Source organism: Dromiciops gliroides, chromosome 3 (assembly GCF_019393635.1).
Source record: "Dromiciops gliroides isolate mDroGli1 chromosome 3, mDroGli1.pri, whole genome shotgun sequence".
In the NCBI taxonomy this organism is placed as follows: Eukaryota; Metazoa; Chordata; class Mammalia; order Microbiotheria; family Microbiotheriidae; genus Dromiciops; species Dromiciops gliroides.
Genome location: NC_057863.1, coordinates 250,008,300 through 250,252,092, shown reverse-complemented (window position 1 = coordinate 250,252,092; position 243,793 = coordinate 250,008,300). Strand labels below are relative to the sequence as shown.

At 36.8% G+C, this 243,793-nt stretch overlaps 1 protein-coding gene across 1 annotated transcript; it reads right to left on the bottom strand.

Annotated features, from left to right (window-relative positions):
• Window positions 1-4,686: 4,686 nt before the first annotated feature.
• On the bottom strand, window positions 4,687-230,257 carry TMEM131 (transmembrane protein 131). The gene is given in 56 exon segments (XM_043993447.1): window positions 4,687-4,836; window positions 4,838-4,930; window positions 4,932-4,958; window positions 4,960-5,052; window positions 6,041-6,058; window positions 6,060-6,110; window positions 6,112-6,183; window positions 6,186-6,214; window positions 7,442-7,496; window positions 7,498-7,538; window positions 8,483-8,561; window positions 8,564-8,583; window positions 8,689-8,764; window positions 8,766-8,811; window positions 9,969-10,078; window positions 10,080-10,141; window positions 12,987-13,139; window positions 13,339-13,466; window positions 15,893-16,026; window positions 18,465-18,640; window positions 26,671-27,236; window positions 28,024-28,182; window positions 29,001-29,186; window positions 29,996-30,182; window positions 30,668-30,810; window positions 31,151-31,302; window positions 33,092-33,158; window positions 34,079-34,188; window positions 34,303-34,441; window positions 36,422-36,539; window positions 36,701-36,776; window positions 36,912-37,064; window positions 38,431-38,517; window positions 39,264-39,368; window positions 40,548-40,682; window positions 40,774-40,884; window positions 48,728-48,792; window positions 48,795-48,863; window positions 48,866-48,893; window positions 49,055-49,180; window positions 49,182-49,209; window positions 50,316-50,336; window positions 50,338-50,414; window positions 54,370-54,377; window positions 55,888-55,996; window positions 63,580-63,641; window positions 64,458-64,514; window positions 64,604-64,754; window positions 65,726-65,806; window positions 77,454-77,576; window positions 82,650-82,766; window positions 85,437-85,560; window positions 106,243-106,311; window positions 133,953-133,993; window positions 154,042-154,103; window positions 229,916-230,257. Coding segments are annotated over 56 exon segments (5,652 nt in total). The 5' UTR covers window positions 230,130-230,257; the 3' UTR covers window positions 4,687-4,773.
• Between the last annotated feature and the right edge of the window lie 13,536 nt (window positions 230,258-243,793).

Here is a 243,793-nt window from a genome sequence, read left to right as displayed (position 1 = left end):
CTGTTGGCTCACAGACTCTTCTAGAAGTGATGGCCGGAGTGAAACAAATCTGGAAAAGGACAAGCCACCTGATATAAACTATAAACTCTTTAGGAGCTGGAATTTTGGCTTTTATGTTTCATAACCCCAAAGCATCTAGTATATTGTTCTGCATGCAGTAGGTGCATAACATGGATTAATGTATGACCAGTACTTCATAGGAGCATAGATTGGGCGATCTTCTAGTCAATCCTTCTTTTTGTGGAACAGAAAACTGAGGGCTGAGGGAAGTTAAGTCACTCGTGTAAAGGTCAAAAGTTTAAGCCGGCAATGTGGGGTTCAAATTCAGGTCTTTTGACTTCAAATCTGGTGCTCTTTTTCACTTCCCGTTGCCCTCATGGCGATTTGCAATTAGAGAGATGTGGAGAACTCAGAGAGCCACAAAGGGTGGCTAGAAATTCAAGGAAGAATAAATGAAAGGGGATGGGCATTTTCATCAGAGGAGAAAAGTACAGGCAATTTGGTAAATGTCTATTAACTATAAAAAAAAATCTTAATGTAAGAGGAAGGTACCACCTGTTCTTCATCTCCCTCAGAAGCACACGGAAATGGATTTAAACTAGTAATCTTCAACATTTCCTGCTCTCAGCTGAGCCCAATTTGCCTTACAAATGCTGATACCATCACACTTACACCAATAATTTCTGCTGTTTTAATTTCCCTTTTCAGTGCTGAATTAGATCTTAAAGGTCTGAGAAGGGGATTGATGGGAATATCCAGGAAGTCAAGTCGGATGTTGACTGTGTTCTCTCCAAAGATTTACTGAGTGTTTACTATGTGCAAAATACTGTTAGGCGTTGAGGTTTGCAAGGAGCTCCTGGGCTTTCTGGGGAAATGGGGGAGCTCATACACATAAAGATAAATAATGTCAGTTCTATACGAGTGGCCCAGATGGTAAATGCTACAACGAATTCAAGAGAAATACATCATGGTGTGGACTGAGATGGTCTAGGAAAGCTTCACGAAAAGATATGACTTGAATGATGGGATGGGTGGAACTTGGATAAGTGAAGTAAAGAAGCCATGCCAGATAAGGAAATATCACAGACAGATGGGGAAGTTACAGATGGGGAAAGTTACTGAGGAGCAAATGGGAGTTATTTATTCTTAGAGGGGAGAACAGTGTCAAAGATAATTCTAAGAATTTGAGCTTTGGTGACAGGGAACAGTGGCGCCATTGCTAACCAGGGAAAAGTTGTGGCAGGGAGTAGGTTTTGGGAAACTGGCAATGAATTCCATTTTAGATACTTTGCATGTGAAGTTATGATGGAACAACATCGAGGGAAAATACTAGAAGGAAATGAAATATATGGGACTGGAGGTGGATATGTGAGAGTCATCTGTTTTGAAGTGATCTGCTTTAGCTATGAAAATGGAAGAGAACATAAGGAGACTACTTGTTGTTTGTCCTTTGTTTTTGAAGAAGACCATGACATGGGGAGATGATGTCATGACTTGCAGTGAATTGGATTTAAGGGAGAGAGGGCTGTGCAAAGTCACCAGCCTCATTCTCTCCTCCAGAGTCATCTGGTCCAGTGGCAAGGTATAGATCAGGATGACTGGAGATGGTTCCAAAGGAGAACAGTAAAAGACTGAGCACCGAGTTTTGTGCTATGTCTGCATTTGAGATAGAGAGTAAAATTGGTGGAACCAAAGATAAAAGTGTGTGCTTTTTGAGTAGGGAGTGGAAGGAGCACCCTACAATGGTTTGGGTTTCTCCTCTCCTCAACTCCCCCTTCCTTACTCATCACTGAATATTTGATACCAATGGTATTTTTGGAATCCTCTCCTCTGAAGTCTTTAATGTAGCACATTTGAATGCAGTCCTCCTGAAAGGCATGTATATGAGGTTGTAGTAAAGGTAATCCTTTTACGCTCCCTAGTGGACTCACTGTCCTCACTCACCATGGCAACTCTTTTCCTCTCTAGTCAAACTTCCAATGGTTCCCTTGAGATCCCACACTCCTGGCTAAAAAATCTTGCCTCACATTTCACCGACAAAAATTCAGGACATTCAATCGTGAGTTCCCCTCTTCTCTCCTCGTCATCTCACTTCCCTAATTTACTTTTCCTTAACCCCAATTTCACATGCACAAGTGATCCTATTTCACCCTATCTTTCTCTAGTAGATTGTCAACTTCTAGTAATTCCTACTTATTTTCTTTCTCTAGTCAAACTGGCTGCTTCCCTTTTGCTTACAAACATGCTAATGTTTTCCCCCATTCTCAGAAAACTCTAACTTAATCTTATGCATCATTCCTGATAACTTAGTGTCATATTTTATACACACACTTTTTGTCTCCCCCTTTCCTGTTTGAGTTAAAGAAGGCTATTTATAAACTGATGCCTCTATCTTCCTTTCATTTCCTTATTAACTTTCTGCAGTCTGGCTTCTGAATTCACCATTCAATTGAAATTGTTCTTTCCAAAGTGACCAATGATCTCTTAATGGCCAGATCTAATGCTCTTTTCTGTCGGCTTCCTTCTTGATCTCTTTGCAGCCTCTGACATGATCGACAATCTTCTTCCAGATTTTTGTGATACAGCCCTCTCCTTGGCTCTCCTACTCGTCTGACCATTCTTTCTCAGTCTCTTTTGCTGGAGCTTCATCTGGGTCATGTCCATTAAAATGTGTTGTCCAACAGGACCCTATTTTCAGCCCTCTTCTCTCCTTATACTATTTCATTTGGTGAGCTGGATCAATCCCTTGGTTTTGACTCTCATTTCCATAGAGTCGATTCTCAGCCCAACCTCTTTCCTGCCCCTTCTTAGCTGGTGTGTCCCCCAGGCCCTCTCAAACTTCAGTAAAGTATGAAGTAGGTTATCAATAGCCATAAATGGATTGATTATCATTAGCCCTCAAATTCTCACGTTTCTAATTTCTCTATTATTGCTGAGGATACCACTATCTTCCCATTCACTCCGGGCTCACAACCTAGTGTCATCATTCTTCATTCTTTTGTCTCCCCCCCCCCCACACCAACAGCCCCCCCCCTCCCCCTCCCCCAATCCTAGGAGTAGCCCAAGCCTGTAGTTTCTGCCTTTACAGTATCTCTTGTAAAAGAAACCCTTCACACCTCTGACACCTGCCACCATACTGGCTCAGACCCTCATCACTTCATGCTGGACTATCAAACCATCCTGCTCGTTCTCCCCTGCAATCCAGTGCATCCCCCCACTCAGCTGTCAAAGGAATCTTCCTAAATTATAAGTCTGACCTACAGCCCTTCCTACGGACTTCTAAGATCAGATGTAAAATCTTTTGTTGGTTTTTAAATCCTTCTACTATCTGGCTCCTCCTTACTTTTCTAGTCTTGTTCCTCTTCCACAGCTACCCATGAGATCCAATGATGCTGACCTCCTTGCTGTCCCTGGCAGTTCCACTTTCTGCCCCCCCCCCCCCCCCCCCAAGGACTCTCTCCTTCCTAGTTTCCACCTCCTAACTTCTCTTGTTTCCTTCAAGTCTCAGCCAAAATATCTACCTTTTGCCATTGCTAGTGTCTTTCTTCTGCTGATTATCTCCAATTTTCTTATTTATTCTTTGTTATTTACATGTTGACCCCCCCCCCCGCGTTAGACTGTAAGCTTCTTAAGAGCAAAGACCTTTTTATAAAAAAACAAAAACCAAAACCTTTCTTTGTGTCCTTAGTTATAACAAATAATAGGCGCTTAATAAATGCTTATGACTGACTGGATGATCACTAACTACATGACTTCAAGGTGGATTCAAATGGTATGATTTTATTTAATTTTCTATCTAGGTTCTTTGGTGATTACCTTTGAAATACATGTCAATTCAGTCAGATTATAAAGGAGTCCATTATGAAGGCTGTTACAAAAATTTCACTTTCACCTGACTTTCCCAAAGGAAGGACAGTGGCATGATGGTTTTCTATGAACTGAGAATTCCAATGCATTCTTATGTTTAAAAATGATACAAGGTTCTGAAAAAAAGCATCATTTATTTTCAAAGTACAATGCAATGTTGTCTTTTAAGAAATACACATTCAATCTTGTATCAAGACTTGGCCATGTGCATTTCAGTTCAACTTTAAAATGAATTCAGGTTTACAAAGGTTACATACCTCAAGTACAAACAGCACAGAAAATGTATTTGGTCTTAACAGAAATGTTCTTACATTCATCTGCGTTTGCTCTTAAAGTTGTCTTACATTTCTGTAATCTGCTTTTAAATGAAGACAGCCTTACTTAAAAAAATACTCTGTATTTTCAGCACAAAGTGCGTATATATTTCTTTAAATTAGATTTTGGCGCATAATACTGGGAAAAATTATTTAAGAACCAAACCTGTTAATTTAATAAAACTGTCACATGCCAGGACTTCTGAATAACTCAAATTATCTCTTCCGATGTAATGGCAATTTATTTGTTTGTACAGCAAATAAAAAATGGAGGACTGATGGCAAAAAATTTGATAATAATGAAGTTGCTCAGATTTCCAGTCTTACTGGAGCTGGTGTTTAGCTAAACCCAGACTTTTTCTTAAGCACAACAGCAATTCTCACACTATCATAATTGCAAGAAAGATTTGAAAGAAAAAGTGATAAAAGCTGACTTGCTCATAACTGTTTTGCAAGGTATGGACTAGGAAGGGAAGGCAGGATAGACGGGAGAGGAAAGGGGGGGGGGTGGGAAGCAGTGAAGAGTAATAGCCTAAAGATGTCTCAAAAATTGGCATATCATGATCTGGATGAGTACCTTTTTTACCCAATTTTAATTCTCATGAGGAAAGTGTGAATTAGACCAAGGATCTGAGCTTCTTCTTCCGATTGTTGGTACTCCATATCCGCCATGGATTATAGGTCTGTCCCTGTGCGTCAGCTGGGTTGGGGAGAGTGGTGCAGGGGTGGGGAGAGTTTTCATTACCCATCCAGATCAATACTTGACAGGGTATTAGCTTGGAGTGGTGAAAGGAAGGGAACTGTTGAGATTGCTTGACCAAATGGAACTGCTAAACGGGGTAGAGGTGGACCACAGGCTGCTGGGAGCTGCCTAGGATCGACTGCACGGGGAAAAAAATGTACATCAGATGATCATTAGAACTTTGTGTTGATGTGGCTAATGTAAGCACATTAAGAATGCCATAGGTTTCTTTCTGTTTATTTGAATTAAAACATGTATCAAAGGTATTAGATCTATAGCTCTGATAGTCTAAAGAATGTTTATGGTATGAGGTCTTTAATATGACACCAAACATTAGAAACTAGGGGCACTTAAATGTTTACTTTTATTCTCCAATGCCATAATATAGGTTTTTCTACCAATGAAAATGAATTTTGTTGAGAACCTATCTTCTTGCTGGACCATGTAGTGAGGATTAAAGAAGCACATTGAGAATGCAAAGATGTTTCTGCATTCCAAGGTTTTGTTAAAAGAAAAAAAAAAATTCTAGTTTAATGTAGTCTTTCTCCAGTAGTTAGAAAACTGGCAGCCAGGTCTTAACCCGGCCTAGTATACAACACAACAATAATTTGATAAGTAGCCCTGGGAAAGAACAGCCTTCCCCCTTTCAGTAATTAGAGAAAATTTTTGATCAGGAAGTTGATAACTTCTTTTTTTAAAAAATTGCTAATTGCTCCTATTTATCAAGAGTAGAATATTGTATATTCAACTGAAATGACTCAAAAACACAAAAACTGAGAGAATTCTGGAGGTTTTAATCTACATATAACTTCTTGACCTTCCCAATTTCCATCTAATGGTATAACATACAGTACAATGTGCGTTTGTGTGTGTGGTGTGGTGTGTGTAGGTTTTGTTTTTTTGGGGGGGTGGGGTAATAAATATATTGTAGTAGTGTGTAGTAGCAAGGTGTAAGTATTGCAGAAAGTTGGAGAGCAAGAGTGCTTACCTCCAGCTTCAGTTGGAAAACAGTTATTTGATGGAGAGGAAAGACTGAAATTATACTCAGATCACAACAATGGCAACATTAAGCGTGAGACAACAAAGGACCAATCAATCTCAAGAACACGGGACTTACCGAAGTTGTTGTATGAGTTTGGGGAACCTGAAACTAAGTGGGGCCAAGAAGGGACAGAGTCGGTGGTTTGAAGTGTCCCAAAGGTAGGATGGGACATGGCTAAATTCATTCCAATTTCTTTGGGTATCCTGACTGAAGGAAGGATCGAGGACAGCCCAAGCTTGCTGAAAACCTCTGAAAGGAAACAAGAATGGCGATCCTTTTTTTTTCATTAATGCAAGTGTTACTTAGGCGATGGAGAATTTAATAGTATAACCTTAATTATGATAAGTATCTGTGGAGCACTTTCCCTACTGTATGCAAAGCACATAACTGAATCCTGTCACATATGTACTGTGCATATTTGCAATGGATAGTTTTTTAAGAGTATATAAGTTGTATTAAAAATGTAATTTCTGAGCATTATTAGGTAATACTAAATCTGTCTCTTTCTCAATATCTACACAAAACAAGAAAAAGAAATTAGGAAGGGATTAGGTACCCCAGCCACCTGTGACCTCAGAAGTCAATATTTCAGAGAAAAACGGCTTCGTTGTTTTCTTTTTTTGGCAGGGCAATGAGGGGTTAAGTGACTTGCCCCAGGGTCACACAGCTAGTAAGTGTCAAGTGTCTGAGGTTGGGATTTGAAACTCAGGTCCTCCTGAATCCAGGGCTGGGGTGCTCTATCCACTGCACCACCTAGCTGCCTCCATTGTTTTCTAATATGGTGCTGTAGCATAGGGATAAAAACCATTTTCTAAAACTAAACTTTGAGGTGAATGGATGGGTGTGTAGGAGAAATCTTCCATGTGGCAGTTCCTACCATTGTCCTTTTTATTCTTCCATAAGAGGCATAATATTGTGATTAAAGGTAAAGTACTGAGAAGTTCCTGATTCTAAGGAGGTTAGTGTAAGGATTAAGGAAATTCCATTGCAAAACTGTAAAAATAAAGAAGCTCCCTACCCCCTTACAAGGGGTTCTAGATTTTGGGGGGTGGTTTATGAACCTATATGGGGAAAAAAAAATTATATCATCTTATTGTCACTTAACCTCTAACCCTAATTTAGCATTTCCTTCATTACCTAAAAAAATTCTGAGAAAAGGGTCCATCATACACACAAAAACAAATCTTTCTTTTAATTTATTTCTATCCAGAGCCACTACGCTAATTTTCTCCTCTCAAAGACAGGAACCCTAATTTCTTATACCTCTATGAGTCCTGGCCTATAGTTATAACAATATTATTTTGAGGTCTCAATTAAAATGACAGATGTGTTTTCCTTTGCATTTAAAAGCCTTTCTTCAGGGGCAGGTTCTAAGCCATTCATCTGCAAGCCTTCTTCTTGCCTTAGGACCGAAAGGAATGAGCTATTTTCTATATCCCATGCTAATTAGTTACTGGTTTAGTGTCAAACACTCACCGCCAGTTAGATTAAAAGAATTCCCAAAGGCTGAGAATGAATTAAGAGGTGTAAAAGTCAGGGCCTGCTTGGTTGCTGATGGGACTCCACAAACCCAGAAGCTAAATAATACAGGAAGAAAATGCAATATACAAAATGCATAAACATTAGTGAAAACAAAATCATTATTTAAAAAAATGAGAAACTGGCTTGGGCAATAAATATTAAGCCAAACTTCACCCCCCACACTCCACCAAATAACTGAAAATTGTTAAATCACAAAGATTTATTTGTGGAATTTATAGAAGTTCAGGGCTATTTATATAGTATAGCTGTATTTTCTAGGAGGAAACATGGTAGAAAAATGAATACTTTTCTATACTTAAGATTTAAAGGAAAGTTCTTAATTTCTGATCGCATATTGTAAACTATTTTTCAGGAAAATTTACCAACCAATGAATATCTATCTACCGATTACCTAATAAGTGCATAGTATTGTAAATAAGCATTCACTTTTATTTTTTTTAAAAGGTGCAATCCACGGAAGTGATACCCTACCATTTGTAACGATTAGACACACTCAAGGTCTACAAACATTTACTTCCTTTCAATATATTTCTTCTCTAGTCTCTCATCCTTGCAATAGATCCTAGGCAAAGCAGAACAATAAACATGGATTGAAAATGGAGAGCCAAACATCCCCTCAGTGCCGTGTCAATCACATATGAAGTGTGTCATGGCACCCTCCCCTTGCATTAAACATGAGATGAGCTCGTCTCATTCTGGTTGTCAGAAAATCCACTGAGAAACAGCTAAGCAGTTCTTCATCTCTGCTTCTAAACAACTGACTCATGTTGGGAAAACTGGCTAAGTCTTTCTATAATTGCTAAGTAGGGTTGGAGGAATGCAACGGACTATTTTATTTTAGAAAAAGCTGGATACCATTTGTAGCAAACATTCTTTAAACCTGGGAACCAATGTGCTGAGGCATAATCTAAATCTGAAATAGAAATCTGATTTTGAAGTAATCTTTTTTAATAGTTAGGAATGGCCAATGAATGATACTGTCTGAGCCATCACTGTCAACAGGGTGTGGTGAAATGCGTGATACTGCCAGAAAGATCTGTTTATTTGAAGACACACTTTTGTTAGTCCACTCCCGCCTTGCAACAATGAAAACCAATTAAATCAAAGTCTAATAAGACTAAAGATAACGAAGCAATACATTGTTAATTACTATTTGTTTCAAAATACGATCAATGAATTACCTGGGCTCTTGTCATAACTGCTGCAACAGCTGCAAATGTAGGGATTGCCATTCCTGCCTGGAAGGGAAGCTGTCTTTTGACAATTTGTGTTTGTTACCTTTAGGCTGCTTCATTTTGGAGTCGCTTAAAGGAAAGAAAAGTAGGAAAACAACTCATTATTTTTAGCACTGGAATGATATAGAATAAAAGCCAAAGAGTCCACATTATTTCAGAAATGATATGGAAACTTTAAGGTGTCAGATTAGAGAGCTTTAGACCCCTCAAAATAATCAAATACCCTTATTTTAAAATGATGAAACTTTAGTGACTTGTCCACCATTATACATGCCAGAAGCAGCAGAGGTCAGCCCTAGAACCTTGGGTCCTCTTCAGTTGCTTAATTTGGTCCCATGATCTTTGAGGGTCCCTTCTGCCTTCACATCCTACAGTTCCTTGAGTGGTCTTTATTTACTCAGAATTGGGGAGCCACAGAATTCCTGAGGAAACTGCATAGTGACTTGGTTTTTAAAATGTAATATTATCTACATCTTATTGTATATTTATTTTGTTAAATATTTTCCCAATTACGTATTAATCTGGGTCAGGCTGCCTGGAGAGTGTTTCAGGTCTTCTGTTCAATACTTCTGATTTACAGAACTCTATCTGATACTGTGCCTCAGCTGTCAGTTATAATCACACTTCTCCAGTTAGTAACGGCTGTAGGCTGACTGAAGTCACTTGTATAAGTCCTTCTGGGGTATTCTAGTCCTCTGCAATCTAACACTATAAAATACTTTTGGGAATTCTAAAAACCTGGAATTTGGGGTTTAGGTGAGATATAAGGGGGGACTGCTTGGGAGGATGGTAGAAGGCCACCAGGAGAGTGACTTGGTTAAGGATTACAAGAGATACTAAGAATGTGAAAAAAAGGAGGAAATGTACCAGAGTCCTCTCTTAACTTGTAACTATTAAGGACTATAGAAAAAGAAAATATTTGGGGACAAATTTTCAACAGATTTCTTATAAACAAATGACTTTCAAAATAAAATGAAATAAATAATTTTAAATCAAGAACTAAATGATGTAACTATAAGCATCATGATGGAATGCTTCAAACTGGGGAAAAACTTAATTATCTTTAATCAGCCTCTAGCTATTAAAATTTCATATTTTGTTGAAGATGTTATAAATAAGTAACCAAAACTAGGCTAAACATTTTGCTTTCTTAAAAGCCAAATCCTTTGAATACACTATACATCGGTGTGCCTAAGAAGTCATAATGGGAAAGTAGAGCTTTTCACTTACTTGCTGTACTGCTGTTGACAATACTGCTGTAGGAACCTCGGGGCACATAGGAGAAAGATGCAGGGGGTGGAGATGGAGGAGCAGGTGATGGTGAGGTCTGTCGTTGGCTTCAAGAAAATGTCTGCGTTGAGGGTTGTGCAGAGGACAATTTATAAAGGACTATCAGTAGCTGAGAAATCAAAAAGAAGTCTCATTAATTTAATACTATCAATCTTATTAAACCAGTCTTACCTTGAGGGTAAAACTTTGGGAGCACCACTTATAGCGGCATGAAGCTCACCTTCTTATGGAAAGAAGGGATTGAAAGCTAAAACATACCTCTGCAATAAGGTTGCAGAGAAATTACAAAATTCCATATTTAACTTTAATCTGAATTCAAGGTTGATCAACAGTAGTAAGTTTTGTTGGATTCTCATGGCTCTCCTGACATTTTGCTTCCTTCACCTCTTTTTTAGATCTGACAGGAGGAGGTGAGGAATCCTCTAGCTCCTAGGCAACAGAAGCAACAGCACGGGGACTAGGAACACTCACCAGGACTCCAAAATGGGCTGCGTGTGGCAAGAAGCCACTCTTATTTGGTTATGCCTTTGATGGTTTCCTTACTGGTAATTTTACAAGTCGACACTCAAGAACAAACCCCTAATTATTCTAAGGATGTTCTTAAGGATGGTCCTGTTAGCCAGGTCGTTGATCTCCATGTACCTCTCAGATGGAGGTCTCAGTTGTACAAGGAGAAAACAGTCCTAATGCTTTTGTCCCTTGGATAGCTATTTCTAAAAGTTGGTGTAATTATTTCACACCAGACAAAATATAATTTTACCAAAATTCAGAGTCCATCAAAGGCCTTCACTATAAAACAAGGCAAGGGAAAATATCTCCTCTCAGGCTGATGTTTAAATGTGCAGTGCACCATTACAGTACTTTCCTTTTTTTGGGGGGGGGGGCAGGGAAATGGGGCTTAAGTGACTTGCCCAGGGTCACACAGCTAATAAGTGCCAAGTGTCTGAGGCTGGATTTGAACTCAGATACTCCTGAATCCAGGGCTGGTGCTTTATCCACTGTGCTACCCAGCTGCCCCCTACAGTACTTTCCAATGAAAATTCTATCACATTTCCTTTCTTTTAATTTCTATCTGTTGTAGTGCTTGGACATGATGCTACTACCATTTCCTAAACCTGCAATTCTACCCACATTGTATTTTACATAAATATCTTCAACAGAGTTCATCAATCTTTGTTATTTGACAGCTTGAATAAGAAATTCCTTCTGGGACTAATAGGAAGTCCAATGTCCAGGCAGAGGAGAAGAAAGTAAGAAAAGAGAAAAATCAAGGGAGGAAGAGAGTAGCTAGGTGCAGAGAAAAAGAATGAGAGGGATCAATAAGAAGGTTGGGAACAGTACAGTGTTACTAACTATGGCCTCAAATGCCCTTTACTAACACTAAGGCTAGAGGGCTGACATCATTAGCCTTAAATGTCCATTACTTAATAGCTTAGTTTAATTAAACTCCATAGTTTAATTAAAATAGTAACATTAATGGGAAAAATGCAGGGCTCCCTAACCCCCATCATAGAGCCAATTATTGGCAAAGCTTAGAGCATTACACCAACATTACCAAATCTGGCCACTGAACCACTCCTGCATGGTGTTGTAGGCTGAAAGAGGAGGATGCTTTACCATCCAAGAAAATCGTTTTTCTCTTTGGTGGAAAGTAGAAGCTGTCTAATGCATTGCCAATAGATAGCGTGCACATACTTGTTTGCAGGTTGTCTCCCTTGTTTCGATCGTGACACCTTTCAGGGCAGTCTTATTTATCTTTGCATACACTGTGCTTAGAACAGAACCTAGTATATAGTAGGTGCTTAATAAATGTTTATTAACTGACCTTAGTTCAACTTCCTCATTTTTCAGATTTAAAATCTGAGATCTAAAGAGGTTACGTGTTTTGCCCAAGGTTAAAACTCACAGTAAGTAACAGTGCTAGACAAAGATCTTATATTTTGATGATCATGAGTTAAACGAATGTCTATAGGCTGTCTACTAACTAGGATTCTGAGTATCTATTACCCTTTTTTGGTGGCAGTCGGCCACTGTGAGTGAAGAAAGGGTAGGTACAGTGCTTAAGACCATTTTGAATTTCATTTTGCTTCATGGGTCTCCATGGCTGAAAAGCTACTTACATGGTGACCACCCTTCAGAGAGATGATAAGCCTCTCTGAACTCAGCCAGGCTGGTCCTTGGACAGTCAGTGGCCAGAACTGTCCTCACAGAAGACCTTGCTAGCATTTACATTCCACTGGCACGGCCCTGGAGAACCTCACGTCACTCTCGCGCCTGAATGAGGCACTGCAGAAATACTGGGAGGCTTCCACACTTTAATATACTTTATAATTATATTTTATTGCTCCTTTGATTCCACACCTCTCCTTCCTTCTCCATGACCTCCTTTCTAATAAAAAGCAGACAAAATCTATGTTCAAGATAAATGGCCAAAATAAAACAAAAATGCCCATTGCAAAATCCTATGCCTCTATTTTATGCCTAGAATAGCATCCTCCTCAACATCTTTGATTGTATTGTCTTTCATTTTAGATCCTGATCTCACGTCCTCTACAAGTTTACGATTTGAGTTTAACTTCTGTACAGTGTGGCCTTATGTTGCTTAAGTAGGTGGTGCTTATTTTAAATCATAATAGGCATATGTTGACAACTAAGGTAAAAGAAATTAGTAGAGAAAGTAATAAAATCCAAAATTCAGTTAAAATATCGATACAAAGAATTACATTTTAAAAGCACTATTTAAAGGATGTCAATATTAAGTCCTTTTCTAAAGCAAAGGAGACTTGAAAGGTGAATAATCAGCCCCCCTAGCTTGTTTTGTAAATGCAGAATTTTGCGTGACAGATTTTCTTAAAGCAATGCACACTAGTTTTTATAAAAACTGTACAGATATAATAGAAATGTTTTCTTCATCATTAAATAGACTACTTTGGTCTCTAACTCAGTGTACTTACAGCTGCCGGTTTTATTAATTGGCACAGAATCCCACTCTGGTGGGGGAGAGTCTTTTTCCCCTTCTGAGCTGCTGGTGTTGCCTAGTTCTTGACCACCAGGGAGAAATTTTGCTAGGGCAGGTGGCCTGTTGTCCACTAACTTATTATTTGTACCTGCACAAAATCAAATAGTAACATGGCCATTAATGCAAGAGAATCCCTCTCTCCTAGCCCTATTTCAAAATACACCCCTAATATACTTATATACCTAGGAATCAAGAAACCACCTCAATCAATATGGCTTCTAAGCAGTATTTTTATTTTTACCATCAAAACACAAAAGGGATATTTGTAAGATCAAAATGAACAATACCTCTTGCTTTCTGTGGATTTCGTGATTTAGATCCACTTGTCAATGTATGCTGCTGAAGAGTACTCTTGGTTGGGAGGTTTTTGCGTTGTTTATTTTCCATTGGTGGAGTATATGGTAGCTCCAATGAACTGAAATGCAATCATGGGTGTAAGATTCAGATTTATCCCTTCTTTGTTTTTAATGCCTGGGCAGGAGTGTCATTCGACATTTAAAGGATTTAAAGGAAATTTAAGGGATGCTTTTGATAACGTATAAATGTGTAAGGAATATGCTGAACCTTTTGTATCAAATGAGTAAAAGAAATGAAAATTTAGTCATTTAAAATGTACATTTTAAAAGACTGTCTCCATGAACTCTACAACTATTTACAGGCAGACCTCAGTTTAGGAAGGACTTGTGTTTGTAAGTCAGCCATTTGGAATTCAAAAATACAGTTGTACAGAAATGATGTAATAAATGATGGTTAGAATTCGTGGAATAGTGTAAAAAAAACCACCCCAAAACCTCCTGTTAATGTAATTCAACCAATCTGACCTGTGGAAACATGAGATTACATGGTAGAAGAAGTAAAAGGAGAAATGTCTTCCTTTTCCTGAGATCAGTGTTGGAACTAGCAAATATTTTGGTGCCTTTTCTTTTCTTAACGCCATGCATCTCTAAGTGAACTCCTGCAGGATGTACCCAAGTGTGTCCTAACTCCAATGTGGTCCATGCTTCAAAATTACTTGCCTCTTCTACCCTACAATAAAAACAACTATTCCCTCAGGATAAACAATCTTATCTGGATATTAATAATAAGCATTTAGATAGAACTTTAAGGTTTGCACAGTGCTTTACTATTATGTCACTTGATCTTTACAACAATTCTGGGAAGTAGATGCTATTACTACTCCCGTTTTATAGATAAGGAACTGGGAGAGAGCAAAATTAAGTGACCTGCCCAGAGCCACAGAGCTAATAAGTGTCTGAGGCTGGATTTGAACTTCAGTCTTCCATACTTCAGGCTGATATTCAATCTACTGTGCCACCTAGCCGCCTGTTAGATTAGGATAAAAGCCCTAGGGCTGAATCACTTCTGATTAATGTGTGAATGACAGACTGTCCTATAAACTCCCCAAAAGCACTCTGAATTGGTAGAATTTCAGGCAGGAGAACAAGGTGAAGTATTGCTATTTTCCTTAGTTTCTTCTTGACTTGCACTTCAGAGCTCACAGACTTCCCGATATCCCCATTTCAACTTTTGCTTCCCAGCCACCAGCATCTTTAAATAGCTGCTCCCATGAGAGTTGCCCTAAGGTACCTGGCAGAGTTCTGGGTGGGGTGTATGTAGTGGTAAGGCAGACAGACATTTGCATATGTATGTTTGTAAGGTAGGGATGGATTGTATATGTATCCTGGTATTGTAGTGGTAGTTTGGCTTTAAGTTTAAAGGTTGACAATCGTTTTATGTGTTGATTCTATACTCTTTCAAAGTACAGAAAGATCTCTACTATGAAATCTTTTGGCTTCTTAAAATTCCTAATCAATAAGTTTAAGTGACCCTATTAAATAAAGGGTCTTGTGTTGGGTAGATAAAATGAAACCATGCAGTTACCTTGTTCTACTTAATTTTACAAAGGGAATGTCACTTAGTATTTTCCTTTTCTGTTCTTTGCTCTGAAATAATAGCCTAAAATGCCCTCTACTGACAAGTTTTAAAGAGATCTTAAGATTTATGGATCAAGGTAAGCACAGTAGGATGGTAAAACAAATACAGTGAAGCTTTGTTAGATATTCTTTGGAGTCCATGCAATAGCACAGTGATTATTACTTTAAATGAAAGAAAGTGTTAACTAACTTCCTCGAATAGCGTTTAATACTGTTAGATTTTGTGCCAAGTTCCAAGCCATAATGGATGGCATTACCTGTAGTGTGACTTCAGTATTTATTATACAGTTCATCTAAGAATATTGATAGTAAGTCCATTTATCATTATTATTATCAGTGTTTTATTGGACCGGTCATCTGTGTTACATGCTTCCAATAAGGAACATGCCCTTTCAGTACAGTTTGATACCTACTCTGCATCTTATAGTATTAAAAAGTTTCTTATAGAAATAGATTAGTGATTAATAGGTCTGATTTTAATGAAAAAAAAAAAGAAATATCTTATTTTTAGAGTTGGCAGAGACCTTAGAGATCCTATACATCAACTGCCTCGTTTTTATGGATGGAGCAAACTAAGATGACAGAGGTTCTCTGTCGTGATCATGGTCCCACTGGTAGTGAGTGGCAAAGCTGAGATTTGAACTCAGGAGCTCTGACTCCACATCAAGAGCTCTTTCCTCACTACATTACCATGTGCCCTCTTAGCATGTAAAATCCGTATCCCTTATGTCTCTCTACAGGAGTTCTCTAAATGAGAAGTTGCGACCACAAGACCAAAAGACAAGACTCACACACACTATCATCTTCTGCTGTGATCAGACTTCCCTGACCTTGCGGAGGGCTCCAGGAGGCCCTCAAGCCTGGAGCAGCGTTAGTCTAAACGTGTTGATTTTCTTGTGCATGTTACCTGAGGGGTTTTACATCTGCTGGGGTCTCTTTTTTCACACTTGCTGAGAGCTTTTTGCTTTTCTGTTTCACTTGAGACATTTCACCTCCCTGTTTATCAGGCGCAGCTTGTTTTCCTTTTTGCCGTTCGGGATCCTGTGAAATCGTTTACACATAATCCGTTTAGTTTGACTAGACATAAGATCATCAAATAAACCTGTTCCCTTATTATGAGCACAATGACCACTGTCATTATCTTTTTACAATGGACCATGTCAACTTCTGTGAATGGGTTCTATCTTGCCAAGCTTCTCAAAGAGAAAATGTTCCTTTTTGGGTAGGCGTTGGGTGAGTGACAGAGAATGCCAAATGTCACATATACAGAGAAAAGGACAAGTTGGTAACTTATTCACAAAGCCTTGCTTTCATTAAGAGTAGTATAGGCTATGAAAATATAAGTTAATATAACCCTTTGGTAATATGTTAAAATCTTTACCTTGAGGGACACTTTCAGTAAAGGAGTAGTTTTGTCCCTAAGACCATTCAAATCTAGAACCTTCTTTGAGAGGACCAACAATGGAATGTATTTTTTCTAATACTGAAATGCTCCCTCTGCCAAGTTGACTAGCGTAATGAATTAATTTCCCACAGCCTTTTTTTGGTAGGAGCAACATCTTCAGGCTTCCCCGCCCCCCTTCCCAACATGCAACATTTTCTTTAAGTGATACAGAGACACTCCTTAAAACTTTGTTGGTTCAAGAGACAAAGAACTCAGACTTCCTTCTGACCTGAGTACAAAGCAGTCACATGGACAGAGGGGGAAGGGGAATGTCAGAAGTTTAGCAGCTCTACCAGATGGGTAATGAACGTAAGAGTTCAGCTAAATCAATACAAGGTATCCTCAATGCCTGTCTTTGTGGAGTACCCTTCTGTTATAGCTAAGTGCTGAATGACCTGAGTGTCTCATTTGTCTGTAGTATTAAACCTAGACTACTGGGAGACTGGCCTAAGTCAGCCCCATCCCAGAACAATTTGCAACTTTATGACTCATGGCTATTAATGATATAGTTGGATTAGAACAGGTGATATACCACTGTGAATTTCTACAACACTATAGGGTGCTAAGTGATAACAATAGGCTGGGAAATCTATTTTCCTTTACAGTTTCCCTATTTCTGATAAATATCTTGATTATATTTATTTAATGGGCACCTTATAGGGAACCTGGGGAGATCTATGGCTGCTATCACAAAGCATAATTTTTAGTTGAACACAATTCATACCCCACAACCCCAATAATATTACAAAGCAATGTGTAAATAAATAAATGATACAAGGCTCTACAGCAATAGCAATTCATGTTTAGATGACATACTGATAAAATTTATAAAGTGATTTCTCCACAGTTGTGCTATGGATGATGGTACTAAAAGACTTACCCCCATATGAGAAAAGTGACAGTTGAAGAAGGTAAGTTACACGCCAATGGTGAAATAGGTATCATAATTGGGACAGTTTACCTTATACATTAGTGGGTAAGAAAATGGAGGAAAAGGGTGATGCAAGTAGCATGGATCTTTGTAGAAAGCTATTAACAAGTACTTCTATGGAACAGACAGCTGGAGGAAATGATTTGAGTAAAAAGTACAAAGGTGAAAAACAGTCTGTTTCTGAGGCTAATGTTAGGAGGAAATGACAGGGAAGATGTTCAAAAGGAAGAGAGAAGAGTTGAAGGACTGAGGAAATATCAAATGATTTGTCAATAAAATTGGAGTTGAAATATATTAAACATTTATCAAGATGTCTCTGAAATATATTGAAAAGGCTGTAAAAAATGGAACTCATGAATTTGCTTATAACTAGTGTAAATTGTCACCACTTTTTATGATGGTGACATTAAGAATGCACATAAAGCATTACAATAAATGTGAGGAAATGTTAAAGTTGGAAGTCAGTTTCCTTCTTGATGTGAAAAGTAAGAGACAGTATAGACTAAAACTGATGAATACCAATAACATTGGGAATCTTCTAAAATAAATTGGAATAGAAATTCTTGATGACATTAAAGAATCTGTCAATACTAATTTAATTGGAACTGTATTATTCTGAATTTCAAAATTAAAATAGTATGCTAATTTCTGTGAATCACTGTATGCCATCTTACAAATTATGCTCTGATTTATGGCAACTATCATTGTGGTGTTCTATCATGAAATAAAAGCGACTTCACCGGCCAGTTCCAATATTCTTGACAAACAAAGAACACTACATAATAAAATACAAAAGTGGTCCTTCTGTTTCTCCCTTTGACACCTGAATTACTTAAGCTACAGATTTCAGGTAAAAGAGTGGGAGCTCTTTTATTTTGCTATTGTTCTCTCAAATACAACTTTGAGAGTAACAGATGTCCCTTATTTTCCTCTGGGGAAATGGAGAGTGTGTTATATGAAATGATTTGCTTGATGCCAACTGGCAAGAACAGGCTAATACTAGGACATTTGTGGAGTCTACTTTTTATCTAGAACATTATTGTCGTCACAATGGGTGCCCTCCTCACTACAGAAAGTATCTTTTGTGCATTAGTAGTTGTATACCTCTTTTAGAAGTGGTTCTGTATCGGGGTTTGAGGTTTCTGTTGTGGTAGAAGAACTGTCATCATCAGCCAAAGAATCTTTGAGCTCATCATCTTGTGGCCTGCCCTTTCCTCTTCTTTCCTTCTCCTCTCGTTTCTTGAGTGGTTTGACTTTGCGCTGAGGAGTCTTGCCTTTCCCTGTGGAAAACAAAACAAAACTCCCAATTCTAAGTCTTTAACAACAACAATCATCCCCTTAAAAAAATATCTGAAGAGATATTAATCATTAAGAATAAATGAGCAGGGGTAGCTAGGTGGCACAGTGGGTAGAGCACTGGCCCTGGAGTCAGGAGGACCTGAGTTCAAATCCAGCCTCAGACACTTGACACTTACTAGCTGTGTGACCCTGGGCAAGTCACTTAACCCTCACTGCCCTGTGGAGGGGGGGAAAAAAAAGGATCAATGAGCAAGCATTCATTAAGTGCTCTGTGCCAGGAACCATATTGTAGGCCCTAGGGATACAGAGAAAGGCAAAAGTGGTGTCTGCCTCAAGGATCTTACATTCTGTGGGGGAGACAATATAGAAATAGATACATACACAGCAGAGGGAAGGCTCTAGGAGTTGGGGGGACTGGGAAAGCCTCCTGGTGGTCACTCACCTGATTCTTAGAGGTAGAGGAAAGAGTATTCAAAAACCAACTGTAGCTTTTCTGGGTTTTATTTTCTGTTGTTGTTTTGGATTTGTGATTTCACTAGTAGAAAGAATTTTCAAGGAAGAAACCCCCTCTCTGAATGCAGAACTTTCCTGCTCTGAAATGTCTCATCTTCCACAGCTGCCCAGAGGTACCAGGAAGTGCCCAGAGCCAGCTCAGCTCTTTATGCACTATGGCATACTGTCTCTCCAGGTAAAGCTTACTGATTAAGGTGGCAATTTTTCTAGTACAGCCTTTCAATGAAATCCAGCTTAGCTGAGTTCACATTCATCAACCTTGCTATGTATGTAAGCTTCTATTGTAGGAACTGCAAGTATAAAGAAAGAAATGCACAATGGTGCCTGCAAGCCAAGGGATGAGGAACGAGAGCATTCCCGGTAGGGAGAAGAGCGAACATAAATGCCCAGAGTCAGGAGATAGAAGGTCCCATTTGGAGGACAGCAAGGAGGCCAAGGTCACAGGATTGCAGGATACCTAGCAGGGTTTAGAGTGTAAGAAGAATTGAAAAGTGGTGGTGGGGCACAGGTTTTGGCTTTTTTTTTGGGGGGGGAGGCAATGGGGGTTAAGTGACTTGCCCAGGGTCACACAGCTAGTAAGTGTCAAGTGTCTGAGGCCAGATTTGAACTCAAGTCCTCCTGAATCCAGGACCAGTGCTTTATCCACTGCACCACCTAGCTGCCCCTTTGAAGGGATTTGAATGTCAAAAGATTTTATTCTCAATCTTAGAGGGAGCCAATGGAGTTTTAAGAGTCGAGGGCGACATGGTTAGACCTTTGCTTTAGTAAGATTACTTTGACAACTGAGTGGAGGATAGACAGGAGGGGGGACGGACTTGTGGAAGGGAGACCCACTAGATCAGGCATGAGGTGATGAAGGCCTTCACCAGGGTGGTCACCGTGTCAGGACACAGAGGGGACATATGTGAGATGTGTTATAGAGGTAAAATGAAGGGGAGGAGGGAAGAGTGAAGAGTTAAGGATGGCACCTAGGTTGCAAAACTGAGTGACTTGGGAGAATTGCTGTGCTCTTGATAGAATAAGGAGGTGTGGAACAGGGGAGGGCCTGACAAGAAAGATAAGTTAAATTTTTGATATGCTGAGTTTAAGGAACACCCGGTTGAAGATGTTCAATATAGGGAATAAAACTTGAGGTCAGCAGAGAAGTTAGGTATAGATAAGGAGATGATAATCCATGGAAGGGTGAGATTACCAAATGGAGCAGCATAGAAGGAGAAAAGCGTCCAGGAGAGAGTCCTGTGGGGACAATAATGGTTAATGGAGATGACTTTGATGAAGACATTGCAAAAGAGACTGAAAGGAGCAGTTAGGTGGGAGAAGAACCAGGAAAGAGTAGTGTCATTAGAACCTAGAGAAAAGACAATAACAAGCAGAGGAGGAGGGTGCCTGATACTGTACTGATAGCCGCTAAGAAATCAAGAAGGATCATGCCTGAGAAAAAGCTCTTAGTGGTTTAGAGAGAGCAATTTGGGTTAAATGATGAACACAGAAGCCGGATAGTAGAGGCACTTATAGACAGCCTTCTCAAGGAGATTAGCCACAAAAGGGAGGAGAGACACAGGTGGGAACTAGCAGGTATCTATGTATAAAATAAGAAGTTTTTGTGGAGAGAGGGGCACGTTTGTAGGCAGTATTAAAGCAGCCAATAGGCAGGAAGAGACTGAAGATGACAGAAAGGGAAATCCACGGCACAAGACAGGATAGAATGGGGATCTCTTGTGCACAGTAGAGAAGTCTGTCTCAGCAGAAGATTAGCGTGAAAGTTGCGTGGAGGGTGGCTTGGTGAGGGAATGGAAGTGGAGAGGGGAGGCACCGATTAGGAGGCTATCGTATGTGAGAGATGAAGAGGGCCTAAACTAGGGTGGCCATGTGAAAGGAAGGGGACATCGGTTACAGAAGGCTACTGACCCTATAAAAACATCAAAAGAGAGGTGGAGATGGAGAGCTTGGGCCAGTGTTTTGAGGAACACTAATAGTAAGGGGGCAAGACATTAAAGCTATACACAAATGACTTTCTTTGAAAACTGATCATTAATAGCAAGCAAGGCACAGAACAGAGAGACATTCTTGCCAAAAGCATCAGCCGCTGTCACAGAGAAGCACATCCTGCACAGAATCCAAAGAGATGAGAAAATCCCAAAAGATGGTAAGGTCCTAGAGATAGCTCTGTTAGTGAATGACGTTATGCTGACCTCATCAAATTTAGGGCACTACAGAGCCTACTGAGTATAATCCATAATCCTTCGAAAGCTGTCAGTCTATCTGTACAGGGAAAACCAAGTGGATAAAGAATGCCTATTGTCTAGACTGGGGTTTGGCAGACCAAGGCCTGTGGTCCAAATCCAGCCCATGGTTGACTGATCTCTTTATTTAGAAAATAAACTCCAGTGGCCAGCATCACCTACAGGATCAAATACAAAACCCTCTCTTTGGTGTTCAAAACCCTTCATAATCTAGGTTTCTCCTACCTGTCTAGTCTTCTTACACCTTATTCCCTGCAACGCAGTATTCGATTCAGTGACACTGGCCTCTTTGGTTCTGGGCATTTTTTTTCTTCTTGTTGGCTTTTTCCAACTCTTCTTGTTTGTATATATTTGTTTGCATGCTTTCTCCCTTTTTAGACTGTGAACTTCTTGAAGGCAGGGACTGTCTTTGCCTCTTTTTTGTATCCTCAGTGCTTAACACACATACCTGACATATAGTAGGAACTTAATAATTTTTTTTGGCTAACAGATGTGATCTATTAGTACATACAGTTTAATAACTTAGATAGTTTTTGTGGATAGACAATGAACTGGACCCCAAATTGAAAAGGAATAGGAGGAGTTAGACTTCATTTGGGAATATAATGAACTTAAGAAGGATTATACTTGAAGTGCTAAAAATAACACCAGTAGAAAGATGGGTTACATAGTGAGAGTGAGAACCTCAGGATAGACTTGGCTCCACTGGTAAAAGGCCCTTGGCACAATGGACGGGTGATCTGTCTGCAGAGGCCTGACAAGAGGACATGGACAGAAAGCACCTAGGATATGAAAGTTTAATATGTTGGGTGTGTAGCTACTTGTAGGAGAATTTCAGTCAAGGACCAGTGAAGTACAAGAACCACGCTGCAAAAAGGCCACATTAAGTGGGCCTGGGTCCTCTCCTCACTCTATATACTCTTTCTCTTGGTGAAATTATCAGCATCTGGGGGTTTAATCGCCATCTCTCTGTAGGTGACTCCAAGATCTCTAAGTCCCCTTCAGTCTCTCCCCTGAGTTTCAGATCCAGATCACCAAACTGCCTATTGGACATTTCAAAGTGGATATTCTGGAGAAGTTTTAAACTACTCATTATCTTTTCCCCCCAAACTTCCTTATTTCTGTTGAAGGCACCACCATCCTTCCAGTGTCCCATGTTTATAATTTCAGGTTTATCTTGAAATCTTCACCCTCTCACCCTGTAAATCCAATCAGTTATTACATCTTGCCATTTCTTCCTTCACCTAACCCTTTCTCTCCACCCATACAACTAGGATAGTTCAGGCCCTCATTACTTCTCCAATGGAGTACTGGAGCAGCAACCAAATTAGTCTCCCTGCCTTAAGTCTCGCTGTACTTTAGTCCATCCTTCATAACATTGCCAAAGTCATTTCCCTTAAGCTCAGAAGTGAACATGGGACTCTGGGACAGCTGACTCTGGGAGCCTTCTATTGCCTCTAAGATAGAACAAGCTGCTTGGTTGAGCCATTAAAGCCCTACACAGCCAGGTCCTCCCCTGTCTTTTGAGCCTTGCTGGACAATTACTGTGGCTCTGCCTCTGGTGGCTTTTGTGTCTTTACGCTGGTCATCCCACTCTACTTCTCTTGTCTGCAATGCAAGTGGCCTCGAGGTCCCTTTCCTCTTGTAAGATGTAGTAGCTCAGGCAACACGTTGGGCACAGAGATTTTCCTGATCTCCCTAAATGCTAATGTCCCCCTTCCAAACTATCTTGTATTTAAATTCTTGGTCTATATTTGTATTTATTAGCTTCATATTTATGCTGTATATATTTTTACATGTACTTATTTCCCCAAATGAATGTAAACTTCTCACAAGTAGGAAATTCCTCATTCTCTGTCCTTGTATTTCTAGCACAGGGCCTTACCCAAGCTTGGTCCTTAATAAACACTCACTGATTGATTGTTGATCTGAATCTGAGCATCAACTGAAATGAGTAAAGCTGAATTGAGTGGTATGTTAGAATTGGAATCAGGAATATAATAATTTAAATCTAACCTCGTAAATGTTTTATCATGGCTGAGTCGCTTAACCTCTCTTGGCTTCAGGTAACTCTAAGGCCATAAGTTATAGACTGATTATCATGATGTGTTCTACAGGGAGTTCCTACACTAATAAAATCACAGGTCCTTGACATTGATATATTTCAGATCACAGTTAAAGTAAAACTTATAGAGGTCTGACTCTTAGAAAAACTTTATACTTTATGTAGTCCTTTAGTAATAAAAATATCTTATCTCATAGAATCAATCTTCTCTACTAGTAGCCATTACCTAGGTAAGCTGGCACCTGCACAAATGAACACAAATACAGTGACTAAAGGCAGTTTTATGACTGACAAACGTTATACATTCAAGATTAAAGAGCTCTTTCTTCACAATAACACTGTGAGGTAGGTAATACAAATATTATAATCTCTATCGTACAGTTGAGAGAATAGGCTCAGAGAAGCATTTAAGTAACTTGGTATGGAAACACAACTAGGAGCCAAAGCCCATTTTGGAATCGAGGTTTCCATGCCCACCAACCCTTCACCCATACAACTATACCATATGGCTTAATACTGTAGTCTACACTACTGAGTTCTATCCATGACCATACAGACACAGCAGTACATAATAAATACTGTTTCTATCACTTCAAAGTATCATGGTTTAATATAATGTGTTATCCTAATAATGTTATACCAGGATAAAATCCTTCCAAATGGTGGCTACCTCTCTATTTTGTCTTAAGTAAACTAGTCCAATGCTTGTGGAGAGGAACAAGTACAGACCATCAGAAAATAGCTGCTGGGGAGGTACCCTACCCTATACTTTAGGGAGAAAGGGTCAAGAGGTAGGTTGAGGAAAGGAGAGGTCAGACAGGGATATGCTTGAGGACTGTTATGACAATGAGAAAAAGGTACTGTCTCCATGAGTCTTTTTCTGTAAGATAGAAGTATTACTGTTACATAAACAATGTAAAGAAAAGGATCAAGTTTTTAATGTCTTAGATGAACTATGAACATATTTAAACTGTAATGGTCTTAACTCCTGATTCCACTGAGATATAGTTCCTCAAAAGCTGTCATAGAATTGAAAAAAATGTTAATGCTCATAGGGAACCTTAGAGCTCATCTAGTACAATTCCCTCACTTTACAAATGTGGAAACCAAGGACAAGAGAGGTCATGTGACTTGTCCATGGTCACCTGCCCATGTGTGGAAGAACCTTGTCACCCATTTAGGGCTCTTTATCCCACCAGTTTAGAGATTTTTTTTTTTTTTGCTATAGCACACAGACATTCAATACTACCAGGCATCAATATAAAGTTTAATGATGATCACTCATCAGTTACCTAAAAAGAGAACTATTTCCCCCTTCATTTTCAAACAATAGAGATGAATGGACAAAATATTGGAATGGCTTCTTATTACAAAACCACAACCACCTCTTTTCTTCAGTGAGTTTAAGAATTATTAATATAATGTGTAGAAACATGTTTCATGATTAAATTTCTAGACTCCTTTTGACAATTTCTTCATTTACATTTTATAATTTAGAAGAATAGTTTTATTATTAATGGCTCTAGATGGAAGACAAGGACCTAACCTATTTTTCCTGTAGATTAGTCTCAAATTTCACATTTACTTTAAGTTTGCACTATTCATCTGTTTCTTTTTTTTTTTCATCTATTTCTAACTAAAGCTTTTTATCTTTACAAATACCTTTTGTGAATGTACACACAAAGAGATGAGGCCCCTGATAATGTAATTTAAGATTGGGATTCTTAACTTGGTGGTTCAGGGAGCCCCAGGACATGGAGAGACTTCAAGAGGTTTGTGAAAACGGCATCTTTATTTTAACTAATCTCTAAACAAAATTTAGCATTTCCTTCATGTATGAATTTTGAAGTAAAAGTTATTGTGAGAAGAGGTCCCTAGGCTTGAGAGTACCAAAGGGTTCCATGGAACAGAAAAGTTAAGAACCCTTACCTTATGGGAATTGTAAGAACAGTGATATGGCCAGGTTGTAAATTTTAGTTATTTACTTTAGATGATTTTTTTTGACAATAATAATAACATGTCACTGGCAAATTTTCTCCAGGACAGAAGGCAATGAAATGTTTGCCATGCTGGACTATAAAAAGAAAAGACTAAGATTAATTTGTAGCACAATTTAACTAAAAATAGAAGTACATTCCTATTCTTTAATTTTAAACAAATAATAAAATTATGTGCTAAAATAAATTCAAAAGATTATGATTTGTGAAAAAATATTATAGCATTAAATTGCTATTAAAATTCAAAAGTTTACTTTAAAACAATTACATTACAAAATGTATTAAATTTCCAAGAGGAAATTCTCCTTAGAAGGATCATAGAGTCACAGACACAGGGCTGAAAGAGACCTTAGAGGCCACATAGTTCTAGCACTTTTTCAATAGATGAGGAACCAAGCCCATGAAGGAAGGTTAAAAGACTTCCCCAAAGTCACAGAAGTCATGTTGGAGATGGAAATTGAGCCCAGGCTACCTGACTGTAGAGCCAATGCTCTTGCCACTTTTCTCTGCTGCTGCAGAAATCAATTTAAAGTCAAAGCACAATTAATGGCCACTTATAGTTTTTTTCACACCTCATTCTTGAAATCAGGACCTCACTCAGACCTTTGATTCAAGAGTAAGGGACAATGGAAAGACCCTGTCTTCTCAAGTGAAGATGTGGAATGTATCACTTTAACTATTCAGTATAGGTATCATTCAAAACATGAGAATAATGGGAAGAATCTGAGATTGTTAGCTTTCACCACTGCTGCCCATCTATTAGCACGTAAGTTGCCTGTAGATCAGGGAAGTGAAGTAACTCGCTCTGGATAATATAGCTAGCGAGGGTCAGGGGTACTGTGTGGGGGTGGGTGTTGGATTTGAATTATTCATGATACCCAGCTGCCTTAACACTGAACACATACCCACTAAATAAACGCCTAATCTTCCCTGCTAAGACACAATCTGTGTATGATGCTAAAGTACAAAACACAGTATATAAACGATACATTTCTGCTTTAGTAAGCAATCTTAAACAACTAAAATTGTTGAGGAAAATGGCTTTTGTGATTATATTTTGAAAAGACAAGGTGTCTGTATCTTATTTTTAAAGCATAAGCTTGTTGAAGGACATCAACTGATAAATTTACCCTGTTATAACTATAGGGATGATAGTTTCTTCAAATTTAACATCAAAGACAGAGTCAGATTACCTTTGTTTTTTGACATTGGAGATGGAGGTTGCTCTGTAAACACATCTAGTGAAGGGGATTCAGTGTGGTCAAAATCTTTGTCCATGGCTTCTATGAGACTGGTGATATCTGAATCTTCTGAGCTGTGTCTTAAATTGCTGGCACATTCTGGGTGGGAAGGGTGAGCAAGTGGTGGAGGGGACACGGAGCTTTCGGAACGATGCTCCATTTGTTGAGGCACTGTTGGTGGAGGTGGGGAGTGCTGCTCCAGCAGGACCTGACTGTGGTGCTGGTTCTGCTTTGCTCCTTTGGACCTTCTGCCTGCTGTATGACTCTGTGTTACTGAATTTGAATCCAAGACTAGGGTACCTGTTCTGTTAGCAGACTGTGTAGAAGTCCTGCTTGTAATGTTTGAATTGTTTTTAGATTTGAAATTTTCAACATCAGCTGAGTTTCTATTGCTGTGCAGATGAACTGATGGATTACAGTGCTTATGATTTCCTGAAGTGGATCTGGATGAAGAACCTCCCGTTCCATAGATTCCCCTACCGGAACTGTGATTGGTGTCGGATCCAAGACTGCTCAAGCTGAAAAAGGGCCAATTCTTATCAGAACATGTGGATCAAAAATGTTCTCCTGCTTTAAAAGAACTACACTAAGGAATTAGGGCTCAGAGTTCTTTACTGATTAATAACGTACAGCAGTATTTAGCAGGAGGAAAAACATACAGCATGGAGTCTAACAGTTGGTGAATCAACATTTCACTTCCATATGAAATTAATACATAGCATATTTTTCCTCCTCTAAAAATTTTTATTATTTATTTTTAACATTCTATTTTTTTCTTTAAAATCTGAGTTCCAAATTCTCTCCCTCCAGCCCCTCTCCCTTCCATCGAGAAGTCAAGCAATATATCAATTATACATGGGAAGACATGCAAAAGATATTTCCATATTAGTGTGGCATACTGTATATTATAATATATATTATATATATTACCGAATAAAAATAATGATCTTCCATAGTCAATTTATCACGAATGGAAATGAAGGTAATCTCCAAAACAACAAAAGTATTCTATCTACCTAAAGAATTGTGAGCTTTTAGTTACTGGCTTTCAATACATTTGCCAACATTACAAAAATGTTGTCTCTGGAATGGGTGTTTGGTAGCTGAATGGCACTGTAAAAAGCAATTTAATAACCAGAATTGGATGGGGGTTTTTTCCCCCCTTTTACAACGATAACGAAAACAATAAAAATTTCCATACAGTACCTACTATGTTCCAGGCTATTTTCTTTGCAAATATTATCTCATTTAATCAGGTTTTATGAGCATTTATGTAGGAAGGATTTATTGCTGCTATGAACTTACTTTCCTTCAGATGAAATACCAACAATTCTCCTGAGATCAAACGGTCTTCCCATATCAAAGGGAGGGTTTGAAGCCTCAAATGACAGACGCCTTCGAAATGGCTCCCAAATTCCTTGAGCTTCTAAATAGGCCGTTCCAATTACCAAGAGAAAGAGTACACTGCAGGGGACCAAAAAGTTGTAGAATCAATATTGTCAATATCAGAATGAAGAAATTTAACAGTATAAATAAAGCAAAGGCATAATAACTTGGTGGTAAATCAATTTTATAGCACAAAAAATGCTGCCTCTATCGGTCTCTGCTGAGTGAGATGAAAAGATAATATACAAAAAAAATTATGTATTAATTAAAGATTAAAGGCATATATCTATTTTACAGTTAGATTAAATGGAATTCTGATAAAGGTTCATTTTAAGGGTGACTTCTCCACGAGATTTATTTATTTATTTTTGCTGAAAAGAAGCTTTGGATCTAGCTAATTCTTTTTCTGCTTCTCTTTTATATAAAATTAACTAATCAATTTAGCAACCCAGCTTATCTCTCAATAAAAGATTCTGTAAAAGAAAAATAAAATAAGACAGAGGGGAAATTTTTGGCTTTTAACTATTTTCTTTCAAAATCATTATGTACAAATTATTTTAGTAATTCCAACTAATGGGGCTGAAATGATAATGTCTTTTTCAGAGACAAAGCTATGCTTAATTATCATTTATCTGTTTATTTTTTATGTAGGGCAATGGGGGTTAAGTGACTTGCCCAGGGTCACACAGCTAGTAAGTGTCAAGTGTCTGAGGCTGGATTTGAACTCAGGTCCTCCTGAATCCAGGGTTGGTGCTTTATCCACGGCACCACCTAGCTGCCCCGCTATGCTTAATTATCAAAGATGTATGACAATTGGTGGTGGGAAAAATTCCTTTTAGTTACTGCCCTATGATCATCAAATTCTAACCTATTGCAAAAAGCATATGGCAGAGTACCTCATTATTCCTGAGATGATTATGTACAGTGCCAATTCCCAGTTGGGTCTGGGCAAGGCTTCTGCACATGTTGCTAACATATGATATGGAAGGGATGCATTCAGTATAAAAGTAAATTCGGAGCCACAAGCCGTTATAAACTTCAGTTCACGAATGACCCGGGAGGCAGTGAAATCAGGTGTAAACCTAAAAAAAGAATGACAGCAATAAGGATTAATGTATTTTAAATATGATACCACTTAACAATTAAAATTCTAAACTAGTCCCATGATAGTCTTTTAATAGGAACATAGCATGGAAGTTTGGGGAGAGAGAATTAAAGTTAGAGCATTATCAGGGTCCAACACAGTAATGAATCCAGACAAATCCTGCCTGTTCTTTATTTGTGTCTCTTGAATTGGTCTCCTCAATTGTTTTCAACTATTGTTGCTGTAGTCTAGAATCTCAGTGATTCAAGCTAGACCCACTGTGATCATTTCTTAACTAGTTGTCTTATTTTGGGCCTCTAACCAAATCAATCTCCCTGAAACACTGTTACATAGATATGATTCTGTTTAAAAACCTTGATTAATTCTCTACTATTCAAAGAATAAAGTTCTAGTTTCTTACCTGGCCATCACAGGCCCTATGTAATCTGGTTGGAGTTTTTCTCTCCAAACTTTATGTCCCTGAAATAAGTCTTCTGACTAAAAGTCATACTTAACACAGGTCTTTCTACATCACTAGTTGTAAGTTAACCTCTATTAAGAGAGAAAACAACTCTTAAAAATTTAATCAGAAGAGAGACTCAATCAGCTGGAAGAAATACCACACATTACTACTGTGCTTGATGGAAAAATCAATGATCCTGTATGTGACGCAAATTCTATGCGCAAGCAGCAAAAATCCACTGTTAATTATAATACAGTGATGAACTGTACAAACATTTATGGGACATTTCAAGACTTCAATTAGTGAGAAAATGCTTCTTTTAAACTTAACCAGAAATTACTTACAATATAACAATGTCTTTAGAGGCATTGGCACCTAGTACAAACTCTTGACAATTGACAACTTTAAATCCATATCCTTCACATGCATAGCCACTAATTTCAATGGACTTTACATTAATTTGAAGTTGTCCGGTATTCTCAACTTTGAATGTTCTCTTCAGTGTGAAATTTGGTTCTTTTAATTTCATCTCTAAACAAAACAAGACAAAAATAATCATGACTTAGAAGAATTCTTGCCTCTTTGTGATTTGGATTTTTAACATTTAGCAAATGACTTTATTGTGTTTTAAGGTTTAAAGTATAATAATACTACAAAATGAAATGACTAAATGATTATTTTCACAAGGAGGTATTTTTTAAGAGAAATTTTAAATAATAGCAAACCCATCGAATTTCTCTTAGAAATAATTCTTCAATCCAAAAATAATCCAGTCACAAAAGTCAAGATTTGAAATTTTGTCATAGCATAACTCAATTTATATTTAAACTTAATTTCAAAGGCCATTTCTAGACCAAATCCAAAGAAATTTTTTAGTTTTGAAAACAAATGAGGGATTGACTTCTACATCTTTAGTTGATATTCATATCAACATATACAAACATACCAAACTTCATGATGAGGTACTAGAAAAGTTTCAATCCATGTGTGCATTTGGAATTTTATGTAATACTCACTATCTGAACAATCTTTCAGTAATGCTTCTGTAATTTTAAACCGTAAGGAACTTCCTGGACCTGGAGGCTTGCCTGCAATCCTCATGTTTTCAGTTGTTCCTTGTCCTTGTACCATTAGTGTATCCACCACAGTTAAATTATTTCTATATAAGAACAAAAATTATGTATTCTTTAAAATTAAAAAAATCTACATATTTTTTTGACTGATAATTTCACAAATCAATATTCTGAAATAATGAAAAAAGAACCATGCCAAATTTACAATTTATAAATTTACCACTTATTTAATAAAAACAGCAAGGGTTTCTTATTGTTCAAACTGTATCACAAGGTACATAAAGGGTGTAGTTTAGAAAAAGATTTTAATCACACTGTAGACCTATCCTGGGAGGCCTTTTGCATATTTTTTGACTTAATGACAAACTCATTTCTGAAACAAATTATATGTAGTGTAGAATTCATTCAACTCTCACAGAGACATACCTGATTATGATTAATGAAGCAACAGTTTTGTTGAGGACTGGTGTAAATTTTACTTTGACAGATTTTTTTTCTCCAGGTTTTAAAATTATATTTAAAACAGAATGTCGGGACAGTCCTTCAGAAAAACCAGTTGTACTTTGCAATGGATGACCCTTTAATCAATCAGTAAGAAAACAGTTTTAATATAGTCAATAGATTTAAAAAATTAGTTTTATACTACAGCTTAATATATTTACTTATATACTTTTTAGCAACTGAACATTTATTTTGTCACTATTATATACTTGCAGATGCTGTCTAGCTGACAAGGGAAGGTGGAGAATTTTATAGTGAACATCTAAATCTCTACATATTTAGACACAGATGGATTGTGTCCAAAATATTCAACAGCAGCTAGGCAGAATAGTGGCTGAAGTGCCAGACCTGGAGTCAGCAAGATCCTAGATCTTGACTGCATGACTCTAAGCAAGTTACTTAAGCTTCTCTGTCACTTTCTTCAATTCTCAATTGGGGATCACAACAGCACGTACTTTGCAGGGTTCTTGTGAAGAACAACTGAGGTAGCACATGTGTATTGTTTTGTAAGCATTAAAACACTATATAAATATTAGCTTTATTATTATTTCATAAATACTCTATTTCAGCAGATTTGACATCTTTCCAAATAGAGCCAAAAGAGCCTCCTTCATCTAGCATTATAGAACCCTAGAGCTGGGAGGAATGTTAGTCATCAAAGTGCTATGTAAATGTTTACTTGTTAATTATTAATAATAATATTATCACTATCAACATAATGAATATATATTAACAAAATAAGTCACAACAAAAGAGCACACAGATATTGTTTTCTAGTTTAATTGGTAATCACTATCAACTTCAATGGTATCCTACTTCCCTTGAAGTAGATATCATAGATGTAGGTGTAAGGAACCTTAAGTGTCACTGAGTCCCAACTCTTCATTTTTATGTCATGAAACTGAGGACCAAAAGGTCACCTAAGGTCACACAAACAGTAAATAGCAGAGCTAGACTTTGAACCTCTATCTTGACTATTGTATCGTGCTGTCTCAGATCCATTTGAGGTGCTTCATGTTGAGTATATTAAGTAGTTATCTCAGCTCAGAGACACTAGAAATTACTATGAGTTAGAGCACTTGGAAAAGGTTTATTGGAAGAGGTAATATCCGACCAGTTGTAAGACGGGTAAGATGTGGTTCAGTAGAGAAGGGGAACATACCAGGTGAGGAGATCACTGTGAGCAAAGGCATATTGTGGGGATAGTAATCCAACAGTGCAGAACACTCAAATATTTATTGAATGCTTATTTATATGCAAAAGGTTCAGGCTGGGAATTAGTGGCACATAAAGTTTTAAAGTTATGGAGATAAGATATATAAGTATGTGTGTATGTATATATACACGCAGAGATATACACATAAAAATATATTGTATGTATGATATGAATGTGTGATGTATGACAGAAATATTAGAAATTTTCAGACAAAGTCTTAAATAATGAAACAGGAAACAGGTATAGATCATGAACTTTTATATATAGACGGAATTTCTGAAAGGAAACAAACAACTTTCTTACTGTAATTTTGGATGATATTTTACTAATCTAACTTCTAATTTTTAATTAATTTAAATGAGAAATATATAAATGGATCCATCTAACCAGCAATTCCCATGGTACTTGATGTTTTCCCTAAGTCTTCAACATTGCATTTTTCTTCAAGATAGTGACATAAAAGATTACTACATTCTACCCTCATGTAATTACTATCTAGTCTTTCCCGCTCATTAGTTTATAAATTTATCCTTGTTTCTTAATTTCTTTAGTTCACTTTAAGACCAATAATATTTTTCTCTTACATGTTGTGTAGCAACCCCAGATACTTTGATTTTCTTAGAATTTTCTTATGAATGTTAAAGACTTACACAGTTTCTGAAGACTTGGAATTCTAATGTTCTCAAATCTAGATTTGCCATTTTACTCAAGTTAAACCTAAAATAAAAATACACATTACTTTATAAATAGCATCATAATACAACAACTTCAAATGAAGAACTATTTATTAAGCTCACACTTCCAAATATCTATTTTATTTGTAGGACAGATATTGCAGATTAATAAAAATATAAAACTGCCAAATTTGAGACTTGCTCTTATATTTCTTGACAGATTCAGGTAGACATTTCTATCACATTTTTTGGCCTCCGCCTAAAAGTTCCAGTAGAACATAGGACCAAGGGGGCAGCTAGGTGGTGCAGTGGATAAAGCACCAGCCCTAGATTCAGGAGGCCCTGAGTTCAAATCCAGACATAGACACTTGACACTAGCTGTGTGACCCTGGGCAAGTCACTTAACCCTCACCACCCCGCCAAAAAACCCCAAAACAAAACAAAAATATTTAAAAAGAACATAGGACCACATCTTTAGAGCTGAAGGGCACACTGGAGGTAATAGGAAACTGAGGCCCAAGGTTATAAAACTAGTAAAGAGCAGAGATGAGAGCTGAACCCAGGCCATATGACTACAAATTAAGTGTTCTTTACCCTGTACTGTATTTAAGTTAATTTTATCCCTCTAATCAACACCTGCTTCCTTTACTTTCAATACAGTACTAAATTTCCCCAAAGAGTTCCAATACTACTATATAGGGATAGAGTCATGGATATAGGCCTATGATTTCTCTTGGTAAAGGGAACTTTTGAGTAAGAAAATTCCCTCTAATAATGCAGGTCAGCACCTTTGCCATTCATAGCTTTAGGGAATTGCTCCAGGCCCCTTGAGGTTAAGGGACATAGCTACAGCTAGTAGGTGGCAGAGGTGGGACTTAGGACTGGCTTTGAGGACAGGGTCTATCCATTATGTCAGGGTACCTCTCACTAAGAAGAGAGCTTAATTACTTAAACAAGGTTTACCTTTCCAGTAGTTTATCTACAAAGGCTGAGGGATTAGAATACAAAGCCATGGGAACGAACTGAACATGAACAGGAACATCTGCTGGGTTTTCTAAAACAATTTTTTCTTCCTAAAACAAAATAATATAAGGTCAAACTTAGGATTTCTACTAATTACAGGAAGGCATAGATATTCTGTAACCAAGTTTTCTAATTCCAAAAGCAGTGTCACTCTGAATACTTACCGAAGAGCTATTTATATTTGTAAGTGGGAAACTCAAAAATCGAGGTGAACTAAGTATAGACGGCCAGGACAGCTCTGCAGTAATTTTTGATGCTACATTTTTCTGAAGGTCTGTATCCACTTCAAACATGGTGGTCAATCTAAAAAAAAATTTTGGAACATACCTTAAGGCTAAAATACTTGAATTTCCTGAGTGCGAGGAATTATATCTTACTAAAATTTGTACACTTGGGAAATTTAACTCTCACCTGAAAATACAGGCTTATTTTGCCCTCTAATCTTTTCGACTGCTTTAATGCCCTTTTAGGCTTTATCTCTTTTAACATTTTAACTGTATAACAATTTTGCTGTATCTCATTTCCCTTTAGTCTGCTATATTGTTTCAAAGTTGAATCTGTCCAAAAGTTATAAATCTTGAAAATACTATTAAGGATACTATAACACTCTTAAAATTGAAAATTTTTTCAATGTATTCTCAGTAAATGCAAAGCATAAAATTGTACTAATAACTATTCTAAGTAAGGTATCAAAAAAAAAAAAAGGTGGGGGGGGGCAGCTAGGTGGCACAGTGGATAAAGCACTGGCGCTGGATTCAGGAGGACCTGAGTTCAAATGTGGCCTTAGACACTTGACACTTACTAGCTGTGTGACCTTGGGCAAGTCACTTAACCCTTGTTGCACCACCCCCCCCCCCCCCCGGAAGGCATAAGATGTGTGCCATAAATTCCATATATTCCAATGAGGAGCTATGTATCTTTAACTGAATAGATTTTAATTAGTATGGGCTATTGTAATTCCTATAAAATCTTGTCTTTCTAGATTAGGGACCAAGACATGAGGATAGAGGATACAGAGGCAGTTTTGGTAACAAAAGGAAAAAGTCAGCTATACTCCCTGGAACCTAAGCTTTCTTCTCAGTATTAAAAACATTACAGGCAATAAATATGGGATCCTATTAGCCAGATAATGGTGGTGGTGGTAACTGTACAAGATTAATGTGATCTTTTCAGCAGTATTCAGAAAGGCCTCAATTTATGGGTGGATTCAATTTCAAAAGTTCATTTACAAATCAGTTGTATGAAACTCAGAGCACTTTCCCCCATATTAATAATGTTATAAATGGTGTTTAGATTCCAAAGCTAATTTACAAACATCAATTTAATCCATAATGTAGAGGCTATAGTGCTATTACTCTAACCATACCCTTTTAAAAATGATCATGTGTATATTTTATTTGCCAATATAAAGGCAGGAGTAGGGAGAATGCTACACACCTGGCACGACTGATACTAAATTAAGAGTGATGGGATGGTATTAGGAGATCGTTGGGGCTCTGAAAGCAATTGGGATGGGCACATGAGAGGAAATGAAAAGAGCAGCTCTTTATGGTGTAACAAAATACTGTTTTCAAGAAGGTGTCAGTTTTTTCCCCGTCAAAAGCAGGTTTGAACTGTGCTGGGATTTCACTGCGAAAACAGAAAACCTGGGGGAATGAGAGTTGTCAGGAGAGGTGGCTCAGAAGCCCTTTTTATTCTTAATAAACACTCGCACATTCTATTCAAACTGTGGAACTGAAATGGAACACTTAAAAAAAAATCAAAGTATGTTCAGTTTGTTCTTTGTAGGGGAAAATGACCAATAAAAACCTTTTTGAAGATACTGTCTCTGGTAGATGCAGCTATTTAGGTTGAAGCATAGTTGTTACTTTATAGGAGGACAATATCAAATACCTTTCTTAAGTTTTTTTTTTTTTTTTTAGGGCAATGGGGGTTAAGTGACTTGCCCATGGTCACACAGCTAGTAAGTGTCAAGTGTCTGAGGTCGGATTTGAACTCAGGTATTCCTGAATCCAGGGCCGGTGCTCTATCCACTGTGACACCTAGCTACCCCCTTCCTTTAGTTTTAATGATGAAGATAGGGGACAGGAGGAAATAGGAGGGAATATTCTTGATGAACATTAGTCAAAATGACAACTTACTTCCTTAACTATTTTTAAAAATTGGATGTTAATTTCTCAGTTTATAAAATAATTCAAAAAATCAAATGATGTAGTAAAGAAAATAACCATTTGTGCTCAAATACCTATTGAGAATTAGGATAATTAGAACAAAAGGACTCACTTGTGACCTGCATTGTCTTTTATTCCTGTCCATGTCCTGAATAAGTTTTCATGCAAATCCCAATCAGAATCCCATATGTCTTCTTGCATTGCTAGGCCATGTTGTATTTTAGGTTCAGCTAAAACAAAGTCAATTTATTTTAAATTACAAACACACACACATATACGCATGCACAAAAAAGAAATCATAGTCTTTCATGTAATTTTTGTAAACATGGTGGGGGTGGGTGAGTTGGATGAAGAAACAATCAGTTTTTTGCTAGAATTAATGGTTACTTACATTTGGACAGAAAAGGCAATCCAACATAGCAATGATCCCCACACTGTAAACTAGGATCAAAATAAATATTTGCTATCTGTAAATAAAAAAGAGAACCAATTATTATTAAAAACTAGGTTAAACCCTAAAGAAATGCAAACCACCTGTAGAATACAAAAAGAAAATATTAAGCTAAAATGATTCTAATGATTCAATAAATAAGTTTACAAACCTTAGATTTTTTCCCTGGCTCTAATTCTTCTTTATTGCTCTTCAGTCGCTTGTAGTAAAATCGCACATCTTCTGACAATGAACGTATATGCTGTATTTTTACCTTCTGTGAGAAGGAACTCATAACATTTAAACTTTGATGAACTATTTTACCCTGGAGTTAGAAAAAATAACTCATTAGTAAAGTACTGTACTTTTTTTTTTCAATGCATACATACTTTAGAGGAGACTGGCATATATTTGCCCAAGAAACCAAAAACCAAAGAATATTTAGAAATCAACAAAATCTATAAATCAAGTTTGTAAATGGAAAAATAAACAACTTTTCAAAGTGATAGTAAGCTAAGAGAATTTAAGCAGTTAAAAAAAACCAGCTGCAAATCACATTCTGTTTAGTATTGTGACAGCAAAAATTGGAATAGCTATATGGCATTAAGCAGTAAGTCAAGATATATTCCATTCAAAGGAAAAATACATTTCCTTTCGGTGACAAAATATAATTACTGTACAGATAAACTGACTAGAGATTGTTAGGATAAAATTTTCAGATATTCTGTTGAATCAGTGCATGTTATACTACTGAAGAAGGGGAAATACCAAAGATATTATTCCCTTATGAGCCAGCACCTTTTTTCCCCAAAACAGGTTTCTGCCTTCTAAGTTGAAGTGAAGCTAATGACAGTAATCCCGTTTCACTCTCTATTCAACATTATCAGATCCCATGTCTAATTTTTGGTTCAATAGTAGACTAAGGAGAACGAATAGGAAGAAAAACAGGTGAATGACGCTCTACAATAAGGAAGCATGGACAAAACTACCTATTCCAAGTCATTGTAAACAAACAAGGATCACATTTAAAAGAATTTATAGACAGTAAACTTCACTCATCCGATAATGGGTAGCTTGAAGTATTGCCTACTTCCAAGTTACCATTAGTATTATCCAACAAGATGGTTTTAAAGACGTTTTTAGAAACTAATAAAGTACATTTAGAGTTAAAAATAAATCTGGTCCTATAAGCCAGGAATCAGAGCTATTCAGATTTTTAATTTGGACATTAAAACAAAGCATCTTGTTTCTACGAAGAGGTTTCTTTACTGCTTCCATCATGAGTGTACTTTTTCTTCCTAGTATTTCCTTGTTGAGGTTAAAGAAACAAGGGGAGGAAGAAAACCTTTACTTTGAGGTGAGATGAATTAAACAAACATTAGGAAGAACCAGTGGTCTTACCATAGTTAGGAATCTAGCATGAATTAGGAAATGGAGTGGAGAGGAGGGATGGGGGTTACAGGACATAGTTAAGGCCAAAGATTAAATTCTGTATAATGCTGAATTTGATCAAAATTTTTACTTTGGGTCTGCTGAATTCTGAATTAATATTTTAAAAAATTCTTCTTAAGCATAATGCATTTTCCCCTAATTTGAATTTCTTCTACCACAAAATTAGTTCAACTTGTAAAAGGCACAGTGGTAAATTGTTCGGGAAGGCTAGGATATATATTTTAAATGAATTATCTTACTGGAAAGGAGGGTGGAAGAACGATGTGCTTTGGGGAACAAGTCAAGGAACCCACTGCAATTACAGCCTTCACAGGAATTGTTAAGATCTGTGGGAGAAAAAAAGTAAAATACAGAAAAAATGTATTTAGTTTTAGGTTTGCCTTGACCCTTGCAACATGATGATTAAAGATGAATTCAGGAAAACTAGGAAAGGAATGGAATAGCATAAAGTAATCTTACATTCATTTTCTTTGGCAAAATTTTAATGTATTAAGAAAATCATTAATCATTTGGATCTAACAGTGTATAACTACCCAAAGAAAGTAGGACTATTTCAAAGCCCTTAAAAATTTATCAGAAATATATCAAGATGCTCAATAAAAAGCATTACTTTAATGTATCACATCAAACCCTACATATTCAACCTTTCAAGGATATAATGATTCTTTATGATGATTAGTCAGACTGGTTTATTTAAAAATCAAACACTATTTTGAGAAGACAAATCAAGACCCAGTATCTTGCTTTCATCCTTTTCATAAGTACAGCAGAGGAGAAATAACGTTTCAGCTATCATATCAGATCTAGCTAAAGCATTTCAGTCTAATGAAATTTAAGAAAGATGCTATATATTATTCCTTTTCAAATGCAGAAATAATATACCATGGCATTTTTCTAAATTTTTTTTCATAATTAAGAGCTTTGGGTTTTTGAATAAATATATGCTAATTTATCCTGACGTGTCAATAGGGCATAATTTCTCAGGGAATTGCAAAATATAGTTAACCTGGAGATAAGGAAAGAATAACATAAAAACCCAATTCAGAAAAATCCCTTGGACACTTAGCATTACCTCATAATCTGTTGTTATCTGTATGGCTCCATCATGAATTCCTTCAAGTTCTTTTGCAATTAATTTGACTCTGAATACAGCAAAATAGCCAGAAGTTAATATTACCTGTATGTGGAAGAAATAAGATGGATAATTAGCCCTTCTCAGCAGATTCCTCCACCAAAGTCAGTAAGAATGCTACAATGATCACTTGAATTTGAACCTTAAAATATCAGATTTAATATGTGAAAATGACTTTTATGGGGTGCTTACTTGTACTTATATACACAGCCTAAACACAGAACAGGACCTCACAGTGGTATAAACTTCAAGAAAGAGGTTATGTACTATTACAGGTAAATGGCTATACATTCATTATTTAAAGACCTCTCAGTCCTCTGCCCCAAAAGAGTAAAGCTAGTTTTATATGAAAATTCTGACAAGAATACTTCTAAAATTCCAATTTCTGATTTTGTCAAATGACTTTTGCTTAAATTCACTAAAATCTCAGTAATTCCTTTATTTAATAAGAGACCTTTGGTAAGAACTTCCAAAAGCATTGCTCTCAGAGCCTTGCTAATGTTTTTTTTGGTTTTGTTTTGTTTTGTTTCTTTTGTGGTATCTCAAACACCCACGATACCAGATAATGGATAGGTGGTAATTTAAATTGTACTTTCACTTTTTTACTGTCCAGCTTAGTAAAAAAAGGATGAGGTGGCACTACTGTTCAAAACGGTAACTTCCACTCTTCTTTAACCATTTCAGCATCTAAGTATTAGTGTCAGGATGAGATGAGGTGTGTTCATGTATATATGCATATGTGTATACACACCCACACATATATCAGGCATATGATTAACTAGTTCTTCTGTTTTTTTTAGTGGCATTGTTACATTTGTATAATGGGAAGACAAAAAGGTTTGGTAGTGACAAATGTGGAGGAGAAACTATAGCAGTCATATAGCTCATGCTATGACACCTAATTCCCAGTCCATTGGCTACATTAGCACTATGCTCTAAGCAGCTCAGCTAATCAGATACAAGTAGCACTAAATCAATGAAACCCTTTTCACCACCTTTCAGGAGAAGGATCTAACAGAGATTTAAATGACAGTTCAAATTTTTCCTTTGCTATACTACTTTTCATGTTACAGAGAATGAATAGCCTTACTTCTTATACAACTTTTTATTTTAAGACAGCACCATCAAATAAGTATTAGTCAAAGTGTTCAACATGTGTATAAAAGTCTTATTTGGGAAATTTAAAGCCTCACATTAAATAAGAAGTAATAAAAGTGTACTTACTGATGACTGATCTGGTACAGGGGAGTTTTCCAATTCTGGAAGGATTGAGAGAACAGTGGTTCTGTTGCCTTTCTCCGTAGTTAAAAGTTCTATTGTTAGACCATCTCCTATAACATGCCAACTTTTAATAGCCAACTTGAAAGAAAATAAAAATAAAAAGTAATGATTTCACTACCAAACTGTGAAAACTTAAAATTTTTCCTTAAGGAAAAATAAGATTCCTTACCTCAATTGGATTGCTGTTTATGATCGCAAATAACATATTACTTGCTTCTGTAGCACTAAGTATGCCAAAATCTATGAAGCGTTCCTCCATTTTGGGGGACAACACAAAGTACTAGAAGAATTGAAAAACACGTTAAGGCTTAATAAACATTTGTTGAAGTTCTAAAACACAAATATTTACAGAATATAATAATTATGCTTATCAGATATATAATCAAGAGAAATAAAGTGGAATCATAAAGCTATGCAAAATCCTTTTTTTCCTACATGGATGCTATAATTCAGAAGAACTTCATAAGGTGAAAAATTATACAAACCAGAAGGGAAAACTCTTACAAACCTAGTTAGTTATCTTTTTGTTCTTGTTTGCATATGCAAATAGCAATATCAGGGTGTGAAGATACAGGGAGAATATAATGCAAATTTGAGATAGTCAAGCATTGAATATGTAAAGTTACATATAAATAAAAATGGGTAAGACGTGATAAAATGTCACAAACTCCTATTGATTTTCATGCTGAAAACCTCACTTTCTACCTAGATGTTCTTTGGCACTCCAAATTAAGTATATCCAAATAAATCAGCATTCCCTTATAACTTGCCCTTGCTCCTAACTTTGCTAATTCTATTAATAGCACCACTATTTTCTAGTGACAGACTTAAGACCTCTTTCCTCTCTTACTTCTTAATATTCATTAGATTATAGGATCATAGACAGTGCTAGAAGATAGCAAAAGGGTGATCTAGTTCAGTTTCTTTATTTTACAGATATGGAAACTGAGGCCCAGAGAGGTTAAGGCCTTCCTTAGTCACACAGGCAGTAATTAGCAATGTTATAATTCAAATTTAGTACTTCTGATTTCAAATCTGGTGCTCTTCCCACTGTACCATGCTGCCTTCCCAGCTGTCTGACGATGAAATAATGAAAATCATTTATAAACACAGTGTGCAAAACATTGGGGAAATAACCGGAGAGGCTAAGATGGTTTCTGCTTACATTTATACAAGCAGGAGGTTTCAGCTGCAAATCAGATGGAAAGGCCCAATGGTTCTTTTTTTTTTTTTTTGGGTGAGGCAATTGGGGTTAAGTGACTTGAGCCTGAGGTCGGATTTGAACTCAGGTCCTCCTGAATCCAGGGCTGGTGCTCTATCCACTGTGCCACCCAGCTGCCCCCACAATGGTTCTTAAGGTAAAGTGGTAAAGCAGATGGTAAGGCCTCTTCTTCAATGTCTTATCACTGATAAATCCCTGTTCTTGATGTTGAACTATGTGATGATGCTAAGAACTTTTGTACCAACAATCCCCCCCACACTCCCCGAGTCTTTAGTAACTGGTTGCTGAGGAAGTAGAGGCTACAACATCACTGGAAGCAATTATCAGAGTGACCCTCCACAACAGTTGCTTCCCTGGATGATGCTCTGGTGGGGGGAGGAAGAAAGGGGCTGAACTGAAAGAAGAGTAGATTGTCTGTAGGTTCTTACTATTTCCTGGGCTATCTCTATTGGGACCTAAGGGGACATGGTAGTAGAAATGGTGGCAGTGGTTTACCATGCCTGGCACATATTGCTCTTTTGTCTCCTTTGAAGTGCCTTGTTGCTTCAGATAGGCTGGCTTGCCTGCCTTATAAATGGCAAAAAATGTGATTTATAGGCTGCTCTGTCTCCTATGCAGCCCAAGGGGTCAGGCTTTCAATGATTCCCAACTTCTATTTCCTGTTCTCCCATTCCTATCTTTTTCAAACCTCCCATACCCATATCCCACTCCAACTCTGTCCACACCTTCCATCGTGCCCTCCTGCAATTCCTGTTGTAGAATGAATAAACTTCTGTTCATTTCCGACCTCTTTCTCTCATACTTCTCAAACTTACTTGCTCTTGTTTCTGAAATCTGGCAAGCCCTATATGACAATGCACCTGTTCTCTCCAGCACTGGTCATACCTTCCTTTATACTCTTTATACATTCGGCCTGGAAGGAGTCTGGGAATCGTCCATCTTCCTGATGCCACTTCCAGACTACCCCTTTTATCACCATTACTTAACAACTTGTCCTTTGAAGTTTACTTTATTAACACTTTTCACCTTATGCAGATCAAAGGAGCTGCTGCCCACTGGCCCCCACAGGTAATTCTCCCTTTTCTCAAGGAGTTTAGCACCACACACAAGATTTCCCTCAACTCTCCAATTCTTGACCATATTCTACTCAACTTAAACATTCAGGTTGATGCTTCCTTAAACATCTTAAACTTCTGAATTTCCTGATCTCCTTAAATCCCAACACCTACTGCACCACACTCAACTTCAGCTACACACAGGAACTGTCATGCCCTGGGTCAAACCATTAGCTTCTTTGATCAAAAATTCTCTATAATCTTCAGACCATGACTTCCTATCATTCACCTTCTTACTTCTCTTTAACCCTATTTTCACCTTCATGGCAAGCCTGACTCCCTCAGCCCCTCTGTCCTTTCTCAGGACATTACCTTCGCTCTGACTTCTTTCCTTTGCAATCTAAACCCAATAGTTAACAAATTCAACTCCCCACTATCCTCCCCCTATGAATTTCTTGCCCTCTTGTACTATGATGCTCATTCTTTGCCCTACCCCAGCCCTGGATTACTCCCACACTCTACCCACATGCTATGGAAGAGTTGGTGCTATTACATAACTGTGCTAACTATGCATACTACGTATTTATGTGACCAAAATTCTACTCTGCCCCCATTGTGGAAAGGCAATGCTGCTTCCTCCTGAACTGATTCTCTGTTTTACCCCCAACACTATTCCAAACCTCTTTTCTCCTCAATCCTCTCATATTTCCCTTTCCACTGAAAGGGGAACTGAGGACTTCACAACTATTTTACTAAGAAAAGTGACGTCATTCACAATAACTTTCATTTTTTCATCCCCAAACCCCTTAATATCATCTTCCCTCTCCCTTCTGTCTCTGGTAATGAAGTGTCCCTTCTATTTATCAAAGCCAAACCTTTGCACATGATTCTATTCCCTCGCATCTTCCCAAATTCCTTTAGTGGATTATACAAGCATTTGCAGTATGTGTGTGTATGCCCAGACCAAATTAAGAATGGTCACTCTATGGATCTTAGTTCTTACAGTTTTCAAAGTTATTTGTTTTCCCAGTATTTTTGTTAGTGTATAAATTGTTCTCCTGGTTCTGCTCATTTCATTCTTCATCAGTTTATAAGTCTTCAAAATTGTTTATGTGAATAATATTGATGTCATGAATATAAAATGTTCTCCTGGTTCTGATTACTTCCCTCTGCATCAGTACAATTAAGTCTTTCCATCTCTCTCTGAAATTGTTTCCTTATTTCTTACAGCACAATCGTATTCCATCACATTCATGTAACCACAACTTCTTCAGCTATTCCTCAATTGATGGGTACCTCCTTAATTCCTTTCCAGGCTGTAACCCTGAATCACCTCCACAGGACTTTTGTCTTCCATGCCATAGAAATCACTCCACGCCTCCTTACATTACAAGTTTACTTGGTCCCAGCCTCTCCCTTTGATTGGCTGGTTCCTCCCAGAGCCTAAGGAGGAGGCTCAGAACAACCATTTCATTCCTCTCCATGCTACACCCCTAATTCTTCACAGGTATTTTTTTTTTACCACCCTCCCAAGCAGGGTACCTTCATCTACCTCTATTAGAATGTAGGTACCTGAAGGCAGAGATTTTCTGCTTGTATTTGTATTTCCAGTATTTGAGTGCTAGGCACTTAGTAAGAGCTTAATAAATGCTTGTGGAACTGACTGACCTCATAGGTATAGGGAAATCCCACACAGACATGTATCTGCTCAGCTTTTGTTGTTGTTGTTCGGTCATTTCCAACTTTATGTGACTCCATTTGGGGTTTTTTGGGCAAAGATACTGGAGTGATTTGCCATTTCCTTATTCGGCTCATTTTACAGATGAGGAAACTGAGGCAAACAGGATTAAGTGATTTGGCCAGGGTCACACAGCTAGTAAGTGTCCTAGGATAGATTTGAGCTCAGGAAGATGAGTCTTCCTGACTCCAGGTCTGGCACTCTATCCACTGTGCCATCATGCTGCCCATGTACTCAGGAACTTTTAGTAATTAGATTTGCCTCAAGCAATTTGCATTTAAGTGACTTGCTTAGGGTTTTATAGTAGCATTGCCATGGGCAAAATGTGAACCCAGGACTTTCAGACTCAAAGACCAGCTCTATCCTTTACCTTTGACCTCCTATTCCTGAGAGTCACTTCTATACAGTTCATATCTTGTATTTAAATACTGCAAGGATCTTCTTTCTTTCTTTAATATGAACCAGAATCCTTTTATGCCTTAATGGCCAGTCTTTGAATTGTGAACAAAATTTTCATCACCAACCATAACCACCAACTATAGACCTAAATTTGAATCCTCCCTTAAACACTTAATGATAGCTGTGACCTTATAATAGCTGTGACCTTGGACAAGCTACTTGATAGCTATGTGACTCAGTTTTCTCATCTGTAAAATGGGGATAATAACACCTACTTCAAAGGTAGAATCAAAAGAGTTAAGATATGTAAAGTGTTTTGTAAACCTTAAAGTGCTATAAAGATGATAACTATTCATATTAGTTTTCAGTTTTTTGCCACCACAAAAAAAGCTGCTATAAATATTTTTGTATATATACACCCTTTTCTCTTCCTTTAGTCTCTTTTGGGTATAGGTCCAGTATGGGTCAAAGGGCACAAACTGTATAGTAACATTTTGTATATAATTCTAAATCACTTTCCAGAATTATTGCACCTATTCACAAATCTTGCAGCAATGCATCAGAATGCCTATTTTTCCACAATCCATCAATCAATAAATCCATATTCACTCCAACATTTATCATTTTCATCATATATGTCACTCCAATGGCTATAAGGCAGAATCTCAGTATTGCTTTAATTTTGTATTTGTCTAATTAGTAATGATTTAGAGTATTTTTTTTTTTGGTGAGGCAATTGGGGTTAAGTGACTTGCCCAGGGTCACACAGCTAGCAAGTGTTAAGTGTCTGAGGTCGGATTTGAACTCAGGTCCTCCTGAATCCAGGGCCGGTGCTCTATCCATAGAGTATTTTTTCATATGATTATAGACAGCCTGGACTTGTTTCTTTGAGAAAACTGTCTGTTCATATCCTTATACTATTTATCAATTGGGAAAGGATTCTTATAAATTTCAATCAATTCCTTAGATATCCTGGAAATGAGATCTTTTCAGAGAACTTGATGCCAAGATTTTTTCCTAGTTAATTGTTTCCCTTTTAATCTTTATTAAATGTATGCAAAAAAGCTTAATTTTTAAAATTAAGATTAGTCATTCTATTCCTTCTTAGTCATAAGCTTTTTTCTCATTCATACATTTAATAGGTATTATCTCCCACCCATATTTTTCTGATTTGTTTATGATGGGACCTCTTACATACAAGACATGCATCGATTTAGAATTTATCTTTGTATGAGGTAGGAAGTATTGTCTAAATCTAATTTATTCCACACTGATGTCTAATTTTTCAGCAATTTCTGCCAAATAGTGAGTCCTTATCCCAATAGCTGAGGTTTTTGTGTTTATTGAATTCTAGAGTATTAGCTATGTTTTTGTATGCTGTGTATATGATCTGTCCATAAAGTAATCTATTTTTAACCAGTGCAAATTGTTTAAAATTATTAATGCTTTGCAATATAGTTTATTATATTAATATAACTATATTATCATATAGAATTATAATTCTATATAATATCTAAATATAATTTATGTACAATTATATATAAATTATATGTTTAAAATTATTACTGCTTTGCAATAGTTTATTATATTAATATGTGTCCTAGCAGTACTAGGCTCCCTTCATTTGCATTTCATTTCATTATTTCTTTTGAAATACTTCACCTTTTAAAATTCTCCATGAATTTTATTTTTTTTCCTAATTCTAAAGTAATTCTTTGGTAGTCTGATTAGTATGACATTGAATAAGTAAATTAATTTAGATGCTATTGTTACTTTTATTGTAATGGTTCTTCCTACCTATGAGCAATTAATATTTTTTCTAATTATTTAGATCTGTTTTTTGTTCTGTAGTGTCTAGTTACAGTTATATAGTTCTTTTGTGTATATTGGAAGGTAGACCCTCAACTATTTTATGTATTTTGTAGTTTCACTTTCTAATTCTTTTCCTTAGTTTAAAAAAAAAATTATATAGAAAGGCTGATGATTTCTATGGATCGATTTTATAACCTGCAGGTTTGCTCACTGTTTCTCCAGAAGGCTGTCACCTCAAACAGCAACCCCTCCCCCCCAACATCTTTCTCCATGTCTTTTTTTTTTTTGGTGGGGCAATGAGGGTTAAGTGACTTGCCCAGGGTCACACAGCTAGTAAGTGTCAAGTGTCTGAGGCCGGATTTGAACTCTGGTACTCCTGAATCCAGGGCTGGTGCTTTATCCACCGCGCCACCTAGCTGCCCCCATCCAACATCTTTCTAATCTTCAATCTTTCTCTATGTCTTGATTCCTTCTCTTTTGCTTTCAAAAATGCCCAACTCTCTCTCATCTTTAAAAACAACAACAAAAGAAACTTCACTAGGTTCTACTAGCCCTTCAAGCAATCATCCTACATCTCTTCCCTTTCTTTCAAAATTATTGAAAAAGCTCAATCATTTGTGTACACACACACACACACACACACACACACACACACACACAGTGTATGTTGTAACCCTGTTGGAATGTAAGCCCCTTGAGAATAGATTGTTTTATTCTTTTTATCTGTATTCCTAACACCTAGTGTTCTGTCTTATTTTCTCCAGAAAAGTGCCCCTCTTAGAATCCCCTCTCCCATTAATGGTTTTTCCCAATCTAATGACAGTTTTGCTGATGCCTACTAACATAACTATATCTCTCCCAGCCTCAAAAAACTCTCACTTCATCCATCCCTGCTAGCCGTTTTTCTACATCCCTCCTCTTTATTGTGGATAAACTTGACGCCAGCTACAACCAGTGCCTCCACCATGTTTTCTCTCATTTTCTTCAAAATTCTCTGTACTCTGGCCTTATGATTCAATTGAAACTGTTCTCTCCAAAGTTTCCAATCATCTTTAATTGCTAAATCTAATTGGCCTTATTTCAATCCTCATCCAGCCTCTGACATTACTGATTGGCCTCTTTTCTTTGCTATTTTCTTCTCTCTAGGTTTTTGTGGTAGTGCTTTCTTAGTTTGCCTCCTAGTCTGACCGCTCCTTCTCAATCTTCTTTGGTGGCTCTTAATCTAGGTTGGACTGGACACCAAGTATGGGTGTCGTCCAAAGCTCTGCCCTAAGCATTCTTCTCTTCTTTTTCTATACTCCTTCACTTGGTGATCTCATCTCCCGTGGAGTCAAACATCATCTCTAAGGAGATTATTCTCAGATCTACTTGTCCTTAACCTTGCTCCTAATCTGCAGTCTCATATCTCTACCTGCCTATTGGATATCTCAAACTGGATATCCTGTATACATCTTACATTCAACATATATAACAATATGATCTTTATCCTAAAATCTTCCCCTCTTCCTAACTCTCCCTTTACTGTTGAGAAACCACTACTAACGACACTTGGGTTCTAATCCCTTTGTGATACTTGGGAGAATCCCTGTCATTTAATGTCTAGGCTCAGTTGCCTCAAACATCAACTGAAAGGGTGGACTATGGGATCTTCTTATACGATTCCTTGCCAGATGTAAAATTCCTAGAATTTTCCCCATATACTGTGCAGAATTACCACTTGGGTTGGCTATAGAACCGACAAGGTCCCGGACCGTATGGAATGACTGTACTTGGGAAAGAAAACAAGCCCAGCCAGGAATACAATTGCAAGAAGGATGAATGTCAATAAATGTCTGAAGGATCCTAATTTTGAATTCAGAAACAGAGGGTATGGAGTTTAGAACAATAAGATACTTACATCTAAAAGCCCTGTGTATACCCAGTCAGGTAAATTAAATTTTGAAGCATTGGTAATAAGTAAATATTGTTATCTATATGTATAGATGACGTTGAAGGCATAAAAATAGGGTAAAAATATTCTGATTCATTGGAGGTATTAAGACTGGTTTGCTGAAATTCTGTACCTGTAATACAGAGAGAGAAATACAATTTTATATATTAGTATCGCTTATCACTCTGTTATCCCGTGTCTTTTCTTACCCTTTTCTATGTCATATTTTTCTCATATGGTTCTACTCTTCTTCCTTTTCCTCCCCCAATTAAGATTACTAACACTCAGACTTACTTTAAACATTGTTTGGCTTCTTCTGGCGAACATCACATCATGAATGAGGATTGCAAACAGGAAAGTGTTTGTAAGATAAATTGTCTATTCTACAGGATCAGCAGGACTGTCCCGGATATGAAATAAATGTGGCAGCATGATCAAATCCCAAGTAACTATTTCCAAAGAAATAACACAACAAAAAGTCAATTTCCTTTTATCTGTTAGTTTTAAATCCAAGTTAAAACATATTCAATGTTTCTGAATTATCAGCATTCTATTCTTTATTTTTATGGGGGGCAGGGGGGTTAAGGCAATTTGGGGTATATGAGCTTGCCAGGGTCACACAGCTAGTAAGTGTCAAGTGTCAGAGGCTGGATTGAACTCAAGTCCTCCTGATCTAGGGCCAGTTGCTCTATCCACTGCGCCACCAAGCTGCCCTGTAATCAGCATTATATTCTTAAGAGTAGATATATAATTTTTGTAACCGATCATCTCTCTAACATATATATTTATCAATTACTTCTAGGCAACTTTTTTGCTGAAAATACTTATTACAATTTAGGTAAGCTACAAGTTTTCCATTAAAACTATTATTCTGGTACCAATTCACAAAAAGAAAAGATAATCTAGTTGTCTTTTAGAAACCACTAAGGCTTTTAGAAGGAATATAAGCCTTAGCTTTACTTATATCTTTCGCTTTAGCTTTAGGTGATCAAACTTTTAAAATTAAATCTTATTTTTTAGTTAATAAAAAATAAAATTTCCCTCATCTGCACAGGAGGAAAAAATATTTGAAATAAATATGCATAGTCAAACAATTAAATTTCTGATGCTATATTCAATAAATAAATGAGTCATTCTGCAACCTGGAACACCCTGCATCACCTCTTGTAACAAGATGAGTAGCATGCTTCATCATCAGTCTATTGGAATCATAATTGGTAACAAAAGATTTATATAAAATAATGTGGCAGAAAAAAAATTCAAATGGTCTAAACACTATGGAATTTTGTATTATTTGTTCTTATATGTCACTGAATCATTAAGATTTCTTTAAACTCAGATTTCAAAAAATGCTTATACATCCCACACACACTCATTCCTATTTTTCCTTTATGAAAATAAAAGCTTGTGTTGATGAAAGAGATAGGCAGGCTTTAGGAATAATATTTATGTGCAGATCAAGTGCAATTATACTATTTTCACAGAGGAATGAGAGAAGACACGCTACTTACAATGCAAAATGAATTAAGTAGGGTGAATGTAATGCAAGACTTACCCATCTAAAACATCTGCTTGATTGGAATTCAAGTTTAGAATAACTCTTCTCTTTTGCTTTAACAGTTATTTTTCCAGAAAACTGAGACAGTTCTTTACGCTTTTGATGCTGAAATGAAGCATAAAAATATCTAAAATAATCCCACTTCTTACAAAGGAAAGCCACCCAAGAATTTATGCAAAAACCCACAAGGTATTTTAACAGTCATATCTTGAATACTGGAAAGCTATAGAAAAAAGCTCAGCATACATAACAGATGCTTTTTAAAAAATTGTCAGTTTAATATAACTAGACCATAACTTCTTTTACACACAAGAGTAAGAAAATCTCTTGTTTTGCTTCAATTCAAAATAAAGCAGGTAGGTAGATCCACAAAATGGACATAGCAGCTATGTAAAATATACTCTGGTTTTGTTGTTGCCTGATAGATGTCTTGATTTTATTGAAACTAGAAAAAAAAACACATTCCATGTATAGCAGGGATTATCTATAAATAAAAATGGAGGTAGCATGGTTAAAGTGCCTAGCAGCATAGTAAGAGTTATGAAGTCCTGGGTTTCCTATTTTATCTGATACTAACTAAAAGTTTGAGTGTAGCCAAATCTTTCTCCATTAAGGCCAATGGATGATGTTATAACAATGGTAGATCTTGGAACAGCTCTAAATTTTACTAAATTACTGTTTCGGCAATTTATTGTGCAATTAAAAGAAAACCAATTTGTGAAACAACACTTAATTTTCTTTAGAACAAACCATTAGACACTTCCTTTACAACTAAATTACAAAATGTCATTATCTTCACCTTTTAGTAAATACTTTTCAGAAAACGTTCGATTATAAAATGTGATTCCCAACATTTGCAAAGGTAGCTGTGAAGTGTTTGCCACAAATGAAATTCTGTCACAAAGAAAATATATTAATTTAGGATACTCCTTTCATAGAGTTTAGAATTTGATTGGAAAAAACCAATTTCCATAACATTCTTTACTATTTTGTTTTTTAATTACTTACATGCCGATAGATTTTTCATTATTGGGTTCATTATTTTGCCATGGTTTGATGATGGAGGGTAACACCACCCTCCTAGTACTCTCAGGTGTACAACCTAGGAGTCATCCTGGACTCCTCACTATCATCTCAACCTATGCCCCCCCCCATCTCCTCCATCCAATCTGTTAACCAAGAATAATTGATTGGACTTTTGCAATCTCCTCTGACACTGCTATTTACTCTGGTGCAGTCCATTATCTTGGGCCTAAATTACTTCAATAGCTTGCTGGTGGATCTGTGTGACTCATAGTCTTTTCCCTCTCTAAGTCATCCTCTATTCTACCACTAAGTTATTTTCCTAAAGCGGAAGTCTGATCATATACCCCCACACTCAGGTAAACTCCAGTGATTTCCTCTTGCCTCCAGGATCAAATACAAAATGTTCTGTTTGGCAAAAAGTCCTTCACAATCTAATCCCACTGGATACCTTTCCAATCTTCTTACACCTTACTTCCCGACACAATACTCTTTGAGGTGACACTGGTTTGCCATGCCATGTTTCCATGAATAAGACACCTCCATCTCTCGGCTCTGGCTATTTTCTCTGGCTGTCATCAAACTACTGACCTCCCTGGCTTCCTTAAAAGTTTCGACAAAAATGCTACCTTCTATACAGGAAGCTTTCCTTTTATTCCAGTGTCTTCTCTTATTTCTTCTTTATTCTGTCTATAGTTTGCTTTGTAAATATTTGTTTGCATGTTGTCTTTTGCTTTATATCATAAGCTCTTTGAGGGCAGGGACTATTGTTTGCCTCTTTTTGTATCCTTAGTGATTAGTACAATGCCTGGCACATAGTAGGCACTTAATAAATGTTTACTGATTGATTGACTTATATCAGACTAATTATAATTGATTACAGAAAATGTAAAGAAAATTATAATTCATAAATTAACACAATATTGCTATCCATATTGGATGAATTTCCAGGAAACTGATTATATAATGTAAATTTGTTATAACAAACATTATTCAATTAATTTTTCTAAATTTCAAGGGTGGATTCTGGCAAGAAAAAAAAAGAACTTGGCCCCAAAATAATAAAAACATTATTTAAACATTCTATCATTTACTGAAAGAACAATCTATTCACATTTAATACTTTTTCAAAATTCTTTCAAGAAATTCCAGTTCAGTGTTGATTATTGCATTGGAACAAGTTATGGATTAAATTGGAAATAAGTTAGCAGTATTCCTTTATCAGTAGCCAGTATATTATTCATTATCACAAGAATGTGTTGGGGTCACGGATTACTAAAAAGTACCATAATAATGATTACCAAAGAAAAGTCTGAAATATTCCATGCATAAGACTTCCACTTCATCACCAAGTACCTCTCTGCCTCTGATTAAAGAACTTTCCTATTTATATTGATGTTAACAATATGAAGTATCTTAAGTGAAGTCACAACTTAGTTATTTTATTTTAGCAATAACTTAGGGGTTTCACACCTGGAACCTGGGTTGTTCTAGCATATTTCCCACCCACTCCCCAACTGTGATTTAATGGCCAAGATATGCAATTCCTCTTTTACCTTTTATGTATAGTACAGTATATTTTCATTCCCTTTATATAAGATCTCAATTATAGTAATTATGGGAAAAGTTCCCTATATAGTCTACACAGAAGAAAGAGAATAGCTGGTTTGTGAGGAACACAGGATGACAGTAGAAAGACAAAGAGCACTTTTCACCACTTCCTTATATTTTTTAATAGAAAAAACAACAAAAACACTTTACATAGTTTCCTATATTTTTCCAATATGAAGTAACCAAAAATCCAAAGCTCAATCCTTGGAAAACTTGACAAGTGCTCTATACTTTGCTTTAGATAAAAAGAGTGAGAGAGAAGTTAAGAGAGCACGTTGTAGAGGTCAGAATCCTGGCTGGATGTGCTAGGAAGTAAAAAATAAGGAACTTAGGTAGGCTAATTCTTGGAGACTGAGAAAGGGAATGATGTGGCTCAGTTGGAGATAAGATGATGTTGACGGGGTTTAGACAGGTAAGAGGCCCCTTCCCATTTCTATACCCTGCTTAAAAACCCTGGTTCAGTCTGCAGAGCCACCATTTGCTTGGGATTGATACCTGATCCCTCTGCTGGACAGGGGAGACGAGTGGAAGGGTGGGGGATTTCCCATTTCCATTTAAGGTATGGATAGATCTTCCTGGCACACCAAACTAGAATTCTGAATGCATGCTCCTACCAGAACACTGTTGCCCCAGCGGGGCCAGATGGCATAGTTCATCAGTAAAGATTACTTCATTATATTTTTGGGTTAATGGGCTTTGGTGGGCTAGTCTGGAAAACCCAAACTACAATAACATTGTTTCTCTATGGTGAAATTCGAGGGCCTTACAAGCAACATAGACTCATACAATAGCTTCTGGAAAACAAGGTAATCTCTGGAATAAATCTGCCTGGAGGACCCATCTCTCCTTGGTCACCGCCACTCCCCCAACATGTTTTCGGAAAGCCAGAGCCTGCAGATTCACTTTTCTCCCTACTGGAGCCATGTTGGCCTTGTTATCCTCCCCTTTCCAGACAGATCTGGAACCACTGAACCTTGATCAAATGAATTCCCTCACCCCAGGAATCAAATAGAATACTACCTACGTAGCACTCAAGGCTCTTCATAACCAGCCCTGGTCCCCCCCCCCAACCTTTCCAGTCTTCTTACACCTTACATACCCTCCACATTACTTTTGATTTTAACTGACCTCACTTGCTGTTCCCCCAAACATGATCCTCCATCTCTGGTTGTCCCTAGTGCCTGGAATACACTCCCTCCTCATCTCCCACATCCTGGCTTTCTTCAAATCCTAGCTAAAATCGCAAGATCCGATTAAGACTGAAAAGGGTAGAAGGTGGATAATTGTTGAAGGGATTCTGTAGGTGCCAAAGAGAACATTTCTGCATTTGATTCTTGGAGGCAAGAGGCAGGCCACTGGAAGTCTATTGAAGTAGAGGGAGTGACATGATCATGAATTGTGCTTCAGGGAAAATCACTTTAGTGGCTAAATGGGAGGATGATTACAGAAGATTACAGAGAAACTTGTGAGGTAGGCAGACTCACCAGCAGGTTACCTGTAGTAATCCAGCACAAGGTGATGAGGGCAGTGGGATTCAAGTGACAGTGATGTCAGAGAAGAGAAGACAGTAATCAGAGATACTGCAAAGGTGAAATCGGACAGGCCTCCTTTAGAGCACGAGGACTGTCTTTTGCTTTTGTATTAATCTCTAGCACTTAGTACAGTGCTCAACACATAGTAGGTAGTTCATAATCACTGAATAGTTATTTTTGTGGTTACATCTAACAAGGAATTTTTGTACAGTATAAGTCTTAAAATATAAGGAATCAGTTTATTAGAAGGTTTGCTCTACTGAGTCAAGTGATTTTTTTTTTCTGGGATTGGGTAAAATCAACAAGTAAACACAGTCAGATCTTAGATACTTTAGATTTTTTTTTCCAGTTAGTTATGTACCTGTGAAACTGTGCTATGCTATAGAAATTAGACTATGAAAGCTCCCTTTTCTCTTTTATTTTCATCAAGAATTCTATTTATCTGTAAATATCATTCATATGAAAATTTTCTAGAGATTAAAAATTTTGTGAAGACTTAAAAGCACGAATTGAGAAAATCAATTATATGCCCTATATGTTGAAACTATTTAATTTACATGTAAATAATGATTAAACAAGGTCAATTGTCTGTACTGAAATTTAATGTTAAATTTCAAGTAAAAGCAGTTACATTAAAAAAAAGAACAATTGCTGATGTCCTTTTGGTCACTTCTTGGTTCCATGATATTTGAGTCATGTGCTATCTTTACCTTTCTAGATAACTTGAAAATAGATTCTTTTAAAAAAATCACATGGATTTCTTCCATGTCTATTTATTTGATCTGATCAGTTATATTTTCCATACCAGTATCCCTTCCTCACATCACATATCAGGTAATGAGGAGTTAAGAATCCTAATGTGATAGTTACAAGGATATCTATGATGAGAATAGACCATGGCGAGAAAACTACTGAAAAATTGATTCCATTTTCCATCCATTGTTGTTTTCCCTCTGGTTTCATTTAGAAATACTTTTGAGATGATCTCACTGAAGTGGGTCACATACTAGACTTTTTTTCAGATTCATTTTCCCATGAAATATTGTTTTATGTCATGTTCTTGTTTAAAATCTTTCAGTTATTTTTACTACTTAAAAGAAATTGTTGGCCTTGACTACAGAACTATCAAAGAGTGACTAAAGAATTAACCAACTGTTTTGTTTCTGTTGGAAACATTACTTTAAGGTACATACATCATTCTTTCATAAATTATTCCAAAAGTCACAGATGGTTCTCAAGAAATATTCATAATGACTTAGAATGTCCCTAAAACAAACTTATTTAGGAAAATATCAGTTGTGTCTCCAATAGCATCAAATCCTGAAGGGTTAACACAAATAGTCTTTTTTTTTTTTTAACCCTGGTTAATAAAATAATTTTGGGGAAAAAAGCTGAATACTTACCATCAAAACTAATACTTGCAACTTTGGTGTATTTACTTTCAGAAGCTTTTAAGGTGACTGGCTTAAAGTTTACAGTAATAGCTTCATTTTGTGGTGTAGGTCGAATACTCTGTGAACAGAAACCAAAAAAATTAATTAGCATTCTTTTGGGCTAATGGGTTAGGTTGTTTTCAAAAGTTTTGCTCTAAAGAGTGGTAAACTGGAACAGGAAAAAAGAATAAAAATTTTAAAGATCAGCTCAAATGGTATAATTATTATTATTATTTTTTTGGTGAGGCAATTGGGGTTAAGTGACTTGCCCAGGGTCACACAGCTAGTAAGAAATGGAATAATTTTTAAAAAGCAACACTTCAAATTAATTATCATTTAAACATCTTTCTAAAATGAAATAATTTTTTTCTAACAGGCATAAAAGATTGGAGAGTATAAATCATTAATGAACTTTAAAGGGCCAAATGATGATCTGAATAACAGACTACAAAAATATAAATGTATTTTCCAAACCAATGCTTAATTCATTCTTTTTTTTTTGGGGGGGTGGGACAGTGGGTGTTAAGTGACTTGCCCAGGGTCACACAGCTAGTAAGTGTCAAGTGTCTGAGGCCAGATTTGAACTCAGGTACTCCTGAATTCAGGGCCAGTGCTTTATCCACTGTACCACCTAGTTGCCCCTTTAATTCATTCTTAACAAAAAATAATTAATGGGAATAATGTGACTGGGTTCTTTCTTTTGAATGTAATAAACAATTGAAAATAATAATTATGAAGTATAGGCATCCCCATGTTTAATGCCACTTCGTAATTCAAAATTTTATACAGTGGAAAAGTTCTGTCCTAGAAAAAAGTCAGAGAACTAGGTTTGAATTGCAACTCTCTCTGCAACCTCTAGCCAATAACTTCACTTCTCTGGGCATTGGTTTCTTCATGTGAAAATGAATGTTTCCATCTAGGTGATACGTAAGCCTCCCTCCAGCTATAATGTATTCATAGACTAGAAATCTATGAAGTACTTTTAAAAATTCTTCCATGGCTAACCCTTGAGAAGAGGAGCCAAGAAGAAAGAGTAGCTGGAAGTAGTAGCCATCTTGCCTGCAAATTTCTCCAGACAGATCTAGAAAATGCACCAGACCAAATCCCGATCACTTCTCACAGTAAGTCATGCTTCTAGCCCAAGTCAGTACAGAAGAGAGGTCTGTAAACAATGGGGAAGGAGTCTGACTAGGAGGATGGTTTGTGTAGAGGAGGTCCCAGTCCCATATGTAGGCATCTTGATGGAAATATTTGCCAGTAGTCAGCTGTGTTTCCTAGTACTCAGTTCTGGGTCAGAGATTCAGTGTGGAATGAGTAGGAAGTCTATGCTTGGGGGTAGTTTTCTGGGGTAAGCGACAATAGCAGGCCATAGGCAGTGTATTGAGAGAGAAGCAAGCTCAAGAGGCAAGTACCGGTGGTGTGGCTTGGACAAAAGATCTCAGTTCCAGTTTCTAGCAGTCTAAAATTTGTAAAGGAATAACCAGGGCAGCAGTCCTAGATCAAATGGAAACTTGAAGTTCTGCCTCTCTGAACCAATATAACTTACAACTGATTAATAATAGTGGTTAAGTCCAGCCACAGTCTACTGCTGATCAGAGACAAATCCAGATTAGGAACTTGCAGAATTCAGACTCAAGATGCACAGTGATAGTTTTTGCCCTGATAAGACCACTCTGGGAGCACTGAAAACTTGCAGGTCCCCATCCTCAACTGTCCCTGAGATCCTTGAACAACACTATGTTGAATACCTGAAGAAAGCAGCAATAAGATTAACCTAGGAAGGAGGCTGGTAGAAAGAATGAACAAACAAAAATTAATCCTAAAACAGGAAGTTATTACAGTGACAGGTATGCTAAAGATAGAAACCCAGAAGAAAAAATGACTGTAAAACATCTACAAGCAAAGGCTCCAAGAAAAACATAGCATGAGCACACATCCAACCAGAATTCTTGAAAGAACTTTTAATGATTTACAAAATGAAATAAGAGTAGGAGAAGAAAAAATTGAAAAAGAAATGAGAGCTATGGAAGAAAGAATTGGAAAGGGAACTAATAGCATGGCACAAGAAGTGCATGATCATGCCTAAGCAACAAACTCCTTGAAAATTACAATGGACTAAATAGATGCCACGGACTCTAGGAAACAAGATAAAACAAACTCAAAATACTGAAAAAATTTAAGAAAATGAAAGGTATCTAATTGGAAAACAAATGACTGGAAAAAAGACTGAAGAGAAAAAAATTTAAGAATCAGTAGACCACCTGAATGCCATGACCCAAAGCAAAAAAGACAAAAAGTGCAGACATATTTCAAGAAATCATAAAAGAAAAGTGCCAAGACCTCTTAGAACCAGAGGGCAAGATGGAAATCAAAAGAATCTACTGGTGATCTCCTGAAAATGAACACTCCCAGCAATAAAAAAGCCAAAATCAAGCACTTTCATATCAATAACAAAAATATCATAAACAGACCAGAAAAAACCCCAAGTAATGAAGAGCCAAAGTCAGGATCAAAAATGACAATAATATTATTACATATTAGGAAAATCAGCCTAGGACAGATAAGAAGCTCTCAACAATGAAATTCTGAACAAAGAGGAAAAAGGTAGATAGACAGGTAACTCACTATCCCACGTAATGTCATGTCCAGAAGATGAAGGGAACAGAGGATGACTATAAAAGTTCAGTCCAGTTTCTAAGAATCCTTTCTGGAGTGATAAAGCTTATAATGAGCTGAAGGTAGTAAAAAACCAAACCCCCACAAAATTAAACAAACTCCCCAAGCCTAACACCCACACAAAACCAAAACTAAGGATTAAAAATAGAGGTATAGCTATGTTGAGGAAAAGAGAAAGATCAAAGAAGGGATATTAAATATTAATTAGGATAATTGATTAAATAGGCTACATGGTGGGCATGGATGGGATGAAAATAGCTGATAAGAGAGAAGTACTTCTCAATTCTTATTTTGCTTCTGTTTTTCTGATCAAGGATAATGACTTTTGGACTGGAAAGTATATAACAAATACGGCTAATGGAGAGTTGATAGCCAGGTTAAACAAAGACATGAGTAAGCACCCAATTGCCCTTACTGAGCTCAAATCAGTTGGCTCAGATGAGCTACATCCTGCCAAAATGAAAGACTATGATTGCTGATCTAATGTCAGCTATAAGATAAATCTATATAAGTAATTAGCATTCTTATAGTGTTCCAAAAGTCTTAGTGCAGTTTTAAGCTATTATATTGTTTGGATCTTCTCATGAGCAATTCAATTTTTCTTCAATTTAGTTCTGTCATTATTTCTGCAAAGAGTATTTTATAGTTAAGATTCATATAATCCTTGAGTGAATCTTGATAGATACATTCCCAAGTATTTCATAGCTTCTGCACTTATTTTGAATTTTGAGACTTTGGGGACACACAGTATATATAACCAATGGAACCCAGCAAGATGAGCAAGAAGAAATTCTTTCCAAAACAGCTGTAGAAGGTATGAAATATCTGGGAGTGTGTCTACACTTATTCACTTAGGGACCATATGAATCTAACTACAAAAGACTCTATAGAAATATAGATCTAAATAACCGGAGAAACATTAATTGCTCATAGGTAGGTAGAGTCAGTATAAAAAAAAATTCCCTAAATTAATTTACTTTTTCAGTGCTACGTGCAACTCCCAAAAGATTTTGTAGAACCAGAAAAAATATTAAAATTCATTAAAAGGAGAAAGGTTAAGAATCTCAAGTATAACAATAAAAAAGTGGAAAAGAAGAGGATTTATCAATTCTATATCTCAAACTGTACTATAAAACAGTAATTATTAAAATGGCTTGGGCGGAGGGGGGGGGGGGAGGGAGGAGCTAGGTGGTACAGTGGATAAAGCACCGGCCCTGGATTCAGGAGGACCTGAGGTCAAATCTGGCCTCAGGTGTGTGACCCTGGCCAAGTCATTTAATCCTCATTGCCCCACAAAAAAGAAAAACAAAACAAAACAAAAAACCAAAAAGACTTGGTACTGGTTAAGAAATCAAGAAACTGCTAAGTGGAATAGATAGTGTTTGAAAAATTCAGCTATCTCCTCCACCCTGACCAGTTATTGGGAGAAGGACTCACTATAGGACAAAAACTGCTGGTAAAATTGGTCAGCAGTCTGCTAGAAATTGGGTTTAGACTAATACCTCATGTCATACATCAAGATAAGCTCCAAAAGGGTATCTATCTGTATATATGTATGTGTGTGTATATATGGAGAGAGTGTGTGTGTGTTTATATACACATATGTATACAGATATAAGAGGGCACATCATAAACAATTGTAAAGAGTAAGGAAGAAATTATTTCTCAGATCTATGGAATTTTTTGGGAAAAGTTCAAGACTAAACAAGTGATTGATAGTATCACAGAGGATAAATGGACAATTTTGATTATATAACATTCAAATGTTTTTATACAAACAAATCTAATAGCAAAAATTAGAAGGGTAATTGGGAAAAAATTCTTTGCAATAGATTTCTCTGATAAAGGGATCATTTCTAAGATATACAAGGAACTGATTCAAATGAATAAAACTAATAGTCTCCCCAGCAGAAAAATGGTCAAATGAAAGGAACAGGAAGTTTTCAAACTGATTGGCCATCATGTAAAGTGCTTCAATAGTAGCTAATGTTTATATTGGGCTTACTATGTGCCAGGCACTGTGCTGAGCACTTACACAAATATTATCTCATTTGCTCCTCACAACAATGCTGTGAGGTAATTGCTATTATTATGTCTATTTTATAGCTGAGGAAATTGAAGCAAATCTTAGTTAAGCAGTTTGCCCAGGTCACACAGCTAGTGAGTGTGTGAGGCCACATTTGAGGTCAGGTCTTCCTAATTCCAGGTCCAGAGATCAATCCTTTATGCATATTAGCCACCTTTAAATCACTAATAAGAGAAATGTATATTGAAGCAACTTTTAGGTTCTACTCACACTTATTCAACTGGCAAAGAAAACTACAGAGTTTAAAGCCAAATACTAGAGGGGACTGTGGGAAAATATGTCCACTAGGACACTGATGGTAAAGATGTGAATTACTACAACTAATCTGGAAAGCAATTTCGAATTAGACCCAGAAAGTTACCAAACTGGGCACTTCCTTTCACTTAGGTATGCCACTGCTAGGCTTATACCTAAAGAGAACTGAGGAAAAACAAGTAAAAGGACCTGTACAAAAATATTAATAGCAGATTTTTTTGTGGTAGCTAAAAATTAGAAATTAAGGGCATATCCTCTAATTGGGGGAAGACTAAACAAATTCTGCTATCTGAATGTGACGGAATATTACTGTGCAACAAGAAATGATGAAATAAAGAACTTGAGCTTTATGAACTGATGCAAAGCTAGCAGAACTACGAGAACAACGTATACAATGATAACACTACAGAGAAAAACATGAAAGACTTTAGAACTATAATGACTGGAATGACGCCACCTGCTGGAGACTTACTGTAGAAAAGTTCCACCATGAGGTGAAGGTCTCTGAGGGCAAGACCATGCGTCTTTGGTGTCAGTCAGGAAGTGACGTTTGCTTGTGGGAGGAAGAAGGGGGAGGCTGGCGCTCTGACTTTCTCTCTTTCCTGTGGACTCTGGCAGAGAGCGGAGCTAGGAATGCTCTCTCCCTTTAATAGATAGAGGAATCTAGGTCTTTCTCTCTTTACCAAATTCTTATTCTCCTTAATAAATGCTTAAAAGCCTAACTCTTGCTAAAGCTTATAATTTATTGGCGACCACTCATTAGATATTTTAGACAGTATAGCTAGAATTTTAGCCCTTACAGAACTCTGATCCACACAATTATAAACCAGAAGTACAAAAGAATGAAAATGAAGTGGCTTGCGCCACTCACCTACTAACAGAGATGTAATGAACTTAAAATATAAAAAAAGACATATTTCAGACACGGCTAATGTGGGAAGTTTATTTGCCATAATCTGTAGTTATGTATTGAAGAACTGTTTTGCATGGTTTAAAAGAAAAAATTTACTCAACAGAAGGAGTAGTGGGAGGGAGAATTTAGTTAAAAACTTACTTGCTATCTGAAAAATAAAAAGAATAGGCTATTTAAAAAAGACTATTGAGCATGATAGAAATACCTTAAGATTAGAGAAAGGCACATGTCCTGATTTTTTTAAAAAGGGAAGAAAACTGGAGTCAGCAAACTATAGGGCAATGAGCTTTTACTGGATCCCTTGCAGAATTCTAGAGTTCATATGTGGTGAGTGAACATCTTTTAAAAAAGTGATGACATGGGGCAGTTAGGTGGCACAATGGATAAAGCACTGGCCCTGGATTCAGGAGGACCTGAGTTCAAATCTGGCCTTAGACACTTGACACTTACTAGCTGTGTGACCCTGAACAAGTCACTTAACCCTCATTGCCCTGGAAAAAAAAAACACAAACAAAACTGATGACAAAGAGCCAGCTTGATTTTATCAAGAATAAGATATGCCAGACAAACTTTATTTCCTTTTTTGACAGGATTACTATATTACTAAATTAGGTCTATTCTATGGATATAGTTTATCTAGATTTTAGCAAAACAATGAAATCTCTGATGGTATTTGGTGGTAAAGAAGAGTCACATACAAGATGAGAGTATAACTAAATTACTGAAGAGGCTGAATGGTGAGATACAAAGGGTAATCATGAAATGGCTTGCTCTCAGTCTGAAAGGCAGAGTCTTTTGGAGTTTTTCAGGGATTTTATGCTTGGCCTTGTAGCATTTAGTATTTTTTATCAATGATTTGAATAGAGACAAAGAATACTTATCCTATTTGCAGATGACACATACTGGGGAGAGATACAGGGAAAAATATAGAAGGTCATGTTTAGATTTTTAAAAATCAGTTTTGTACACATAATATTAAATAGGTATGAGTAGATAAGTGTGAAAAAGAGTTGGTTATTAAAGTGGATTAAAATCAATACTAGCCAACAGTGTTATATGGCAGCCAAGAAATCTACTGCGACCTTATGTTCCATTAAAAGACATACAACTCCAACCAATTAGGAGATAATAATAGTCTAAGAACTCTACCTTGGGCAGACCGCACACGGAATACTGTGTTGTGTTATGGGCATACATTTTAGGAATGGCTGGAAAGTATCCAGGATGGTGAAGGGCTTCAAGGTCATTTTATATATATGGATTGGTTAAAGAATTGGTTATGTTTGGCCTTCAAAAAAGAAGATTTAGGAAGCCATGAGATTTGTCTCCAAGTATTTTAAGGGTTGTTCAAAGAGGTATTAAAACTTAGGGTTTTTTTGTCTGCAGGGGGCAGATATAGGAAAGATGAGAGGAAGTTGCAAAGATAAAAACATAGGCTTGATTTATAGAAAAAAATGTCTAATAATTAGGTTTATTCAGAAATGAATGGTCTGTCTCAAGTGATAATGTTCTTTACTGGAGATCTGAAAGTCTCTATGACCACTCATCAATTTAGGTATAATTACATTAAGTCCCCACTATATGCAAGGTATTTCACTAGGTGCTAGGAATACATACATAAATACATACACATATGATAATTGTCTTCTAAGAACTTACACTCAATGGATTTGTTCTATTATTTTTGTTATTAAAGTTACTGTATACTATTGAAAAGAAAACTAAAACTTACTGTTATTGGTACATCTTTTGTTCCTGAATTTAGTAAATGAAGGTTTAAAACTTTTGGCATATCTATAAAAACAATGGGAAAAAACACTGTATTTTAATATGATAATTCACAGTTGTTGTTGTTAACAAGTACCTTATTAAGAAACATCAAATGGGTTCTGCTCTAATAAAGCATATTAATATTTTTTAAATGAGTTCTAAATAGTCAGTTTTTTCAAAATCATTTTTTATACATAAGGGCATCACACTCTGCAAATCTTATCAGGAAGATCAGTTAATACTGTCAACTTTTTAATACAATATAATGCTGAAGGTTAATAATTGTGGAACAAACAATGTAGTAGCAATGTATCTAACCAAAAAAACCAATTCTTCATTCCTGAACAACTAAATTACAATATATAACATAAGAGAGACAATACTGGCCCATATGTACAACAACGGAATCCTTTGTTGATTTGAACATTCTCTGAATCTAGAAGTTAATTTTTTTTTAATTGCTCTTTAGATATGATTATCAAAACAAACAGTGAATTAAGAGAAAAAGATTATTTATTTTTTCAGTCAAGAAATACATGTAGCTTTGTTTATATTGCTCTGTGGACCTATTTTTCCCCCACTTAGAGAGCAAAGTTAATGATAACTGTACCTAAGACAGAAGTGTCAGTTAAAATATTTTGTTACTAAAAAAAAAAAAGAAACCCCAACCCCCAACTCCCTTCTCCCCACATTAGTTGTTTTGAGTCCCACAGAAGTTAAGAAAGTAAGATTCAGCTGCATGGCTTATTAAAATGTAGCAACATTAAAAATGTACTACTGTAGCCATTCTGCATTGCATAGGGCTATACTAAATAGTACCCATGAAAAGGTATGTTTTACCTTGTGTCCGCAGTGTACCAAAATCTAACATTTCAGTTGAGGAATAAATTCCAGGAGCTTAGGGAAAAGAAAAGAGACTGGTTATATTTATTTAATAAAAGCAACATAAATTGAAAAACTAGAAATTACTACAGTTTCCCACAAACCTGTGGTAACTTCAACTTCAACAGGAAGAATGATAAACTCTGTGCTGTCTGAAGCATTGGTTTTTATTCTAATGAAGGCTGTGTGATTGTCTGCTTCTCTAGATGAAAAACTGGCTCTCATCACTCCCTTCGTTTCATAGGGTGGGATTTCCTAATATAACAAACACATGCTAATGTAAACATAAAAGAATAAAGTCCTAAAAAGCACTGGTATTTTAAACTGATAATATTTAATATCATTGTAAAATCATCAAGGCAAAGAAACTAAGTGGCCCTAAAGTATATAATTAGTAGCAAAATTATCATGAAAATCACAAAGTATAGCACATCTTTAAAATCATTTGTTCTTTAGTATGCTAGTATTTAGGTATTTAAATTCAGATTTGGAGCTTTCAGTACAACAGAGACTCTAAACATAATAGTATATGAGCAGTGACCTGGGTATAAGGGATGCAAAACAGAACTGGGAAAGAGCATAAGGAGGAAGGGGAAGGAATGGAGGACAGAGAGAGGGTGGAGAAAGGGGGGAAGGAGGAAAGAGAGAGACAGAGACAATAAACAACGCCAGAAAGAGTAGCAGAGAAAGAGACAGAAACTTCCCACCAGTCCACAGCCCTCTCTTTAAATGATAAAATTAATGCTCCATTTAGCCTACTGTTTTCAAGAAAGATTACTTTCAACAACAATTTTTAGGAGGTAAGGTATAATAAAGTACTTTAGCACTTTATTGAGGAAACCTGAGGCTACCAGCATTTTCCCAGTATATACCATTGTTATAATTCAGTACAGTTCAAAGGTCTATACCAGACTGGCCAATATATGCAGTATCCATTGCCCAGTGTATTTATATTTAAACTGGGGTTTCTGACCCTTCATTCAAGCTGATTTAAACCCCCAGCAGATTCTACAAATAAAGCTCTGCCCTTGGAGGTTTTGAATCATGAGGTCTGAAGACCTCTGAGGTGCCTTTCAACTCTCCGATCCAAAGTAAAAGTCATCCATACATTTTTAGTTAGCTATCATTAGTCCTTAAGTAACTTTCTAGATCTCTCCCTCATCTAATAAGAAAACAACAACAGTTTAATCAGATTACACTGGGGAGAAAAGTACATTGTTACTTACCCATAATTTTCCAGTACCCCCTTGCTGACCTGTTGGAAGCTCTAGGTGGAGATCACCACCACTTGAATACATTTCTACTACCTATGAGGACAAATGAAGACTACATTTACATTCACCTTTAGTAGAAGAGATTTGTGAAAAGAGAAAAGTAAGTCTGATACTCTATCTTGAGGTCAGATAAAAATTCAGTAAAAGATATGGACTGTTATTAAGTTAAAACTATCACAACTATGTAAAAAGCACTGTGCTCTTGGTACTCAAGGTATCATAATTTAAAATGACAAGAACATGCACCACAATGTTCTCAGAAGCAGAATGAACAAAATGTATTCACAGAGAACTCCAATATTCATAGGATGTTAAGTATATAAAAAGCATAAATCAATAAGAAATGCAATGCTTTAGAGGGTCAGAAATACTTTTTCCTTGTTAAAACGGTTTATTTTTTGTCATCATTTTCTATTTTCAGTTTCAAGTTCTTTTCCTCCTCTCCCCCTCCCCCACCCACTTAGGGGAAAAAAAAAGATCCCATTACAAATATGTATAGTCATGCAAAACAAATTTCCTTATTAGCCATGTTCCAAAAAAAGAAAAAAAAGATAGAGAAGAAACTATGCTTCAGTCTGTACAGAGCCTATTAGTTCTTTATATGGATGTAAATAGAATGTTTCATTAGGAGTTGTTGCAATTGTGATTGGTCACTGCGATGTTGAGTTACTAAGTCTTTCAAAGCAGATTATTTTATAAAATGGCTATTATTGAATAAGTTGTTCTTCTGGTTTTGCTCACTTCACTCTGTGTCATTTCATACAAATCTTTCCAGGTTTGTCTGAAACCACCCATTTCGTCATTTCTTACAGCACAATAGTATTCCATCCCATCCATATATCACATCTTGTTCAGCCATAATCCAACTCATAGGCATTTTTTCAGTATCCAATTCTTGGTTCACGCAACACACACACACACACACACACACACTCTCTCTCTCTCTCACATCTTCTGCTATGAATATTTTTATACAAAGGAGTCCTTTCCCTCTTTCTTTGATCTCTTTGGGTTACTGACCTTGTATTAGTATCACTGGATCAAAGGATATGTATAGTTTAGTAGCTTTCTGGGTATGGTTCTAAATTGCTTTCCAGAATGGTTGGATTTGTTTACAATTCCATGAACAATACATCAGAGTACCTTTTAACCCACATCCTTTCTAGCATTAATCATTTTCCTTTTTTATAATCTTAGCCAATCTGAGCCAATTTGAGGTGGTACCCCAGAGATGTTTTAATATGCATTTCTCGAATTATTAGAGACTTAGGATATTTTTTTCCATATGGCTATTGATAGTATGGATTTCTTCATTTGAAAAACCAATTAATATCTTTGACTACTTATTAAAATTGACTCAGTTCTCAATATATTTTTAGAAATGAGACCTCTGATCAGAGAAAAATGTGGCAAAGAATCCCCCCCCCTTTCCTTCTAATTTTAGCTGCATTGGTTTTGTTTGTGCAAATGTTTTTTTTTTTTAGTTTTTGGTAATCAGAATGATCTATTTTAGCTCCTGTTAACCTCTCTATCTCATGTGGTCATAAATTTTTCACCCATCCATAGATCTGACATGTAATTTCTTCCATGTGGCACTAATTTGCTTATTGTATCACTCTTTAAGTCTAAATTATTTATCTATTTTGAACTTATTTTGATATATGGTGTGAAAGTTGGTCTGTGCTTAATTTCTGCCAGAATATTTTCTGGTTTTCCCAACAGTTTTATTCAAATGAGTTTTTGCTTCAATTGTTGCGCTCTTTGAGTTTATCAGACTCTTCTATTCCTTACTGTTCTCATTTACTTCTGTATATAGTTTATCTAATTTGTTCCATTAATCAACAACTCTATCTTACCTTGTATCAAACTGTTTTGACAATTGTAGTTTTCTAGTATAGTCTGCAAACTTATATTGCTTACTCCTCTTCCCACCTTCATTAATTTCCTTCAAATTCTTGACCTTTTATTGCTACAGATAAATTTTAAGAATTCTTTTTTAGTTTGATTGGTATATCACTGAATAAATAAATTAATTTAGGCGGTATTGTCATTTTTAATTATTTTGGCTAGGCCTGCCCATGAGAAAATAATATTTCTCCAATTATTTATATTTGTCTTTATTTGTGTGAAGTGTTTTATAATTGTGTTCATTCACTTCCCAAGTGTGGCTTGGCAAGCAGACTCTCAAATATTTCCTGCTGTCTGTGGTGATTTTAAATGGAATTTTTGCATCTATTCCTGCTAGGTTTTATTTGGTCACATACAGAAACGATGACATTTATGTGGGTTTATTTTAAATCCACAACAACTTCAGCAACAAAGTGGGTTGTTTTAACTATTTTTTTCAGCTGACTCTTTAGAGTTCTCTAGGTAAATTATATCAACTGCCAAGAGTGATGGATTTGTTTCCTTATTGCCTTCACTTATTCCGTCAATTTCTTTTTCTTTTCTTAGAAAGGCTTTTAGCTTACCCTCATTAAAGAAAATGCTTGCTCTTGGTTTTAGATAAATACGACTTAACATTTTAAGGAAAGTTCTGTTTATTCCTATGCTTTCTAGTATTATTTTTTTTTCCTTAAATGGGTGTTGTATTTTGCTATTGGCTTTTTTCTGCATCTATTAAAAGAATCATCAGATTTCTGTTGCTTTTGTGGTGTTAATATGGTTAATTATACTTACAGGTTTTTTTTTAAAATTAAACCAGGGGGCAGCTAGGTGGCATAGTGGATAAAGCACTGGCCCTGGATTCAGGGGGACCTGAGTTCAAATTCAACCATAGACACTTGACACTTACCAGCTGTGTGACCTTGGGCAAGACACTTAACCCCCAATAACCCTCCCCGCCCCCCAATTAAACTAGCCCTGCATTTCTGGTAAAAATCCAGCCTAGTCACACACGGTATATGACCTTTGTGATAAATTGCTATAATTCCCTCGCTAGATTTTTCCCCCATCAATATTCATTAGGGAACTTGGTCGATAGTTCTCTTTTTCTATTTTGACTCTCTCTGGTTTAGGTATAAAGACCATATGGTGTCACAGAAGGAAATTTAGTAGAACTTTACTTGTTTTTAAAAAGTTTATCTAATGGGGGCAGCTAGGTGGCGCAGTGGATAAAGCATTGGCCCTGGATTCAGGAGGATCTGAGTTCAAAGCTGGCTTCAGACACTTGACACTTACTAGATGTGTGACCCTGGGCAAGTCACTTAACCCTCACTGCCTGGCCCCCCCACCAAAAAAAAAAAAAGTTTATCTAGTATTGGAATGAATTATTCTTTAAATGTTTGGTAGAACTCCCTTATAAATCCATTTGATCTTGGGGCTTTTTTCTTAGGGAGTTCACTGATGGCCTGCTCAATTTCATTTTTTATGAAAGGATTATTTAACTATTCCATTTCCTGTTCTGTAAATTTCGATACCTTCTGTTGTGGCTGCCATTGAGGCTACAATAATGTTGCAGCCATGGCCATCCGCTACCCCATCCATGGCTGTGGGCCTCAACAAGGGCCACAAAGTTACCAAGAACGTTTCGAAGCCACTACACTGCTGCTGCCGTGGGCGCCTGACCAAACACACCAAGTTTGTGAGAGATATGATCCGGGAGGTGTGTGGGTTTGCCCCTTAGGAGAGGTGGGCCATGGAATTGTTAAAGTCCTCAAAGGATAAGCAAGCCCTAAAGTTCATCAAAAAAAGGGTGGGAACTCACACCTGAGGAAGAGGAAGAGAGAGGAGTTCAGCAACATCCTGGCAGCCCTGAGGAAAGCTGCTGCCAAGAAGGACTAAACTGGACCCTGCCTCTGCCTTTCCCCAATTACCCAATAAATTACCCAACAAAGATTTGACTAAAAAAAAAAAAATCGGATAACAAATTTTTGTAAACATCCATCTATCTCATGTAGACTGCCAGTTTTATTAATATATATTTGGGCAAAATAGCTCCTAATAATTGCTTTTATTTCATCTTCATTAGATGTAAATTCACTATTTTCATTTTTAGATACTAGTAATTTAGTTTTCTTTATTTTTAAAAATCAAGTTTAGCCATTTTTTTTCAAAAAAGCAATAGAAAGCTTCTTTAATTTAAATTTTGTTAATTTCTCTTTTAACTAATCTCAGTATTTCTATTTTGGTGTTTAATTAGGGGTTTTTATTTTGTTGGTTTAGGAAACATTTTAGTTGCATGCCCAATTCATTTACCTACTCTTCCTCTCATTTATTAATAAAAGTGTTGAGAGATACATTATCTCCAAAGTATTGCTTTGGTTGTATCCCAGAATTTTTGGTATGTTATGTCACTAATTTCTATTATCTACATGAAGTTATGAATTGTTTTCTATGAGGTTATTTGACTCACCTAATGATGTTTTCCATTTTTGTGTACTTTTCTTCTTTTTGAGAAATCTTGAACTAATCCAATTGCCTCCAAATGGTCACCTTAGCACAGACTTCTGTGTGAGGTCTGGCTGTCCTTCCCTCACTCAGTTTTCTTAAATAACATTTCTACTTCCTCATAGAGCATAATTACTGAGGACAAAAACAGTGGTTTCCACTGTCATTGATGACTACTGTAGCAAATGCTTACAAATTCACTGCACTGGTTTCCATTTGTTTGCCCTTTTCAGTGTCATCTATAATTGTTCTCCAAATGATTTAGCTTGACCTGGTCTCACACCAAGCTTTCTGTAGGCTTGTTTTCCCTTCAGTTGCTTTTCTGTGTTTTGTGAAGCAGTATTGTTTTCAATCATATATAGCATTTTGTAAATGAGATTTGTGTTAAACTGTGCTGCCATATTTCTTTGTTTAGCAAGGAAATTAAATGTTTGCTGACTGATGTGATTTCTGGGCCTATTTGCTCTTATCATTAGGATGACCATTTAAAACATGTTAAACTTACTCTAAGAAATGGTCAGGATCTTTACTTCAATTCATTTTCTATCTTCCAGAGTCAATAGTAGTTTGCAGCTGTTGTAATTACAAGTAATGTCTTTTTCTCATCTTTTTTCTTCCCACTGAAGTGATAAAGTAGTGATGAGGAACTTTACTTATCTCGGCATCTCTTGTAGTTCTCTCTCTCTCTCTTCCAAAAGCAGAACATTTGACAACTTTTTGACCTGTCTTAGTGATAATTTCATCCTTCCAAAAAGTAGAGGAACCAACATTCCTCTCACTAACAGGGAGGAAGTCCTTGTTGCTTTGATGGAAATGAGAGGGAGATGGGGTTACTTCTTAAGTATGTGATATGTATCCTAGATTATTGGGAAAGCAGATTTCACATGGTTCAGAGGAAAGCCAGGATTCTATAGAATAAAATATTATAAGGGAAGAATGAAAGATGTTCAAGAATGAAATTCTACAGAAGGGGAAACTATGGGATTTGTCTGAAAATACCAGTGTGAATGTATGGGGAATTGACCAACCAAGTTAGGATTTAAAAACTAAGTAAAGAAGAAGGAAACATCTTATAGCAGGTTATAGACGATGACTTTAATAGCATGATCCAATATTTTAAAAAAGTGTCAAGAATGCTAAAATTGAGAATGAACTGGTGCTGCTGAGAAGAGATAAGATGGGGGGGCAGCTAGGTGGCACAGTGGATAAAGAATGGGCCCTGGATTCAGGAGGACCTGAGTTCAAATCCGGCCTCAGACACTTGACACTTACGAGCTGTGTGACCCTGTGCAAGTCATTTAACCTTCATTGCCCGGGCGAAAAAAAAAAAGCTTAACAGAGAAGAGATAAGAAGGATCAAAGATGGGGTAGTATCCTTGTTTGGATGAAATGGGATGCTATAACCTGACCCCTAACAGAGAAAAGGAAAGGCTGCTTTCACATCCCAGCTGTTTCTGTTTTCTCTGCAAGGAATGAACCTTGCTTACTAGAAAATGAAAAGTAAACAGTGATAAACAGAGAGGTGATATCTTGGAAAGATGAGAGAATGAGAAAACATACATCTCCCAAGACACCTGGTTGAGATCAACTACATCCTCAGGTCCTGAAAAAACTAGTGAATGTGATTGTTAATTCACTGTTAGTGATATATAAAAAATCATGAGAAATGGGAGAAATACGATAAGATGGGAGAAGAGCCAATGTCCCCACTTTCAATAGATAGCCCTATCAAGTATGGCCACTGAGCTTGACTATGATTCCTAGAAAAATTCTAGAACTGATGAGCATCTAGAAAGAGAGAAGTGCATTCCAAAAAGCCAACATGGTTTCATCAAGAACAGGGGAGGTAAGATGAACTTAATCTCCTTTTCTGACAAGATCACTAATATGTCCTAAATGGTGGTGGTGGAGGGGGAAGAAATGTTAATAGAAAAACCACAGTTTTTTCTAGACTTTAAAAGCAAAGATTTTGATAAAGTATCTGGTAATATTCTTGTGGAGGAGCTGGAGAAATATGAATTAGATGATAGTGTAATCAGAAGAATCCATAATTGGTTGGATGCCTGGACTAAAAGAAAGTTGTTAATGGTTCAATGTCAGTATGGCAAGAAGTCTGCAGTAAAGTGTCTGAGATTTGTGCTCAGTCCAGTGCTAACATTTTTACCAATGACTTGAATAAAAGCACAGATGGTATGTGCACCAAGTTTGCCAATGACCCAAAGCTGAGAGGGGCAGCAAACACATTAGGAATGACAGTCAGGCTCCAAAAGGATCTTGATAAGCCTATCTTGATAAGTGCTTTATCCACTATACGACCTAGCTGCCCCCTAATCACTTCCTAAAGGAAAGACCCAAAGGAAAACTCCCAGAAATGTAATAGCCCAAACCTAGAACTTACAAAAAAAAAAAAAAAATGCTGCAAACATCCAGAAAGAAGCAGTTCAAACATTAAGGAACCACAGTCAGGATTACATAAGATGTGGCACATCTACAAAAATTCGGAGATCTTGGAATATAATATTTCAAAATGCAAAATATAAAAATGTACAACCAAGAGCACCTTATTCTGAAAAGTTAGGAGAGGCTTTTAATGGGATAGAGTACATTCAAGCATTGATGAAAAGATTGAAACTGGGAACTTCAGAAATGCAAACAAAAGAGTCAAAACCTAAAAAGGCAAACTTATTTGATCAATTTAAAGGAGCTGGTAAGATGAAAGGGAACCCCACCCCCCCAACAACAAATATCCCTTCAAAATCTTAATTCTTAGGGGCAGCTAGGTGGTGCAGTGGATAGAGTACTGGCCCTGGATTCAGGAAGACCTGAGTTCAAATCTGGCCTCAGACCCTTGACACTTATTAGCTGTGTGACCCTGGGCAAATCACTTAACTCCAATTGCCTCATCCAACCCCCCCCCCCCAAAAACCTTAATTCTTTCAAAGGGTATGAAAAAGTTAAATAAGAAAACAGAGGTCCTGGTGGGTAGACTAGTAGACCGATTCTGTTCTTAGTTTTAAGAAAGGAAAGAAAAGGAATGTAACAGTATAGAAAAGGAGGAATAAGGGAGTAGAACTTGTTGTTTCTCATAATGGGGTACCCATAACATTTTAATTAAAATAACTTTGAAAGATTTTTTTTTTTTTTTTTGCTGGGCAATGGGGATTAAGTGACTTGCCCAGGGTCACACAGCTAGTAAGTGTCAAGTGTCTGAGGCCGGATTTGAACTCAGGAACTCCTGAATCCAGGGCCGGTGCTTTATCCACTGCGCCACCTAGCTGCCCCCACTTTGAAAGATTTAAGAACTTGGATCTATTCAATGATCAACCACGCCTCCAGAGGACGGATGATGAAGTATCTACATCCTGATAGAGGGTTAATGAACTCAAGGTGCAGAAAGAGGCCAACATGTTTTGTCAGGAACATTATGTGAATTCTATTTGCTTGACTATGCTTATTTATTACTAGGGATTACTCTCCTCTTTCTTTAGGTTTTAATTGGGAGAGGAGTTTGGTGAAGAGGGAAGTAAGCAATAATAATGTCAAGAAAAAGGGACAGAAGGGAACAAAAAGAAATTCAGGAAGAAACACAGAGAGGTAGGACAGTTTTGAAAATAATGTGGAATTGTTATGTGCTTTTTTTTTTTTAAAGCAAGAATATGAAATGGAGATTCACAGTTTCTATGTAATCCTCTTTTAGTGTTCTGCTGGGAACAGTCAGATCTGCAATCACTTGTTTTGGAAAGGCAAATTTGTTCCAACATGATTGATATATCAGGGAAATCTGAGCAAAATTTAAATTTTATGTTTGTTTATGCACAATTTTGTTTGAGATAAAGTGAGAGAGCACAGAAAACTGCATTATTTCATAACAAATACTGACAAGTTGTAACATTCTCCCCCTTCCTCCCTGCCACCCTGGATGCCCACTTCCACAAGCAAACTTCAGGTTCTGTTTCAGTTAAAGAGCCATATTTATTGTGTATTTTCTGGTTTAGTAGGAGCTCTAGGTGGCTGAGGGCTAGTCTGACCTCTCCATAGCCCCCCGCCTTCCACCAAGGACCAGAGGTCTAAAGTATCAGTTAACCTACCAAGTCCCAAGTCATCAGATTGACAGTTGAGTCTCTGTGGGAACTGGGGTCACTATTTATTGTAATGTTTATATATATTTTTTTATCATTTAACATGTGTAACACTATGCCACCATTTTTATTAAATCAATGATAAAACTCCTAAATGCTGTGTTCCTAGCCCCATTGTGTCCCTAAACCTTGTGGATTTTATTGTGTTTTTTTTTTACCTAGTGGAATAATTTTTAAGAATGCATATATCGGGGTCAGCTAGGTGGCGCAGTGAATAAAGCACCGGCCCTGGATTCAGGAGGACCTGAGTTCAAATCTGACATCAGACACTTGACACTTACTAGCTGTGTGACCCTGGGCAAGTCACTTAACTCCAATTACCTCACTTAAAAAAAAAAAAGAATGCATATATCAAATTATAGCAGAACTGACTATATATGGAAATGCTTTTTGGGGGGTTTAGGCATGGACTAAAAAATTAAATAAAAAAAGAAAATTAAAGGAGATAAAGGGAAACTAACAACATGTATGCTTTAAGCAAGTTCATAGAAAAGTCTATGTTGGAACTGAGACAACAATACATTACTAATTTTGATTTCTGCTATTTATGTTTATCAAATTTACCTTGGAATAAGAATGATTTTTTTTGCTTTATATTTTCTTAAGTTTATGGGAATGTAAGACTGACCACATAATATAGCATAAAGATGAAGTATCAAGTTGAAAATATCTTATAGCTGAATATTTAAAATTTTGATTTTATGAGGACATCATTCATCTTCCTCCATGTCCTTCACTATATACTTTTGGAAAGTTCACTTTAAATCCACTAGATTAAATTTAACTCTTGCATACTAAAAATATAATAAGTTGTACACTAAGTGAACAGTACCAAGGCAAAAAAAAAGGACAAGCATATTAAAATGTTAAGAAAATAACCTTGCAGCAGCTAGGTGGTGCAATGGATAGAGTACTGGCCCTGGATTCAGGAGGACCTGAGTTCAAATCTGGCCTCAGACACTTAACACTTACTAGCTGTGTGACCCTGGACAAGTCACTTAACCCCAACTGCCTCACAAAAAACAAACAAAAACAAAAACCAAAAAACAAAAGAAAATAACCTTGCCTTAAATGAAATTTTGATAACTAAAGAGTTTGTGGAGGGGGGTGGGGGAAGAACAGTTGGAATAAGCAAGTATAGTGATACTGTCTATATGTGCATGCATACACACACACACACACACACACACACACGTAAATATACATGAATGTACACAGTTGCATTTGTATACATATATACAAGAGTACTGCAGTTAATCCCTTTCCATTATAATACTGAATCAAGATCTGTGGTCAGAAGAACATATTTCATAGTTGCTGATGTTTCTTAATAGTGTGACAGTGGTAGTGATAGGAGGGAGGAAAGAACATGAGTTCAGATATATGTAATACTACTCCTCCACTGCAGTGTGCAGCAGTTATGCTGCATGCTTTGGCAAAAGGGAACAACAAATCTTCCTCTCTGACTGCGGGCCTTTCCGAAAATAACTAGAGGGAAACTAACAGTTGTATGTAGGTGGGGTTTCTTTGAAGATCTGTTACAGAAGCTAACCAGAACAAGAAAGATATTCTATTACCTAAGGAGGCAAAATGACATCCATTTATCATTAGGAATGACAAGGAAAAAAAAGTTTGTTATATTTACCTTGCTTCATTTATGTATTGTGAAAGATGTTGGCTACAATAATACTTTTCTTTGACAAGCAATGCTTATCTAACTAAAGGAATTAAACTTCTTAGTAAGTGTCTAGGATGGACTAGTCACTGTGGTATCTGTGGTCAGAATATTCCCTGTCGATGTTGGGCAAGTTGGGGAAAAAAAAACTCACAACTGATTACATGGAAAGCAATTCCTATTTATTCTAGGTTATTTTTCATTATTCAGGGACTGAATACCTGATGTACAGCATATTCAGGCACTTTGTGTTTTCCTTATTTCCCTTCTGATTACCTCTACTACAGGGGTCTGTGTGGAGAAATATTTTAGCTCCCATACCTTTTTTGGGCCAGATAACATTTATTACAGAAGAAACCACATGTAGGCAGCTGTGAGCCTTGGCTTCACCATATAAACTGAAGGTTCCCACGCCACTCAGAATTAAAGCTTTAGACTTTAATAAAACAGATTTGCATCCAGATTGGATCCTTGGAACTTATTCTGAAGGTTACTGTATATCATAATATCTTAGTAACCAGCATACTGACTGGAGACAGGAAATAATTCTCTGCTTTGGCTGAAGAATTTCTGAAGTATCAGTAGGAAGTACCAATAACTCTCATGTTCAATGAGTACACAAAATGGAAGGCTAAAAGTGTAGATGATAATGACCCACAATAGTCTAAAAGTTAAGGGTTGTGGGGTTAGTGTGTTTCACATGCTTGGAACTAGGGAAAGAGGTCACATTTGATCAGGGAAATGGATATATTTCCCATCAGCTAACTTTGTACTTTTAAGTAGAAAGATCGCTGAAATAAGAAACTGGAATTATAAATTTATTTACCAAAAACATATCCTGGATGAGCCTTATGGTTCAACTTTCTATGTTCTCATTTGACTCAATTATCAGAGATGATTTGCTTACATTTACATTGGGATAGAAACAACTTAAGGCATTAGCCTAGAAAGGAAGAAATCTTGAATGGTGGAAAACAGACCACTGTTAAAACAAATTATTTAAAGTAGTTTACACTACAGACCTGAGCAGTTTTTAGAGTTGTTTCACAAGTAAATTTAGGCCAAAGAAAGATCTATAAAAGCATTCTCTCTTAATACATTTAAAATGAAACATCTGAGATGAGGAGAAAATATCAAATCCAAATAAGCTGAAAAGTAATATTTTTTTTTTTGTTGTTTTTTTTTTTTTTTGCGGGGCAATGAGGGTTAAGTGACTTGCCCAGGGTCACACAGCTAAGTAAGTGTCAAGTGTCTGAGGTCAGATTTGAACTCAGGTCCTCCTGAATCCAAGGCCAGTGCTCTATCCGAAAAGTAATATTTTCAATACAAACAAGTGCAGTTTTAAAAATACTTTACTCCTACCCTCCTATCTAGAAGTTTTGGGGTAATTTCCTTAATCCTTCAGTAACTGAGTTTTCAAGTAATTTCTTTTATATGATCTTCAGCAAGATCACATAAGTTATCAAGATGCACTCACCTGTAAAGGTTCACTGTGAGGATTGTGTATATTGATTATAGGTGAAAAACTGCTATTTACAGGAACTCTGGCCCCAATAAATGGGCGCAATCTATATGGGTTTGGAACACCAACACCAAATACCTGTTTCAAAGAAGAAACAAAAGATGCATTTAAGCTATATCTCTAGTACTTCAAACTACCTAGAACTGAGAATGAGAGGCAAGCAGCACTGAGAAGCAGACAGAGAGCTCGTCTCAGAGCTAGGATGACCTGGGGTTATGACCCTTCTCCAACACATACTAGTTGTGTGATCTCAGCACTGTAGTAACTGTCTTTCTACTTACAGTTGGAGTGCCTGACACACAGTAGGTGATTAATAAATGCTTACTGACTGATTGATGGTTTAAGTTAAAGTGCTGACTTTCATTGGTAAAAGGAGTTTCCTCTTACTGAAGTACCTCACATCACTGAAATGATGGGTCTTCCCAATCTATATCTTATAACTATGATTACCCTTTAAGGAAACAATAATTTTAATTTGATGGGAAAATCTCATTAGCTTCCTTTCTTTAATCACACACATATATGATGTAGCAAACTTTGTACTATTATTTTTATATGTTTATTAAGAATGAAAACAATACTACCTTGTATGCACACAGTCGTTCACATATTGTTTCCCCCCACGAGTCTTAGAATGGGAGCTTCTCGAGGGCAGGAAACTTGTTTTTGCCTTTCTTTGGCTTCCCGGTGCTTAGCACAGTATATGGCACATAGCATGGGCTGAATAATGCTTGTTGACTATTGACAGACACTAGGACTTAATGTTACTGAAGTCACAAAAATGAAACAAAAGGTGATTCTCTCCAAATCCTTGTCACATCCCAGTCCCAAGTTATCCCTGCACAAGGTGACGTGAGGGGTCAGTCATTACCTCACACACTAGATTAGACATCTGCTTCTAAGGCAGATTAAATAGGATTAATATATTTTTTAGATTTGCAGTGGGAAGTGATGGGGCAGAAGGCAAACAAGCCTTTTCTTTTACCTGTTCTTTTCATTTAACAAATATTTAATGCCTACTATGTGCATAGCACTATGCTAAATGTTGAGGGATATATGGAAGAATAGAATTAATGGAAGAAATAACAGAATAAATCAACATACCAAAAAAATCTTGCCTAGCTCACACCACACTGGCTCACCATTGTGATTGTTTTACAAGCATACTTTGTTTTATCACACTTCACAGATATTGTGTTTTTTATAGATTAAAGATTTATGGTAACATTGTTGAACAAGTCCACTGGTGCCATTTTCACAACAGTATGTGCTCACATTGTGACTCTGTGTCACATTCTGGTAATTCTCACAATATTTCAAACTTTTTCTTTATTACTGTATCTGTTACGGTGATCTGTGATCTTATATGGTGATCTTTGATGTTACTATTGTAACTGTTCTGGAGCACCATGAACTGGGTCCATATAAGACAATGAACCTAATCAATAAATATTGTGTGTGTTCTGAATGCTCCACCGACTGTTCCCTCCCCCTGGCCTCCCCTATTCCCTGAGACACAATATTAAAATTAGGACAATTAATAACCTTACAACAGCCTTTAACTGTTCAAGTGAAAGGAAGTCAATCGATGAGGCAAACTTCATTGTTTTATTTTAAGAAATTGCCACAGTCACCCCAAACCTTTAGATCAGTCAGAAGTCACTGACAACGAGGCAAAGCTCTCCACCAGCAAAAAGATTTTGACATACATACTGAAGGCTCAGGTGATTAAAAAAAATGTCTGATGTGGACTTATTAGGAAGCTTCTTAGGGAATAGAAAGCCATGCACAGAAGAGCTCAAAGATTTCTGGTTTCTAAGAAGCAATGCACAGCATGCTATAAACAACGTTTTTAGTATTTTAAAACATAATAAAGTATTTTAAAATTAAGGTATGTACATTGTTTAGACATATCACACACTTAATAAACTGCAGTACAGTACAAATATAACTTTTACATGCACTAGGAAACCAAAAAAAAAAAAATCATGTGACTCACTTTATTGTGGTATTTGCTTTATTGCGGTGCTCTGGAACTAAACCTGCAGTATCTCTAAGCTATATCTGTGTACTGTTTTATAATATTAAATTTGAAACAGGAGACCTACCCTCAAAAATTTAAATTGACTTTTTCATTCCCATGGTGGAATGATTAGTACTATAAAGACAATGAGTATGAAATATGAAAAATCTACCAAGTGCTTTAGGCACTCAAATTAAACATAAAATTAAATATATAAAAATATATTTAAAATATAAATAATAGACTAGATAGATTAAAATTATATAAAAATATATAAAATATAAAAATTAATCATTAAAAAATTAAGGGTTTGCCTGGCCTTAAGACAACTGCTACAATCCTGAAAGAGCAAGATATGGATTTATAAACTATTTTGCTTTAAAATAGACAAACCCTAAGTATCTTTCAAAAGGCTTTCCTGGGGCAGCTAGGTGGCACAGTGGATAGAGCACTGGCCCTGGAGTCAGGAGTACCTGAGTTCAAATCCAGCCTCAGACACTTAACACTTACTAGCTGTGTGACCCTGGGCAAGTCACTTAACCCCAATTGCCTCACTGAAAAAAAAACACACACACAAAAAACAAATGAAAAAACTCCAAAAGGCTTTCCTAATATATTATCAATATGATTAAAAATTTTTTATCCATCTCTTTAGTTTTTACATTACTTTGGCTTCCAAATATATTATTCATTCTTGCTTTACCCAGAGAACTAACTCTTGTAACAAAAAATAAGAGAAAAAAACCTGCAAAATTAAATGCCATATCAATTAAGTCTGAAAGTATAATGTTCCAAATTTCTATTCTCCCACCTCTGTAAAGAGAAGTATACTTATTTTCTCATTCTTTCAAGTTTATTTTAATCATAGTGTTGAATTTCACTTTAATTATTCTTTCAATTTGAAATGTTATGAACATTGTGTATGTATGTGTATAGATATATGTATATGCACACATACATTATGTAATTCTTCTGTTTAGTTCTCATCCTTTTCTAAATCATACTCATTTCCTACATAGTAGTAATAAATCCTTTATTGTAATATACAACTATTTAGAAATTAACTAATCAGGGGACAGTAGATAAAGCACCAGCCCTGGATTTAGGAGGACTTGAGTTCAAATGTGACCTCAAACACTTGATACTTTCTAGCTGTGTGACCCTGGGCAAGTCACTTAACCCTCATTGCCCCCACTACTCAAAAAAAGAAATGAACTAATCAGTGGACATCGACTATGAAAAAAGTATGACTATTTTGTATAAAAGTTAATTTCTTAATTTTTCATTTTATAAATTTTGTTAATATAAATTTTCAGAAATATAATTTCTCCTCTGAAGACTATATCAGTTGTATTACAGAAATTTTGGTAAGGCGTGTTACAATTATAATTAGCATTCCCATACTTGTTTATATAATTTGTTTTTTGCCCATTCACTGCTGAGTATGTCAACAATTGTTCACCCAGGTGTAGACCTTTTTGCTTGAGTTTGTAATGATTGGAATGACGCCACCTACTGGAGACTTGCTGTGGGAAAGCTCCACCATGAGGAAAATGTCTGAGAGGCATTTTGGCTTTTCCTTGGCGTCAGGAAATGATGTTTGCTCATGGGTGCTGTCTATCAAGGCTACCAGCCAATCAACTTGAGGAGCCTCCTATGGTCTGGGAGGAGACAGGAAGGAGGAAAGGGAGCCTGCGCAGAGAGCGCTGGGCCTTTTGGCTTCCTGAGTTGATGGTGGTGGCGGCAGAGGACTTCACAGGAAATTTGAGGAAAGATAGGAATGCCAGGCTGTTAGAATTCTGTTCTCAATCTTTTTCTTTCTATTTTCCAATAAACCCTTAAAAACCTAAACTCGTTTTATCAGTGATTTTTAGTCAGTTTCCCCCAAACTGGGGGAACAGATTAGAATCCACATTTAGAATCTTAAATTACACAAGTTCTTTTTTTATTAATTAAAATTTTCAATTAGTTTTTCAGTTGACTTCTCCATAAAACACCCATTACTACTCCCAGAATTATTTCAGAAGTCCACAGGGACCTTTTTTTGTCCCTTTGATTCCTTTTTCATTCCTTGACACTGGAATATGATGCTTCTCCTCTGTCTTCTCTTTTACTAGGATCCTTGTTATTTGATAACCCAGGTCTAGAGCTCATCTCTCCCCGTTTCCCTACTGTGGGGTGCTCTTGGCTAGTCCTCACCCCAGTGTCCTAAGACTTCTTTCTTTACCTTCTTAAGCTGCCCTGGGCTGGAAAAATGAGTTGCTGTGACTTTTCCATGGATTTCTTGTTCAGAACGCAATCTGCTGCCTTTTCTAGGTCATGGTGGAAGTACATTGGAAGAGCTAGGTTAAAATCCTGACTCTTGCTCTGCCATCTTGACCCCATCCCTCCTCATTTTCATTTTATTAAGTGCTTTTATTTTTTAATTTTCCCCAGCATCATATATTTTATTTTTTTCTCTACTTTTTGGGGGCAAATCTTTATTATGTATTGCTTGCTTTTCCTTTTAATCATTTTGTTTGCTTTTTAAAAATCAAAGTTATCCTTTTAATGATTCCTTTTGGTCTTCTTTATGTTCTCTTCTGTTCATTTCAAAAACATGTTACAATGACCCTCCTTTCTTTCATATTCCATCTTTTTTTTTAAAGGACAACATTATTCCTAAGTACCCCTCTCCTACCACTCTACTTGCCTAAGAAATTAGAAAAAATGAAAAGAAAACCTTTGTGACAATGTGCAAAGTCAAGCAAAACAAATTTCCACAATGGCCCTGACCAAAAAGAAGCCATTATTTTTAAATGTTTCTTGTATAGACCAGACTTTTGGTTTTGTTTCTTACGCAGTCTGTCCCTTATTTCTGTTTATTTGATATTTTAGAACATTCACATTTGAAGATATTATAATTAGGCTTGTGTCTTCATCCATTTGATTTCACCCAATTAATTTTAAATGTTACTTATAAAAAATAAGACATTTACTTTTTGAGGAAATATCTATCAAGCAAAGCAATGTTTTTTACTACCTTCAAATCTCAGGATAATTCATCTAAATAAACATAAATAAGAATTATGAGTTAGGAAGATTTTCTGGAAAACAAGTATGAAATTTTTTTATCTGATTGTTCTTACCTGGTATGTAAATACCCCATGATTAGATGTGTTAATAAATAAAGTGTTTTCTACATTTCCCACTACTCTGGCAAGAAAAACTACATCAAATGATGTATTTCCTCCTGGAAGAATTTTCTGGAAAAAAACCACAACAACAACAAAATGAAAATGAATCATAGTGGAAAAATACTAAAACATATTTACTTAGTGATCAAAAGATTATATAAACATAGTCAAAAATTTCTAAACTGTGATACTTCTCTTTTGTCTTCTCTTTTTCTAGGATCCTTATTTGACTTCCCAAGTCCAGAGCTCATTTCCCCCTGTTTCCATAAATGACATGCATCCAAAGGATCAGTGGTCTTTTCTCCTCCTTTTAGCATGTAAACAATGTACCATTACCCATGGCTTATGAAATACTAAAACCAGCTTATTTTAAATCCCTCCTTGTGCTCCTTTCCAACACTGTTTAGAACTGTCCAATGTTGGAGTTCTTTGGTATATAATCTGTTTCCTTCTTGTTCCCTGTAAGATGTTCTTTTTGTTTAGGGGGTGCTGGAGCTTGGCAACCACACTTCTCAAGAAGTCACACTTGGGAAATTTGGATTTTTCCTCTAGTGGAGTACTGATGTGTGGGGGTGAGTGGGAATACCTTCTATTAAACCATACTTTATTCTCTGATTTCAATAGTTTCAAACAATTTTCTTTGATGATTCCTTGAAAATAGTCTTCAGGTTTGTTTTATCTTTCTTAATTGGCAGGCTAATGTTTCTGAGATTCTTTCTGTGTGCCTTATTGGTCAGGTAGATTATTTGTTTAAATTCTATAGACTTGGGGGCAACTAGGTGGCGCAGTGGATAAAGCACTGGCTCTGGATTCAGGAGGACCTGAGTTCAAATCTGGCATCAAATACTTGACATTTACTAGCTATGTGACCCTGGGCAAATCACTTAACCCTCATTGCCCTGCCCCCCCCCCCAAAAGTTGTATAGACTTAATATGCTAAGTGGTACAAGGGATAGACTGCTGTACCTGGAGTCAGGAAGATCTGAGTTTAAACCCAGTCTCAGACACATACCAGCTGCAAGATTTGGGGCAAGTCTTTTAATCTGGTTGCCTCAGTTTCCCCATCTGTTGTGAGGATCAAATGGGATAATATTTGTAAAGCACTTCGTACAGTGCCTGGCACATATTAAGTGCTATATAAATGTATTTCCCTCCAATTTTTCTATTTTCTGACAGGTCAATTAATTGGTGTTTCATCGAAATTTCAGTTGTTTCCTATGTTGTCATTACTAAAAATGCTATTACTAAGGTAGTAGTATCCTTGATATAAACTTATAATTAAATGCTATGAATTCATCATAACTCATAAGTTAAACAGTAAAAAGTCATTTTATAAATAGCTAAAACACACAAATACACACTGCACATTTGAAACACAGATATTACCTTGATATTACCCCCCAATAAATAACTTTTTAGGATACAACTTTATTATGATTTAGTTATTATAAATCTAAGCATTTTAATTTCATATTTTTGTGGAATTCCAAATTTCTTCAAGGAATCCTTGTTTTCAGTTTCAAGTTGCTTTCAAATATATATACTACTTCAATTACATTAATGCTATAGAATCACAACATGCAGCCATATTCTTTCCATTTATATTTTAAAATAATGTTGATAGCAGTACTCATTTAAACAATACTTTAGATGTTAATTGAAATGGTTTTTTTTTAATTAATTTTTTTTTTGGGGGGGTGAGGCAATTGGGATTAAGTGACTTGCCTGAGGTTACACAGCTAGTTAAGTGTCAAGTGTCTGAAGCTGTGTCAAGTGTCTGAGGCTGGAAGTGGGTTTTTTTTTTTTTACGACACACACAAACACACACACTTTTTTTTTTCCTCTTTGCTATCCTCCCTAACATCTACCTTTGCACTGGAACCACTAAGTATTAAAGTATATATTGATTGATTTTGATACAACTTAATTATTTTTTCATAGATTTTTTTCCACCTTTCTCTACATACTGCAACAGATATTAGTGCATCAACTGATTATTTTCATAGTGGTCTTGAAAATGCTTATCATGAGCACTGCAAAAGAAGATAGCTAAATTTTACATGAATTGACATTTTTGTTGCTTTTGTTCCTTAAAAAGAACACTAAATCTGAAGCTGGAGGGTCTCACTTTGAATGGCAGTTCTGTTACATATTACCTATGTGAGTTGGGTCAATCAGTCACTTAACCTCTCTGAGGTTCAATTTCCTCATCTATAAAATGGGCATTGGATAAAATGAACTCAAAGGTTTCTTCCAGTTCTAAATCTATGATTCAAGAAATCAATAAGTATTATCTATTTGGTATGATTTGGTGTTTGAACCTAAGCAACTTTATTTAACTAAAGACCAGTTCACATAATAACTACAAAATGATTACAACTGAGATTTTTGAAAGCTTTAAACTTTAGAAGATAAGACATTAATCTATTTAAGATGAAAATACTAGCAATTAAAAATGGAAATGACAAAATTTGCGTCATAAAGTCTGACAGCCATTAATGTTATTCTACTCAAGATTACAATGTTTTTAGGGTAGATAAAACAAGCAGTGTTTAAAGAAAGACTTAGGGATCTTGGGTATTGAGACAAATATAATTCTTGGATTAGGTTTAAAATGTCTTTTAACATTTTAACATTTAACATTTTAACAGTCTCATTTAAGCAATACTAAATTATTCACCAATAAAACCATGCCACTTAAATTTCAAATGAGTAAATATTAACAACAGAAAAACTCACCCTATTTTGAAAAAATGATGCATGAAAATGTGACGTTGTAGCGGATATTGATACTAAAGTAATAGTTTCTTCAGAACTAGGATTATGAAGGTAAACTTTTTCCATTTTTGGCATCCCAACTGGTCTGAAAAAAAAAGAAAGAAAGAAACAGGGTAAATGTATCACAAAATTTTCCCACTCTATTTCTTTTTTTAAAAGTATTATCAAACTCTTCTATTTTTGAGCTTCAATCACAATAAATGCCTCTCTCCCCCTGCAATTCCATCCCTTGTCTATAACAAAACAAAACAGAAAAAATATGCAGTTTAGTAATACACAACAACAAATGTGACAATTTATGCAACATTGCACACCCTAAACTTCATTTCTTCAAAGGGATAGAGGTACGTTTTCTCATTTTTTCTTTAGGGTCTAGATTATTATAACTGATTACAATAGCATTTAATTTAGCTTTGTTTTTTTCTCCCCCTTGTTATTCTTCCTGTTTACATTGTCGTAGTCTTTATGTATACTATTTTGCTGGTTCTGCTTATTTCACTTTTTATTAGATCATGTAACTCTTCCCATATATCCCTAAATGATTTCTATTCTTCATTTCCTATGATGTAGTAAAATTTAACTGCATTTATATAATGTAATTTCTTTAGTCATTATCCAATCAAGAGACCTCTACTTTATTTCCAATCCTTTGCTATCACAAAATGCACTGCTATGAATATTTTTATGGCTATGAGACCCCTTTTTTTTTCTGACCTTCTTAGGATTTAGGACTAACAGTGGGATCTCTGGGTCAAATAGTATAGACACTTCAATTATCCTTTTGGCCTATTTCCAAATTGTTTTCCAAAATGGTTACTTCAATTCATAGTTTGATTAACCATATCTTAATGTGCCTGCCTTTCTGCACACCATCTTCAACATTGACAATTTCCATTTTTTAAAATCTTTTCCAATTTACTGGGTATGAGGTTAAAATTCAGATGCTTTGCTTTGCATTTCTCTTACTTTAGTGATTTGTTATTATATCATTATTATTACTTTTCATGTCTTCTTTTTTCACATTTTTATTTATTTATTTTAGTGTTGGGGTTTTTTTGGGTGGGGCAATTGGGGTTAAGTGACTTGCCCAGGGTCAAGTAAGTGTTACGTGTCTGAGGTCCGATTTGAACTCAGGTACTCCTGAATCCAGGGCTGGTGCTCTATCCACTGCGCCACCTAGCTGCCCCAGTGTTTATTTTTAATATTCTTTTCTTTTTAAATTTTGAGTTCCAAATTCTCTCTCTCCCACTCTTCTCCCACCCACTGAGAAAGCAAGCAAAATTATATCAATTATGCATGTGAAATCATGCAAAACATATTTCCATATACGCCATATTAGTAAAAGGCAAGAAAAATGAAGTAAGAAAATTATACTTGTTTGCACTCAGAGGTCATCAATTCTCTGGTATGTCTTGGATAATTTTATTGAAAGAATTGTGAAAAGTGTGTGAATCAAACTGACTTCATTTTGTAAAACTATTTTGTAAGCTAAGTTTCATTTTCCTGTAAATTCCACCTGCTTGCTAATCGTGGGAATTGAGTGACATCCTATTTCACACTGGGGAAAGTCCACCTGCTTGCTCTCCTCATTACCAACTCCCTAAACTTGCTCATCCCCCCCCCCAACTTGGAAAGTCCCGAATCTTTCTTTCAATTAGAAATCAGATTAGCTAATCTTGTATCTTGACTTATATTCTATCTTTCTTTAATGCATAAACATCTGTCTCCCCTGTATACAAGGTCCAGTGCCAAGCAGAGGAGGCCTAGACTTCATTTGCTTTGAAATTGGCACACACTGCTTAATAAATTGATAGGGTCAGAAGCTCGAACCTTTGTTTCCTAAATTATTTCAGATTTTACCCATCATAGATTGATTAGAAAAGCCAAGTCTTTCACAGTTGATCATCATTATAACATTGTTTTTACTGTGCACAATGATCTCCCAGTTGTTCTTACTTCACTTTGTATCAGTTCATATAGGTCTTCTCATGTTTTTGTGAAACCACCCCCCTCATTCTTCTTTTAGCACAATAGTACTCCATTACAATCATATGCCACAACTTGTTTTGCTGGTCCTGAGTTGATGGGCATTCCTTTAATTTCAATTCTTTGCCACTATAAAAGAGTTGTTATAAATATTTGTGCATATAGATAATTTTCTTTTTTATTTGATATCTTTGGGGTATAAACCTAGTAGTGGCATTGCTGGGTCAAAGGGTACCCACAGTTTTATAGCCCTTTGGGCCCTGGCTAGACCAGTTGATAACTATACCAACAGTTTATTAGTGCACCTATTTTCCCTTATCCCCTTCAGCATGTCATTTCTTATAGGAGTTATTTCCATTTGCCTTTTTCTAATCAACAGTGATTGAGAACATTTTAAAAATAAGACTATAGGGGCAGCTAGGTGGCACAGTGGATAGAGCACCGGCCCTGGATTCAGGAGGACCTGAGTTCAAATCCGGTCTCAGACACTTGATGCTTACTAGCTGTGCGACCTTGGGCAAGTCACTTAACCCCAATTGCCTCACCTCCCCCCCCAAATAAGACTATAAATAGCTTTGATTTCTTCTTCTTTTTGCAGGGCAATGGGGGTTTAGTGACTTGCCCAAGGTCGCACAGCTAGTAAGCATCAAGTGAGGCCGGATTTGAACTCAGGTACTCCTGAATCCAGGGCCAGTGCTTTATCCACTGCGTCATCTAGCTGCCCCGCTTTGATTTCTTCTTAAAATTGCCTGTTCATATGCTATGAGCATTTATCAATTAAGGAATGGCTCTTATTTTTATAAATCTGATTCAGTTCCCTAAGTATTTGAAGAGTGAGAGCAGATAAATTTGCCTTAATTTTTTTTATATTGCTTATTATCCATGGTGCCTTTGAGCAAAATGTAATTTCCCTGATTATCTCTTTTAATTATATTTGTTTTTACTTTTGCTTTGTCCATGATCATGATTGCTACCCTTACCTTCCTTACTTCAGTTGAAGCATATTAGATTCTGCTCCAGCTCTTTATTTCAACTCTGTGTGTATCCTTCTGTTTCAAGTTACTGAGTAGCATATAGGAATATAAACAGTTTATCTTTATTAAGTCCTTTATGCTTACTCTTCCATGTTTACCTTTTTAATACTGCTCTTGAATCACATTTGAATGTCAAATTTTCTATTTAGCTCTGGTCTTTCACCAAGTCTTCTATTTAATTAAATATCCATTTTCCCCTGCAGAATTATACTTATTTTTTCTGGATAGGCTATTCTTAGTTGTAATCTTAGCTCCTTTTATCTTTCAGAAGCTTATATTCCAACCCCTCTGCACTTTTAATATGGAATCTGCCAAATTTTGTGTTGTCCTGACTGTGGGTCCCTGACATTTGAATTGTTTCTGGCTACTTGAAGTATTTTCTCTTTGACCTGGGAATTCTGGAATTTGGCTACAATATTCCTGTGAGTTTTTATTTTGGGATCTTCTTCAGGAGGTTATCAGTGGATTTGTTCAATTTCTAGTTTATCTTCTTCCAAGAATTCTTGTCAGGTTTGGGTTCAATTAGCATTGTTCTTTGACGCTTTGCTTATAGCTGTTTTCATGTTGTTGTCTTCTGAATTTATGTCTTAGTCTTCTCTGATACCATAGTATCTTTTTTTATGGTCAAGTTAATTTTGTTGTTGTTTGCTCATTTTTATGTTAAAATTCAGCTCTGCTCACCTGGTGGTGGAGAGGCACTGTCCCCAAGCTTCAGGCTTTTTAGTGCTGCTATTTTCAGAGCTAGTTCTGGGGGTCTGCAAGTTTTCAGTGCTTCCAAAGTGTAGCAGTCACTGCTCTCCTGGTCTGAGATCTGGTCTTACTTAGGAAGGGCCCTGGCTCCCTTGCAGCTACAGGTGTCAGTGCTCCTCTTAGATCTGGAACTGTAACCAGGGTGCCTGCTCCACCTTGGAACTATGACCCAGAGCTGTCCATCAGTGACAGCAATACTCACTGACAGCAAAGGGTTCATAGTAATCTCTTCCTAACTAGTGGTCCAAATCCTTATGATCTGGGCTGAGAAGTCCTGAAGCTGTTGTTGCTGTCAGAGACACCTCTTTGCATTTCTTCATGAGAACTTTTTTTTTTTTAAGTGAGGCAATTGGGGTTGTGACTTGCCCAGGGTCACACAGCTAGTAAGTGTTAAGTGTCTGAGGCTGGATCTGAACCCAGGTCTTCCTGACTCCAGGGCCAGTGCTCTATCCACTGTGCCACCTAGCTGCCCCGAGAACTTTTTGTTCACATAATCATTTGGTCTTATTTGTTATCATATGATAATCAATCTGTACTTATTCCTAAAACCTGTTTGTTCATATAACTTGACTACTTACCTACAGGGGAATGGCTTTTGATCCTATGTATTTATGCTAGTTTCTTATGTATCCTAGATAGTGGACCTTTATCAGCAATTTCTGATAAAAAAAAATTTTCCACCAGCTTAACTACTTGCATTGTACTTTTTAATTGTATCTACTGTAATTGACTCTATCCCATGTCTGATTTAAGACTTTCTCCACAGCCATCATTGAAAAAGGTACCTGATCTAATTTTTTTAATGGGGTAACCTGGTCTGGACTTAGACCTGAGTTCAAATGTGGCCTCAGGGGGCAGCTAGGTGGTGCAGTGGATAGAGCACTGGCCGTGGAATTAGGAAGACCTGAGTTCAAATCCGGCCTCAGACACTTAACACTTACTAGCTGTGTGACCCTGAGCAAGTCACTTCATCCTGCTTGCCTCAGTTTCCTAATCTGTAAAATGAGCTGGAGAAGGAAATGGCAAACCATTCCCGTATCTTTGCCAAGAAAACCCCAAATGGGGTCACAAAGAACCAGACAGGACTCTAAGAAAACAAAAAAGAGAATAAAAACTCTTACAGAAGGAATTGCTTTTCATCTAGTCTTTGTATCCCCAAGTAAACACGCAATGGGGTCATGAAGCATTGGACAGAACTGAAAAACGACTGAACAACTGAACTTACATAACAGGGTAATTGTGAGGTTAATTAACATAGTGAACACAAAGAACTTAGTAAAATTTAATGCACTTGACAGATACACATAAATGTCAGCTATTATCAGATATTCCCAACTCCAATTCCCGAGTTTAACTACATATTACCTCAGAAGTAATCTGGTTCATTTGTGTAGGAGACCTAATACAGTTTATAGGAAAGCTTGAATGAGAGCTTAAAAAACCAATGATACTCATTTATTGAAGTAAAAATTCAACCTCATACTTTGGGTTAAAAAATTAAGATAATTTCAGTTGATTAAAAACAGAATGATATATACTCAACTATTATTTTATAACATAGGGGGAGACTTAAAAATAGTTGAATCTAGAGTTTGTCCTTATTTGGGCAAGTTTCATCTGTCAATTTTCAGGTAGGCTTATTTGCGCATAAGAGCTACAACAACTTTTTAAAAGACAGCATCATTAAACTCATACATAGTACAAAATGCAAAATCTACTGCAGTTGCAATATTATGCTACCCTTATAGACTATCAAAGATGAATTCCTAGAAATGGGATCCTTTGTTGAAAGATGAGCCCATCTTATATAATATGACATTAGAGTCCCTTAAAACCTAGTACTGTCTTACTTAACCAACCTTGTTTCTTGCTATTCCTTTAAACAAATCTTTCATTCCAATCTGGCCCCTGCTAAGAATGTCCTCCCCTAACTTATCCACAATCATCTATAACCATTGTTCAAAACTTATTTTTAGTCGTAGCTTGCCCTGTCTTTTTTGACTAGTACACATAACTCTTAAGAGTACTGACTGTTCAAACTAAATTTTGTATGCAATTATAATACTGCCTCTTATTTATTCTTTGGAATGGTTTTGAATGCTATTGACTAGGCTTAAAAACATTACTGGGTTTGATCAATTAATATGCTATCAATAAAAAGAAGCATCTGGAAAAGTTCATCTACAGGGAAGTCTTCTTTGACTTGAACTCTATCGTAGATCTCTTCGTGACATGGCAAACACAATGTTTTACCATTTTGTCTCAAATCTAATTAATATTCAAAGCGTTAAATAAAGTTCTCTCATGTATTTCAAGGAACCATGAATAATTGACACATGGATGAGAGAGAGACTTTCTGTGAAAGCATTGGAGGTTAGCATTTTAAAGTAATTTCTCATAAAAACAAAATTTGTCTGGAGAATGAAAGGCCAAGAATATCAGAGAAATCAATGAAAAAAAGTGATGCAAGGTGGCATGGCTTTGATAGATCTTAAACTATACTACAAAACAGTAATCATCAAAACAGTCTGATGCTGGATAAGAAATAGAATGGTTGATCAATGTAATATACTATGTATATAACATAGAAAAAGTAGATGATCACAGTAACTTAGTGTTTGATAAGCCCAAGATCCCAATTGCTGGGGGAAGAACTCTTTATTTGACAAAAATTGCTGGGAAACTGGAAAGAGGCCTGGCAGAAAGTAGGCATAGACCAGTGTCTCATATGGCATACCAAGATAATGTCAAAATGGGTACATGGTTTAGACATAAAGAGTGTTATCATAAGCAAATTAGGGGAGCATGGAAAAATTTACCTGTCAGATCTATGGATAAAAGAAGAGTTCATAACCAAACAGAAAGTAAAATCATATAATAAAATGGATAATTTTGATTACATGAAATTAAAAGAGTTTTGCACAAACAAACCAAATGCAGTCAAAATTAGAAGGGGAATCAGGAAACTGGAAAAACAATTTTATAGCAAATTTCTTAGGTAAAGACCTCACCTCTATGTAGGGAACTCACTTATATGTAGAGAACTGAGCCACATCTATAAAAATAAAAGCCATTCCCCAACTGATAAATAGTCAAAGGATATGACCAGAATGTTTTCAGAAGAAAAAAAATCAAAGCTATCAAGACATATGAAAAAATGAAAAGTAAAACAACCTCACACGATTGTCTAACATGATAGAAAAGGGAAATGACAAATGTTAGAAAGGATATGGGAAAATCGGTTCACTAATGCATTGGGGGTGGGGGCGTAGGGCAATGAGGGTTAAGTGACTTGCCCAGGGTCACACAGCTAGTGTCAACTGTCTGAGTCTGGATTTGAACTCAGGCCCTCCTGAATTCAGGGCCAGTGCTTTATCTACTGCTCCACCTAGCAGCCCTCTCACTGCATTTTTGATGCAGTTAATGAACTGATTCAACTATTCTTGGAAAAAAACCCAAACTATGCCCCAAAGGATATAAAACTGTGCTTACATACCCTTTGTATCTAACAAAGAGATCAAAGAAAAATGGAAAGGACTTAGCAGCTCTTTTTGAGGTAGCAAAGAATTGGAAACTGAGGGGATACCCCCCCCCATCGAGAAATGGCTGAACAAACTGTGGTATATGATTGTGATGGAATACTACTATACTATAAGAAATGATGAAGAGTGTGGTTTCAGAAAAACCTAGGAAGATATACAGAAACTGATACAAAGTGATGTGGGCATCACTTAAAACAATATTGTAATAATTACCAATTGTAAAAGAATGAACTACTCTGATCACAATGATCCATGACAATTCTAAAGGAATTAACAAAAAATGGTAACTACCTTTAGTGAGAGAATTGACGGACACCAAGTGCAGATTAAAGCATATTTTCTTTATTTTTCTTTCTTTTCTTTCACAACATGGCTAATGTGGAAATGTTTTACATGACTTCATATGTATACTAGATATCACTTTTTTGCCTTTTCACTTGGTAGGGTAGGGGATGGAAGGAAGGAGAGAGTTTGGAACTGAAAATAAAAATTTAAAATAAAATATTGTATTTATGATTATTATTTCACGTTCATTTCATGAGGGTTAGGCTTATGCCCCCTCCCCACTCCCCAAGACTATTAAGTCCTTTGAGTGCAAGGATTCTATCTTCTGTTCCCAATAAACAAGTTAAACATGCAAAATGAGCACTGGTGAAAAATTCAATCTGAGTTTTGAGTATCTTCTTACTGTTTTTCTCATATGTTGCAATAATCTCTGTAAATGTCTATAAAATAAAATATTCTGGAGGACTGACTAAAGATTTTTCACATATTCAGCCTCTACATTTAAAACATACTCTTGATGTATCTGTAAAATGTCATATATTTTGATGAAATTGAACATTTAGTCATTTGGTTATTTCTTAAGTGGTAGATGGGTGGTAACATTATGTTTAAAAAAATAATTATGAATTTTTTCTGTTTTTATTTATATCTTTGTTAACACAAAAATGTGTCTACAAAAGAAAAAATCCATTGCCAGAAAAGGGAGTATATGATTGAGGCTCTCCCCCTTTTTCTCTTTCCATCTGTTGCTAAAGCTTGACTGGGATGATGTTAATACCTTCAACAGACAGAAATAGGAAAAGTCAAGAAGGAGTAGACTGGAATGGAAAGCTAACAGAGTTCAATTTTAGAGATATTAAGGTTGGAGAATCAGGAGACTATCTGGTTATCCTGCAGATACTTGTCTAGGTTTGGCATTTAGGATAGAAATTAGAACCTAATAAAGAGTTTTATAAGTCACCTATGGAGCAATTATGGTTGAAATTGTCAGAGTAGATGAGATCAGTATGGAGGGGCTAAGGACAGGACATTAGTGGGTATCTGTATTTAGGTCAGAAGATGGTAGTTAGAGGTAGTAAAGGCAGAGCAAGAGGATCAGAGGAAGAACCCAAAACATAAGGCATAGGTCAAAAATGGCAAGTGCTGCACAAAAAGTTAAGGAGGTGGATTGCTGGAAAAAGGGCCATATGATCTGGCTATGAGGAAATAATTTTGTGTTGAGTACCCATAGTATGTTTAGCACCTGGCACATCTGTCTTCCTCTCCACTCTAAACCTTCTCTTATAACTTGGGGACTTTGATACAGTGACTGGGCAAAGGAATGATGGCCTAGACAGTAAAAAGAAATGCCCGTGAAGTCAGTACTTTCCTGTTATGAGAAGCAGATAGTAGTTGCAACTAGAATGAAACTGGCTTCCTGGAATAGCAGATGGGGCTTCAACAAGGAAAATCTAGTTTATGCTGTGATAGTTGTTATAGCAGTGCTAAAAAAAGAGGCAGGGAATTAGTACACATTTTTTACCTTCTGATATTCCTGTACAAACACAACACACTAGCTCACGACCATAAGAAAAACCATTTGAGAAATCACATTCAGTGGCAAGTTCTTTTAGAGAATAAGGAGGTGGACCTAAAGATGGATTCTCAGAGCTTTATTTTGGGGATGGGTTGAATTTTGGCTACCTAGACATTTTAGCACCACTTGTTGAGCTCACTAGGGTAGCTCAGCTACCTGATGAATCATATCAGATACCAAAATTTCAATATTATGAAACTGATGGAAATGAATACATTTCTACAGAATACCTGAAAAAACTGTTCTGATTTACCAGTGTGTGTTATCTTAAAAGTCTTATTAGCTTTCCCTTCTACCTGCTCCCTTGTTCCCATTCCCATCAACCTCACACTCTAAAATTACCCAGCACTTCTCTCGTGTTCTCTGGAATGCCTACTCCATAGATAAGAAACACATTTTTCACCCTAACTCTTCTTTTCTTGCTCTTTATCTTTTTGTACTCACAGAGATCCTGCTCCCTCCTAATGATTCAGCTTTCCTGCCTAACCCTTTCCAGCACAGTGTGCACCACTGTTACTTTCAGGCTCTTCTAACACACTCAGTAACCCTAACCCTCTCTCCTCTGAGGTTCCTGTAATCTACATTTAATCCTCAATCAAGAGTCTAGTGGCTATTAACACTCTACCAACTTCCAGAATGCTCCTTCTTTCTTCAATGAGGAACTTTCTCAATGAGTTCAGTGCCTGGCTCAGTCTTTCTCTCCTTCTTAACTCCTGTTCTCTTACTAGGGGACTTGAAAAAAAAATCTATATATTTATAGACATATATAGGTATGGAGACAGACAGACAGCTAGGTAGATAGTCCAGCAAGCACTGTAACCTCCCATGACTTGTTCCTTTACCTCACCAAAGCCATTTACAAATACAGGCACTCTGAAATCCCCTCATCTGATCATAGTCTGTTGTCATTCCACCTATCGCTTGGCCTTGAAACTCCAAACACTATTCTTCATCCTCTCTGACCTTCAATCCCTCCATCCCTCAGTTCTTTTTAAGGCCATCTCCCCTTCACTGGACACACTCTGTTCCCTTCCCTATCTTGACCCTGTGGTGAAAACAGTTTAGCTCTAATTGTTCTTTTCTGAATCCCTTGCCCTTTATTTTAATACAGATGTTACTGTAACAAGTGTCAGCCTTAGATTAATTCCTCCTACCATTTGCTGCTTTCACTCTTATTCATGTGCTGCTGAAGGAAGCTGGAGAAAATCACAAAACCATGCTGACTGGGTCCACTAAAAATTTGTTACATAATTTCAAGTAGTTCCTCCTTTTTCCCATCTGGGTGCTCTTGAGGACATCATGATCTCCAGAAACTCATCATCCTGGAAGATGAAATCATCACTCAAACCCATGCTTTCTAAGTACCTTCCCTCCCTCTAGCTGGAGAGGCTGGGAGGGGATTTACATCAGAGTTCTTCTCAGATCCTCTACCCCTTGAGGAAGGTACTCAGGACATTCACCTTTATCCTTCCCCACCTTGACTGCAGGACTTCATAATGCCCTTGCACAGGGTTAACCCCCCTCCCCAACACACACACACACTTTTCAGCTTCTTTTTATATTGACCTCCCATTAAATTGTGAGTTCCTTGAGGGCATGGACTTTCTCATGTCTTTTCTTTGTGTCCCCAGAATTTCATAGTACCTGGTAAATAGTAGTTGCTTAATAAATGTTGATTGATTCTGATACTATCCTGCTCAACATGGAAGCATTTTCATCCCTTTCAAAACTGACATGCCCCCACTCCTTCCTTCTACCATCACAACTGAGAAATACCTCCTTTTCATTGAAAAAAAAAATTGAGGTGTATTTATTTATGAAGGGGATTAGTAACCTCTTTTAAAAAGGAAGTACATTTGAATTACATACTACAGTAAGTTTGTACAGTTCATATGCCTTAAGACAAATCTTTGTTTAAAAAAAGCTTACTGTATTATAAATATAGCATAGGATAGCAGTGGCAACTAGGTGGCACAGTAGATAAAGCACCAGCCCTGGATTCAGGAGGACCTGAGTCCAAATTTGACTTCAGACACTTGACATTTAACTAGCTGTGTGACCCTGGGCAAGTCACAATCCTCACTGCCCCCCCCCAATTATATATATATAGCATAGCAAAAAAGTGCTTATTAGTTCAGAACTTAAATATCAATACTGTTCAACAAAAATTCCTGAAATGAAGAAATGGGTTTTAAAATAAGTAATCTTCAATACTTAATAGTTGTACAAAAATTCTTTTTGAGGATGGGGATTGGAAATTTCAAGTGTGTATAAATGTTCTTTGACATAGTTAATATAATAATTCTACAATTCTAGGTGTTGACATTATGTTGCTTGGTTTTGTAGACTAAGTATACTTTAAATAAGATTCACCCATGTACTTTGAAAACTGCAGGTATATTCTTATTAATATTTGTCCTCTATTATTCATGCTACTTTTTTGCAGGATGGGATAATATTGCAAGTGTAGAAAAAATGTAAGTTTTTTTCCTTTTTATTTTAGAGGAGAGAAAAAATTAATTTTGTTTTTTTTATTTTTGAAATTAATTCAAATGTTTAGAGTCTATGAAGTTACTACCGGAAGTTTGGCACTGATATTATGAAAATAAGAAATGAGATCCAAACTTCATGTTTCTTAATGTTCTTATTCTTACTCAATACATGGATGACAGTTGAGTGAGTACATCCATCCCTTTTAGCAGTCTACTAAAATCCTCCTCCCTGGTTTGGCTAAGTTCCTTGAGAAGGCCATCTACCATAGGTGTCTCCAATTCTTTTTCTACCATTCTATTCTTACCTCTCTTTAGTCCGGCTTCTAACCTCTTCATTCAATTGAAACTGATCTCTCAAAAGTTACTAACGATCTCTTAAATGCCAAATCTAATGGCCTTTCTTAGTGCTCTCATACTACTGATCACCTTCTTCTTGATACTTTCTTCTTTCTAGGCTTTTATGACATTGCTCTGAGTTCTTCTCCCACCCTGAGTGTTCTCATCTACTTTGCTGGAGCTTCATCCAAAGTGGCTCTGTCCTGGGCTCTCTCTTCTGCCTCTATATGATTTCTCTTGGTGATCTCATCAGCTCCCATAGATTTTATTATTTCTAGGTGGAAGATTCTCAAATCTCCTTATCCAACCTTAACTTTCGTACTGACTTCCAATTTCATATCTCCAACTGCCTTATCCAGACATCTTGAAATGGATGTCCCATAGAGAACTTAAACCCAACACATACAAAACACAACTCATTATTTCCTCCTAAACTGTCCTGTCTTCTGAACTTTCCTATTACTCTTTTTTTTTGGGGGGTGGGAGGTGGGGCAATAAGGGTTTAGTGATTTGCTTAGGGTCACACAGCTAGTGTCAAGTGTCTCAGGTCCTCCTGAATCCAAGGCTGGTGCTTTATCCACTGCACCACCCAGCTGCCCCTTTCCTATTACTCTTTTTTTTTTTTTTTTAGTGAGGCAATTGGGGTTAAGTGACTTGCCCAGGGTCACACAGCTAGTAAGTGTTAAGTGTCTGAGGCCGGATTTGAACTAAGGTACTCCTGACTCCAGGGCTGGTGTTCTATCCACTGTGCCATCTAGCTGCCCCTCCTATTACTCTTAAGGATACTATCATCCTCCCAGTCACCCAGGCTTGAAATGTAGGCGTCATCTTTGACTCCTACTCTATCACCCCCATATTCAGTCAGCCGCCAACATTCCAAACTGAAACTGGCACAAAATCTACTGTGCCTGGATTATAGTTCATTTTCTTAATATAAGGACTAACTTCCTTGATAATTTCCTCAGGAATTATGTGTAGGATGGCTTGATGGAATCCATTCTCTTGACACCAAAAATTAGTTGTTTCACACCTAGTATGTAGGCTAGAAGGGCCTCATGGGACCTTAAGATGGCAGCTTTGGATTTGCTAACACCACCAGCATCAATCAGAATAGCACCATCAGTCTGAAATGTGTTTGTAATAATGTTCTTGATAAAGTCTGTGGGTCCTGGAGGATCAATGTTGGTCACATAATACAAACTGTGCACAAATTTCAAGAGAGGTGTAACGATTGGAATGACGCCACCTGCTGGAGACTTACTGTAGAAGAGTTCTGCCCATGAAGTGAAGGTCTTTGAGGGCAAGACCAGGAGTCAGGAAGTGACGCGGGCTAGTGGGAGGAGGAAGGAAGAGACTGTCGCTCGCTCTCGCGCTCTTGCCTCTGGACTCTGGTGGAGAAGGGAGCTAAAAATGTGCTCTCCCTTTAATAGATAGAAATCTAGGCCTTTCTCTCTCTCTTTACCAAATTCTTATTCTCCTTAATAAATGCTTAAAAGTCTAACTCTTGCTAAAGCTTATAATTTATTGGCGACCACTCATTAGATATTTTAGACAGTTTAGCTAGAATTTTAGCCCTTAACAGAGGAATATCAATCATGATAACTATGCTCCCATTCAACCATCAATCTATCTAAGACCCAATAATTTTTGAAGGACCCCTTCCCCTCTCAGTAGCCTGCTTCTCAGGCTTTTCTATGTTCACTTTTTGATCCCATTATATTTGTAGAGAGGCGGCCAGTTGTAATGGATTTGCCAAAATCTATGTGTTCAATGATGATAAAGTTAATGTAAATCTTTTCCCTGCCCATTTTTATTCAAGTTTAAGTGATACCTATGTTCTAGCAGCAAGCCTGTTGCAAACAAGGACTTGTACTGTATCTAGAAGGGAGAGATCTGATGAGATGGAAAACAGAATGCATATCAAGTATTTAGGGAATGGCCAATTCAAAGACATGAGACAGAGGAGGACTCTAGTGTGTGAAGAAAATAGAGAAAGCCATTTTGGGGCAGAAAAATGTCAAGTAAAGATAGGTCAGGGACAGATGATGAAGGGCTTTAAGAGCTAAATAAAGGCATTTCTTGAGTAGGGGAGTAACAAGGTCAGATTTAGTTGTAAGGAACATCACTTTGGCTATCATGTTGAAGAGAGATGGAAGTGCTGAAACACTTGGGGCAGGGAGGCCAATTAGAAGCTATTGTAATAATACAATTATCAGAATTTGGAAGTGATGAGGAAATGAACAAAATTCATGTAGTTGTGTGAATACAGAGAAGAGTTTGGAGATGAGAGATCTGTGTAGCTAGAAAGAGCAAGATTTGGTATCTTGGCTAGATGAGTTGAAAAAGGAGAGTTTAAGGATAAAGGCAAGTATACTGACCTGGGAGCTTGGAAGAATAGTGGTACCTTCTACAGAAATAGAGAAGTCTAGAAGAATAGTATACTTTGGGGGAAAATAATCAGTTCTGATGTGGACATGCTGAGTTTGAGATGTCTCCATGGCATAGAGTTTGAAATGTCTAATATGGAGGTACTGATGCAGAACTGAAACTTGGGGCAAGGAATGAAGCTGTGAGTGATTTAAACTTCTGAGAACTGATGAGGTCCCCAAGAGGGATCATGTAGACTGGAAAGAGATGGGGGTGTCCTAGCAGGGAAGCTTAGGGAACACTCATTGTTAGGATACATGATATGGACAAGCCAAAGAAGACTGATGATTGATTGGACAGGGAGAGAATGGAAAGATGAATGAGCAATCTCTAGCAATCTGCTAGAGAAGCCAGGAGAAGTTGTGATCAAGGATGTATGTAGATAGGTTGGTGTTAGCAAGAGAAAGGCTACCTCATTATCAGAATAGAGGGAAAGGAGATAATCATGTTCTTCTATTTTCCTCAGACATCATTTATCCACTTGAATGTGCTATGGGGTATAAAAAGTTCCTTTGCATTGCTGAATTTACCATAAAGGAGAATGTGAAACACGTCTGCCACTGGGTCTTGCTTTTCTAGTTGAACTTAAACATGTTTCTACTTCTTAACCAAAAACAGCAATTTTAATAATTATTACTTTGTTGTGGTGGTGGTACTGGTAGTTGTGCGTGTATATGGATGGATGTGCCACAGCGTCTCCCTTCCTAGGTTAAATTTTATTCTTTGATCTTTTTGACCTTTTATTCCTCCAAAAGAATTCTGTTATTGTCCTAAGCTCCCTGACATCAAGTATTGTTTCATTATTATCTCTGTATCAATAGTGCCTAGAATATAGGGACATACTTTATAAATGCTTTGATGATGGTTTAATTCTATAAAATATCCCTTTGGGAATTTGATTAGTATAATACTAAACTTAGGGCATAATTTGGGTCTTTTATTCATTTTGTTTGTTTGTTTTTGGTGGGGCAATGGGGGCTAAGTGACTTGCTCAGGGTCACACAGCTAGTAAGTGTCAAGTGTCTGAGGCTGGCTTTGAACTCGGGTCCTTATGAATCCAGGGCCAGTGCTTTATCTACTGTGCCACCTAGCTGCCCCTATTCTTTTTACTATAGTGACACATCCCTTCCATGACCACAGGTTCTCTCTCTAATTATTTAGGTCATTTATTTCTATAAGCACTGTTTTGCATTTCTATTTCTATTTAATACTTTGTCTATTTTAGGAGGTTAATTCCCAGATATTTTATAGAATGAAATTTCATTTCTTTCTTCCTGTTTTGCTATAACTGTTTAAAATACAAATGATTACTATATTTTTAAAGACTTTTTTCTGCACATACTGACATAATCAAGTCATTTTGTTACTAATGAGTATAACTGTACCTTATTATTGCTGAAAAATCCTCAAATTCCTACTACAAATTGAACCAGGGTAGGAAAGGACCTCAGCAGTCTTTTCTATTTTTAAAAAAATAATAAATATTTTTATTGATAGTTTTGAGTTCCAAATTTTATCCCTCCTTCCCTCCCTCTCCCTGAGGCAGTAAGCAATCAGACATGGGTTATATATATGTGATTATGTAAAATATTGCCATATTAGTAATTTTGTTCAAGAAAACTTGAATAAAAAGAAAAAAAATAATGAAAGTGAAAAATGGCATGCTTTAGTCTGTGTTCAATGAATTATCAGTTCTTTCTTTGGAGGTGCATAGTAGGTTTCATCAATAGTTCTTTGGGGTTGTCTTGGATCAATTGTATTGCTGAACATAAGTCATTCACAGTTCTTCATCAATCAGTATTGCTGTCTCTGTGCACAAACTTCTCTTGGTTCTGCTCATTTCACTATACAACAGTTCACACAAGTCTTTCCAGGCCTTTCTGAAATCATCCTTCTTGTCATTTCTTATAGCACAATAATATTCCATCACCATCATATACCACAGCTTGTTTAGCCATTCCCCAACTGATGGGCATTCCTTTGATTTCCAATTCTCAGCCACTACAACAAGAACTGCTAGAAATATTATTTGTACAAATAGGTCTTTTTCTCTTTTTGGGGATGTCTTTGGGGATGTAGCAGTGGTATTACTGGATCGAAAAGTATGTACAGTTCTATAGCCCTTTGGGCATAGTTCCAAATTGCTCTCTGGGAATGGTTGGGTCTTTTCACAACTCTACCAACAGTAGATTAGCATCTCAGTTTTCCCACATCCCCTCCAACATCCAATATTTTTCTTTTTTGTTATATTTTCCATTCTGATAGGTATGAGGTGATATCTCAGAATTGTTTTAATTTGCATTTCTCTGATCAATGGTGATCTAGAGCATTTTTTCATATGATTATAGATAGCTTTCATTTCTTTGTCTGAAAACTGTCTGTTCATATCCTTTGACATTTCTCAATTGGGGAATGACTTGTATTTTTATAAATTTGACCCAGTTCTCTATATATTTGAGAAATGAGGCCTTTATCAGAGATATTTGTTTCAAAAATTCTTTCCCAGTTTTCTACTTCCCTTGTAATCTTGGTTACATTAGTTTTGTTTGTGCAAAAGCTTTTTAATTTTGTATAATCAAAATCATCTACTTCACATTTTATTTTATTCTCTATATCTTCTTTGGTCCTAAATTCCTCCTCTGCCCGTAAATCTGACAGATAAATGAATCCATACCCTCTTAATTTGCTTATGGTATCAGCCTTTATGGGTAAATCATGTGACCATTTTGACCTTACTTTAGTATATGGTGTGAGATGTTGGTTTATACCTAGTTTCTGCCATACTGTTTTCCCGGCAGTTTTTGTCAAATAATGAGTTTTTGTTCCAAAAGCTTGGATCTTTGGGTTTATCATATACTAGATTACTACAGTCATTTACTATATTGTAATTTCTATCTATTCTATCCCACTGTTCTACCTTTCTATTTCTTAGTCAGTAGCAGACTGTTTTGATAATTACGACTTTATAATACAGTTTGAGATTTGGTACTGCTAGATCACCTTCTTTTGTATTTTTTTCCCCAGTGATTCCCATGATCTCCTTGAACTCTTGTTTTTCCAGATGAATCTTGTTATTATTTTTCTAGAAAATATTTTTGATAAATAAATAAATAACTTAAATTAAATAAATTAATTAACTTAGGTAGGATTGTCATTTTTATTATATTGGCTCTGCCTATCCATGAGCAATTAATTTTTTTCCAATTGTTTAGCTCTGACTTTATTTGTATGAAAAGTGTTTTGTAGTTCTGGTCATATACTTCCTAGGTTTGTCTTGGCAGGTAGACTCCCAAGTATTTTATACTGTCCACAGTTATTTTAACTGAAATTTCTCTATCTGTTGTTGCTGAACTTTGTTGGTAATATACAGAAATGCTGATGATTTATGTGATTTTATTTTGTATCCTGCAACTTTGCTGAAATTGTTAATAATTTCAAGTAGATTTTTAATTGATAGGATAGGATATTCTAAGTATAACAACATATTATCTGGAAAATGACAGTTTTGTTTCCTTATTAACTATTCTAATTCCTTTTTCTTCTCTTATTGCTATAGCTAACATTTCTAGTACAATATTAAATAGTAGAGGTGATAATAGGCATCCTTGTTTCATCGCTGATTGTACTGGGAAGGTTTCTAGCTTATTCCCATTATAGATAATGCCTACTGGTGGTTTTAGATACATTTTACTTATCATTTTAAGGTAAGCTCCTTTTATTCCTATGCCTCTAGTGTTTTTATTTGTTTTTGTTTTTTTGGTGAGGCAATGAGGATTAAGTGACTTGCGCAGGGTCACAAAGCTAGTAAGTGTCAAGTGTCTGAGCCCAGATTTGAACACAGGTCCTCCTGAATCCAGGGCTGGTGCTTTATCCACTGCGCCACCTAACTGTCCCCTCTAGTGTTTTAATAGGAATGGGTGCTGTATTTTGTCAAAGGTTTTGAATCAACCCTGCATTCCTGGTATAAATCTCACTTGATCATACCATATGCTCTTTGAGATGTATTGCTGTAATCTTTTTGCATCTATATTCAAAAGGGAGACTGGTCTATAATTTTCTTTCTCTGTTTTGGCTCTTCCTGGTTTCCTGGTTTAGGTATCAGCACCCTCAGCAATCTTCTAGTTCATTAGAGGAGGAACTAAGGCCAAGAGGTTAAAAGACTTGTCTGGGCAGCTAGGTGGCACAGTGGATAGAGCACTGGCCCTGGATTCAGGAATACCTGAGTTCAAATCCAGCCTCAGACACTTGACACTTACTAGCTGTGTGATCCTGGGCAAGTCACTTAACCCCAATTACCTCACTTTAAAAAAAAAAAAAAAGGCTTGCCCAAGACCAGTGAGATACTAAGTATGTCTAAGGACTTACTCTTTCCATTGCATCATGTTACCTCTCAAAAGAGGTGGGGCTGGCTGGGAATATGAACATGGGTTCTCTTGCATCTTAGAATAACACTCAACTCAGTTCTACAGAAAGACTAGTGGCATCAGAAGGCCTTGCTTCAGATTTGGACTTCTCCACTAAATACCTGTATAAATTTGAGCAAAATACTTGAAATCTCTGGGCTTCATTTTACTCCTCTGCAAGTCAGGGAGTTGAACTAGATGTTCTCTAATGTCCATTTCAGGTTGAAGTTCTATGATCCTATAATTCAATGCCAAGATGATGCAGGCCAAAATTAGGGTCCTATTTTCTCTAACAGTCTTTCCACAACTAATCCTGGTCCCTTTATCATCCTAAGCACATCATACTGCAAAGTCATTAAAACAGGAAGAAGTTGGTAGCTCTAACTAACTTGAGGAAATGAACCCTTCTCACATTTTACTCAATAAATTAAAAATGCAAGAACAATTAGTTCTGCTATAATGCTTTACTTGAAAACACAAATTTGTTTCAATGTGACTGATATATTAGGAAACACTTTGAATGAAACAAGAATTTTACATTTTCTTATGTGTAATTTTATCCACAAGAAACAGTAAAAATGCAGAAAACGGCAGCACTTCACAATAATGCACACACTGTGACCCTTTTGACATCCATTTCATAAATGCTATATTTATTGTACATTTATTGGTGCTGTACAAACAGTGGGAGGAGGGGACTGGTCTGTACTTGTGCACTCCACTCACCCCTCCATCTGCCAACAATGCCCAGTCTCTCTCCTACAGTCCTCAACTTTGCCAGCCTGGCCTACGGGAACCAAGGAGTAAGATGAAAAGCAGGTGAAGGCTACAGATGTTTTTCTTAACTATTTAACAAGAATAAAACTGTGCTGCCATTTTTATTAGGTTCCTTTCTTTTTTTGAGTGTCCCTGGAGAGCTTTTTGAGTATTGTGTTCTTAATCCTTTGTGCTTTTTATTACGCTGTTTTACATAGTGCCAAGATTTTGAGGAATGTCCATGTTGTGTTATAACTGAACTGACTGTACATCAAAATTAATTCAGCCTTAACCCGAGTGGTCATCACTGTTCCTCTGTGTAAAGATCTCTTGTGGGTCTCTATTCTCGTGAGTATTCCATTCTACTTAATTCCACCTACTGTTGGCAGTTTTCCTCCCTTGGGCCAAAAAAGGATAAATTTAATTCCTGTTGTGCATAATAGCTCTTGTAATAGAATGATCGTATACAAACTCTCACCCCAGCCTTCTATGCTATACGTTAATCATTCTGAGTTCCCTTTGTTTTTATACAGCATAATTTCAAGACCCTTTATCAACCTAGCTGGTTCTTCTCTGGACATTCTCCAGCTCACCATTTTTCTTCCTAATATGTAGGACCCTGAACTAAATGAAATATGCTCTGAACATGGATGTAGTTTGAATATAATATATTTAGACTAGCACTCCCTCATTCTGGAAGCTATCTTTCTTTTAATATAACCTAAGCTCTCATTAGCTTTTTCACTATTATACCATCATGTCAATTCCTATTAGCTTGTAGGCCAATAAAATATAGATCTTCTTTAGATGAAAAGGAACCTAACAACACCTCCTTCATTTTGTACCTGGGAAGTTAATTTTTTGAATATAAATGGGAATCTTTAATTTTATGTCTATTAACTGAATCCTTTCTGTGGGTTTCCCTGAATACAACTGATAGACAGCAAAAATGGACTAGTTTTCTGTGTATGCTTTTTGTCATTACAACATTCTTCTTTATGGACTTCTTCATAGGACTCCAGGATTCCAAAGAACAGTTTGAGAAATGCTTTCTAATCATCATCAACAACAAAAGACCAAAGGAAGTACTAGTTAGATATTTGAATAGAAAAAAAGGGAATAAAATGTATAACACACTATTCCTTAAGAAAACAAAATACAAAAAACTTTTAAAACTTACTGTTCATGGAAGTCCAGCATTGGTGGCTCAAACCGTATTGGTCTGCAGTTCCCCCGGTATAGGGATACACTGTAAGCAGTAAAAGAAAAAAAAATTATAACAAAACCACTTCTCAAAGCACACATTTACCTAATCTGAAGGTTCTTAACCCAGGCAAAGCAGGCAGGAAAGTGTTTTTAAAAATAATTTGACAACTATATTTCAATATAATCAGTTTCCTTTGTAATCATACATATTTCATTTTATGCATTAAAAAACCATTATTCTGAGTGGCTTCATCAAACTGCTAAAGAAGTCCATGACACAAAAAAGCATAAGAACTCTGCCCTCACCCAGCAGTAGTTTTCCATACTTTCAAATCAGATTTTATAAAAAGATTCTTAACAAGTAACAAATAAAAAGGACATTTCCATATACATAACAGAAAAGATCATACATGAAGGTGCAAATTTCTATATAGAGAATTTGCATTTTCCTTTGAATAAATAATAAATTCAACATATAACCTTCAAACCTGTTTTGTTTGTCTATGATTCTAGCTTTTTTGTTTTTTTTTTCCTGTAGTAGCTTTTTTTCCACAAGAAATTTGTTTAAGGAGAGATTTTTGTTACTCAGACATAATTTTAAAGGAAGACAATGCTAATGCTACATTTAGCTAATGTAATAGAGACAATTTCTCTGATTTGTGTGGATATGCATAGAAAATAGCAACTATGACCACATTGAGTATTTTCAGTTATGGACAAGTATACAGATTTTAAAATGACATTGTGACATAGTACAAAAAATTACAAATGACTAGATTTTTTTTTTTTAAGGGAAAGAAGATCAGAATTGTTATTTCTTTGGTAAAGGAAATTCCCTCTACCGATGCCTGTCAGTCACTGTTCTGAAAAGTCACCTGGGACAACGAAAGGATAGATGACTTGTCCAGAGTCATGAGGCCCATGTGGCAGAGGTGGCATTTCGTGGGAGGCCATGGCCAAATTCAACATACAATGACACAAATAGAATTGCCAAGGATGAACTGCATAAAGCTGTGGTACAGCCAAGAAATTTAAGGTGAAGAAAGCCAATTTCTTCTGATTTTCTCACAGGCTTTGATATAGTAATGCAAAGAAATTCAAGATCCCTTTGAAAGGCAATATGTAATTATGCAAAAAAGTCACTAAAATGTCTATGCACTTTAAGTCAGAGACCCCATGACTAGGTTTGTACCCTAAGGAAGCCATTGATAAAAAGATATTTTCCAGGGACAGCTAGATGGTGCAGTGTATAGAGCACTGGCCCTGGAGTCAGAAGGACCTGAGTTCAAATCCGACCTCAGACACTTAACACTTACTAGCTGTGTGACCCTGGGCAAGTCACTTAACCCCAACTGCCTCACTAAAAATAAATAAATAAATAAATAAACAAATAAACAAACAAACAAACAAATAAATAAATAAAAGAAAATTTCCATATACAGCAAAATATTTATTGTAGTACTTTTTGTGATACCAAAGAATCTGAAACAAAGTAGATGACCATGAACTGGGGAATGGCTCAACAAACAGTGCTACATGAATGTAATGGAATTATTATTGTGCTGTAAGAAATAATTTATTGTATGAATACAGTGAAGCATGTAAAAATTTATATGAACCTATAGAGAATGAAGTAAGCAGAACCCAGAAAAAATATACACAATGATTACAACTATATAAATAGAAAAATCAACCACACACCAAAAAAATCAAAAGTGAATAAAACAAAATTATAAAGCATAATTCCAATGAAGTGATGTGAAAGTACCTCCAATACAGTCTTCATAGAGGTGGGAGGACTATAAATGTTGAACATTCTACATGTTTTCAGACTTGTTCTACATATTGATCAGTTGTGGTGATTTTTTTCCTCTTATTTTTCCTTCTTTTTTTTTTGTCTTAAAAATACTATGTTATATGGGCTGGCTCTCCGGGAGGGAGATAGAACACTGGATGAATTGAGAAAGATGTTGGGGAAAATATGACGATATGAAAACCAGAAGACATCAATTAAAACTTATTTTGAAAAAGTACTATATAGGGGCAGCTAGGTGGTGCAGTGGATAGAGCACCAGCCCTGGATTCAGGAGTACCGGAGTTCAAATCCGGCCTCAGACACTTTAACACTTACTAGCTGTGTGACCCTGGGCAAGTCACTTAACCCCAACTGCCTCACTTAAAAAAAAAAAAAGTACTATATAGACCTACATGTAGAAAAGTATTTGTAGCAGTTCTTTTTGTAGTGGCAAGGAATTGGAAATCGAGGGGACACCCATCAATTGGGGAATGCCTGAACAAGTTGTGGTATATGAATGTGATGGAATACCTTGTGCTATAAGAAATGATGAGCAGGCAGATTTCAGAAAAACCTGGAAAGATTTAAGTGGACTGATGCTGAGTGAAGTGAGCAGAACCAGAAGAACATTGTACATAGTAACAGCAACATGTGTGATGGTCAACTGTGATAGACTTGGCTCTTCTCAGCAGTGCAATGGTCCAAGACAATCCCAAAGAACTTATGATGGAAAATGTTCTCCACACCGAGAAAAAAGTACTGTGGAATCTGAATGCAGATCAAACCCTACTGTTTCTACATTTTTTTTGAGGTTTTTCCCTTTAGTTCTGATTCTTCTTTCACAACATGACTAATGCAGAAATATGTTTAATGTGATTGTACATATATAACCTACATCAATTGCTTTCTGTCTTGGGGACGAGAGAGGAAAGGGAAGAAGGGAGGAAAATTTGGAAGTAAAAATCTTATAAAAACAAATGTTGAAAACTATCTTTATATGTAACCTGGAAAATAATAAAATACTTTTTTGATTAAAAAATATTTTACCTGCAAAAAAGTTGGTAAGTCAACTAAAGTTATAAAATAGTAAATTAAAAATAACTCAAATGAAAAAGAAATATTTCAAAATACCAGCATAAATTGATACTACTTTCCAAAGAATGTGAATCTCAGTGACATGTCTCAGTGACATGTTTAAAAAGGCACAAACAGATCATTTTTTTACCTTTACACTCAACTTTGAAAAGACAGAAGAGTGGGACAAAGGCTGAACACAAAGACGGAATGTTTTATATCTGTACTAATAGATATCCTTACTAGTTTGTGCCCAAGTTACACTCTGTATTCAAGCACCCAAAGAACTGAAGAATAAAGAAAAATAACACCAATAAAACTCAAAATCATCCTAACAAAGAAAAAAAACCAAGTCCTTGCCACATAGTTGTCAGGTACAGGAAGATATACATAACAGCATGTGACATATGTAAAGCTCTCTGCAAACCTTAAAGTTGTGGTGAGTGAAAGATGAAATGATTGAAGAAACAAAGGTTTGAGCTTCTAGAGCATTTAGGTTTATTTTATTAGATTTATTAAGCAATGCATGCTAATGGCCTAACAAATTGGTACTGGACCCTGATTTTTATATATTAAAAGTGAAGGGGGGGCGGCTAGGTGGCGCAGTGGATAGAGCACCGGCCCTGGAGTAAGGAGTACCTGAGTTCAAATCCGGCCTCAGACACTTAACACTTACTAGCTGTGTGACCCTGGGCAAGTCACTTAACCCCAATCGCCTCACTAAAAAAAAAAAAAAAAAAGTGAAGGTGGGGCAGCTAGATGGCGCAGTGGTTAAAGCACCGGACCTGAATTCAGGAGTACCTGAGTTCAAATCCAACCTCAGATACTTGACACTTACTAGCTGTGTGACCCTGGGCAAGTCACTTAACCCCCCACTACCCTGCAAAAACAAAAAACAAAAACAAAATAAAACAAAACAAAAAAAAAGTGAAGGTGACAGATTTTTATACATTAATAATGCCAATTAATTAAATGAAAACAATTAACCAGGATATAACATTAGGTAATCTGATTTCTAATTGGAGGAAAAATTAGGAGCTCTCCAAGTTGGGAGGGGAAGAGTAAATAGGTGCAGTTCCCTGAAATCAGAGAAAGAGGTTTCCCACAAAATGTGAGCAATCAAAAGAATACAGAAACAATAATTGACTTATTGGCATAGGGCCAGTTTTCATATAAAACACATGGGCTGTTTGAGATTTATAATTGTGAGAAAACTCCTTGCATTAATCTTTGGGGCTCCTATAATTCCCACAATTGAATACAGTTTTCTCACAAGACAGAAATTGGACTAGATCTACAATTAGATAGGAAGACAACACCTAGCTCTAGAATTGAATCATAAGATGGAGTTAGTGTGGTTCACTCAATTTCCACAAGGCCCTATTTTGTTATAATTACAACCAATTTCTTCTGATTTTCTCACAGGCTTTGATATAGTAATGCAAAGAAAAATCAAGGTCTGTTTAAAAGGAGAGCTTATTTTCAGTATTTCTGTTGAGACTGTTAAAACAAGTTCATAAAACCTCAGAGTTAGAAGACCCTTCAGAATATTCCAACCCATATCTGAACAAGAATCACCAAATATGTTCATCTAACCTTTGAAGACCTTTAATGAGAGAGAACCTAATATATACCCCATCTTGACCTCCTTTATTATTGAACACTGTCCTTCAATATCAAGCTTTAACTCTTTCATGAATCCTTCACTAACCACCCTAACATATCTCTCTTCTGAAGCCCTTAATGTCTATAATACTCAGTCAGCCTTTAGCATGTTTATCTACTTTCAACATTCACAGTGTGAGACAAATGGTATAGATGCAGAACTAAACTAGGAATCAGTAGAAATTGTGTTCAAGTCTTATCTTGACACATACTATCTGTGTGATTCTGGGTAAATCACTTAAACTCAGTTCAAAGAAACTCTTTAAGATTATAAAGTGCAGAGAAGGTGTCAATCTGCATTGGTAAAGAAATTTCTTCATTAAAAATTCCCTAATCCAGCATTTCTCAAAGTGAAGGAGGGGACCCCTTTTAGCACATTTGTATAGGTTTTTGTATAGAACTTTATTTGTATGCCCTTTGGCGGGGGCATGAAATCAAAATTATTTTCATAATAATACTAAGACATCTTAATTTCTACTATGGTAAATATCAATAGATATAACCCATACAAACAAAAGCTCTTTTTTTGGAGATCCTCAATAATTTTTAAGAGTATAAAAAGGTCCTGAGACTAAAATATATGAGAACTCCTGCCTTAGAAAAACAATGAAATAATGGGCCAGACAAAAAAAGGGGGAGAAATTTATATGTAAATATGCAAAATATAAAAACCTCACAAATTTATATGTAAATATGTGAAAATTTCAAAGAAAAAATACAACACAAAGGATAAGATTTTTTTAAAGCCATGGAAAATTATTAATAGACATTCCATCCCTGTTGATTGGTTTGTTGTGATTTTAAAAAACAAATCAGAGTTTCTATGTTAACCTTGATGTATAAGGCCTGCATGATAATTACAGTGTGATTGAGATGAGTAAAGCAACTTGACAAATATGCTAAGAGAAAATCATTCATGATTTTTATGTCATGTTCTAGATAAATGGGATATTCATCCTTCACACTATTGCCAGAATAATATTCCTTATTCACAGATCTACTCATGTCTTCTGTCTGCTGAAAAACCTTCAGTGTCTCTCTTTTATAGATTGCTTACCAAGTTTAAATTCCTAAGTCTGAAATCCAATGTTCTTTACAAGGCATGCTCGTAAAACTTTTAAGCTTTTTTTCATTGCTATTCGATCAGTGAATCAAGCAGCCTTCTATGTGCTAGATGCTGGGGATAATTTTTACTTCTAGCTTCTGTGGGAAAAACAGTAGAAATGAGAATCTGAGGTGAATATGGAGAAGAAAATTATGTAGGCAACTTGTAGCGGTTTGCACTGCCAAAGTAGGTCAGAGATTGAATCTGGCAAAATTGGAAAACACTAAGAAAACTTGAAGGACGCCAATCTCCAGACCCAGACACTGGTCTAGGTTATTCTTCTGGGTGGGAAAAGGATGAGTAAATAGATTTAAAAGCATGTATTAATAAGTGCTTACTAAAGGCAAAACACTCTGCTAAAGATATGCCCAACTGAATGTAGAATTACAGAGAACAACAAGGGGAAATAAGAAGGTTTTCTTAAATGAGCAATGCAAAGCAATAGAAGAAAAATAAATGCAAAGCAATAGAAGAAAACAGCATTTCTAACAATAAGGTCAAAGGAAGTGATGGAATTCCAGCTGAACTATTTAAAATCCTAAAAGATGATGCTATTAAAATGTTGCACTCAATATGCCAACAAATTTGGAAAATTTAACAGTGGTCACTGGATTGGAAAAGATCAGTTTACATCCCAATCCTAAAGAAGGGCAATGCCAAAGAATGTTCAAATTAGCGAACAATTGCATTCCCATCACAGGACAGCAGATAGACTTAAAATTCTGCAAGCTAGGCTTCAGCAATATGTGAATTGGGAATAACCAGAAGAGCAGGCTAGTTTTCAAAGAGGTAGAGGAAGTAGAGACCAAATTGCCAACATGACTGGCAATGAAGAAAGCAAGGTAGTTCCCAAAAAATATCTACTTCTACTTCACTGACTATATACTAAAGCTGTTGACTGTGTGGATCACAACAAAATGTGCAAGTTCTCAAAGAGATGGGAATACCAGATTATCTTGTCTCTCCTGAGGAATCTGCAGAGAAGAAACATTTAGAACAGAACACGGAACAACTGATTGGTTTATGACTGGAAAAGGAATACAACAAGGCTGTATATTGTCATGTTGTCTATTTAACTTATATGCAAAATACATCATAAGAAATGCCAGATAGGATGAATCAAAAGCTGGAATTAAGGTTGCCAGGAGAAATATTAAATGATCTCAGATATGTAGGCAATACCACTCTGATGGCAGAAAAGCAAAGAAGAATTAAGAAGCCTCTTGATGAGGGTGAAAAAGGAAAGCGTAAAAGCTGGCTTAAGCTTAACATAAAAACACGTCCCCCACCCCAAAAATACTAAGATCTTTGCAACTGGTCCCATCACTTCCTGGCAAACAGAGGGAGAAGAAATGGAAGCAGTGTCAGATTTTTTTTTTATTCTTGGGCTCAAAGATCACTGTAGACAAATTATGCAATTAAGACACTTGCTCCTTGGAAGGAAAGCTCTGGCAAATCTGGACGGCATGCTAAAAAAATACAGAGACAGTACCTTGTTAACAAAGGTCTGTATTAATCAAAGCTTTGGTTTTTCCAGTAGTAATGTGAGAATTGGGCTATAAGGAAAGCTTAGCGCCACAGAATTAGGGAAATCAAGCTTTAGAATTGTGGTGCTGGAGAATAATTGAGAGTTCTTTGAATATTAAGGAGATCAAATCAGTCAAGAGTTGGACTTTGAGAGATAGTGGAAGAGGACAGAAGGGCCTGGCATGCTATGGTCCATGGGGTCATGAAGAATCGGACATGACTGAACAACTCAACAACAACAACATATCTAGGACTGAGGTCTTAATAAGTAGATCAAAGATTAAAAATCTCAACCATTAATTGTGTGGTGACTGTCATCAATTCTGTGATGTTTTTATTTCTACCATAGCGTAATTGTTATCTGTGTCCCCAGTATAGGTTGACATACCAGGAAAAGGTTAAGGCACTTGAAGAATACTTATGTACATTCCAAGTTATAAGGGACAATCAAGTGTTCCCATAGAAAACAAAAGCCAGACTTCAATGGGGGGAAAAGGGACCTGATTTGGAGGAGAAATAACATGTTAAATTGATGGTAAATGGAAGAGTCTAATACTGAGAAAGAGAAGGAAAAGCATAGATGTACAACTGGAGCTTAAAAACAGATCTGAAGTTGTTTTTTTCCCCCGAAGAGAGAGATGGATGCTCTATGGAAAGAGCTGCTTTTCTTCCAAGGAATGATATAGTATAGGGCTTTGTAAATTTTTTCCATTTGGGACCCCTCTTTTGCCTGAAAAATTTTTACACAACCCCAAGTATATAGGTATATAAAATAGGTATACATAAACTTTTACTGTTGCCAAATTTTTTGTGATTCCCACATTTAGTTATGTGACCTTATATGGCATCCCAACCCACAGTTTAAGAAGCTAGGATATAGCAGATAGAGCCCAAAGCTCAACAGCATCTGGTAAAGCTCAAAGGAAGAAGAGGAGAGTTGTAGCACTTAGCACAGTGTCTAGAACATAGTTGGCATTTAATAAATGCTTACTGATTAAATAGTAAAGAAGTAGTAATTGGCAATTCCTTGTTTTAAAAAATTAAGAAATCTGCTGTCTTTCTAGGGTACATATCTAAGACATAACAGAGAAGCTCTAAAAGACTGAGAAAAATGGTTGGTAACTACTCACTTGGGATGATTCACATAGGCAAAAAGGACACTTCTGGGAGAAACCTAAATGGTATTTCCAATATTTATAAAGTCTTGGTTAAGAAACTGAAGACCAAAGTTATATAGATTATGTTTTCCTCATTGAAGGTTATTGAAAGAAAGGTATGTGAAAAAGAAAACTTTTTAGAAGTGAACTAAGCTAGCTAAGAAGGTAATGACTAAGAATGGAATTTGGATTTTTGGACCACAACCTACAGCTTAGGCATGATAGATCCCTGATAAAAGATGAAGTACAAACAAAGGATGCAACAATGTCACACATTCTAATCAAAATGCCTTTATGCTAAAAAGGATGGAAAAATGGGAAGTCTATGTATATGCCCCAAATGAAATCCTATAGAGGAAATCCAAATAGAAAGATTAGCAGCTCAAAAAACCAGAGATTCACAGGAGAAAAAAGAATTCAATAGTAAAAACCATGGTCTCAAATGTCTATATATTCATGTCCAAAATTTAAGCAATAAGCAGGAGGAATTAAGAGTCACAACACAAGCAGGCAAATTTGGTCTCACAGATAATAGAGAGTTTGTGGGATAAAACCCCAAATTGGACTATAACTCTGGAGTATACCTCACTGAAAAGAAAGCAGGTAGGTAAAGGGAAAGGTGGGTTAACATTGTGCATTAAAAAGGTATAGTTATGTGAGGAAATTTGGAGTAGGAACTCAGTAAATATTTAAAAGGTACCTACTATGTTTCAGGCACTGACCTAAGTGCTGGAGATGCACACAAAAATGTAAAAGAGTCAGTGCTTTTAAGAAGCTCATAGTCTAATGAGGGGAGACTACATACAAACAACTCTGTATAAGCTGGCTATTTACAGGATAAATTGGAAATAAACATCACAGGCCAGGCAATCATATATTTATGTGTGTGTGTGTGTGTGTGTGTGTGTGTGTAATTAAGGGGGATCAGGAGAGGTTTCCTGAAGGGTAGATTTTAGCTGGGACTTGAAGAAAACCAGGGAAATAAGGAGGTGGAGATGAAGAGGGAGAGTACTCCACACATGAGGATAGTCAAATGGAGACTTATTTGAGTGAAGGGGAAAGCAGGGATGTGTGATTTTTGTCATGCATTTGCTAACTGGGTGACTATTCTAGCACAAAAGCAGGATAGTGTAGGGATAGGGACTTCAATCTCATTCTTACTCTTTCTCTGTGTCTTCTTTCCTCCAAACCCCCAAAGGGAACATTTAACAACTTCTTGAATTTCCTTAACTAATAAGGGCACATTATATTCTGGATCTGATCCAGGGAAGAATTGGTTGCTGGTGTGAAAGTGATGGGAAACCCAGGAGAACATAAACCTTCCTACCCCTGCTGCCACTCCAGGGTGTGTGACAGAAGAGAGGACGTTTGTACATAATCTGACATATATCCTAGATTTGGGAAAAGCAGATTTTAAAGGTTTCAAAGAAAAAACAGGAAGGATTCCATGGAGTAAAATGCTAAAGGGGGAGTCAGTATAAGGAAGCATGGGAGATACTCAAGAAGGCAACTGAAGACACAAAGGAAACGATTCCAATAAGGAAGAAAAAAAATGTGATTTGTCTGAAAAGACAGATGTTCAGGGAATTCAACAACCAACTTATATTGTAAAAAGGAAGGCACAGAAGATGGACTGACTGGGTCATCGAGAATGGAGCACAGTCCTATAATCAGGATGAGCTGAGGCAGGCAACTAAATACAGGAAGGAAAATAGGGGAGGAGATAAGGTAGGGGACTTTCCTTTAAGCTATACTGGCAGCAGGGGGCAGCTAGGTGGTGCAGTGGATAAAGCACTGGCCCTGGATTCAGGAGGACCTGAGTTCAAATCTGACCTCAGACACTTGACACTTACTAGCTGTGTGACCCTGGGCAAGTCACTTAACCCTCATTGCCCCACCCAAAAACAAAAACAAAAACAAAAACAAAAACAAAAAAACTGGAAGCAAAAGAAGGATCAAAGAAAGGACAGGACTTCTGCTGAGGGTGAATGGACTAATGATAATGGAAAAGAGAAGGCAAAGCTGTTCAATTCAAAATTTTTGTTTTCTTTGCAAAAGAGAATGATCTTTACTACTGCATCATGGGAAATGAGACTGGAAAAGGGCAAATGTTGGCTTGATTTTTAAAAAAGTATGAAAAATTCTGTAAAGAACAGGTCAGTGACCTTGACTTTGGTTTCTGGAGACATTTTTGAAAGAGTTCATTGGTAAACACATAGATAGAGAAATAGTGATCACAAAAAACCAGAATGGCTTCATCAAAAACGAGTCATGCCTTTATCTCCTTTTCTAAAAGAATCACTAAGCTAGTAGGAAGAGGGGAATGCTGTGACTATAGTTTCCCTCAATTTCAGGAAATTTTCGATCAAGGATCTCACACTATTCTTGTGGAGAAGCTGGAAAGTTATGAATTAGATGAAAATGATAATAAAAATAATAATAGAATTTATAATAGTGCACTTTACACATGTTATCTCATTTGGTAGATGTATTTAGAATGGTTGAATGGCCAAATAAATGAGTAATTCTTTTTTTTTTAATTAATAAAGTATTTTATTTTTAACGAGTAATTCTTAATAGTTCAACATCCATTTGGCAGAAGGTCTCCAGTGCAGTACCAAAGAGATCTGTGTTTGGTCCTGTTCTGTTTAACAATTTTATCTATGACTTAGATGAAGACATAGATGGTATGGTATTTGAAGATTAACCAGAATTGGGAGGGATAGCTAAAACAATGATAGGCTCCAAAGGAATCTGATAGGTTAGAGGATTAGGTTAAATAGAAGAAGAAATTCAAAACAGATATATGTCAAGTCTTACACCTGGGTACAAAAGTCACCTTCACAACTATAAGGTAGAGACATGTTTATAGAGACACAGTTGGCACATCAGGGTGCAGAGGCTGGTATTACACAAAGCATCAATTTAGAAGCTAAAGATGTGAATAAATCAAAGAAATTATCTTTGATACCATTCCACATAAAAAATTACCATAAATCTAACTCCACAAGAGCTGTAAGCAGAGACTTAAAGGAAAAAATATTTGTTCATAAGAATTATATGAATAGCTAGAAAAAATGAAGAGATGAAAAAATGAAATAACAGCTCTTGAGGAAAGAATTTGAAAGAGAATAAATAACTCAGAAGAGAAAGTGGTAAACCTCATCCAAGAAATGGAAGCCCTGAAAACTGGAAAGGGCTGAACAAATAAAAGACTTCATGAGACAGGAAAATAAATTGGAACAAAAATAAAAACACTGAAAATTTACATGAAAATGTAAGATATATGATATCAAAACAAACCTATCTAGAAAACATATTAAGGAGCGCTAATCTAAAAAAAAAAATCAATGAGCTTTCTTAAAATCATGATTTTAAAAAAAGTCTGGATGCTTAGGAAGGAACTGTATGATGAGGTAGTGCTAACATGCTAACCTTTGAAGACATCAAGGATCTAAAGGCACATTTACTTCCACTATTAGCAATTAGCCTTACCTCATTATACAGCGAGAGCCTGGAAGTGACCAGAACAATTTATATAAGGATAAAAACATTGTAAACAAAAACAATTTTTAAAAGACTTAAGAACTCTGATGAAAGCACTGAACAGCCATGTCCACAGAGGAGCTATGAAGAAGCATGACCTTCTAGCAGGATGGTCATAAGGGGTAGAAACATAGACTTTTTGGATTTGGCAATCATTTGGTTTCCTTTTGCTTGACTATGCTTATTTGTTACAAGGGTCTCTCCCCCCATCCCTGCATCTTACTCTTGATCAACTGGGGAGAGGGTGGAAGCAACAATGATATATAAAAAGAGGACCAATGTAGCATTAAAAAAAATGCACAGAAGAGAAAGAATGAAGTTCAGGAAGAAGCACAGATAAGCAGGATGGTTTTGAAAACAATGTGTAGAATTTATTATATTCTTCATTTTTAAAGCACACTGTGTAAAAGTGAGATTCATGTTTTCATAAAGAATCTGTTGTTATGTGTTCTGCAGTGTTAATAGAAATGTTCTTTTTTTTTTAAGGGTTGCAGTTCAGAATGAAACGGGAAATTTTTTAAATGCAGAGTAATGAATGGAATTTGCAAGATGCAAATTTAGGTTGGACTTTAGAAAAAAGTTCTTAGTTGTTAGAGTCATACAAAAGTGAAAGTGGATAACCCTCTGAGAGGTCGCAGGTACCTTTCTTTGGAGGTTTTCAAGCAAAAGCTGGTTGACAGCTTGCCAAATATTTTGGAAGCTATGACAAGACTCCAGGAAGAGGGAAGAAGGGTTAAAGTAGGGTGGTATTTATGTGAGAGCAGGAGAGAAGGGGATGTCTCCAGAGATGTGGTAGAGATACTGACATGATTTAGCAATTGACTGGATGTGAAACTTCCCTTTCTTGGTTCTCTTTCCCAAGCAATTTATTTAATTGTTCCTTTTTCTGCCTTCCACAGTGGATCACCATTCTTCTCCTACCAGGCAAAGTAAGAGTGGTTGCCCAAGGCTGTTTCATAAGCCTTCTTCTCCAGTATCTCTACTTTTTCCTCTTAGTGATCTCTTCAGCTCAGCTCCCAAGGGTTCAATTATCTCTATTCAGATGACTGCCATATTCAACAAAGCACAGTCTTCCAGTGTGCTCTCTCTCTCTTCTTCCCCGCTCACTGCCCCATCTCTCTCCCAAATAAAGTACGACATCACCAACTGCCTGCTTGATATTGCTAGCCAAATGTTTGGTAACTGAAACACACTCAACATTTCTCAAAATGAATTCACCGCCTCCCTCAGTAATTTTGCTACTCCTCCAAATGTCTTTATCTTTATTCTCACAATTACCCACATGTGCAATCCTTAAAATCACCTCTGACTCTTCCCTCTTATTGCTTTCCTGCATTGAGTCAGCTGACAAGCTATATTAACTTAGCCTTCATATCTTACACTTGTTTCCACTCCACTTAAAAGGCCTTAGTTCTGTACCTCATCAAATCTCAATAAACATTATAATTGTTTCCTAATTATCCATGACACAAATTTTTTTCTTTCCCAATATATCATTCACGTAGCGATCAACAATTCTCCCCCTGCCACAGATCCATAATTTCATTAATAGGAAACACTGTGAGAAGGCTACTTTAACTAATGCAAATGAGCAAGTGCTCTACAACTTAATCAGATGGTTGTCTGGAGCACTGAGAGGCAGTAACTTGCTGACAGTCACATAGCTAGTTATGTACCAGAGGTAGGACTTGAATCTAGGTCTTCCAATCTAACCACTGTACCATGTTACTTAACAAGATATTGCCAAATAGGGGCAACTAGGTAGTGTGGTAAAAAGTTTTAAGTCGGTTAGATAATGGAGAGACGCCAGTTTTGGGGTTTTTTTAGGACCACCCTTTGGGGAGGAGACCAACAGCATTGCCTGCTGAGCACTCGACTTCTGACTTCCGGGGTGCGAGCTGAAAAGGCGAGGAGAGAACGGAAGTGGGGCTTTTTCCTGCTCCGCTGGTCTCCTAGCTGCGCTGCACAGACAGACGCGGACTGGAGTTTGACTCGGCCCAGCTCTCGGTTAACAGCACACGCTTGACTCGGTCTCTCTCCCCAAAGGTGGCCTTGGGTTTTGGTGAGTTTTATACAGAATATAGACTAAGCCTAGACTCAAGACGATTTGTATTGTATTTCTACTTTCCTATCCTTTTAATCAACATCACCTTGTGACTACCATACAATAAAAGCTCTATCTAGAAAACCAGAAGCTTCTTCCATTTACTAGTCTGGGAGATAAATTAAGGGAAAGGTTAAGTAGGGGAGATTTATGATCTAATATCCAATTTTAATCTCACAGTTGCAAAGTGGATAGAGTACCAGGCCAGGAGTTGGGAGGATCTGAGTTCAAATCAGACCTCAGACACTTACTAGCTGTGTGATCCTGGGCAAAGCACTTAACTCCAACTGTTCCCAATCCCCTCACATGCACACAAAATATTGCCAAATAACATTACTAAATAGAGGCCTGATGATATAATTAATTTGCTCAAAATGGCTCACTGTGGTCCTTAGGATAAAATGAATAAATGATTGAATATAAAAGCATTTACCATATAACAACATAAGCACTTTAGGCTGGCATTTAAGGCTCTCAAAAATCTAAGTACAATCTGTCTCTTCAGCCTTATTTCATATTGCTATTGTTTAAATTATTCTTCTGGTTCTGCTCATTTTACTCTGCAGGAATTCATACAAATCTCAGGATTCTCTGAAACTCCTCCCCTCTTCCCCCCATCATGATTTCTTATAACATGATAGCATTCCATTAAATTCATACACCATTATTTTCATCCATTCCCTATTTTGAGGTTTTTGCCATTATGAAAGGCTGCTATCAATTTTTTTTTGTAAATGAGTCCCTTTCCCTTTTCTTTGATTTCTTTGAAATAGAAACCTGCTAGTGTTATCACTGAGTCAAAAGGTATGCGGAGTTTAATAGCTATTAATGCATAGTTCCAAATTGCTTTCCAAATGATGAGCAATACACAGCTCTCAAGTTTGCCTGTTGTCTTACATTAAGGTGTCTGTGTTTTATCACAGTCGCTCCATATTTGTGGGTGTGAAGTATAACCTTGTAGTTGCTGTAATTTGTATTTCTCCAATTATAAGACACTTGAAGTATGTTTTCATCTAGTTATTGATAGCTTAAATTGGAACTCCAAATTTTTTTAAAATGAATGTTATGGGGCAGCTAGGTGGTGCAGTGGATAAAGCACCAGCCCTGGATTCAGGAGGACTTGAGTTCAAATCTGGCCCCAGACACTTGACACTTACTAGCTGTGTGACTCTGGGCAAGTTACTTAACCCTCACTGCTGCCCTGCAAAAAATAAATAAATAAAATAAAATAAAATAAAATAAAATAAAATAAAATAAAATAAAATAAAATAAAATAACCAAAACCCACAAAATAACAAAATGACACAAAATGACTTGACTCCCTGTTTCTACCAAAACAAGCGGACACAAATTATCCCCCTCTCCCTCCAATATCTCTTCACAGAGTCACAGAGAAGAGAACTATAGAGATCAACCCCATAGCACCAGTGTAAGAACTCTCTAAACTTCTAGTACCATGCCAGAGAACTGTGGAACAGAGAAGACAGGGCACCATATATGTGAGAAGCTGTGCAAGACTTCACTAAACCTGTGTGAAAGAGCCCAAAATCCAGCTGAGATAAGCTCTGTCTCTATGCAAAAGCCATTATATAGACCTAAACTGGTGAACTGTAAATTAAGCAGGATAGGAAGAAGTTGAGATCTTTGAGATCCACCTACCAAGCGAGGGAAGGGAGTCATAAAGTGAATAATAAGGGAAATAAGAGAGAAAAATAAAACCAAACCACCTAAAATTACCAAAGATGTCAGGAAGAAGAAAACTCAAAGACCATGAACATAAATCAACAGAGAAAACATTAACAAAAGAAGGAAATATGGCCTCCAGACCTATTAAACAAGTTCAGTATGTATTAATAGATACTGAAAAACAAAAGAAAACCCATGAAGAGGACTCTGTGGAATGTTGAGAACATGGAACCATAACACATTGTTCTTGAGTGGCTCAAAAGAGAAATGAGATTTATGAGAGGAGACTTTTATGACCTGCACAGCAAAAATAATAGGTAGAATAAAAAATGGAATCAATAATAAGTCTCACTAAAAAGAAACATGATTTAAAAACTAATATTTATGCAAAATTAAATTGAAGGGATGGAAACAATTTATTATATTTCTAATGAATCCCAAAAGTAGGAAGTGCAATCATGCTGACAAAGCAAAAATAAACTTTCAAAAATAAAAAGAGATGAACAAGAAAATTACATTATGCTGAAAAGAACCATAAACAACAAACCAACAATAACAAATTTATACACTCCATTCACAAAGAAAAAGTTAACTGAACTTCAAGAAGAAATAGACAGTAACATAATAGTGATAATAGACATCAACATCCCTCTCTTAGTTTTTGATTAAGTCTAATAGGAAGATTTTAAAAAAGGGAAAATATGGAATAAAAAAAATTCCTGGAGATCTAGACTTAAAATACTATGGCATCTTTAAATGGGACTATAAAAGAATACATATTTCTTATTACCACATCTAACTTTTATAAAAACTGACCATGTAATAGGACACAAAGATATTGCAAACAAATGCAAAAAGGCCGAAATAGTAATATATCCTTTACAGACAGACAATAACACAATAAAAGCAGTCATTGATTCAGGGACCAGAAACAAAAAACATAGACTCAAATGGAGACTTAACAATGAAATCCTAAATAATAAGCAAATCAAAGAACAAATCATGGAAACAATTAAAAATTATGTGAAAGAAAATGACAATGATGAAACAACATACCAAAATTTCTGGGATGCAGCTAAAGCAGTCCTCAGGGGAAAAATCATATCCCTACAAATATATATTAACAAAATAGAAAAAGAGAAGATTAATGAACTGAATGTACATTTAAAAAAATTAGAAATCCAACAAATAAACAAACCTTAAATAAGTATGAGATGATAAAATTAAAGGAGAAATAGAGAAATTGGAAACAAACCACAGGAGTGATAACTAAAACTAAAAGCTAGTTCCTTAAAAAGACTAATGAAGAGGCAGCTAGGTGGCGCAGTGGATAGAGCACCCGCCCTGGAGTCAGGAGGACCTGAGTTCAAATCCTGCCTCAGACACTTGACACTTACTAGCTGTGTGACCCTGGGCAAGTCACTTAACCCCAATTGCCTCAAAAAAAAAAAAGACTAATCAAACTGACAAACACTTAGCTAATCTGATTAAAAAGAGGGCAAAAAAATTATGAAATAGCAAGTGAACAAAGTGAATCACACATCAAAATAAATAAATAAATAAATAAAAAGAATATATAGAACACATCATACAAAGACATATCCTAACAAAACTGAGAACACAAGAGAAAGAAGTATATGTTCAAAAAGTATAAAATACTTGAACTATCAGGAAATCAGATAAGATTCTAGATAACATAATCTGAAAAAGAAATAAATCTAGCTGTAAAAGATCTACCAATGGGGGCAAAGAACACTCAAAGTCATAATGAATTCACAGGAGAATTCTATCAAACTTTTAGGGAACAGGTGATACCCATACTTCACAAATTATTCTCAAAAATTAAGAAAGCATCCTATAAGAATACTTTTAGGAGATGAACATAGTCCTAATATCTAAACCAGGGAAAGATTTACACACACACACACACACACACACACACACACACACACACACACACACACACACACACACACACACACACAGAGAAAGAAAACTGTAGGCCAATATACTTAAAGAACACTGCCTCAAAATTTTTCAACAAAAACTTAGCAAATAGATTATGGAAATTTATTTAAGATGTCATTCATTATGACCAAGTGAGATTTAAACCAAGTGTGCAAGGATGGTTCAACATAAGGAAAGCAATCAACAAAACTAATATTATAAACCAAAAGGTCCAAAACCATATGATCATCTTACTCTATGCAGAAAAAGCCTTTGACAAAGTAAAGCACTCTTATGATAGAAACCCTACAAAGTATAGGCAAAGAAGGACCTTTTAAAATATATTAATAAAGGCATCTATCTAAAACCAAAAGTAGTCATCATATCTAATGGGAATACACTAAAACCTTTATCAATAAATGAGTGAAGCAAATACGACCTCGCCACATAATTCTGTAAATTCTGACATAATTCTGTAAATTCTAACAATAGTAGTAAGAAAAGAGAAATTAAAGACATGTAGACAGGTAAAAAGGAGATAAAACTAACCCTATTTGCTGATGATAACAGTGATATACTTAGAAAAATTCTAGGGAATCAGCACAAATACTGAGACAATAGCTTTAGCAAAATTACCTGCTACAAAATGAATCCTCAAAAACTAACAGCATTTCTATATAATAACAAAACACAAGAAGCAACAATAGAAAAGCAAATCTCATTCTAAATATCTAAAAATTCATCAACTATCTGGGGACTGACCTATCAAAGGACACAAAAGACTTGTATAGAGTCAATTAAAAGTGATCCTTAAAGAAATAAAGAGCCACGTAAAGATCTGGAAGAATATTCAGTGATCATGGCTAGACCACACCAATATAATAAAAATGACAATACTATCAAAATTAATGTAAACTTTAAATGCTTTACCAATCAAACTACCAAGAGACTACTTTATAGAACTTAAGAAAATAATTATAAAATTCACTTGGAAAAAACAAAATTCTAGAATATCAAGAGAAATGATAAAAAGAAATAGGTATGGGGGCAGCTAGGTAGTGCAGTAGATAAAGCACCGGCCCTGGATTCAGGAAGACCCGAGTTCAAATCCGACCTCAGACACTTGACACTTACTGGCTGTGTGAACCTGGGCAAGTCACTTAACCCTCATTGCCCCACAAAAAAAAGAAAAAAGAAAAAAAGAAATAGGGATCAAGAGGGAATAACACTTCCTAACCTGTAACTATAGTATAAAGAAGTAGTTATCAAAACCATCTAGTATTCTATTAAAAAAAGCAGAAAGATAAATGGCATAGACTAGAGAAAGGAGAACCAGAAAGGATGGAACTCTGTAACCCAGTGTTTGATAAAGTCTAAAACATAAATTACTTATAAAAACTCCTAGAAAAAATGGAAAGCAGTCTTGCACAAATTAGGCTTAGACTACCACCTGACACCATACTCCATATACGACTGTATTATATATGCATGAATATATCACACATATACATATTTAATATGTACACATATGTAATATGAATAATAATGGCTAGCATTTATATGGCACTTACCATGTGCTGAGCACTTTACAATTTTAATCTCATTTGTTCTTCACTACAACCCTGGGAGGTAGATGGTATTATTATCCCCATTTTACAGATAAAGAAACTGAGGCAAATAGAGATTAAATGACTTGCCCTAAGTCATACAGTAAGTGTCTGAGGTTGGATTTGAACTCAGGTCATCCTGACTCCACACTCAGTGTTCTATCCACTATGCCACTAAAATCCATTTCCTAAAAGACATGAACAAATAGTTCTCAAAAGAAAAACTGCAAAGTATTGACAAACGTTAAAGAATGTTGTAAATCAGTGATATCAGATTCAAATAAAAAGGGATCCCTGGGGCCATGTATCAACTCAGAAAACCACAAATTAACATTATTTGTTTTACTGTATTTTTATTTATTTTCATAAACATTTCTCAATTATCTTGTTTTTGGTTTTTTTTTAGTGAGGCAATTGGGGTCAAGTGACTTGCCCAGGGTCACACAGCCAGTAAGTGTTAAGTGTGCGAGGCCGGATTTGAACTCAGGTACTCCTGACTCCAGGGCTGGTGCTCTATCCACTGCGCCACCTAGCTGCCCCTCAATTACCTTTTAATCTGGCTCCTGCCTCACTTGGAAGTTTTATAGGGCTCAAGTTTGATAGCTACGCTGGAAATCACTAATAATAAGAAAAATGTAAATCAAAACATTTCATTTTCACCACCCTAGAAAATTGGCAAAAATGACCCAAAAAAAAAAAAAAGAGCAACTCATTTTTTGAGATGTTGTAGAATGATAAGCATATTATTGGTGCAATTGTGAAATGGTACAACAATTTTGGAAAGCAATATGGAATAATAATGCAAATAAAATTACTACAATGTTCAGACCTTTTGAACCAGAGACTCTATTATAAACACTTATTAAGCACCTATATGTGCCAAGCACTGTGCTAAATGCAAGACATACAAAAAAAGGCAAAAGACAGTTCCTGCCCTGAAGGATTAGATTATAATCTAATGGAGGAAGGGGGAGGGGGTAGAGAAACAAGATGTGAACAAATATAGACAAGACAAGCTATAAACAGGATAAATAGGGAATGATTAACAGAGAAGACATAGGAATTAGGAGGAGCTGAGAGAGGTTTCCTGTATAAGATGGGATTTTAGCTGGGATTTAAAGAAATCTAGGGAGGTGAGTGGTCAGACTGGAGAAGGGAGAGTACTAGGCATGGGGTACAGTTAGAGAGAATGTCCAGAGCTTAGAGATACAGTGTTTTGTTTGTGGAACAGCCATGAGGGCAGTGTCAATGGATTGAAAAGTATGTGTTGGGGATGAAAGTGTAAGACTGGAAAGATAGAAGAGGGCTGGCTTTATGAAGGGCTTTGAATGCCAAATAAAACATTTTGTACGTGATCCCAGAGACAGTGGGAAGACACTAGAGTTTGGGGTGGGACTGGGTGGGTGGTGTTATATTACTGGACCTGCTTATTACAAAAATCACTTCAGTGGTTGAGGATGGACTGGAATGGGGACAGACTTAAAGCAGGTAAACTCACCAGCAGTCTACTGTAATAATCCAGATATAAAGGCATGGAAGGCCTGCAATAGAGTGGTGGGCAGTGTCAGAGAAGAGAAGGGAATGTATGGGAGAGATGTTGCAAACGTGCAATCAACAGACCTTGGCAACAGCTTGGATACAGGGGTGAGAGATACTAAGGAATCCAGGATTGTGAGCCTACAGAGCTGGGAGAATAGTATTGCCCTCTACAGTAATAGAAAAGGTAGGAAAGGAGGAGGGCAGCTAGGTGGCACAGTGGATAGAGTGCCAGGCCTGGAGTCAGGAAGACTCATCTTCCTGCTTTCAAATCTGGCCTCAGACACTTACTAGCTGTGTGACCCTGGGCAACTAATTTAATCCTGTTGGCCTCACTTTCCTCATCTATAAAATGAGCTGGGGAAGGAAATGGTAAACCACTCCAGTATCTCAGTCAAGAAAACCTCAAATGGGGTCACAAAGAGTTGGACAGTGACAACATGGGACATTTAATTTGAGATGTCTGAAAGACAGTTGAAGATATAAGATTGCAGGTCAGCAGAGAGTTCGGGGCAGGATAGACAGATTGGAGAATCATTAAAATAGAGAGGGTAATTAACCAAATCAATGTAACTCATGAACTATTTTGGCAGTTTGATAAAACCTATAGATCCCTGCTCATAATATTTTTAAATGCCTAAAATAAAATACAAGGGATCACAAAAAGAAATTAATTATATTGAAATTCAGTTAGCCAAAAAAGTTTAAAAAACAAATAGGACGCAGCTAGGTGGCGCAGTGAATAAAGCACCAGCCCTGGATTCAGGAGGACCTGAGTTCAAATATGACCTCAGACACTTGACACTTATTTAACTGTGTGACCCTGGGCAAGTCACTTAACCCTCATTGCCCTGCCCTCCCCCTGCATCCCCCCCAAAATTAATGGACCTCAGGTTAAGAACCTTTGGTATTAAAAAAAAAAAAAAGACTCCAGACTCTAGTTGGATGAGCAAAAATACTTTAAAGCCCACAAATAATCTTCTAGGGAGGCATTAAGTCTGCCCTAATACTTTTGATAGCAGGACTGACTCCACATTTGAAGCATCAATAACATCTTCACTTTCAGAAAGCAATCAAAGTGCTGTTTACCTTGCCTAAAAAATCTCTGCCACTTGTTATATTATTGGAAGTGACCTTGGCCAAGTCATATAACCACCCTGGGACTCAATTTCCTCATCTGTAAAATGAAGGATTTGGACATGGTCTCTGTGTTCCCTTCCAGCACTAAATCTATGATCCTATAAATTTCCCAGGACAGCTGCATGCAATTCTTTACACAGTCCCCTTGAGTTAGTAAAAATTCCTCCTAAAACATGAATTATTTTGTATTTCATTACAAAGTATGCTTTAAAAATAACCACATAAATATAGTATGAAGTATCTGATAGACTTCGTGAAGGGTGTGTATGGAAGAATTAAATACCCAAAGACTCTATGTTCCCTAGTATAATGTACCTTCAAGTGTATATTTAAGAAGAAAATGTGCTTTTAAAATATTACAAGAATTTAAAATACTTCCTGTGGGATATTTTTCTGGAGTTATAATGGAAGTCAATGGGAAATCATGATTTGAGGTCAAAATATATGCTTTAAATATAATTTTCAGGGACCCAATGCACAAAACAAACAGTGCTGTTCCTCAAATCAAATATGTCTACTCCAAATAAATATATTCATGAAAATAAAAATATCAACAATGGAAAGGTTGGCTTATTACTGAATGAATGTGAAGGGTCCCTAAAAGTGTCTTCTTTATTGTGGCCTTAAAGGTTGACCAGCTGCCTCATTACTTACAGAGCAGGACATTAAGAAAAGGAAGGTCACTAGCAACCCCATTCCTCAGACCTTGCTCTTTGGTAATACCCAGAGCCAAAAGCACTCCGAGTCTTCAGTACTCACTTCAGAATTAGCCAACTCTTTTATCCGGCACTCCGTCATGGGGAATGCTCTGTTCATTGGTACTCCCACACCTGTCAGCAGCACAATGATATTTGGTGTTCATAATCATGCCTCTGGGGTATTTTGTGAATCAAAGATTAATTTATATATTCAAAAGATTTTGTGTTAAGTATATTTGATTTAGATCATCTTCTTTTTGGCTTTGAAAGTCCTTCTTAACTTGGTCCCTTCCTACCTTTCTAGTCTTCTTTTATCTTCCTCCTTTCCACATCCTCTGATCCAGGAACACTGGATTCCTTGTTGTTTCTCCCACAAGAACCTCCATCTCCTGACTCAATCTATTTTCCCAGGCTTTCCTTCATTACTGGAATTCTCTTCCTCTACATCTCCACTGCCTGGCTTCCTTCATGAAGTTTCATCTAAAATCCCAACTTCTGCTAGAAGCCTTTCCCCTTTTCCCTTAATGTTAATGCCTTCCCTCTGAGCTACCCTCAATTTCTTCTGCATAATTATCCTGTTTATACATTGTTATTTGCATGCTGACTGTGAGCTCACTGAGGGCAAGGACTAGCTTTCTTTGTATCCCTAGAACTCAGTACACCATCTTGCACCTAATAGGAACTTATTAAATGCTTGTGAATAAGACTTGACTTGGCTTTACAGATGCAACGGCAGATATATCTGTGTTAGACAATTTCTAACTGTTAATATCAAGTAAGTTAACATGGCATAAAACAAGAAGAAATATGCTTGCCAAAGGTGTTTACCATTGATGTGGAGATATCCTGTGCAGCATTTAAAAGGAAAATTGTGAGGTCTTCAAATGCTTCTATTTATAAATGATGACATGCTGGTAGGGTTAAGCTTCATGACACTATGGAACACCCTTAATAAGATCCATGACCACTCAAAAGTGATCAGACTAGTTAACCACAGAGAAAAAAGTAAAACATCAAATGGATGAAGGATATCCAATGTCCAGATTGTGATATGTCATTGGAAGAGCAGCTCCTAACTACTGGTGGTACATAAAGATGTTGAGTTGATCTCAGAATTTAATTGGAAGAAGTAAATGGGCTGGATTGCATTTGTAAAACTGTGCAGTAACTTAACCAATCACCTCTTTAATAACAATATTCTTTTATGTATGCTTGCCAAAAGTATTCCCCATTGTGATTGATGAGATCTTAAATATTCCAAGTCAAAAGATGGACTAATTTGTAGATGGAATTGTACTAATTGCACTAAGACCCAGAACATTACAGAGCCGCTTGGAGATGAAATATGTAATTGCTCAAAAGACTTTGGTCTCTTTATCCACATGGGAATGACCAAGTGGATGGGCAACATCTATTGTCCAGCTTTTAATATGCTTTTGAATAGCTACCCTATAGAGCTTCTCCCACAGAGTATATTTGGGCCAGACCACATAGATGGACAATAAATTGGGTGCAGAGTTGAATACAAGAATGAGTGAACCAGACTGCCTTAAGAAAATTGCAAAGCTCCTTTACTGACCGCAAGTTTCCCATGAAAGCAAAGGTCCTTATTTTCAATACTAATATTTTATTATTGTTGTTATGTGTCATGTGGAACATTACTGCCTTTGAAGAACTAAAACAAGCATCACAGAGCGCAATGGAGAGGGATACAGAAGTACGAACAGGTTGCAAAATGTACCATATAAGGAGCTCTGAATAACAATTAGTTAAATCTTTATTCTTTTTAAAAGGACCATATGTTTTATGAATTATCCCCTGTGAAAATTGTGTCTTCTGTAATGTGGCATCCTTATAATCATGAGTTAGCCAACACTAGCCACCAAAATTATAAATGAGCTGTAGGCAAATCAAGATAGGATGAAATATTTGTTTGAATATATGCCTACTTTCTAAAGCCAAATGATTTTCCAGGTTATTCATGACCTTCTCTCCTCCACTTTAAGTGATACAGATAGGCAATAAAAGGTTTCTTTTAGGACATGAAGATAACAGTGACAATCCATCAATAAGATATGCACTTCCAGTGGCGGTTCTAGTAATGTTGATGGGTTTGTGATCTTCACACACACAAAATAGTACCATTCACAAGAAGGCTGAATGGATAAAAGGAATGCAACCCGTAGCCATGTAAAAGGGCAAAGTTAACTGGCTCAGATTGCTAAAATGTTTGAGGGAAGGGATTTTTTTTTTGTATCCACCCCCAGTACTTTCCAAACTGCATTACACATAGCATGTACTTGATAAAAGTTGGCTGAATTAACAATGAATATAGGGCTCAATTCATTAGGTTTCTAGCCAATTAAATTGTCAAAGTATTTTACCTGAAAAGGTATATAGTAGTGCATAATTGGAATGTTGTCATAAATATTACAAACCTTGTTGCCCGGTAGTGATGCAAACTAAGCAAATCAGGTTAAAAATAGAACATCAAGGGGGCAGCTAGGTGGCAAAGTGGACAAAGCACCAACCCTGGATTCAGGAGGACCGGAGTTCAAATCCAACCTCAGACACTTGACACTAGCTGTGTGATCCTGAGCAAGTCACTTAACCCTCATTGCACCATAAAAAACCAAAGAACAAAGAACAAATCATAAAAAAATATATACAATGTCACATTCATTCAATTTAAAAATTTGTGTCTTTTCTGAAAGCTACAATGGTATATGCAATTGCTACATAACAATTGTAATAGCAGCTAAATGCAAAAGCTTTTTCCCTGCTTATTTAAATTCACTTTCAATAAGTCCCTTTCCCCCATAGTTGATCCTAACCTTTTTTCTTTTTAGTGAGGCAATTGGGGTTAAGTGACTTGCCCAGGGTCACACAGCTAGTTAAGTATTAAGTGTCTGAGGCCGGATTTGAACTCAGGTACTCCTGACACCAGGGCTGGTGCTCTATCCACTGCGCCATCTAGCTGCCCCGATCCTAACCTTTTAAAATAAGTAAAATGTTGTACAACTTTTGCATGCATGAAAAATCTCTTCATTTAGGGGACTAGTGGGAGGAGGAAGGAAGAGACTGGAGCTCGGTCTCACTCTCTTTCCTTTGGACTCTGGTGGAGAGCGGAGCTAGAATGTGCTCTCCCTTTAATAGATAGGAATCTAGGCCTTTCCCTCTCTCTTTACCAAATTCTTATTCTCCTTAATAAATGCTTAAAAGTCTAACTCTTGCTAAAGCTCATAATTTATTGGCGACCACTCATTAGATATTTTAGACAGACTAACTAGAATTTTAGCCCTTAACAAAAGGACTAGAATTTTGGCTTAATAAAAGAAGGAATTTGTTAATTGTAGTTGTCTTGAGAGATAACGAGTCCTTTGATGCTAGAGATGGTGCAGAGGGAACTCATGCTACAGGTTGTACCAGACTATCTTTGAAACTCTTTCCAACTCTGGGACCCTATAATCCTATAATGGCATACTTTAAAAGTTCAAAAGAGCATTATGGGAAGATGAATGAACTGACTGATGAGTGAAACAAAAATAACTACAAGAACAATATACACAATAAGTAGAAAGAGAGGAATAGAAACAACAAGAGAAACTGGATTGTGTGTAATTATGATTAAACTCGGTCCTGGAGAAGAGGTAAGAAAATGTACTTCCCTACAGTCTAAAGAGAGGTGGGGACTATGGGTGAAGAACAATGGTGTCAAACTCAAAAGAAATGCCCATTAATCTGTATATCAGGTACATGCAGATTATATACTGACTTAGATTTAAAATATATTATGTTATCTATGTTTTATTGTATTTTTGTTTATTTTACTAAATAATTCATTTTAATCTGGTTCAGGAGGAAAAAAATATAAAAACAGAAGGCTGTTGCTAAAAATTATTTTATTAGCAACAAGACCATACTTTTGCTTGCATTAATTATTAGCTAATATTTCAGGGTTCATGATAAATAATGGTAAGATTTCATAACTTAGAATATATGTATCAGAATTAGAAGAGCAATTTAAATGAATTAAGAAATTAAAACTGAATAAGGGAGACAAAGTACAAATATTTAGGGAACAGATTTAACTAAGGGTAATCTTCTTGAGATCAAGGAATCTTTGTGTTACCAAAGGCTCAGCACAGTGCTTTGCACATAGTAAGGGTTTAATAAATGCTTCATTCATCCAAGCAGTCAGATTAGTCCTCTCTTGTAGAACCCCTAAATGCAAAGGGAACATAAACCTAAAAAAGGGCAGGCAAATGTTACTGGGTCGTCTTAATTGTATGACAAATTGGTAAATGGGGACCAATAAGCAATATTTAAACAACTTTGATGAGAAAACTAAATGGTGAAAGGGATGTAGGAAGAAAGCCATATTAATCTATAGCCGGTAGAGCTGTAAATTGGTTGGTGCAACTGTTGTGGAAAACTTTGGAATTATTTTTAAAAAATTAATAAGCTATTAGGTCCTACTACTAGATTTATACCTTAACAAAAATCCCATACATGCAAAAATAAGGATAGGAATGCTATTTGTCATTTACGAAAACCTAGAAGCAAAATGTGTTCAACAACTGAAGAACAGCAAAATAAACTGTGATATGCAGATGTAATAGAAGATTGCTTAGCCATAAGAAATGACAAATATGAAGACAGAACAGGCTCAGAAAGTCAAATGACTTTTCCTAAATTACACAGCTAAGTCAATAAAAGAGCCAGGTGTAGTTCTTACTCACAAACCCCTATTCTTTGTACAAATGTATGGCAGCCAGTAACAAGTATTGGGGAATTAAAAAGATGTGCCTTATAACCACCCCCCAAAAAAGAGTGCCGTCTAACTCACTGTAATCATTAAAAACATTTCACTAAAAAATCCCTTTGTATCTATACACAACTATGCTTACAGTGAAAAGATTTAAGTGTATGTGGCTTTATAGTACATAAACTTATTTAAAAAATTTTTTTACTCACTGTGCTGGTGCAATGTTAAATAATATTGTTCTCAAAAAAAAGAAAGAAAACAGTAGATTTCCAAAAGGATCTGAAAGTGTGTTAATAAAAGCTTAATAAATTCTAATATTTAGTTCTTACCTTTTCTGCTGATAGGAACTGAGCCCAATTGTTGTCTCAGTCTGTAAAAAAAGTACAATATAATTAAGGCAGTGAAGTGAAAATAACATTTAAATAACATAATCAACATACAGATTATTTAAGATGTACTAATTAATCTTAATTTTGCTTTTACAGCTAATTTTATATGGGATAAATTGCAAGATATAAGAATGAAAGACATGCTTCAGTTCATATTATTAATATAGAAATAGGAAACTGATTAACAAACATTACACACACACACACACACACACACACACACACACTACATTTCAAGAAGTTACTTTGAAAAGTTACAGACTTGCCAACATAGTTACCATTAGTCAGAACATTATTTTGGAACTTCTTTTTAACTGCCTTCATAATTAGCTTAGAAAGTCAAATGAGATAAACAACTTCATTACAATCATTACATTTCTGACCAAAAACATTGGTGTCCAGTTTCACCATCCTGCCCTCATTTACCAGATTTCTGGTTTTAAGGATGGCTGGCTATTTCCAAAAATCAATCTATCCTCAAAGATTTTCCATCACTGAAGATATTAAAATAAATTAGACACAAGCTCTAAAGGTTCTTCCAAAAGAACTTCCAATGTGTTTGAAGCAATTCTGGTATCAAAATTTTATTAATATCCACAATCTAACAGTGATAACCTTTAAGGAAAATGCTCATTTTAATTAATAGAAGTATTTAAGTCATATTATTTCATAATCACATTTTATAAGCTATACAAGGAGTGACTTCATAGTCTTGTATATTAAATACTTAAGGGGTTACTATTAAATAAGTCCTTGTATGTGTCTAATTTTGTCCATATATTCCTAGTAACTAGCAATGCTTCATACTGTGGGAAGCTAGTGTTTGCTGAAATGAATACGAGTTGAAAAACCTTTCATGCTGATTATTTTGAAAGGACAATGCAAGTTTTTTAAAATAGTTTTTTTCCTCAATTACATGTAAAAACAATTTTAACATTTGTTTTTTTTAAATTTTGAATTACAAATTCTCCCCCTCCTTTCTTTTTCTTCACCCCTCCTTCAGAAGGCATGCGATTTTCTCTATATTATACATGTGCAGTCATGCTAAACATATTTCCATATTAGTCATGCTGCAAAAGAAAACAGACCAAAAAACCTCTCCCAAATAAGCCCAACCCCAGAAAAGTTTAAAAAAAAAAAAGTAAATTCAAGTTTCAATATCCTTTTTAAAAATCTGGCAAATTCCTTTATAGTCATATCTGATCGTCTATATCTGAACAGATATAGATGCAGTGCAAACCCCTCACTTTCCTCAACTGTCCCTTCCAACTCTAGAACTACAACTTCTATGTTGGAGCCCTTGAGTTCATCTAGTCTAACCCATTAGTGAACAAAGGGAAGCTTGAGTAAATTGTAATTTGTCTTATTTTGTTTTAAATTTAAGACTAGTTTTAAAACAATATTTGAAATATATCACTAATATTTGAAGAGTTTGCATGATGTGCATATTTCATGGAAGTCATCCAGCCTGAAAATATACACTCCTAAAAGGGAGATGTGTTTGATATATCAGGGCTTTAAAAATACATATTATTGATAACTATAACCCTAATATTTGGGGGGGGGGGTGAGATAGACAGAGAGAGAGAGACTGAGTGTGTAGTGCTGCCCATTGCTCACTGCAGGCACAAAGGCTGCATGCACACTTGCAAGACTGTGAATAGCTGTTCTCCTTCATTTATGAGTAATGATTGGTGTAAAGCTATCTCCCTGAGATGACAATTTTCATCTGAACTCCCTTGTACTATACCTATAAAGTCATTGTCTAATAGCAAGACTGGTCACATTTCATAAATAAATAAAGAAATTGAGGTTTAGGTTACTAAAAATCATTTAACCAAAGGAATATAACAAGTCAAAGATAGATGACTGGAAATGAAGGTGGGGCATTTAGCTAGAGTGAGAGATAACAGTGAACAGTCTTTTCTGTTTCATAATTCAACAAATTAAAGCATTTACTGAGTGCTTTTATGGGGCTAGGCACTGTGCTAAGCCCTGAGGACACAAAGAAAGCAAAAACAGTCCCTGCCCTAAAGGAGTTTACAATCTAATGGAGGAAACAACCTGCAAACAATTATGTTACATACAAGATATTAAAAAGGGGGTGTGTGTGTGTAAATTTGAGATAATCTCAGAGGGAAGCCACAATGGCATTAAAGGGGTCTGGGGAAAGATTTCTTGCAGAATATGGGATTGTAGCTGAGACATGAAAGAAACCAAAGAAAGCAAGAAGCAGAGATGGAGAGGGAACAGCATTCCAGAGAATTTTATGTTTGATCCTTGAGGCAAAAGAAAATGACTAGAGCTGATGGAATGGGAGGTTGTGTGTGACATGGTTAATTTGCATTTTAGGAAGATCAATTTTACAGCTGGGTGAAGGACAGACTAGAGTGGGAAGAGACTTGAGGCAGGGAGATCAAAAAGCAGGCTACTGCAGTAGTGCAGGCTTGGGGTAATGAGAGGCCTACGCTAGGGTAGTGGCAGTATGAAGGAAAGTAGGTATATATAGGAGACATTGCAAAATTAGAAGCAACAGGACTTGGCAAAAGATTATATTATTATGGGAGAATGTGGTTGTGAGAAAGAATGAGGAGTTAAGAATGACATCTGGGTTACAAGCCTGAATGACTGAGAGGATGGTGCTGTCCTTGACAAGAATAGGGAGGTTAGGAAAGGATGGAGTAACTTAGGGGGAAGAATTATGAGCTCAGTTTTGGACATGTCAAATTTAAGATGAATATAGGACCTTCAAATTGAGGTATCCAATAGAGATGTAAGATTGTAGATCAGAAGGGAGGTTAAGGCTGGATAAATACATCTGAGAATCATTTATAAAGAAATGATCATTCAATATACAGGAGCTTGTATAATCACCAAGCAAAACAGTATAGAAGGAGGAGAGGGGCCCAGGACAGAGCTTTAGGGGACATCCACACTTAGTAGGCATGGCCTGAATATAGCTCCAGTAAAGGGGACTTTGCTGTCCTTTGGTCTTTTCTGTTTCATCATTCAACAAATCAATGAAAGAGCACTTATTAAGTGCTTACCATGGAGCTAGTCCCTGCCTTCAAGAAGCTAACAAAATTTGCCTTAAAAATTAGGCAAAAGACAATACAGGAATTTGTTTTGCTTGACTATGCTTATTTGAAACAAATTTTGTTTTCCTTTTGGGGAAGGAAGTGGGAGAGAGAAAAATAAATGCTGGATAGTTGAAAAAAATTTTAATTTTTTAAAAAAAGGACATGAATAAAAAAGAGGCCATTCCACAAAAAATAAGCAGAAGAGTTTACCAGGTATTCTAGGCCCTTTATAATCTTGACCTTTCCTACCTAATCCCATATCACTTTCCCTTATATCCACTATACATTCCATCCAAGCTGCACTACTTACTCTCTGTCCCAGAAAATGCCCTGGGCCCACCTAGATCCATCCATTCCCTTGCTCTTCTTGCTCCCAACATCCCAATTAATTTGCTGAATTCCTATCCATCCTTTAAAACTCAATGTCTTCCATGGGCAGTAAGTCATAGACTAGTATTTTTGTTAGCTAACCCAGTAATACTAGCACTACCACTTAAAGAATGTTATCATTACACTATTATTACTGTTATTGTTAATATCAATGCACCACATATTGCTCATTTTATTTGAAGGCATAATTTTATTTTTAATACATCAAAGAAAATTAGTGAGTTTAATGTGCATTAAAAGTAACACCTTAACTAATTGGGAAATTTTCTCGTCATAATCTGAAATACAAATGACCTTTCCTAGGCATTAACATTTATTATGTATGATCCATGTAATAGATGATAAATTAATCTATTACAAATAGTAATACTTTAAATAGTAATACTTAAGTAGCATACTTAAAAGTGATATACTGGGTATTTTAAAAATGTATAAAAAGTACGATGCATTTTTCATTTTTAAGAAGTAGCAGTATAGTAGATGATGCATTGGAACTTGCTACTTTCTGTTCAATAAATGACTCATTTTGAATGAAGTGATTTAAACTTCCCTTTACTTCAATTTATCTTTGAAATACAACAGATACAGGAAATAGGGAGCAGTTCAAGTCAGTCAAGCTGCAAATATTCAAATAAAATTTTTATATATCTTCACTAAAGATCCTGAGTATTTGTTACTTATTAGTCTAGAGGATGAAGATTTTGGAATATTTTTGTGGGGAGGTATTACTATAGACTTCAGAACTTTTAGAAACATTTGGATCCTGCACAGGATTGGCAGAAGGGTGTTCTGTTTGACAAATATTAATCTCATTTTACCCTCACAACAAACCTGGGAGGTTATGTGTTATTATTGTCCCAATTTTACAGATCTGGAAACTGAAGCAAATTAGAGGTTAAATGACTTTCCCAAGGTCACACAGCTAATGAGAGTGACTAATGCCAAATTCTTTGGTTCTCCTGACTCTAGGGCCAGCATTCTATGCACTGCCATAACTCTTTTATAATATGCTCTAGTCTTCTCAGAGATGCCTATCCATTGCCCTTTAAGCAATCATCAACTTTTTTTCTTTAGGGACTGTATGTATTCCATTAATGCATCTATAAATTATTAGTGGAAGAACCCTGGTATTAAAAAAGACGGGTCTCAAATTCAGGAAGCTTAAAATGATGAAAAGAACTTGACAATTTCCCAAAGCCAATACAGACTATTATTAACCTCCTGCTGTTAAATTCAATAATAAATAGCTCTAGGTTCATAGATTTAAAGCTAGAAGAGACCTTAAGGTCAATCTAGTCCAATTTCCTCATTTTGCAGATGTGAAAACAGAAGCCCATAAATTTTTAATGATTTGTCTAAGGTCACTGGTAGTAAAGCAGCAGTCAGAATCTGAATGCAAGTCTTTTGACTCCATAGCCAGCACTCTTTCTATTGTACCATACTGTCTATCCAACGGCATGTCATAGTCTGTACACATCCTTCAAACACATGATTTTTCCCATGTTGTTATCTGTCCTTCGTTCTTGAAGAGGACCATGACATTGAGGTAATGTCATGACTTGCAGTGAACTGAATTTAAGTGAGGGAGAGCTGTGCAAAGTCACCAACCTCACTCTCTCCTCCAGAGCCATCTGGGTCCAGTGGTAAGATATACATCAGGACACCTGGATTTGACCCTGGATGTTTAAGTCAATTGGGGTTAAGTGACTTGCCCAAGGTCACATAGCTAGTAAGTATTTGAGATAAAACTCAGGTCCTCCTAACTTCAGGGCCAGTGCTCTATCCACTATGCCACCTAGCTGCCCCTTGATTTTTCCCATATGGATAATAGTAACTCATATATAGGGGCAGTGAGGCAGTGTAGTGGACAGAGTGCCAGGCCTGGGGTCAGGAAAACCTGAGTTCCAAGTCCTCCAATCCTTTAATTTAGAAGCTGCTAAATACTGTGGGATCCTGACCATTGCTCCACTATTTCTAAATTGTTTCTTTCTGGCTCCTTACAGTTATTTTCTCCTTGACCTGGGAACTCCAGAATTTGACTATTCATTACAGGGAGTTTTTATTTTGAGATCTCAATTTCTATTTTAGCCTCTGGTTCTAGAATATCAGGGCAATTTTCCTTGATAATTTCTTGGAAAATGATGTTTAGAATCCGTTTTTTTTCTTTTTGATCATGGCTTTCAGGTTGTCCAATAATTCTTAAATTATCTTTTGTGGATCTATTTTCCAGATCAGTTGTTTTTCCAGTAAGTAACAGGCTCCCAGGGGCAGCTAGGTGACGTGGTGGATAGAGCACTGGCCCTGAATTCAGGAGGACCTGATCCAGCCTCAGACACTTGACACTTAATAGCTGTGTGACCCTGGGGAAGTCACCTAACCCCAATTGCCTCACCCCCCCCCAAAAAAGTATGATTTTGTAATTGTCTCTATGTTGGTGATGATTACACTAACCCTGACAAACAAAACCTTTTCTAAATTAAAAAAAAAAATTCAGATATCATCTAGGCAAGCCAGCAACCAGGCCCTGAGTCACAGGACAGCCCAGTGGTAAAGGCAAAGAGCCCCTGGCACAGCATGGTGATGAGGCCCCATGGCTCTCAGCATTTTCTTCTATTTTTTTTTTCTTCTTTTGGTTTTATTATCTTTTCTTTTTTTGGCAGGGCAATGAAGGTTAAGTGACTTGCCCAGGGTCACACAGCTAATAAGTGTAAAGTGTCTGAGGCCGAATTTGAACTCCTGAATCCAGGGCCAGTGCTTTATCCACTGTGCCACCTAGCTGCACCCCACCCCCCTTATTGTTTCTTGATGTCTCACAGAGTCATTAACTTCCATTTGCCCAATTTTAATTTTTAAGGAATTATTTTCTTCAGTGAATTTTCGTACCTCCTTTTCTATTTAGCCAATTCTACTTTTTAAGAAGTTGTTTTCTTCAGTGGAGTTTTCTACCTCCTTTTCCATTTTTTTTTTTTTTTGCTTCTTTCACCAAGTACAAAATTTTGATTCTTTTTTCGTGATTCTCTTGCATCAATCTCAATTTTTCTTTTACTTCTCTAATTTGATTATTTAAATCCTTTTTGAACATTTCTAGTAGTTCTTTTTGGGCCTGAGACCAATTCACATTTTTCTTTGAGGCTTTGAATATAGGCAGTTTGACAGTGTTGTCCTCCTGAGTTTCTGTTTGGATCTTCCCTGTCATCAAAGTAGTTTTTTACGGTCAGGTCCTTTTTTTTTTTTTTGCTCATCTTTCATGATTTTTAATGTTAAGGTTGGGCTCTGCTTCTGTGCTGGATAGGGCACTGTGCCAAACTTTTTGAGGGGCTATAGGGCCTTGCTGCTGGACTATAGCAGGAGCTAAGAGCTGTGGGGCTTCACCACTTGGTTGTGCTGGGAATCACGGGGCCTTGCTACTAGTCTGCAATGTGAGCCATGGGTCTAGGTTGCACTGGGATATGCAAACCCTTGCTGCTTGGCTGCACAGGATGTCATGGGGCCTAGAAGCTGGGCTGTGCCAGGGCCCACAGGGCCTCATCACTGTGTTGCTACTGGAGGCTGGGGGGTTGTAGGGCCACACCACTTGGCTACACAGGGAGCTACAGGGCCTCACCACTGGGCCTTGCTGAGAGCCATGGGGCCTCATCACTGTGCTGTGCTGGGGGCTCAATGGCTTCACCACCAGGCTGTCTCAGGGCTCAGGGCCTGATTGCTGCCTTGCCTAAATGATACCTGCATTGAACTGTGATCCCCTTTTACCCCAGTGAGACAGACCTTTCCTAAGTTATCTTGGGCTAGAAAATTGCTTTACCTCATTCTTTTGTTGGTTCTGCTGATCCAGAATTCTTTTTTTTTTGGGGGGGGGGGGCTGGGTAATGGGGGGTTAAGTGACTTGCCCAGGGTCACACAGCTAGTAAGTGTCAAGTATCTGAGGTCGGATTTGAACTCAGATACTCCTGAATCCAGGGCCGGTGCTTTATCCACAGCGCCACCTAGCTGCCCCCAGAATTCATTTTAAGGCATTATTTTATAGTTATTTAGAGGTAAATTTGAGAGACTTCAGGCAAGTTCCTTCCTTCCCTACTCCGCTATCTTGGCTCTGCCCCTCTAAGGGTAGAAAACAAGTGACAGAGAAAAACAGTTCACAGCAGCAAGAATGAAAGAATCAATGGGCTTCCTGAAATCCATGACCAAGTAAAAAATTTGAATTTTATTATTTTTAAAAGAATTTTTTTTATTTTAAGAAATCATAAATCAGTGGAAATCTGTCAGAACCATAACAAAGTAAAAATAGCAAGAACAAACCAGTTACTTCTTAAAACATTAAACTTGTCACACCCAGGTATGTTAAAGTCAAGTCCCAGAGCTTCTAAGTCAAAGAAAAAAAATTATGGTAAGCAAATGGAACAAAAGAATCTTATTCATTTTAATTTCATAATATCCTTTGTTTATATCCCTTTCTCTTCACATTGCCACCACCCTAGTTCAGGTTTCGTACCCCCTTCCTTGTACCACTAGTTTGCTTCACTGCCTCATTTCTCTCCATTCCAATCTAACTTTCGCTCAGCTGCCAAGGAGGTTTTTCCTAAATCATAAGTCTGACCATGTCACCAATCTCATCCCCTACAATCAAGGAAGTCTAGTAGTTACCTATTATTTCCAAGATCAAATATAAACTCCTTTGGCACTCAAAATGCTTCATAAACTGACCCCTTCTTCCCTTACCGTCTTCTAACACTTTCCTTTCCTCTCCATTCATTCTATTTTCCGGAAATGCTGGCTTACTTTTATTTGCTCAAACATGATATTCCATCTCCTGTCTCTGTACTAATGGACCCATGCCTGGAATGCTCTGCTTCTTGGTTTTCCTAACTTTATTCAAAACTCAGTTCTTTCAGAACCTAATGAAACTAACAAAACTATAGATAAAAAAAGATGCTATGCACCTGAAAGGTATTTTTAGTTATTCCTTTTTTTTTTTTTCTCCCTGAAAGGTATTTTTAGAAAATCAGATAGGCTAAAATCTCTGGCAATGCTGAATGGGAATAAGAAGGAATGTACCTATTTTAAGTTTTACATGGCACCTTTACAAAATCTAATCCTGTCCCAGAACACAAAAACTTCTGCAAAAAAAGCAGATTAAAAAAACAAACGGGGCAGCTAGATGGTGCAGTGGATAAAGCACCGGCCCTGGAGTCAGGAGTACCTGAGTTCAAATCCGGCCTCAGACACTTAACACTTACTAGGTGTGTGACCCTGGGCAAGTCACTTAACCCCCATTGTCTCACTAAAAACACACACACACACACCCCAACCCTTTACTGATCATGACACAATAAAAGTATAATAAATGAAGAGTCTTTTATAAAAAGGATTCAAACTTAAATGGAAACTTATTTAATTCTAATAAATTGGGGGCAGCTAGGTGGTGCAGTAGATAAAGCACCGGCCCTGGATTCGGGAGGACCTGAGTTCAAATCCGGCCTCAGACACTCGACACTTACTAGCTGTGTGACCCTGCGCAAGTCACTTAACCCTCATTGCCCTGCCCCTCCCCCCAAAAAACCACAAAAAACCCCCAAATTTATAATTCTAATAAATTGTTAAGTCAAAGAGGAAATTATAGAAACAATAGCTAATTTCATCAAAGAAATTACAAAAATTATGACATACAACAAAAGTTTTGGGGTACGGTCAAAACAATTCTTGGAGAAAATTTTATATCAATGAACTTTTATCAATAAGATAAGGAAAGAAAAGATCAATAAAGTGGCCATGGGGAAAAAAAACCTAAAGAAAAAAATTCTATTCAACACAAAAACAGCAAATTTTAAAATAGAAGAAATAAGCAAAATTGAAGTAAAACAAACAAAAAAACCCCACCTCATACTAAATTGATAAAACTAGCAGCTACTTTTAAGAAATGCTAGTAATACATAAACCATCAGCTAATTTGATTTTTAAAAGGAGAAAATCAGTTGCCAATGTGAAAAATAAAAGCCAAACATTAGAAATTATGTTGACCAACTATATGCTAACAAAATTGATAATTTAAATGAAATAGATGCATATTTATACCCCACTCCACAGTTTAAAGGAATAAGAAACAGAAAATTTATATAACCTAATACCATATAAAAAAGAAATTGAACAAGTCTTTAGGGATTCTCTCCCCAAAAGTCCAGTGTCAGATGGACCTTAGCCTCTAAAACCCTGGAACAGTACAGTAGGTACCAGGAGATCAAGTCAAATTGCTGGCCCTAACCCAGGGTGCAAGAAGATAAAGACTAGATTGATGAGTTGGCTTCCAATGTTTACAAATGGATTCTATCAAATTTCAAAAACCAAGCAATTTTAATACTAAATAATGTTTGCAAAAATAGGGAAAGGAGTCCTACCAAACGTTTTATGATGTAACTATGGTGTTGACACCTAAACCAAAGAGAGATAAAGCAGAGAAAGAAAAGACAGACCAATATGTCTAATGACCATCAAGACACAACTGATATTGAATAAAATATTAGCAAAGAGGGTAAAACAAAACATACCAACAGCTAGTATTTTCTGTTATGAAGAAATGCTATAGGTCTCTTCAATATGATCATGGAAAAAGCAAGGATGTTCCATTATTGTCACCATTATTATTTGATATAGTTCTAAAAATGCTATCTATAGCAATTAAAATGAGAAATCTATGGAAAAACAAAGGCAAAGAAGAAGCAAAATCAGTGCTTTATGCAGATTATATGCTTTATTTAGAGAATCTTAGATATTTAACTAAAAGATTAGCTAGATATAAAATAAACCCACAAAAAAAAAAATCAGCCTTTTTGTGTATTACTAACAAACTGAGCAGAAACGGAAAAAGAAATTATTTTAAAATAACTACAGAATGTATCCAATATCAAGAAATACACTTACCTAGATACAACCAACACAGGGTTATAACTATAAAACTTCACAGAAATATATACTTAAATAATTGGAGAGATACTTGGTTAGGTTGTACCTTCTTGTATTTTTCTTTGTTTTATGGTTGCTATAGTCAAAGAATTTAAAGCCAAGGGGCTGGCCTAATAATGATATTTCTTTCAGTACTTAGCCAGGCTGGTCCTTGGAAACCAGTTAAAAATAAAACATATAGCAGCTGCTAGGTGGTACAGTGGATAAAACACTGGCCCTGGAGTCAGGAGGACCTGAGTTCAAATCTAGCCTCAGACACTTAACACTTACTAGCTGTGTGACCCTGGGGCAAGTCACTTAACCCCAATTGCCTCAAAAAAAAAAAAAACCCAACATATTATAAGATAGTAAAAAGTTATGAAAGAAAATGGGCTTGGGAGAGAGAAGAGAGAAAAAACAAAGGGAGAGGGAGGAAGTTAACTGAAGGAGAGTCTGGACTGGTATCCTTACAATGCCAAAAGAAAGCCCCAAGAATACTGGATTGGTCCTATGTAGAAAACTCATTGAAGGATATGGATAAGATTCTCATTGGAAGGACAGGCATGCATAGATTATAATCTGTATTGTTGGAAGGAAACCTTCACAATGATAAGAACTTGGATCCATTTGAGTTTTTTGAGTGTAATGATTAAGAACCCAATAGTTTAGAGACCAATTACCATTCCCTTAGATCAGGACTTTTTCAACTTTTTCCACTTGTGACCCCTTTTCGCCTGAGAAATATTTACACAACCCCAGGTATATAGGTATATAAAATAGCTATACATAACCTTTTGCTACTGCCAAACTTTTCACGGCCCCCTACATTCAGTTATGTGACCCCATATGGGGTTGAGACCCACAGTTTAAGAAGCTAGGCCCTAGATCAGACACCTCATGGTCAAAGGGTCAAATTTATACACATATATATATAAAGGGTCAAATTTTTGTAGCATAATATTCTATGATAAAGTGATGGTAAAAATATTAGAACTCATGTTTTGGTTCCACACTGGAGGTTGAGTAGGCTAAGTGCTATAATCATGGAACTCTAGACACCTGGAACTACCCCTGTTGCTGGTTGGTTTTAACACAGTAGTATAAGAGATAACTGAAATTTAGAGCTGAGAATACCCTAGAGAAGGTATCAAATATAACTGAAACCATCAGCCAAGGTCAAATAAAAAGTCTGAAATCACAGGTCACAGTGAAGCTAAATCAAAATCAAAACAACCATCAGTTTTATCCCAGACATAACTAAGCAAAAACTTCCTTGACAAGTAGTTAGTCATCCAGCCTCTGCTTGAAGACCTCCGGTAATAGAGAATTCATTATCTCTCTCCATAATAATCCATTCTACTGGGGGAAGGAAGGTGTGGGGATGGAACCCTAACACCACTAAATTGTTGTTATTTTTAAAAATATATGATTTGACTTCATACAAACTCTTGGCCCTTATTTAACCTTCATTATTCCTGAGTCAGTGCTTTCCAGAGGAGATTTTACTTTTCTAATTATGTCTACCTACCATTTAGAAACCACAACAGACGTTATTTGCTAAAGGCAGGAGTAAAAATAGATTTAAAACTGTGTTTAGAAAATTATATGGGAGTTTAACAAAAATGAGAAAAAGAAACATTCTTTCTATGTGGTGCAGTAGGCAGACTGATGGACTTGAAAGTCAGAAAAATCTGAGTTCAAATCCAGCCTCAGACACTTATGAGCTGTGTGATCCTTGGCAAGTCACTTAGCCTTTCTGTGCCTCAATTTCTTTATTTGTAAAATAGAGATAATGAGGCTGCTAGGTGGCACAGTGGATAAAGTTCTGGCCCTGGATTCAAATCTGGCCTCATACACTTGACACTAGCTGTGTGACCCTGGGCAAATCACTTAACCCTCATTGCCCCACAGAAAGAAAGAAAGAAGATAATAATAACACCTACCTTGTAGAGCTGTTGTGAGGTTCAACTAAGATAATACTTTGTATTTTGAACTTAAAGTTCTATATAAATGCTAGCTATTTTTAGTTGAGGTCATAAATACTCTAGTGCAGCAAGTCTGACATCTTTCTCTCCAAATATAGCTAAAAAACCTCTGATACTGAGCTCAGAGGTCACCTGACATTTCAGAATTCTAGTGGTGACATGAACTTTTTAAGTCATCCAGTCTAATTCCCTTACTTTATAGATGTATAACAGAGGAACAGGGAGATTTAAAATTGATTGGCCTCTCTGCTTCTGATACTCCTAGTGATCTCTAGAACACAACAGCCCAGAGCCTATAGGTAAAAGACTAGCACAGAACACGGAAAGTATGTGGCTGACGGGATCAGTGAGGAAGTAACTAAAGAAATCAATATATGCAGTGGTATGTGTTAGAGATTTGAATGAATGTCTCTCTCTGTGATTTTTGTTTTGAGGAATGTGATGAAAGAACATGTAACTCAAAAGCCTCTTTCCTTCATTTTTCACATAACTATTCTAAAATCTAAAAAAAGTTTAATAACTATACCATAATTTATTCTGTATTTTTCCTATCCAAAATTTACAAAAAGGAAAAAAACCCCACAAAAGGTAACATAAATAATCAAGTAATGAGGAACATGCAAAATATGATGAAGCTTACACATATATTTATATATGTATAGTATGTATGCATATTTATGTATCTAGTATGTGTGTATATTTAATACCAATAGTAAAAAGAAAAGTTTGGCTGCTCAGTAAATTAAAAATACTTACAACAAAAGAAGTGAAAGCCAAAACTGGTCTGAATTTTCAAATGTTCCAATACTGAAATCACTCTCTAATGCAAGCAAGGAGAACCTTTTAAAATTATTTTGCTTCTTAAATAATAAATCTCTAAATATCACTAGAATGATGAGTAAGGAAGATTTAAGAATAGGAGTTTGGTACCTCTTTTTTCAGAGAGAGAGAAAAAGAGAGAGAGAGACAGAGACAGAGAGAGAGAGAGACACACACACACACACACACACACACAGAGACAGAGGCACAAAGACAGAGAGACAGAGAAAGAGAGACATAAACAGGCAGGCAGACAGTGTTTATTGTCTGAGGACGAGCCTAGCTAAAGTCAAAGAAATTCATTACCACACTGGCCAGAGAAGGATAAATTTTTAGGCTACAGTAACTTTCAAAGACCATATACCAAGTCATAGAGGGGCTATGATCTGAAACAATGGAAAAAATACCCAAGCTGATGAAATCATATTATCATTTATTGTTGTACAAGATATATCTATAGAACATCAAAATAGGAGGAAAAGCTACCAGACAATCTCTATGGTTTCCTCTAGTTCTATCCTTATTATTTTTCTATTATAGTTTACTGCTCATGAAATCCCATCTTTAACAAAATTTGTTTTTTAAAAAAAAATACCTTCAGTCTTAAAACAATTTTTAAAGCTAACAACTTGATGCCTAAAGCTACTGCTATTGTTGGAAAATGTAAAAGGAAATATATGCTATCACTTACAATTCAAAATCTTTTATTTGAACAAACTGTTCTTCGAAATGGAATAGAACCTTTGGAGATTTGATAACATTCTCTAACTAAGGATACCCAGCCACTGGCGTTAACATAAGTATCAATATTGTGGAAGTCAGATTATTATCCTGTACAATTCAAAAAAGACAAAATAAAGGTTTCCCTGAGCTTTTAAAATGAAAATCCAATACATGGCAAGTTTCCTCTCTTCCCCCTGCTGATTTCATTCATTTTTCAATTTCAATCCACAATCCAATCCAATCCTCAATTATTACCTCTAAGAGGATAACTTGCAAATGTCTAGGTCCTTTCCTCACAATCTCTCCCTGGAGTTCTAATCCTACATTTCTAGTTGCCTGCTGGTCATCTTTATAATATGTTCAAAAGTAAAACTAAACCCCTGTCCCCCTTCTATAAAACATACTGGCCTTTCCTTCCAACTTTGTTATTTCTTTTTAAAATAACCATCACAGTCTTGAAACCCAAATATACTTTGACTTTTCCCTTACTATCACTGTATACTTCGTGATTCTACAGGAAAACACTGAGGAGTCTATTTCTCACATTGGTTCCCTCTTTTGCTACTCACATGCCCACAACCCTAATTCTGGTTCTCACCTCTCACCTAGACTATTGTAGAATTTCTTAGCTGCTCTCCCTACTTTTAATATCCCCTCTCTTCAACCAATCCTTCACACAGATATAAAAAATAATCTCCCTAATAATGCACAAGTCTGAGCATGTAATTCCCCTGCTAAAAACCAAAAAACTTTTAGTAGCTCCCTATTGCCTAGAGCAGGGTTTTGCCTACCGTAGCTATTTACATTTTAAAATAGAGTATAACTTGAGTAAAAACAAACAACCTAAAACAATCTGCATCTAGAAGGGAATTTAGAATCCATTCAGCCCAATGACTTTATTTTAACAGAGAAAATTCAGGCCCACAGAAGTTATGTGACTTGCCTATGATCACAAAAGTAAAAAGGATCAGAAGTAGGATGTGAACTCATTTCCTCTGACTCCGAAGCTAGTGATCTTTCTACTTGTACCACGCCCACAAAACTGAAAATGCCAGGCTTGATGAAATCAATTTGGTTTGGTTTGGTTTGGTTTGATGAGGCAGCTCCTAACTCCATCACAAAGCAGCCATCACATTCCTGGAGTCAGTTCTTCTACAGGCTAAACATACTCAATTCACAGGGATCCCAGAGATCCCAGACCTGGCAGGAACCTGGCAGGCCCTTTCTTCCAACTCCCCGTATTTCACAGGTAAGGAATCTAAGGCCGGGGAAGAGAGTTGCCTTGGCCAAGGTCATACCATGTGAGCCTTGGTCTTTTGAGCCCAGAACCAGTTCTCTTCCTATTCTACCATATGATGCCATGAAGGCTGTGCACTTCTGACTTCTCCATCATGCCCCCAGGAACCTCTTCTTTGGGCGCTTCATCCTCCCATAGGACAGAATCAGATGCCTTGGCACTCGCTCCTCAGCCTCTCCCTTCGGGGATCTGCAGTGTGCTCCAACACCTCCATAGCTCCATTTCCTGCAGGCTGCACTCCTTTCTGCCTTCTCTGTTATCCCCCTGTGCCAGAGCCCTCCCTCTCCCCACTCCCCCCAGCTCATCTGTCTCCTTCTGTGTGCTGTCTTCTTCCTTAGCCTGTAAGCTCCTTCAGGGCAAGGGCTGTCTTTCCTTTTCATACCTTATCCCCAAAGCTTAGCACAGTGCCTGGCACATAGCAGGCACTTAAATGTTTACTTAGCAACCGTCATGTCCAGGGTCACACAACTAACAAAGTGACCGAGGGAAGATTTGAACTCATGTCTCTGATTCTAAGTTAAAAGAAGCTCTATCCACTGTGCCACCTAGCTTTCTCCTCTAGTTTAATAAGGGCTGAGCTGACTTTTTGCTTCACAAAGTATAGGTCTTTTACATACATTATCATTACATAATTTTGACACCCACTGTTTATAGGTTCCAGGATTAAATGTTCCTCCTAATACATTACCACCAATAAAAAAAACTTCACCAGCACACAAGACTTTATCTATCTTAAACTGAACATGACTCCTATAATAGACCACACCTCTCTTAGCAAATATCAGACAAATATAGAGGTTATATGAATGGGATATGCATTCCCATTTATTGCACTGCTAAATTAAAAGGGAACACTGTTACCAGATAATCAATGCACCTTTTTATTTGTGGAGCTACAGCCCAAAAAAAGCTCAATTTAAGCAATCAGGACATCCAAGAATATGCATATAACATGGTAAGGAGGTGAAAAAGTATAGGAATTTGCTATCCCCTAAGGCCATGGTCTCCAAAATGGAGGCTGAGCATGGGAGAAGATGCCTTTATCCAAAGGTTATTGATAAGACACATTCAGGGGTGTATAATTCATTATGAGAAGGTAGAAGAAAGATGAGTCACATCCCATTCTTGTGACAGCCAATCCTGGGCCTTGTCTTCAACATAACTACATCTACCTTTATCTCTTAACAATCCCTCACTGCCCTCCTCCCCCACCTATTTCCTCTTCTGAGTGTTTTCCAAACCTTTCTCATTCAGAGCCAGATTATGGCCCCTCAGGGTTCCTAGGTATATGCAGCAGTAGCTGTGCATGTGCCATTGGGCCCTCAACCCTTAACCTATCAGAGATGATGATGGCCACAAAACTCTCCTGCAGACCCTGAGTTGGTGGAAGTGCCCTAGGAATAAGAGAGATGCCTCTTCCTTAGTAATGAAGACGACGACAACAATAACAGTAACAATAATAGCTACCATTTATATAGCTCTTACTATGTGCCAGATACTGCGCCAAGCACTTTACAAATACGATCTCATCTAATTCTCACAACAATTCTGGGAAGTAGGTGCTATCATTAACACAATTTTACAGATGAGAGAACTGAAGCAAACAGAGGTTAAGTGACTTGCCCAGGGTCACACAAGCAGAAGTGTCCAAGGTGTTATTTGGATTCCTGTCTTCCAGACTCAAGGCCCACAGCTTCATTTCACCTAGCTACCAAAACCCATTTCCCCCAAGCCCTTTTCATTTGAGTTGAACAGAGTGATTTCCAAAAGATTGTCCAAGCAGAGATACATGATCATCTGCATTATATTTCATTATGTTATCTTTCCCTACAAAACCTATACTCTTTCAAATTTATTAATGTGGAGGAAGGCACCATCTTTTTAGTCAACCAGGTTCTCATAACTTTGGCATCATCTTTGACTCCTCACTTTCCCTCACCCCATATATCCAATCAATTCCCAGATACTATCAATTTTGCCTCCACACATCACATTTGTCCTTTTTTCTCTACTCACAGGAACCACCCAACTTCACATCTTAATATCTCTTGCCTTCACTATTACAATAGCCTCTTAATTGGTCTCCCTGCCTCAAGACTCCCCATATGACCTTTTTGTTTTGTTTTTGGTGGGGTGTTTTTGGTGAGGCAATTGGGGTTAAGTGACTTGCCCAGGGTCACACAGCTAGTAAGTGTCAAGTGTCTGAGGCTGGATTTGAACTCAGGTCCTCCTGATTCCAGGGCCAGTGCTCTATCTACTGCGCCACCTAGCTGCCCCATGATCTTAAAATATGTAGTGAGAACAATTTACTTGAAGATAGCCTTTAACAGTATATTTAATTACATGAAGTTAAGTGGTCGTGGTTTAATCTTTTTCTCTCTCTCTCTTTCGTTCGTTCATTCGTTCCTTCCTTCCTTTTGAATAAGCATATCAGGGTCTAATTTTCACTACCCTTCTCAGTCCACTCTGTGGATGTGAACATGTGGTCTATTATATAAAATCATCTATTAAAGTTGGCTTGTTTCATCAAGTATTTTTTTCAAAGATGCCTTCATGCACAAAAAAACCCCTATTTTCTTGCAATATTTTCTCCTTAAAAAAAAAAAAAGTCTAGCAATATTTTCTCCTTGGCCTGGGAGTTCTGGAATTTGGCTATAATATTCCTGGAAGTTTTCATTTTGGGATCTCTTTCAGGAGGTGACCAGTGGATTCTTTCAATTTCTATTTTACCTTCTGTTTCTAGAATATCAGGGTAATTTTCCCTGACAATCTTTTGGAAGATGATATCTAAGCTCTTTTTTTGATCATATTTTTCAGGTAGCCCAATAATTTTAAAATTCTCTCTCCTGGATCTATTTTCCAGGTCAGCTGTTTTCCCAAGGAGATATTTCACATTGCCCTCTATTTTTTTATTCATTTGGATTTGCTTTATTGTCTCTTGATTTCTCATAGTCATTAGCTTCCGTTTGTTCAATCCTAATTCTTAAGCAATTCTTTTCTTCAGAGAGCTTTTCCATTTGGCTTTTCAACCTGTTGACTTTTTTTTTCATGACTTTCCTGCATCACTCTCATTTCTCTTTCCATTTTTTCCTCTACCTCTCTTACTTTTCCCTCTACCACTCTTACTTCATCTTCAAAGTCCTTTTTAGCACTTCTATGGCCTGAGACTAATTCATATTTTTCTTGGAAGCTTTGGATGGAGGAGTTTTGACTTTGTTATTTTCTTCTGAGGGTGTATTTTGATCTTCCTTGTCACCAAAGAAACTTCTACGATCTACGTCTTTTTCTTAAAGTGGGGCACTGCTTCCAGGATGCACTGTCCTAAGCTTCAGGGGGTCCCAGGTGGTATGATTTAAGGAGAGGCATGTTCTGCACTCACTGGGCCTGTGCTCTGGTCTGTACATAGCCCCAGGCCAACTTGCTCTTTAACCCGGAAACAAAATTCTGTTTCACTATGGTTGCAAGTTCCATGTGAGCCTGTGTTCCTCCCCCCAACCTGGATCTGCCACTCAAGACTACTTCCAGGTTTCCAGGAAGGACAAAACAACCGAGTTCTGCCTCAGCACCAGCAGAGACCCCTGTAATCTCCCCCCTGGCCAGCTGCTTAGCCCTCTCACCAGACCCTGAGCTTAGTTCCAGAAGAAGTTGCCACTGCAGCCGATTCAGAGGCTCCAGGGGTATCTTTCTCTGTTGTGGCCTGGGGCTGAATCTGCATGCATGGCAGCAGGGCTGTGCTCTGCTTTCACCCTGGTACAAGAGACCTTTCCTGCTGACCTTCTAAGTCATCTTTGGCTGGAAAATGATCTCACGCTGGCCTTTTCTGGGTTCTGCTGCTCCAGGAATTGTCTTATGGCTTTATTTGGAGGTTTGTGGAGTGATCGTGTGGGAAGCTCTGAGAGGTTACTGCCTTTCCTCTGCCATAGTGGCTCACAAAAACTATTTTCATAGAGATTTTGATGTCCAGGAAAAGAAACCATTTATTAATATCTTTTTTTTTTTTTGTGGGGCAATGGGGGTTAAGTGACTTGCCCAGGGTCACACAGCTAGTAAGTGGCAAGTGTCTGAGGCCGGATTTGAACTCAGGTCAGAAACATTGCTAGTAAACAAAAAAACAAAAACAAAAAAAGGGGGCAGCTAGGTGGCACAGTGGATAGAGCACCGGCCCTGGAGTCAGGAAGACCCGAGTTCAAATCCAGCCTCAGACACTTAACACTTACTAGCTGTGTGACCCTGGGCAAGTCACTTAACCCCAACTGCCTCACAAAAACAAAAAACAAAAACAGAATCATTGCTAGTTCAACTAATACTTGTCAGTACTGACATTCACCTGGCTTAGTTTTTGAGAAGCTAGGGCTACCTTCCTCCATGGCATGAAAAATTGCTAAAATAGCATCTTTGTGTAGGCACAAAATCACACCAAGGTAAAAATTAACCATCAAAATCCACAAAGCCACCCAAATAGAAAAACTAACAGTACTTCTAGCTTAGAATTTTTTTGCACAGGCCATATGGGAAGTTGCTTATGCACAAAGCAATTCAATTATGAACTAGCTTTTTAACATACCATTTTGTCTTCACAAGAATTAACATAGCTAGCTCCTTAAGTAAGTTATTTGCTAAATTTCTTTTCTACTTCTGCCAACTCTTTTACATAAATCTAAAACAATCTCAAAAATGTGAAAAATTCAAGTATAACAAAGAAACCCCTTTTTTTAAAAAAGGAAAAAATGTGGAAGGAGATAAATATCCATCAATTAACATCTAAATTAAGAAATTAAAAATATATGAATATAAAATGTTACCTGCAAAAGTCCTCCATCATCAAAACGTAGCACTTCTATTATGCTATCCGACTGAATGAATGCTGTGAAAATAAAAACAATGGAATTTTATTAATAAGAATACAAATTAAATTTCAATCTATAATTACAGTCTCTAGACTGTAATTTAAAGAAAAGTCTTATATTCTAAACATGGATTTTATTTGATGGTTCAACATCAGAATAAAAATGTTAATTCAGTTAGTAATCACTCAATACAATAATATCAGTATAATAGTACAACCTCAATAATAAGTAGTTTTAACTAACTTTCTACCAACCAGGCTGCACAAGTAACATCTAATTTTGTATGAGTTTCTTAACTCTGGCAATGACAAGCTATGAAATGGAGAAAGTTTCAAAATGATCCTTTGTCCTAGTAGCCAACTTTCAATTCTGCACAGATGATGATAGAAAAGGGGGTAGAAGGTGCTAATAATCCCCCTTTTGGGGCTGGCTACAAATATTAAACAGCTGCTGGCAACACTAAATCTGAGATCCTTGTCCAAAAGCCAAAAATTGAGTATTCTACTGGAGGAGTTAAAGCATAATTGATCTTAATATTATCACTGAAAATAAAGTCAGAAAGCACTTCTGGTGGAATCAAAGAACTGGAAACAAAGGAGATGTCCATAAATTAGAGAATAGCTAAACAAATTAAGGTACATGAATGTTTTGGAATATTACTCTGCCATAGGAAACAATGACTATGATGAATACTGAGAAGCAGGGAAAGATTTATGTAAACTGATGCAAAGTACACAACAATTACAATAATGCAAACACAACTAGCATAAGCAGCATGGATCCAAAGAAGAGAGAGGTCCATGAATGGTGGAACATTACATATTTTTTTCCAGTGTATTTATAGGATTTGCTGATTGCTTTTTTCTTCCTCTTTTTTTAAAAAAAACAAAACAAAGCAAAAACTTTGTTAAAAGATAGTCTCAGGGTGCAGTGGATAAAGCACTGGTCCTGGATTCAGGAGGATCTGAGTTCAAATCCAGCCTCAGACACTTGACACTACCTGTGTGACCCTGGGCAAGTCACTCAGGGAGGGTGGGGAGGAAGGGTTATAGAGGGAAATTTAAGCAGTCAAAAAATGTGTCAATTGTGGGGTTTTTTTTTTGGGGGGGGGTGGTAAAGAAAGAAGATGAAGCAAAAAGCCAGAATGAAGTGACAACTAAATGGGGATAAAAAGGCCACAAGTTTGTCCTTGGACCCCCCCCCCAAAAAAAATGGATTTGGCAAAGAGTTGGTTCAAAGGTAACAGCATTTAATGGGCCATTTGGTCACCTCACGTAGCAATGATAGTATTAGTTTCTGCAAAGACAACCATGGAAATAATTGTAGTTTCTTCTGCATCTGTTGCATATGATGAGGAAAAGAAATTCTCTAAGAATGTCAAGAGCATTCAGATAAAATCACCATATACCTTCATTTTAGTGACTTGAAAGTACAGGTAGGCTAAAAAGGAGAAAAAAAATTGGAAAAGGATTCAAGAATTTAAAAAAAAAGAGCATAAATTATACAGAAGACATACCTACATATAGCAGCATGAGTATCTTCAAATACAAAGGCTGATAGCACTACACAGAGTGAATACCAAATAAGATCATAAAAACTAGACTGATTTTAATAAGAAATTATTGGCTCTTGATATGGCCAGACAACCAACTTAATAAAGCAAAGATAAAAATAAATAAACTAGAAGAACAAAAGGGAGAAGAAAATATATGCAATTTAAGCCAACTTATACAAGCAAGTGATGAAAATGGGAAAAGAATAAAAGAATAAATACAAACACTGAACTTCCTCAGAAAATTAGAATCTATGTAAGTTAGCTGACATAACGAGGGAACTGAGAAAGTTTCGGAACTATCTCAACCAAGAGAGAAATATGGGAGCCAAAGGTAACAGCAGTTTTATATATAAACTACTTCTTATGGAAGAGCTCCGTGGATAACAACCGTTTGCCTCAGAAAATACCAAGAAACAGTGGAAGCAAAAAACAAGTTTATGGAAAACTTGGCAAGAAGCTGAACTAAGAAATACCATCTCCAAGGATTATTTGAGGAATATATGAAAAATATAAAAGAATGTCTGAAGATGTTTATAAAAACCTCATTCCACTATCAAAGACTGTGGGTCTTCTACATTTTGACAAATTACAGGTCCTAATATGCCACATAAGGAAGGAGAAACAACTAAATCAAACAAAAGATATAAGAACAATTGTACTAAACCAAAGAATGTACATACTGAGACAACAAAACGTCGAGGGCAGAGAGGAATCAATTCTCAAAGTATTGCAAAGAAGATAGGACGCCAAAAGTTTGGGAAAGAACCTGTGCCTCACACTGGGTGGATCCCTGTGGCAAACTTGTAGGAACACATGGAAAAGAAGAGCACAGGATGAGCAGACATAAATGATTGGCTACCCGTATCACTGGAAGGAACATACAGATCCATCTGAGTATTGCTACCAAAAGGGGGAAAAAAAAAAAGGCATAGAGAGAACACCAAGTACAATCCATGTTTACTTTCTCACACAAAATTTTTTTATGAAAATAATAAGTGTAGGGAGGGTATTCTTTTTGTTTTGTTTTGTTTGTTTGTTTGTTTGGGGTTTTTTTGCGGGGCAATGGGGGTTAAGTGACTTGCCCAGGGTCACACAGCTGGTCAAGTGTCTGAGGTCGGATTTGAACTCAGGTACTCCTGAATCCAGGGCCGGTGCTTTATCTACTGCACCACCTAGCCGCCCCCCCCCCCCCGGGGTATTCTTAATATAAGTTTGAGACCGGAAGAGTCAAGCTTTCTCATAGAATATTCTATAGCAAGTCACATCTTTTCATTCACACAAATGACTCAAAGGTATACAAAATAAAAGATCCCATTTTCCTTCTTTTTCTTTACTATAAATTATTTTATTTAATAAATTATTTTATTTAAGGTTCTGCCTTCTAAAACATATCTCAAATGCATGTTAAAGTCATAAAAAATTCTTTGAAAGATATAAATGAAAATTTATTTTCCTCTAACTGCCCTCATTAGTATCATGTGAAACAAAAAAAGGGGAGGCATATGCAACATTGGTGTTTGTCACTGTCACCATGCTAGATGTGAGAGGCAGCATAATGAAGAAAAAATAGGGCTCTGACCTAGATTCGAATTCCAACTCTAATACTTCATACTTGTTTCTTGGGGAAGTCACTTAACCTCATAGTACCTTAATTTCCTCATCTAAAAAATGACAAATTTAAAATTATAAGACTAGTGTCTTTTATATATATAAAACCACATGTGTATATGTGCACATACATGTATATGAATTTGGGTGTATATCTATCTGTCCTTATATTTTTTGTCCTTTCCTACTTCATCTCACCAATGCTCAGATCAATCCTGTGAAAAATTCGGAAGATAGACTATGATAAAGATTCAGATTCTGTGGTTCTGAGAAGGTAAACAATGACTCTAAGGTCACATAGCTAATAAATAGCAGACATGATAGAATTTAGTTTTCTGAGTTCACAGTTTTTTCTTTTTTTTTTCTTTTTCTTTTTTTAGTGAGGCAATTGGGGTTAAGTGACTTGCCCAGGGTCACACAGCTAGTAAGCATTAAGTGTCTGAGGTCAGATTTAAACTCAGGTACTCCTGAATCCAGGGCTGGTGCTCTATCCACTGCGCCACCTAGCCGCCCCAACACAGCTTTTTCTTTTAAGCAATACATTTTGACATAATTGTTTGCAAATAAACACCTCCATCCTTTAATAGTGTACCCCCTTTAAATAATTGTTTAAAACAGTTAAGAAAAACCACCCAACAAAATTGAATTGATAGTTTACATGTTACACTATTATAGTTCAACATTTCTTAAGGAAAAAATTTGGTTTAGAGATGTGAGCTAGGGTGAACTAAACCAAACACTAGAAACAACACTGGAAAGAATCTTGGTTTTAGGTACTTATCTTTATTGATTCCACTGTACTTATATTGATTTTTTTCTGGTTCTATTTTCTTCTATCTATACTGGTTCATATATGTCTTTCCTCATGGCATAATAATGTTCAATTATAGTCATATGATGGTTTATTCAACAATTCCTCAATTGTTGGACACATAATTTGAGTCCGTATTTTTATTAGCACAAGTAGAGCTACTACAAATATTTTGACCTATGTGAGACTCACTGGGAAAGACCCTGATGTTAGGAAAGATTGAAGGGAGAAGGGAACAGAGGAGGATGAAATGGATAGTGTCATGGAAATAACAAGCATGAATTTGGACAAACTTTGAGAGAGAGCGGAGTACAGAAGGGCCTGTTGTGGCATTGTGAAGAGTTGGATACAACTAAATGACCAATATGAGAGAGACTCCCTTTTTTGAGTTATAGAAACCAAACAGTAAAGGGCATTGGATCAAAGAGTATGGATAGTTTAGTCACTTTTCTTACATAGTTCCAGATAGTATATTTATGTGTTGGTTAGTCTTCCCAGAGTCCCTATTTCTTTTACTACTTTTGCAAATTAAAGGGGTGTATGGTAATACATCAGTCTTGTTTTAGTTTGTGTTTCTCTTATTATCCATGATTCAGAGTACTTTTTCACATGGTTGATATTAGTTTGTATCTTTCCTTTTTGAAAATCGTCAGTTCATATCCTTTGACTATTGGAAAGCAATTCAGGCTTTATAGACGTGTCGATTTCCTGGAAATTGTGGATATCACTTTTATTAGAGACATTTGATCCAAAAATTGATAAAAGAAACCAATATTTCTTATTCTAAGCTTTACTGTTTTTATTTATAGAAAAACTTTTAAATTTTAAACAAAATTGTCTCATGAGAGCTATTAAAAACACGAATGTTACATCTCCTCTAGTATTCTGTTAATTGTGTTTTGTAGCCTTTCCCTTTATTCATTTGGCATTCAACATACTGAAATACATTCATTTCAGACTATTTTCTGACAGACTGCTTTAGAGTTCCTTCACCTTCGTGCTTTCTGTGCATAAATTTATCACATACTGAGTTGTTGTCTTGCCTTGCTTCTAGAAATTATCAATCCACTGGTCTACTTTTCTAATTTAAAAAACAACAAAGAATCAAATAGCTTTGGAAATTACTGGTTAATAGTCTGGAATCTGCTAGCATTGGCTTCCATTCAATCTTTTTTTTTTTCCTTTTCCTTTTTTTTTTTTTGAGAGTACAAGGGTATTATTTACCTTAAAATACTTGTCTTTTTGTTGTTTTTATAGAAATGTTATTCTCTGTTCTCTTGGTAGTCTGGCATAGCATACTAAAACTGCATAGTCTAGTCAGGAAAGTGGAATCTCCTAATCATTTATTTATTCCTTACTTCTGTAAAGACTTCTTATAATATATACATATGTATATGACTAAGTTACCTAACATATATTTTGTGCATTTTGTTATAGCAAATTTTCTATTTTTTAAATATTTCAAATATTTCAAGTATTTTTATTTTTCATCCTAATTACTAATAGTAATGTGCAGAAATGTTGGTGAATTTTCTAAATTTATTTTGCATTCTATTACTTTTCCTTATTTTTCCCCTCAATTTCTCCATTGATTTTTCTAAGCAAATCATCATCTATTCACTGTAAATTCATCTTGTTTATTTTAACAACTTGTTTTTCCTTTCTCTGTATTTTGATCAAATTAGCTAACAGCTACATATGGAAATTTAGACAATTTAAAATAAAACAATACATACAAAGACAATGTGTTATTGTGCTAGAAACAAAAGAAAAAAAAGTGAATGTTGCGAAATTATAGAAGAAGCATGACTCAAAAGGAGAGATATGAGAACACGCTCCTACCCCTTTGTGGAGGTGGAAGGTCAACAAGTATTATATAGTAATATATTTTCCAATTTTTTTCAATGTACAATCAATACACTGACAACTGTATAATCAGTTTGTTCTGATTGTTAACTGTACAATTGCTAATGTACATGGGTCATGTTCATCCTTTTCCTTTTTATTTTTGTCTTTAAAAAAGTGTTATTTTTGGGCAGCTAGGTGGCGCAGTGGATAGAGCACCGGCCCTGGAGTCAGGAGTACCTGAGTTCAGGTCCGACCTCAGACACTTAACACTTACTAGCTGTGTGACTCTGGGCAAGTCACTTAACCCCAATTGCCTCACTAAAAAAAAAAAAAGAAAAGAAAAAAGTGTTATTTTTTATATGGGACCACTTTCTGGGAGAGGGAAGGAGAGAGTGAGGAATATTGGGGAAAATTATGGTCCTAGGCAATTAAAAACCATTTTAAAAAAGAAACTCTGGTATATTTGCTTTCGATATATTTCTCATACAATGAGTGTTAACTTCTTGTTTCTTTTTAGGCAGTCTGCCTTCTCTGTCATTTTATTGGCAAGTTCAGTCAATTACACAAAGTTACAATTAAGTTTCTTTCTTCTTCATATTCCATTTTATTTTTTCTTCTTCTCTTAAGCTAGAACTGGATCTTTGTGGTTTTCCTTACCCTAATCCAATCCCAGTTTCTTCCCACAGAGCCCTCACTACCACCACCAGACATCCAGATTATCTTTTTTTTCCAGTCCAGATAAGAATATGATTCAGAATCCTCTCTATTCCCTATCTCCTCCTGCCTCCAATTTTTCTCTTAGTATGAATCACATTTATGTGTGGCATTGCTTTCAACAAAATATTAATTTAATTTATCTCCATGTTCATTCCTTCCTCCTTTTAGACATTAGATATTACAATTCAATTATCTCTGATGTCCTGTACTCTACATAGAAATCTTTTAGCAGTATTATCCAATCAGACATAAATACTACCTACCATAGATGTCAGTTACATAAGAACTTAAATTCTTTCTGCCTGAGGAGGAAGTAGAAAGGACAGAATTTAGATTCAGAAGATATGGTTTACAATCTTAAGTCAGCCACTTACTAGATCTGTGGCTTTGGGCAACTTCTCTCTGGATCTCAGTTTCCTCATTTATAAAAAGAGAGGAATGGACTAGAAGACTTCAAAAGTCCCTCTTGCAATCCTTGTCCCTTCATGGACTTTGTACATAAATGTTCTCTATATAAGGTGAGACTTCTAGCAGACTCTGTACTCTTCTCCTTTACTCTCCCATATAAGTATATAATTCTAGACTTTCTCCAACACCATTTCTCCTTTTCTCATCCTTGACATTCATCTGTGAACCCCCTTTCCCAGAAATACTAATTTATTAAGGAGCCAGGGTGGCGTGGTGAAAGTGGGCACTAGATTTGGAATCAGAAACCCAAGGTCTGCCTCCTTACCACATGATTGATTATCAAACCATTCTATTCCGTTGTACTCCAAATAATTTATTTTATAAATGAGATTTGTACCAAAGAATCTTCGAGGACAGTTTGTTCTTCATAGCCACTGTTGACAGATGAAAAACAGTTTGATTGGTAGGGCTCCCCAGCCCCTCTTTTTGGCCTCTTGCTTGAATGGTACTGTCAGGGTTAAGTTCCCTACTTCTCTACACCTCATTCCTACTTCCCTGTTCCACATTCCTCCTCCTTTATTAGGAAATTTAGAAAATACCTTTATTTTATTGGTCTTAAAGGTCAGTGGTATCAAACTCAAATAGAAACAGGGCCACTAACCGGTATGTGAGGACCCCTGCAGGCCGCATACTGACAGTTGGTAACAGTCATGTTTTTCCCATTTTATTGTAATTTTATTCATTTTGCTAAATACTTTCCAATTTCATTTTTATCTGGTTTGGGTTGGAATCAGTAGTGTTACAGGGCTGCATTGGAAACCTGTGCTATAGATAAAAGGGCAGTTTCTCACTGGTGTTATATTGGCTTTTTCTCAAACATTATATAAGGCTGAGGCCTGGTGGTACCTGAGCCTTCAACAGGACTGTAGAAACATTCCCCCACTACAGATCAGTAGCCCATACACAGAGATTGCCCCGATAGTGCTGTTTCCCTCCTTCCCTAGTGAGTAGTAAAGTTTGTTCAAGCTATCTCTATGCAGGATGACTCTTCACCTGCACTCCCCTGCACTAAAACTACAGATCAATTAACTTCTTTCCTCACCTCATTCCAACACACGACTAAGATTATTTTTCCCCTTAATTCATGGACTTTGCCCTTGAATGTTCACCCTTTGTTTTCTAACAAGTTCTTGTGACTCCAGAACATAGTAAGACATCTAAAAGGAAAACTTTTTCTTTGCCTCATTTCAGGTAAGATTGTTTCTGGATACTACTTCCCTTTTTTCCTTCTTTTTATTTGAATAACTTTCATTGAAAGCACCTCATTTTAAGAACTTCCCAAGTAATTTTTCTTCCTCTTTCCTCTGTCTTTTGTTTTATTCCCTTTTAAGCTCTGACCTAGAATGCTGGGTTTTTCCTCAATAGCCCTCAAAAAAGGTAGAAGTTTTAAGACGAAATAGTCTTGCCTCATCCTTAAAACATTGATTTATTTACTTTTCATGCTACCTGGTCTTAAGTTTCTTGTATTTCATGAATTTCAGGTGGACATTAAATCACATTAAATCAGTTTTACCTAGGATATTTCATTAGAAATAATCCAAAGGGGGAAGCTAAGTGGCACAGTAGATAAAGCACTGGCCCTGGATTCAGGACAGACCTGAGTTCAAATTTGGCCTCTGACACTTGACACTTACTAGGTGTTGTAACGATTGGAATGATGCCACCTGCTGGAGACTTACTGTAGAAGAGTTCCGCCCATGAAGCGAAGGTCTTTGAGGGCAAGACCAGGAGTCTTTTCTTTGGCGTCAGGAAGTGATGTTGGCTAGTGGGAGGAAGAGGGAAGAGACTAGTGCTCTGACTCGCTCTCTTCCCTTTGGACTCTGGTGGAGAGCAGAGCTAGAAATGTGCTCTCCCTTTAATAGATAGGAATCTAGGCCTTTTCTTCTCTATCAAATTCTTATTCTCCTTAATAAATGCTTAAAAGTCTAACTCTTGCTAAGGTTTGTAATTTATTGGCGACCACTCATTAGATATTTTAGACAGAATATCTAGAATTTTAGCCTTAACAGTGTGTGACCCTGGGCAAGTCACTTAACCCCTATTGCCCCACCAAAAAAGAAAGAGAGGAAGGAAGGAAGGAAGGAAGGAAGGAAGGAAGGAAGGAAGGAAGGAAGGAAGGAAGGAAGGAAGGAAGGAAGGAAGGAAGGAAGGAAGGAAGGAAGGAAGGAAGGAAGGAAGGAAGAATGAATCTGAATTACTCTCTTTTGCTGAAAATCCTTTTTGATTAAGAAGTGTGATTTGGGAGTACAAACCTTTTTTTTTTTTTTTGGTTATTTGAACTATTCAAAAACCCTTCATTTAATTTCTCATAGAAATAATTTATATTATCCTTTACATATGAAGTCTTGACTGTAACATTTCTGGGTAAGTTGAGTGTTTTTTTTTCCTCTTTTCCAGTGATCAGTAATTATAACAATTTAAAATATTTAAATAATTTAAACCAGTATGATTGCTTGACATATGGCATTTGGGCATTTTCTTTATATTAACTCAACTCATTTCTAACTTCAAAGTCAACTGACTTGGCTTGAAGAAAGGTCTCATTTCAATTTTCTTCTATTTTAATTTTGTTCTGATATTCATTCTCCCAAATCTGATCGTTTCCATAATATTTTGGAGAAATTTTCCATTATTTGTTTTAACATTATTTTTGCTCATTATATAACCTGATTTCATCCTTTATTTCTTCCTTTATTTATTTTAGTGATTTTCTAAATTATGATGGAGAATCTTGTAGTGGGCTTGTGGTTACATCATTTTCTCTCCCTTTTGAGGTCTAAACATCATGTCCTTTTATTCTATGTTATTTAGTGATTGTATTAAGGTCTCCTTTTGGTTATTAATTTTCCTCCAGTTTTCTCCATTGACAAGGTTTTCCCTGACTACCTCCTTTGATGAATTTTGTTTTCTAATTCAGTCTGCTCTCCTTCCACAGGTCTATGTATGAGTTCCTCTCATTCATTTTCAAGGTATCACTGTCATACTTTTTTTTACTCTCTGCCCCAGACTCCTTCTTTACAAAGGAGAATGGGGGAGGATGGGGGAGGGAAGAAAATAGAAACAATATAACTGAAGTGGTCTGATTTTACTCTTACGCTCCTCCTCTACTTAGCAGACCATGATCAATGGGTCTTACTTTCTCAGTCAATCCCCTACTTCACAATCCACTCTCCAAAACTTAAGTTTGTTTTGTCTGGGACCATTCCCTCATCTTAACCTTCCTGTCCCTAACTATATCCGTGCTCAATTTAATGTATTTGAACACTAAGCGGCATGTGCACATTTATTCAATGCTTCCTTTCCCAGGACCAAATAAATATGAATGAGGTTGATAAGATATTCTTTTTCTTGGTTCAATGCCTTTTTCTCTTCTGGTCTAGAATGGCATATATAGGGGCTGCTAGATGGCGCAGTGGATAGAGCACCGGCCCTGGATTCAGGAGTACCTGAGTTCAAATCCGGCTTCAGACACTTAACACTTACTAGCTGTGTGACCCTGGGCAAGTCACTTAACCCCAATTGCCTACTAAAAAAACAAAAACAAAAACGAAAACGAAAAGAATGGCATATATATCAACAGTTCCTTTTTTGGTAGTAGCTACAGCATTGTTTTCCTAATTGTGGTTCCTTGGTATTTGGTTCTTTCTGGCTACATGAAATATTTTTTTCTTTGAACTGGAAGTTTGAGATTTTGGCTATAACATTCTTGGGTCTTTGGTAAACTCTTTTTATTTTCACTCTGTCCTATGATTTTTTTGAAATGCGATATGCAGTTTTTCTTGTTTGTTCATGTTTTTCATGATGTCTGATGAACTTGAAATTTTCCTGCCAACCTCTTTGCCAATTAATTGTTCTTCAATAGTAGATAGCATAGAGGCAGCTAGGTGGTGCAGTGAATAAAGCACCAGCCCTGGATTCAGGAGGACCTGAGTTCAAATCTGGCCTCAGACACTTGACACTAACTGTGTGACCATGGGCAAGTTACTTAACCCCCACTGCCCCGCAAAAAAAAAAATAATAGATAGCTTATATGTCATCAGAATTTTCAGTCTTTCTACATTTTTCTAATAATATCTTTTGTTGCTTTATTGAATCATTGAGTTCTATTTTCTTCATTTCTGTTGTCCAGGGAATTGACCACCTAGGTAAAATTTTTTGTATTCATTCTATGCTACTTATTCTCTTTACAATTTTATTTTTACGAAAGAACTCTAATGGCTCCACAACGGATAGAATACTGAACCTAAATAGGAAGACTTAAGTTTAAATCTGGCTGCAGACACTTGCTAGCTGTGTGACCCTGAAAAAAGTCACTTAACCTGTCTGCCTTGGTTCCTCATCTGTAAAATGGAGATAATCACAACTAACTCCAAGGGTTGCTGTGCGGATGAAAGAAGTGCTATAGAAATGTTAGTGCTTATTATTATTACTAATTTTTTCCCTTCTCTAGCTTCATTTCTTCCATCCCTTCTTGGGAGTTCTTTGCGACCAACACATTCTTTTTTTCTGATGCTTTTCTTGTATTTATAGTAGAGGTGTGATTTTCTGCATTTAAGTCTTGGAATTCTTTTACCCTATAGTATTTCTTCATTGTTCCCAGAATTTTCTTTTGTTTACTCCTATTTCTAATCCCCGTTCCTGTGCTGGGATTCTGTACCAGGACATGCTCTCCACTCCTTCCTACAAACACTCTTAGATAGAGTGGGTAGACCCCATCCTAGCTTGTCCATCCAGTCAGCACACTACTACAGCAGCTCTGGACTGGGTAATTGGGATCAGGTCCCACCCTCTGCTGCAAATTCTGATTTCTGTGTGTCTCCAGGCAGTCAAATGCTGACCTATCTCTGTCTTCTTTTCCTTGCACAATCACCCAGTGTGAGTCTGAATGTGTCAGTGACTACACTGCTCCTAAAACCCAATTCCATCATGGGCTGCTTAAGCATTACACCATCCCAATCCCTAAGCAGACCACTGAGAGCAGACCCTTTGCCTTGCCATCACTATAAGGGGAACACTGGCTTTAGGCCTCATGGAGGCCCCAAAGCAGGAACCATCTACTTGGCCCTGGAACCCTGCATAGTGACTTAGGAGAATCTAGTACCATCTCTGCTTATAATCAAGATCCCACTGGTTTCAAGCTTCATTCTCCAATGACGGGCTACATTAAGGTCTCCCTCATGCATCACTGCTCACAGTATCCAAAAGTTTCCGGCGATCTTCTTGTGCACTCCTGGATAAAGCAGTTTACTGGTATTTTCCCTAGGATTATTTGGTGCCTTTTGAAATCTTTGCTAGGGTATTTGGAACAAAGCTGGACTGATCTTTCATGTCATCATCTACTTGTTGCATTCCTGTTATCAAGTGATAGAAAGCAGATGGCCTTTGGTATGTCCTCTCACTCAATCACTAAGTTAGATGTCTTTAAGATCCTTTTAAATTCTGATATTAAAAAAAAAGTCACATTGCATTTACCTGGTAATACTAAGGACAATTATTATTTGTGGCTAGTGACCACAAGAAATACAAAATGATAGGGGAAAAAAAACCCAAAAAACAAAATTCACAGAGAATCCTCCATAAAAGCTACTAGGGCCTAAAGCTACTACTGTAAACTATGGTATTTCCAACATTGTCAATTATATGCATATCTCCCTTTTCACCAGTGACTAAAACAACTGCCTTCTTTTTTTCCTCTTCTTGCCATCTCAACAGCTGCCTTTCCTTTAAATTATTCCCCAGACACAGAAAATACAGGCACTTTGCAAAACAATCAATAAGCATTTATTAAGCACCTATTATGTGCCAGGCAGGGTGCTAAGCATGGGGATACAAAAAAAGAGGAAAGCTCCTCAAGGAGCTTACGATCATTTTTTTTTTTGGGGGGGGGGCAGTATTACAAACAAAGCAAGCTATATAGAAAATAACAGGAAACAATAGAAAGAGACACTAGAATTAAGAGGAGTTGGGGAAAGGTTCCAGTAAAATATGAGATTTTAAGTTGGAACTTAAACCAGGGAAGTCAATTGGCAGAGCTAAAGAGGAAAAATATTCCAGGCATGACAGACAGCCAGAGAAAATTGCTGCAGATAAAGAGATGGGGGGTCTTACTTGTGGAACAGCCAGGAGGCCATGGTAACTGACTGGATCCAAGAATAAAGTATAAGACTAGAAAGGTTAGAGGGAGTTAGGTTAAGAAAAGTTTTGAGGGGGCAGCTAGGTGGTGCAGTGGATAAAGCTCGGGCCCTGGATTCAGGAGGACCTGAGTTCAAACCCGGCCTCAGACACTTGACACTTATTAGCTGTGTGACCCTGGACAAGTCGCTTAACCCCCAATTGCCCTGCAAAAAAAAAAAAAATTAAAAAAAAAAAATAAAGAAACGCTTTGAATGCCAAACAGAGTCCTTTGTATTTGATCCTGGGGTAACTGGGAACCACTTGAATTTATTGAGTAGAGGAGTAACATGGTGAGACCTGTGCTTTAGGAAAATCACTGGTGGATGAATGGAGGATAGACTGGAGTAAGGAAAACCTTGAAGTAGGCAGAACCACCAGCACTCTATTGCAATAATCCAGGCATGAGATGATGAGTGAAAAAGAAGCATATTCAAGACCTACTGCAAAGGTAAAATCAATAAGCCTTGGCAATAGATTGGATATAGGGGTGAGTGATAGTGGAGTTGAGGATAATACCTAGGTTGTAAGCCTGAAGGTCTGGAAGGATGGTGCTGCCCTCTACAGTAAAAGGGAAGGTAGGAGGGGGAGGATTTAAGGGAAAAAATTATGAGCTCTGTTTTGGACATGTTTAAGATGTCTACTGAACATCCAGTTTGAGAAAACAACTCTGGCCTACATTGATTTGGGTACAGAATCAATACAAGTTCAGAGCTTAGGTTATGAAGTACATCTTTGGAGTATAAAGGAGACACAGAAGACCTAAGAGTGTATAGCTATCCTTCAAGTTCATTTTGCTCAAAATTCAGAACAGATACCCTGGGTCAAATCCAGAAGCATTTATGAAGTGCTTTTTATCTGCCAGGAACTAAGCTATAGACTACGGAAACAAAGAAAGACAAAGACACAGTCTCTGCTCCCAAAGAGCTCACCTTCTAATGGGGTAGATAACATACAAATAGTTACGTACACATAAGATAATATACAGAGTAGCTACACAGAAGGCACTATGAAAAGGGAAGGCATTTTCAAGGGGGCACTGGAAAAGGCCTCTTGGATTAATGAGGTAGCATTTGAACTGAGTTTCCATGTAAGTCGGGGAAACTAAGAGACGAATGTGAGGGGGTAGAGCATTCTAGGCACATGGAACAGCAAGTACAGAGCGACAGAAACGGGAGCTTACATGGTATGTCCAACAAAGGGAATCACTTAGGGAAGACCAGAATGTCTGCCTGGCTGCAATGAGTGCCCGACAGAGCCCAGATAATACAAATATGTAGCGTATTCTCCTAATCAGTGCAGTTTCATGAAGAAGAGAACCAACCCAGAAGATTACCTGGATAGCCTACTGTCGTAGAAAGACCATTGGATCTGGCGTTGGAAATTTAAGGTTCAAATTCTATCTCTGCCACTTCCTAGCTGAGTGACCTTGGGCAAGTCACTCAATTTCTTTAGGCCTCAAATTTCTCACCTATAAAATGAAATAATAAATTCAAGGATCCCCTTCCAGCTCTAGATCTCGTGAATCTATGCCACACAGGTACCTCTGTAGGGATAGTTAACAAAGTTAAATTCTTTGGCCTGATAACTTCTCCAATTACATTTCCAGTTCCAAATCTCATTGAATACCTTCTTTTCAATACTTCTTGCTATTCTACCTTTCTGCTACACCTTTACTGATCCTACTTCCTGAGACCCTACCAAAGACCAGTTACTATGCATATACAGAGTGGAAATACTTAACCACAAAATTCCTTTCAACTAATTTAAACAGGGTGTCACAAAAGTCAGTGCCATCATAAAACTACCAATGCTTAAAACTGCTTTAAGATTTCTGCATTGTTCTATATAGAGTTGAAAGCTAACTAACTAAGAATTAAGCTGGCAATTAAACTGATAAAGCCTGATTTCAACCACTTGGATGGAAATCACCAAATAAACCAGTTCTGGCAGGAGAAGGGTTCAACTATGTTTGAAAAGTATAATTTAAAATTTACAGAGTATGAAAAAGTATTATTGTCCACTTAGAGCAGAAGGTTAAAAAAACTGGGTATGTGTGTGGGCATGTATGCATGTATATGTCCATTATGCTTCCCCCCACCCCCCCCCCAGGGCAATGAGGGTTAAGTGACTTGCCCAGGGTCACACAGCTAGTAAATGTCAAGTGTCTGAGGCTAGATTTGAACTCAGGTCCCCCTGAATCCAAGGTCGGCGCTTTATCCACTGTGCCAACGAGCTGCCCCCCCATTATGCTTTTCTTAACGTTTATGTAACATGGAGGTTTCCTTTGTGTAGGAAGCCACAGTTGTGAAAGTCTATTCCATTATCGATAAACAGTTCTTAATTGACCAAAGAGAGTAGTATTCAAAATGCCTTTAGCATGCTGTTTCCATACAAAAATACAGTCTCAAATGTATATCACTTGCTAGCTTGTGTAATTCATTTGTCATATAAACAGCTACACAGAAAGCACTATCCTTCAGTTTCATTCATAGGTATCTTAACTAGTTCAGTGGGTCCAATCAGCACAAAATAACAACAAAAAAAACTATATTGCCCTTATTTTTTATAAAAAAAAAAAAGTAATCAATCCACTAGAGAAAATGAAAACAAGGTATTCCATTAAAATTTTAACGCAGTGAAGTTTACAGATCAATTTTATAATAATTTTAAACAAACACTTCCTTCTTTGGCCCAAGTAATTTTTTCCCCCTTTCCACAGAGAATTTGGGCTCTTTTCCAAAAGTACTCCATAATGATTTTCCTATCCTGAAAAATTTGAAGACATTGTTTCTAGGGGTAATGTGATAGAGAATGATTCCTCTCTAGGTACTGAAAATGAGAGACTTCTCCGCTGGGCATGCAAGTCTCTATCCCTGATCACCTCTAATATGCCACTTTTCCTTCTCACTTCCCACAGAACTGCTGAAATTCAGGCATGGAAGACCCTGGGTCAAAAACCTGTCTCCCTTTTATTTTTTAAGTATATGAGTCTAGAGTAGTAGGCAGTCTGCCTCCTTTACATGAATATATGTGAAGTTATGTATTATACCTTTCACCAGCATTTAAGACAGTGTTGAAATTTCGTTTTATAAAACTTTGGGAAATTTTTTTTTTTTTGGAGATGGTGAAATGTTTCTTGAATTCAGCTGAAATGAAGATCCTTCTTCTTTGTATAGGTTATGAGAAGAGGCCTTCAATCTGTTAGAAGCTAACATAACTTTTCCAAGCAGGAGGTATATGTTGGGGTTTGCAGTTTTCAGATATATAACCTGAAAGTTGTCAGCAAAAATCAAACCAGCGTTATCAGAGCCTTATGAAAACCATTTTCCTTTCATTCTGCTAGAAGCAATGAGTACAGGGTCATCCAACTGACTTTTAATACATAGTAGCTCTAGAATTAACATAGCAATCACTAGAACTTGTTATTATTCTTCTCCAAAAGAAAAACTATGACTGACATCTTTATGGAGGAAAAACAAAAATGAGAGACTATGAAAGTATTCTTCAAAGAAACTAGACTATTCATTTCCTTTGATCTAGAAATCTCACTGCTGGAAGTCTATCCAGCATAGATTACTGACAGAAGAAAAAAAAAAAGACCCATATATACAAAAATTTTTATAGAAACATTATTTGTGATAACAAAAAATGTTCCCAACAACTGAGAAATGAATGGACAAATTGTGAATGTAAAAAAGAATGCTCAGCCATTTAAAAAAATTACAAAAATGAAGAACTTAGAGAAGCATGGGAAAACTTGTATGCCAACAGGAGTATACAAGACTTTAAAACCTAACAAAACTCAGATTAAATATAAGAGGAAATATTGGTATGGTATTATTATGGTTAAAACATTTATCCTTACTTTATCTTTTTGGGGGGGAAAGGGAAGGGGGTCCTCATCCAGACTTGTGATTTTCACTGGGATGGTAAACTTGCAGAATGGAAATTTCCTCCACCAAAGGGCATTGGCAATACATTTGTTACTTAACAGTCTTAGAGAGCTGCCTTGACATTGCCTTGACTGCTTCTGGCCCACAGCTAGTATGTTTCAGAGACATATTCGAACCTAGATCTTTCTGATTCAAAAGCTAGCCCTCTATCCACACCCCCCATTGCCCTATTAACAATTCTTAAACTACAAAAGAGGAAAATGGCATATACAGTCAGTCACAATCACACAATGAAGTGATTTTGCTTAATTGCCTTTGGGGAATATATTTTGTTGCTGAATCTGGTTTTTTGTTGGGGCATATCTATCCTGTCAAAACAAAACAACTAAAAATTAGATTATTTGTAGAATAACAGGGTTTGGGTTTTTTTTTTTTACTTTTAAAGGAAATAAAGGTATTCTTAGAATACCTCAAGAGATCTTGTAATTTCATTAGTGTGGAAAATAAACCATCTGAACCAGATCACAAACTCCTCTCTGTTTTATAGACTCTTCTCATAATTTTCTGTGACCAGAAAAACCCACCCACCACCAAGTGGCGATGAGCCTTTCCCATTTGGGCTAAGCTAATCCTTGGACAATAGCCAGGTTGTTGCTGGGCCCATACCTGAAGCCTTTCCTAATTGATAGAACCTGCTTATATTCTACTGAATATAACCCTGAAGCCAGGGTGGCTTCCATAAGATGATGAAACTTCTCAACTGAACTTTAAGGGAAGGGAAAGACGTATTATTAAATCACCATTTACAATAAGGAATGAATGTGAACCTTAAAACACATGAGCAGTAGTACATGCAAATGTTCCCAGATAATTCCGAACATAATACTCCTAGAGATACTCTCTTTTCTTTTATCCTCTCCCAACTTTCAAAATCAATTTCAAAAGTATCATCTTGGAATACATGGCATAGCTTGACCTGTCTCTAAAGATGCAGTCATAATTTTCTCTTCCTTCTTTTAAAGAATGAACATAAATGTTTTGAATCTTGGCAGCTCTTTCCAAGTACAAGTCTTTGCAGTGCAAAATTGCCCAGTATAAAACTAGAAAAGAACACCTAATCAAAATCATATGCAAGAATTGAAAATTTTTACACTGTTTTAAAAATACCATTGTTTCTTATTTAGATATAACACGAGTATCGTATTTTTAGTGGGTTTTGAAAAACAACTGAAAATGTCCACTATTTTAGCAAAATTCTCTGACAAAACAATCAAAAGAAAATGAGCAGCAGGCCTGACTGCCTTTGTTCTAAGACATATTCCAAACTGAGTGTATATGTACTTTTTGGACAAAATTAAATAAGTGATTATAAGTCTTTAAAAAGTCCATAAGATTTATGTTTGGAGGGAAAAAAAACATACTACCACAAGGTAAAGTTAATAATTTCTACCAAGAACATAAGAACATTTTTTCTAAATTTTTTTCTTTAGTTTGTTTTGGCAAGTTACTACCTAAGTTTACTACTATCAAAATTGTCTAGTTATAGCAATAAGCAATAATCTTGTGGTTTATTAGAAAAACCACTCTATTGAGAGTCAGAAGACCTATGTCTGAGTCCCAGTTCTGATATTTACTACCTCTGTGATGATTTTAAACAAATCACAATTTTATAGGATCTGCTCCAACAGAACCAAGCCTCCTATCTATTTTCACAAAAATAAATTTACCTATGTTTTTTAAAAGTATGTTCAGCAATCATGAATAGTATTAAAATTACCCAATTTTAGAGCAAGATGTATTTAATAGACTAATATTACCTTCAAACATGTTTTTAAGTGAATAAAAATGAGCAATAAATAGTTGACTAAAGTAGTCATAAATGATGTTTCTGGATGGCCAGATATTTTATTTATTAAGCTTTTTTTGTTAAGTAAATGATAGTACCTCTGAAACTATTCTGAATATCCTCACCCAATATAGACTGTTTTCTTATCTCTGTAAATAAAGAGGGATAATTTAAAAGGGCTTACATTCTACTGAAGGAAAGAAGATATAGAACTATACGTATAAAATAAATGTAAAGTAAATGGAGGTGGGAAGGCACTAGCATTTAGGGAAATCCAGAAATGTTATCTTATGGGAGGTAGTATTTGAGTTGTGTTTCAAGGGGCAGAGAAGAGAGGAGGCATGGCAGTTGAGACAGTATGTCATATATGGGGAATGGCAAGTAGCTAGAACTTAGGGTACACAAGGAGGAATAATCAGAATTGAAAGATACTTTGGATTCTGACTGTGATAGGTTTTATGAGGCAAGCTGAGAAGTTTGTAGTTTATCCTAGAGTCCAAAATGAGCCAGAAGAGTGACAGTAATTCTTCTCCTTCAAGAATATCATATTTGACAGCCGTGGAGGATCAAATGGTCAGGGGAGAAACTGAAGAGAGACCAATTACAAAGCTATTGCAGCAGTCCAAGCAAAACACATTGCGGGATCAAATGAGGGTGGCATGAATGGAAAGAAAAGGAAGGTTTACAGAGACGTGAAGGTAGAATTGACAAAACGAGTGGATCTGGGAAGAGGGGGAGAAGTAGAATATAACTACTATGTAAATCTAGGTGACTAGAAGAATACTGATGTCCTTAACAAAACTAAGGATGCTAAGAGGAAAGAGGGGCTTAGGGGAAAAGATAATGAGTTCTATTTTAGACATGATAAGTTTAAAATGTTTATGGAATGCTATGGGTTAGGCCACTAGATGAACTGAAGAGGCTTGAGTGAGTTAACTCCCACATTGCTACAACATCAACCTTAGCTGTTGTGAGCCAAGACACCTTAGAGAAGACCTGGAGTAGTTTAACTTTCTGCCCCAGGATGAATTGATTTGGGACCCAGCTGTAGGCCCTTTGGACAAAGAGGATAAAAAAACAGTTGAAAGACTTAGGTAGAAAAGCTTATGAGACTCCAGAGAAACTTATCAATTTCAAATTTCTTGTTGGTGGCTTTTACCTGTTTTAGTGTTTTTTGTGTGTGTGGTCTATTTTTTACTCATATGTATTACCTTTTACCTGAAGTACTGGATCTTTTTACTATTTTTCTGAACCCTCAGTCTCTGAGGACCATATACGGAACCACAACTGAGGCAAATAACAATGAGGATGAGATCTGTGCAATAGTCTCCCTTTGAAATGGATAGGGTTAATAGAATAAGTGATGATCTGGCCCTGGCAGTGACATTCCAACCACAGAGAGCCAGCAAAAGCAAGAAAATGGAGAAAGTAGTGGTTTTCTGGACTGCAGGGTAGAAGTCTGGCTAACAGTGACAGAACTGGCAGCAACGAGATAATAGGAAAATAGTGGTATCCTGGCACCCACAGCGATGTTGGCAGAGACACTCGGCCTGAAAGTAGCAGCTCAAATAGCATCAGGAGTGAGACAGTAGAAAGGGCAAGGGCACGCTAGTTTGAAGGCTTTAAGCAGCTGTGCAGACAGTAGCATGGGCACAAGCCAGCTACGTGCAGGCCTGATGTAGCCTCAGGATGTGTGGGCCCTAGTCAGTTATGGGAGGGTCCTAGCCAGATGGGTGGCCCAGAAGCAGCATGAGTCCAAGTCAGATGGGTAGACCGTAAGTAGCACAATTCTTAGCAAGCTGGGAAAGCCAGCAGCACCTGGGATAGGCTCAGACAAGCTATTTGTTGCTTTTCTGAGGAGGCCTCTTCAGATTGCTGCAAGGATGAGGGTGAAGGAGGTGGGGAGAGGAGGGCAGGGGCAAGGAGAAGATGTTGTGCTGAGCTGACATCAGGATGAGAGCATGAGAAATCTAGGTGGTTGTGTCCAGGAGGCAGCTGGAGACAGGAATGGCGCTCACTAGGGAGGGAAGGGACGAACCTGCAGATTTGGGTGTCAACTGCACAAAGAGTTATTAAAACTCATAAGAGTTGATAAAATCATCAAGAAAGAGAAGAAAAGAGTGCCCAGGACAGCTACTCAGAGTACACTTGCATTTAGGGAGTTAGAAACATAGATAATTAATTTGCAGGAAGGTTAGTCAGATAGGTCCACCCTGCCCGCAAAGTGTCACAAAAACCCCAAGAGATTATCCAAAAATCTGGAGGAGTCAACAGTGCCCCAAACTGCAAAGAGGTCAAGAAGAATGAGGAATGGTCATTTGATTGAATCCCCAGTAATTACTGCTAAATGAAAAGAAATAGAATGTTTGGTAAAATAATTTTTAAGTGCACAGTTATTTTTAGTGTCCATTTTCATTTTAAAAGAAATATCAAAAAGGTTGTTCACATTTCTCTTCTTTCAGGAACATACTGCAGGCACAGCACCACCTAATCAAATGACAGAGCACACCAACAAGGGTAACCAACTATCTATTTCAATGGGGGGGGGGGGGCTCAAGGAAGAGAAATGGTTGCTTTGTAAAGTTATTACTATTGCACCAATTATTTTTATAACATCAATGGGGGGACTTGAAGTTTAGATTTGAATATCTGCTGTCATCTGCCTACACTGAATGTGAGAGATGAGGTCTTTGTGAGAAATAATAACCAGCTTCCCATGAGCTACCCCAAGTTGTCATCACCCATCTACCCACCCATCCCATTCAAGACTGAACTTGACCTTGAGAGTATATCAGAATTAATGTCAATTAATTCATGGCACCTAATTTTTAAACCTGTGACCAAGCAGTTTTCTTCTGCCATACTATACTCACACTGAAATTTTCCTGTGAAGAAAAAAGCTTCTTCTTCCTTTATCCAATATTCATGGATTGTGGAGGTGTTAGCCAGCATCATGGCTAGTGGCTCAATAGTTTTATTTGGTTTTCAGATCATTATTGGTCAATCTACTGCTGGTCGATAGCTCAGTGTCAGCCTTCTTATGTCATTGCATACTACTCTCCAATTTCTGTCTATGGCTTTGTACTGGCTTTACCCCATGTCTGGAATGCATTCCTCCTCTCCCAACTTCTACCTCTCAGAATCTCTAGCTTCATTCAAGACTCAGTTCATGTACATAAAGCTTTTCCTAGACCACCCAGCTCAAACTGCTATACCTTCACACACCAAATATCTATTCTGAATCGCTTCCTAGGCTGCACTCCTCTAGACCTCATCATCATCATTTCCTCAGAATCTCATCATTCTCAACTATTGATCAGAGAAATGTAAATTAAAACAACTCTGAGGTATTACCTCACACCTATCAGAGTGGCAAATGTGACAAAAAAGAGGAAAACATTGGATGTTGGAGGGATGTGGAAAAACAGGGATGCTAATGCACTGTTGATGGAGTTGTGAAAAGATCCAACCATTTTAGAGAGCAATTTGGAACTATGCCCAAAGGGCTATAGAACTGTGCATACCCTTTGATCCAGCAATATCACTGCTAGGTTTATATCCCAAAGACATCCCCAAAAGAGAAAAAGACCTATGTGTACAAAAATATTTATAGCAGCTCTTGTTGTGGTGGCCAAGAATTGGAAATCAAAGGAATGCCCATCAATTGGGGAATGGCTAAACAAGCTGTGGTATATGATGGTGATGGAATATTATTGTGTTATAAGAAGTGACAAGCAGGATGATTTCAGAAAGGCCTGGAAAGACATGTATGAAATTACGTATAGTTAAGTGAGCAGAACCAGGAGAATCTTGTGCACAGAGACAGCAATATTGTTTGATGAAGAACTGTGAATGACTTGACTATTCTCAACAATGCAATGATCCAAGACAATCCAAAGGACTATTGATGTAACATACTATACACCTCCAAAGAAAGAACTGATATTGATTGCACACAGGTGAAGCATGCTATTTTTCACTTTCATTTTTTTCTTTTATTCAAGTTTTCTTGTACAAAATGACTAATATGGTAATGTTTTACATAATTGCACATGTATAACATATATCTGATTGCACTACCTCAGGGACGGAAGAAGAGATGAAATTTGGAACTCAAAACTATAAATAAAAAAGTTATTTAAAAAAAAAATCTCATCATTCTACAAGATCATATCACTTCTAAAACACACCTCTTCAGCACCCCCACCTTGGGATTCTTCGCTCCCTCAGACTGGGGCCCTTATCTCAAATTTTCTATTTAAGGAGGGAGCCCAGGACAGCCATATATATCATTATTTCTCACCTAGCTGTACTGCTATGGACTGCCATTAATGCCATCATCACTCTGCCTTTTTTTTAAATAGTGTTATCTTCCTCCATTAGATTGTGAGCTCCTTGAGGGCAGGAACTATCATTTGCCCTTCTTGGTATCCATGGAGCACTTAGTACAGTGCTTGAGGCATAGCAGGCCCATAATAAATTTTCACTGACTGACTGACTATAGCTACACATGTACATGTTGTCTTATCCAACAGGATGGAAACTCCACGAGGGGAAAAACTGATTCTCTTTTGTCTTGGCATCCCGAGAACCTAGCACTCTAGCTGACACACATTAGGTACTTAATAAAGCTTGTCGATTAATCGACTACCCAAATTTCAACTACACAAGTTTTTGGTTCCTTCTTAACTATGGGATTCACTGTTTCCCTAACACTAACACACTCCACACTTTCCTGTAACTCTGTTTATTAGTTCCAAGATTCTAAAATGTCCTTTCCACCCCAAGCTGACCACTCGTGAAATTCACTTTAACACACTCGTCTCTCCTTCATGGATCCTCCTCATCAGGAATAAGTGTTCTTTCTCAAAATTCACAACACATTTTACTTCTCCTGTATAGATCAGCCTATTCTGTACTGGAGTGATGTATGTAAAATGTTTTATGTTCTATACTAGCGCATAAGCTTCCAACAGGGCCTCAAGTGTCCCCCAAATGAAGAAATATTTCCAAATATTCCAATGTGCTTACAAGTCTACCTAAGAAATCTCTGTACATACATTTGGAACTTATTTGTCGCATTTCATTTTTGTCTTTTTATCCCAAGTGCCTAGCCCAAAATAGAGAGTTTACAAAGAAATGCTCTTACACTGGATAGTCATAAGTGATTCATTTAAGACTTAGACCTCTATCTTTAAATTACGAAATAAGAAACTGGCTGAAAAAAGTAATTTCTTTTTATACTCTTCTAAAACAAGTGAAACTAAAACAAGGTCAATCTTCCTAATTATTTTCTAGTTAGAACCTCAAAGAAAGATAAAAACAGGATTTATCTGTATCTAAAATTCATCTTTGTGTTCTTTTAGAACTGAGCAAAATATTTTCATTAAGTCAATTATCAGTACCAGAAGAGGGTTGTCAACAAACACCTCTCTGCAGGCAGCTAGGTGGCGCAGTGGATAAAGCATTGGCCCTGGATTCAGGAGTACCTGAGTTCAAAGTCAGCCTCAGACACTTGACGCTTACTAGCTGTGTGACCCTGGGCAAGTCACTTAACCCCAATTGACTCACCAAAACAAAACAAAGCACAATAAATAAATAAATGAATGAATGAATGAATAAATAAATAAATGAATGAATAAATAAATAAATAAATAAATAAATAAATAAATAAATAAATAAATAAACAAACTGCCTTTTTTCTTCTCTATCTTTTTAAAGCTTTATTACAAGAGAGCTCTCTCAGGGAAAAGAAAAAAAATCTATTCAGAAATTAAGGTAGTGTGATTGCCTTTTTCACTTCTTTTTTATCTTCATTACAAAAATGAGCTCTCTGGGTTTGGAGAGGAAAAAAGATTCAACAATTAAGGTGCTAGCTATATAGCAAGAAAACAAGAAAAAGAAATTGTGGGAATAAGCACAGGCACAAAGGAAAACAAAATTATCATTTTTCCAGATCATATGATGGGCTTATACTTAGAAAACTCTAGAGAGTGAACAAAAAATTAGTTGGTATAATAACTTAAGGAGTTTAAAGATAAAAATAAATTCTCATAAATCAAGAACATTTCTATATACAACCAACAAAATGCAGCAGAAAAGAGAAATTCCATGTAAAATAATTACAGAATGTAAAAATATTTGAGAAACTTCCTAGCAAGACATATAGGAACTGTATGAGTACAACTATAAAATACTTATTATAGAAAGAGACCTAAACAATTGGAAAACTATTAATCGCTTATAGGTAGGCCAAAACAACATAATAAAATCACAATACTAACTATTAAACTTACTTATTCAGTGTCATATCAGTCAGATTACCAAAGGAATGCTTTATAGAGTTAGAAAAATAAATAAAAGCGATCATATTGAGAAATAAAGGGTCAAGAATCTCAAGGGAAATAATGGGGAGGGAAGTAGGAAGGAAGAGTATAGCAGTATTAAACATCAAACTAGACTATACTGCAAACAGTTATAATCAAAAACATTAGTACAAGTTCACAAAATAGTAATTGATCAGTGCAAGATAGGTACACATTCATATATAAGCAAATAAACATAGTAGCTTAGTGCTTGATTAACCAAAAGATTCCTCTGATTAGAGGGGTGGAGGGCAATGAAGCAAAGAACTCCTCCCCAAACTTCCATTTAAAGGGGACTCCAAATTCATATAAGAACAGGAACCATTTCACAATAGAAAAGGAGAGAACAGGCAGTTTTCAAAGGAAGTTATTTACATCAATCTGAAAACATGCTCCAAAATCACTACTGATGAGAAATTAAAATGAAAGCATTTCTTTTTTTCCCTCATACCCCTCAGATTGGTGAAGATAAGAAAAAAAAAGAAAATGAAAAACTTTGGAAGGGTGGGAGGAAAAACACACACACTAATGAACTAGGGCTATGAACTGATCCAACTACTTTGAAAATCAATTTCAAACTATATACCCAAAGTCACTAAACTATGTATATCTTTGACCCAGTGATATCACTATTAGCAGTATACCTTAAAGGTATGAAAGAAAGTACATGTTTCAAAATTTATTAGTTACAAATGTGAAAAGTGGTTATTTTGAAATAAAAATCTTGTCTGTTTTAGCTAAGTAAGCAAGAAATGTTAAAATCTGGGCAATCTTAATGTATATTTAAACTAAAAATGGGGGAAAAAGTCCAATTTGATTCCCCAAAACTTCTTATTTCAGATTGAATTAACCAAAAGACAAATACTGTTTTCATATTTGGAGAAGCTCCTGATGCTATGATCTGGATTACCTATTCCAAAAAAAAAATTTTTTTTTTTTTGCAGGGCAATGGGGGTTAAGTAACTTGCCCAGGGTCACACAGCTAGTAAGTGTCAAGTGTCTGAGGCTGGATTTGAACTCAGGTCCTCCTGAATCCAGGGCCAGTGCTTTATCCACTGCGCCACCTAGCTGCCCCCCAAAATTTATTTTTAATACTTGTATTTAAATATTTTAATGTGTGACTTAAAATTTTTACCTAATTTGTTTTAATAGCCTGAAAGTTTCAATTAAACTTTTTTAATGGACTCAGAATTTTCTAACAATCTGCCAATTATGATTTAACTATTCATCTAATTTATAGTCTTTAACTTGGCAAAGCCCAGGACAATGTGTTGCCAAGAGTTATATAGCAATTATATATCAGAGACCGAACATGAGCATGGGTTCTCCTCACTCCAAGGTCAACTCTTTATCAACTATTCCATGATCTCAATATTTTATCAGTAAACATATTTCTTTAATTCATCATAGACATAATAGTTATTATTAAATGACTTCTAGATTCCCATGTAACAACCAATAATCAGTCAATAAACATTTTTTAAGCACCTTTAAAAAGCATTTTTAAGCACATATGCCAGGCTATGTGCTAACTGCTAGAGATAAAGAAGAGAGACAACATGCAAATGGATATCTACAAAGCAAGATGTATACAAGATAAATAGGAAATACTAAGAGGCTGCTTAAAAATGTCATCTGGGGCTGGCAAGGGAAGGATAGATTTGATTAAGGAAGAGATCTGTTTATTTTTTGTTTTTGATTTTTTTTTGGTGGGGCAATGAGGGTTAAGTGACTTTTCTAGGGTCACACAGCTAGTAGGTGCCAAGTGTCTGAGGCCAGATTTGAACTCAGGTACTCCTGAATCCAGGGCCAGTGCTTTATCCACTGTGACACCTAGCTGCCCAAAGAGATCTGTTTAAAAGGCAATATGGTAGTCAAGAAAGAACTGGCCTTAAAGTCATGAAAACCTGGGTTCATGTTCCACTTCTTTTTTTCTTTTTTCTTTTGCTGGGCAGTGAGGGTTAAGTGACTTGCCCAGGGTCACATAGCTAGTAAGTGTCAAGTGTCTGAGGCTGGATTTGAACTCAGGCCCGCCTGACTCCAGGGCTGGTGCTTTATCCACTGCGCCACCTAGCTGCCCCATGTTCCACTTCTTATATATACTTATCCTGCTTGAAGAGAAGGAAGGGAAGGAAGAGTGAGGATACCAGAATGGAATAATTTTAAAGCAATGAAAACTGGAAATCTAATGGCTGATTTGTTTTCCTGTTCCTTTCCCTATTTTAGACAGGAAGAAGAAGTAGAACAGGATTTGATGGAGAGAAACAATAACCATGAATGAATGGGATGAATTTGTCCATAAATTAGACAGTGGCAAGTTGGATTAAGCAAACCCCCAAAATGTTGCATGCTTAAAGATTCATAAAGAATTTAAATGAGATACTGAACTTGTCTCAGATGAATCCAATAAAGTAGGAATGACAATTATGCTCTCTGACAGGCAAAAGTAAAAACATCTGATTAAAAGGCATAGTCAAGAAAGAACTAGCCTTGAAGTGAGAAAAACCTGGGTTCATGTTCCACTTAAATACACTTGTGTGGCAGGACATTTTCCCTCCTAGTGCCCCAGGCAATGCTGGGAGTTCCATGGACCAATGAAATTATTGGTCACAAAAAAAAGATATTTACACATTTCAACATGTGCACACGCACACATACAAACACACAAAGGAAATACTATAGTTGAAGGCATAATGATTAATATTAAATGTGGACCAGTACCGCAATGACAATGAATCTCAGTACTTAAAGGAAAAGCTATCTGAATTGGAAGAAGAGAGTAAGATGGTAATTATTGGAATCTTCAATGTGCTTCTTTCAGATTTAAGACAAAATCTAACAGAAATATAAACGAGAAAAAATGAGGATATGAATAAAATGTTGGAAAAAACTAGATATGAGAGACCTCTATGGATTATGGAATGGGAATTGTAATTAATCTTGGCAAAAATGTTAACTAGGGGGGCAGCTAGGTGGCGCAGTGGATAGAGCACCGGCCCTGGAGTCAGGAGTACCTGAGTTCAAATCCCATCTCAGACACTTAACACTTACTAGCTGTGTGACCCTGGGCAAGTCACTTAACCCCAATTGCCTCACTAAAAAAAAAGTTAACTAGGGAGGCATCAAAAACAGAAATTCAGAAAGACAAATATCAAGCACATTGTTTATAAATCTTAACACAAAAAATTGAAATAAAAATAGTAAATATGAACAGAGGCCATACATTTAAAAGGGAATTTTTATGCTAAATAAAAAACTGGTCCAGGGGGAGAAATGATTGAAACACCTATACTAAAGAAAATGAAGAGACAACAAATAAAAATGCATGGGACTAAACTATCTTAAGTAAAATTATCTCTGAATGCATTACTTCTTTTTAATTAAATGTTTAATTTGTATTGATATATTTTGCTTTTATATATTAATTTCTTTTTTTTCTTTTTCTTTTCTTTTTTTTTTTTTTGCAGGGCAATGGGGGTTAAGTGACTTGCCCAGGGTCACACAGGCTAGTGTCAAGTGTCTGAGGCTGGGTTTGAACTCAGGTACTCCTGAATCAAGGGCTGACGCTTTATCCACTGCGCCACCTAGCTGCCCCTTATATTCATTTCTAAATGTATCCCTTCCCACTTCCCTATCCAAGGGAATCATTCCTTGTATCAAAAAATAAGGATGGAGGGCAGCTAGGTAGGGCAGCTAGGTGGCATAGCAGATAAAGCACCGGCCTTGGAATCAGAAGGACCTGAGTTCAAATCCAGCCTCAGGCACTTGACACTTACTAGGTGTGTGACCCTGGGAAAGTCACTTAACCCCAACTGCCTCACTTAATAAGTGACAAGTGGCTAAGTCATTTTACAAAGAGAAAAACCAGAAAAGTTAGACTTACATCTAAAACACTCTTAGATATTTTTTAAAAGTATGCAAAACATTCCTTTATGCCAATAACATGACTCTACTGGACAACACAATGAAGTTTTAATAGAGTGGAGATAGCTTTAGGTCACTGTCAAAATTAAAATATAATAAACTTAACATACTGAGTACCAATGGTAGTAAAAGAAAAAAGATTTTAAGTTACTACTCAATAGTCTGCTTCATCCTAGTACTATTTTAGCATTTCTATTCTTGAATTTTTATTTTAAAAGTAAATATTCTTGTACAATACTTTTTTTCCTATAATAGCTGGACATACCTGTTCGGGCTTGCATTTGGAGTTCTATTCGTATAATTTTTGGCACTGAAAAGTGGCTATAAACAGAAGGTGCCAGTTTAACTCCTAAAGTAGGGAGGGGCAAAGTTACTTTATAATCTAATTGTGGGGTGTGTCAGTTTCCACTGTAAACTTAGAAATATGTCCCTTCTTTGGGCATTAGAAAAATTGCAAAGGTTTCTATTCCAACATGATACGTATTTACTGTTTTTAAAAATGTTTATAAACTGTATGCAAAGCTTCAGTGAGGAGCAAGTAAGGAAGAAAACTTTTAAAATATGTTGATGGGTTGTCACTCCAGAATTCCTTTGGAAGTGTTATTTTTAAATTGTTTGGAGGAGAATTTGGAAGAGCTCAAGTGAGTCCCTACCTTTACCCTACCATATTGACTTTACCTCCTCCTACTTTTCCAAAGAAGTCCACTTTTCATTTTTAAGAAAAAGAGCTGGCCATGCTTGGGATTCTGCCAGTAGGACAGCACCATACTAAAGACTTCCCAGCCAAGAGAGAAAGATAAAGGATGAATCTCTTCCCCATCTTTCAGATCTGGAAAGCTCCAATTCCCCTAGTACAAAAGGGGAAATAGGGCAGCTTATCATCTAAACTAACCTAGATGGCTTCCCATAGTCTTCTCTTTCAATTAATCAAATACATTAGTATTTGGGAAGGAAGGAAGGGAAGGAAGTCCTAGATTTAGAAATATACAACTTTCACAGCTAGGTAAAGGGTGTTTTGGGTTTGGTTTTGTTGTTTCTTTCCCCAATCTCCACTAAGCTTGAAAGAACTTCAACACAACAATTTTTAAAATACACAATTTAATCTGATTATCTAAGCTTTAGTAAAAAATAAATGCAATCATGTTTATTTTCTAAAAATTATCCACTCACATGGCAGCATAAACACCACTATGGGTTTATGGACCAGTGACAAAAAGAACTCTGTACACAAAACAGGTTTTTTTCCCAGCAACACAAAGAATTTTAGTGTTTCAAAGCCTAATCTTTTGAGTATCCCAGTTTAAATACCTATGTAAATGTTGAAAACACAGTCTGGTGCTGAAAAGCTAAACAAATCACAACCTAAAGAGCAATCATAGGCCAAACAAATTCCAAGTACTAACAACTCTGATCAGTTAAGTGAACCAACAAAGTCAGCTAAATGGTGAAGTTTAGGAATGGAATACTGAATAGTGGCATTTAGAAGACAAATATGTTAAACTTTAAGGGGGGGAAAAGCCAAACTGTTCCTGGCATATAACTTATTGATTGTATATTACATATAAATGTAAAGTAAAAAAAAAATATAGGGAGAATGTAATAAAATGTTTATATTATGAACATTACACAGGTAAGTATTTTAAGAGTACAAAAGCTCTATAGTTGAATACATTTCCATATAACTGAGTTAACTATAATTACTGAGAACACTAAGATGAGAATTAATTTGGCCACCCTGCAATTAAAACTAATTCAATCCAGCATCTATTTATAGATAATAAATTTTGGTAATTAAAGAAGCAATAGAGTTATCATCTTGGGAGGCTCTATTGATTAGGCACCAATTCTTCTGTGATTTCAGAAAAAAAAAGCATAAGTGGAAAATTTTAAGGTATAAATGGGAGGTGTTAGCTATCAAAAGCTTACAGAATATTTTTGGTTAATTTAGCCAGTGTAAGTAGGCATGCCAGACAGATTGTGCTCCCAAAATCAGTTTATGCCTTTCTTAGCTTGCCTATAGAGAAATAACCTAAATATATTTCTGAAGTGCATCTACAGGTATAAATAAATGACATTCTTCCTATTGTGGTTCAAAAAAGAAAGCTATTACCAAGAACTCAAGCCAAACTCCTAAGCTAAAATGAAGTGAAGTAATAATAATGTGGATTATATGGGTGAAAGCAAGCATAACTCAATATGAGTACTTTCATAAAAAAGTTAGTTTGTGAGTAACATTATTAAGATTTTTTTAAAGATTAAATATGGACAGGTTTTTTTCTTTTAATTTTTAAAACTTCAAATAAAACTAGTACAAATTAATTAATGGCAACCGGGAATGCAGAACCTGCACTTTTTCTGAAAAAATAAGACTAACTATTGAGAATTTTAAAACCTCAGCATCAGGGGCCATCCAGTCAATCCCATGCCTTAAAAGGAAAGAATCCTCTCTACAACTTCCAAGTGGTTGGTTAAGCAGTGTCTACTCTAAGACATCTAGTAATGGGGACCTCACTATATACCAAAGGTAGTCCATTCTATTTTTGGACAGCTCTGATTTTGAGTAAATTTCTCTTCCGTTGCTATTTTTTAGTGAGGCAATTGGGATTAAGTGACTTGCGCAGGGTCACACAGCCAGTAAGTGTCAAGTGTCTGAGTCAGGATTTGAACTCAGGTCCTCCTGAATCCAGGGCCGGTGCTTTATCCACTGCACCACCTAGCTGCCCCTTCTGCTGTTATTTTTAAGCTAGCCGACTTCAATTATTTGCCTCTTCAACTTCTACCCATCTTAGACTCAGAGGATTTAGATCTGGAAGGAATTTTTAAAGATCACTAAGGTGAGCAATTCCCAATTATTGTAGGAGGAAGGAAGGAGTTATTTCAAGGAATGAGTTACTTGCTCAATAACTTCAAGGAATGGTAGGATCACAGTTTTAGAAGTGTAAGAGACTTTAAAAGTCATCTAGGGGGCAGCTAGGCGGCACAGTGGATAAAGCACTAGCCCTGGATTCAGGAGGACCTGAGTTCAAATCAGACCTCAGATGCTTGATACTAGCTGTGTGACCCTGGGCAAGTCACTTAACCCTCATTGCCCCCCCCCCAAATCATCTAATCCAACCATTTCACTTTACTAATGAGGAAGATGAGGCTACAAAAATGATTTACCCAAAGTCACCAAAACTAAGTACATGGCAAAGCTGAGACCTAGTTCTTGTAATGCCCAAATGCAGTGCTCTTTCCAATGTCATGTTGCTTAACAGAATGTTTAAGTGTGAAGGTAACTTTAGAAGTTTGTGCAAACTCATTTAATGGAAAGGGAAACTGAGTCCCAGAGAAGGTAATTAACCTGCCAAGTTTCTTTGACAAAAATAAGGAAACCTCCCAATAAAAAGAGAAACAAAGCTACACATACTAAACTTTGAAAGAAATGAGTTTCTCTTAATATTTTGTTATTAGATCTCATTCATTCATTTACTCAATAAACATTTATTAAGCACCTACTATGTGCCAGGCACTGTGCTAAGCAATGGGGATACAAAAAAGATGGGCAAAGGACAGTGCCTCTCCTCAAGGAGCTTATAAGCTAATGGGGGAGACAACATGCAAGCAAATATATACAAAGCAAGCTATATACAAGATAAATAGGAAGTAATTAATAGAGTGAAGAAGGGTTGGGGAAGGCAGGAATTGGTATGGATTTATTTAGATTATCTTTTATTTAGTTATCTAGGATTCATATAATCTTGGTTATCTCTTTAGAGAAAACTTAAACTGGTGGTTCTCAAGATGTGCTACAGAGATTCCTGAGGTCCCTGACAGGCTTTCATGGTCAGGACAGGTTTGGACCTGCAAGGTCAAAACTTGGCATCTAGGTAGAGCCCTGAACCTGGAGTCAGGAAAATCTAATTTCAAAGGTTGCTTCAGACTTCACTTAATCTCTGTCTGCCTCAGTTTCCTAACTGGCCTGCATTTGTTGATGAGATGTAATGGGGCTATTATTGCATGGCATCAGATATATTCCTATCACTAACTTGACTTTCTGTTGTAGATTCCCAGTATGAAGTAGTGCTGTCTCAGTGACTTGCCCATCGTCAGTGATAGGTAACATACAATTAGGATGTTTGATCAGTAATGGAGTTAACAGAATGCAAAAACTTTTTAAAAGTTATGTCCTGCATATTATTTAGGAAAAAACTAAGGGATATTAGAGCTTCAATAAATAAAATCTTATTGCTGTGAAAAGAATGAGTTAAGATCATTTGGAGAAATCTAGGGGCAACTCACCTCAAATCACTTATTATTAGCACTTATTCCTAAAAAATATAAACCCATAAACTTTTTTGAATTATTCTTGACCAAAGATGGAATCCTGCCCTTCTAACTGTAATAATTTTAAAACAGACCACCACTAAGAGAACCTAATGCAGACCCTAATTTTTATGAATGAGGAAAGTGAAGTCTTTGAAAGGCCAGGTGGCTTGTGCCAAAATCACTGCTGATTAATGACAGACCAGAATTAGAATTCAGGTTCCTTGATTTCTATTTCAATGGTCTCTTGGCCTCGGTTTTACCCTAAACTGTCTACATAATGTTCAGGCTTAACTGAGAATATCAACCCAACTAATCTGGCTTAAGTATACCTATGAAGAAGACCCTGGGATGCAGTGGGAGGGCAGATAAAAAAGTCTGGAGGTCTTCCAACTTATCAGAAAGCTTGTTGTTGGTTACTCCCCTGCTTATAAGTGGGCCTAAGTAGAATGGGGCTCTAGGTTCTCTCCCTCAAGCAGGACTAGAGTGCTCAGTGATCAACTAAAAGTGGAAAAGAAGGAGGGGGTATTGGCAGGAAAGGTGGGGAAAAAGCAACTGTTTGCACTTGTTCCACCAGGTTATCTTGTGTCCTAATGGGCTGTGGACAGCCTTGGCTAAAAGGAAGCCTCCCTACCAAAAACAGAAGGACTAGAAATTCAAATTCAAGAGAGGAAGGGTCACATAAGAATATCAGAAAGAATAAAGTCCTATGTACACCTTGTGATAAATGTTCAAGAGTTTCTGCTGGGGCCTGAATAAATCAAGTAAAGTCTAGTATTCCTGCATGAAGTATATGGAAGGATGATAATAGACAAAGAAAAGGCAAAACTACTTCAATCTCATTTTGCTTGTTTTCCCTATCAAGCCAACTGGGAAGGATCAAACAAAAATAAATAGTGAATAGAAAATAAAAATAAGTGTAGAGATGTTAAGAGAGATACCCTGAAAGAGTAAACTATCTGGACCAAACAAACTATATTTCAGGTTACTAAAAAAATGTGCAGATATGAACTTCTGAATTACTATAGGTGATTTTTGCGGAATCATGAATAGCATGAAGGATGTTATAAACAGAAATAGCCAATGTTTCAAAGAGAAAGTAGAACCTTCTAACATTAAAACTATGAGTGAATGAATTGTTGGTTAAAACACAAAAACAAAATGATTACATGAATTAGAGAAATAATGTATAAGCACTTAAGACAGGTGATAACTAAGGGACAACAATAGGTTCATATAAAACTAACTTTATGGTCATGTAGAAGGGACTTCAGGTCCAAGAACCTCCCTATTTCATGGAGTTAATGATATTAATGATTACATTAGCTTACTGGAGGCCTGCCATGTCACACTGTTTTAATTCATATTGTGGTCCACTAACTCTTGTGCCCTTTTCATATAAACTATTGTCTAAAGAAATATCAGTGCTCTTTAATGTGGTGAGGGGACTAGTAAAGGTGAAGTACTCAGTATGGGCATAAATTGCATCACAAGCAAATTCAGATGCTATATAATTGGAAAATGGGAGTATTAGCACACTCCAAGCTGTTATTTTATAAAATGTTTATTTTGTGAGATGGTTAATGATATTCTAACACACAATAGGATGTAGAAAATGGTGGTAATAAATAATAATACAACCTTTCATTTTATAGAACTTTACTTATTCTTTTAAAGCCCTTCACAATCTGACCCCATCCTATCTTTAGATTTTACTCCCATTCACCTACTCTGTTGATCCAGTAACACTGATCTTCTTGCTGTTCCTTATATACAATAGTCCATCTCTTGATAAATGTTTGTTGACTGACTTTACAATTTACAAATTTCTTTTGTTATCTAATTAAATCTCACAATAACTCTACAATGATAGACAGAGTAGATATTGTGTCCATTTTACAAAGGAAGAAACTGGAACTCTGAAGTTGTGATTTGCCCAAAGTCCTGTAGTCATTAGGAAATGGTGGTGTTCTGTCTCTGTTATTCTATGCTGCTACTCAAGGTTAAAATGGGATAGAATTTTAAATTTACACTAAAAATTTACAATACATATATTTTTTGCAAATTTTAAAAGCTATATATAGGATCATATTTATTGCTGGGAAAGTACTTAAAAGTACTAAAAGTACTGCCCCATTATATCACAAAGAAACTGAGGCAGAGAAATGAAACAGCCTGAATCAAATTCACACATAAGTGGCAGGCAAAAATTCAAGTCCAAGTCCTTCTAGTACAAATTTGGCATTTTTCCACTGCACTTTACTCCTTCTTTGGCTAGGAAGAAATTCTACGATCTACATGAATTGGCATCAGTAGTAGAACATCAAGTACTGTTGACCTCCTATTGAGTAATACTGATAAAAAGTTGATGTGATGAGAGCAGAACAAAAGGGGTAATCAGCTGTAATGAGTGATAAAAGTAAAAAAAGAGAAATAATAGAAAGCACATGAGGTTAATAATAATGGGGAGAAAAATATTGCATAATTTTAAAACAAACTGAAATGTTTATTATTTAGATTTCAATTTGTAGCAATGAACCAGGCTTCTATCATGTCTTTAAAAGGTCACATCAGACGTTAACTTTTTAAGATTTTAAGCTGCTGGATGAGTTTTGAAATTAGATCATATTGCTACCAAGACTAAATGTAGGATGTTTTCAACAGAAAATTAAATTGTGAATATAACTGTCTGTACATATACCAACATAAAATTATCACTTCACATGCTGTCTCATAGTCTTACTAAGACTGTGTCAATAATAAATAAGAAAAGTAGGTAAGCACTTTGCACAACTTAGATTTACAATGGACCTTGAAAGAAGATAAGATAGACTATAAGTATCTCATTTTTTTCAATTCCCAATCTGAACCACCAGACTGACATGAGTCAGGTACAGGCTCTGGCAGCATCAGGAGCTTGGGCAAACACATTATAAACTCTTGCTTGCTGTAATCTAGAAATGATAATGGCCCCTCCACATTGATGTTAGTAAAGTACCCAGGGGTCAATGGAATCTCCTTTTAAGGGCTTTAAAGACCAAGGGGGTGGAGTGGAATTCCTGGGGAGTACCTTCTTTTCTGATGACAGAAAGAAGGTGAAATTGCCTACTTAGCCCCCTTGGAAGAAAGGCGAAAAGTAACTCATCAGGATCCACGCGGGGTAAAGATTTGGTATCTCCCTTCCCAGCATGGGAGCCCCTGGGAGACTGAGATCTTGGCTGGTGTGTCAAAGAACACTAAAATAGGTAATGATACAGAGCAATTCTTTGTATTAACCCAAACACCAGGAGAGGCCTTATATAAGAGGGTAATGGCCTCTCAGCTACTTTACTACAGATGACCTTGACCCATGATGAGGACTGGCATCTGTTCAGAAATGTTATCATCTGTACTGTGGTTCTGATGCTCCTGACATTGCTCCTGCTCAGCATCACTGATTTACACTGAAAGACCCGTTGTGATCTCCAAAGATTTGGCATTACCTACCACATGGACCAGATCATTAATCTGGGAATCAATCCTGCTGTGGAGTGAAGGGAAGCCTGGGATTTCTGGTCTTTGTTCCTCTCCACATTCATGCCTTTAGAGGGAGCCTTTACATTGCTTGTTGTCTTTTTTTTTTCCCCTCTCTCCCATTTTAGTTTTCTTTCTTACTCCAGTACACTTTATACAACACTTTATGTATCCCCAAGGTCTGGGGATACACTTTATGTATCCCCAAGCTACTGTAGTAAAGCCATTTAACTGGTGGAAGATTCTCTAGAAGACCTTTAGGCCCTTGTCACTAAAGGGTTGGGCATGACAGGAACAATAAACAGGATCTCTGTCATAGGACTGGGCTAGTTTTTCTTAGGGTCCAATCCCACAAAAGCTAGGCTGGTTTTTCCATAGTACAGTTTCTTCTCCTAACTACAAAAGATGGTGTAGGATTGTCTCATTTTATTCCAGTCTCAAAGTTGAACCAGCAAACCATGTCTGGCTTACAACACTGTGCCTGTAAAAAAAAAAAGTTTCCCTCATATCTACAACCTATATGTTAAAAAAAAAAATCCACATGGAAACTGTTGATGTTTAAGACAGTTACATTATACACCTATATCCAATGTAGTTACATTTCAGTTCTCAGTTAAGTGAAATATGTACATAACACATACACACACTTCTATTCAGCTGCTCCACTTCACCCTAAAGAAAAGTTAGTACCATGAGAATCAACTATCAGAATATAGGGCCAGAACTAAACCTGTGATTTCACTGATGCAGGAAAATCCTGGAGGTCAGTACTTTCTCTGCAACAGATAGTCTTGAAGAGTTGCTTAAACACTTAAAGGTAAAATAACTTGCCAAATGTCACAGAACCAAGTATGTGTCTGAGGGAGGATTTAAACCTAGGTCTTATCTAGATTATCTAGATTTATACCCAAATAGATGTGCATAAAATTAAAAGTTTCATGTCACCCTTTTTTAAAATTCCAGAACTAAAAATCTCAAAAGCATATATGATAAAGGGGGCGGCTAGGTGGCGCAATGGATAAAGCACTGGCCCTGGATTCAGGAGTACCTGAGTTCAAATCCGGCCTCAGACACTTAATACTTACTAGCTGTGTGACCCTGGGCAAGTCACTTAACCCCCACTGCCCCGAGCAAAAAAAAAAAAAAATATATATATATATATGATAAAACAAAACTATTGGGTCAATCACCAAAATACCAGGTATCTATAATCCCACAGAGTAAACACTGATTCCTCCCTATTAAAGAACAAACAAGAAACTTCCTAAATAAAGAGTAAAGAGAAGGAGGGAAGAATAAAACCAAAAAAGCCTAATAGAATTACCTGTTCCTTAAGAACCCTTCATTACACTCCTAAATCAGTAAATATGAAATTCCTAAACATTCATTAGTTAAAAAGCAAAGGGAACACACACACACACACACACACACACACACACACACACACACACACACACATATATGGCTGAATGTAAAACTGTTTATAATTCATAGTTTATTGGAAGTTTAAGGTCTAGTATACTCTTAACAGCTCTGCATTCCTTGGGTGGGGCCAACCCTTTTCAGGAAGAAGGTCACAACATACCCTGCAACTATAACACACTTCAGGTTAGACATAGAAATTGCAATCTAAAAGGGAAAGTCCTTACACCTCAATAATATAGATACTTTTAAGGCCCCTTTAGGAACTTCCAAAATCAAGAGCTTGAAAACAAGAAGCAGCAAGGCCTTGCAATCCTGGAATAGTTCCAAGGTCTCCTACACTTGCCCCAGAATTAGAGTGGGGTAAGGTTGCGGCTGTCTGGGCTCCTCTGCTCCACTAGGTAAAACAGCAAGAATCTGGGTACCAGTTTATTGGCTTATTATGACATATAAAAGCCATACTAAATATTCTCTTAAAGTATTGCAGAACAGTAAGACATATAAGAACTATTCAGAATGAGGGCGGCTAGGTGGCACAGTGGATAAACACCGGCCCTGAATTCAGGAGTACCTGAGTTCAAATCCGGCCTCAAACACTTGACACTTACTAGCTGTGTGACCCTGGGCAAGTCACTTAACCCCCATTGCCCTGCCAAAAAAAAAAAAACCCACAAAAATAAAAAATAAAAACTATTCAGAATGAGAATGAAGAACCACTGTAAAATTTAGTTTATCCTGATGGGCCCTTTTAAAACAAACAACAAAAAAAGGTAAAGAACCAAATCACAAGCCATAGGTTTCTGTTAGCTTAATGTTTAAAAGCCAAAACACACATGTTTAGCTAAAAAAACAAAGAAACAATTACTTTTAAATGGTCAATTCTTCTACCACCAACCAAGGTGGTTCAAATTACAAGATGTGCTCAATTTTATATACACATTTGTGGCAATATAATTTTAATTTTCAAATTAGATAAGCCAAAAACATTATAATTATGATGCCAAGTTTGAATATTACTGATCTAAAACTGCTTTGCACTAATATTTAAGTGATACATTTTAGTTTATGAGTAACTCCATCAATTACAGTAATGTCATGCTCCATATTTAGACATTAACAGTATGGTCCCCCATGCTTTGCATGAGACTGTATAGCACTAAGGAAAACAAAGATGGGAAAAGATGAACTATGACAGAACAGGTCTACACTGGATGTGAAAATCTTGAGGGTACTAATGAATCATCTTATAATAACAGAAATAGGTAAGATACCAAATGATACTTTTTTTTTTTTTGGTGAGCAATTGGGGTCAAGTGACTTGCCAGGGTCACACAGCTAATGTCAAGTGTCTGAGGCTGGATTGAACTCAGGTACTCCTGAATCCAGGGCCGGTACTCTATCCACTGTGCCATTCTAGCTGCCCCCCAAATGATACATTTTTTAAATCACAAGCTTAATGTAGATCAAAAAGAAAACAAAAAAATAATCAAGAGACTATCAATAACCAGTAAACCAATGAATGCTTTCTTACCATCTCCATAAGTCATGTGAGAATTAACTAATACCTATATGGAGAGCATCACTGAATATAAATATAAGAAGAGAATAATTGACAGATATTACAAATGAATTCTATATGATACAATTTCATTAAAGCCACACAAGAAATCAAAACTAGAAGATCCCACTTTTTGTTTGTTGACTTTTTAAAAATAATTTTTTTGAAAAGCAAAAGAATGCCTTAAAACACAGGTTGTTAACTTGGGGTTCATAACTTGGTTTTTCTTAATATATTTTGGTAGCTAGCTGTATTTCAATATAATTGCTTTCCTTTATAACTCCATGGATTTCATTTTATGCATTTAAAACATTCTGAGAAGAGGTTCTGACTTCTCCAGACTGTCAAGAGATCTATCTACAACACATAAAAAAGGGGTTAATAAAAAAACCTTTGACTCAAGAGCTCTTCTCAAAAACACTCATATGTTTAAGATCATAAAAGATTATTCCAAGATACAATAATAACTTTGTTGAACATCTCTGATTAACATAAATGCACTTATTCATTCAATAATAGTTTATTAATTACTTATTATGTACAAGGCACAAAGAGCCAGCTTGGTGTAGTTCCGTAGCTTCTTATTAAACTGTGGTTTGCAGTCCCATATGGGGTTGCATAAACTGAACGTTGGGGTTGTGTCAAAATTTGGCAACAGTTAAAAGTTATGTATACCTATTTTATATACCTATATACCCAGGGTCATGTAAAAATTTCTCAGGCTGAAAAGGGGTTGTGAGTAGAAAAAAGTTTAAGAAGCCCTGGTCCAAGAAACCCAGAATCCAAAAGGTTAAAACAAACAAAAATCCTCAGATATTCACTGACTGAATTTACTCAGCAACCCTTCCTCATCTCCCAGAATTAAAGTTGCAACAGCAGACCCAAAGACACAATAAAACCCATCCCCACAACTTGGTCCCCTCTCCCTCCTTCTAGTGCCACAGAAACCCTGGCTCCAGGAGTTTGCACAAGCTTCAATAGCCAGCCAGTGGCTTCAGCCCCATAGCACCAGCACAGCCACTAAGCCTGAAGTAAAGTGCATAGAATCCAGCTGGGGCCAGTCCTGAACACCCAGAAACCATCTGAGGCAAAGACCTAAAGATTGTGGAACCATGAATTGCCCAAAATGAGAAGAGGCTGAGATGCTTTGAAATCTAGCCCTCAAGGAAACCACTATCAGAGGACAGAATCAGAAAGTGAACGGGGAAAATTAGGAGAGGGGAGGAGAGAGAGATATTATCAAAACTGTCAAGAAGAAAATTCAAAGATCATGAACATAAGGAGACAAATCGATAGAGAAAATGTTAACAATGAAAGGAAATGGGGTATGCAGAGTTAGTAAATGGGTTCAGATATCTGAATAAATACTGTAAAACAAAGGAAAATGATCCAATGTTTAATGAGACAGTATTCTTGTGGAATGAGAACATGGAACCACAATGCATTGTTCTTGAGTAGTTCAAAAGAAAAATGAGAATTATGAGAGCAGAACTTACGGCTTACACAGTAAAAATAATGGGCAGAGTAGAATAAAACTTAAATTTACAAGGGTATGTCTCACCAAAAAAAGAAAAAATAGAGAACAATAAAAACGGATTGCAAATGTACATAAGTGATGAAAAATCTAGATTTTCTAGAAGAGAAGCAAAAACCTACAATGTTAAAAGAAAATATGTTCACTATGCGAGCAAAACATATTGATCTTGAAAATAGGATACCTAGAGACAACCTAAGGATCATGAATCTACCAAAAGAACACAACAGGATAAAAAAAGCAAACAACAAAAAGCAAGCAAACAAACAAAGCCCTAACACCACAATGCAGGAAATAATAAGAGAACTGCCTAGAACTCCTGAACAAAGAAAATAAAATACCAATTGCAAAAATTCACAGATCACTTCTAGAAAAAAACCCAAGGCTACAAACTACAAGTTACATAGTACTTCACTTTAACAATTCAGGAACAACATCGGTAGGTGAAAAAGAAATTCTAAGTACACAAGATTATTCTGTACCCACCAGAAAACTTAGGAGGGAATGGAATAATGTGTTCCAAAAACAAATGAAGCTCAGGATAAAACTCAGGGTAATGCACCTGCAAAATCTGAGCTTAATCGAAGAAGGAGAAGAAAAAGAAGAAGGAGGAGGAGAAGAAAAGATGTTCAATAAAAAAGATGTTTTAAACATTTTTGGAAGGCAAACCAGAAATGAAGATTGTTTCCCTTAACACCCCAAACAACAGAGATGCAAGAGGAGTGGAAAAAGGCAGCAACCAAGGACACTAACAGCAGCAGAATAACAGCAAAAAGACCAGTAAGAAACTTCTTTCTAAATGTATACAAGGAGAAATGGGTGAAGACATAAATCTGGTGGAGATCAGTGATGAGACAAGCATGGGGCATCATGGACAAAACCTGACAACATCTTGTCTTACAGGTGAATAAATGTATCTTTTTTGTATTACAACATGGGAGGGTACAGGAAAAGGGAGAGGGTAAAAGAGGAATAAGAGGAATTTGTGATCTGGGGTCATATCAAAGGCTTAGCAATAAGGGGAAGGTGCCCCTGTTGTCTCAGAAAGAAAAAAGCCTACAGTGGAGTGAGGAAAGGGATGAAGGAAGGAGGCCTTACTTTGGTGATATGAGAGGGTTCCACAGATAAACACTCCTTTGGGGGAAAATAAATGGTTGGTGAAGGAAGATGAGGACTTAGGTGAGGCCTAGGAAATTTGGTGTTTGAAAACTCTACTCATCCTACCTCCAGGGAAGGGAATTGGGAACTCCTGGAGGCAACTAACACTTGGGGAGAATATGGTCCCAGAGAGGAAACAGGGATGAGGGGAAGAGAACCAGTGGAAACAAAGCCACCTTAAAAAAAATTCTAAGGTATAGTAACTGGAGGAACACAGAAGAAGGGGAGGGGGTGGTTGGGGGAATCATAACTTGAAATAAAACAATATTATAAATGGTGGGAAAAGAATGACAGACTAGATAAAAAAAACCCTATAATCTGTTATAAGAAACATGTTTTTTTTTTTTTTAAAAAGACATACATAAAATAAAACTGAGGAGAATGCAGGAAACTTACGATGTATAAAGGGAATCCCCAAATACAGGAGTTGCAATCATGTTATCTGACAAAGCAAAAATAAACATTTAAAAAAATAAAAGAGACAAGGAAATTATATTATGCTGAAAGGAATCATAGATAACAAACCAATATCAGTAATAAATTTATTTGCAACAGATGTCACAGCATCCAAATTCCTATAGGAAACATCTGAGCTAAGAGAAGACAGAGTAACATAATAGTGACAGGAAACTCAAATGTCCCTCAGTTTTGAATTCTAAGAGAAAGATGGGGGAGGGGGACAGTAGATAGTGAACTGTAAAATGACTTGGAAAAGGGAATTGCAAACTACTCCAGTATCTTTGCCAAGAAAACCCCAAATAGGATCACAGAGTTGGAAACAACTCAACAATAACCACAACAATAAGATGTGTTTTATTGGAGCAGCTAGACAGTACTATGGACAGTACATTGGGCTTGGAATCATTAAGACCAATCTTCATGAGTTCAAATCTGGCTTCAGACACATAGTTATATGACCCTGGGCAAGTCACTTAACCTTTTATGCCTCAATTCCTTATCTGTAAAATGAGCTACAAAAGGTAATGTCCAGTATCTCTGCTAAGAAAACCTCTAAATAGGGTCACAAAGGGTCAGATATGACAAACAACTGAACAACAACAGCACAAGAGAAAGATAAATAAAAAGAAAAATACTGAACTGAACAAATTCCTGGAGAAACAACAGTTTAAAAACTTATGACATCTTCTCTACAGGAGATCAAAAGAAAATAGGTATTTCTTATCACCAAATGGAACTGTTACAAAAAATAACCATGTATTACAGCACAGAGGCATTGCAAACAAATGTAAAAGGCAGAAACAGTTAATATATCCCTTTACAGACCATAATGCTATAAAAATAGTAATTGGTTTCAGGACCACAAACAAAAAAGACCCCAAATGAAGATGAAATACTCAATGAGTAAGTCAAAGAACAAATCATTGAAATAATAACTGTAAAAGAAAATGGTCATAATGAAATAACATACCAAAATTTCAGTAATGCAGCTAAAAAACCTCTTATTAGGGGGGAAAAAATCATATCCTGATAAACATACATTAACTAGAAGAGAAGATAATGAATTGAATATGCATTAAAAAATTAGAAAACCATAAACCAAAAATAACCATAAATTAGATAATATTAAGAATTAGAGAGGAAATAAATAAATTGAGGGAAAACAGAAACAAATAACTAAAAGCTAGTTTTTTGAAAAGACTAATAAAACTGATAAACCCTTAGATAATCTGATTAAAAAGAAAAGAGCAGAAAGTAACTAAAATAGCAAATAAGCAAGGTGAAATCCCAATAAAGCCAAAAGAAATAAGAACCAGAACATATTATACAAAGTCATATGCTATGATGGAAAATGTTCTACACATCCAGAAAAAAGAATTGGATTCTAAATGCTGATTGAACCATACTGCTTCTACTTTGTTGTTTTCTTTTTTGAGGCTTTTCCCTTTTGTTCTGATTCTTTGTTCAGAACATGATTAATGCAGAAATGTGTTTAATGTGATTGTACATTTATAGTCTATATCAGATTACTTTATGTCTTGGGGAGGGGGGAGAAAAGGGGAGAGGAAGAAAATTTTGGAACTAAAAATCTTATGAAAACAAATGCTGAAAACTATTTTTACATGTAACTGGAACATAATAAAGTGCTTTTATGATTAAAAAAATAATGTCATATGATAACAAAACTGAGAACACAAATAAAATACCTTTTAAAAATATGAAAAATCCAAACTCTGAGAAAAACCAGCTTAGAAATCTTAACACAATCTCTGAAAAGGAAATAGTTGCAGCTGTAAATTAACTACTGGTGTGGGGAGATGAAGGGACTTTGGTCTTGATGGATTCACAGGAAAATTTTTATCAAACTTTTAAGGAACAATTAGTAGCCATACTCACTTCCTTAAAAAATTGAGAAAGAAAGCATCCTACAAGAATCCGTTTAGGAGATAGAGTCCTAATGCCTAAACCAGGGAAAGATAAAACAAAAAAAAAAGAAAATTACAGCCAGTATCATTAATAAACACCGACTCTAAAGTTTTAATCAAAATCCTCTTAAACAGAGTATAGTAGTGATTTATCTAAGAAATATGTGTAATGATTGGAATAATGCCACCTGCTGGAGAGCTACTGTAGGAAAGCTCTGCTATGAAGAGGTGTCTAAGGGCAAGCAATGTGGTCAAGGTCCTTGGCATTAGGAAGTGACGGTTGCTCATGGGTACTGTCTATCAAGGCTACCAGCCAATCAACTTGAGGAGCCTCCCATTTCTGGGAGGAGGATACGAAGTAGGAATTGGACGCTGGCAGAGGGCTTCTTCCTCTTTTTGTTCCTGACCTCCCCACAGCGGGTCGGATGATGGGGTCTCTTAGAAATAGTTAGATTTTTACCTTTCTCTTTGATCCTAATGCTCTTTAATAAATACTTAAACACTTAAATACTCTTGCTAAAGTTTAAAATTTATTGGCGACCACTCATTAGATTTTAGATAGTATAGCTAGAATTTTAGCCCCTTACATATGACCAAGTAAGATTTATACACAGGAATGAAAGGATGATTCCGTATCAACAAAATAAACATAATTAATCATAATAAAAATAAATAAACCAAAAGCCATATGATCATCTCAAAAGATGCTGAAACAAGCTTTTGACAATGTATAGTACTCCTATTTGCTAAAAAATATATGCTATAAAACACAGGCATAGAAGGATCTCTTTCTTTTAATAGAAAAAGTATCAGGTGCAGCTAGGTGGTGCAGTGGATAGAGCACCAGCCCTGGAGTCAGGAGGACCTGAGTTCAAATCTGGGCTCAGACACTTAACACTTACTAGCTGTGTGACCCTGGGCAAATCACCTAACCCCAATTGCCTCCCCCCTCCCCCCCCTCAAAATTGTTTGGGGCAGCTAGGTGGTGCAGTGGATAGAGCACTGACCCTGAAGTCAGGAGTACCTGAGTTCAAATCCGGCCTCAGACACTTAACACTTACTAGCTGTGTGACCCTGGGCAAGTCACTTAACCCCCATTGCCTCACTAAAAACAAAAACAAAAACAAAAGCAAGCATCATACACAATGGGGATAAGCTGGACCTTTTGCCAAAAAAAATATGGGAGTGAAGCAAGGATGCCCATTTCCCCCACAATTATTTGATATAGTTCTGGAATGATAGTAACAGCAATAAGAGAAAGAAGTTAAAGGCAAAAAGAGAGGTAAAGAGGAGGTAAAATTATCCCTATGCTGACATTATGGTTTACTTTGAAAATACTAGAAGATGGCAGCTAGGTGGCACAGTGGATAAAGCACCAGTCCTGGATTCAGGAGGACCTGAGTTCAAATTTGGCCTCAGATATGTGACACTTACTAGCTGTGTGACCCTGGGCAAATCACTTAACCCTCACTGCCCTGCAAAAAAGAAAAAGAAAAAGAAAAAGAAAAAACTAGAAGAATCAGCAAAGATAATAAATGAGCCAATTAACAAACTCTGTAAAGTCTTTGGCTACAAAATAAATCCTCAAAAAATAAATAATATTTCTATAAAAAATAAGAAAACCAAAAAAAGCAATAATAGAAAGGGAAATCCCATTCCAATAACTACAAAATGCATAAAATATCTAGGGATCAACCTACTAAACAACTCAAAAAAACTAGTATAGATTCAAATACAAAGTGCTCCTTAAAGAAATAAAGAACTGGAGGAATATTTAGCTCTCATGGCTAGACTGTGCCAATATAATAAAAATGACAATAGTGCCAAAGTTAAATTACATTTTTAATGCTATACCAGTCAAATCACCTTGCAAGGGGATAGTTTATAGCACTTGGTAAAAATAATAACAAAATTCATTGGGATAAACAAAAGGTCTAGAATATCAAGAAAAAATGATGTAAAGAAGTGGAGACTAAGGAAGAATAGCACATTCACACTTCAAATCATATTATTAAGTAGCAGTCATCAAAACCATCTATTGGTTTAAAAAAACAACAGAGAAATAGATCATTGGAACAAACTAGACAAGGGAGAATCAGAAAAAAATAGGACTCAATAACCAAGTGATTGATACAGTAGAAATACAAATTACCTAGGAAAAAACTGATTATTTGATAAACTGCTGGGGAAACTGGAAAGAAATCTGGAAGAAATTAGACTAAGGAGTAATACCTTGTACCTTATTTAATTTAATACATTCTAAATAGATTCTTGTTCAGTTGTTCAATTGTGTCCAACTCTTCATGATCCCATGGACTTGCCATGGGGTCTTCTTGGCAACGGTACTGGAGTGATTTGCCATTTCTTTCTCCATGTGTCCCCACTTTACAGATGAGGAAACTGAGGCAAATAGAGTTAACTGACATGCCCAAGGTCACACAGATAGTAAATGTCTGAGGACAGATTTGAACACAGATCTTCCTGACTCCAGGCCTTTTGCTGTATCCACTGCACCACCTAACTGCCCCTAAATTAGAGATAATACCATTTTTAAAAATTAGAAGAGAAAAAGATCATATAACTCTCATAGCTAGGGGTAGGGGATGTATTTTTTTTTAAGGGGGGGTGTCAATGAGGGTTAAGTGACTTGCCCAGGGTCACAGAGCTAGTAAGTGTCAAGTGTCTGTGGCCAGATTTGAACTCAGGTCCTCCTGAATCCAGGGCCAGTGCTTTATCCTCTGTACCATCTAGCTGCCCCCCAGGGGTTGACAAAAGATAGATGCAATTAGAAAAACAAAATAACTTTGATTACTTGAAACCAAAAAAAGCTTCTGCACAGACAAAATAAATTAACCTAAGATAAGAAGAAAAGCAGTCATACAGGGAAAAAATCTTTTAACAAATTTCACTGGTAAAAATTTGGTATTCAAGAAATATAAACAAGTAACAAGAAACTGTAATAAATTATAAAGGTTAAGCATGAATGAAGAGAGACTGGTGAGCATGGGACAGCCACAAATATTACACATTGCATTATGTTTTCAGACTTTTTCAATGTATTAATGGTGATTTTTTTCTTTGTAAAAAAAAAAAAAATACTATTGGACAGCTAGGTGGCGCAGTGGATAGAGCATCGGCCCTGGAGTCAGGAGGACCCAAGTTCAAATATGACCTCAGACACTTGACACTAGCTGTGTTACCCTAGGCAAGTCACTTAACCCCAATTGCCTCACCAAAAAAACCCACAACTATTTATTATATGGGATAGTTCTCAGAAAACGGAAGGGGAATGGATACTTTGGATAACCATGATGATGTAAAAAAACCCAAAAGATACCATTAAAAACTTATTTTAAAAAGAAAAATAAATCAAAGTTGTGAATCTTTCTCCCTCCCAAATGTGTACAAAGGACTGTTTCCTGGAGATACAAAGACAAAATGAAAACAAAATCATTATCTTCAATAAGGTTATGTTCTCCTGGGGAGATATGAGTAGAGAAACAACACTAAAAACTAGGGTTATATAGGAAAAAGCATCACATAATAGATGCATTTGAGTTTAACCTTGAAGATAAGAATTTTTAAGAGCTAAGGATAAGGAAGGAGGGCATTCTAGGTAAGACAATCTATATAATGGCATGGTGGCAAGAAATGGAATACGAAGTTCAGGTAGCAGCAAGTAAGCCAGTTAATCTAAACTGGTTAATTAACAAAAGGAATAATGTGAAATAAATCTGGGGCAGTGCACTAGAGAGCTAGATTAAGGCAAACAGATGTTAAGTGATTTGCCGAGGGTCACACAGCTAGTGAGTCTGAGGCCAGATCTGAATTCAAATCTTGATGACTCCAGGCTCAGAGCTCTATCTACTGAACGACGTAGCTGCTGCCAAAACCTTTGCTTCAGGAACCTTATTTTGGCAGTATGGACAGGAGAGGAGTGACAGTGGAAGCTGCAAGACAAATCAAGAGGCAATGAGAACCTGAATCCAGGTGCAGGTCATGAGAACAAAAAGAGGGAGATTGATAGATATAAGAGATACTGTAGAGGTAAAACTGACAAAAATTGAAAAAGAAATGCATGTGGGAATTGAGAGAAAATAAAAAACTGAAGATGACTCCAAATTGCAAACCTGTGTGATAGAAGGATATTGTTGCTCTCAACAGAAAGGTGAAATGGGGGGAACCTCATAGGGGAAGAAAGTGAGTTCTGTTTTAGACATGTTTAGTTTGACATGCCTACAAGAAGACATAAAAGTGAATGTCCAGAAAAAAAAAAAACCAGTTGAAGAGAAATTAAGAGTAGATAAACGAATCTGGTAGTCATCTGTATAGCCATAATTGATCCTATGGAAGCCGATGACATCACTGAAAGAAGATGCAGAGGAAAAAAGAGAAAGTTGTCCAGGTCAAAGCCTTGAGGGACATGTAGGTTTAGGAGATGACAATACAGTAAAGGAGAATAAGGAGAGATGCCACAATTACACAAGAGATCAGTTTAACAACCTACATAGGAAAAACAAGTAATGCCCTACTGTCCTAGTCGAGAGAGATCAAACTCAACTGGATACTGGCAACGTAAATATTAACCACAAATTACACATTATCTGTGTTTTACTGTATTTTTATTTATTTTGTTAAATATTTCCCTATAATGGATTTTAATCCAGTCAGCTGCTCTTGGAGAATTTCCTGGCAGAGCTTGACACCTCTGGTCTAGCCTATGAACAGTTTATAGAGTTTGTCCACCATTAGCACTTTGAACTTGGACAGAAACTGCAGATAGAAAATAATTGAGACCCAGATTTAAATAGGAAGACAGAAGAAAGCTGCACTTTTTTGGAAACTCAAGTCATACTTTCGACCCCCCATGTTTCTCCCTGAAAGCTAAACCCATCTTTTTAATAGCAATATTCCCCCTGTTGTGTTATGTGGCTGGCAATCATGAAATAATATAATCTCTGAAGCAGAAAAAGTGTGGGTCGCCACAATACTGAATGGAAAAAATGCACATGTCAGGTATAAGTGGACAGAAGCACATATATGAAGTATTGAAGTATCCAGATAATGAACAATTACAATGAAATCCTGGTTTACCACCCAATTTCCTCTTGAAGATTTTTCAATCTTTTTACACAAGTATTCAGAATAGGGGCAGCTAGGTGGTGCAGTGGATAGAGCACTGGTCCTGGATTCAGGAGGACCTGAGTTCAAATCCAGCCTCAGACACTTGACACTTACTAGCTGTGTGACCCTGGGCAAGTCACTTAACCCCAATTGCCTCACCAAAAAAACCCAAAAAAACCCCCAAGTATTCAGAACAGAATTCTTTTAATTAGCATGCACTCCTAATTTTTAAAAATAATTCAGTTTTTGAAACAACTTAGGCAAATTAAGATACAGTTAGGGGTAGGAAGGAAACGATACTCATTGTCCCACGATATGCATTTAAACTTTGAGGGTTCAGATAAGTCAATATTTTACAGATAGGAAATTGCCTGTGTGGGTCCTCCCTACCATATAAATTACAGGCTGCCTTACTAGACAATCTTTGTGAACTACTATGACAGAAAAATTAGTCATGCTGTAGTCGACTTATAGCACAGTAGTATTCCATTACAATCATATACCACAACTTCTTTAGCTATTTCCCAATTGATGGGCATTCCTCTCAATTTCCAGTTCTTTGACACCACAGAGAGAGCTGTTATAAATATTTTAGAACATACAGCTTCTTTTCTTTTTTCCCGGATGACCTTGGGAAACAGATCTAATAGTGGTATTGCTGAGTGAAAGGGTATACACAGTTTTATAACTCTACTTTGTAATTCTACTTTGTTCTCCACAATTGTTAGATCAATTCACAGTTCCACCCTTGTGTATTAGTGTACTGATTTTTCCAAATCTCCTCCATTTGTCATTTTCCCTTTCTATCATTTTAGCCAATTTGATAGATGAGATGATATCTCAAAGTTGTTCCTTAATATGCATATTCTAATCAATAATGATTTAGAGCATTTTTTCAAATAACTACATATAACTTTGATTTCTTCATGAAAAAAAACTGCCTTACTTATCCTTTGACCATTTATCAGTTGGGGAATGACTCATTATTATAAATTTGAGATACGAGACCTTTATCTGAGAATCTTTATAAAAACATCCCCCAATTTTCTGCTTTCCTTCTAATCTGGCTACATTGGTTTTATTTGTTCAAAACCTTTTTTTAACTGAATGTAATCAAAATTATTCATCTTACTATCTCCATAATAATCTCTCTTGCATTATTCATAAATTCTTCTCCTATCCATAAGTTTGATAGGTAATATGTTTCATATTCTAATTTTCTTAAGATATCTCCCTTTATTTTTAGATCATGTATCCAGTCTATGCCCAGTTTTTACCAGATTGCTTTCCAGCTTTCCCAGCAATGTTTACCAAATAGTATATTCTTTTTGTTTGTTTGTTTTTTTTCTGCAGGGCAATGAGGGTTACAGTGACCTTGCCCAGGGTCAATATCTAGTAAGTGTCAAGTGTCTGAGGCCAAATTTGAACTCAGGTCCTCCTGAATCCAAGGCCAGTGCTTTATGCACTGCGCCACCTAGCTGCCCCCCAAATAGTATATTCTTATTCCAAAATTTTAAATCTATGTTTGTCAAACCCAAGTTCACTATAATCATTTACAACTGTGTATTATGTTTACTCTCTTCCAGTGATCTTTTTATTTTTTAGCCAGTATCAGATAGTTTTGATAATTACTGCCTTATCATATAATTTAAGATCTTGTACTCTAAACTTCCTTTCTCTCTCTATTTTTTTAATTCCTTGACTTTTTTCTTCCAAATGAATTTTGTTATTATTTTTTCTAGATCAATAAAATAATTTTTGGTAAGTTAATTGGGATGGCATTTTATAAGTACATTAGTTTAGGTAGAATTGTCATTTTTGTTTTATTGTCTTTGCCCTACTACATACACCAATTAATATTTCTCCAATTATTTAAATCTGACTTTATATAAAGTGTTTTATGATTATGTTCATGTAGTTGGTACATATACTCCCAGAAATTTCATACCATCTACAGTTATTATAAATGTGGTGTCTCTTACAATCTCTTCTTGCAGGGTTTTATTGGTGATAAATAGAAATGCTTATGGTTTATGTGGATTTATTTTCTATCCTGCTACTTTGTTAAAATTACAATTTTTTCAACTAACTTTTTTGTTGAATCTCTAGGATTTTCCAGGTATATCATCATATCTGCAAAGAGATAATTTTGTTACCTTATTGCCCATTCTAATTCCTTCAATTTCATTTTCTTCTCTTAGCTTGCTAGCATTTTCTAATACAATACTGAATAATATTGGTGATAATGTGCCTCCTTGTTTCACTCCTAATCTCACTGGGAAGGCTTATAGGTTTATATGCCCATTACAAACAGTGTTTGCTTATGGTTTTCTAAATCAATATACAGCCTGACAGGATCCTGGCGTATAGTCTGGTTGCCCCTGTTTCTATTTGAATTTGATACCACTGCTATACTACAACTACCACAGCACCACCTAATGATGATAAAAGCACTTATTAAACACCTGGGGGTGGGGGGGGCAGCAAGAGACCAGACTGGAAACACCCTCTATTAATGCAGATCAGCAACTCAGACAGTGCCTGAGGCACTGAAGTAAAATGAGTTGGTCATGCAATTAGTATTGTGTCAAAACTACGATCTTCCATGACTACCCAAAGGTGGCTCTCCGTCTTTACTACCCCCAATCTGTCTATTATTAACTGTCTAAGGGGAAAAAACGACAAAGTGTGCACTGTGTATATGTGTATTGTGTAGTGGGATGGTGAGGGCCGTGAAGAATAATAGGTGAAGGCACAAAGAACCTTTCCACCCGTGGGAGTTGTCACGCCTGAAACATTTCTTTCCTTGCCCTTTTTTTGTTCTCTCTGATCCTTTGCTGAATTTCAACAAATTATAGGCATGTGTATACATTACAATTCCTGGATCATTAGACCTTTTATACTAATAAATATATTGTTTTTGGTCTTGGGTTTCTCACCTTTTTATTATGGACAATGGGCACACCTAGTTTTTCACCCTGGGGAAGTATCTTTCTCAGTATTCTGGGTCCATGAATATCAAACCATATCAATTAGAAAGGGAATCCACTAAACCCACACATAAAGATCCTAGCAGGGCTGCATATAACTTAGAAAACCATTATTAAACATCATCTGTGTTCCAACGGCACTTTTCACTTAATTTTGTTCAAATATTTCCCAATCCCGTTTTAATTGGTTTTGGTTGAGAATGTGGGCGTTTTGACACCTTTTGTTCTACAGAACTAAAACTATAGATGCTGAGGAGACTAGAAGGAGTCTCCTAACCTAAAACTTCCCCTATGCCATAAAATCACAGGTCCAGCCCCCTCCCTATTCCTCTTATGAACTTCAATAAACATGTCCATTTCAGTGCATAAATAACAGAAAAAGGACTGTAATGAAACTGTGAACTTCTGATTAAGTATAGCCATCATATCCCCTTTGTTTCATCTAGGTCTTTTAGAACCCCAAAAGTGATTTTTATTTTTATTTTAAATTTTTTGTTTTTATTTTCAGTTCCAAATTCTCTCCTTGGGTCCCATCTACTGAGAAAGCAAGAAATGATATACATTATGAAGTCATACAAAATATTTCCATATCAGCCTCACTGTTGGGTGGGAGCGAGGGGTTAAGGGGAGGGCAGGAAAAATAAAAAGAGAAAAAAAATATGCTTCATTCTTCACTCAGAGTCCATCAGTGCTCTCTTTGGAAGCGGTTAGCATTTTTCATTCGGAGTCTTTAGGAGCTGTCTCCCATCTTTGTGCTAGCTACAGTAGCTAAGTCTTTCACAGTCGATTATAGTCCATACAGTTGTTCAGGTCAAAGTGATTATTCTTAAAAGGCCTTTTTAAGTTTACTGAAGACTGGGGGATAGGGGATGGGGGTGGAGGTGGAGATTCAAATGGGGACAGTTATGTCTAAAGTACAAAGTCCCTAGGAATGTATAAGGTTGAAATAAAGTATACTTTAAAATACACTGTTATAAGTTGTACCCAAGATAACAAGGAACTTCATCTATGTGTCAACAAAAGAACTGGCTACAGGCCAAAAATGTTCTGTTACTTTTGTCACTCCCCAGTTTCCTCCCCAGAGGACTCTACCCCACCTCCACACTTCTCCCAGACCAACAGCGGCTTGAATTTGAGGCTTGTGTGCAGGCTCCTCACCATGCTGCTGTTGTAGCTGAACATAGTTACTTATGCGTGTCTGTCACAGACTTGCCAGAGAACAGTTTATCTTTGATTGAAACGTAATTTTTTTTTAAAAAGCTATACAAAAATCTTAAGTCCCCATGAACAAAAATGTGATCAAGTCTCATCTCAGTGACATATTAATAACCCAAATCACTTGATACTCTCCTTTTGCTCATCTTCCATATTCTCCATGATTACAAAAGCCATGAACTCTTAAATATAAACTTTAATCTATCCCAATAAATCAAAAATGTGTCTAGAAACCATGACAATTTACTCCTTTCTTAAAGGAAATAATAGTCAAGTTAAAGCAAACTTTGGGATTACAGAGGTTATGAACAAAATCTCTGCATACCTTTTACCCTCCAGTGAAAAATGATGCAGAAAAAGCCTCTGACAAAGTACAACACTCCTTTATGCTAAAAACCCTACAATATCTATAGATTCTCTCTGTGCTTATCTCTATCTAAAACCAAAAGCCAGCATCATATGTAATGGGGTTACACTAGAACCTTTTAAAAATCAATATGGGAGTGAAGCAGTGATGTTTATTACCCCCATAATTTAGATAACTACATACACTGGCTCTTTTACCTTTACAATTCTTCAATATGTCTTAATTTCATTTGCATATAAATTATAAGCACTGAAGAGGCAGTAAGCAGAAGAATAAGCAATAAGTCAATATATAGGCATGAGCCTTAAGTCTTTTCCTCTCCAAACCCCCCAACACACAATTGCTTTATGTTTTTCTATTTCTGTGTTAGTGCCTCAGAATGATTATGATTCCTGAAATAACCAGAAGTATACTTAAACATATGAGGGCAGTTAGTACCCAAAGAGTAAAGTGTTTCTTAACAGTTTCTCAATTCCTCATGATTAACTACACCATTCCATTTTGAATAGAGGATTCTCAAACTCTTCCTTACTGGAGACTGGATGAAGTCACTGATGGATGCTTATCTAAAGGATAGCCAGTGTTAGAAGACATAGTGAACATACATGATAATAGGATGAAAAAACAAAAATATCCTAACAGACTAGAAAAATATTAAGATGAAATTTAATTAGGAACAAATGTAGTCCTAAACTAGGTTCAAATAGTACTGCAGAAGTACAAGATACAGAGACAGGACATGAGATAAACTAAACAAAACTGTGTGTAAAAAAGAACTAGAAATTTTTTGTGAACTACAAACTCAATGAGTCAGTGTGACAGCAGCCAAAAAGAATGGATTTGGAGTCAGAAAGATCTAGTTTTGAATTATACCCCTAAGTTCATAGCTAATGTTGCCTAAGATAATATTATGAAGAGTATCAGACCATATTTGGAATAATCAATTCAATTCAATGGTAAAAATCACCCCATTCTAGAGTGTCATAGAAAGATCAATTCAAAAACTCAAAGAATTTAAAGCTAGGAGTGACTTCTGAGATCCTCTAATATAATTTCTATACACCAAACCCCAGGTAAAGAATGAAGAAACTAAGAATATTGAACCTGGAGAAAATAAAATTAAGGCAAGACATAATAACTGTCTTCCAGTATTTGAATGACTAACTTGCAGAAGGACTGAATTAATTTTACAAGACTTCAGATGGGAAAAACTAGCAGCAAATGGTAAAAGCCGCAGATTTTGACTCTAAAAAAAATCATTTCCTATCCTTCAGCTTATTCATAACTGACAAAATATAATGAAACTAAGCAACATATTCTCCAGTCAAATGATAACCTAACAAATATTTACCAGAGGATGTCAAAGTTCAACTACCACTTAACTACATACCTGAATATTTTTAACTACTTCTCCTGAAACCATAGTATCATAGCTCTAGAATGAACCTTAGAAATAATTGCCAACTCTTGTTAACTTCACTCCCACAACATTTCTCACATCTTCTTCTCTCTACTCACAAAAGACACCACCTTAGTTCAGGCCTTCATTATTTTTCCCAGGACTAATGTGGTAACTCCTAATTAGTCTTCCTACCTCAAGTATCTCCCCTTTTACAATCTATCCTCTACACAGATGCCTAAATGATTTTCCTAATGCCAGTGTGGCAATGTCATTCCCCCGCTTAAGCTCTCTCTTGGTTCTTTATTGCCTCTGGGATACAATATATAACTTTTCTGATATTTAAAGTCCTTCACAATCAACTTATCTTTCTACCCTTATCATATATGACTCCTTTTCATGCACTCTACAGGCTAGCCAACACTGTCTTGCTGTTCCCCTTACGTGACCCACCATCTTCTATCTCCATGTTTTTCCACTGGCCTTGAGAGTCAACCTGGAAAGCATTTCCTTCTCCCTTTTGCCTCTCAGGATCCCTAGTTTCTTTCAAAAATCAGTTCATATACCACCTTCTACAAAAAGCCTTTCCTGAAGCCCCCAACTATTACTAGTATCTTTTCCCGAAAATTACCTTCTAATTTATTTTATACTTATGTACCTGTTATCTCCTCCACTAGAATGTAATGTACTTGAAGGAATCGAATGTTTCATTTTTGTCTTTGTATCAGCAATGCTGAACAGTCAACAAACATTAAACACTTAAAATGATGCTAGGTATATAAGAGAGACAATAAATTGTCAAGCCAAATCCACTGATACTGAAACCCCCAAAAGGAAGAGTGACTTGCCCAAGGTCAAACACATAAAGTGGTTTTGGAACTTTAATGTACTTATCACATAATAGTCTTATGAGTATTTGCTTCAATTATTACAGTGTAAGCTCTAAGAGGGCACATGCCAATTCTTATCCAAACTGAGTCCTACAGCACAGTGTTCTGCACATAGCAGATTCTTAAACATTTGTTCTATCTCTGTTGTTACAAATGACAAAACCAAGAGTTCAATCAAAATGGGTTCTCTGCTTTCAAGTTAAGTACTTACTTATTCTAGTACGCTGAAAGGATATCACAATACAACAACACGGGGAAAAAAGTGGTACTTCCTGGTAGCGATGACCATTGTTTTTTTTTTTCAATTATTTGCTATCAGGAAATAATACTTTAGACACAGCTATATTGAATTACAATGCCTTAGGAATTTAAAATGAGGGAGGGAGAAGCAGTCCAACTACATCTTAAACTTTATTTGAAAGACATCTATTTTGGTAACCTTTGTTTATGGTATAATTTTATAATTGGGAGACAAACTTAGTAAAATCAAGTTGGAATGGACCTCAGTGGCCATTTACTTCAACCCATACACAAAAAGAATTCCCACTATGACATATCCAGTAAGTTAATGGTCTAGTCTCTTCTTGGAAATCCCTAAAGAGAGGTTCATAATTAGAAAGAACCTTCAAATAATGACAATTCCCTAGAAAATCTACTGCTCCTAATGCCAAAGGTAAGAAAAAATTAAAATCCTAGTAGGAACCTCCAAGAAATTTCTATACAAAATCCTAAATAATTTTTATTTACACCATATCTTTCATGATGTTTTTATTCTTGCTCATATTTTTAGCAAACTTTTGAAAGCTTATCCCTAGGACTTTTTAAAAGGTTTCATTTTGGGGGGCAGCTAGGTGGTACAGTGGATAAAGCACTGGCCGTGGATTCAGGAGGACCTGAGTTCAAATGTGACCTCAGACACTTGACACTTACTAGCTGTGTGACCTGGGCAAGTCACTTAACCCCAACTGCCTCACCAAAAAATTTAAAAAAAGGTTTTATTTTTTGAAGTCTAACAATAACTATTTTTCATATCCCTGAAATCTGCAAAAAAAAAATATATATATATATATACCAATAATAAAACATCTATGACAAATCCCTGTGAATTATCTATAAGTCCTCCCAACTTCCAGCCCCCCAACATACTAGGTATGTGGGCATGCTACATAATAAGCAGCATGAGGGAGTAGATATGGTGCTCACTAGTGTTGGGAGTCTGGAAGATGTGGATGCAAGTTCTCTTTGTGGTTCTGGGCAAGTTATTTAACTTGTGTCCAAAGCAATCCTCTCAAACTATGTTACAGAGCACATACCATCAGCAATGGTAAAGGAAGTTTCTTCATAGGATGCTCCCCATACCAATTCAATTACAGGTCCAATTTTAAAAGTATGGAGTTTGAATTCAAAGCATTTTTCTCTCAAAAATAAAAGGTTTATAAGCCTCTATTTATATTTACCAATACTAGGCACACCATCAAGATAGTTTAAAATATATGCTTGATGTTCTGTTCCAGTATCATGCCTAAAAAATGTCAGAGCACCAGAGAATGATTTAAAAAAAAAAAAATGATGGAGGAAGCAGAGCCAAGAGGGTGGAGTAAAGGCAGGGATTCATTTGAGCTCTCCCAAATTACCCTCCAAACAACTTTAAAATAACACCTCAAAAGGAATTCTGGAGTGACAAAACCAACAAAAGGATGAGGGGAAACAATTTTCCAACCCAAAACTACTTAGAAGGTTGCCAGGAAAGGTCTGTTTCACTAGGGTGAGAGTGGAGCACAGTCTGGGCCTGGCAAACCAGCAGTAGGCCTTCAGGTCAACAGCAGCTGCTTCTGGAGCTCTCTGCCCACACACAAATGGTAAAGGGGGCAGAACAACCTTATCAGAAGTAGATTACAGGGGACTCTGTGCTGGCACAGGGGTGATAGGAAAGATCAAGATGCAAACTCAGAAGATGACAGTGAAAATCAAAGCAGCTGCCTGCAAAGCCTCAAAAAAAAAAGTGAATTGGTCTCAGGCCCCCAAATAAGAAGAGTAGTAGGAAAATTGGGAAAAGAAATGGGAGTGATGCAAGAAAATCATGAGAAGAGCTTGGTAAAGAGGCATAAAACTCCACTGAAGAGAACTCCTTAAAAAATAAAATTAACCAAATGGAAAAAGATGTGCAAAAAAGATCTTCCTAAAAAAAAAAAACCACAATTGGCCAAATGGGGAAAAAAAAAAGGTACAAAAACTCACTGAAGAAAATAATTCCTTAAAAATTAGAATGGACAAGTGGAAGCTAATGATTCCATGAGACAGTGAGAAACAATAAAACAAAATCAAAAGAATTAAATAATAGAAGAAAATATGAAATATCTTAATGGAAAAACAACTGACCTGAAAAACAGATCCAGGAAAGATAATTTAAGAATTATTGGAATACTGGGAAGCCATGATCAAAAAAAGAGCCTAGACATCATATTTCAAGAAACTGTCAAGGAAAACTGCCCTGATATCCTAGAACCACAGAGTAAAATAGAAATGGAAAGAAATCATCAATCTCCTCCTGAAAGAGATCCCAAAATGAAAACTCCCAGGAATATTATAGTCAAATTTCAGAGTTCCAGGTCAAGAAGAAAATATTACAAGCAGCCAGAAACAATTAAAATATCATGGAGGCACAGTTGGGATCACACAAAATTTAGAAGCTTCTATTTAAAAGTATCATCAGAGGGCTTAGAATGTGATATTCCATAACACAGCTTCTTAAACTGTGGGTTGCAACCCCATCTGGGGTTGCACAATTAAAAATGGGGGTCTCAAAATATTTGCTAGCAGTAAAAGGTTAAGTATATCTACTTATATACCTATATAACCAGGGTCATGTAAAAATTTCTCAGGCAAAAAGGGGTTGTGAATGCAGAAAATTTAAGAAGCCCTGTTCTAGAGGGCAAAGGAGCTAAGATTACAACCGAGAATCACCTGCTCAGCAAAACTGAGTATAATCCTTTAGGGGGGTAAATGGATACTTAATGAAATAGAGGATTCACAAGCATTCCTGATGAAAGACCAGAGCTGAATAGAAAATTTGATTTTCAAATACAAGACTCAAGAGAAGCATAAAAAAGGTAAACATGAAAGAGAAATTGTAAGGCATTCAATAAGGTCAAACTGTTTACATTCCTACATGGAATGATGATACTTATAACTCCCAAAAACTTTATTGTTATTAAGACAGTCAGATGATATATTTTTAAAAATTAAAGGTGAGTGAAGAATGACTATGATAGGATGATACTTAAATAAAATTCAAGGGTGAAAAAGAAGGATGCAGTGGGAGAAGGGAGAAGGGAAAAGCAGAATAGGGTAGATTATCTCACATAAAAGAGGAATGAAAAAGCTTTTACAATGCGGAGGAAGATTTGGGGGGAATGTGGAAGACAATGCTTAAACATTACTCTCATTGGAATTGGCTCAAATAAAGAATAACATTCATACTCAATTGGGTATAGAAATTTATCTTATTCTACAGAGAAGTAGGAAGGGAAGGGAGTAAGAGAAAAAGGGATGGTGATAAAAGGAAAGGCAGATTATGGGAGGTGGTGGTCAAAAGCAAAACACTTATGAGGCTGGACAAGGTGAGACAGAGAGAGGAGAGGAGAGGAGAGGAGAGGGGAGGGGAGGGGAGGGGAGGGGAGGAGAGGGGAGGGGAGGAGAGGAGAGGAGAGAGAGAGAAGGATAAATGGGGGAAATAGGATGGAGGGAAATACAGTTAGGAATCAAAACTATGAAAAGATTTTTATGGCAAGTTTCTCTGATAAAGGTCTCCTTTCTCAAATATATAGAGAACTGGGTCAAGTTTATAAGAATACAGGGGCAGCTAGGTGGCACAGTAGATAGAGCACTAGCCCTGAAGTTGAGAGGACCTGAGTTCAAATGTGACCTCACTTATTAGATGTGTGACCCTTGGCAAGTCACTTAACTCCAATTGACTTAAAAAAATATCCAGGGCTATCTCCAGTAGTCCTGATCTATATCTTTCCACTGAACCTAGATGGCTCTGGAGGAGAGAGTGAAACTGGTGACTTTGCACAGCCCTCCCTCACTTAAATCCAATTCACTGCAAGTCATGGAATCACTTCCTGATGTCATAATCCTCTTCAAGAATGAAAGACAGAGTGAGCTCCCGAACTCATGACAGGATCGCTCCAAAAAACATCCAAATAACACCATAGGAAAATGCCTAGAGCAGCAAAACTCACAGAAGAATATGTTGAAATCATCTTCTAACCAAGAATGGCTTGGAAGGTCAGAAGGAAGGAGCTGCTGTGATGATACAGGAGTGGAGCCCAACCCCACAGTCACCCTGACACAGATCCAGTCCCAGGAAGGCCTCACCAGACAAGCAGACACCCAGAGCCTCTGAATCAGCTGAAGCACCAGTGTTGTCTGGAACTAAGCTCACAATCTGGTGAGTGGGCTGAACCCTGGGCAGGGGGGAGACTACAGGGGTTTATGCTGGTGCTAAGGCAGAACTTGGATTTTACACCCCTGCTGAGAACCAGGAGGTAGGCTTGAGTAGCAATAGCCCAGGTGGGGGAGGGGCACAGGCTCGTCAGAGCTAACAACCACAACACACAAAGCTGGCTGATTAGCAAGTTGGTCTGGGGTCATCTAAGGACCAGGGAACAGGCCAGGTGAGTGAAGAACCTGATTCTCCTTAAATCATACCGCCTGGGACTTCTTAAACTTGGGATACTGCAGCCTGGAAACAGTGCCCCACTTTAAGGAGCTAAAAGTCTAGCAAAAGAAAGGCAAGATGAACCGACAGAGAAAGGTGAGGACCATAGAAAGTTTCTTCAGTAACAAGGAAGACCAAGGGGCACCCTCAGAGGAAGATGTCAACATTAGGGCCCCTATATCTAAAGCTTCCAAGAAAAATACAAATTGGTCTCAGGCCACAGAGGTGCTCAAAAAGGACTTTGAAGATAAAGTCAGAGAGGTAGAGGAAAAAATGGAAAGAGAAAGGAGGGTGATGCAGGAAAGACATTGAGAAAAAAGTCAACAGCTTGAAAAGTCAAGTTGGCCAAATAGAAAAGGAGGTACAAAAGCTCTCTGATGAAAATAATTGTGTAAGAATTAGGATTGAACAAATGGAAGCCAGCGACTTTATGAGAAACAGACACAATAAAGCAAATCCAAATGAATAAAAAAATAGAGGGCAATGTGAAATATCTTCTGGGAAAAACTGCTGACCTGGAAAATAGGTCCAGGAGAGATAATTTTAAAATTATTGGTCTACCTGAAAACCATGATCAAGGAAAGAGCTTAGACACCATCTTCCAAGATATTCTCAGGGAAAATTGCCCTGAAATTCTAGAAGAAGAAGCTTAAATAGAAATTGAAAGAATCCACCGATCACCTTCAGAAAGAGATCCCAAAAGGAAAACTCCTAGGAATATTATAGTCAAATTCCAGAGCTCTCAGGTCAAGGAGAAAATATTGCAAGCTGCCAAAAAGAAAGAATTCAAGTACTGTCAGGATAGCACAAGATTTAGCAGTTTCTGCATTAAAGGACCGGAGGGCATGGAATATGATATTCCAGAGGGCAAAGGAAAATGGGATTACAACCAAGAATCACCTACCCAGCAAAACTGATCATAATCTTTCAGCAGAAAAAATGGGACTTTAATAAAAAAGAAGACTTTCAGATATTTGTGATGAAAAGACCTGAAGTGAATGGCAAATTTGACTTTCAAATACAAGACCCTAGAGAACCATAAAAAATTGGAGCTGGGGGACATACCTGGGGTCGTGCAGTGGGTGACTGTCTTGTGTCTGAGGCCGGGTTTTGGCTGGGATGTCCCTGGGTCCAGGGGTGATGCTTTGTCCACTATGTCACTTAGGTAGGTACATCTTTAGAGTTAAATTGAGGGGTGAAGGGAATTCACTGGGGGAGGGGGAAGAGCAGAAGTGAAATCCTACATGAAAGTAACAGGAAAAGGCTTATGGAGTTGGGGAAGAGATGGGAGAGGAGCAGGGCAGTAAATGAATTTTACACTCATCAGAAAAGGCTCAAAGATCTTAAACTCATCAGAGCTGCTTCAAGGAGGGACTAACAGACACACCCAACTGGGTGGAGTAATCTGTTTAATCTGGGCAGTAAATGAGCCTAACACTCATCAGAATTGGCTCAAAGACCTCAATCTCATTAGAATTGGCTCAAAGAGGGAATAATCTCTCTAACCCTCAGGAAAATAGGAGGGGAAGGGGATAAAGAGAGAGGGGCAAAAGAAGGAAGGGCAGAGTGGGGGAGGGGACAGACAGAAGCAAATCCCTTTTGAAGAGTGATAGGATGAAAGAAGATGGATAATAGAATAAATATCATGGGGAAGGGAATAGGATGGAAGGGAAACAGTTAACAATAGTAATCATGAAAAAGAGAAAAGGGGGGAAAATTGTACAAAAAATATTTACAGCAACTCTTGGTGGAGGCTAAGAATTGAGAATCAAGGGAATGTCCATCAATTGAGGAATGATGGAAAAAACTATGTTATATGACTGTAGTGGAATGGTCTTGTGATACAGGAAATGACAAACAGGATGATCCCTGAAAAACCTGGAGAGACTAATGAACATCGATGTATAGTGAAGTGAGCAGAGCTGGGAGGACATTGTACATAGTGACAGCAGTATTGTTCAATGAGCAATTGTGAATGAATTAACTACTCTCAGCAGTGCAATGATCCAAGACAATTCCAAGGAACTAATGAGGAAGCTTACTATGCACCCCTATAGAAAGAACTGATAAAAAGAACACTTGTGGGGCAGCTAGGTGGCGCAGTAGATAGAGCACCAGCCCTGGAGTCAGGAGTACCTGAGTTCAAATCCGGCCTCAGCCACTTAACACTTACTAGCTGTGTGACCTTGGGTAAGTCACTTAACACCAATTGCCTCACTAAAAAAAAAGAACACTTGTGGATTATACATATATAACCTGATTGCAATCTTGTGGAGGGGGGAGGAAAGGGAGGAAGGGAGAAAAATTTGGAACTCTAAATCTTATAAAAATGAATGTTGAAAACTACTCTTACATGTAACTGGAAAATAAAATAAATGTTTGTTGCTGAAAAAAAAGAAAGAATAAAGGACAAATGGGTCAGCTAGGTGGCGCAGTAGATAAAGCACTGGCTTTGGATTCAGGAGGACCTGAGTTCAAATCCAGCTTCAGACACTTGACACTTACTAGCTATGTGACCCTAGGCAAGTCACTTAACCCTCACTGCCCTGCCCCCCCCCCCAAAAGAATGAAGGACAAACACCAACCAACCATAAGAATACAAATCATTTCCCAATTGATAAATGGTCAAAGGATATGAACATGCAGTTTTCAGAAAAGATAAATCAAAGCTATCTATAATCATATGAAAAAATGCTCTAAATTACTACTGATTAGAGAAATGCATATTAAAGCAACTCTGAGATACCTCACACCTATCAGGTTGGCTAATATGACAGAAAAGAAAAATGACAACTGTTAGAGAGTATGTGGGAAAATTGGAACACAAAGCACTATTGTGGAGTTGTGAACTGATCCAACCATTCTGGAGACTAATTTGGAGCTATACCCAAAAGAATACAAAACCATGCATTCCCTTTGACCCAGCAACAACACTACAAGGTCTAAATCTGAAAGAGATCAAAAGACAAAGAAAAAGGACCAACTTGTACAAAAATATTTATAGTAGCTCTTTTTCTGGTGGCAAAGAATTGGAAATTGAGAGGAAACTGGGGAACGACTCAACAAGCTGTTGCATATGATTATGATGAAATACTATTGTGGCAAAGGAATGATGAGCAAGTTGATTTCAGAAAAACCTGGAAAGACTTACATGAACTTATGTAAAGTGAAGTGAGCAGAACCAGGAAAACATTGTACATAGTAAATAGCAATACCGTATAGTGATCAACTGTGAATGACTCACTATTCTCAGTAATACAATGATCCAAGACAATTCAGAAGGACCTATAATGAAAAATGCTACCATCTCCAGAGAAGATGGAGCCTAAATGCGGATCAAAGCATACTTTTTTACTTACTTTATTTTTCTTTGGGGCTTTTTGTCTGTTTTCTTTTATAATATGATTAATATGGAAATATATTTAGCAGAACTGAACATTTATAGGGCAGGCCAAAAGTCACAGGGGTATGTTTTAATAACTTTTTGAAATAATTTTTTTTATTTATATATACATGTATCCTATGTATAGTGTATATGGTGCTATGGTATTGTAAATATAAAAACAAAAAATAAGGTATTATTAAATACTGAAATCCCCTTCCTGACTTCTGGCAATTCTGTATAACCTTTATTAAACTGCTTGCCTTCTCAATAATGGAGGAAAAGAAGTGAGAGAGAATTTGGAAGTCAAAATTTAAATTTAAAAAAAGGTTAAAAATTGTTTTTACGTTAATTGGAAAAAATAAACTATTTAAGAAGTTTTGCCCAGAAAGGGGTGGGGGTGGGGGGAAGCATGATACACTAAAAGCAAAACTCAGTAAAGTAAAAGGAAAGCAGTTATAGATGTTTTCTTCCAAATCTACACATAAAAAGACCTATTGCTAAAGATATAAATAGGGTGTCTATTTTAATAAGCAATAAGAACTTCTAGAGCCCTCACATATCTAGAGGCCCTACCTAAGAAGGTTAAATACTTTGCCTGTCAGTGGTAGATACAACTACAATTAATTGATTATCTATATGTAGCATATGTATAATCTCTGGTGCACATCTACTGTTTTTTTCAGATTTTAAATTTCCCTCCTCCCGCCAACCAGATGACCATAAGATGATAATAACCTCTTGTTAGAAGATACCTTAATGATCATCTAGTCCAATTCCCCTGATTTTCTAGTTGAGAAAAGTTAAGGAAAGAGACTAAGTGACTTTTGCTCAAGGTCAGTCACACAATAAAGTGTCAAAACCAGGATCGGATCTTGCTCCATCAACTTTAAAAGCCAGTATTTGTTCCACTCTGTACAAAGCTGGAGGTTTTAAGAAACCTACTCTAGACCCTATAGTTTGCAGACCTCATCAGCTTTCTTGAGTGGAATAATCTCCTGTAAACCTATCCAGCGAAAATATTTCCCCCCTAGGCCCAGGGCTTCCTTCTTGCTATATTCTAAATGCCAACAATCTCTAACCCTGGTTGGAACTACTGAATCTCTGATCTTCTTGTTCACTGAACTTGCTTGGCTAGCTTCCTGGGAGAGCTACCACACCCAGTTTCTGAGGACCTTTTCCTACTTCTGCCACTGCCTTTGTCCCCGAGTACTGTGGTACAGCACCTGTAGTCTCTTTCCCTTTAAGTAAAGTTACTACTTTACTTCCCTGATGCTACACACTCCAGGCACATAGTACATTTTGGGAGCATTTTTTTAAAACAGTATTATACTGAAATAGAAAAAACTAGGATTGCAGACAATGAAGAGTATATCTAAAAGAAATCCTGCCCAGTTCTAGCTAGATGCTATTTATATGGGTTGGATGAGATGATCCATAAGGTCCCTTTCATTTCTAAGTCTATGATCCACCCCAGCTAAAATTCTTCCAGTCCAGCTCAAACCATAATTCGTTCCTCCTCAAATTCATGTGCAGCTCCTACTCTGATCTGAAGAACAGCATCTTCTTTTGTCCAAGAAAGTATCTTTCCTCAGAATCTCTATGAGATTCTTCCAAATAGATGCTCCGAACAGAACTCAATCATCCTATTACTCTCCTAATCACTGTCACTGAGAAATCTCCAGATTATTGGTAGGCTTTTTTTGTGCTCTTCCATACATTTATAAAAATGAGAGGAGGGAAGGGAAGGGCAGGGCAGGAAAAAAAAGATAAAAGGTATCAAAATATTCTTATCATCCAGAAAAAGAACTGCACCCTTCCCCAAATTCATTCAGGAAACATACGTTCCCTTTTGTCACAGACTACTTTAACATTAGTCTAAAGAAACACTCAGGTAACTTAGGTTGGAAAATTTTAAGGAAAAAAAAAAAGAATATTCTATTATCAAACAAAATTAAACTTATTTACCAACTAGGATTTTCCAGGCCTCTATTTGTTTTTATTAGTGTACATGTTCTAGGAATTGACTATTTGCCAATTCTAAACTATTTTAATGGCTAGCAAACTAATATAAAGTGAGGAGAAAGCTTTTGGGAGAGAACATTTTACTTAAAATAACGACCTTCACATTAAACCAGTCTTTCAAATAATCCAAAAAAATGTATGTCTATTTTTCTCCAAGTATGTACATGATAAGAAACTAAACACGCTTTAATTTTCACATTCAATGTCAGTCTCTTTGGCACTATAGTATATCAAAACTTGGACTAAAGACCTTCAAATCCAAGGGGGTGATAGTAAGAAGTGACGGCATAGGCTAAAATACTACTTCAAATGAAAAGCAAATGTGTTTCTCCCCAGGTTTTCCTTGGGTGTTTCTTGGGTCCATTCCAGGTTAAGGTTGCAAGCTGATCTGAATCATGAGCTTTAGATGAGTTTCAAAGAATCTCAGTTGAACTACTGCAACCATCTAGCCCAACCTGTCCCTACCTGAACAAGAATGTGTGACATAACAAATGATCACCCAGCTTTTGTATGAAAACCTCTACTGAAGGAAACCCCAATATCTTCTAAGACAAATCATTTAACTTTTAGAGAGTTCTGACTGTTTGGAAGTCTTTCCTTAAAACAAATCTACACTTGCCTCTGCCAATTTCCATCTCTACTGGTCATAGTTCTATCCTCTGAAGTGAAGCAAAACGATTTTAATTCATCCTACCCATGATCCCCCTGTAAACACTTGGAAGACAGCTATCATATCCACCCCTACCTACAGTCTTCTCTTTCCCAAGCTAAACATTTCAGCAGTTCCTTCTACTAGTCCTTATACGGAACAATCCTGGACAGCATGCCTTTTCTAAGGCAGCCCAACATGAGCTTTTTTAGCTAGCATATCACTACTGACTTATACTAAGCTAAAAGCCTCAGCTCTTTTTTAGACAACAGCTATCTAGCCATGCTTCCCCACATATCATGCTCATAAAGTTGATTTGTTGAACCCAAGTGATGAACTTTATATATATCTCTATTTTCTATCATTAGATTAGGGAATTCAATATTACATTAGTGAGATCTTTTTGGATCTTGTCAACCAATACAATGATCATCCTTTTGTTTTGTATCATTTAAAACAAAGAGTAAGGATAGATGCCTGGACACTTCCAAGCTGACACTGAATCATTAATGACTACTCTTTAGGTCCAGGCACAACCAGTTCTGAATCCACCTAATTATGCTTCATCTAGCCAATCCTATCCACTAAAATAATGAGACTTTGTCAAATGACTTAAAAATCTAGATAAAAATATAACACTCCTTTCTCTCTATCTTTCTGTTTTTCTCCCTGTCTCTCTCCATATGTGTGTATGCATGCATGCACACACACACACACACACACTCCATACAAACACATATACATATATTTATGGAGAGGGACATGTATGCATATTTCAGCCATGGATGTATGTACATATGTAAATATATATACCATTACCCTTATCTACCATTCTAGTGATCCTATCAAAAAAAGTAAATAATGACCAGATCTCAAGGAAGCATTGTTGATTCTTTATGAACACAGCTTCCTTTCACTAAACTCCACTTTAATTATATGCTCTAGAATTTTTCTAGGAATAAAAATCAAGCCCAATGGCTTAAATTTCAAGGGCTCCATTTTCCTCCCTTTTTTGAAAATCGAGACAATATTTGCTTTTTGAAGTCTGGGCACCATTCTCATTCTCTCTCTGTGATCTTTCACTAAAAGTAAATAGGCTAGATCTATTACTCTACAGATATTACATGAAAGGAAAAACAAGGAGCAAGGTAATTTAAAAATAATTATTTTCTTGCAACAAACTATATTTTTCTTAAATATGTCCTCAATTTTTAGCAGTAGATATAGATAGCAATATGCTAGGCATTGTAGGGTACGTAAGATATTTAAAACACACTACCTGTTCTACAAGAGTTTGCAATCTAGTTAAGGAAAGATGACATAAATACATGAGAAAGTAACAATATAAAAGTGCCAAATAAATTTGATAAGTGCTTCAGGAGTTCAGAGAAGGAGATCACCTGTGGGCTGAAGAGGTTGGAATTGATGGTACCAGATATTGAGAAAGTAAAGAGCATGTCATATAGGAAAACATGTGGAATTTATTAAAATGAATATGGCATGTTCAAGAGATGAGGAAATTTAACTGTCAAAAGGATTTACAATGATGAATAATGAGAGACAAAGTTGGGTTAGTAGAGTAGGGTGTCAGATCATGGAAAATCTGTAAAGTCAGACTGGGCAATTTAGACCCACAAGCAACGATAAGTCAATGGGGGTTGGAAGTAACATGAGGAATATTGTGTATTAAGATCAGTCTAGCAATGGAACATCAGGTAGATGGAATGGGGAAAGAATGGAGACAAGAAAAATAAACAGGTACAGTAGTCCACATAATAAGGTGTGCATACAATAAGCATTTAGAAAGAATGGATGAGGGACGTAAACAGATTAGATACAAAAATTAAGAGAAAGATCTAAGTAGATTAATGCTTCTCTTCTGAATTGACTGGGATAACTGTAGTTCCATTGGCAAGAGATGACAATAAAGATGGCAAAGTTCATGGGACTTTCATTAAACAAACATCTGAGTACCTACTATATGTTGAAGGTATCATTACCTTAGTTGTTGTGGGGTATATTAAAGGCAGCTAGGTGGCACAGTGGCTTATCTTCCTGAGTTCAAATCTGTCCTCAAATACTAGTTGTGTGACCCTGGGTAAGTCACTTAGCCCTGTCTGCCTCAGTTTCCTCATCTGTAAAATGACCTGGAGAAGGAAATGGCAAACCACTCCTGTATCTTTATCAAGGAAACCCCAAATGGGGTCAAGAAGAGTGGGACAAGATTAAGAAGGACTAAACAACAATATTAAGGGAAATAAAAAATAGTCCTTGCTAGAAAATAATTTAAGTTCTTTGCTTAGAAGCAAAGTTGAGTTGGAATTGATAACAAGAAATGTAAGTGGAAATGCCCTGAAGGGAACTGAACATATAATGCCTGAATTCAACTGAAATAATGGAACAGCAAATAAAATTTAGGATAGAGGTTAATAATTGAAGCTATAAGACAGGAAAAGGGAAAAAAAAACCAAGGAGAAGAATAACCAATAAAAAAAGACAGAGGCATGAGCAGAAAAATAGAAAGTACAGTGTCATAGAAGCCAAGTTTTTAAAAATTGATATAGTATATGATATGTTTCTGAATGAGGCCCAGTTAGAAAAGGTCATTGGATTTGACAAGACCAATCTAAAACATATGTATGTCAGACAACTGAGGACAAGTAGAATTTCCATACTGTCAAACACCTTGCTAGGACAATGTGTTTCTCCAGCAATTCACTTGTGCTGTTCTAAATGACAAATTAGAGTAAAGTTACCTACCCACTCATTTCATTTGGAAGATTTATGGAATCTATTTTTCTTGCCATTTTCAATCTATATATAACTATGAACAAGAAAAAAGGTGCTATCTTTAACACACACACACACACACACACACACACACAAAACATGTAACTCCATCAATTTTGAGGAAGCAGGGGGGAAAAAAGTGCTTTCCAGTGATAAAACGTGTACTTAACTGCCAAAACCAATTTCAGAGGCAACTTTAAATTTATTTTAGAAAGGCAAAACCCTAGAGACACACTTAAGTAGCCAGACAAAAAGGATTTATTAATCAGGATATGCACTTAAGACCACAAAGATAAATAATAGCACTTAAAAAATACACACATATACACACATACATATATTTACATATATGTACACATGGTTGGATGGATAGATAAATATAGATATTTAAAATGTCATTCATTGCTCAAAACAATTTTTTAAAGTCAGGCAGCCCTTAACAGTCTCTACCCAAGCTGCTACAAAAGGCAAGCCACATTAGAATCAAATTCATACTAGGAAAAAACAAAACAAAATATCCTGACAAACAATGTAACAGGCCTAATAAAGACCATGCTCCTAACATTAGCCTGCCTTCAATTGCCACTAAAAATAAAATATTCTACTAAAATCTGAAAGGCCCCCGTGGCAAAATAGAAAGAGTCCTGAATTTAGAGCTGAATTTAGACCTGGGTTTGAATCTCACTGTGTGTGACCCTAAGCAAGATACATAACCTCTAAGCCTTATTTTCTACATCTGTAAAATGAGGAGGTTTAACTAAATGATTCTAGCTCCAAGATTCTATGAATTGATTCTATAAGGATATCATAGTATATATAATAGAGAGCCAGTCTGGCACAGTGTATAAATGGAATAAGGAGGACATGGGTCTAAGTCTTGACAATGACAAACATTAGTTGTATGACCATGAGCTTTTGCTTAATTTCTTAGCATCCTAAGCAAGTCTCTAAGACTATATTTTTAGCAATCTGCATTAGAGGAAGGTACCAAGAGTTTCCCATACTGATGCAATGATAGCACCCAAAAGAAAAAAAAAAGGAGAAGCATCTATAAAGTCAGCACAGTTGGAAAGGATCATATTTCTGAAAACCTTCTGCCCCTCACCCCAGATTTCTATGTATCATCACTTCATCATAATTACATAAACTATGTGCTTTAGAGTCATAAACTTCATTTATAAGAGAAAAAAAAAGGATGTTTGCAAGACCTAGTAAGAGGGCAGAATCATGTATTTGTTGTTAATAACGGTTGCATAAATTCAAAATGTCATTTTAAGAAATGTATATAAAGTATCTTCACTACTCCTAGAATTAAGAAAATTCCTGAAACAGTGTAGAATGAGACTGTAACTGCAGAAATCCAGACAAGGGACTTATATTTCTGGTGAGCTCAGCTAGCCAAAATGTCTTCAAAGTTGTTTTCTTGCAATTTAATGATGTACCTGCCTCTTTAATCAATGATCAGATAGGGAACAACCAGTAAAAGATGTGTGACCTGATAGTGAACCAAGTAGATTAGTATGGTCTAATATAAGCATGAAATAAACTAAACAAATTATATTAGGTAACAATTATTCTTGTGGCCAGTCATCATAGAGAGTTTTTAAATTATTAAAACATATTTCTATGAAATATTAACAAGCAGATATCGACAAGCCTTGCTCTAAAGTCTCCTATACAGAGAGATTTCTGATCTTTAAAAAAACACACGTCTGCTCTTTTTAATCAGGAGGGAAAATCCCAATACCACAGAAAACACTGTAAACCTGTAACTGAAAATGCATGTTATCTTTAACTTTTAAAGGACAAAGTTTAAAATATCTGGCTAATTTTGAAATAAATATGACAAAATTTAGGATTCAGGACATAACGTTGTTAGGTAGCCTATTTATAGACTTACTGAGAGAGCTCAGAGATGCACTTACCCAGACCCATTATTATTGTTCATCAGTCTTTTCAGGTAAGAAAATCAATTTCTTTTGCTCAAATAAAGTAGTAAGCCATTAACTTTTAGAGATTCCTTGTTGGAAAACGTAGCTACTCGATTTAACCAAGACGCTCTTTACTTCCACCAACCAGGTTCTCTAGCCTTTTTCACCAATGAGATCAAATTGTCCTTTCTGCAGAAAGGTCTTTCACGGTCTCCCCCACTCCCCACTTATGCCTCCCCTCTGAGATTACCATCTACTCTGTATATAGTTTGTACGCAGATAGCTATTTGCCTGCTGTCTCCCTCATCGGAATATGAGCTCCTTGAGGCAAAGACAGTGTTTTGCCTTTCTTTTTGTATCCCCATAACTTAGCACAGTGCCCAGCACACAGTAGTAAGCTCTTAAAAAATGCTTGTTGACAGAACAACAGCCATATGATACATTAAGATGTACTGAATGTGTAGTACATAGACACAAAGAAGGAAAATAAATCTCAACCAAATAGGGGCAGCTAGGTGGCGCAGTGGATAAAGCATCGACCCTGGATTCAGGAGGACCTAAGTTCAAATCCTGCCTCAGACACTTGACACTTACTAGCTGTGTGACCCCCGGGGCAAGTCACTTAACCCACACTGCCCCACAAAAAACAAAACAAACAAACAAAAAACCAAACCAACCAAATAGACAACATTAGCCAATAGGTTGTAATTGTAGAGGCACTTCTCTTACCAAGGTCTTTGCTCATTTAACTGTCCTCATTTAGGGATTCAGTGCATCAATGATGTTAAACAAGAAACAGTGGAAACTGTATCAGAAACCTTTATCAGGCACACACTTCATTTCCAGTAGCTGTCTAAGGAAGACAGTCCATGGAGGACCTGGGTTCAAATTCAACTCTGATCTTACCACCTCCTTGGGTCTCAGTTTCCTCACGTGTAAAAGGAAAGTATTGTGCTACATAGCTTCTGTAGCCCCTTACAGCTCTAGATACTATTCTATGATAGTTGATATTCTATCAATAATTCAACAAACTTCGAGTGTCCACAATGTGTTTATTAGTCTGCTAGGAGCCATAAAGGAGTCCTACTGAACACTTTATGATCCAAAGGAAACACTCACTTGAGTTGGACGTTTCACTAACACAATTAAACAAAGATTAGCACCCCGATAAACTTGACATTATGAATACCAATTAATCTTAGTATAAGAAGTTACATTTTAGAAAATAATCCTGCTGCCAAATTAATCTGGCTGCAACACTCCACCATGAAAAGTGGGCAGAAAAAATAAACTAAAATACCTAGTTTTGCACTTCACTCTGATTTAGTTTGTACCACATTTGTCTCCAACAACAAAAAAGCAAGTTGAGTCAAAATAACGGTTTAATTTTGCACTGGTTGGTTAACTGTGGCCTAAAAATATTTTGTGAGACTCACAATTTAATCTTAAAACAGTATTATTAGCATAAAAAGGGGAAGGCAGCACTGGCCTTTTTAAAAGTGAACATTTACTTTTAGCTCAGTTTCCTCACCAAGCCATTAGGTGAACACACATGCCTCAATGGGCACAAACACCGTTATGATTTATTCTATTTTAAAGAACCTAGATTTGATTTTGGCTCTGTGACTTACTATTTCATGTGACCCTGAGCAATCTGTCAAAAGTCTCCCACTCTGGGCCTCACTTTCCTCATCTGCAAAAAGAGTTATTGTTTCACAAATTTTAGAGACAGAAGGAAACTCAAAGGCCATCTAGTAGACCCTTCATTTACCTATTAGGAAGCTAAGCCTAAGAGAGGTTAAGTACTCCAAGGTCACACAGGTAGTAAAAAGTGCCAGGATTTGAACCTAAATTCTGACTCCTAAATACATCACTTTCCCCCATAGTATAGAGGACGTTTGAATAGATGATCTGAAGTCTTTTCCAGCTCTAAATTCTAGTCCAAAATCCTGTCACATCTACAAAATAGTTTAAAACATTAAAGAATAATTCTATTTCTCTTATGCACTCCTTGACCCCCCAAATTAACCAAAAAAACCCACAAGCTTTCAGAAACAAATATCCAACTTTTAACTGTAAATTATATAAACAGAGGTTTACAAATTAGACACTCGATATTTGTATTTACAGACTATTTTTCAAAAGTGAATATAGTATTACAATACAAAGGGATGATTTAAGGTGTTTCCAAAGTGAATCTAGCACTACAATACAAAGGGGCGATTTAAACTACTTCAAAAATGACTATAGAAATGCAAGAGGGTGACAAAGTATTTCCAAAGTAAATATAGCACTACTATAGGAGGTGATGATTTAAAGTAATCCAAATTCTAAGTAAATTTTCGTATGCGGTTTAATGGGAGGGGTGCTGGGGGCTAAAGTAGTAATAACACTCAAAGACAATCAGAATATAAACAACTGAGCTTGAAACAAATAAGGCAAAATGATGCGGTGGCAAGCCGAAGAAACTGGCAATTGGTGGCAATCTCCCCTACAAGGAAGGGGCCAATATCACAGTAAAATTGGCCCCCCGACTCAACATTTAAAAGTACTATTTTAAAGCCTGCCCGAGACTCCCATTCCTTCCATTTCCTGTATGTCACTTTCGTGACTGCATTCCCTCTACTCCTGAAAACGCAAAAGAAAACAGAAATAAAGTGACCCCAAACCTCGCCTATTAACAACTATCAACTCTTAAAAATGCGCCCCGCCTACATGCTGAGCCAAGTGGCGAGAACACACACAGAAACTCAGGAAGTTTTGAAATGGCAGTGACAGGACGCAAGAAGGAAGAAAAATCATTGAGAACAAGAAACAACTCCGGGCTGGCTCACAGCGCACCAGGCTCCGGGAGAAACAAGTTACCCTCTCCCCCTGCTCTGGGCCGTGCATTACCCACCCACCCACCCCCCGCCCACTCCACGTACCCTCTCCCCAGAGGCTGCAGACCCAGGAGTCAGGGTAGTTTCCAGCCTCCTGCCCCCTTTCCCGGGGACACACACACAGAGGCGCAGCCCCCTCCCCCCGGACCCGGGGATCCCAGGCGCACGAGGGGTGCAGCGGGAGTGACAGCGGCGGAGAGCTGCGGCGCTGCGGGCCCGGGGAAAGGGGCTGCTGAAATGACAGCCACCAAGTCTTTTCCTCTCTCTGTTCCCCCCCCCCCCCGCCCCGAACACTCTACAGGGGGAGGGGGCGCGGGGTGGCGGGGACGCTCCCAGGGTCGGGGATAGAGAGGGGGAGGGGGGCGCCGCTGTCACCCACCTTCCTTCTCGGCCCGCGCCGCCGCCACGATGAGGCTCATCACCAGGTGCAGCGCTCCCAGAAGGCAGGCGGCCGGGCTTGGCGGGCGCCCGCTCGGGGCCGCGGACGGCTCCCGGACCTCCCGGGAAGAAGCCAAGGGAGAGGGCTCGGCGGCGGCGGCGGCGGCGGCAGCGGCGGCGGCGATTCCCGCTCCTCCTCCCTCCCGGTTCCCCATCCTCCCCGGCCGGGGGCCGCCGCCGCCGCGGGCTCCGGGCAGCCTCGCTTAGCGCCGGGCGCGTCTCGGATCCGAGGCGCAGGAGGAGGTGGAAGGAGGAGGAGGCGCCGTCGCCGCCGCGGCTCCGGCTCCGGCCGCCGGCACTGGAAGGAGCCGGGAGAGGAGAGCGGGCGAGGGCGAGGGTGGGTTCGAGCGGATCCGTGTCCGGGCTCGGGGCTCCGGGCGTGTGGGGTGTCCGTGTGTGAAAGAGCGAGTGTGTCACTCACGGACACGGCATCGCCCACAAGTACTTGAGGTAGCAGAGGCGCCGGGTCACGCACGTCGGGCAGCCATACTGGAAACGGGCACGGGAGGGCGGGGGCGGAGGAGGAGGAGGAGCGTGGAGGGGGCGGGAGAGGAGGTGGAGGCGCGGGTCCTCGCGGGGGCAGCCCGGCCTCCCTCACGTCCCTCCCCTCCCCTCCGTCCCGGCACCGCGTATCCGGCCAGGCGGTGTCCATCAGGCTACCCTCCCCAGGCCATGGAGGACTGGACAAGAGAGAACTTTCCCGCTGGCCCCTTTCCCCCCTAACCCCGGGTCGTGGCCACCTCAGACACAGCGGGGAGGGGGGTGCAGTGGAAGGGAGGGACGGGATGAGAAGCCGGGCCCGGAACTATGATGGCCGCCCGAGCTTCACGCGAAGGCGACGGTCACGTGGCGGTATGGGGATTCCTCCGGCCTCTCTATCCCTCCGTCTCTATGGCAGATGAGGCTTGGCCCTGGCGCCCGGGGCCTCCAGCTAGCGTGGTAGGGGATAAGGGAGGAGGGCGGTGCGGGTGGAGACGGGAAACCGAGCCTTGTGGGAGCAGCGGGAGGGAGGGGGAGTGACTGCCGCGTGGTACATCTAGAAGAAGCCCTAGGGCTTTTCATGCGAACGTCACCGCCTTAGAATTCCAGAGCTAAACGTCAAGAGGACCTGAACAAGCATCCTGGCAGCTTGGCATGTAATGGGAAAATCCCAGTTCGATGAGTCCGGCCCTGCCAGGTATGCATCTTAGCAACAGGGATACCATCTCTATTTGATACGCTTCGCCTTTGGAGCTCAGTGGACATTGATGAACTGACGAGTGCGTGCACAATAGCCTATGTTGGAGCCATTTCACAGATGTCTAGAAAGAGGGGTCAGCCTAGTCCACGTGCAAAAAAGAAAAAGACAAAAAGAAGCTGTGATCCCACTTTTCCTAACTTACACAGCCCACAGCTACCTTTTTATAGTGTCATCAAGATTTTTTTTTCCCCTCCCAACAATGCATTGTTGGAATGGTACCTTGGCATAATGGATGATGGACCTTCCTTGAACCCTTACTTCTTAATACAAGTTATCAGTATGTCTTTCACCTCCTAGAACTCCCCACTCCTCACCCCCTGCCAGGCAACTCTCTAAAACTATAAATTAAAAACTGAGTTATCAAGCTGCATGATTAATTTAGTGTCCACACACTTGGATGTACGTAGCAATAATTGGAGAATAGAAAAAACAAGCACCAGAAATTAGAACTCCCAGGAAGATATTCTTAAGACTGTCTGCAGAGAGCTGAATTTAGAGTCTTCAGACTTGGCTTCTAATTCTCATGGTTGCTACTGGTGTGACCTTGAAAAAGACAATTAACCTCTTGAAATCTTAGTTCCTTCATGTGCCAAAAGAAAAGGTTGGATTAGGCTATCTCTAAAGTCCCTTCCAATTCTAAATCCTATGGACCAATATAAAAATTCCTTCGATGGAAATATATCTTGAGGCCAACATTTTGAAAAATTAATCTTGAGATTAATTTTTAAATGGAGTAATTAAGTTTAATACTGCATGTAATGAAATGTGAACACAACTTATCCTGTATCCCTAAAGTACTGTTTTTGTACCTGACCAGGGCAGAGTTTTTTGGAAGATTACCAACCAAAGCTATCAAAACGTTCATATATGTTCACTTTGCAGCTCACCCTCTAATCATTTCAGTTCTTACTTCACACAAGCTTCTTTTAAAAGAAGGAAATTATTCCTTTATCTCTTATTTTCTCTGCTAATTTTCCCTTCATTTCTCCACTCCCCAATACATACAAGAGGACATAATGAAATCCTACATATTTCTTATTTTTTTTAATTGACACATTTCAAAGTAATTTGTTTAATAATAGCATTCAAATAGCAACTTATTTATGGAATTTTATTCTATAATTTTAACGTAAGAAGATCGAACATTTGCAGGCTTATGGAATATGCTTAAGCATTTTATATTCTTGCCATGTGTGGCAATTACTCTCATGACCAAGTTCTTCAGGTAGGACTTCCAAGGCCTACCACTGTCTATCCTCAACTTACTTTTTAAGAACCTTATCTTCTTCTAGTCCTTAATGCAAATGTTCTACTCTAGTCAAGCTTATATCATCATTATGTCAACTTGCTGTGCTCATTCCTATTTCCAAGAACTTTTTTCATGGTGCTTTCCTAAAAAGAAACATTTCTCCATCCTCCATCCCACCTCTTCCATGAAACCTTTCATGACTATTCCCATTCATATTACTCTGTCCTCAGAAATATTATAGCATTTATTATCTTTGCCACTCATTTAGACACTTAAGCATTGTTTTCTGTTGCTATTTAAATGTTTTGTGTATTTTATCTTGTATCCCTAATAAATAAGCTTGAGGGACTGACTTTGGATTATGCCTCATATTTCTCTGTATCTTCTTATTGGATAAGACAATGCCTTTTCTGGTGCTTTGTAAATAAGTTTATTTGTTTTTATTTTATTTTATTGGACCCATGATCTCATCTATGTAGTAAGCATTTATTGAGGATCTTCCACTACCAGGACAGATTGGTACCTTCTCTGTAACTCATATTCTTAGAGTATTACCTGGAGGTACTGAAAGGTTGATGGTTTACCTAGGGTCACACAATCAATAAGAGACAGGACTTGAACCCAGATCTCCCTGACTCCAAATCCAGCATTCTATCCAAGATGCCAAACTATCTCATTCACATAGTAAGCCCACTGTTCTTGGCCCATTTGATTAGGTAAGAATTTAATTCATTTTTTTTCCAGGAAGCTTTTCCTAACCCCCCCCCCCTTCCTTTTGTTAATTATTTCCTATTTATCCTATATATAGTTTGTGTGTTTATGTATATTTACATGCACATGCATATGTATGTGTAAATATGTATATATCTACATACATGTATATCCACAAACTCTCTATATGTATACATGCATGCATACATACATATATATATTTTCTATGTCTCCCCCATTAGACTGTACTCCTTGAGAGCAGGAACTGTCTTTTGCTTCTTTTTGTAATCCTTACTGCTTAGCTCAGTGCCTAGCACATAATAGCCACTTAATAAATGTTTATTGATTGATTATTCTACAAACATGTAGAATGTACACAGTGGATACTCTAAATATTTTGTTGTATTAAAGTGAATTGAATTCTTATCTAATGAGTCCCTCCCACATCTTTCTGAATATTTGATAAAGCTCCATAGTAAATGCTTTGATTCGCCTTTCATTGAACTATACTGACCTCAGCATCAATTATTAGTATGTAACAGATACAGGAAAACAGTTTTTTAAAAAGAAGTCACACCAAAGACTTTTATCTCAAGGGTCTCAAGAGTCTGTTTTCCTAAGTATTTAGCTTACTCTAACATTTTTGAATGTCTGTTACCATTTTACTATTTGTTACACTAACACATTCCTAAACACTGTAGCAAAGGTAAGGCAACATGCAGTAAGCTGTTCAAGCTGTTCAGACCTTTGAAGGTCAGACAGACAAACAAACAAACAAAGCATGTAAGAACATCAGTGTAAAACAATGAGAAGTATTTCAGACCTTCAAAGACAAGAGAAGAGCAGAAACTAGTTAGGAGGTAAGGCACTCACATAGCCTGCAGTATAGCTTGCCCAAATGGAGGAATGAAGATGTTCTTAAAGTCTGAACCAGTTGCATTGGCCAGGTTGTGATTAGGCAAACCAGATTGTGTTTGGGCTGAGAAAAGGATCTTAGCCACAACATATGCATATTAGTATAATGCTTTTTGAAAAAATAAGTGCTATTTACACTATTTCAATGTTAGGAAGTCATTCTGATGTCTTAAATTTTGAAGTTAATCTAAAATTTGAGACATCAGCCAAAAAAAAATTTGTTTAAGATTCCCGAGGGGGAAATAACGTTTTCCTTCCTGCCCACCCAACCCCTAGTTCATCTTTATTTCCATTTGAAAAGGCATCTGTATGTTATCATAAAAGTTATTCAAGGGGCAGCTAAGTAGCACAGTGGATAAAGCAACAGCCCTGGATTCAGGAGGACCTGAGTTCAAATCCAGCCTCAGAACCTTGACACTTACTAGCTGTGTGACCCTGGGCAAGTCACTTAACCCTCATTGCCCCACCAGAAAAAGAAAGAAAGAAAAAAAAGACATATAAAAGTTATTCATTCTTTTATACTTATATCCCCAGCACCTAGCATAGTGCCTGGTACATAACAGATACCTAAAAAATGCTTGTTGATTGAATGAATGATATATAATGCTTTATGCTGTCATGGAAACACTAATAAGAGAATCCTTGCGCTTAATAAAATTGTGCTATGCAAGATTATGAAAAATATCACATACTACTAAGGTATCAAGGGTTCTGAAATTAACTATGCTTTTTGAATGGATGAAATACTCTCTTTTTAAAGAAAAAAAAACACACCACACACCATAAATCCAATGTGGAACAGCACCCAGAGTTATATTTTTACAGATGAGGAAACAGGAGAGTATGTGTGGTCTGTTCAAGGTCATATAAATAGAGAATGGAAGAGGCAGAACTAGAACCCAGATTTCCTGACTCCAGTGTTCTATACTACACAGCTTTACCTAGAGAATGGTTACAACTAAAAAATTAATCGAAATTGTAATGTTAGCAACTTGCCAATTCTACTTCCACATTTTCTTTTGCATTCAATTCTTTTTACTCACACCGCTACCACCATAGCTCATGACTTCAGTGAGTAGATGTGGCGGCAGCAAATTGTTGGAATAATCCAGCACTATGGTTTGGCCAGAGATGAGCAGTGATAAGTTAAGAGGGCAGGGGGGTCTGGGAGCAAAGAACAGCATAGCATTGAAATGGTTAACTATTGGGTTGAGATTGAAGAGAGAGGAAAGTGAAGTGGTCTGAGAAAGTAAAGGGTAACAAGATTCAAGGCATCAATGAGGCCAAAAATAGATTTATGATTTATGAGGGGTGAAGCATAGCGAGAGAGAAATGATAGGTTATAGTCAAATAGGGGAATGGTGGAGTTTCTAATTAGGGAAGTGAACTATCTATGGGTCATGGTGGGATATAGTGTGTGACAATCTCTGAGTGTGCTTGAGGTAGAGTGAAGGTTCTATTTACACTATTACAATGTTAGGAAGTCATGGTACTAAAGGAAGTTAAGAATTGGGAGCTTAGGGAATTTGAGGGAACTACTAGTCATAGGTGTGTGTGTGTATGTATATGTATATAATGTGTGTGTATATTTATGTATATATTGTGCATATACACACATATACATAAACACTATATATGTACACACACACACACACACACACACACACACACACACACACGATTCCCCTAGTATAAAAACAGCAGTTGAGAAAGAGAAGAAGGTAGTCAACTAGTCTCAGAGCCAGGAATATCTGGTTTCAAGTCCTGACTGACATGTACTGGTTATATGACCAAAGGCAAATTACTTAAGTTCTAAGTGCTCTAGGTAACTTTGTAGGACTGTAAGTTGTAAAGAAGACCTGCATTTGTAAAGGGAGTTTCCTCATCTGGGAATTACCAATATCAATTAAATCAGAAGGATAGTCTCTCTCCTTATCCCTAACTCTGTATCTACCTTCATCCCTATTCTTATCCACAATATATAAAAAATTGACACAAATTTATAAGAATAAGGGCCATTCCCCAGTACATGTATTCAAAGGATATAACCATTCAGTTCCCAAATGAAAACAATTAACAACCACATAAAAACAAACAAACAATGGGTAGCTAGGTGGCACAATGGATAAAAACACCAGCCCTGGATTCAGGAGGACCTGATTTCAAATCCAGCCTCAAACGCTTGACACTTACTAGCTGTGTGACCCTGAACAAAATAACCCTCATTGCCCCACCAAAACAAAACCAAACCAAACAAAAACCAAACAAAAACAAACAAATAAGGGTGGCTAGGTGGCACAATGGATAGAGCACTGGCCCTGGAGTCAGGAGTATCTGAGTTCAAATCCAACCTCAGACACTTGACACAAGCTGTATCACCCTGGGCAAGTCACTTAATCCTCATTGCCCCACCAAAAAACAAACAAACAAAACCCTCCTAATGATAAAAGAAATTAAAAACAACTCTGAGGTTCTATTTCACATTCATCATATTGTCAAAAATGACAAAAAGAGGGAAATAGCAATTTTTGGAAGACTTATGGGAAGGCAGCAATCACAGCAGTCAGTTACAAAAGGCAGCTGTCTTGATGGAGCTGCAAATAAGTTTAACCATTCTAAAACAATTTCAAACTACATTTTAAAAAGCCACTAAAATATTCCCTTTGACCCATGGCCACAGCTTTTAGGCATATACCCCAAGGAGGTTAAGGACTGAGGGAAAGAACCTACAGAAAGAATTAGAAACAAAGTAGGTGCCCATTAATTGAGGAATGAATGAACAAATTTTGGTAAATTAATACAGTGGAATTTAATCACCCCATAAGAAGTAAAGAATGTGACATAAACATGAAAAGACTTGAGTGAAGGTATACAGAGGAAAGTAGCCAGAGGCAAGACAACAATTTACACAGTGACCACCATAATATGATGTCTGAAAGACCACAATAATTTGACTAAGAGAGTGACCAGTCCTGCTTCATATGAGTGATGATAAAGCAAATCTTCGCCTTTTCAGGAGTGTAACGATTGGAATGACGCCACCTGCTGGATACTTACTGTAGAAGAGTTCTGCCCATGAAGCGAAGGTCTTTGAGGGCAAGACCAGGAGTCTTTTCTTTGGCGGGGAGGAAGTGACGCAGACTAGTGGGAGGAGGAAGGAAGAGACTGGCGCTGACTCTGGGTCTCTTTCCTGAGGACGCTGGCGGAGAAGGGAGCTTGAAATGTGCTCTCCCTTTAATAGATAGGAATCTAGGCCTTTCTCTCTCTCTTCCCCTGTTGTTCCTCAAGAAACAAAATGTTTCCTTGACGGAACAGGAGAGAAGTGATGGACTAGAGCAGTGATTCTCAAAGTATGGTCTGGGGATTGTTCGGAGTCCAAGAGGTAAAAACCATTCTTATGATAATCCTAAAATTAAAATTAAGGTTTTAATTTCTAATATGGTAAATATTTAAATAGCCCACACAAACAAAAGCTTTAGGGGGATCCTCAATAATTTTTAAGAGCATAAAGGGATCTTGATACCAAAAAGTTTGAGAACAGCTGGACTAGAACTACAAAGCCAGACATGTGTCCTTACATATATATAGCCAATATCTTGATTTGTTTTGCTTGACTATGTATATTTATTTATTTAGGGTTTTTTAAAAATGTATATTTATTATAAGGAGAGCTTTTATTCATGGGGAGGGAAATTGGTGGAGGGTAGATGGGGGATGCATTTTTTAAAAAGTTGTAGAGAGGGAAGAGAAGGGAGGTACAAAAGGAAGAGACCAAAAATACAGCAATTTATTGTGACCTGAATAAGCTTAAATATACATTCACATATGGATGTATTAAAAATAAAAGCACTGTGGTAATAGTTCATAGTATCTTGTATGGTTCTCTTTCTTCCCTGTTCTTCATGTCTTAAGATTTTTAAATTGTAATCAAATCAATAATAATAATAATAATAACAACATTAAAAATGAAATATATTACTTATTCTCATGTCTAGATTTTGTTTCTTTCTTTAATGCTTAACACTTATGTAGCATTTTATTTGCAAAGTACTTTATGATTTTTAATAGTTTTTTTACTCTGATACCAAAAGCATTTCCCCCAAAAATTATATCAAAATTTATTAGACATATATTTACACATATTTAATAGAAATATAACCAATCATTCATTATATATTTATTAAGCACGTGTTATATAGCAGACATTATGCTAGTCCTTGGGAATTACATCTCTGCCTCCCCCATTCCTCAGCCCGGAGTATACACACACAAAAGACAGGCACAACTTGTATGTCTTTGGGATAAACAGCTTAGTCCTAAATGTCCTTATGGACTGCCTTTAAATTACTTTCTTTTTTATTTGGGACATAAGGCTTTTTGTTGGTCCCTGACAACAAAATGGGAACAATGGGTTAAAGGTGCCAATTTAGGTTTGATGTCAGAAAAATCTTCCTAACAATTTAAGTAGCCCGAAAGTAGAATAAGCTGCCTTAAAAGATGGGTACCCTCATCAGGAAGTCTTCAAGCAAAGTTTGGTCACTGCTTGTTGGGCATATCGTTCAGGTGCAGATAAGATTAGATGGCCTTCCATATCCTTTTAATGTCTGAGATTCTGGGACCCTGTAAAAATGAAAACAACAGGAACAAAAATGAACTTTAGCTTCTCCTTTTCAAGTTAATGTTTTAAATCCTCCCCCCTTTTGTATATACAGACTTGGTTTTTCTATTTTACCAAATTTTCACTTTGAATGAAATTTGAAAGTTATCCAAGGGAGGGGTGGAAGAATCTATAGCTAAAATTTCAACATTTTTATATTTAAAAAAAAAAATCCACTCCCACAGTCTTCCTCTGATGCCTCATTGTGGCTTGGAGGCAGTTCTGGCTTTTGAAGATTATGCTAGTAAAGCACAAGCTATGGCAAGTCCTTCAAAGCTGGAAAGGCTTCAACTATCAGTTCAATGATATATTTATTGTATGTCTGTTGCCTAAGGACCAGCTTAGCTAAGATGAGAGAGATGTTCATTAATGGGTTGACTGTAGCAAACCAATTTCTTTCTCTGTCTCTCTCTGTTTCTTTCTGTCTCTCCCTCTTCCTCCCTTGGTCTCTCTGTCATCTGTATATAATCAGGGGCTGACGGCCACTATCAAAAGTTTCTCTCATTGTTGAAGAGAGATTACTTTATGCTCCCTGCCTGAGTTTGGGGGAGGCTGAAGAGAGCTTAAGGAAAGGATAAATCCTAAATCTTTTGGCTTTCAGTTTATAGAGAGATCCTAGACTCCTCAGGAGAATCATTCTCAGGCAATGAGGAGAGTAATATACAAATAGGTTTGAGCTCTGGGTTACATGTAAATGGAGATAAAATACATGCCTTGCATACTTCATAATATTTTTGTGAGGATCATTTGAAATAATATATGAAAGTGTCTTGTAGAATATAAAGCACTATATTCCTGTCAGCTCTTACTAATTTTTCACTGTTTACTTTGGTACTCAATTATATGCTGTACTACATGAATACTAAATTGTTTTATACATGTCTTCCCATGTAAATTACAATCTCCCAGAGAGCAAAAACTTCTTTTTGTGTCTATGTACATAGGAAACATTAGATAAATATTTGCTGAATGAATGAATTTTATTTGAACTCAGAGCAGTGAAGATAGAAACCAAAGTAAATAGAAGAAATCAAAGTAGAGATTTCTTCAGATTACTGAGTGTAACAGGGAGATGACCCTGAATTCTCAACAGTTATGCCAGCATAGCACAATCTTTGGCAGTTCCTTTCAAGCTGGAAAGGCTAGGAGAACAGACTCAGTAACAGATGGTGTGTCTATCATCCAAAGACCTGGCTAGCTAAGTTTTAAGAGAGTCATTGTCAGGAGGTTGAACAACAGGTGATGTATTATTTTGGCCTACCAGTTCATGAAACAATCTAATAAAGTATAGAGGGGGTCAAAATATGTCAACAGAGAGAGAGAAAAACCACTTCAATGAAATCTCAAATTTTCAAAAGATTAAAGCAATTATGTACTTTTAACATAAATACCTATTGCCATTCTGGAAAACAACTTGGAATTAGACCAAAAGAAATAATAACTAAATTTTCTAAATTCTTTTACACAGAGATCTACACGCAAGGCATATATTCCAAGAAGGTCAAAGACAAAAAGAAAGGTTCCATATATATACATACATACATACACACATACACACATACACACACACACACACACTAAAATATTCAACTAATACTTTTTGTGGTAGCAAAGAAAGAATAGATGTCCATTGACTGGGAAATGAATACAATGGGATTTAATTGCCCATTAAGAATTTTTTTTACCATGAAAGTATTTTATTATTTTCCAGTTACATGTAAAGATGGTTTTCAACATTTGTTTTTTACAACATTTTGAGTTTAAAATTTTTCTCCTTTCCCCCCTCTCCAAGACAGAAAGCAATTTGATATAGGTTATAGATGTACAATCATATTAAACATATTTCTTCATTAGTCATGTTGTGAAAGAAGAATCAGAACAAAAGGGAAAAACCTCAAAAAACCCAAAATAACCCACAACCCAATAACAACAAATGTAGAAACAATCCCATTAAGAATTAATGAATGTGGGGGCGGCTAGGTGGTAAAGTAGATAAAGCACCAGCCCTGGATTCAGGAGTACCTGAGTTCAAATCCGGCCTCAGACACTTGACACTTACTAGCTGTGTGACCCTGGGCAAGTCACTTAACCCTCATTGCCCTGAAAAAAAAAATTAATGAATGTGAGGAATTCAGAAATGCAGCCTGAGGGTGGAGCCAAGATGGCAGAGAGAAGCCAGGAAGTTGCCTGAGCTTTCCTGTTTTTCCCTCAAAAACAACATTAAATCAAGCCTCTAAACAGATTCTGGAACTACAGAACCTACAGAAAGACAGAGAGAAACAATCCTCCAACTTGAGGTAATTTAGAAGACTTAAGAAAAGGTCTGTTTTACCTGAGTGAAAAGGGGAGGACGGCTCAGCACAGCTGCAGCTCAACACAGCTGTGTCTTGATACAGCTGAGAGGGGTAAGAAGTTTGCGAAAGTAATCCCTGTGTCCCAGGAGCAGACTTCAATTTTATAAGTTTAAAAATAGGCTACAACATGAGTAAGAAACAAAAAAGGACCCTTACCATTGACAGCTTCTATGGTGAAAGGGAAGACCAAAACTCAAACTCAGATGAATTTGTCAAAATGCCCACAAGTGAAGACTCAAGTGGGAAGATGATCTTGTCTCAAGACCAAAAAGCCTTTGAAGAGCTCAAAAAGGCTTTTAAAAAAACAAATGGGGAGCAGCTAGATGGCACAGTGGATAGAGCACCGGCCCTTGATTCAGGAGTACCTGAGTTGAAATCTGGCCTCAGACACTTAACACTTACTAGCTGTGTGACCCTGGGAAAGTCACTTAACCCCAATTGCCCTGCAAAAAAACAAAAACAAAAAACAAATGGAAGAGGTACCAAAAACTGGAAAAAGAAATGAGAGAAATGAGAGTTATGCTGGAAAAGAAGCATAAAAATTGAATGAGGAAAACAATTCTTTAAAAAATACAATTGGCCAAATGAGAGAAAAAATTGTCCAAATAGAAAAAGAGGTACAAAAGCTTACTGAGGAAAATAATGCCTTAAATATTAAAACTGGGCAGATGGAAGCTAATAACTCCATGAGACACCAAGAATCTGTCAAGCAGAATCAAAAGATTGAAAAAATAGAAGAAAATGTGAAATACCTCATTGGAAAAACAACTGACCTGGAAAATAGATCCAGGAGAGATAATCTGAGAATTATTGGACTACCTGAAAGCCATGATTAAGAAAAGAGTCTAGACACCATATTCCAGGAAATTATCAAGGAGAACTGCCCTGAAATAGTAGAATCTTAGGATAAAATCATCACTGAAAGAATCCACTGATCACCTCCTGAAAGAGATCCCAAGAGGAAAACTTCAAGGATTATTGTAGCCAAACTCCAGAACTATCAGGTGAAGGAGAAAGTAGTCCAAGCAGCCAGAAAGAAACAATTTAAATATCATGGAGCCACAGTCAGGATTGCACAGGATCTGGCAACTTCAACATTAAAGGATCACAGAGCTTAGAATATGATATTCTGGAAGGCAAAGGAGATTGGATTACAACCAACAATCAACTACCCAGAAAAACAGAGCATTTTCTTTCAGGGGAAAAGGTGGACATTCATTGAAATAGGGAACTTTCAAGGTTTCTTGAAAAAAAAACCTCTTTCAACTCTTGGGATTTGTATCTCTTTTAAGGTATTGTTATTAAATTGACTTTTATGTGATAATGTAAAGAAACCTAAGGGGCAGAATAAAAGGAGACTGGGGGAGTAGAAAAAGGGGGAGGTGGAATGGGGTTAATTACATCATATGAAGAGGCACAAAAAAACCCCATTACAATAGAGGGAAAGAAGGGAGAGGTGAGCATTGTTTCAACCTTACTCTCATCAGATTTGGATCAGGAGGGAATAACATCCATTTCTATTTGTATAAAGAAACTTAGCTTATTCTTTAAGGAAGCAAAAGGGGAAGGGGGAAAAAGGTGTTATTGATATAAGGGAGGGAAGACGCAGGGGAAAAAAGGGTCAAGAAAAGGAAGAGCAGCTGACAAAAGGGAGGGCAGATTGAGGGAGGCTGTGGTCAGAAGCAAAACACTGGTCAGGAGGAATAGGATGAAAGAAGGGGAAAAAGTATAAAAAGGGGAAAAGAGGATAGAAGGAAATAAACAGTTAATAATCTTAACTGCAAATGTAAGTAGGATGAACTCTCTCATAAAATGGAAGCAAATAACAGTGGATTAAAAATCAGAATCCTACAATATGTTGTTTACAAGAAATACATTTGAAGCTGAGAGATACACACAGAGTAAAGGTAAAAGGTTGGAGCAGAATATATTATGTTTCAACTGAAGTAAAAAAAGCAGGGGTAGCAATCCTTATCTCAGACAAAGCAAAAGCAAAAATAGATCTAACTAAAAGAGATAAGGAAGGAAACTACATCTTGCTAAAAGGTACAAAAGATAATAAAGTAATACCAATACTAAACATGTATGCAACAAGTGGTATAGTATCCAAATTCTTAGGGGAGAAGTGAAATGAGTTACAAGAGGAAATAGACAGCAAAACTATACTAGTAGGGGATCTGAACCTTCCCCTCTCAGAATTAGATAAATCTAATCACAAAATAAATAAGAAAGAAGTTAAAGAGGTGAATAGAACATTAGAAAAGTTAGATATGATAGATATCTGGAGAAAATTGAATGGGGATAGAAAGGATTATACCTTTTTCTCAGTGGTACATGGCACATGTTCAAAAACTGACCATGTATTAGGGCACAAAACCCTCATGGTCAAATATAGAAAGGCAGAAATGCAGTAAATGCATCCTTCTCAGATCATGATGCAATAAAAATTACATGTAATAAAGAGTCATGGAAAGGTAGACTGACAATCAATTGGAAATTAAAAATCTCATCCTAAAGAATGAGTGGGTCAAACAACAAATCACAGAAACATTAAATTCAACCAAAAGAATGACAAGAATGAGACAACATACCAAAACCTATGGGATGTAGCCAAAGCAGTGCTTAGGGGAAATTTTATAGCTCTAAATGTTTACATGAATAAAAAAGAGAAAGAGGAGATCAATGAATTGGGC